Below are 251564 nucleotides of genomic sequence, written 5' to 3' on the forward strand. Positions count from 1 at the left end.
GGTCACAGCAATCATCAGCATACACCTGGTGAAAAATAAAATGGTTAAAAAGTTAAATGTTGATAAGTATTGTTTTCTAAAAAAAACTTTTTTGTCAGCCTAACCCCCCTGACTTGCATTATTTACTTGAAGTACCCCCTGAGATTTGTAGTAAATATTTAAATAATTGGATAGCACATTTGTATGTTTAACTTCCAAAACATTTATCTAATCATTTTCAAGTTTTTATCAATAGTATTTTATATAGTTATTGTCATTATTACCTGTTTTTGTACCTTCATCAGGTCATTTTCTTTTATTGGTACATTAAATGTATCTGTCCATACATTGAGTTGTGTAACGATCACATGACATGCAGATTAAACAAGTAAAATATATATTTTGTTAGTTTTATTTATTTAAAAAAAAATTAATTATTTGTTTACATTTTAAGATTTTATTATAATAATTTTTTATTAACTCACGAATGCCCTGCAATTCCCCTGTGAACCACCAGGCTTATTGATTTTATGACAGTCAGTAGAAATAGTCGTCACGATAGAAGAGGAGTAAGGAGTAATTGATGACAGGCTGTTGAATTATTTGAAAATAATGCACATCCTAGATGTTAATGCAGCACGACGTAAAGCTGAGTTATTTTCAAATTTGATGGACAGGAGTCACTTATTCTATTTATACAACGGTTACCACAAACATAGGTCTGGTGGTTATTTTAAGACATTTGACAGGTTAGGTGTAAGTTTAACAGGAAAATCATCAACACCCTTGAAACATTTCTCAACCAGAATCAGAATAAAGCATTAAACAGCCAAGTGGTATAAAGTATATTGTTTTACACAGGGGCCCTAGATAGTGTAAACATAACTTGAATCTGTTTTAAACTTTAATGGGTTAACCTGTATTAAACCCACTACACTGTTGAACTTACCATACTGTAAAACTGCATCTCTCGCGGTCCTCTTGGAGGGGGCTGTAACTGTTTTAAGACAGTACCGTCCGGATGTTGTAAAATACCTGCAATTAAAAATTAACACTTTTAGTCTGCAGTTATAAAAGATCACGTCAAAAACAACACAAAAACACAGAATGTATTGTATTTTAGTACAAATGCTTCCAGATGAAAATTCCTCTGAGTTTTTCCTCTCAGGAAATCAAAGGAACTATAAATGTGAAATCATCTGTGTGTACACCTACGTGTACATGACATCACAGTCTGCCCTATATACAGATGAGAAGAGACTGATGGGTCTTAGAGATTACAGTCATAGACAGTGACTGAACATGAGAGACTCAGGATTTAGGTCAGGCCAACAACCCTTCCCAAAAAGAAGAGCTATTAAAAAAAATTTACACATCATAGATAAACAAAGATATTTTTGAGAAGTATGTAATCAACCAGGATGAAATTGCTTCCCCATCCCACACATTACTAACCCTTTAATTTTAATAAAAAATACAAGTTATATTTATGCAGTCTGAAAAAGCTTTTGATAAGAAAGGTTTGTTTTCTCCTCATTTCTCTTTAATGTAATTGTAAGTGTTAAACTTTTTAATGAGACTCTCAATTACATTTGTATTACTGCACTGTCAGAAAAAAGGTACAAAAGCTGTTACTGGGACTATTATGTTTTAAAAGGTCCTAATGTGCATGTACCATTTATTTAGGCATTTCTGACTTGTTTTGAGGTACCAATTAGCAATATGTACCTTTGAGGTATTAAAAGGCACCTTTTAGAAGTACAAATGTGACAGCTTTTGCACAATTTTTAAAGTGAAATAATAGAAATAATAACTGTAAATAACAAAAAAAGTGTAAACAAATACTATAAGAATCATCATCATACAGATGGCAGTACATAGTACAAATACTTAAAATAATTTCCTTATTTGCAGTCACGTGACCAGAGAGAAATGTTAGAGAATGTGCTTGTATCTTACAGTTTGACAATGTCACAATATTGCATTGATTGCATAGCTTAAAAAACTGCAATTAACTTTTTTTTTTCTTGGATTAAATATGACTTATCGATAGGCAAGAGCATTAGCAGCAGAAATAAACATATACATGAATGTCAAATCTGCACAATGATCCACTTTTGTTGTGGTAACTCATTCAGTTGTGTCAGTGTCACACGTTAGTTTAGTCAGCAGCACTTTATTAGTACAGTGAAGCCATTCATGATTTTCCATGACATTACAAGTGGAGCAGAAATATCACAATATATGAAGTTTCAAATGAGTCTGGGCCGGCTGTCATTAGCACTTTATTTTAGTAACAATAAACTATTAAAGGACCCCCTGGAAATGTGTTTTACTTTAAATTCCAATCAATTAGGATCTTTATTAGGATTTTACGTGAAATATATCTTGGAAACTAAATTGTATAAGCATATTTTTTCATTAAAATAAGGGAACTAAAGGAAACACAAGTATAACTGGCAACAGTCAGTCATCAGAAAGGATTCACTGTGCTCTTAAAGGTATTTTAACTTAATGAAAGGGTTGGTAGGTTGTCATTCAATTATAATTGCTGTAAGAAACATAACAATACATTTTATACAATGTTATAGTTTAATGTTAAGTTTTACATTACACTGTATAATTTTTGTAGAAATGGCATTATAGTGGCAGCTGTTTAAAAGTAACTTACTGTAGATTTAAATGCATGTTATTTACTGGCAACAGTTTGTTCAAAGTAAAATGAACATTAAACATTAACAAGTTTTTATGTTTACAGAATAAAACTAACATAGCAGCCTTATGCAAAGCATTCTGGGAACCAAACTTGTAAAAAACAGAAAAAGGTTTATGAGGATTTATGGTGCCCACAAATGCTTTGCATGGGGCTGTTATTTTATTGTTTTATTCTGTAAAGACAAAGATTTGTTTATGTTTGATGTACATTTAAACAAACTTTTTCCAGTAAATAACATCAATTAAAATTTACAGTAAGTTACTGGCAAAAGCTACCTGCCTACATATTTTTTTACAGTGATACTGTTTGCTAAGCTTTAATAACAGGTTCCCATTGACAACATACCCCATGTACTGTGACTATACTGTATGCTGTTAAAAAAATGGCAATGTTTGTTCCTCTTTTGGATAATTAAAGTAAAATGTAATGCAGATTTTAACAGAGAATATTTGGTGTATGACGTTGACATATGGTATTGGCTTCATAGAAATCGAGTTTATGGAAAATAAATAAACAAAATAAATAAATATAAAGTAACACTTGTAAAAAGAGCTCAGAACCGGATCACGGCTAACAATAAATATGTACTGACCCACTTTGTCCACGCCGTACTTGTGCCCGGCCACCTGATGAGAGAGCGGCACGCAGCCGTTCAGGTGCGCGCTCTGCTCGCCCTCCGGTAAACACGCGCCGCGGGTCGTTACGGGGCGCGCGATCTCCAGCCTCGCGAGCGCCACGGATGAGTCCATTATCTGAAGCGATGGCTCCTTATTTCACAGACCACCGTCCTCAGAAACACTCACATACTGATCGCACACCCTTGACGCGTCATCCAGTACAACGACACCGATCCCGTGCCATCAGTCACGGCGCCCACGCGTGCGACCATATAACGAGCGTTTTACATCCCACTTCCTCTCTTTAGAGATGTTTACACTCCACCCTCGGTAATGGGCGCGAGATGATAGATACGGAATGAGACAAAGATCGACACGATATCCCGACAGTGTCACTCATAGCAACTCGTGGGGTCGCACATGAACACGCAATTCTGCGAACGTGCTAGTGATGTTTGTTTCCGCCCCACGCATAAAAACGCGCGTCCCCGAGAGCTACAAGAGTGACGTCACGACGCACGGATAGCGGAAGACATATAATACATATGATGTTTTTAAATTAACTTTGAGATGTGTCAGTTCAAAAATTTGAAACTTTTAAAAAAGAAAAACACGCGTTCACAAATCATTTTAAAATGTATTTTGTTTGTGGCAATTTTACACATTTCCGGGTTGTCAAATTCCCTGACTTTTCCTTGACTAAAAAGCTGAATTTTTATGAGCTAATTGTTATGTATGAGATGCAGTGAGACTGGTGTATACTGTAAATGTATAGAAATTAAGCTCAAATGCGTATTAAGAATAAACAACGCCAATAAACGGTCTCACTTGGAATCAGTGGACTGGACCCGGAAACGGCATTCTTTACGTCACAATTTAAGCGGATTACGTTATGATAAATGCAAACTAAAATTTAAAGTGACAAACAAAATCCCTCGTAGATATTCCACGACAGATATAATATAAAAATATAAAATTCCCTGACTTTCAATGTCTGAAATAGACCTTTTAAAATTCCGTGTTATACCATCCCTTGCGAACCCTGCTCATTAAACATCATAAAAGTCTGTTTATATGGCTGAATGTTCAGTTATTGTGTGAAATTACAGATAAAACTGTACTGTACATTTACATCAAGATAAAATAAATGCATAATGATCTGATTTGTATTTTACATGGCATTTAGAAATCCATGTGGAATAATGTATCAAATCCTTTTGGGAATTTCGTGGTAGTTATGAATATTTCAGGAACTGTTTACACACCGTAGTAGCCAGTGTGAGCCTGTTCTCAAACTGGGGGCCAGGGGTATGATTTATTATGTTTTGTTTAATTCAAATTTATGTTTTTGAATGTTTTGTCATAAATTTTCTTGAGTGATGGGGGCATGCTGAAAAAGTTTGAGATCTATTGACTAAATACATATGTGAATACATAATATGCATCTGATTTATTCCAAAAATCTCCACAAGCATTAAAATGCCCACACAGAATGTTATCTTCATTTTAACAAGTGCTTTTCTTTAGTGACCAACATAATACATTTAAATCTCTTAATTATTTAGTTCACATAAACCTCTGCTTCCATGCAGGTATTTTGAGTTTAAAAACATTATGGAGTGGTTTCCCAGACAGGGTTTAGGTTAATCCAGGACTAAGCCTTAGTTATATTAGGGCATTTAAGTAGTTTGTATTAACATTCCACTGGTGTGCATCATAACTAAGACAAAACAATGACACCAATATATGTTAAGATATGTCAGGGCAAGACGTTTTTAAATTAAGGCAGCTTACACATGCATTTTATTCTGGGACTAGGATAACCCCTTTCCAGGAAACCTTCCTGAAAGGGCACATGCAGATTTCACAACCCCAATCAAACACACTGGAACCTGCTAATCAAGTTGTTCAGGGCTAGCTAAAACAGAGGCAGGTGCGTTGGAGTAGGGTTGAAACTGAAAATATGCAGGACAGGTGCTCTCTAGGAACAACATTAGAGACCCATGATCTATAACAGGGAGGGGCATTCCTAGTAATAAAAGGCCACAGTCCTGCAGAGCTCCAACCCTAATCAAACACACCTAAACGTAATTTGCAACTAATATTAAAGACTTTGATTTGATTTTACAGGTAGGTTTGAATAGAGTTGGAGCTAAACTCTGCAGGACTGTGGCCCATGGACCAGGAAGGCCCAAGCCTTCTCTTAAGTGCAGGAGTGGGGAACCCTGGGTCCTGGAGGGCCACTGTCCTGCAGAGTTTTGTTCCAACCCTAATTAAACACACCTGAATTTCATTTCCAAGTAATCCTGAAGACTTGAATTTGATTTTTCAGGTGTGTTTAATTAGGGTTGGAACAAAACTCTGCAGGACACTCGCCCTCCAGGACCAGGGTTCCCCACCCCTGCTTTAGTGTATTACAGATGTCTCCAACCCTGCTCCTGGTGAGCTACCGTCCTGCAGACTTCAGTTCCAACACACCTGTCAAGCAACCCTTAACACAATGATCATCTCCTTTGATTAGCTGTGTTTGATTGGGGTGGGAGATAAAATCTTCAAGAGGCCGTAGCTCAGCAGGAACAGGATTGGAGACCCCTGGTGTATTGGATCTAAAAGTAAAAGAACCTTTAAAGGTAAGCACGTTTAAAGCAAATCCTGAGAAAGAAATGAAAGAGATGCAGACTTTTAAACAAATTTTAATGCAAAATAAAAAAAAAATAGATCCAGTATAGTAGCTCTTGACTATACAATAAAAATATCTAAAAGAAACATAATCAGTTGAATGAGAGATACAATAAAACTGTTTTCAATTTCTTAATTGCCCTCTTGTGGGGTAACCGCAGCTGTATAACATCATGCCAATCTTAAATAGGATTTATGAAACAAGAAAACAAAGTGCCCAACACCACTGCGGGAGTGACCAAAATGCACAAACTTAATAAAAAGCTTCATGTCTTTTGTGCAGCGCACAGTCCCCTTCAAAACACTAGTTCAGCTATTATTATTGGTCATTTCAGATGGTAAATGTTAACAGTACAGTATGTGTTTAATAATATAACCTAATCTTAGTTTTTAAATGCTAGAATTTACAGTGATTTATGACTTAAAAAAAGTGTCCATTAAGTCTTCACATTGCATATTTCTGGGTCCATTCTCTTGCTAGTCTGTTGTACCTGTGTAAAAACAAAAAATCATGAGATTAACAGTCTTGGTTTGTTTTGAAAACTGACTTTAGCCTGTGTGTGTGTATGTTGGGTTGTATATTGGCAGTTCATGTAACTGGTACAGCAAGGCACTAGTAATGCCAAGGTTGTGTGTTCAATTCTCAGAAACCCATATACCTAGAAAATGTCTAACTTAAAATGCAAATTGCTTTCAAAAATACATGCAAAACACAAATGTGAAGTGTTCAAACAAGTGAAGGAAAACATTTGGATCAGATGATAGTGCGACTATCAGCAATAATAATTTAAAATGTGTTCAAATCTTTAAGTCAGCAGAAAGCCGCAGTGGTTATTAATCCTATTCAGAACATAGACAAGTCCAGTTTCCATTACAGATTTGCCCAAACCTTTGGCAATATTTTCTAAAAACTATTGCAAAATGATGGCATTTCCATTAACCAATCTTATGCACCAAAAAAATTTCCACTTGTGATGAGTCATTCCAAAAATCATTGGTTCAGACATTGGTAATTTACGTATAATCAGCCCCTGCATTAGTCATTACTTTTTAATTGAAGGAAACGCACGAATGTTATGGCAAGGAAAGCCCCTTATACTTTGAAGCGGCCACCTATGAGGTGTTTCTAGGAAGTTATAGTACATGAATTCACATCATTTAAGAATGATCATGTGACCTTTACCACCTAATGCGAATATACAAATATTTGCTAAATGTATGTGTTTCCATTTAGCATATTTTCAATTCGCAATTTGAAGGGTAACTTCAGTGACTTCAGACACTGTGATTCTGCATCAACTTTGGCATTGAAGAAATCCGCCTCAAAAATCATATGATCTTCACACCATTGGTGAAATAATAAGTCTGAAGGATCCCACATATCCAGCCAGATACATTTTAAGCGGCTGGTCACACAGAATGCGTTTATGGCAGTGACAGGCTCCATTTTTAAATGGTTTCTATCGACAGTGAGCGTTATGCGTGCTGTTTATCCACACCAAACACCTTGCGTTTGTTGTTCATTAATTCCAAGTTCAGGTGAGCTTTATCATTTTATAACCTCTTATACATACATACTCAAATAATTAACTAAAGATCTGTACTCTTCTGTACCTTGGGCTGTGAGACTGTTGGTTTTCCATGATACCTCTATTTTTCCCTCTGCCGTGTTTTGTTTGACTGGCATCATGTATGTTTACATGTGCACTTCTGCATTATTTATTATATGTTATTTTTGCATTGTTTTATGCAATGTTAATGTTGTTGAGCTCACCAATAAAAATTCCAGACAATTATGTTGATGCTGATGTTGTTGTGAGGGCAAATAAATAAATAATAATAAATACAGCAGGCAAGCCATTTGTACTTACTTTTCTTTGTCTGATTTGTAGATGTGTGCTATGTCTGGGACTAAGGGGTCATCAGGATTTGGATCACAAAGCAAAGAACATATGGACAAAAGAACTGCGAAAGAGATGAAAACACAAACATTAAATCTTACATAAGGAATCAAAATATACAGCACCACTACGAATGTGATGTTGAGGAAATTTTCCCCCTGGTTAACTGATGTGTGACAAGCCCGGTCATCATTTAAAAAAAAAATGAAATGGATGCTATTTTTGTATGAGGTGCTTGCATTAAATCGCTAATAAATGCATGTGCAGCAGCCGTTAGCCTTTACTTTTGAAATAGTAGCAATGCACTTAATTAAAATGCTTGAAGTGAGCTGGTGCGTGATGGTACTTCTGACATGTTGCCCGCCCGTCCCAAGCCCAAGCTTTAGGAGTGCATTTTGGACTTAACATTGGGATTCAACAAAATGACGAACTTTAAACATAAAACTTTATTAACAAAACAAATAAACATCCAACTTCAGCTGGCAACACCTCACTCTCATTAAGTGATAAATAAAATCTGACACCTGCTGCTCATCTGTGCTGTGACTTGTGTTCAGCTTGCACTGAATTGAACAGACACCTACAGTTTTTAATTTGTAGTTTCTGCTCTCTAACTGAACAAAATGATTTGGTTACTATAAAAAAAATCGAAAGGACGGTGGGGGCCGGTTCTGCTGTGGCCACCATGTAGTCCATGTTACCGACACCATCGCAACAAGCCTAAGCAACACTAAATACAGGGCTGGGCGATGAAATCTTTAACTTTTTTATTAAGACGAGAACTCTCTGTACAGACACAGCACATCATCTGCACTGAAATAGATGCAGTCAGTGCAGACATGTTTCATATATAGCTATAATTCAGCAGACACAACTGCCACATAAGGTTTAAGTCATGTTTCAGTCATCCGTACTTTTGTTTGTTGCTTTTGAAGAACATAGCTGAGGGACAGACTGCGAACACTGGGGGGGGGGGTTAAAAGCGCGCTCTCATAAAATATAAAGCCTAACTGGTTTTGAAGTTGTGAAATTTTGACTGGGCAGCTGCCGTTTTATTTTCAATGCAGTATAATCCTGTTCTGAATTCAGTTTGACTTTGACTGTAACAAACTTCCATTAAAACTCTCGATTACCCCATTTAAATAAAATTAAAATCACGCCAAATCATAAATTTAAATTAATCAAATAAACAAATAAATGGGTAAAATCTCCCAGCTCTAACTAAATAGTACCAGAACTTGTATTAGTGCTGTACCTTTTGAAACTGTTAGTGCTGGAGACCACTGTGACCTCAGGATGTCCAGGCAAATACTTCCATTACTGTTAATGTTGGGATGGTAGATTTTTGTTGTAAACGCTACCTGTTAAAAGATGAAGGACGTCAAAATGCTATTATGAAAACATTATAAGTAAATTGGGGGTGGGGTGTTACTATCATTACCTTTGGTGGCTTGAAGGGATAGTCTGTTGGAAAGTGAATTGTGAGAAAGAAGACCCCTCCTTGGTATGGGCTGTCACTCTAAAAAAAAAAGTAGATGCATGTAGATGGCAGTCCCTGCTAATCTGGGTACTTTTACAGGCAATTTTTTTAATCTATACATTCTTCATTTCAAAAGTCTCTAAACATTTATGCATATTTCCAGCTATAGACGTCCCTATATAAAGTGTATATAAGATATTTTCCATACACTGAGGCTATAAGGCAGAACAATTTCATTCCTTTGACTGGTTTCTTGTTTTTCATATGATTCCCAAAAGCATTGTGAAAACAACCCCATTCAAAGGTATTATTAGTCAAAACAAATTGCTTAAGGGCAATGATGTAAATACTTACAGGTCCCATTATTGTTGCCTGCCAGTGAAACACTACAAATAAAGGAAAGAAGAGGTTTATTGAAATTCTTATGAGTCAGATATCATCATCTGTTGTCATGTGAAACAGACTGAAGGGTAACTTACAGTCATCGCCGACAGGTCCAGCAGAGCACTGGGCGGGAGGATCCCTCTGCAGGTCCTGAAGCTCCTGAAATCAATAATAACTACATTCAAATACAGTTCCTTAAGTCACTGCATGTTGAACAAGTTATGTTTACACCTGCCATACATACAGTAGCACAAAAAGTATTTAGACAATTACGATACGTTTACATGATAAATTTGTAGTAATTTTGTGATTTTTAACATTTTATGCACAGACGACAAGGCTGTTAAAAAGATCCACATTTACACAGATCTACAATAACAACTACAATGCTGTATAACTTGTGCCAAGCCATTATATGGCAATGTTAGTTTGTAAAAAAAAGTGTCTGCACACATACACGTTCTTCTACAGAGCGATAAAAGCATCTTTTGGTTGGGTGAACGATGAGGTGGGTTTTAGAGGTAGACGATTAATCAGTCTTGCCAATTAATCGGCACCGATAGTTCATTGGTGGAACAATAGGCTATTGGCAAAACTCCATGCCAATAGTTGTTTCGAGTTTCATCTGTTGCTTCATAATATCATTATATAAAGTAATTCATTTGCTGACTAGATGCTCCATTTGCAGAGAAACAACAGCAGGAACAGGAAATATTAGTAGTACCTCAAACAGTTACACAAAAATACTATCGGTATTTTAATCGGTTATCAGCAAGTACGGGCCAACCTAGTTATAGGTCGACCTCTAGTAGGTTTATTACAGAGATGACAAGGCGTCTTCAAACGTTTTGTATTTTCAGGACTCCAAACGCAATTCATTGTTTTGTAAATGAACAGCCAAAACACATAAAAACTGGTTTTGTTTGAAAACAATGTCGTGCAAACGACCCTTGAAATCACTTTCAATGTGTCACACATATATGTACACTACCGGTCAAAAGTTTTAAACATTTGACTGAAATGTTAATAATGTTCTTAAATATTTGTTTGGTGTATGGTTTAATGCTTGAAATTACTTTCGTAAACAAAAATATACCCGTGTCAAACAGTTAATATCTGTTTAGGGCTGGGCGATATGACCCAAAAAATTATCGAGAAAATGTTTTCCATATCAGTCGATATCGATAATTATCATGATAAATAACAAATCTTTACTCCTGTCAAATTTAAAGGCAGATTTTTGCTCCTGAATGAAAATTGTAAAAAACAGACAGTTAATAATGGTTTTAAACTACTTTTTATTCAGAACATGACAAATACAAATACTAAAATCTTGTTTTAATGCATCTGAATTAAATGTAAATCTATTTGTTATGAAATCAACACATTTCTGACACAAAAGCAGCAGACTACTGTCACTTTAAGACCCAAGACAGACTGCTTTAAGTTTCAATATACTGAGTAACAGCTGTTTATGTTCACTTAAACAAGAAAGAAAACTTAGTTCAGTGATCACGCGTGTGTTATACATATACGAGTTATACACGCTGATAAATGGATGTCAAGAGTGTCACGTTGCTGTGGGAGCGCAGTGTTGGATCTGCTGCTTTTCCTCAGTTTCCTAAATTTGTGAATGTCCTGTAAATATACTTTTAAAGCTGTGCGGACGTGTGCGTGCGCAAGGCGGACGCTGAAAGAAAGTACAGTATACTGCACCTATTGTGTCTGCTGTGTTTGACGAACCCTGTTTGCGCGTCCAACATTACACACAAGAAAATGTTTCCGCGCATTTGGATTCCATGATTCCATCCGCGTTATCCGCATCGCGGAAATCATAGGTCTTTACTAATAAATGAATAACTTGCCTCATCTTCCACTCCTTCAAGTCTAACTGACACTGTGATTGTAAACCAAGAGCGTGTGCCGCATCCGGAAGTGCTCGCGCAACATTACGCACAGTGCGTAAAGGCGTAAACATTATCGATCACTTATCGAACTGTCCTTATCGTTTTATCGAAAAAGTTTATATCGGTAAAATTATCGTTATCGAATTATCGCCCAGCACTATATCTGTTATTAAAAAACTACAATTTTATTTTTAAACATTATTACAATAAATGACTTAGACTGAATATTTAAGAAAAAGCAGCCTATAAGATCTCAGGGTGACTGCACATCAGATGATAAAATATAATATAAAATTTAAATATTTTGGATGCTTTTAGTAACAGCATAATTCCCAGTTACATTTGTGTTATGCCATAGTTTGAATGATTTTATTATTATTCTTATGAGGAAAAATATAAATAAAGAACAAGTGAGTGTTTCAAAACAAGTTTTTAAATTGCAAAACCATACTTCGTATTGTCATTTTATCATGAAGCTTCTTGAAGTTTTACCTTAGGATGAATTTTGAAGAAGTTCACATGTAATCTCGGCTCTTATTGGCTGATTTATCTTCAATATTCAGCCTAATTCATCTCTTTAAAAAATATATTTAAATTTTTTTTTTAGTTTTCTAACAACAGAAATTAATCTCTTTGTTTGCCACATGTATATTTTTGTCTAGGAATGTAATTTCAAGCATTTAATCATGCACCTTTAAATTAAATTATTTTTAAGATCATTGTTAACATTTGACTGGTGCTCTAAGTCAAACATTAAAATTCATTAAATAAAATAAATAAAATGTAGTTGCACCAGCCAAGAAATAATGCTACAGCTGTTTATAGAACCTAACTTTGAGACATTTTGCAGTTAACTGGTCCCAAGGTCATTTAGGAAGTTTCCAAATACTTAAAATTAAACAGTGTATTTCTTGATTAATCATTTAAAACAAACGTTGTGATCATTTTTTCTTGAAGACTGTGCTTGTACCATTTTGCTTTAATACTACTTTGCTCATGTTTTATTATCTATTTCAAAGACATTCAAACATCCAGGAATCTCAGAGCAAATATATTTTTGTGTTGCTGGTAACCAAATACACTTTAAATGCCACTGTATATATACAAATACGTTTCAGTGAGTTTGAGCAATGCCAAGTGATAAAAAAACGTCCATCTCAGAAAACATTTGCCCAATATGTTTATACTATAGTATAATAAATAAATATAAATGATATTAAAATCAGATGTAGATAATTAATTAATAGTCTTAACGAGCTCATTTTAATAGATGCACAAAATGTGATTATACTGTACTAGGTCCTCGGGCAGGAACTTTCGGGTAGTAAAAGAAGTTTAATAACACTGTCAAAGTGCGACAGGCATCTCAGTATTGCGAAACAGAAACTGCCAGACTAATCGCGTCATACTGGAGCTTCTGACATTCTGGTTATATTGCTTTGTGTCAAACACACAACAGAAACGACACTGCTAAATGACAATATTCAGTATAAACATGCCAAATCACATGTAGGTCAGGTAACTCGTTATGTCACATTAACGGTGAGGTTTTAACAAAGAACACAAAAGTGGTTTGTTAAAGTGGATGAAATGATTTGCTGTGGCTGCTACTGAAGCTCAGGCTCGGGTCTTTGTTTAACAGTGGGCCTTCTCGAACCCTGTATAATACAGATGGCATAACCCGACAGCACATCTATTATTATATAACTCAGTACATTTGTCAGTATAAACTGTCAGTTTAAGACTTCATATAAAACCAAATTACGTTTTATAATTTGTTTTATAAACATACAAGTGTATTGATGCTATCACACGAAACACAACATCGCCACTGACAATGACCGGGCGCCGACTGATCTGAACATTTCTGGCTGTAAACGAAACTAAATATAAAGGGTGTATTTAAATTGTCCCAAGTAAACAATACACAGTGGCTAAGCGGTCACGGTGGAGAAATACTGGTAGTTAGCCGGTGAATGCTACATTTAATTTATATCGTCGAAATACTCAGGTCTCCGCATTATTTCGAAACATTTAAACGTAACACATAATAACAAAGAAACACATAAACCAATAATATGGTTACTATTTGGTAACAGATGTTATTTTGTATCTTGATAATCGAGATAAAGGGGGTTAGCAGGTTAACAAAAACTTGGCTAACGTTGTCAGGCTAAAGGAAATCCTTTGGCGATTTGAAAACAAAGCTCTTACCTTCTGTATTCTCTTTAATGCCATGATGCCTTATTGTGTATGGTGCCCCAGATTTACTCAATGTTGCTATCTGTGCGATATTATTGCTACGAAAACCCTCAGCAATACTGTTTCCCTGAGTTTAAAACCGAATGTGAACTGCGAGAAAGAGAGACAGCTGTAGCGCAGCGACCTCTCACTTCCGGTGCGTAGCTGAGGGAGACAAAACAAAAGTCCTTATGTATCGCAGCCGCAATCGTAAAAACAAATAAATGTTTGAGTAGCGATCACAAAGTGACAGAGAAATTTCATTTAGACAAAGAGGTTATCAGTTTTGTAAAGTTATTTTTTTATTGTCTCAGTTTCTGTTTAAGACCCAATGTCCGGAAAGGCCTAATGAGTGTGATATAAGTGATGCCCATGCTATTGTTTTAATTTATTTAATCTGTAGTTAAACTATATATGCACTGTTTTACTAGATTTATATAGTTAGGGTACGATTCCTTGTAGTATAATTGTTTTTGTTAAAGTCAAAAGTACTGCCTGTTTTGATATTCCTCAGACAAGTGCAGCGTAATTTAGTGTCACAGATTCGTGTGACAAATGTATGCAATAATTCATCTTATAACAGAGATTATAATATAAATCTTTACATAATCTTGCTTTTTATAATAATTGTGTCTTTATCTTTTATTTTCTGGTTGCTTGCAAATATACACAATAAATTACATATAATAAATATAAAAAAGGTATGCAAGCGAGTCGAGCATCAAAACATAAATTATGTTATTTATATAACATAACATTTTCATATATTAACATTAAGATTTGGCGTAATACAATTATTTAAAATCAGCTATTGCAAACAACTAATATTAACTGAGCAGTAAATATCATAAAACCTTTTGTAAATAATAATACAAATACATAAAACATTTTGTAAATCTAAAGCTCTTACATTTATTCAAATGTTCGTTTAGTGAAAGTACGTCTCTGAATTTTAGAAAAAAATTTTTTTCCCATAATTCCCCTCGGTCAGATCTTCAAGTTTAGCGTTGAATGGCGCCTTTACTGGACGAGCTGCGATAATCTCCAAATATACATTTTTATTTCATCAAAAACTCGCCCTGTTTTTATCGTGTTCGAGACCTATATATTCCGTTCATAGTTTTGGGACTGTGTAAAGAGGTGTATAATGGCTCCATTCAGCTTGATGTCAGTCGGTGCTAATGTTTTGCTAAAGTCTGTTGGTCTTTTCTCGTATGCATCTGTTGTGAGGTGAGCGCGCTTCGACTCTAATATTCATGCTTGGCCTATTGCTTTTATGCATCAGAAATTTTTGCATTTATTTGAAGATTGCACACGTCACAAAATAAAATAAGCAATTTCTTGCACTGTCAACCATGTCACGTTTTTATTTTCATTCCATTTTTATTTACCATGGTTGTGTCAACCTTAAAGAGATGACTTTTTGAATTTAATTAATTTCATTTTAGTGCCTTTCTAAGATGCCTTTTGTACACTTCTTAATAGTTCAACTTAAATGACATGTATGAATATTTTTGTTATTGTAGGTGTTCGTGTGTCGTTCCAGCAATAAAAAGTTTTAGCACTACGACCGGAGCTGCACCCAAAAGACCCCTGACAGCTTACATGAAATATGTACAAGAGACGCAGCCCACCATCGTCAGACAACACCCAGGTAAATGATCCTTATCACTAAAACAACTGTGCTTCACAAGGTAACCTTACAAAATGTAAAACCTATTTAACTCTGACAATAAACAGTCCTTCATTTATTCAGGAGTAAAAAATGTGGACATTGTCCGAAAGATAGCGCAGCAGTGGCGAGCTCTCACTCCTGAACAGAAGCAGGTACGTACGCATGTATATTTGATAAGTGTTTAATGCTCATTTCTGAACACACTGAGTCATTGATGTGATGTTCCCGCAGCCGTTTCAGGATGCGTCTTTGGCAGCTAGAGACCAATACAAACTTGATCTGGAGAAGTACAAAGCTCAGCTCAGTCCTGCACAATCTGCTGCTATTGCAGAGGAGAGAAAACAGAAGCTCGCCAAAAGAAAAGCCATCAGGAAAAAGAAGGCAAGTTTCACATTCATCCATCTACCAGTTTTATACTAGAATTTATTTACATCTTTATTGCATTTCTTGTTTGGTTAGCATAGCCTTGTGTCTTAGTCAGGTTAAAGAAATAGAACAAATAGGTTTTTTTTTTATATTGTATAGTAGATGATGGACCAAGTGTTGTCAGTATCTTATCTCTTGTATAGAGAAAAGTGAGGGATTTGGATTCAGGTTCTGACAGCCGTGTGCACAGCGAAACCGAACATGTAGCATATGAGTCTTGTAAGAATAGCTGCTTTATTGTGAAAAAATATTGTGTTGTAACCACAGGAGCTCAATACTTTGGGCAAACCCAAACGACCAAGGAGTGCGTTCAACATCTTCATGGCGGAACACTTTGAGGAAGCACGAGGAGCTAATACGCAGGTGAAGATAAAGTCACTTAAAGTGTTTTAAAAATGACTGAATTTTATAACACACATAATTCACAGGTTCACGCTCACAGATGTTTACGCTGTGACAGTTCATAAATCATATTTCTTTTGCACTCCAAGCTTAAAACACTAAAACCAAACACAGTAGTAGTGTTTGGTTTTAGTACAGTTGATGCACCTGTGGGCTGTGATAGACAAAAGTACAAGAGACCCCTCCCCCCAAAAAAACATTATCCTCTGGTTTCACAGAAAAGGCTTAAGGGGCTGGACACACCAAAACTTTTAAACGCGGCTGAAAACGCCTTGAGGACGCCGAATGCCAGCTGTTTTTCAGCTGAGTGCCAGCTTTCTTCAGCTGAGCACTTTGGTAGCTGTGATACTTCAGCTGCGAGCCGGTTGGTTGCTGTGGTAATGTCCCGCCCCTCCTCCACTGTGATTGGGCGGCCGTGTGAGAACTGACATTGACGAGCGGAGCTTTTCTCCCAAAGTTGAATCTCTTTCAACTCTCAACGCTCAGCGCCAAGCGTGGAAAAACCGCCGAGTGCCGGTTTTCAGCGCGGAAAAAACACGCTAGCTGCTGGCTTATTTGAAAAACGCAGAGCTTCCATTGGAAACAATTGAAAACATGCGCCGGCCGCGGGCATAAAAGTTTTGGTGTACACAACCCCTAAGGCTAGTCCTAGACTCACATGTTTGAGCTGTCTCAACTGAAAATAACTTGCACTGACAGATCTTAAAATATGCCAGTTCCATATATTTGTCTTAAGATACACACCAGTGACAGAAAATGATGTTTACAGCCTGGTACAAAAATGTTTTTGGTCTATATAGCTAATTTTGCCCTTCATAACAAAAAGGAGGTGGATTTTTGTAACTAATCTGTTTAAATTATATTAAGCTTTACATTTCTGCATTAATAAGGGCGTGACCACCTGAGTGACAGGGGGAACTGCCACTGCTGTCACTACCATCGAGCTAGGCAGGTGTGGTTTCAGCAAACAGCCACCTCAGCTTACTCATGTCCTGCCTCTTTACCCATTTTTGGTTATCCGCCAGTGATGCATGGTGACGCGCTGTCAAGATGGCGATGGCAGGCTCCACCAACTATAGACCCTTTTACTGTTTGTACACAATGATGACGTGGCAACGTATGCGCGCGCATTTTGGCAATGGAAGTATTGCAAGAATCAGCAGTGAAGCAACACAGACAGAGAAAGTTATTTTAAAAAGTCGACTTTTTATCAACTTTTTCAACACAGCTACCAGATCTGGGTACTATAGTGGAGTGGATAGAAGACGTTACCAAATGGCTAAATATAATGTGGCCAGATACATATATACGTATATTACATTAGTGCAACCAAACGCAACATCCAGACATTTTGATGCTGGGAAAGAGTTTTGATAAACTTTCTTATTTGCTAACAGGTTAGAACCACTTTCATTGCCAAAATGCACGTGCAGGCTATTTGATCACGTGGGCTGTAAAAGGGTCTATTGGCTTAAAGAAGCTCTTTACAAACCTATGGGTGACATCACAGACACAACGTCCATATCTCTTTTTTTACAGTCTATGGTTTAACCAAAACCCATAAAAAATGACTTTGGGATGACGTAATCGGAAGTGCTAGAATTCTAACTCGCTTCCGGGTTTTGCTTACAAAAATAGGTCATCCCTGTGGCACTCTATTTTGGGATCTGACCAATAGCAGGGAACAGTGCTCGGGTCCTATCCAGACCTGGAAAAGTAATTGACAATTGCTTTTTTTTTAAAAGAAATTATTAGCTCTAAAATATCAACTAGAATATATTCTTTGTGTGACCAAAACCTCTTTGAAATAATTATCATCTTCTCTTATCGAGTAAACGCAAATGACTGTAAAAGTCATGAATATTTATTGGTCAAAAAGTAAGAAGCTTTTATGCGTTTTGGCTCAACAAGTGTGTTGAATGTCATTTTTCTCTCCAGGCGAAGTTGAAATCACTGACAGATGACTGGCAAAGGCTCAGTGTCACACAAAAACAAGTGAGTTCCACCTAAATAACCCTCGTCCTTCTTTCAGACGAGCATCAGATCTCAGTGTTTCACCTCACTGTATCTCACTTCACTGCACAGATTTACACACAGTTGGCAGAAGACGATAAAGTTCGTTACAAAAACGAAATCAAATCGTGGGAGGAGCATATGACGGAGATTGGAAGAGAAGATCTCGTTCGGAGAAAAGAGAGAAGATCTGTGAAGGCGGCAGCCGCGAAGGAAGCAAAGAAATCCAAAGTCACAGTGTTAAAGAAAAAAGCCATAAAAAAGAAAGCCTCTGATTCAGAAACAGCTGTGAAAAAGACTGTGAAGAGCAGTAAGAAGTGAGATGTTTGCTGTATAAAGGCCAGTACCGTCCTGAATAAAGACTCTGCTTTCTATTACAGTGTTTATAGTGTTCCAAGCATGAAGGTTTTAGGAGGTCCCCATATTTTCAACAAATCCTTTTTTAAGGCTTTAATGCGTTGTATTGTGTTCAGGATATTTTTGATCCTGAAAACTGTGACTGCTCATGCACTGTTATTCTGAAGTCTATTTCTCAACATGACATGAACTGACATCAGTTTTGCTTTTTGCTTCATACATTGAGTTGTATATCACAACACCATGTTTTGTATATCTTTACTTACAAAATAAACCTTTACATTTTATATAAAAACAACAGGAAGTATTTACAACAGCATACTGAACTCATAAAGAGACCATGAAATTGTTAAAACAGTAAGTTTAGGTCAGACTAAAGCCTGTGTGCTAATTTTTGAATCAAAGCAACAAATCATGCTACTCGCTAGCTAAGGACAACAATTCTTCATATTTAAAATATTTACATTTTAAAACATTAAATAATTTACATTATGTAAAAAATTGGGAATAAAATCAGGACTTTGAGTGGGAATCAGGTGGCAGTTTGACCTCTTGCAGTAAAGTGTGAAAATCAGGCGAGCACACCAGCTTGTGTTTGACGTTTCCCAATACGCTCATGTCACCAGTGAGTCCGTCAGACAGGCGCACACACACCAGCTGCTGCAAATACAAATATCATCGATTTTATTTTTCGTGTTATCCATTTAAGTGATGCATTTATCCAAAGCCAAATTTAAGACTGACCGAGAAAACAATTGAAACTGAGGCACTTAAAAAGTGAAGGAAAACAAAGTGATTATTCTTAGATAAAATACATGCTCTTAAAGGTGCAGTGTGTAATTTTTAGAAGCATCTCTTGAAAGAAATGCAAAATAATATACAAAACTATATTATCAGGGATGTATAAAGACCTTTCATAATGAACCGTTACATTTTCATTACCTTAGAATGAGATGTTTTTATCTACATATTCAGAGGTTCCCCTTTTGTTGAAGTCGCCATGTTTCTACAAAAGCCCTTAAAGGACAAACTTTATTTCACTAAGTTGTTTCCGACGATGACATGTTTTTCCGGTGGCGACTACCGTAGCTTCTCTATGCATTTCAAAAGCGAGGGGTGAGAAGTGGACTGAGCCGTTGGTTGCAATTCACAACCTCACCACTAGGTGGCGCTAAAATTTACACACTACACCTTTAAGATTAGACACTTACCTGGAGGAAAGAGAAGGCTGATCCCTCTGAAATATCCAACGTAACATTTCCCATGAGCATCTGAACTTTACCAGATTTTCTTATCTGTAGTTTTCCTATTAGACCCTCAGAGAAGTCAGACAGTACAGGTGTAGTGGTCTTATCAGTCTGATCCTGAGAAATGATCAGGTAATGTTGTCACAACATTAAAACCTGACAGAGAACACTGAAGTAGATATAAAATTATTGAGATTAAATGTAAATGTGCCTTTACTTTATTTCACAAGAACAATAATTTATTTTATGTGGCACTATGAGCGGGGCACAAACTAATGCAGGGTTAAAGAGTAACTAAACCCTAAACCAACTTTTTTTAGTTAATGATCTGTAAGAATTATGCTTTATTAGTGCTGTTCATTGATTTTAGTAAGTTTTTTGATATTTGGGTATAAAGTGTTTCAATACTACAATATATGGTGTAAAAACGTTTGAGTGCTGCCCTCTTCAGGTTAAACGGTGGCTACTGCAGTTTAATTTTCCTATTGGATGTTGGGTCCAAAAAATAACTCGTGACGTAAGCAGATTCAAGCTCACTGCTTCAAACTCTCCTTGTTACGATCTCACCGCACACTAGTTTGTCCCCTCTATCTTTGTTGGGATCTGCCCACTTTTCTTGCATTTTTTAAATATTGCCAGTGGGTGGAGTCACGCTCTGACCAGGGGTTTAGTTACGCTTTAATTGTAACATGGCTATTTTACATACAGTATTTATTTTCATGCAATGCTTCTCCTGGACTACATTCTTCTGTACACGCATGCGCAACCTATGCATACAAAGTACGCATGGTTAAAAAAATCTGGCAGTTGCATACTATTCTGATGTATGTGGACTTTTGCGTATGTGTAAAAACTGAACTATACTTATGGTTTAGATTAAGCACTTCTGGACCTCATTATGCCAAATAGCCAAAACAACACAAGTTTGATATAGGACCTTACTTGTGCTTTAACATGAGGCGAGTGTTTGTCTGCAGGTTTGGCGTCTTCTTTTCTTCTCTTCTCTGGACTGATGCGTTTAGGCTGACCTGGTATAGCATCAGGAAGCTGAATAAAAAGCAGTTCTTCCCTCTCAGAAACACTAAGCTGCTCAAATAATTCTCCAACCGTTGGATGCTGCGGGGACACAGACGCACCTCTGGACCATTCCACTGCATCAGATGTCATCTCTTCTTTAACTGCAACCATGACAATGTATTCAATTTAATTTCTCATTTAGAAACTAGCATAAAAGCTGCTATAACCAGAAAATATACTGTATAAATACACACAGAAAACTAATGTAGGCAAAAATTATAACTTACATGTTTTAGCTGCCTCTGTTGACATAAAGCTGCATGCCTGATGGAGTGGAAGTCTTATTGGTCTTTGCAATGGATCGTTTTTTAATCCAGGATCATCTAAAAACTATTTCAATAAGAAAAAGTAAAATGTTACAAAATGTATTTCTTTTCTATGGTGCTAAATTTCCTATTGAAACATATTTTAAGGCTCATTTCTCTATATTTCAATAGCCAGTTATCTTAGTAAAAATCCCCCTGTGGTAAAAATCAGGTGTTTATTGTATTTATTTGGCGTTTTTAATATGCTTTAAGACAATTGCAATTTGCAGATTCAATATTCAAAACCATTGTTGAGTATTTTCTCTATAAAATAAGAGACAGTATCAGACTACAGGGGGAGTTTAAGTTATGTCACTGCTCAGATGTTTTGCTACTTTCCATGAGCTGCATTTCCTTTAACCTTTTAATTGCGCAAACTGACATTGCGAATTGAAAATACGACCAATGGAAACACATCAATTTCGCAAAAACACCCATGTATCGCAAAAAAGTTTTAACTCGCATGAGGTAGTTTCTCAGGCAATTCAGAAAAGGTGTATTTCGCAAAACTGCAATGGAAACAGTTTATTCGCATTTTCAGCTCACCTGATGCAAGTAAGTCACATTATTATTATTTGAAGATGACTTGGTATGAATTTAAAATAATAATTTAGATTTTTAAATAATGTATTACCTCCAAGAAACACCTAATTCTACTCCTAAGTATAAAGGAGTCGACGTGATGTTTGGAATGACTTATCACAAGAGGAAAAACTACAATTCAGTCGCATATCATCAATTAATGAAAACGCCATCATTTCACAAAAAAGTTTTTGCGTGAATCTGCTATGGAAACGCAGCTACTGATAATCAGCAAACATCAGGAGGGACCTTCTCGTTAATCTTGAATATTTCATTTTTGGACTGTTTACTTGGGTGAGTGAGTTTTGTCAACTTTAAGGTGGTAATAGACGAAAGTTGAATTCTGATTTCATGGGGTCTTTTAAGCACATCAGGGTCATTGTGTTGACTTACATCATCTCGTTGGAGTTTTTGTAAAATTTCTTCAGCATCATCCTGAGCATTGATCTTCTCCTTTTTAATGGACTTGGTGATTAGTGCAGGATCACAATCTCTCAGGTTTGATCCTCCCCAGTTACCTGCAGGTGAAAAAACAGTATCTTAAAACTAACATCATTCAAATTGAACAGCAAATCTTTCTGATAGTTTCACTATGAGTCAGTATTGTGTAACTGTACCCATTTTCCTGTAGGAATCTGCGGGGCCTTGTTCAAATATAGAGTGAGACTGAATCGTCTGTGGTTTCTCTCGCCGGCGTCTCTCTCGGTGTCTGTCCTCTCTGTCTCTTCTCTCTTTCTTTGGTGCAGGGTGGGTCTCCTGTAACCTTCAGAAAAAAGGTCCTACATGATGCACAGGGCTCAACATAAAGGACTACCCGGTGGCCCGGGGTAAGCGTGAGAGACGTTCGGGCCAGTAAAAAGTATTGTCACTTGTCCAATCGGGCCAAATATATTTTCATCAATATATATTTTTTAACATTTTGGAAGCAGACATTTACTTGGGTAAAACTCGGCGAAAGAAACGATGCAATATTTTGCACTGTTTGCTGTCAGTTTACAGGTAAAGCAGAAAAATTGGGAGCCTTTTTTTGTTGCAACACGTCTATTGTATATGTATACAATTATATTTGACTTTTGAATTATTATTTTTTAATATGTGACAGACACTGGATTTTTTTTAAACAAAATCACAAATATCCTGCACTTTATATTTGGTGACTCACATTAAGGGCTATAAGAGTGTTTTGATTGTGGAAGTTACAATTTATAACTGATTCACTTGCATAATTTTTTTAAAATACAAGATAGGCTGCATAACAACTAATTGCAAATAATCGTTTGCAGAACAAAAGTTTTTGTTTACATAATAAATATGTGTGTATACATAATAAATATGTGTGTGCGTATGTAATATATATATATATATATATATATATATATATATAAATATATATACATATATATACACACACACACACTTTTTTTACATATTAAGTATTCATATTTATATATAATGTAAATTATAATATTTCTTAAAAATATACATGCATTATAAATAAATAATTATTATACACAGCCCACACACACATTTATGATGTAAACAAAAAACTTTTATTCTGCAAACAATTAGTTGCGATTAGTTACGCAGCTCTTATGCAGCTCTAAATATATTTAGACAAAATTTCAAATATACAGAAGAATATATTTCAGGTAAAATTCATGTAAAAACTGTTAGTAATGTATTGTTATTTTGGTACATAAAAATTATATAATATTAAAGGCGGAGTCCACGATGTTTGAAAAACGGTTTGGAAAAGGAGACGGGCCGACTACCAAAACACACTTATAGCCAATCAAATCAAATCAAATGCCGGGTTGCGTATGTGTGGGGCGGGTCTATCAACAGAAGGTCCAGATTCTATTGGGGTAGGGGCGTGTTTGTTTAGGCGATTTCAAATATCAACACTGGCTTTCAAACATCATGGACTCCGCCTTTAACATGCTGAATATTTTAGATTATATTTTACTTACTCATCTTTAGTTTTGCGCACAGAGTTAACATTTGGCACGAAGGTTTTCTGAAAAGAAAGAATTGGACAGTCAATAAAAATGCCGTTTTGGTGTTTAGTATGTTTAACCCCTTAAACCTAACACAACATGAAGTGATGACAAGCTGTAAAATGTATCAATGACATAAGGCTCCTCATCCTCAACCTTCTTAAATCCACCCAGGGTGAGATCTCTGGAGCGCAGAGAGCTCAGTCTGCCCGGCGGAGGGGGATTCAGTGACACCCGGCCCGGCAGACCTTTACCCACAGCAAATGATGATCTGAAACTCGCCTCTGGATCAGACATCCTAACAAATAACAAATACACGTGTTAAAAACTATCACTATAATCAAGGTGCGTCATTTAAACATCACAGCTCTGCATCATTCATGCGCGATTAACGATGCACATTAAAAACAGATTACATTGAAAGATGTCAGGTTACAAACATGGTTTGTTTTATTACAGGTCGACAACATAAACACTGTGCGAGCATCCATTTTGTTTACTGATTCAGCTAACAAACCGTTTAATGCAACTCAATGCACGGTCGGATTTAGAAAATCATGAAATAATAACACAGTTCGATTGTCTGCTATACATATACGAGGAAAATAAATACGTACTTGCAAAATTGCCTAAATGCCTAAGACATCTCTGAAATGTTAGCCAAGCTAACGGCTACATCCTTCCTCCTGAATATCCACGTGTCACGTGACCGCGCTTCCCCGTCAAAACGTTTTAAGCAAACCTTTAAAAAACAAGTTCTGTTATAACACACATACAGTAAGTTAATTACTCTAATAAAAAACTGTATGTAATACAAATCTTAGATTCCATGACTTGTGAATTTTTTTTATAATTCATAACTAACAGAAATACCAATATGTTTACAAATGAATAACAAATCTATGTAAATTAATAAAATAGTAAAAAGTTAAATAAGAATTATAAATCCACTGGTTCTGTCTCAAAAGTTGTTAGTAAGCTGCCTACTGTACCGGAATTTTTCTAGGTAGACAGCTGACTAAAATTTTGTTACTCCTCCAAACCCCATCCTCTGGCAGATGTTGAAGTAAGGGCGGCGTTTTACTCCTCCGGTCAGTGTGAGTAACGGAGAGACCGCGGTCAGGATGATCTGAGAGCTGCGGAGACTTAGCGGTGCTCTGTGGAAGTCATGGCCGGTCAGTGTGAACCCTTGAGCGGATACTTACAGCAGTCTGACCCGGGCTCGAACAGCGAGCGCAGCACTGATTCACCGCTGCCCGTGTCTGAGGATGACACCGCAGGACCTTCGCCACCTCTGGACCCCGAATGGACCGAGGAGAGGTTTCGAGTAGACCGCAAAAAACTGGAGATCATGTTATTAGGTAAAGCACTTACTGTATTTTTTTATAACTTAACATTCAACAGTTAGTTTAAGAAAGAATAAAAGACAAGGAAAGAAAGAAAACAAAAAGTGAAAGGTTTACAACGAAACAACCACATTTATAGTTAATAATTGTCTTGTTTAGTTAAACAAAACCTCGACTAGTTATGTGATATAATGCATTGGCTGTCACAGCATGTAACGCTGTGTTTCTCTTTTCTTTGTTGTATGTTCTGATAATCCTTCAGTTTATTTTCACATCTCAAGTCTTTGTTTTCAAACTCATTTTGCAGTCAGTTTAGTGAAAGCTGCTTTGGAAAGAAAGTGACATTAAAGTTGTTAAAATAAACAGTATCATAAAATAATCCATCGGTCCAGTATCAGGCTCCATCAGTCAATAACAGATAACTGTATGAGAGATACAGTGAAAACTGTATAAATGAAGGTTTGGTTATTCAACTTTTTTTAACAGTTATGTGACACATTTTCCACTCGATAAAGACACATCTTGCAATAAGTATTGTTTACCGTATATATATACACACGCATGTTTTGTCTTTGACAGCTTAAGAGAGTCACTCAATGATGATGATGAGTTTTATGTACTGTACATGTATATTGTGCGCGCGCGTGCGTGTGTACAGTGAATAACTGTAGCCAATAGGGGGCAGTGTTAAAGCAGCTCTGCTTTTGACATTAGGCTGAATTCATTGAGTTTCTCTTTATTTGTTTAAGTCCTACACTGTCATTTCAGAACAATGGGTTTCAGCAAAGATTGAGGAGAAAATTGAGGTTAATCTTTTGTTGTGGAAGACAAGGAATAAATATCCACACTGAAATTACAGCTGAATACTTTATTTACAAAAGCGTGACGTTTAGGACATTTATTTCTTTTTGGACATTTATCTTTTGTCCTGCACATGTACACAGCAGATGTTTTCTCTCATGCTTCAGTAATTTATATACGCAGAACATTTAAGTATAATGCAGGATTCTTAAACTTTTTCAGCATGCTCTTATGTATGGTTACCCCTGTGTGCCCCCCACCCCACACAGAAAACTTATAACATAAAACGTTCTAAAACTTGGAATTAAACAAAACATTAAATTATATATTGTATAAAGTTTAATTACACAGAGTGTATGATAATTAATGTATTTTTTTTTTAATATCAAAAAACTGGGGCCCCTGGCACCTTCTTGTGGCCCACAGTTTAAAAACCACTGGTAATGAACGTTTCACTGGTCTTTATGATAATTGTAAGTGTGCTTTATGAATGGTGGAAAATGTATCAGTTCATTACCAAAAATAATATCTGTAATTGGTTACAGCCCATGTGTTGAACTGGAAATGGAAGGTCAATTTGAGTGCATTGTATTGAGGGATATGGTGTTCTGCTCTTTACTTCACATTTCGTTAATAAATACATCATTCAGATTCACTGTGCAGAAAATATGCATACTGCTTTGTAAAAAAAAAAAAAGTTAAAGCAACCTGGTTTTGCAAGTCAATTCATATTATAAGTTTTGACCTGTGATAAATTGACATAACTTTAGAATTTTTAAACAAGTTGAAATTGTTTAACTTAATTTTTTAGGTTAAAGTAACATAAAATATATGTTGATTTGACCAGTGGTGCATTTTTGTGTGCACAGGTAGGGGTCCCCAGATTATTTTAAAAATATTCATTAGGGATGCACATAAATGTTTGGTAACCGAGACTATTTGGCTGAAAATAGCAAAACATAGCCGAACATATGAAAAGTCCGAATAAATTTTACAGAACAATGAGGTATTTGATGACGTGATAGAATAGCAACCAGTGAGAGTCGTGAGAGCAAACATGTCGGTGAAAGCAGTTTAAAATGTCAGAGAAAGACACAAAAACATACAGCACTACAAGTTTCATTTATCATTTAAAATCAAGACATCCTGAACAGCATGCAGCGTATGAAAAATACACAGCATTTGGGTATTTGTATGCTGAATGCACATGCACGGAGAATGAGAGACTTTAGCTCTTCATTTCATGTCATAAATGAAAAGGGGAATGACGGAGAGCGTCAGCAGTATGTAATAAAAACTTCCTAAGTAAAGTCCCAATTGAAAAACACACTTATATTAAATTAGAAATAAAATGTTTATTAACGAAAGCTTTTTAAAACAGCTTTTTCCTCTTTCATGCTCTGTCAATCTTGCCACCGTCTTTCTCTCTCCCTTTGCTCATGCTAACCGTGCAGGCAGGCTCGCATCTGATGCTCAACAACATACAGTGCTGTGCTGCATAAGGTTGTTTTCACATATGTTGGTGCGCACCGTGGTGCGGCCTCGGAGCGCACCAAAATACATTGTATCATTTTTTAGTTAGTGCGGTCCGTGTTCACATATATATATTTTTTACTTTACTCGAAATGCCGCACCGTACACCATGTGACAACGGTCAGCGCTGTCATTGGTCTCTGACAGCTCTTACCGTCTCATGACCACCCCCACGTTTCCACGACAACCAGCTTGACAGAGAGAGCGCAGCTATCAAGATGTGGAGATAAACGATGCACGTCTTTGCGAAGTTTCTTTGCTTTAACGCGAAATTGCGTAGCTGTTCTATTAAAGCCTTTCTCACGGAGCCGTTTGCTAAAAGCCCGTAATGTCACTATTTGTGTGTGGAGGACAGCTATGCATTTATAAAATCATCAGCTCAAACGTAAAGGAGACAGCAAATCTCTATGCAACGGACCAGGATTGGCTTGTTTGTTGTTAACCCACAATATAACACCCGGCTCACGTCACAACGAAAGCCCAGTGGCTCAAACATGTGGAGAACTTCCTGTATTTGGTTCGGCCCGAGGTCCAGCAGTGTTCACACCACAGGTGGGTCGCCCCAGAGTTCGGCAACAGCCGCTCCGAGACCACCTGTTTAGAGCGGTCTCGGAGCGGTCGTTTAGTGCGCACCCGAGTGCGGCTGTTGTGTTCACACTGACCCAAACGCACCGTACTCGGAGCGACACGTCATTTGGGCCGACCTAAACAGTGTATATGTGAAAACACCCTTGTGTTGTTTCAAGTTTCTTAAGGCAGAATAATGAATATGTTATTTGCATATTCAGGTGAAAAGGCCCTATAATGACTGTTGGAATGTTTGTTAAGTAATGTGAAATAAATATAGTAAAAAGGACATTCTGAAAATTGAACTTGTGCAATAGTGAGAATGGCAAAATAATTAGGAAAATGAAAAAAAATTGTTTGTTATTCTGCGTGTTTCATTTTATTTGGCTCCGGCCTAGAATTTTCCTTTTGGTGCATCCCTTATTATTCATATATTACAAATAAAATAAGTGATTTTTATCTATTTGTGACAAGATTTCAACACATTTTTCAGCTTTATCGTCCTTTTTAAACTTCTGTTGTTGTTTTGATCCTGATCACTTTAGACTTGGGTGGATTTATCAAGCAGGGTTTTTTTTGTGTGTGGACAGGAGCTCAATAGGGATGGTGATGCTCTCTTTTGTAATAGTTTGTTTGGGTTATTTCTTTATGGGTTTGAGTGAGTTTGGAAAGGGACATGAGTGCAGACAAAGTCACTAGCTTCAGTCAACCACAGCAATCTTTCCTGTTGAGATCATTCAGCATCCTTTCACAGGGTTTTTTAGACTATATTCAATATCCTGCTTGCAGTTTAGGATTTTTTGGAAGATCTACAAAGGAGTTTATGGCTGCATCCAAAATCTCTAAAATGCTGCTTTCAGAGGCAGCATTTCAAGGCAGGAAGATCAAGACACATCCGAATCCAATGTATGGTTTACTTCCTGTTATCGTCTTGTCCTACAATTCTATGAATTCTATGCACAAATTTAGTGTAAATAAGGTTGTATTGCACTTTTACACATTTTGATTGCATGTATAGCGAGGAATTAGTATTGTAGTTTTCAAATATGCAATTAGTTATCACAAAGGCGCTCTCTGTTTATATTTCAAACGAAATTCCATTACACAGCCTATGAAGGCTGTCCGAATGCAGTCCCAGGAGTTGCCTTCATGCCGCCGAAGTCATTGCCTCATGAGGCAGAGGGGCAACAAGTCAGATGCCGTGGGTTTCGTAACACCCGTAGATTAATCTGTCATCAGATCAGTCATAAAGTGACATTTTTTCATACATATCCAAAACAATTACACAAAGATCCATCGAATAACAGATTTCTTGAGGAAAACAGTTTGTTGTGTTTACTGTAGTGTTTACCCTTTAGTTGACATTCTAGCATTTTAAGATAAGTTCTGTTTGTGAACAGATGCACACATGTTGTTTTATTCACATTAAAGGGCACCTATTACAAGAGCCCTTTTCAAACAGACATTCCGGAAAATACACGGAAAATGCATCCAGGATTTTTCCGGGAATGTTTGATTTTTTGTTCATTCACACTCCCAGAATCTGTGTTTGCATTCACACTGATACCGGAAAGGTCCCAGAAAGACATGGACATGTTTAAAGTCCTGTACTTGGTAGTTTCTTTTCCGCAGTGCAGTTTGCTTATTATTTATTATTTCTCTCGCCAGAAACCACTCTTTAATCTTTATAAGATTATAAAGGAGTGATGCTGGTGAATGATCTTAAGAGTTGATATTTGATGAGATCCCTGATCTCTGCTTTGATCAAGTTTGCAGACATTCTCATCGTGATTGTTAAAGTGCATTTAAAACCCCCGTTTTGAGTAGCTGAACGATATATCTTGTTGCGATGACACCCGGCATTTTTGTTTATCATAAGCTCATATGAGTATGTGGCGTGATATTCTTTTATGCTGATGAATGATCATCGCTTCATTGTGGTAAGTGACAAGCTAACTTACCTGATATCAGTCCAGTTTGCTGACATTTCTCGTTGTGAATGTTGATCTGCCTGTAAATCCCTCATTTTAAAGAGCTGAACCATAACTTAATTGTTGCGACGACACACCAAAAAAACCATGGTTAGTGTAGTAAAACCATAGTTTTGCTGATAGTAATCAATACACCAAAAAACATGGTTACTACACTTTTACCAAAATAAAACCATGGTTAATTTTCATAAGGGTTGTTTCTGCATCTTGTTCACACTGAGGGTTTCCCGCGTATCTTACAGAAATGTTACTAGGTCCTCTTTCTGGGAACGATCCCAGAAGATTTACGGGACGTGTTTGCATTCACACAGAAGCTTGTTTGCCAATTTTACGGGTATTTTCTGAGACCAAAGTGCTGTGTGAATGAGGTTAAGGTGTAATATATATATATATATATCAGGTGTGCCCAGAATGTGTCTGTGATTTTTCAGCTCAAAATACCCCACAGATCATTAATTATAGCATAATGCCCCTGTTTGGCTGAGAGCAAAAATGTGCTGTTTAAATGTCTGTACCTTTAAATGCAAAGGAGCTACAGCTTCTCACTTCCTTACATACAGACAGTGAGCGCTTTCAGTTAAAATAGATCTGATTAATACAGTCTAAGACAATAGTATCTAGTGGAAAGAGTACAACTTCCTGAGGGTGGAAACTATGGTAAGGGGCGAGGCTTTATCAATGTGACCTCACATTCATAAGAGAAACAAAACGGCACGTCGAACGAAACTGCTTTGGTTTAATGGGGATTAAAAAACAATTAAAAAAATTTCATCATAGGGTGGTTGTGTTCGCACACTGCAAACTTTTATTTGCATAATAGGTGCCCTTTAATAGATTCAAAGATTCAAGATTCAAAGATTTATTTAGCCATTTCAACAATACAATTGAGAGGAATTTGTCTTGCTCACATTAACACCAATGCAACAGTACACTGACAGTACAACACATCCCACACATATATCCCCCCTTCCAATAACATGAAATACACAAACATGAACATATATTGCACATTAAGTCCATAAAGTGCTTGATGCAGATACCCATAGAGCATATGGATTAAGATTAAGAAAGGTAAGAAATAATAAACTGTTATAAGAAATGACATCATTAAAGCAACACTAAAGACTTATTGCTCTTTGCTACCCCTACATGTTAGAAGCGTAATTGTTCATTAGCACTGTCGTAAATACTGCAGCATAACTGGCTCTGATTGGATTGTAGGTCTGCCGTAAAGCAAGTTTTTGTAGTTTTCACTCGAACTACAGGACCACTACCCGACGGTTGGAAACTTCTTTAGTGCGGTTTTGGCCGATAGAGGGCTGCAAAGCGAATGTGAAAGTGCCATTCACCCTGTTTTGAGTGGATGAACCACTGAAACTTTTTTGGAAACGTTATTTTAAGGTTAAAAAAACTCTTTGGTGTTGCTTTAAGTTGAAGAAGAACTTGAAGAATGTTGAGAGAGAGAGAGCATCATTTTTGTTCTCTGCTGTCATACATGTTATAAGTTCCAGGTTCAGACTTCCCATTTAATAGCGGCGAGTGGAGAAAATTGGCTCATTTCTGCACGTTTTCAGAAATGTTAACATCACAGGTGTGTTCCAAAAGCACTTATGTCCATCAGATATAATGAGAAAAGTTAAGCAATGTTATGCCTGGATGGGAACATTACATACATTAATCATTTCTTTTATAACTATTTTATCTGGCAAGTAGTACAATCCTGGAATTTTCTAGAATCAATAACGAATCACAAAAAGAATGCATGCAGTTATTTTCTGTTCTAGTTGTATTTTAATAGTTTTATTTGTGTCAGATTATGAAAATAGTGTTTAGATTGACTGAAGTGAAACAGGAAGAAGTGTCTGTCATGTCTGCTATTTGCAAGGAGTAACACTCTCTCCCTCTCTAGTCTTATGTTTTTGCATGATATGACCATGCACGCTTACACTACAGCTGATCGAGTCAACATCTTTAATCTCAGACACACAGGGAAAAACTACAGTCCAGCAGCTGATTGTTAAAGATGTAAATCAAATGGCTTGTTTGACAAGCATAAAAAACACACTTGATCACTTAGTCTTAAATCTGTCACAGATGATTTCATAAAATACTTTGCTTTTTAATGTCTATGTGACATGAACAATTCTGATGAAGCTTCTTCTGTCTTTTGCAAGCATTTTGTGTTTGTATTTAACGGAACTTGTTTGCAAAGTAATGATTACCAGGCTTCTTAAAATCACTTGATGAATGCAGTTTTCTTTTTTACTGTGTTTGGCTTATTTCCTATACTGAAATAAAATCCATTTAAAAGTTTGATGTATAGCGGGGCCCTTTTAAAAACATAGACCCTGAAAGGTGTGCTTTACATCGGCCATTCCCAAACTGTGGTCCGCGGACCACTAGTGGTCCGTGAGGGTACTGCAGGTGGTCCGTGAAAAGGCAAAATAAAAATATGTATATTTTAATATTTTAAATATGTTCATATTTTGGGCGAACGTGTACTGCTGCCTAATAAACGTTACTGTGAACTCATTCATTCTGGTGCCTGTGAACGGCACGCTCTCTCAGTTTAACGTCGTTCAATAGGGTGCCAGATTTGTATATTCTTCCAGGCGAAAACCCGACTAAAACACACTCTAAACAGGCCTTAATGTGTAGCGGAAAAACACCCAATCTGGCAACACCGCCACCACTCGGCGTTCACCAGTCACGCTGCATGCGTCATCACAACAACACAGACGCTTCTGAAATTCCTGCCGCGCAACTCAAATAGTTTAACATTAAATAACATCACATTTGTCCTAAATCGTTAACGATTAACATAGGCTGCCAACGCATATTCCGGATCTTGATATAGACTTTGAATAAGCTCACGCTATTTAACGTGCACGTGTGGTGTGCAATACCTGCGAGTTGTCATACACGCAATGCCTCGCAACGCTTCTCGCCCGGGGTGCGACCCCCACCCAGCTAGCCTTTCAAGGTATGTGTAACTTACAAATACAAAAATTAAAAGACAGTCAATGCTTATGTAAACCCTGGTTGGATAAGGATTTAAAGTTGGACATGAAGATGAAATCTGACGCATTTAGCTTCAGTGTTAAAACTGATCAAATAATTGCTGTCTGTGGTGGTTCTATATGGGCTATAATGCCAATCATTTAAAAAAAATAATATGGGAAAAAATAACTATAAATTAGTTCATTTTAAAATTTGTGAACTGTGAACTAAACTAGTTCATGTAGAAAGTGAACTTTCCCAACACTAAGAATATGTATATAAATAATTATGATATAAGGTTAAGAAACCTGTTGTACTGATGTGATGACCAGTTATAGTTTTAGTTTAGTGCTATTTAGACTATTTAGATGTGCAGATTAATTCAGGACTTTGTGTAGACATATTTTATAATAAGTATTATGAGGTGGTCCGCGAAAATTCTTGATTACAGATAGTGGTCCACACACACAAAAAGTTTGAAAACCCCTGCTTTACATCACTGAACCCATGAACTATAATTTTACGGCTTTCAGGTGAAATTAAGTTGAGGCACATTTACATTTTAGAAAGTATTTGATTGAAGCAAAGTCTGTGTAGTGCAACACGAGTCAGGTCAATTTTTCCTGAAAAGACAATTTTTATGTCTGCTAAAAGCAACCCATGCTTACTCTCGCCATACATACATCTGAGTACATTCTAACATAACCTAAAATACATTGCTCCTGCAGATATCGCTGCATATTTTCGATTGAATCGAGGCGTTTGGTTTCTATTTTGGGCCCCTTGGTTCTCATTTATAGTCAAAGGTGCGTAAATATGTTGCATACATAAGTGAATTATCCTGGGTACACAACAAAAGCTTTTTTACATCTTATAAGATTTTCAAAATGTGATAGACCACATTCATGAGGATAAAAAATCCTAGATTTAACCGTTTTGCTCCTATAGTGTGTGATGTGTCAAATCCAGCACACCACACACAAACAGATTTTTAACCAGAGTCTCGACTGTGAACACAGGAAATCTCGCAAAATCTCACAAGACTTCAGAATAAGAATGTATGCAAGAAGAAATTTCGATGATAGTGTTTGGAATGATTTTCACAGAAAATTCAAGGAAAAAAAAAAGGGTTTGGGTGAAGTCATGGAGACAGCGGGAACAAGGTCTGTAGAAGTTCATTTTGGATCAACTTCACTTTGTGCTGTGCAATGACTTCCGTCTTCCATCATCTCGCTTTCTGATTGGATATGGTTTCGTTTCACGTGATAATCTTAAGAGCGTGCACGCGTTTGTCCTCATGGTTTTCCCCCCACATATCAGGATTTCTGATCGTAAATATTAAACATGTTTATAATTTACGATTTGCGATCGGGGCGGCTCCGACGTTCTTCTGATCAGGTTCGGACACTCTTAACACACCAAGGGAAAATCTGATAAGATAATCTGTCGAACCATCAAGATAATCAGGACATAGCTAGGATTGTCGGAAGTTGGGAAATCGGCCCAAAATCAGCCCGATTATCTTTTGGTGTGTACCCAACATTACGTTGCCCCTGCAATGTAATCTTAAAGGATTAATCCACTTTCATAAAAAAATCCCGACAATTCACACCCCCCCCATGCCATTCAAGATGTTTATGTCTTTCTTTGTTCAGTCGAGAAGAAATTAAGTTTTTTGAGGAAAACATTCCAGGATTTTTCTCTATGTAGTGGACTATAGTGGACCTCAACAGTTTTCAGTTTCAATGCGGTTTAAAAAAGCAGTTTCAATCCAGCTTTAAAGAGCTCTAAATGATCCCGACCAAGGCATAAGGGTTGTATCTAGCGATCGTCATTTTCCCTAAAATAAAATAAAGTGATAATTTTAAAACCAAAACTTCTCATATTGCACTAGCCATGTGATGCACCAGCCAGACCTTACTCATTAGATAATCACGTGGAAAGGTCACGCCTAACGTATGCAAAACTACTGCTCAGAAGGGGCCTTACTAAAAACCCGGCAAGTATCTTATACTGTTATACTATTGGCTAGAGCGAGCGCACAAGGTGAACCTAGCAGCTCAAAGCAGAGAGCGGAAAATACATATGGCAGGATTAGAGACAAGCAAGGAAAACGACAGCAACAAACTTGTGCCTAAAAAGTTTTTTTAGTCTGAATTAGATTTTAAGTACATTCAGAAGAATATGAATTACCAATTAGTTTTTAGTATAATAATTACATACCTAAATGATTTTAAAGAATAGCTAATAAAAATACTATTTCTCTAGGGAAATCACATATTTTCTCAATATCGTGCCCCATTTAAAAAATAGCAAAAAATGTGATCATCTTGCTAGATAAGACCATTATGTCTCAGTTGGGATCGTTTAGAGCTAGTTTACAGTTCAATGCAGTTTAAAATTGCACTTTCAATAATGTTAAGTATTGACTGCTTTGTAACTTTGAATGAACCTGCGTCAAAACTGAGAAAAAACGAGCACCGCCAGTGCCTCTAGTGGACACTCCAACTTCTTAACGCTTAGGCATATACTAGCATAGAGATGACTTCAGAGCTAACACACGTGGACCACAAAGTTTCAGTATCATTGGTCTTAAAAATTAGCTGTAATTATGCAGCTGGTTGCCAGTAACTTACCGTAGAAGATTACTGGCAACCAGCTGCCAGGAATACGGTCATTTCTACAGAAATATTTTTACAATGTAAGATACAGAACTTTTCCCAGATGTATTTATGGGAATACTGTAAAGAGTTAATTGTAAAATGTGTTAAGTGTACTTTGGCTGTGTTCTGGTTATTTGTGTGTGCGTGGCCAAGCCCTGGTTAAAAAGTTCATCTATTTGTTGTCTGTGGGATGAAAGTATACGAACAGGAAGCGAGTCTTGTGAAGAATGTGCTTGGGGCGAACTGTCCTCTGGATTGAGTCCTAGTGAAACACTTTCAGCGGGTAAACGTGGCATTCTCCCCAAGAACTACTGCTGAGACCAATCGCCACTGCTGCTTGAGTTCATAACAAAACCAGGAGTCATTTGGCCTGGCGTTTTGGGCATAGCCCGCGATCTTTCAGGAAAAACTCTTATACCATCTCAGCAAGGTTATAGAAAACCATGGCGTGTAGGCCAGGAAATGTTGAAAAGCATGGAAATGAGTCTGTTAAAGATGGTATGTATGTATGTTGGGAGCATTCAGGAAACCCTGGCTTGTGTTGTTAGGGTATGAAGGACCCTTGAGAGGTAGTGGGTGGAAGAGTCCCAGAGCTTACAGCACATAATTCACCGCAGCTGTTCAGAGTCTCTGTTTTAAAAAATGCTGGCTCGGACCCGAGACTTTGTTATGACAAGGAAAAGAACGAGCCATTACACTGCAGCTACCACCTCAACTATCTGAGTCACAAACAAAATGGTGTTTTCAAGCGATCAGACCATATGTCCATACAAGCTTCTTCTATATTTTACAGATGAAAAAAGTGTAATTACATTGTTCTGTTGTTGCCTGATTTTAGTAAACATTTCATAGTAATAACTGCAAATTCACTAGATCAATCTAGAAGCCTTGTTTATATGTTGGCGTTCAGCGAAATAACAACATTGGAGAGTAGGCAGTCCTGTGTGTTGAGGGCGCAACATGGCTCTCCATCTGAAAATGATCTCCATGATCAATCTGTGTGAAACAAAGCCTCTTATCTTACACTTGTTTAGTATGGAAAGTTGACTAGTTTACTTAAAATTCTAAATGTGTCGGTGATGTTACTGCCTGTATTATTTCTTTAGAAATAGTATTTAGTATTTTTGTTTTATATTATTACTAATATCTGAAAAACATTTGCCTGCCAAAGTAAAAATTGTGGTGCTGGTGTGACCAACATGCAGGAAGCTATTTTGTTGTCATGTGACTTGTAAACCATTAAAAGAAATAAGATCACAGAGAATCCATCATGAATTTATGACTGACCTCAAAGCAAATCATCTATGTCTGTTTTTAGATGGGAAACTCTTAAAATTGCACTTTTGTTGAAGGAACATAACTCAGTATGCTGAGCCAGAAAAGCCATCTGTTGATGCTTGTTTCTCAATAGCATTCACTGATGGAGAGTGTGGATGGTTCGTACCTTCATCCATAGATAATCTAGCGAACGCTAACATTCTTCTAAACTGACTCACTAGGGACAAGTGAACCATGTGCAGAAATCTGCAGACAAACTAAAGTCTTTGTTTGTTGGTTTTAATGACTTTCGTAAAAACATACTGAGAATGAGTATTACATAAATTTATCTGAGATGATAAAAAGGAGGAAACTTTTAAATACATTTTTGAAAACAACTCCAAAATGTAAAATGTCAAAAGTAACAACGATGCAAAATGTAATATTTTATATATGTCTATGATTTCATTCTTTTAATTTCACTTTAAAAGCTAAAATTTTCTGGTCTAATTGCATGTCATAAAAAGGTGCAGAGTTACACTGATAAAACTAACCTTTTGGTTTAGTAAAATATATTAGATTTACCCATAATTTCTATAACAACATTTATTGAGAACTAGATTTTCCTAAGTAAAATTATAAATAAATACACAATTAATTCATGTACAAAATGAACTGTGTGGGAATAGTAAGTCTTATTATATATTTTCTGTTTTAAAATCACTGCATATATTCCTTAACATTTTAATAAAAAACTTTAGCACCTTCAAGTCTGCCTAAAAAATCTTAGTTTATTTACTTTTAAGCGTATAATAAAGCAATAAACCCCGAGAAGCAGTGGGTTACCAGTGCATTTTATAACAGCTAAGGGGCGTTGTTAGGCACGACGCGAAGCGGAGTGCCTAAACCCCCTTAGCTGTTATAAAATGCACTGGTAACCCAACGCTTCGAGGGGTTTATTGCGTTTATAAAACGGTTACTTCATATGCATAACGTTAGAGGGATTTTATAAAATAAAACCCAAAAAAGTTGTAATTATATTAGTACAAATATTACTCTTCCGCCAAACAAAGTAGTTCCTCAGAATCAAGTGTGACTGAAACAGAGCGCAGTTCCCAACCAACACAGACACAGCAAAGACACAATGAAAATATGATTTAAGACTGTGGTGTTTATTTTATAAATCACCATTCATCTAATTTATACATTAACATTTATATCGTGCAACTGTTGAAGTGATGATCAAATATGCTTGGAAGCATGCTGAACTCTTTCCCCGTCAGCGTTTTTTTTTTTTTAAGTTGCCACCCAGTTTTAGTTTAATGCCTTGCAGAAAATTATCTTCTTTATATAAACATAAAATATCAAATGAAAGAACAGACCATCCGCTTTGAAACAAAAACAAACAAAAAAACATTTCATCCTACCTTCATTTGATCTCTTATCACCTCTCAAATTTTTTTATTAAAAGCGGAGATAATTCCATTTTTGTGAAGAACTTTAGTAAGAGATCAGATTCAGACGGAGCCATGAACAGTACTACACGGTGTTTTCAGTGAATGCGTCAGTGTTTAAGTTGGGTAAGATCGCCACCCAGTGGATAATAGCGGACGTATGAACTTGAGTTATAAAATCCTTAGACAACGTTTTCTCTTTATCGACGAGATGACTCAACAATATTTATTGACATTCATCTGGATATCGCCATTAATTGTGCAATTGTAGACAAATTAAAAATATGATTTAAGACTGTGGTGTTTATTTTCATAAATCAATACGCAGTAAAAGTGGCGCAGTGATACTTATGTAATGTGGTCTGAACCGTGAGGTTACCGGTGTATTTTATCACGGCTTAGAACGCGTTTCAACCAATCAGAATGAAGAACCAGAACTGCCCGTTTTATAAAATCCATTAAGCTTAAACATTCAAGTGAAATCAATTTAAAATGATCAATGTTGCAAGGAATACCCATAATCCTTTGTGGCTGAATATTGTGATTATTTAAACTTTTTCACAGAATAATAACTGATAAGAACTTTAACTTCTTCAATATTTGATAACAAAATCAAGTTTATTCATACATTTTGTGTTATAATGCCATTTAAAACACCATGGGGTTTCCCGGACAGGGATTATCTTAAAACAGGACTAGGCCTTAGTTTGGTAATATAACTAGTTTTAACAAACATGCCTTACTTAAAACATTACTTGTGTGAATTCTATGGCAAAACAAAGGGCACTGATGTATTTTAAGATATGAAAATATGTCAGTGCAAGTTGTTTTCAGTTGGACAGCTCTTACATTTATTTAAGTCTAGGATAAGTCTAATCCCTGTCCGGAAAACCGCCCCTAAGAGTAACTCGGTTAAAGGAATATTCAATTTTCTTAAAAGAAAAATCCAGATAATTTACTCACCACCATGTCATCCAAAATGTTGATGTCTTTCTTTGATCAGTCGAGAAGAAATTATGTTTTTTGAGGAAAACATTGCAGGATTTTTCTCATTTTAATGGACTTTAATGGACACCACCACTTAACACTTAACTCAACACTTAACAGTTTTTTCAACGGAGTTTCAAAGGACTATAAACTATCCCAAACGAGGCATAAGGGTCTTATCTAGCAAAACGATTGTCATTTTTGACAATAAAAATAACAAATATCCACTTTTAAAGCACAACTTCTCGTTTAGATCCGGTCGTCATGCGCTAGCGTGTCCCGACGCAATACGTCATCACGTCAAGAGGTCACAGAGGACGAACGCGAAACTTCGCCCCAGTGTTTACAAATGTGGTGAAAGAGGACCGTTCCTACGTTGTTGTATGTCAACTGATACTAATGGCGCTTTTCCATTGCATAGTACCCCACGGTTTAGTTTAGTTTGGGTTGGGTCAGCTCACCTCACTTTGGCGTGGTTAGCTTTTCCATCGAGTTTAGTATCACTTCGGAGTGGGAGGGATTATAGGCGTGTCGTTATATTTACGCTGCCTACTGCTGTGACATCATACACGTGAGAGCGTTGTTGTACATTCCCATACATTCATTTATTTCTCAGTCTGCCACAAAATTAAAATTGACCACCACAAATAGATGTGTGCACATCGCGTTTATAACTACCTCTGTCTCACATGACAGTTTCTGTTCAAACACCCGACCGCGTCAGTCGACGGCGCTCCGCTGAGCCTCATTCAAGTTGCATTTAAGCATATATAATGCGGACGTGCACGTCGCGAATGTGCCGCCACACACTGCAAGTCTGGAAAAAACTGTTATGGTGTCCCGGATTCTCAACCTGCGGATGTTTTTCGTCGCTAAAAGGGTGTTTGGAAACTTATAGCAGAACACAGATAACAACATGTTTGCTTGAGACAGCGCAAGCTAGCAGTAAGCTAAAGCTAATATTTACATTTCAGCGATGACGTGACGATTCTCTCAGACCAATCAGTGATCTACAGTGTTTTCGCGTCACGTTTGGTATCAGCTCGGGTCGCTTGGAACCCCAACCGAGGTGGTACGAAAAAAAGTATCGCGTACTACGTTCTGCACCCAATGGAAAAGCTCCCAAAAGTAAGCTGACCCGACCCAAACTAAACTAAACCGTGGGGTACTATGCAATGGAAAAGCGCCATAATTAATGTCTTTGTGTCAGTTTATTGTTTTAAAATGGTCCGCAAATGTGCGTTTTATATATGTAACACGTGACCTCCCTACGTCACTACGCATTTACGATAGGTCGCGCTGGACCGGACCTAAACGAAAAGTTGTGCTTTAAAAGTGTATATTTGTTATTTTTCTTGTCAAAAATGACAATTGTTTTGCTAGATAAGACCCTTATGCCTCGTTTGGGATCGTTTATAGTCCTTTGAAACTCCGTTGAAAAAACTGTTAAGTGTTGAATTAAGTGTTAATTGTTGGTGTTAACACAGTCTCACCCCATGTTGTCAATATTTGACGACACTTGACCATTCGTCATATGTTGACGCGAAGGGTATACCTTTCGCGTCATTCTTTGACGAACTGGGGACTTCAATACTATTACGTCTGTTGCATTCTCTTTCCTATTTTCTTACCATTTTCGCGTCGGTTTAGGGTTAGATTACGCAAAATTAAACAGTCTACGCGAAATTAAACAGTTGTCACCTGGCGTTGGGGTTAGAGTTAGGTACGCGAAATGAAACAGTTGTCACCTGGCGTTGGGGTTAGAGTTAGGTTTGGGTAGGGATTTCATTATGTAAATCTAACCCTAAACCGACGCGGAAATGGTAAGAAAATAGGAAAGAGAATGCAACGGACGTAATAGTATTGAAGTCCCCAGTTCGTCAAAAAATTACGCGAAAGGTATACCCTTCGCGTCAACATATGACGAATGGTCAAGTGTCGTCAAATATTGACGACATGGGGTGAGACTGGGTTGTTGGTGTCTATTAAAGTCCATTAAAATGAGAAAAATCCTGCAATGTTTTCCTCAAAAAACATAATTTCATCTCGACTGAACAAAGAAACACATCAACATTTTGGATGACATTGTGGTGAGTAAATTACCACAATTTCTTTTAAGAAAATGGAATATTCCTTTAACTTAATGGAGATGTTGGACAGGGCAAATTATATTACTAATTATTTCAAGGTAAATCAACTTAATCTTGTTTTAGTTCACATTTACCACAACGGTCAAAAGGTTTATTTAATATTTTTAGGACAACAATGCTTCAGTATTTAAAAAAAAATATATAGACTTAAAGGGACACTTCACCCATTTGCATTAAGTTTTGTATAGTTAGAACCCCAGTCATGTTTTTGAATGATCGTGCATCATTTCCTCAGTTGCCGCTGAGACAGAAGAAATACAGATTTCAGTGTTGCACTTCCTTCTTTCAATGATGTAAAAATCATAATTTTGCATTATTGAAAGAAGGAAGTGCAATATCTTTGTTAAGGGGGTGAGACTACAAACACCCCTTTTCTCGGTCAAATAGGCACCAAATTCTAAATGTATGTTACATTTCGACTAAAAATATGACGCACTTTCAATAAAGATGAATGTTTCTATGGGTGAAATGCTCCTTTAACCTAAACGATTAAAATAAATCTTCTAAAATAAAAGAATTAAGTGACATTTACTTAATTATTTAACAAATGTTTCACATATTATTAAGTAGATTTTATTTGATTCTGGTAGGTAAGTTTTACTTGAAATTAAAGCAGTATTTTTTTTTCTTTAAAAAGTTTGGCAAATTGTTACAAGGATTTTATTAAGTAAAAGTTATTTTTTTCAGTACAGGAATTCTGTCTGTGATGTCATTTCCTGTTTTATGGATCATTTGTAACATGACAACAAAATGGCTTCCTGCATGTTGATTACAGTAGATTGTTTCAGCGAGTGTCATAACTCTCAAATATCACAAAATCATTGTGCAAATGATGTGACTGTACCATATTAAACACCACACACATACCTTATAAGCTTATGATCCCTAATGCAAAATCTTTAAAATAAGGCTTTACAATGTTTGCAGTTTGTATTACATTAGTGATACCATGTTCATGCATTCATGAGCCATCAGACCTTGTCTTCACGCTTTTTGCATTATGCAACATTTCCATGACATCAATGAGACGGCTCATGATACAGAGGCCAACATTTATGAGATCAGCACATCTAAATGAAAGCTCGGATCGACGGCATCACACATCTGTGCGGTTGTTTGCTGGTGTCCAGGCAACAGTAGGCTGTTGTTCCTAAAAAGATCAATTCAACCAGTGTAATGACATGTTTAATAGACACATTTTCCATCATAAGCAAGAAAAAGTGCACAGTAAAAGATACAGATCTCTGGGGAAAGCCTGAGTTAAAAGCCAGGACTGAAAGAGATCTCAAAACTCTTCAGAAACTCCACCTGCGGTTCACCTTTAGCAGTCAAAAGCCCTGACCATTACAATTTCACTGTCATCAGTAATGTCAACAGTTAAAATAAGTGCATTAATGATGTTTTTTGATCTCAGAGGAGCTTTTGTGTTGAGATGTTCTGAAACTTCATGATCATCTCCAGATCAGAGAAGTTGCAAACTGATCTAAAATGCCCAGCTAGTTTTCTACATAAAAGGCATACTGCATAAAGTAGAGAACATTCTGTTAAAAAATATAATGCTGATATCTTTAATATTGACTGAGTAAGATTAGATTAAAATCAAACTTTGATGCTCCAAATGTCTTCATTAGATTATCAGACTTTAAGATGGATTTCACAGACAGGATCATATCTGTCAGGTTTCCCATTCATCTCAATGCCCCAGATGTTTGCTGACAACGTCTTTGTTAATGTGATAGTTCACTCCAAAACAAAAACGTTGTCATTGTTTACTCATATCGTGTTGTTTGAATCTCTAATGCCTTTTTTTTTGTTCATCAGAACCAAAACACAGATCTGTTTTAAAATGTTGTTTTAGGTTTTCTGGTTACAATGTGAGTGAATGGTGACAACATCAGTGACTGAGGTGAAGCCTCAAAAAGTGCCCAAAAGTTTTAAATTAATACCTCAACTCGACTTGTGCCTGAAGGCATACAAAAGGGTTTGGTGAAAAACTAAACTAAATCTCTTTCAGTGCACGCCTCAGTGTCTGAACTGTTGTTTAGTCAGTTTTAGGATGTTTACTTTAAAATGATTTGTAACAACTAAAACAACAGCGATATAAACAACAGGAAAGTAGAGGAGTAAATGTCGTCAGGACACTTAAAATATATGACACAAGTCAAGTGGAGTTATCTATTTAACACGTTTTGGCACCTTTTAAAGGTTCATTGTGTAAATTTTAAGATGAGCTCTTGACAGACATGCAATATCTACATAACTACATTATTAGTGGTGTTTAAAGATCTTATATAACGAACTGTATTGTTTTTATTTCCTTAAAATGAGCCATTTTAATGTCCACACACTACCGGTCCCCTAACATGGAAGTCGCTGTCATGTTTCTACAGTAGCCGTAAACGGACAAACTGTTCTACAGAGTGCATTTCGTCCCTACGTTGTCTCAGACTATGACATGTTTGTCGTGTGGTGGCTATCATATGCATTTTATAATTGAGGGGTGAGCTGTTGGTTGCAATTCGCCTCACACTTCTAGATGCTGCTTATTTTACACACACCACCTTAAAAGCTTGAAGGGTTTTCTGGTTACTGTGGGAGTAACCAAGAGGCACCATACAGCATACCATACAACACAGAAAACCCAAAACAACATTTTAACACTTTTTAGCTGTATTTTTTCCCCTGCCAGCATTTAAAAAAAGCTTTTTCATTATTTTCTTTAAATATATAAACATACAATATATCAAATGAAAGAACATACCCTCTGCTGTCAAAAAAAAAACTTAATCCCATATTGATTTCTTTTCTTTTTATCACCTTTTAAATATGAGTATTACTTTAAAAATACAACGTTTTGAGCAAAAGCTGAAATAATTGCATTTTTGTGAATGAACTTTGTTAGAGATCAGATTCAGAGTGATGATCAAAACATACCCAAGAGTTTTTACTGTTTTTGGATCAGTGGATGCTTCAGGTTTTTTTTTATTGTGTAAGAGCGCCACCTAGTGGATAATAGCAGAAATATGCTGTATACATTGCCTTAAAACTCGTCATTGGCAAAGAAGCGTTTTTTCCTAATTGACAAGATAACTCGTCAATGGCGAGGAAAGAGTTAAAAATATATATTTTGGTTTTGAAAAAACAGAAAGACATTGGGGGATCAAATGACATGAGTAAATATTGGCTATTTATTTGGTTTTGAGTGAACTATGCCTTTAATACATTTATTTGAACCAATCACAAATCAGATTATTTTTCTTGCAAAGTCAAGAAAACAATCATGTCAACCATAAAACTTCTCTCACAGTGCCAAAGGCAAAATACACTCTCAAAACAATGCTGGTATTATCTTGCACTGGTCATAAATTGTTTATAGAGTAATGACATTTTCATTGAAAATTTTTATATTGTCTTATCTTCTTATTCAGTGTGGATAGACTGTCACCAGAAAGAATCACCTAATACAACACAAACCCGAGATATACACTGCTTAACATATCCATGATGTGCACTGCTTAACGTATCCACGTAAATTCTAAAATTTAGGTGGATAGCATCTATTTGAGCTCTCTATGGCTCATCTTGTAGTGATGTAACTTAACCAGGTTCATAATGTAGAGGCTTTCTTTGCTTACAGCATTTTGCACACAATGGAAGAAATCTATGAGTAAGACGACTTCTGAACCATTAATCTGCTTTTGAAAACATTTCCCTGATATCTTAGATAGGAGTGAGTGTATTACATGTGAAAGTAGTTTAGAAATTTCCTTTTTCTTCACTGTATGTGACAAGTGAGTATTTGTTGATTTATTCTTGTGTTCATTATGGATGTGGCTTATTGGCTGGCTATGTGCTGAGAGCTACAGAGCGCTATCTGTCTTTTAAGCACTATATAGTGTTTGGACTGAATACACTGATGAACAACCGCAGCTTTCTTTATCCTCCCATGCATAGTAAAATCAGAAAAATGTCATGGGCAAGAATGAGAGTTTAGCACTGTTAAAATCATGCAGCCTGGATTGAATTTGTGTTTTTATAAAACAGCAGCAATAGAAATATGTTTTCGTTTCTTTTATTTGATTTATATAGCACATTTAAAAACAGCAAACACAGCTGAAGTGCTGAACAAAGCATCAAACAAAAACATATTACATATAAAAAATTGTCATTAGATAGTAATTTGCATTTAAATGATAAATAATAACGAATTTGAAAATGTACTTTATTATTAACTAAGCATCTAACTATGTTTGTTTATGGTTACCAGGTTGCATTCATCAGCTCCTTTAGTACTAGATTATCCAGCCTGGTCTCACTGTTAATATGTAGTATTAATATGTAACTTTCAAAAACACAAAACATACTTTTTTGTATGCTTAAATAGATGCTAAAGCCTATAATGTAGACGTATTTGCAACATTTAATCATAGCATCGTTAAGTTTTTACAGCTACAAAACGTAAAACATTTACAAATCTTTCATAAAGATTGCTGTATAATTTCCCTTTAACCATTTTATAGATAATGTTACCACCCTAACCCTACCCCAAACCTTACCCTAAACCCAAACTTTACATAAAAAACATATTATTTTTATTTTATGCAACGTAATGGACACAAATATTTAGGAAAAGTTTAGTAACTATAATAACAATATAGCATTTAAAAGACATTTTAATACAGTCCTAAACAGTTATAAAAATCATGTACTGTTAGAAATAAAAAGCATAACAGACAGACAAGTCTAATCATAATAACTTATTTACTGCAAAATTTCAAAAGCTGCATCAAAAGTAATATTAGCCATGATGTGCTTCAGTTGTGGTCTTCTCTGGAGTATATGAGAAATAAATAAAGTTATTAATTTACATGAACATTAATCCAGCTGCTCTCTGTCAAGCTTCTTGAGGCGCAATATTTAAACTCAAATTCATAATAAATGCGAGATTTGAAGTTTACGATCGCTGATGAGAACTGGGATCAAGATTGCTGGATAAAGGACTGAATTTGGATCTGTTTTGCTCAACTGTATGAATTTTAAAGATCTGGATTACAACAAATTAATAAACTTAACATCTTTTGCGAATTTATGTTCTGTTTTGATGTCATTATTGTTGCATAGGAGAAAACGCCTTTTGTGTGTCATGGTAAACAAACGAAATATTACAAAATGGTTAAATGAACATTTCATTAGGTAAATGAGTAAACCGTCTTAAATTGATTATAAATAAGTCACAAAATACAACTGAAAACATGTCATTTATATGAGTGAGAAACGCCAATGCCCTCTATTATTTTTGTACGTCTGTAAAGCTGTTAATATGTAAACAATTAACGTATCAGTCCTGTCAATATGTCGATATTATATGTTTCAGTGTGTATAAAAATGTACATAATTAAATGTATGTGTTGTACAACCACACATTAAATACACATATTCTCATGAGATCACGTGGATTATCACAACACATCTTGAAATCTTAAAGCTCCTGTTCTTTCTGTGTTTTTGAAGCTTTGATTTTGTTTACAGTGCGCAATATAACATGTGTTCATGTTTCACGTGTAAAAAAATGCTGTATTTTTCACACAATTGACTTACGGTATCAGGATACCGCTGTTTTTTCACTGTCCTCAAAACAGGCTGATGTCTTCCTTGTTCTGTGAAGTCCCTCCTTCAGAAATACGTAATGAGTTCTGATTGTGTAGTTTGTTTAGTGTGTTGTGATCCGATAGCAGCTTAGCTTGTCGTTAGCTTAGCTGGCGAGCAGTGGCGACTGACGTATTTCTGTGGGCGGAGGTTAGTCAAAAAACTGTTCTACTGTTCTACTGACGTAGTCCAAACCGGCTGTTCGCTGTAGGCTTCGAAAGGCGAATTCTGTTAAAGAAAATATATCGCCTGGCAGTGAACTTTGAGCTTTATCGTTTTACAGGTATTATTTATGCTATTATACAGTAGCAACATTACACATTAGGGTTTAAAAATGAGATCAGAAAAATGTGACCTTTAACTTTTTGTTCAAAACATTACCATTTATGCATTTGGCAGACACTTTTATCCAAAGCAACTTGCGATACATTACAAGTTATATTTTTATCACTATATGTGTTCCCTGGGTTTGAACTCAATGACCTTTGCATTGCTAACACAATGTTCTAGTGTACCACTAAGCTACACACCATCAAAAGAAGTATATTGAGCATCATCTAATGGCTGGAAAATATCAAGATGATTGTTTCAGCTATATCGCTCAAAACAACACAGAGCTGCTTAAAGTCTGTTCATTATCTTTAGAGAGCATGATGTTTATAAAAAGTTTCCTGAGAGCTTTCCACCATCTCATAAATCCATTAGGTTCTGTTTGGGTTTGTTTCTTGGCCAATTACAGAGAAGTAACTCTGTAGTTTTCTCACATAATATTGTTAACTGTGTAAAGTTAGTCAGAAATACGCCAGTATTCTTCTGCTTGGTATGTTCACATTACAGTCGGTCTGATTCAGTCTGTGGTTTTAGAAATGTTCAGCCATTCCCCTGTAATTCATTGGATATAAATAAACACGTTACATTTGTCTGGATCACAGCAGAGCCAAATTGTAAAGCTTGGATGAGACTAAGATTGCATCTTTCTATGTGGCTCTATGTGGTTCTTAGTCTAAAAATATTTCAACTATGTTATTTTTGTTGCCTGTTGGTTGCTGTGTTGGTTAATGTTTGATTTTGCAGTCGTGATGTCTTACAACCACATCCAAATTGGCTGTGGAGCGAATGAATGATTCGTAAAAAGGGATGAACAAATCATGTCTCTGAGTTTTTTTTTTTTTATCTAAATCATATGTTGATTTGAAAACTGAACTGTATGTATCATATATTATTACTTGTCCTCCTCACCTCCTGTTTGTAAAAAAAAAAAAATCAGTTCATTTAAATCTTGCGAATGTAGTAACATGCATTTTACAGAGTTTCTTACAATCCTACAAAACCTTTAGGATGGTTTGATTTTTTTTTTACACAAACGTCAATGTGCAGGAAAATAAGCTCAAATTGCAGATTTGTTCCGCTTAAGGCCATGTGGAAAAATATGTTGATATGAATTGCTGATTTTGCCAACATAAGTGATCCCTGATGTTATATTTTCTCTTAAATGTCCCATTCTTTTCCACAGCAGCCACTGAGGGTCGTGTCAATGGAGGCGAAGACTTCTTTGAGAGGGTAAGAAAAGACACATACAGTGCCGTCAGTTCACATCTCAATGTGTGACATTAGTGAGTAATGACATAATGGGAATGTGTGTTGCACAGGATACTAGTACCGCGGTAATGCAATGGCATCTGTGCCTAAAAACACTGTCAGTATATTTGGTTTACTACACATGGTAGTGGTCATAACTATACTCTAAAAAAAATACTGGGTTATTTTCAACCCAGCGTTGGGTCAAAAAAGGGTCGAGCCCAGCTGTTGGGTAAATTAACCCAGAAAATTGTTATATTTGACCCAAAAATGGGTTGGAACAACCCAGGATTTAGGCTTGAAACAACACAGCATTTGGGGTTAAAACAACCCAACATAGGTTCAATTATAACCCAGTGGGCTGGATTCGACCCTTTTTGACCCCAAGCTGGGTTGAAAATAACACAGTATTTTTAAAAGTGTATACTGTTAAGTGGATGATAATAATAGTATTCTGGAAAATGTTTGAATCAAAGTAATGCCTGCAAAAACATCACAAAAAAAACAATATTAGATCACTTCGGACCTTATTATTATTATTACTACAATAATACATTATAGGAAGATATTGAGAAAATATTGAGAAATGTTAGTAAAAATTACAATTTACTGAAAATAATATTAAGAACAGTTTAAATTTTAGAATGTCTGTTTTTTTATGAATTAAAAGCACTTAGGGTGTGTTCGTACTTGTAGTTAGTTTTTTTTTTTTTGGCTCTTTTGGTCGGGATCAAAAAAGAAACAAAAATAGTCATTTCCACTGAGGACTAAGTGTTTACATTTGCATTTTATCAGTGAACTTAAAGATAACAAACCTTAATGCGTAAGGATATGGTCACCATCCAATTGGTCGGCTTTGATGACGAATTTTATGCGACAGATGTCTGATCATCCACAACAACAAGTTTGCATGCAAGAGTAAACATGCTTATTTTATGCATCTTTATATAGAGGTATTATTAACAGCTCAGCGTTTATGAAGGTGTTTTACTGTCAATAAACATTTTAAAACGTAGACATTTTGTGCAGTTTTTCAGCATATGCTTGATAGACCAAATGTTAAAAGGTGACATATCTTGAAAATCTAACTTTTTTCATGTTTAAGTTTTGGTAAATCATTCTTTGCAAGCATGTGAAAAAATAGGTTATTGAAATTTGGCCCCTACTTGTGATGTCAGAAGGGGATAATACCACCCCTTAATCTGCACTATCCAACCACGGCACTGCAATTGAGTCTAGAGATCAACTCATTTGCATTTAAAAGGACACACAGCACATTTTTGCTCACACCTACAATTTTATCATGCTTTAATAAATTATCTATATGGTATTTTGAGCTAGAACTTCAAATACACTCTGGGGACTGTTAAAGAATTATTTGACATCTTAAAAAAGTCTTCTGAAATGCCCCCTTTAAGGAGGCTCTTTATCTCTCTGTTACTCCATGTTTGCCGTCTGCTCATTTGGTTTTGCATACATCGCTCATCCCCCAGTAAAGTCAGAGTCTCGTCTTGTGATATTACATCCTGTTTTTGTTCGTTGCACTGTCTCTGGTCCATGTGCGTTCACATATCAGTCAAATCCCACCAGAGTTCATTTGGAAGTGGACTGGGACCCACCTTTTAGAGGTCTTGGTTCCCTTATTTAGTGCACACCAAAGTTCAGGTGGCACCATTCACATTTACCGCACCAACCGAGCAATTGTACCCGAGTTTGTTTTAATCGAACCAAACATGTCAAGTATGAACACACCCTTAATCTGATTGAATTTTCTCTTTTTTAAAACTCAGTGGATGCAAAAAGATAAGATTAAAAGATAATAAATAAAAAGATATCTGGCATCAAGGCAAACATTTTCAAATTGTGTAGTACTTGAATCTGAAGATTTGAGAAAGTAAAGCCAACATTGTTCATTGTTCAGTTGTTTATTGTGATTGGATAGGTTGTAAAATAGCTAATATACAAATCTAATCACTGATGATCAATTTCTGATTAGTGTGATGATGCACATTTATTGTTATTATTACTATTACTCTTGGTAATGTAGAAAAAAAAGAAAGAATGAAATCCAAATTGATTGCCAACTGCAAATGTCTGTACAGTAACCACTGTTCCCTAACCCTAAAGGACACTCAGAACAGTGTTCTTCTGTTTGTTTTTGGCTTGGTCAAACAAGTGTACTTTACATGTTTAGATTTGGTGGGAGGAGAATGGTTGTAAGATTTCAGGGCGAGCACTTGCAGACAGGATATGAACGGTCAGACGGCTTGGGACAGCCTTGAGACTCAGCACCTGACCGCAATGCATGCTGGGAACTCAATTCCTGTTTGAAAATCTCAAGAGCGCTCAGGCAAAGCAAAGCATTGCCTTCAAAATAAACACTTGCAACCATGTCGTATCTGGATACTGGGAAAGAAATTTAGCTATGTCAGAACTGTTACGTTTTATTTAACCTGAAAGGTGTGGGTAAATAATCATAGAGATTTAAGAGAGCCTAAAGTAGGCTCTTCTGGTGGTTACTGCTGACTGCACTTTAAGCTGCTATTGATTTGCGTAGACGCAGCTGACGAGTTTCAGGAATTCCAATCTGTGATTTTCAAATAAACACAATCTAGCATCTCACGAAGGATCTGTTATGTATCTCTACTGAATTAGTGAATGTTGAAGGATATAAAGGAATTGTGTCCAACCACCCGCAACACCCTGACAACTCCACAGTAATGTGCTGAAACTACTTACACACACACAGGTGCATAGCAACCACCCGCAACACCCTGACAACTCCACAGTAACGTACAAAAACATCTCTCACACACAACTGCATATCAACCACTCGCAACACCCTGACAACTCCACAGTAACATACTGAAACATCTCTCACACACAGCTGCCTAACAACCACCCGCAACACCCTGACAACTCCACGATAACGTGCTGAAACACCTTACAGACACAAATCTGCATAGCAACCACCCACAACACCCTGACAACACCACAGTAACATACTTAAACATCTCTCAGATACAGGTGCCTAGCAAACACCCACAAGACCCTGACAACTCCACATTTACATACTGAAACATCTCTCACATACAGCTGCCTAACAACTGCCTGAAACACCCTGACAACTCCCTAGTAATGTATTGAAAAATCTCTCACACACAGCTGCCTAACAACTACCTGTAACACCCTTAAACCTCCACAGTAATGTATTGAAACATCTCTCACACACACAGCTGCATACCAACCACCCACAACACCCTGACAACACCACAGTAATGTGCTGAAACACCTTACACACACACAGCTGCATAGCAACCACCGCAACACCACGACAACTCCACGATAACGTGCTGAAACAGCTTACAGACACAAAGCTGCATAGCAACCACCCACAACACCCTGACAAGACCACAGTAGCATACTGAAACATCTCCCACATACAGGTGCCTATCAAACACCCACAACACCCTGACAACTCCACAGTAACGTACTGAAACATCTCTAACACACAGCTGCCTAACAATTACCCGTAACACCCTGACAACTCCACAGTGACGTGCTGAAACACCTTACAGACACACAGCTGCATAGCAACAACCCACAACACCCTGACAACACCACAATAGCATACTGAAACACCTCTCACATACAGGTGCCTAGCAAACACCCACAACACCCTGACAACTCAACAGTAACATACTGAAACATCTCTCACATACAACTGCATAGCAACCACCCACAACACCCTTACAACTCCACAGTGACGTGCTGAAACACCTTACACACACACAGCTGCATAGCAATCACCCACAACACCCTGACAACACCACAGTAATGTGCTGAAACACCTTACACACACGCAGCTGCATAGCAACCACCCGCAACACCCTGGCAACTTCACAGTACAGGGCTGAAACACCTTACAGACACAAAGCTACATAGCAACCACCCACAACACCCTGACAACACCACAGTAATGTGCTAAAACACCTTACACACACAGCTGCATAGCAACCACCCGCAACACCCTGACAACTACACGGTAACGTGCTGAAACACCTTACAGACACAAAGCTGCATAGCAACCACCCACAACACCCTGACAACTCCACAGTAATGTGCTGAAACACCTAACACACACACAGCTGCATAGCAACCACCCACAACACCCTTACAACTCCACAGTGATGTGCTGAAACACCTTACACACACAAAGCTGCATATCAACCACCCGCAACACCCTGACAACTCCACAGTACAGGGCTGAAACACCTTACGGACACAAAGCTACATAGCAACCACCCACAACACCATGACAACACCACAGTAATGTGCTAAAACACCTTACACACACAGCTGCATAGAAACCACCCGCAACACCCTGACAACTACACGGTAACGTGCTGAAACACCTTACAGACACAAAGCTGCATAGCAACCACCAGCAACACCCTGACAACTCCACAGTAACGTGCTGAAGAACCTTACACACACCCAGCTGCATAGAAACCACCCACAACACCCTGACAACTCCACAGTAATGTGCTGAAACACCTAACACACACGCAGCTGCAAAGAAACAACCCACAACACCCTTACAACTCCACAGTGACGTGCTGAAACACCTTACACACACACAGCTGCATAGCAATCACCCACAACACCCTGACAACACCACAGTAATGTGCTGAAACACCTTACACACACAGCTGCTTAGCAACCACCCGCAACACCCTGACAACTCCACAGTACAGGGCTGAAACACCTTACAGACACAAAGCTACATAGCAACGACCCACAACACCATGACAACACCACAGTTACGTGCTGAAACACCTTACACACCCAGCTGCATAGAAACTACCCACAACACCCTGACAACTCTACGGTAACTTGCTGAAACACCTTACAGACACAAAGCTGCATAGAAACCACCCGCAACACCCTGACAACTCCACAGTACAGGGCTGAAACACCTTACAGACACAAAGCTACATAGCAACCACCCACAACACCATGACAACACCACAGTAATGTGCTGAAACACCTTACACACACCCAGCTGCATAGAAACTACCCGCAACACCCTGACAACTCCACAGTAACGTGCTGAAACACCTTACAGACACAAAGCTGCTTAGCAACCACCCACAACACCCTGACAACACCACAGTAATGTGCTGAAACACCTTACACACACCCAGCTGCATAGAAACTACCCGCAACACCCTGACAACTCCACGGTAACGTGTTGAAACACCTTACACACACCCAGCTGCATAGAAACTACCCAAAACACCCTGACAACTCCACAGTAACGTGCTGAAACACCTTACACACACCCAGCTGCATAGAAACTCCCCCCAACACCCTGACAACTCCACGGTAACGTGCTGAAACACCTTACAGACACAAAGCTGCTTAGCAACCACCCACAACACCCTGACAACACCACAGTAATGTGCTGAAACACCTTACACACACCCAGCTGCATAGAAACTACCCGCAACACCCTGCAACTCCACGGTAATGTGCTGAAACACCTTACAGACACAAAGCTGCTTAGCAACCACCCACAACACCCTGACAACACCACAGTAATTTGCTAAAACACCTTACACACACGCAACTGCATAGAAACCACCCGCAACACCCTGACAACTCCACAGTAACGTGCTGAAACACCTTACACACACAAAGCTACATAGCAACCACCCACAACACCCTGACAACTCTAAGAAAGACGTTATGAAGAGATGTGGAAAGCTAAATCAAATTCTTGTATTTCTTGAAAATTTGATAAAAACGGGTCTAATCAGTGTTCTTCAGATAGAAATGATGAACATAGCTGCTGATTCAGACCTGAAGAACATACCAGCCTTGACAACAGCCATCCATCACACCAGCCATTCTCGTTTCAAACACTATGATCATGTCAAATAATGTTAAATCAATGATCATAAGTCTTTTCTTTTACTGTCTGCGACTGATTATCACCATCCTTAGACACTTTAAAAGCTCTTCTCTGCTTTGCCCTCCATCATGTCTTTGTTGTTTATTGAGTGAAGATGACTTGTAAAAATATTTGTCAAAACACTGATTGCATATTTTGTAAGAGAAATGAAAAGCAGGTTTCTGTTTGCTTACCAACTCCTTACCAGCAACTGATCGGTTATGACATGTCAGAGGATGAAGGATTGAAGTAAACATGGCAGTGCAGAGAAGGAATTGGAATGTGTGCCTGTCATATTTTAATCTATAAAGATTTTAAATGGTTATCAAATATGCACTTACTTTCCCGGTTTTCACCTGATATTAACTCATTCTCCGTCAGCCATTTTTTTTTGAAAAGTTGCCCCCCAGCATTTTTTGTGATTTTCAAAAAATGCCTTCCAGGAAAATGTTCTTTTAAAAATATGTAAACATACAAATATATCAAATGAAAGAACAGACCGTCTGCTTTCAAACAAATAAAAAAGGAAAAAAATAGTATTAACAAAAAGCTGAAATAATTGCATTTTTGTGAAGGAATTTTGTTAGAGATCAGATTCAGAATGATTATCAAAATATACACAGGGTTTAAAATTAGTAAATAACAGTATGGCTTCAGTTTTTTCATAAACTGGGGAAAAATTGCGGTATTTCAAACATAAAAATTCATCAAGAAAACTTTTTTTATGCAAATGTTTTCTCTCAATTGCGGGGAAAGAGATAACATCCATCTCAGGTGATCTGATCACATTATACAGGGCCTTTTACATGAAGCCGATTTAGTTAGCAAGCCAGTTTATAATTAGTTGCTGCCCACCCTGGGTTTTGGGTCCGAAAAAGTGTTTGTCACCATAGTAATTTATGCTACACAGCTAACCTTATCCATGCAGGTTATGTTCTGGATCAGAGATCACACCCAGTGATGTATCTTCTTATATCCAATATCTTTGAAATACAACTCGCTTTATTCATGTTGAACATGATTGGTTGTTTACCCCTTGCTTTGGTTTGGAGTGCATTGACAACTCTGCATTGGTTTGGTTTTGTCAACTCGAAATTGAATCCTGTGAGCCTGAGTTTGTTTAACCATCTTCATGGTACAAACCCAGATGTAAACAGGGTTCAAAAGTTTTATGTTGTCAAAAACACAAGCAGTTCATTTGTTGTCCTAATGCGTTCATGATGAGAGCGAAGGATCGCCAACTTATCTGTTAATCAACCAGTGGCATCGTGCATAACATTTTTTAAGGGGGCACAGAGTGTACACCTACCATTCATACTAGTAATCATAATTATTAACTCCAATATTTAAAATATTAATACAATTTACAAGTGTCAACTTTTTTACTCTTTAGATACTTATAAACTGAAGAAATTTCTTAAGATTTAACTTCACTTTAAACTATTGAATTATTAATATTAGGTTGCATAACGCTTGTTGTTTATAACTGCTGCACATCTGTGTCAGATAGAGTCAAACCAACTTCTGGCACCTAGAAACCGATATTTCAGCCCAGGATCCAAAGTTCCTGTTTTGTTTCAGAAACTGCATTTTTAATGTCACCCCAAAAGTTTTCAATTGGAAAGATATTAGGGGGTTGGGCTGGCCACTCCACAACCTCATACTTTTTGTCTGCTTGTGTGTTTGGGGTTGTTGTCTTGTTGAAACCCATTTTAGCGGCATTTCCTCTTCTGCAAAAATATCCCTATACCATGATTTTTACATACCATGTTTAGCTGTCTTTACAGTGTTGCTGTGGCTTGAATTTAGTACCTGTGGGTCACCTGAGGTTCTGTCGATAACCATTAGACCCCAAAAGAACAATTTTACTTTCATCAAGCCACAAAATGTTTCGCTATTTTACTTTGGTCCAGATGATGTGATTCTGCAGATGTCTTTATTTCAACCCTGGTGCTTTGTGGGAGTTTCTTGCAAACAGATTAGCTTCAATCAGATGCTCTTACAGATCATTTTAGATCATATTCGATCTTTCTAGAGGTGTTTAAAGGGTGAATCTTTGCATTCCTGACTATTCCTCAATCTGTATTAACCGTAGTTGCTTGATTTCTTCCATGTGCTTTGGGTTCCCATTCAATAAGGTTTACTTCGCATTGCGTCAGTTTGCTGACGCTATGGGGGGAAACACCTGGTAACCCCACGATTGAAGCCTATTGGTTAACGTCTGTAGAAAATACAGACCAATGACGTTTGAGCCCGCATGGGGGCGTGGCACATGTCCTCATATAAGCCCGGAGTCATACTTCAAGAGCTCATTAATTTTCTCCTTCAGCGCGAACCTTCTCACTGCCCCGAAGAGAAGCCCTTACAGAAGCCGACCATCGATCTGAGCACACTGCAGCGGACTGCTACACACCAGCGCATTCCCCTGCCGCTTCCCGGTTGAGCATTAAAAGAGCGAATTTCACTCTAAAAGAGCAAGAAGCGCGTTGAGATAATGCCGCTTCGGCATTGTGGCTCATGCCGAGCCCCTTTGCCTGTGGAAGACCTCCACACCGAGTGCGTCCTCTGTCTGGGTCCTGCCCACGCCGAGTCCGTGCTCACCGAGGCGGGCTGCGCCCACTGCGAGCTCCTTCCTATCGCGGTGCTGCGCTCCCGCCTCGATGTCTTCAAGAGGAAGGCTTCCCGTGCTCTCCCGCCTAAACAGCAGCGGAGTCGTGAAGTCGAGAGGCGCCTCAAGACTGAGTCCACACTGGCTCATCCCCCGCGTGCTACGTCTCCCCGCCGTAATCCTGTCACCTTTGTCCATGAGGACCTACGCCCCCTGCCGAGTGCTAGCGGCGTGGTTTACTTTGGGTCCGGTGACACCGTGGAGATGATGTCATCCTCTGAGGAGTTAGAGGATTGGGCAACTTCGGATGACGACGCCCACGCCGCCGCCGCTGAAGATCCCACTGAGTCGCGTCCTCACGACTCTGAGCTCATCCGCATCCTGACACAAGCTAAAGCGGAGCTCAACATTCAGTGGTGGCCGCCGTCAGAGCCTCAACCCAGCCGTCTTGATGAGTGGTTCCTGCAGCCCGGGCGCTGTCAACCATCCCGCCAGCGGCAGGCGCCGTTCTTCCTGGAGGTTCACCAGGAGCTCACTAAGTCCTGGCGCGCTCCTCACTCCACCCGAGTCCAAAGCGCCGTCTCCCACGTCCTCTCCGTAGTGGACAGCGCCGACGAACACGGCTACACCAAGCTGCCGCTGCTCGAGGAGTCTGTTGCTGCCCACCTCTGCCCGTCCTCGGCCGGCGGATGGAGGGCAAAGATGATACCTTCGAAGCCCTGCCGTCTGACATCAACCTTGGCGTCGAAATCTTACGCCGCCGACGGACACGCTGCATCTGCTCTCCACATGATGACAGTGCTACAAGTATACCAGGCGAAACTTCTCCGTGATATGGATGAGGGGCCTAACCCGTCAACCTTTAAAGACCTGCGCAGCGCGACTCACTTGGCCCTCCGCGCTACTAAAGTCGCCACTCAGGATGCGGGAAGAGCCATGGCTAGCCTGGTTGTTCTGGAGAGACATCTGTGGCTGAACTTGACAGAGATCAAGGACACGGATCGGGTTGCCCTTCTTGACTCGCCCGTGTCGCCGTCGTCAGGGCTCTTCAGCTCTGCTGTGGAGGGGTTTACCCAGCACTTCACTGAGGCACAGAAATCGTTGCAGGCTATGCGGCATTTCTTACCCAAACGGTCTGCCTCAGCGACTGAGACCGGCCGCCCAAAACCGCCGCCGGAGGTTAAGCACCAGCATCCTGCACGACCGGCTGGTCCACCTCGACTCCGCGGTCCCCGTCCTAGGATCACGCTGGACCTGGCGCCGGCACTGCCTCCCTGAAGAGTCTGAGGAGGAAAAGAGGCTCTGGTCCCGCTCCGGCCGGCCCGCCCTCGAAAGTTCTGCGTGTTTCAGTCCCCTCGGGCGCTGGACACACCCTCGCTAAACAAATTTTTACCTTTTCACAAAAAGAGCAAATTTCCTCCTCTGTACACACACACACACACGGCTCACCGTCCATAAGCATATCGACGCTCGCCGTCAAACTTCACGTTTGGCAATCCACCCCCGGCATACTTGGCTGTATTCTAAACATGATCCAAAACGGTTATTCACTTCATTTCGCTCGGAGACCACCCCGGTTTCGCGGCGTTCTCTACACCACTCGACTCGATAAAGACGCGAGCATGGCTTACACCGGAACGCGCGCTCACGTTCAGACGCGAGGCTGCATCGTTCAGAGCGGGTTCACATCTCCCTCTAAAACGATTCCTAAAAATGCTGGGTCTGACGGCAGCAGCATCCCCACTAATACCGTTGGGAATGCTGTTCATGAGACCGCTTCAGTTTTGGTTGAAAGCGAAAGTTCCGCCCAGTGCTTGGTTGTCGGGCCGCTTATTAATCAAAATCACGTACAGCTGCGTGAAAGCGCTTTGGATATGAACATCCCCTCACCTTTTCCTCTCGGGCACGGAGCTCGGCTCCGTGAGCAGGAGGAAAGTGGTGACCACGGATGCGTCTGCGATGTGTTGGGGCGTGCACTGCGACGGCGAACCCGCCTTCAGTACGTGGAACAACCAGTTGTCTCAGCTACATATCAACCACCTCAAGATGCTACGACTCTTTCGACCGAAACTCCAACATCAGCACGTTCTAGTACAGTCGGACAGTATGACGGTGGTCTCATTTATAATCCACCAAGGCGGGCTGAGATCTCGCTCCCTATCCAGGCTGGCGAAACGGCTTTTATTATGGGCTCACGTGAACGTACGTTCGTTGAAAGCGACTCACGTACCGGGTGTAGCCAATACGGGTGCAGACATTCTCTCGCGCAACGGTCCGCCGCCGGGAGAATGGAGGCTGCATCCTCAGACGGTCGAGGAAATATGGACCGTCTTTGGCCGAGCGAAGATCGATCTGTTTGCATCAGACGAGAACGCGCATTGCCCGATCTTCTTCTCGAAACACCACGATGCCCTGTCGCAAACATGGCCGGCGTGTCTTCTATATGCTTTTCCTCCGGTGGCTCTGTTACCACAGGTCCTTCAGAGGATAAGAGAGACGAAATGCGCGATAATTCTGATCGCCCCGTTTTGGCACAATCAACCATTGCTTCCCTGACCTGTGGCAGCTGAAAGCATCAGCACCATGGCCAGTACCGCTGAGAAAGGACCTCCTTTCTCAGGCGGGAGGGGCGATATGGCATCCACAGCCGGAGCTATGGAATCTACACGTTTGGTCTCTGAACGGCAACCATCTCGCCTTTCAGGACATGTGTTAAATACTCTAACTGAAGCTAGGGCCTCATCTACCAGGCGCCCTTACGCTCAAAGTGGTCTATTTATTCTGACTGGTGCATGACGAAAAACCTGAACCCAAACACCTGTGAAGTGGAGCATATTCTCTCCTTTCTACAGGAAATGTTGGACAGCGGTCGCACGCCCTTGACGCTTAAAGTATATGTGGCGGCGATAACGGCGAATCACGCCCTTATCACCGGTCACACCGTGGGGAAACATGATCTTATCATTAAATTCCTCAGAGGCGCTCGCAGACTAAACCCACCGCGACCTAACACGGTCCCGTCTTGGGATTTGTCCATGGTCCTGAAAGCGCTGCGCGGTCCCCCTTTTGAGCCCCTCGAGCAGGCTGACCTGCGCGCTCTCTCGTTTAAAACCGCTCTCCTCCTGGCGTTGGCATCGGTTAAGCGAGTGGGAAATCTACACGCGTTTTCAATTGACCCGTAGAGTCTGGAATTCGGTCCTAACGATAGCAAAGTAATCCTTAGACCGAAAGCAGGATACATTCCTAAGGTTTTGACCACGCCATTTAGAGTTCAGGTGGTTTCACTTCTCGCCCTCCCGCTGGCGGATGGCGAACAAACCCCGAACATGCTCTGGCCCGTCAGAGCATTAAGAATATACACGGACCGCTCTGCCTCATACCCCAAGTCAGATCAGCTGTTCGTAAGCTTCGCGCACCACTCTTTAGGTATGCCGCTCACTAAACAGAGGCTATCTAAATGGATCGTCAAAGCCATTGCTTTGGCTTATGCCTCCCTGAATGAACATAGTCCAGTTGGTTTAAAAGCCCACTCCACGCGAAGTATGGCTTCATCATGGGCTTGGTCTACCGGGATTTCTATCTTTGACATTTGTAATGCGACCGGCTGGTCCTCGCCGTCTACGTTTGTCAGATTTTATAGCCTGGATGTCCCTGCCTTACAAGCACAGGTCTTATCGGCTTAATATTTACGCGACTGCATTTCTGTATGCCTTCATGGTGCGCTGCGAGCTCACCTTCAGGGCTATTTATTAATAAACCAGGCACAGCTCGCGGCGCGCTCAGGGAACCCGCCGTATCGTGCTCTGTTTAATATGCATCATTGTGCATTTTGAAACTTCACTGTATGTGTATTACAGTCTCATATATGGTGCTTACACTGACGCTCGCTAGAGCTATGTACACGCTGAGTATAGGGCCACATGCAGTGTCTCTCCGGTGAGGGCACCTCAGTCCGTTGTGTATGCACGGCGGGATGGGATTACGTTCCCCCCTAGCATCAGCAAACTGACGCAATGCGAAGTGAACCGTATTGAAAGGGAACGCTTAGGTTACTCACGTAACCCTGGTTCCCTGAAATAACGGGAACGAGCATTGCGTCGTTGGCCGTGCTACAAACGTGTACGCAGTGAGTGTTATTTGGCTGTGCGCTTCAGTCGAATAATAATGAGCTCTTGACGTATGACTCCGGGCTTATATGAGGACGTGTGCCACGCCCTCGCACGGGCTCAAACGTCATTGGTCTGTATTTTCTACAGACGTTAACCAATAGGCTTCAATCGCGAAGTAAACAGGAATTTCCCCCCATAGCGTCAGCAAACTGATGCAATGCTCGTTCCCGTTATTTCAGGGAACCGGGGTTACGTGAGTAACCTAAGCGTTTTTTTGCCATTTCAAAACATTTGAGATAATTTTAGCTGATCATCATAAAATTTGCTGCATTTCTTTATACATTTTCCCTTTTTAAATCAACTTTATAATCAAATTGCGTTGTTTCTCTGAGCGATGATGGAACGGTCCATTTTAATTAGAAATTGAGCAGCATATATATATTTTAAAACAATCGGTGAAACATTTGCTTCCCCTTTTTCTTAAAGCTGTTTTATCATGGGTGTATAAAGACCTTTCATAATGAAACATTATGTTTATTATCTTAGGATGAGACGTTTTTATCTACATACATCGAGGGTCCTCTTACATGGAAGTTGCCATTTTGTGACGCCATGTTTCTACAGAACCCCTTAACAGACTTTTTTTACTAAGTTGTCTCCGACGATGACATGTTTGTCCGGTGGTGGCTACCGTAGCTTCTCTATGCATTTCAAAAGCGAGGGGTGAGCAGTGGACTGAGCCGTTGGTTGCAATTCGCAACCTCACCACTAGATGCCGCTAAAATTTACACACTGCACCTTTAATAAATTACGAAAAGGATCTGTTTTTTTACAGAATTAACTCATTTTTTAATTAAACTTCACACTGCTATTTTTTTGATCATGCCACTTTCAATAAATTAGTCAATAACTCAGAACAAGTAGTGTGGATATCATTACCAATGGCTCTTTTGTTTTTCTATAGCACTACTACATCTGTAAGTAAATCATTTCCAATGCAGGCATATTACAACTTAGACAGTGGATTATCAGGTTACTGATGTTGCACAACATAACTGTACATATTCAAATGGATGCACACTTATAAACACATGCACAGTGACACGCGTTTCAAAAAACCCACAACATTATCTCGAAATACCTGTCTTGGCACGTATTCTCATAAAAACAGACAGTTATGTCTGAAAATGAGTGCAAACAGTTCAAAAAGATATCAGATGTGTGTGTCTGTCGAGTCACCTCAGAAAATTTGCTTATGTTGGTATCATTATATTAATTAAACAACAGAGAGAAAAGGTAAATCACGGCTGTAGCTTTAAAAAGATGAATAATATTAAATTTATATAATGATGAAGATTCTTTTTCTTTCTCCTATTAGATCTTACTTTATCTGTAACTCTGTTCTTTTCTATTTGTAAATGCTTACACGTATTACACTAATTTGAGGGGTAAAAATTTTTAGGATTTGAGTTAAGGGTAATTTGGGGTTTCTTTGATTAAAACCAGGATCAGATGATTGCTGATCCAGGATCATACATTACTTGTGAAATTACAGTGACCCTATAATGACTAGGGGGTTGGCATGGGGGTGGCTTAGCTAGGGGACCCCCATTAGCTTCGACATGATTCGAACACTGCACGTTCCCCCTCAGTTTCAATAGGCATGATGCCTCTGAATCAACCACTGCTCTTAATAGAGAGATCTAAACAATTACAGAAAATGTGGAAAGAAATGAACATATGAGATCACAGGAGATTAGCTTCACGTGATCTTTATACAGAGATTTTACTCGACACATCATATTTATTAACGAAAGTAGAATATCTGGAAGAACTTGTGAAATCAAATGACAACACAGGTGAATGTAAACAGGTGGAATGTGCTGTTGATTTGAGTCTTCTTACCTTCTACTGTCTGTTACTTATGTCTGATGATTTCTCTTTTTTTGCGTAAAAACAGGCCTGTGTCTCAGGTGGGTTCAAGATATATGCTTGTTTTCTTTTATTAAGATGTCATCAGTAATAGAAAAATAAACATGATTCATCAGTTGAGGAAGATGCCAATCTCAACCACGCTCAAAGTGACGGACAACACCTCACACAGTATGTCGAAATTCATTGAAACTGAGCTGGCCTGTTTTCAATCCCTCCACCCATAATCCCATTCTCTGTCTGTGACACAGAGCTGCGAGGTAACTCATCAAACTCCTGAGCCCTTCGATACAACCATGTTAGAAAATCTGTTAGTGATAGTTATCATATGTAGTGAGTTTGTAATAGTTTTTGAACATCTGTGATAGATGACCCGACTCCGTCTCGGTCACCGTCTGTCTGCCTGATTTCCGTCGAGCAGCCTAATGAAGTGTTCTGGTTGGCTGGATTTGTTTTTGACCTTTCTAATGTGCCTTTCTCTTCCAAAATAAAAGGCATGGGATTTTCCCAAGCCCCGGACCAGGGTGTGTGTGAGGTCGGAGTGTTATTTTTAAGTGCTTATTAACTCAGATCGGGAGAGAGAGTTGTTTTGAATGTGATAGTACATTTCCTTTTGTTGGACGAACCACAGGCCGTATCCTTTCTAAGAAGCTGAAAGCACATCTTTGATGAGTTACGGTTAAGGCTCGGTCCTTCTAATAGAAACTTTGTTGTAAACTTTTCCATCGTGACATGTTTTGGCCGATGATAAATAGCTTTGCTTTCATGCCGTGCATCTAACTGGGGAAATTTGGAACAGGGTGTAGATCAATGTAAATAAACGTGAAGATGATTGATTAAAAAACAAGTAGTTAAAATTAAAAATGGACATACTGTGTGCCACTGAATACTAAACATCCTGACATCACTTCCTCGTGGATTTATAAAAGCACGTTTGAAGTGATTCCCTGATGCTAGAATGAATTGGTTACCATTACTATCAAAATATATCCTGGAGGTTAAGGCTTTTTATTCCAGATGTCCTGGTGTCCATTATGACATTTAGAAATGTGTTTGTCATCCATGCTAATGACAGATCTCACTGCATCCAGCCGTGTGCTTTTTGATCATGGTTACCATCATGGAAGAGAAGGGCACTGTTCCACCGATCTGTCTAAGTTTATAAACGACTAATAATTTCATATGAAATTTATAGCGTAGGTTTCTGTTTGATTTGTTTGGACGTCCAAGCAGCTAAAAACCGAGGACCGTCTTTGCAGAAGTTTGGAGGATGTTCATCAAAACAAATTTGTGGTTGCAAAGCAAAAAATGGCTTTCTTACTTAGTATTTTTGTCTTGTTTTAAGTACAAATATATAAAAGACTTAAAGGAGCATTTCACCCGTAGAAACATTAATCTTTATTGAAAGTGTGTCATAGTTGTAGTCGAAATGTAACGTACATTTTGAATTTGGTGCCTATTTGACCGAGAAAAGGGGTGTTTGTAGTCTCACCCCCTCAACAAAGATATTGGACTTCCTTCTTTCAATGATGCAAAATGATGATTTTTACAACATTGAAAGAAGGAAGTTCAAGACTGAAATCTGTATTTCTCCTGTCTCAGCGGCAACTGAGGAAATGATGCACGACCATTCAAAAACATGTCTGGGGTTCTAACTATACAAAGCTTTATGTAATGAGTGAAGTGTCCATTTAAGTCAAGATGTATTTTCTTGATGAGCAAAATTACCTAACAAAATAAGTCTAGTTTTAAGACAAAAAATATATATACAATTTAAGTGAATTTGTGCATACAACAAGCAAAAAAATCTGCCAATGGGATATGCAAAAAAATCTTAAAAACTTCATTCAAGAAAAATTAGCTTACTCCATTGGCAATTTTTTTATTTTTTTTATTTTTGCTTGTTTTAAGCACAAGTTCACATACATTTGGTATTTTTGTATTAAAATTGGACTTATTTTCTTAGGTAATTTTTCTCATCAAGAATCTTGATTTAAGAATTTTTAGATATTTGTATTAAAAACAAGACAAAAATACTAAGTATTTTTTGCATGATATAACTAGAAATCCTGGGCTCTTTGACTGTACACACTGCAAAAAAATTATTTTCAAGAAAAAAATTCTTAGTATTTTTGTCTTGTTTTCATCAAAAATATCAAAAAATTCTTAAATTAAGATGCTTTTTCTTGATGAGCAAAATGACCCAAGAAAATAAGTTTAGTTTTAAAACCAAAAATATCATTCAAGAAAATTCAAGAAATTGTAAGAAATATTCAAAATTTTCTCACCCCGTTGGCAGATTTTTTTCTTTATTTATGCACAAAATCACTTAAATTTGACATTTTTGGTCTAAAAACATACTTTCTTGGGTCGTTTTGCACATCAAGAAAAAGCATCTTAATTTAAGAATTTTTAGATATTTTTACTGAAAACAAAACAAAAATACTAAGAACATTTTTCTTGACTTTTTTACCTAGTATTTTTGTCTTTTTTTAGTATAAATATCTTAAAATTCTTAAATCAAGATGCATTTTCTTGATGAGCAAAATGTCCTAAGAAAATAAGTCTAGTTTTTAGACAAAAACTATACAATTGAAGTGAATTTGAGCTTAAAAACAAGCTAATTTATCTGCCAATGTGGTGAGAAAATTTTGCTTCACTTAAGTGTTTACGGAAAAAGAAAACTTATTTTTAGATTTTGTTTTTCACCCCATTGGCAGATATTTTTGCTTGTTTTAAGTAAGAAACTAAGTAAGAAAGTCATTTTTTGCAGTGCATTGTTCTGAGTCCTTTAGTTATTTAAACAAATTAACTGTTGTGTTTCTGCAGACAGTGCTTGGACACAATATTTATTTATTCCCTCTAATTTAATGCATTATTCATTAGGGCTGGGTATCGATTCAGATTTTCCAGATCGATTCGATTTCGATTCACAAGCTATCACACAGATTCGATTTCGATTCTCGATTCAATTTTCGATTCTGGTTCTCGGGCCGGTGTTTATACTCGATTCTTGATTCAACTCAATGAATATAGATTTAATACAAATACTATATTAATAGAAAGAACAGTGAACAGCAGGTTACAAGTGGGAAATTAATAAAATCGATGAAGCACCTGAAACCATGAATGAATGAAAGGCTCGCCTCTCGCTCCTTGGTAACATCGCGCAAGGCAAAAAAGAAGGTGACATCTAGTGAAGAAGACTAGTAATTCGATTAACGTAAATCTTTTGTTCAATGTTTGCAGAAATAAATATGAAAGAAAAAATCGATTCTGCTCTTTGAGAATCGATTCTGAATTGACCACATTTTAAAAAACGACTAATCGAAAAAATCGATTTTTTTGCCCAGCCCTATTATTCATCAATAGGCAGCAACAACAGTTTTTATATGAACCAATCTTTAACTTTACAGCAAAAATGTCTATATTGAGATCCATTAATATGTAATATTACACATATTAGACATTCTCGCTTATAGGACAGCAAATTGTTTGTATGAACAGGAATAGAGCACACTGGTTTGTTTATGAACTTCCCGTTCTATTTTTGTAAGAGATTCTTTGAAAGATAAAAATTTGGGGGGAGACCAGGAGAAACGGGGTAAGATTACACAGAAACAGTTTGAGGCGTTTCCTCTCATTCCTTGTGATTCTGAGGAAACTTTATTTTTTTTCTAATCTAAGCAGGTTAAGCTCGTTAAACATCTCATGCGATGCTGAGACGAATACTGTGGGTCTCTGTAGGTCTTTGACTTTGTGTGCCTCGTGTACCCAAACCTTGATAAAAACCAGTAACAATGTCGACCCAACCCAGCGGGCCAAACACATTTCAGAGCCTCAGCTGAATCAATAAAAGGCCCTTCGCTTTCATAATGACACTTAAAGCTGTTTATGTGAACTAAGGCCCGAACTGAGTCTGGTCATACGGCCCACAATTCATTGCTGAACACCTGTGACAGCACACGGGAAAGAGGGACAAAAAACAGGTGCTGCACACAGACTCGCATGATTTCTAACACATTCTCACAATGGAGAACAGCAGGAAATATTCACACTCACATTCGAAACATCGTCATGTGACTCAATCCATAAGGCAAAACATCTTAATAGACTGCCAGATGGTGTAAACATTTTACTCAGGGGAGAGGGCTAAATTCACAGTTCCCGGAAACACACACACACAGTTTTATTGGGGTTCATTTAAAACACTTCCACATATTTTATTTAATAAAATCCAGCAGAGTGTTGAACAAGGGGGAATTTCCCATTTTACTCATATTTTGAGAATGTTTGCTTTTTGTTGACTGCATACAAATAAAATCACAACACCACCTGCATGTATTACTAAACTGTACATCCATGGAGATATATTATTATTAAAGAGCATGTATTATGCTACTGTGAAAATTGCAATAATTCTGAAAAAGTTGCAAAGTTACAATGCATTTTTGTGTATTTGGTATAATACAATGTGTTCGCGAGGTTTATGGTTAAAAAAACACATTATTTTCCACATACCGTAAATTTTTGTAGTTCCAGATTTCTCTCTCTTTCTGAAACGCTCGACTTTGAAAAGCTATGTGTCCCTGATTGGCCAACTAATCTGTACGTTGTGATTGGCCTGAATACCTCTGACATCAGCTGGAAATGTGACGCTCCTTACCATGTTTGAAATTCGGTCACAATGCAATGCTAAGTTAACTTACAGGCTGTGAGTCCAATTGGAAGGAATTATGATAACATCGGTCTTCTCTCTGTCCCAGGAAGTGAACTGTTGCCTACAATCCATGTGTTTGTTGTAGTCCAAGAAAAGAGATTTACGTTGGAGACGTTAACTCGCGTTATCGTTTACTTTGGGATTTTGTAAACATGTAATACACACTCATACTATACACACTTAAACTCATTCATTCATTATTTGAACGTTACCAGAACGTTATTATTTGGTTCCCATAAAAATGCCCAAATGATAACCAAAAACTAACGTTAGGGGAATGTTCTGTGTTTGCTGGGATTATCATAAAAAAACAATATCGAAACGCTGCCCCTAGCCTCAACATCATATGGGCAATATCTAACATATTAAAATGCATGAATTTTTGTACGAATTAATAACTAATTAATTATTAATCTCTTTTTTTACAAGACATATTATGACACAAATCTGTATTTACAGCATAGATTGTTTTGCCTTTTTATTGCTGCTTCAGCTATATGTTTGTTTCATTGCTGTATAGTCATCAGTATATTCACATCCCATCTAATAAATTTATAGAGTATATCTAAAATTTTGACTTCAATATCTACAGCATCTGATATTCTTGAGAGCATGTGTGGGTGAACTGGGTCGAACATTATTAATGGGCCTGTTAAGTTTAAAGGTATAGTTGACCCATAGGGAAGACGTCTTATTACATTGTAAAATCCATTGGCTATGTACGTTTTCAGGAGTTGTGTGTGGTCTATTTAAAAACATCTTTTAAACGAGCACAGCTTTGCCAAAGCCAACATTCACAGAAGCATTCACACGGGTCATTGTTAGAGAGTAGGACACTCGCCAGAGATTCATGAGTCAATCTGTCATCGAGTAAACAGACTTCTTCACAGTCATAATTGATAATGAACCATACAAACAGACACACAACAGTTCAAAACACTAGTGAGCTGTCTTTTACTGTCTACATCAGCAGCTACATTCTGCATCTTAACTCTCTGTCTCATCCACATCTCCCTTAATGTTTTTCACAAAGCATTCTGTGCCTTTTCTTTGAGGTATATATGCAATTAACCTTCCTGTCTAAACAACTTGTTTGTGGTGGCATAGTGTGCATGTGATGCCTTCATAGGCAGCTCTTTAGGTCATGGAACTGAGCCTGTTGGTAAGGAAGTGCTTACTGCCCAGAAATGATTTGTCCATTTGTTGTCACTTCAGTGTTTTTATTCAGTCTCCAGGCTTCTGTAGTTATGCAGACATTAATAGTTTAAGTAAATAATCTACTGAGCTGTAATAGTAGGACAGATAATTGCTATAGTGCTCTTCACGGTAGAAGTCTCATGGGTCCACTTCACAGGTCCACATAAGTTTCATGTGTGCCTCGGACACGGGTCGGGTTACTCGGGTATAATATTAGCGCCATCGTGTAATTTAAAATGAATGTGTTTTTGCCGAATGACCCGAGAAGACCCAAACTGTCTCGCATCTAGTTCTTTTCCAACCCCTCCTCTGTTTGCCAAGAGCGCTTGCGAGTGCGACATCGTGTGTGGTAGGGTAATTTTCGTTGAGACAGACCTGTTAATCTATTTTGAATGCACATTTTAGCGATTACCTTGTTGTCGTCGTCAGACAACAAATGAAAAAAAGGAGCAGCAGGCCAAATTGGATGCGAGCCCACCAGGGTTTCTTTCTGTCTGACTGGTGCGTGCAGGGCTGCAGACTGCACACACCTCGGTGCCGTTTACATTCGGGTCCAGTCGGGTTAAAAAAAATGCCATTGGGTCAGGTTGGTCTCAGGTCAAATTTTTTCGGGTTTGTCGTTTTTTTAAATTATTATTATTTATGCATCTCGGTTTTGGATAAAAAGTGATTTGGGTCATTGGTTACATTTCTTTTTGCCCGAGAAGACCTCTACTTCACAGCCTGATCACATCATATCTCTCTCCTGATGCTTGTTGGCTTTCCTGCATTTGCAATGCTGAAAATCTTCTGTCTTTCATTATATATTCTATTTTTAGAACTCAATTCATCCAAGATGTTTGACTTATTGCTTGAGTTACTTTAAGATATTTTATTTTGGGTGGTATTTTGTTTCTTTTACAACAGAATATATGTGACTGCCTGATAAAAATCTATAACATGGGTCATTTTTAATGGACTGGTATGCAACAATAGTATTTGATGTTATTTGGAGAAAGCATAACTTTGTTCATTAGTTAGTTTGTATGCTGACTTTCCTAAAATGCCAGGACTAGACTGATTATCCTCATGTATTCACCACTTGTCAGATTTGATCCAATATTAAACACTAAACTATAAAAATCTGCAGTGAATTCAGTACAGACTTCAGACTGTGGTCTGTACTGCATTTAAAAATTACATTGATTACATTATATTTGAGTTTCCAGGCAAAAAAAATTTGATAGTAAATAAATGAACTTTATTAGGTTTGTGTGGATTGTTGCACTTTTTTATATTTCAGAGTTTTAAATTTCTTTCTTGGCCTTAGGTTTATGTTTTAAGTAATTATTAGTTTATTATTAATCACATTCCTAACATTATATTCAAATGAGCTGCATTAGTTTAGTGGTATGTGGATGTTACCACAGTGAACTCAAACAAAAGTGATGCACATGCAACGGTTTATCCTAAACTAGTATATTATAATTGATTTACCTAGTATGCAAGTTATAAAGATGTTTGGTCAGCTGGTGACCATCAAAACTTGAGTTTATCCAGTATCAACACTGGTCTGTTCAATTCTTAATGGGTTATTGAGAGAATGAACAATGATTGTAAATCTAATTTCAGTATTTTTGATTTAGGACCCCTTCACTAACATCATATAGTTAACTTTTTTATAGAAATGTAATATATCTGATTTTCCCCCACAGGTCATGGAGGAGACAAATACCCAAATTGCATGGCCTTCCAAACTAAAGATTGGTGCTAAATCAAAGAAAGGTAAGAGTTTGTGCCTTATTTGAGACCTGCTGAGCTTGAAGTGTGTGTGTGTGTGTGGGGGGGGGGGGGGGTTAGGGTTAGGGTTTTATGTGGTTTACCAGGACATGAAAAGTGTATAATTGTTTATAATTGTTAATAACATGGTTTCTTGTTTCCCCGTAAACTGAACGGCTTAAAAACATACTTAATGGGACTTTTTTATAAATGAAAGACTGCCAACAGGTATTTGTGATGGTTGGGGTTAGGGACTGGGTTTGGTTTGGGGAATAGAATATACAGTTTGTAAAGTATAAAAACCATTACGTTTTTGGAATTGCCAATATGTGTGCTTCAGGGCCAGATAGATCCTCCCAGTAATATTTCAGCATTGATGATAATGATTTCAGGCATATAATTCTGTATGTGTGTACACAATTATATACATGTACAGTATACTGCAATATACTGCTACAGACATGAATGAGTCTCAGATCAAATGGCTTGTTGAGGATAGATGTGATTTTACGAGTCAATAATATGATAATATAATGAGTACTATGAGATACTATGAGAATCCCATAGGCTTAAAGTGGAAGAGAAATTGAGCAGAGCAGAATATCACAGATGGCTGGGACAATGTCCACTGTTGACTTGGGCCAGTTAGCAACTATCAAGAACATCCCAGAACTAGAACATTTAGAACTCTTTAGCAACTACAACATGGCATCCTGGCAACTATTATGATAACCTCTTAGACCACCCTGACAACAACCCTGACATCCACTCACAACATCCTGGCAACCAATCACAACACCCTGGCAACCACTTACAACACCCTGATAACTACTCACAACAACATGTTAACTATTCACAACATCATGGCAACCACCCTAACAACTACTCACAACATTCTGGCAAACACCATGGCAACCTCTAATAACCCCCTGCCAACAACCCCTGCCAGCCATTTTACAACACCCTGACAACATTCTGGCAACCACTCACACCACCCTGACATCTACTCACAACACCCTGATAACTACTCACAGCACCCTGATAACCACTCACAACACCCTGGCAACCACTCACACCACCATGACATCTACTCACAACACCCTGATAACTACTCACAACGTCCTTGGCAGCCACCTTGGCAACCTCTAAGACCACCCTGACAACAACCCTGGAATCCATTCACAACATTCTGGCAACCACTATGGTAACCTCTTATAACACCCTGACATCTACTCACAACACCCTGATAACTACTCACAACACTCTTTTAACTACTCACAACATCCTGGCAATCACTCACACTACCCTGACATCTACTCACAACAACCTGATAACTACTCACAATATCCTGGCAACCTCTTAGACCACCCTGACAACAACCCTGACATCCACTTTTAATGCCCTGGCAACCATTCACTACACCCTGATAACTACTCACAACATCCCGGGCAACCACCTTGGTAACCTCTTAGACCACCCTGACAACAACCCTGACATCTAATTACAACATCCTGGCAACCACTCACAACACCCTGGCAACCACTCACAGCATCCTGACAACCACCCTGACAACTACTCACAACACCCTGACAAGCACCCTGACAACAAATTACAACATCTTTGCAACCTTTTATAACACTCTGACAACAACCCTAACAACTACTCACAACATCCTGGCAACCACTTACAATACCCTGTCAACCATTTTACAACACCCTAGCAACCACTTACAACATCCTGGTAATCACTTATAACACCCCAACAACAACCCTGACATCCACTCACAACATCCTGGCAACCACCCTGGCAACCTCTTATAACACCCTGACAACATCCCTGACATCCACTCACAAAATCCTGGCAACCACCGTGGCAACCTCTTATAACACCCTGACAACAACCCTGACACCTACTCACAACATTCTAGCAACCACTCACAGTACCCTGGCAACCACCCTGACAACTACTCACATTCCCCTGGAAAATTCTATGGAAACCCTGGCATTTTTAAATGACCTTCAGCAGATGTTCTCGACTTTAATACATTTGCTTACTGACTGAGCTGTATATTTGATACTTGTGACCAGGGGCGTAGGAATGAGTTTAACATTGGGGGGGACACATATCGGAAACCTGACAGATCCGTTAATGATTTGAACAGAAATATGTCATACACTGCAAAACATTCACAGACATACTTTATTCTACTAAAATGATATAATTAACGTGTTCACTTCTAATCATGTTCAAACTTTCCTTTCATGATCAACAATCTAAAATCACCTCACCCTTCATATAACACCTACCTGGAGCTCAGTGCTATAGCTCTCCCTGCATCACCCTCACCAGTGTCACCACTGTTAGTTTCCAGCTGAACTTCATCTTATCTCTAATATGAAAGTAGTGGAAATGGACAAGGTATAGAAAAATCCTGATGGGAATGTCATGAACAAGCAAAAAACACACAGACAGACTAACTCATCATGTTCTTTTACAATCATCATCCTAAATACTGTTTTTAGTGTCAAATCGCTTTTCTCCATTACATTACTGGAAAGTCTGCCATATTTTCGCCAGCCTTCGTTGGCTAGTAAGGTTAATAGTAACAACGTTTACCTAGCAAGAGTGTAGCGTTACTAGTTAGATGTTGAATCACAACATCAGCTTAATATCAATAAGTCTAAGGCATGGGTTAAAGTGAAAAAAAATCACAACGTGGCAATTTTAACATGACAAATTATCTATATGGTATTTTGAGCTAGAACTTCACATATGTTCTCTGGGGACACAAAAGATTTGACATCTTAAAAAAGTCTTGTGAACTGACACTTTATGTAAATAGGTGAGACCAATAGCATTTTAAGGAGAGATGTTTTAAACTGCTTTAAAATTGTCAGTTTGCATATTTTAAATGCCATTTTTAATCTCTGAAATATACTTCAGTATTTACTTCAGTAAATACACTTTCAGTGCATGTTTATATTTTTTTTTATTTTGATTAATAGCAAGCTAGCACTTTTTTGCTATTAATGCAATATTGAAGTCTCATGTGGCATATATTGCCAACTGTCACTATTAAATACAGGACCAAAGGTGGGCTACAGCAGCAGTGCAAGTATGGTTTTGTGTGAATATACATTGTATTGTTTTAAGCCATTTGTCAAAATGATAGTTAATCTCCTAATTTATAACTTTTATGCTTACAACATATGGTAGGTTTATTAATAGTTTGTTAATTTACAGCTTTACTTTTAACACAGTCCTTTAATTGAACCATTCCCTTTACTATATGTCTAAAACAAACTTGTGACTCCTGCACTAAGGGTTAAAAAAAACGTTATCCCCTTCATGTTAATTTTGGTGACTAAAAAAACATCTTACATAGATTTTGCTATTTAAAACACGCGTACAGGCTGTGACTCACGCAAGAGAATGTTCAAGCAAAGTTGGAAATGCTTTTGGGGCATTTCAGATTGAGGCGAAACAGCTACAGTAAATTACCCACTTTATAAAAAGAAAATATGAAATCGTATATCACCCCTGTAATGTACACTCGACAGGACGGGGTCTGTGATTGGATGACAGGTGTCGGTGATCATTATCATGTGCCGTGATCAGCAGCACTGCTGCTTATGCTGCGGGTTCGACTTCGGGCAGCGGTGCTGGAACCGACAGGCGGATGACATCAAAGTACCGTAAAAGCATTTCGATAGCAGTCTCCTTTGATGTCATCTGCCTCTAGGGTCTTGTGACGCCACATGAAGTTTAACAAACATGTACCAGTGACTGATTAGATCAGCGTATCAGTTAAAAACGGGACGCGAGTGGTCATGTAACGGGACAAATCCCTGGGCATACAGTGCAAAGACACCAATTTTACCAGCTTAACACACTACAGTCTGAAAACCCGGAGCGAAGTGATTACAGAACGCTTACAGTGGAGAGAAGAACGTGCTTTCGCTCCACTCCAGGCTTTGATCAAATCCCGCTTAGCAAGAGGAATACACGTCGTCTTTATGAAAAGTGAATTTAAAAATTTTGCAATTGACGAATAACTTATCCATGGCTTACGTTAGACATAAAATATAATTATCCTCCTGGACAAAATTTATACCAACTCACATTTCCTTTCTTTCTTTCTTCCCCAGTAGAAAGAATCATTTAAACTGAGCTGCTGCTGTCTCTTAACCTCAGACGACCTGTCGCCAGCTTTAGACCCCACTAGCCGTTGAGGGGGTGGGGCGGGCCGGTGAAAAGACGCTGTGTTGCGCTTTCAAAATAAAAGCATGCGAGTTAAAGATTTTAAAATCAAATATTTTTCAAATAATTTTTGGGGGGGACAAATGAAACTGTCTCCAATATTGGAGGGGACACGTCCCCCCCGGTTCCTACGCCCTTGCTTGTGACACCATAATGACAACAACCATCAGAAACATTTGGCGCACATTTACACAGAGCAAGTGTTTTCTCTAAAGAAATTCTCTAAAAAAGTTTAAGCAGCTTGTGGGGGGTTTCTAGCACTTATCTCATGTAATAAACCTCCAATCCAGAGGATGGAATGCAAACAATGACACCAACAACATAGCCATCAGCCATTCGTCCATGTTCACACGTGTCAGTGATGTGTTTGGAGAGCCGTGGCGGGGGTCAAAGGTCATTTAAATTCCTGCACATACTTTATGTTGGCAGACATCCGGTTGCACTGCCTGCTATGACGGACATCTTACATAATCATTTGTGCTTATCTGGTGACGGCATATAGCAATCATCCCAACTAATTAATGACAGAAAACACATGCAAGGTTCTGACATGTGGACGACAGCAGGCCTGGCTCAACCCATGTGGTCTTCAGGGACACTGTGTTTCCTGCAGTCTGTCTATTACAACAGGGAAGAAGTGTTGACCTCTGCGCCACATTTCTGGAACAAACCGCTACGGTCAGCTCGATAACACAGCATGAGATTGAGCCGACAGCCTTGAGTTTGAGTCCACTTCTATTACAGAGTGAAAGTGATACATTGGGCGTATGAGATGATCACTGATGAACAGAGATCTGTCTTTTTTTCTTTTGCCCATAAACAAATCAAGTTCTGTTAGCTAATCTTAGAGGAAAAAGTAAACTTTGTCATTTATTTACTGACCCTATTGCCATTTGAACTCCCAATGTCTTAATTCGTTCTTTACAACCCAAATGCAGATGCTGTTGTTTTGGGTTTTCTGGTGCTATGGGAGTGGATGGTGACCATCTCTTTAAGCTTCAAAAGGACCCAAAAGTGTTAAACAACTTCACACGGCCTTATGTAGGGAACCCTCCCTAATCTTTAATATAATTCAAACACTGCTTACTAAAATACTTCAGTAAAATTTGAGTTTCATGAGTCCCTCTAGAATCATTTTTGGCCTTTTTCTGTCACCTCGTTAGCTACAAATGTAACGTGTTACTGTGTTGTAAGTTACGTTTTCATCCACCACTTTTTGTCTCTAACTAGTCTTCCTAGTAATGTTTTCTTATCTGAGCTTCCCAGCAGCAATGTGTCACTGTTATGACAATATGCTAGTGGATTATCTACTATAGGCTCTAGATTATCAAACAATGTTCAAAAATAAAGTTTAATAGACATTATATAAATATTTGACCACACACTACTGAAACTGATCCCACATGATCGAGTATTCCAGGGAATAATGAGGACTAATATGAAATGCATTGCATGCATATTTAAAGGCTCCTAAAAGTCTCCACAGTCTTGAATCACCTCTGGGACAGAACCAACAGGCACAGATCTGTGTTATTATTTCTCGCCTGTACTGACTGAAGATTCATCAGATATAATGTAGTCATTATTGTCTTCTGATGACACTTCAACTGGAATGCAAATAACTGAAGTTGGCCCGAGTCTCTACTGTATGTGTGTGTTAAGAGTGGAAATGCATCATGCTGGATACTTATGTGACTCATGAGAACACATTCCATCTCTCTCTCTCTCTCTCTCTCTCTCTCTCTCTCTCTCTCTCTCTCTCTCTCTCTCTCTCTCTCTCTCTCTCTCTCTCTCTGGTTTACTCATTTAATACAGAAAGAGCATGTTCTTATGTTTTTTAAAGATATATCTTTCATTTTTTTCAATTTTTTTCATCTGTTAGGATCATCTTGATCTCTTTTTTAATGCATGTTTCAGATTTTATTGTGAACTGTTCATTGGTGAATGGTTTTCCACATTCAACTACAACTTCATAATTCCATATGTCAACTAACATTTCTTAATACTTGGAACAATGTGCACATGATCAGTTGTCAAGAATATGACGACAAAACTTTCTCCAACTATTCTGAAAGTGTAATAAGAAAGTAAATAGTACATTTAGAAAGACAAAAAATAATGTACGTTATTACTTTGTAGGGCTGTTTAACATTATTTATTTAAACTCCTAAGATCTAGTGTGTCCACATACGTGGACATGATCACTTTTTGATGTTTGCACCATAACACTTAATTCTGTGTAAGTGGAACCTGTTGTACACAAATGCGGAAATATTTGGTTATTATATTTATTGGTTCTTCCTAACCCCAAAATAGCTTGAATAAATCTGAATAAAAGACAAACCAAAGCTCAGGTCTTAGTAGGTTAAAGGAATATAGATAATCAAATATTTTATGCATTGGTCTGCAGTGTTTGTCAACTCTTTATAGCATTCAGTGGTAACACTTTATTTTACGGTGTCTTTGTTACACATGTTACATGTAATTATTATAGTAATAACAGTTAATTGTGCATAATTACATGCAACTAACCCTAACCCTAAACCAAACCCTAATCCTAACCCCAACCCTACAGTAAGTACATGTTGTTAATGATTATTACTTAGTACTTAAATGTATAATTACACTGTAACAGTGATACTGTAAAATAAAGTGTGACCCATTCAATATTGATATCTATTATTCCTTAATTAATTGTTAAGAAATGCCTTAGGGCTTTTTTACACATGGGCTGCGTTCAGCCCCGACAAAACGTTGCACAACATTTATTAAACAGAAACAGTGATGTGTTGAACTCCCTGTTGTGATGACACAAGAGTTGCATCTACGGCCATGCTTTGTGTTCTTTTTTAAATTTTTCGGAGCCTCACTGCCCTTACCGTCCAGAATGAAAGAGAACATTCCAACTTGAACCCATTGTGCGAGCTGTCTCTTAGTCCCGCGTGGTTTATTTACATGTTTCTGCTGATTGGTCTACAGTTCTGCACACCCACCAAACAATAGAAAACGTGTCTCAAACCCTGTTGCACATCTGTGCACACCGTATCCAGGGAACATGTTGTTCAACCCGGAAACCGTAGCAAAACGCTGCGCACCGTTTTTAACTTCATGGGTTTTCTCTGATTGGAAAGCTATCCGATCGTAAAAAGACCAGGTGTAAATGGCCTCCAAAACGTTTTCAAGATGCTCAGACTAAGAACCAATAAAATAGTTCAATGACAAACTCGATTATATTAAACAAAGAAATAAAATGTTGAGAGAGCGTTTTGTGAAGTGCTTTTCCCGGAAAAGCTCCTATCAGTCAGTCAACATTGGGATTTGAAAATATGTGCAATTTCCCAAAACCGAATTTGTGCCTAAAACAAGCAAAAAAATCTTTTTTAATAAAATAAGTTTACTTTCTTAAACACTTATTTCAAGAAAAAATGTCTTACCCCATTGGCAGATTTTTTTGCTTAAACAGTTTTGCTTTAACGTGATTATGTGGTCGCATGATTTAATGCATAATCAGCCAAAGTCTGCATATTTATGCAGGGGACGCATTTTTTCAAATACGCCGCACTTTCGCAGCACAAATTGCAGATTTCCGTGGGCAAAATATGTGGGACTTGCATGATTTCATAATCCCTGCATTTTCAAATCACATATATCTTCGCCAAAAGTAAAAAAAATTGCATTTACCTCACATAAGCGCAGTCATGTCCCCTGTTGCTATGGGAATGTCATGAAGTGACGTGATTATGTGACCTGAACATCATTGTAAAGCTGCAAAAGCTGAAAACCCGAAGTTCCCACAGTTTTTGCAAGATCCCGCAATTTAATTGCATAAAACTTTTTCAGCGTCCCCCCTTGTTTACAAAGCATCCCTTCGCGGCCCCCCTTGTTTATGCTGCATATCATTGCGGCCCCCCAAAGAAAAATATGCCATAAAATACTCTAAAACTTATATTTTTAATAAAACAAAACACATTAAATGATACAACGTAGTGCTGTTGCCTAGTAGCCTTATTTTTCTGAGGTTGAATTACACAGAATTTATGATAAATAAATGTATTTTGTAAAATTGTATAAAACTGGGGCCCCCCTGGCACCATCTCGCGGACTCCAGTTTGAGAACCACTGGCATAAATATGCCGCATATTCCATCACATTTTTTAAGAAAACGTGCCGCAAGATCAAGGATTTTTGCCCGCAACAATCACAAAAATCTTTAAAGAAATACCTCTGACATCAGCCAGAAACATGAAGCTCCTTACCATGTTGGAAAGATTCGCTCACAATGCAATGCTAACAGGAGTTAATTTATAGGCTGTGAGACAAAGCAGAAGGATTTTTGATAATGTCACTCTTGTCCACATCACCAACCTCAGGAAGTAAACTTTTGCTTACAATTCGTGTGTTTGTTGTAGTCCAAGCAAAGAGATTTACATTAGAGACGATAACTCTTTGGGATTTGTATCTTTTGCATATCCTGTACTAATACACACACTGTTAACGATTTCCCTGTATTTTTACAGTACGGTACTGGCAGCACGGTTGCCAGTAAGTTACTGTATTTTGGTTTTACAGTACTGTACTGTAATACCATTTTACAGTACACAAACTAGTACTGTATAGTTACAAAGCAGTACTGTACTGTAATTTTACAATATTTTATTACAGTAGTCTATTTTTACAGTAATTTACTGTAATGTCTATATTGACCCATAAATACTATTTATTACTTATTACAGTTAATACAATAATATTATATAAAATAGCTAGAGATTTAGGTTTAAATCTATAGTTATTAATATGGTAAAAATGCTAAATTAAAACATAATGAATTAAAAGGCAATCCAAGCAATGTTTGTATCAAAATTTTATTAAAAAAAACATTTAATTGAAACAAACATATTTAAAACAAGATTTTAAACAATAATAAACATATAATCAAGTAACATAAAATAAAATCAACAAGTATAAACAAGTTTGGAGACCCCTGCTGTAACATATTTAACTCTGGCAAATAGAACACTGTTCCATAGTTTGAAGTTTTCAGTTTAAAGTCCATCATCGACTAAAAGGTAACATTTCACCGTGGTAAAAACAACACTGGCCCATAGTTTTAAATATTCTACTTGAATTTCATTGAACACTAAAAATAAATTAAAAATTAAACTGTGGCAGACAGACCACAGTGGCCTTTACTTTGAAGTCGTCCATTCGAACTCAATCAGGGACTGCATGAAGCTGTTCACAGGGGTTAATGGCCACAGCTTTTCTCTGCACCAAGTTCCTTGTCTTTTTGCTTGCTCCTTGTCTGGATGTGCACTTTTTCCCATCTTTGGAATTAATTCTATCCAGAAACCTGTTAGAAATATCATAAACATTAAGTCAACAAATATAAGATAGAAAAAGATTCTTAAAAAATTAAACTCAGCCTTGAATTTACTCCTATTCTGAAACCTTTTGCTCTTATTCTACTGTTCCACACCTAATTACATTAAAATACAGAAGATTCACTTACCGCTGAACAAACTCTTTCCTCAATGGACAGCATCCACCTGGATCATGTCATGATTGAATGTCCTGAACAGAAAGTACAATTGTTACTGATTTGGACACAACTTTTTATTCTGAAAACAAAATCTTTTGTCAATAAAGTCCAGGGACACCTCTGCTAAATAAATACAATTATTAAATTAAATTTCTTATAACCAAAGTCTGAATATTTCTGTTTGTATATTTCTACATGGCAAACTAAGACAATTGTGTACATGTTGTGTATGGTCGTGTTACACTGTTGTGTGTGAATGAGTGAATGAGTGTATACATGGGTATTTAAAGAAACTGTAGTGGTAAAGTGGCTGTAGTGGTAAAGTGCAAACTTACCAAACATAATGTGCTTGGTGTGTGTCTGGTATCACCCGTTGTGCCTCCACATCTGCCTTAACTCCTATAAAAGTGCAAGGACACTCATGTAAACTACAAATAAAAAGTCAGCCACATTCCTGTGTAATTTTGCATGTGACGTGAAAGCATTTAATATTGCAGTCGAAAAAATACATGACTTGTAACTGTACATCATGTACTTGCCTGGTGCCTTTAAAGATGATCCATCTTACCCAATCCAGCTTACAAGCAATGGTAAGACTGTAAAAAAGACAAATGTTACAAAATCTGTTAGCCATAGAAATAAATAGACATTGTGAAGGAAATGGTAAAAGAAAATTTAGTAACACTTTACTATAAGAGTTTATTCCTTAACATTTGGTAATGCCTTAGCTAATATGAACTAACAATGAACAATATATTTTACAACATTAATAATATTTGATAATGTTCATTGTGCAGAGACAAAGTGATTGATTTAAAAATGTATTAAGTGTTTAAATCTAATATCATGCTATGCTAACAAATAAAACATTACTGTAAGTGTTAAGTCAGTTGTAAAACAAATATATATATATATATATATTAGTTGTTATATTATATATAAATATCTAAATAAGTCTTTTTTTAATTATAACATCTTGTCTACAGAAAATCTCTGAAAATGTCTCGTTTAGTGCAGAAAATAGCGATTTATAGTGATAAGGTAAAAAGACTGTCCCTTTAATGTTTTACCCGGACCGGCTGCAGTGTAACACGCTATGTCACGCAAAGTTTTTTAACAAGTAGCTAGCTGCTCACTTTAAAGATAAACATGATCGCCTAAATCTGAGCAATCCTGGTGATGCCAGTTTCCTACACGATGTTATAATGGACTATTTTACATCCAGAGATGAATGATCAGATGACAGAGACGAGAAGACAAAGGTACGTAAATGCGGAGCCCATTCTCTTTTCGTGCATTGATTTGATGTGTTTTGGAAACTTATATACAGCGTGTAATGCATCTGAAGTGGTGGAAACAATATGCCATAAAAATGTATTGGACAACTTACTGGACGTGTAAAACGCTTTAGAGAAGATATTCTCTGCTTTTGATGATATACCGTAATATAATAACAACAACAATACGCGCGGCAATCCCTTTCGTTCATCTGATATTAAGATGAGCCCAGGTCTGAATGATATTTGGTCGAAGTTAAAGCTGCGATGAGTTCGATGCATGTATCCAGTTAAATATGAGGTTTCTTGTTTTCACTTCTGTGGAGGAGTTCGGTACTATGCTGTGTACGGGGTGTCAAGTCCTGACTGTTTACAACCACGAGTCAGCCTTGCCAAACAGTCGAACTTAATACTTTTCTCTGACGCTAACTGAACGGATGAAACGCCGAGATAAACGACCATTATGCTGGGACCGCAAGACCGCGCTGGCGGGTTGTCTTTGTCCATTTCGTTAAAAATAGTTTCATTGTCACCACACTTTCAACACAATATAAACTCACCAAAACCCTCATAATTTAGTTAAAACAACCCTATATTCATTAATAAAGGTGTAAAGCGAGTTAAAGCAGCGGTAGACATCTGTGTGTAAGATTACTTTCTGAGGGAGATTGAAACTTTGTTGGCGACCGTTTTTCTCTCTCATTGCACGTTTAAAACAATATTGTGACAAACTATTGACAACATTCTTAAACTAAAAATTAAGTTTTCATGAAACAGAAATATTTCAAACTTACCGAACTGCCAGAAATCAATCGTCCTCCTTCAGCTGCAGCCAGGAGTTGTGCTCTCTCTCCCTCTGTGTGATTTGACGTTGGCGCACTTTCTCTGATTATTGCAAGTACACCTGGCACATTACAGCAATGGCTACAGCAAGGTTACATCAAGACCAAAATATACTGTAAAATTTTCCCGCTCAAACAAATTTACCCAGAATGCATTATGAACTGCAGTACTGTACTGTAATGTACACATACAGTATAGTACTGTGGATTTTTACAGTAATGTACTGCTAAATCTACAGCGACATCTAACAGTGCATTTACACACCAAAGGAAATGCAACATTGTTTAATCGGACCATAGTTTTTTTTTAAATGGTATATTTTTGTCTTAAAACTAGACTTATTTTCTTAGGTAATTTTGCTCATCAAGAAAATGCATCTTAAGTCAAGAATATTTAGTTATTTGTACTGAAAACAAGACAAAAATACAAAAAAAGTCATATTTTGCAGTGTATCTTGTTTCATTGTTTGTATGCTTTCCTTAACACCTTCTGAGTTAAGTAGAAAAGCATAAACAGCAGTGTTTTCATGTACCCAAAGTTCTAAAAAAAGAATGCACATACCGGCACAAGCATCAGCCCGCAAATCCAAATGTGCGAATTTGTGTACGTGGGCGGACGTGCGCGCTAATGTGCGTGGCTCATCATCATCCTCCACTCAAAGGCCCGGACTTTTGGTCTCATGGCCTTAAATTCCGCGTGCTCGCTTAGTCTATGAGTCCGTAGGATGACTCATCTGTTTTTTTTACCGTCCGAAGTGTGCTCATCAGCGCCCCCTTTGCACCCATGATGCGGCCTTTGGGGAAGCCGGCACTGCAGCAGGCTTTGCGCACTTTACCAACCCAGAAGTCCTTGCAAAAGAACAATCAGACCAATCAGAAGACAGAAGGGAGGAGTTCACACTGATTGGGAACTTTTCTTCCTATTTCTGGCGTGACGCTCGAGTCTGTCCCAAAATACGACTCCGGTGCACCCTCGTGGACTCACGTCAAAGGTCCATGAGGTCTGCACTACATGATGTCATCAAAGTATGGACTCTGAGGAAGTCCACAAGTCCAGAGTGTGCCATTTGGGACAAGGCCATACTCGGGAAGCCTTTCTTCTTCTTTGTTTTATTTGCGAGTGTTGTTTAAGTGATATGTTACAGATATACTGCCGTCTGTTTTACCAGAGGTAAATGTAGAAAACATCAAACAGTGGGACTGGCCAGTGGGATTTTTTTTAGAAAGACTAAACATATGGGAGAAATACAGGAAATATTTAAACAGGATGATGGCAGGATACAATGGTAAAATACGGGAGAATCCCGGGAAAAACAGGAGGGTTGACAGGTATGTTTTATCGCGCTGTCTCATTCTCCGGCTGCTCTGTACTGCGCGCTCCAGCTCATGCCCAGCAAGGCGCATTGCGTCGTATTGAGGTGGAGTAATGAATAAGTGCATTTAAATTTTGCACGGAAGTAGAAGATCAGATTGATATCAGTTTTGTCAAGACGCTTTTATGCTATCCGATCAGAGAAAACACATGAAGTGACCAAGTGATTGTACAATTCTTCTCTTAAACCCAAACTTACTCAGGATGGGAATGCCCCCCCCCACACTTGAGCCACATCCCCTCCTCACATCCAAAGATCCAGATCCAGATTAGTGACCTTTCAGAGAAGCTCTCACTCCTTGCCTGTCTTGGCACATCCAGCGTGGAGCTCTGAATGAATCTTGGGCTGCTGTATGGAGAGATTTATAGGAGGACAGAGAAACAGAACTGGGGGGAACAGCTGTGAAAACAGTCCAAATTCCCTGATTCTCTCTCTGCCCACCGCCCGGGTACAACAGACGGGACAAACGTCACCATGGAGAGCTGCTAGGTTGCTGTCGTGTGCTGGCCAAAATACTTCCAGGGTGAACGGCTAATCTAACGGAGAGGGGATTTAAAGCTTTTCTCTTTAAATAAACACCTTAGGCTCTTTTGTCAGCAGATTGGGAAGATAATGGACTTCACCTCTTGATCCCACAAACATAAATTTCTCCACTGAATGAATTTGTTACAGTTTGAGGAGAAGGTGAGATGTGGTTGCCATGACAACGGAATTAAGGGACGCTGGAATGCTATAGCTGAGACTCTCACAGGATTTTATGGTTTTTACAATTACCGTAAATGGATTTCGTAAGTTAGACTTACTGCAACAGATGGCACTACATACAGTAAAACATATTTATGCCTTATGATGATTTGATTTAATAAGAAAACATTCATATAACAATAATAACTGTCCACAAATGTAAAGCACTTCTACTATATAATTAAACTTTTTCGAAGCATCTGTTTCATATGTGCACGGCTTTGCTCGGTTCTATTTAAAGTCGCAATGAAATTGAAATGAAAAACTATATATGTATTTTTAATAGTGTGGTATTATTAACAAATGACTTATCTGTGAGCTTCATTATTTTTTAAAAATTCGTGTGTGCTCATAATCTTTAATCAAAAATGCAAATCTCCTCCCCTCCTCAAAACGATCTCTCTTCACTTCCGGTCAAAAGTATGGCAGGTGGGCGGGGTCCGGGAGAAGATCGCAGTGATTAGCAATTAGCAACACGACCCAACTTGAAACGATCCAATCAGATCTCGATGGACAAATTCAAATCCAGCCCTGCCTTATTTCATCTCAAAAGCCGTTTCATTCGGATATACGTCACCACGGGGAAAATAAGGCAATCGCTACTTCCGTTTCATGGCGACTTTAATAAGTGAAGCGTATGACTTTGTAAAAATGAGTCCCCTGAGATAAAGTTTGAAGTCTGCTGGAGCACAGGAAGGCATCTCTCCATTAAAATCTCAAACATTATCAAGACGTCTTTGGTTGCAGCCCTCACACATGGAGATGTTATCACATCCGCATCATGGACTCCATCTCTGCATGTTTTCCAAAGTCACCGCCGCTACGTCTGACTGTTCACGCTGGAGCAGAAATCTGAAGTATGTAGTGGAAAAACAGAGCAGCTTCCTCATCCAACACACAAAAAATCCCACATTTTTATGTGGAATTAATTGTGATAGCCTCCATAATAAATGTCCTAGGTCATTGTTTGCCTTGTTGGTTGTGTATTGGGCCTGTGTGCGTGACTGTGTTGTGTTTATGTTAGCTGGCTAACATCTGTTTGGTCACACACAGAGTCGTGGATTTTTGTTTGTTGTGCAAGATGTCGTGAGTCCAGATGTGCCAAACCATGTAACTTATGAAGCGCACAAGAATGTAGATCTTAAGACTAAGAAAAGGAGAAGATATATTGCACCTATATATTGCAAATCCCTTGAAAACGTTGTCTAGAGGAGATTATCTTTCTAAAGTTCTTGGAAGAATTCTTGGTGAACATTTTTGCAGAGAATCTTTCCTCATCAAACCTCTCAAAGATCTTCTTTACGGCATCCCAGAGAACAGAAGGCCACCTAGTGGTAAAGCATTACACTCCATTAGACTGATCATATACAGCAGGTTGGATGGATGGATTACAACCTGGATGTTGTAATGAATTAGGGATGGACAGTATGAAACAAATATTACTTTATGGAAATTTAATCCCCCAAAAATTATATTAAAGCAAATGAGCAGAATGTGAAACTGTGAGGATATGTGACAAGAAAAGAACCCAAATGCAGACGTAAATAAATAAGGATTTATTGCACAAAAACGGGAAAAACAAAGACCCACGAGGGGGTAAAACAAGACAGGATCACACTACACTAACTAACATAAAACTAAACATGAACCAACATAACTACAAATAACAAACTAGACTAGATATACTCAATACTCACAACTGAAAACTCTGAAACACGACAGGAGTGGTAACAAGACAAACGCGCACTGGACAACAAACACAAGGACTCTTAAATAGGGAGAAAGTAAATTACATACACCTGGAAATAATTACAAGTAAGGGATCGGGGAAAAAGTGACGAGACCTGGGAAATGTGTGGTCAGAATAAACCAATACAAAAACCACACATTTCCCACATAAAACATGGTACTGCCAGGACCCCGAACACAAAGACTAGATGTAATAAAACAGATGATTTCAGACGGATCCTGACAGTAGCCCCCCCTTAAAGAGCGGCTACCAGACGCCCCTCAAGGGGAACACTAAACACGGGACAAAACAGACTGCATACAAGACATGACCCACGAGAACATTACAAATACTAACAGGGGCAAACAGGAAATGACAATAACAGGATTGGGGTGGGACAATAAAAATAACAAACAAGGGAGGGGGGGTGGGGGAACACAAAAGTTCAGAGGAGGTGGTCCAGGGTGGGAGGGTGGGAAAGGAGTCTGGCTAAACTTGGGGAGAGTTCTGGAAGGTTCATGGCCGAACATGGCAAAATCTGGCTGGGGTTGCGCTGACTGCGCACATGGCTGGGGTGGCGCTGGCGGCTGCCAAGGCTGGGGTTGCGCTGGCTGCGGCCACGGCTGGGGTTGCGCTGGCTGCGGCCACGGCTGGGGTTGCGCTGGCTGCGGCCACGGCTGGGGTTGCGCTGGCGTCTGCGTCGAAACCTCTGGAGGCTCTGGCGGCTGCGTCGACGGCTGTGGGCGCTCTGGGCGCTCTGGCGGCTGCGTCGGCGGCTCTGGGCGCTCTGGCGGCTGCGTCGGCGGCTCTGGGCGCTCTGGCGGCTGCGTCGGCGGCTCTGGGCGCTCTGGCGGCTGCGTCGGCGGCTCTGGGCGCTCTGGCGGCTGCGTCGGCGGCTCTGGGCGCTCTGGCGGCTGCGTCGGCGGCTCTGGGCGCTCTGGCGGCTGCGTCGGCGGCTCTGGGCGCTCTGGCGGCTGCGTCGGCGGCTCTGGGCGCTCTGGCGGCGGCTCTGGGCGCTCTGGCGGCTGCGTCGGCGGCTCTGGGCGCTCTGGCGGCTGCGTCGGCGGCTCTGGGCGCTCTGGCGGCTGCGTCGGCGGCTCTGGGCGCTCTGGCGGCTGCGTCGGCGGCTCTGGGCGCTCTGGCGGCTGGTCAAGAGTTCCCTTCTTCCTCTTCTTTTTGCGAGGTCGTGGAGCAGAGAGTGGTTGAGGTGGTGCAACCAACTCCGAGGAGGACCCCCCGGACGAAGACTCCCAGGAGATCCTCCTTTCTCGTTTCCCTCGAAGGGAGACAGGTGGGGAGGAGCTCTCTGGAGCCGGAGGGAAAGGTTCTGGGTCGCCGAGAGTCAAGCCTCCCATGACTTGACCCTCTGGGATGGTCTGAAGAGGAGCTGGATGGGAAACTGCGGTAGGAACTCTGAACTCCCGGTTCATGATGTATTCCACCGAGTCCGGGAAGCTCATGGGTTTGATGACCCACCGTTCAGTCTCCGATAGAGGCTCATCAAGGCAGCTAAGGAAAATGACTTTTAGCTCAGACTCATTAAAGCCAGTGCCCTTCGCTGCCTTTAAAAAGTCCATAGCAAACCCCATCAATGGATCTCCCTTCTGGCGCATGCCAAACAACACGTGAGCCCCCTGGGCTCTACAATCGGCAAACATATAGTTCATTGTCTGCTGGGTTCAGTGGTGGCACGTTCGTAATGTGAGGATATGTGACAAGAAAAGAACCCAAATGCAGACGTAAATAAATAAGGATTTATTGCACAAAAACAGGGGAAAAACAAAGACCCACGAGGGGGTAAAACAAGACAGAATCACACTACACTAACTAACATAAAACTAAACATGAACCAACATAACTACAAATAACAAACTAGACTAGATATACTCAATACTCACAACTGAAAACTCTGAAACACGACAGGAGTGGTAACAAGACGAACGCGCACTGGACAACAAACACAAGGACTCTTAAATAGGGAGAAAGTAAATTACATACACCTGGAAATAATTACAAGTAAGGGATCGGGGAAAAAGTGACGAGACCTGGGAAATGTGTGGTCAGAATAAACCAATACAAAAACCACACATTTCCCACATAAAACATGGTACTGCCAGGACCCCGAACACAAAGACTAGATGTAATAAAACAGATGATTTCAGACGGATCCTGACAGAAACAAGATTTTGTTTATATTGCCTAAGACATTCATGATGCTATTGATAGCCTATATATTGAAATGACACTGAACATTTTAATTTTCTAAGTTTTGGTATTGCTTGACAGACATATTTTTGTCTTTTCAGATTACTTTGTTTCTTCATCGCTCTCTATAAACCTGAATGCTCAAAGTAATTGAATAGATAAAGTAGCGTGGACTTAATGTGTGTACATTTCTAAAATGTACATTTATTATTTTGTTTGTACATTGCTAAAATGTCAATTGAAACTTAACGCGAGGAATTAAAGTGAATATTTTTATGTGCATACTTTTATAGCAGAAGGTGTATAACATACATCACGAAAATCAATGAACTAAGGTACAATAGGCTCATGATGGAGAGGTTGAGGCAGTGGCACACTGACAAAGGTAAATGTAAAAATGATTGGCAAAATTGTTCCTTTATTTTTTTTACAACAGTTACAGTTGAAAAAAAATCTGCATTAGTTATGCATAAACAGAGTACTGTTTGCTTATTAATTTTTTCAAATTTATTATATTAAAAATTAGGAGTATCAGGGCAACTTTAATTTCAATATAACACAAGATTTACTTTCAGCCCACAGCCCTCAGTCAGGTTTGATTTTTGGCCCTTGGTAGGAAAAGTTTGGACACCCCTGATTTAGGGGACTGTAGAAACATGACGGCGAAGGAGACCTGTGTTGTATGTAGACAAAATAGGCTTATTCTAAGGTAATAAACAATACAGTTCATTGTGTAAGGTCTTTATACACCACTTATAATAGTTATGTAGTTTATATTGTAGTTCTATCAAGAGATTTGGCTAAAAGTTACACAATGCACCTTTAATTTTATGTAAAATATGTCATATCAATATTTTGACTCCCTTATAAAATATTTCTCTATTTGAGTTAATTAAACTCATTGTTTTTGATTCTGAACTATTCGTGGATTAAGTAAAAAGCACTGTACTTATTTTTCTTATTGCTTATTTTCCAAGTTACTTAATTTAAACGTAGTTAATTTAGCATGATGTTATTCGGCAGTTCCCAGCATGCTTTGCATATAAATGCATTAGCAGCGTAAATTTTTTAAATAAAGTGTTATTTATATGTTTTTAGCTTGTAAGCATTTCATGTTGTTATATTGAAGATTTAGAAGTGTTTCAATACTTTTAAGTTTTCAGTGTTACTATTGTGCAGAAGTGTGGGGCTTGTTTTTCGACTATGTTAGGTAAGCCAGCGGCCATGAATTTTGCATCAATAGGTGTTAATGACAGTACTGAGATCAGTCTATTCTTACTTTCTTATTTGTCTTATGCGTATTGTGTAACAAAAATATGTAAGAGACTAGTAAACATTGAGTTTAGTTAACAGCAGTTGAAGCTTTATTAAATGTGAAGTTTAAATAAATTGGACGTTTAGTCACGCAGTGGCAGATCTGCAGAAATCTTCTCATTCCTCTACACATGACATAATCCACTGTGAACATTTCCAAACAGCCCTGTCGAGAGCCTGTAAAACACTACGGCCATCAAAACATCATACTCCATTTAGTTTACACAAACCCCCTGTGTCGCTAAATAAAACTCTCTCAACAAATTCTCTTAGAGATCAACATCTACATCTATATTAACCCTTTATCATTTCAACAAGATTGATCAAACAACTTTAATCTTTCCTTCAGCAGCAGATCTATTGAGGTCCCGTTGTCGGACAAGTAGCAGTGAATCAGATTCTTTCCACATAATTCAGAATAATGAATCATAATTGTAATGAACTGATTGGGTATATATTCAACCTGTCGGCTTGCCTTGTTTTGCCCTGCTTCAAATGTTGGAAGTGAACTAATTTTATCTGTCAGAGGAGTTTGTTTTAACAGATGTTTTTCCCAGTAAAAGTCGGGTTTGAGTTTAACATCCTAAATTGAGCTGCATTTAATAGCTAGTCATTTTATAATCAACAAATTGAAATTGAAAACATATCGTTTTCATGAATACATGACAGGAACACACTGTATGATATGCCTATACCGTACGTATAAAAACATTTAAAGGATTAGTTCACCCCCAAAATGAAAATGTAATGATTTTTTACTCACCCCCATGTCATCAAAGATGTTTATGTTTTTACATCACAATCAGAGTTATATCAAATAATAACCTGGCTCTTCCTTGCTTTTTAATGGCCAGAATCAGTGTTTCAAAGCTCTAATGGTTCGTTCACACGGGGCAAAGTGTCAATGCTTCTTATTTACTTTTGATGGGTGATGTCATGCGTTGCCAAACTGAATTGTGGATCCGTCAATATCATGTCACTGCCGTTGCTCAAGGCAGAAGTTGAACATTTCTCAACTTTTCGAGCACCAACGAATGCGTAAACAATCAGATCGCTTTATGTAAATAACCTAGTGTGAGCCAGCCAATTAAGTTTATGCAAGACCAGATCATGTGTTGCGGCCCCTGTAATTGGCTATTGCCAATGCTTCAGACAAGCCTTCCATCAACCGTTAACGCTTTCGCCCCATGTGAATTTACCGTAAAAGCACATCCATCCATCATTAAAGTAAACTCATATGAGTCACGGGACACGCGCAAACCTTTACTTCACTAAATCATAAATCATTTTATTCTTTTAGGAAAAACTTCTTTGATCTGTCTGTTATTATTTTTGACATTATTATACATGTTTCAACCCAAAAAAGTTGCGTCGTTGGGTCAAATAGAAACATTTAACGCAACGACTGGGTTTGTCCCTTTTTGACCCGAGGCTGGGTTGAAAATAACCCAGCATTTTTTAGATCATATTAATGCAATGCTTTCCATAAAGTCACCCTTGCTGTGTTTAAATAGGAAACATGATATGAATCGTTTTCCAAACAATATTTGCTTCTCATGCACACATTTGAAAGTTATCATGTTATCACCAAAGCCAAGAAAAGCCCTAACACTCAAAATCTGTAAAGTGGACAAGAATCTCTCCAGCGTGTATCTAAGAGATCTTAATCATTAATATAATCCCCAAACTGTTAAACCACACTCCATTGGCCCTGTTCGTGAAATAAGCCACTTTGTATGGATAACATTCATGTTTTTCCCCTAACGCTGCTGTAAATCCTCTAGTGAGGCTTTTGACGACCACAGAAATTGGTCACATTACATGCATTTTTGACCAAGGTCAGTCTTACCGTTGTGGCTAACTGTAAATGCTTTGTGCGTGGAATGCCGTCGGAGCCAGACTCCTCTAGCAACGTCTCTCGAATCGCCAGTTTCGCAGGATTTTGTGGTGGAAGAATCCGCTTCCACGTGGGACTGTGGTTTATTGTGGATTTTCGCTCTTTCCTTCTGGCATCGAAAGCGCTCATCATGAGTTTTCTCTACGCTCCAGAGCGGCAGGCGTAGCACGAACGGGCTGACATTTAGCATTCGATCTGGAGCCTTGTGTTTGTCTTCATTCTTTGTGGCGAGTGAAATGTATGGCTTGACGTGTTTTGTGGGTTTCTTCACATTCACAAACGGGTTTGCTCTTAAAAAGCGTACGAGTACATAGAGAAAATTCCAAACGGCGTTTGTGTGCCCTTGAAGGACACTGCGGGAATGGGACTCTACTGGAATGGTGGTTCCTGACCAAAATGGGCAACAGAATCCCTTGAACCCAGGGCCCCTGCACCGATTACATGCAAGCTTATGTGAAGACAAAGGCGATATTTCAGGTTTAATGTTGTCATAGTTTACTAATAATGTACTAGAAGTCAGTAGAAGTCAATGTCAATCTCAGATGACCCTTATAAACTCTATATAATGCATATTGGACAGAAAACTATTGAATAAAATACTTCAAAATTGATTGTAATGTTTAACACAGCTTCCACAAAGTATTTTTATACAATTTGCAGACACTTCCATTCTTAAAATGTGCAATATAATCCGTTTCTCAGAACAATTTAGATGTCCTGCAAAAGTATGCAACTTGTTCTCTCAAAAATACATTTTAAGTTGTACAAAGTAAGAAAAACTGTATCCTGCCCCTAAATAATGTGTAAAAACAAGATATAAGTCTTCTATGCCATTAGTCAAAACTAGTCTATCCTAAAGCTCTGTCTATGCATATTGGCATGGATCCTGGAAAAAGGATTAGTGTAAGAGGATCTGGAGAGGTTTGCAGTGTTCTTGTGCGGAAGTGAATGAGAGGAAGAGTAAGTATTGGTATGATATATAACGTTGTCTGAATTTATTTTTCCGTAACACAAGCAGTTTTCTGTCAGGGACACCAAAACATTATCAATGTTATACTTGCTGTACAGTATATTTATGTACAATATTACCGCACAGTGTTTTCTGCATGATTAAGAAAATTAATTGACACAATTTTGTGGTGGTTGCCATTGTGTTGTTCGTGGTTTAGATGTTTTGATGGTTTTTATAGTAAGGATATGTGTTGCTAAGCATTCAGGATGGTTGCTATGACATTACTGGTTGATTATGGTATTACTGAGGTTGTCACTAAAATACACAGGGCCTGAGGTAAAATAAGCAAAATAATCACTAGGGCTGCAACAACTAATTGATAAAATCGCAAAAAAACTAGAATGTTTATCAGGCGCTTCTTCTCACCATGCTACTAACTTGTTTAACTTATTCCCTGCCATACCTTTTTTGAAAAGTTGCAAAGCACAATGGGGGGAAAAACCGTTTCATCCTATATTTTTTTTCTCTGTTGTATTTTCTTCAAAAATAAAAAAATGTAAGCAATAAGCTGAATTTTGTTAGAGACAGATTCAGAGCGATTTATAAAAACATAAACGGAGTGTAAAATGAATAAATAATGTTTAAAAAAACTTGTTTTTTCAGGCAAATGTTTTCTCTTTATTGACAAGATAACGCGTAAATGGCGGGGAAAGAGTTAAAAACAAGGCAGCGTTGTCCGGACCCATCGGAGTTCTGAATTGGGCTGTTTTTCTGTGGGTTAGAGATCGAAAAAATTTGTTTCATTTGTTGTTGGTATTTGGGCTGTGAATAGTCATTGGAAATAGTCCTGGTTACCAGTGGCGGAGCTTTTTGGGTGGCAAAGGGGTGGCAAGGTATTATTTTGGGGGGTCAATATACAAAGTGTTCAATTACACTAAAAATAAATTATTTTCCACAAAATGTATATAGATTAAATAAAAGTTGTTTATTTTCCATAAATGTACACAATTATAGCCTATATGTATTAAGTATAGAGCAAAAATAGAACAACTGGGATCTGTTTGGCCCTGATTTGCACCTGACTTTTGCTTCTTTAGAAAGAAGTTGGTAATATTGCTTTTTCTCTGCATTATGCTGAGATTCCGTAAACTTTAATGAAATGGTGTAAATAGACTTCTGTCCCTCACATTAAGCTATGGAATGGCTTCAGATGACTTTGTGAAATTATAATCCAACCCTCTCAGACCCAAGTCACCCAAACTGATGTGAAAAAAGCGCGAGGCACCGAAAAGCTCGCTGTTACATCCCTGTACTATCTCCACGGTGGTTTTATTAAGTTCAATATGCTGCATTACACGTGCCAATATGAATAAGCCTACCTAATTGTTGCTGAACATTTGCTAACGACATTTTTTTATTGTTTTAAGCATCTTCACGCAGGCGTGACAGTATTAGTCAGTTTCACAATACTAGTAATGCTCATTGAAGTATTAATGCTAAGCACTACAGTGCAACGTCTCCCTTACTTCTCGTTAAAACAGTAATATGTTTAATTTAATACCAATAAAAGCCGTTACATACCAGCAAAACGCTCTTCATTGATCCTGTGTGTGCTGCCGCGTTATGTTTTGGAGCACGAAGGAGCTGCGTGTCAGCTTAACCAATAGGCTTGTTCGATTTCAAGCGGCGCCTCAAGAAATTGCCACCCCAATTACCCCTCTGGCTCCGCCACTGCTGGTTACACTTTTACACATGAATACCCTAATTAAGTGCCGTCTTTTGATATAATAACTGAAAAATCGAATTGAGTAATATTTGTTTTTATCCAATTAGTCGATTCATTGAAAAAATAATCACCCGATTAATTCAATTATGAAAATAATTGTTAGTTGCAGCCCTAATATAAACAACATGGCTACATTTATATTGGTTGCTTATCTGTCAAAAGAGATCTCAAAGTAAATCTATGGTGCTCTGTTTACTATATGTTGCCAAGATTCCTACATAATGCACAGGCAAGAAGAGTAACAGCACATCACTCCTACACTAACCACACTATTCAAGGTTTCATTCATGTCTGTGTTACTAATGCACATCTGATGCAACATCGTTAATATTTGTGAAAACTAACTGGAATGGACAGAACCTTATGACACATGCATAATCTTCGTCTTTCAGATCCTCACATCAAAGTTAGCGGCAAGAGGGAAAATGTGAAGGAGGCCAAAGAGAAGATCATGTCTGTCCTGGATACCAAGGTGAGTCAAGACAAATGATGCAATAGTGTGTTATCAAATGAATTCATGTTATGCATTGCACACTTTATTAACCGAGAAAAGCACACAAATAAAGATTATTCTTATGTTATATATTTTTAACGTCTCTTTATTCTGTGCCATCTGCTCTCAGGTTTAGCAACACTGGGTTAAATAGGCCGAATTCACAAGAATATGCTTTGCGTTTAGCAGGAAAATTTCCTATTACGTAACTGACAAACAGATTGGGATGCATTATTAAATTGGTTGTTATATTCTGTTTCTCTATTAATTTGATTAAAAATAAATTCAATTTATTTGATTGATTTATTTTGCTCTGTTAGTTTCTGAGGTCACTGAATGTCAGCGTGAGCTGAGAATACATTTTTTTCTTTTTTTTTGTGGGATTGTTAAAGAAACAGTACTACTGATCCCAGATGACAGTACATTTTTTTGTTTGTTTTTGCTGTTATTACTGCCAGACATAACACAGAACATCAACTGAAGAACTGATGTGTGCAAAAAGCTCTCCGTAGACTTTATGTAATGGAAAAATTATTTGAATGTTGATCATAAATCTAATTCAATAAGTCATAGCTTGAATTAAGTAGTTCAGAGGGGCATGGTCTGTTTTTCTCCTTTTAAAGATGATTTCATTTTTTCGATGTTGATCACACCTTAAAATGCAGCATCTGTACATAAGACATTTATAGATTGGTTTTCACAAACACTGTGACACTGTTAGCACATTGCTGTGTCTATTTGAGCATCCCATCTCAAAAACATTGACTAGCCTAACGGGATATACACACCAAACGCAAATTCAACAATTTGCGCAAGTAGATTACATACAAAGTCAATGCAAAGACGCGAAACTTGAGCGGGGTGATGTGAAACAATGTAAACATACCATGAAAACACGCACCACTGCCTCAAACGCTTCTTCGCGCAAGTTAAAAATATTAAACTCAAGGGAAAAATTCGCATGGCATGAAGTTAAATCCCGCAAGTAATTTACAGCGAGGAACAGAATGCTTTGCATTTACTGCGTTAATGCAATAAAACTCTCTATGTTGTCTCGGTTAGAGTAACCGTGTGACCCTAAAGATGGACGTCTCCCACACGGAGCATTCACACGTCATCGGCAAAGGAGGAAACAACATCAAGAAAGTGATGGAAGACACGGGCTGTCACATCCACTTCCCTGATTCCAACCGCAACAACCAGGCTGAGAAAAGCAACCAGGTGAGAATCTGGCTTCAGTCTCCACAGCGTTTCATCATCTGTCTCCAATATCGCTACTGCTGCTCACTTGCATAAAGCTGTTGACTTTCTATTCAAGAAAAATACAGTGAATTTATGCTATACATTTTATCAGTACAGTATGTGTGTTCCCTAACATATCAGTTGAGCTACAGGAACGCTTTATTTAATACACTTTAACATGAACACTTTTATTGGCATTACCTAACATTACAGTGACGATTCACCAAAAAACAATAAAAATCCTATCATCATTTTCTCACTTCATGTTGTTCAAAACATGTATGAGTTTATTCTGTTGAACACAAAAGAAGATATTTGGATAAATGATGGTACTTCCATAGCATTTGTGTTTCCTACTATTGAAGTCAATGGGTAGTTTCAGCATTGTGGTTAATCATTTATCAAAATATCATCTTTAATGTTCAATAGAATAAAAATCCATACAGGTTAATAAAACATGGGGGAGAGAAAATGGTGACAGGGTTTAGATTTTTGGGTGAACTATAACTTTAACTAACAAAGATCAGCAAATGCTGAAAAGCTCTATTGCTCATTGTTAGTTTAGCTAATGCCTGAACTAATGCTAACAAGTACAACCTTATTGTAAAGTGCTATCCATTTTAACATTGATAACAATAAGATTTTCGATCTTTTAAAGTTCCTTTATTAGGAAAATGGTTGATATAGCACTGTGTTGGCAGCAGAACGGTCTTGGGTTTAATTCCCAGTAAACACACCCATACTGATAAAAATACGCTGTAAGTCACTTTGGATAAAAGTGTCTGCAAAATGTGGAACAAATTAACCTTTGTTATTTTCATAAGCCAGATATATTTTCTTTAACATCTATTTTAAAAGATTATTCCACTTTCATAAGAAAAATTTCAGATACTTTGTTCACCCCCCATCATCCAAGGTTTGTATGACATTCTCAATCAAAAATAATAAATAAAAAAATAAAACAGAAAGGAAAACAACCCCCCCAAAAAGTGCATTGATCCTTCACAGAAGTAATCCACATGGCTCCAGTGGGTTAATAAAGGTCTTCATCAATGCGATTTTGTAAAAAAATATCTATATTTCAAACTTTATGAACTATATATAACCAGCTTTCCATATTGCCCCCATCTTGGACTTGTGCTATTCACCTAAGACTTTTAGCTTAGTGAGCATTTATTGCCATATGTTGTGCAGTGACTCGTGAATTGCGTGAGTTCAAGATGGGGTCGTTATTGGAAACTAGTTATTATAGATTATAAGGTTTAAAATATGGATATTTTTCTTACAATATCGCATCGATTACCCACAAAAGACCTTAATTAACCCCTTGGAGCCGTGAGGATTACCTCTGTGAAGGATAAGTGTACTTTTTTGGGATTAACAGTCAAGTTGTTCCCTGATCCCTGTTTTCTCCCATTATACGCTTGGAAAAGCAAAAACATTTACTAAAATAACTCCAAATGTGTTCGTCTTAAAGATGATGGACATATTTATCTTGGATTGCTTTAGGGGGAGCAAATCATAGAGTAATTTTGATATTTGGCTGGAGTAAACTCTAAAAACAAGCGGTGCTATATAGCACCAAAAGTGGTTCTTTGCTTGTAATCATAGAAGAACCATTTTTAGTGCCATATAGCACCGGTGAAGCACCAGTGAAGCACCTGTGTAGAACTATATAGTGCTTTGTAGAACCATATGTGGTGCTGGTGCTATATGGCCCCTATATGGTTCTACACAGGTGCTACACAGGTGCTTTACCTGTGCTATATGGCACAAAAAATGGTTCTTCTATGGTAACGATCCAAAGAAACAGTTTTGGTGCTATATAGCACCGTTTGTTTTTTTAGATTGTATCCCTTTAAAGTGGTCCGTATGTGTATGTGTTTTGCATACATTATGTGTGAGCTTTAGACGTGATTATGTTATACAAAGTCGCAGACATGCATCCCAGGGCTAGTGCAAGACGAGAATTTGCGGTTAAAAGGTACTTTTTTTGTGAAAATGACAATCATTTTGCTAGATAAGACCCTTATTCCTCAGTTGGGATCGTTTAGAGCCCCTTGAAGCTGCTTTGAAACTACAACTTGGACCTTTAACTGTTTGGTTCAATTGAAGTCCAAAAAAATCCTAGACAATTTTTTTTATTTCTTTTCAACTGAACCAAGAAAGACATAAACATCTTTGATGACACGGGGGTGAGTAAATTATCAGGAAATTTTCTTATGAAAGTGGCTTAATCCTTTAATTTGGGGTTACGCATGACCGAAACACATTATTTAGCAGGTTTATGAGATCATAATGAGATCTCAGATTGTACAGATCTGCCCTGGCTATGTGTCTGGCTGAACTGTCTGCTGTTTTTATAGGGGAGGTTGATATAAGATATATTCTGAGACGTGCTGAAGTGGGGAATGTGAAAGTTGAGTAATATTTGTGGTGGTCTCATGAGTTTAGAGAGGCTGGTACTTACAGACCCATGAATGAGAGCCAATCTGAGCAAATGAAGAAATAACACGGCACATAATCTCTTCTTATCTGACAGACATCATTTTTCACGTTTAAAGTGTTTATTCACACAAAAATAATTTACTTACCATCATGTCAGTCCAAACCAAAACTTCCTCCTGTGGAACATGATAGATGTTTATCAAACATTAATCCATAGCTGATCACGGAGCTTTATGTTTGGAAAATGACAAATGTTTAATTTTACTTTGTGTTAAAATCTGAAATCATGTTCCTTGAGAAACTACATGTTTTTAAACTTTATGATGCCAAGGACCCTCAAATATAATGAACATTTTGTGAGGGACCCCATACCTCATATGTAACTCTGGACCACAAAATAAATTTGTCATGTGGGTCAATTTTTTTAAATTAAGATTTATACGCTGAATAAATAAACTTTTTTCATTGGTGTATGGTTTGTTAGGATAGGACAATAGTTCAGTAGCGCCTCACTGCAGAACACGACATTCAGGGGATGGGGTTAGATCCAGATTCAGGGGGTGAAGCTAAATCCAGATCCAGAAGTGGAGTTTGATCTCTTTCCATTGCATTCTGATTGGTCAGCAGCTTTACTACAAGATACGTCATGCAAGTGTTGTTGCGTTACCATTTCCGCGTTGAATTGTAACTAAAAGTTCCGTTATTCTTTTGATAGAAAAAAACTTTACTCCAATATATACCTATAATAAAAAATGTTGCCTTCAAGGTGAAACGTAAGGTTTTATGTTGTAATGTTTTGGAGGAAAAGCAAACAATGATACCCAGGTATTACGAGTCATCTTAGTATAGGCGTAGTATAATTATTAACATATATGACATGTTATTTAGAAGCTCGTCACAACATGTGTTCGTTGCGCCATGTGAACCATGTGCATCATGCATTTGGTCAAAATACATGCCTGCTGCAGATGTGTCGAAAGGATTTGTGATGAAAGAGACGTTCACGAAAAACTCGCAAGACACTAATTTACTAAACTCTGATTACACAAGATAAAGTGAGTATCTGGCAAACGCGAGCGTCTCTTTTATCATAAACCAACCCATAATGAAATGTCTGCAGCAGACTCGTGTGATGCGCTTAAGTTTACATGACGCGCTGAACACATATTTTGAAATGACAAAGCCTCACACATGACGGGCTACATACATATTTTGACATGACGAGCAACACACTTCGAAAACATATTTTGAATTTGCGCCCCTCAGAAGAGAAGTCGCGGGCCGCCACTGCAAATAAGCTAATAAAATATATACTTTATATATATGAAGAGTTTGGTTTCAAAACGCAATCTATTTAATCAATGTATAAATGTGCATTAATCTTTGCCATTTTATATTCATTTAGTTGAAGAGTTGTACACACTGATTTAAAAAAATAAACATTAATGGCATTAATCAAAACACTTACTTTGTCATATTAGGAACACTTTCATTGCTGCGCGGTTATACTTGACGTCGTCGCTTAATAAAATATTTTTCACAGCGATCAGCTGTGATTCTCGTTGACTTTGAATAAAATTATGGAAAGTTTTTCATTATATCCCCGGGGGTCAATGTGTTAGCACGAGAGAAGCTAGATGCTGTAGGAAGAACAAGCGATCGTCTCCCGAGTGCCTCTCGCGTAAATTATTAGATGTTGATGGCTTACGTTTCTTTCCCGTCACAGAAAACCACAGGTTTATCAATGCTATTAAAGTATTATTTTGTTTTTGTTTGTTTGTTAATCACAAAGTACAAAGTAGGTGAGGAAAACTAGGACTCTGTGTACTCAACGCGCCGCCATTGTTTGTTTACATTGCGTGGAATGGTGCGCTGTAATTTGTGGAGCAGATTTATTGCATTCTGTAGAAAATGAGGAGTGGCGTTTATTGCGTTTTGGGAAAAAAGGGATAAAAGATGACAGAATAACACAGCGGATATTGGATTTTGCATAAAATTAAAGAATTTACTTTTAAATAGTGACCTGATATAATACTGATTTTGGCAGTAACTCATTTTTTTCAAAAATGACGTTTATTGCATTTTGGAACCAAACTCTTCATATATACTTGTATAGCAACTACCGGTGTGGGATAATGTACAGCCAATTGGGTTGTTATTGCAAATTAAAACCTCTACTTACCTCACTGTGATCATTGCTTACTAAATTATGAATCTATCTTGACTATATTATTAATCAAACATAGACTTGATAAGAGTACACTTTGGCGACCATGTGTTGCAACTAATTGTGGGCTGCATCCATCTGGTGGAGCAAAGTATATAAATTGGGAGGAGTTGTCGTGTTCTGCAGTAAAGACCATCTCCAACATTTGGCCAAGATTTGGCCAGAATTCAATGAAAATCTGGATTCTGAGGGTGCAAATAATCAAAACATTGAGAAACCACTTTGAAAGTTGTCCAAATGAAGTCTAACAAAACCGCATCCACCCAAAAAATTAAAGTTTTACGGTAGGAAATTTACAAAAAAAACTTCATGGAACATGATCTTAACATCCTAATGATTTTTAACATAAAAAAATAAATAATTGTGGGGCAAAAAAAAGTTATTTGGCCAAAAAATAGTTTTAAATATATCCTGAATAAATATATTGCCATATAGCTTGAAAACCTCTGACACAACAGGTTTAGAGCGACATGAGGGTTAATGGGTTAAGCATTGATTGCGAGTGACCAGACCCTTTATACAGAAAGCCAGCTCTAAACCACAGACATTCACTCCATGTTTGTCATCGATCGACCTGTGATGTTCATTTATATTTCCTGCAGGTTTCTATAGCTGGACAGCCGGGAGGAGTCGAAGCCGCCAGAGCCAGAATTCGGGTAAATAAACCCTCCTAGCATGATTGACAGGGGATGGGAGGTTGTTATTTATCTTCAGAGGGTTCAGGGAGTGTGAACGCAGATGATTTTTGGGGGGTTGAGATACAGACATTCCTTAACATCTCAGTGGTCGTGCCAGTAACACAACATGCGGCATTCCACTCTCTCACTTGAGCTCATATTAAAACTGCTGCCACCTTCTGGTGTTTCACAAACACTGCAGCTCATCTTCCACATTCATCTCACACACACACACACACACACACACACAAATTAGGCTGATAATGTTACATTTTCAGATCATAATGATGCTTTTGTTTAAATCATGCGTCATAATGTGTCAGGTGAGCTCACAGACTGGTGGGAACAACAATGCTAAATGCAAATTATGGTAACCATGTATAGCAACATAAATATATTTAAAAAGAAAAAAAACTATTTAGGTTCTGGTGTCATTGGTTGTGTATCCAGTTAACAGTTTTAAATCATTTGTCATGTCTAATGTAAAGGTTTGTGTGGAGATCAGAACCTCTGGCCTATATATGCATGAGGCCTTATCTTACATCCGGTGCAATGCGCCGCCAGGCACGACGCAAGTGTTTGTTCATAGCATTATTACGGTATGTTTTTACAGATACAAAACGTAATAATGCTATGATCAAATGTTGCAAATACGTCTACATTGTACGCTTCAGCATCTATTTAAACTTCCAAAAAATACGTTTCGTGTATAAATGCTACATATTAACAGTGAGACCTGACATGTCATAATGGGTAGTCAGTGTATGTATCAGAATTGTACATTTGCAGTAATGATGAATGCAGATCCGTTTCCTCTCTGGAGAAGCGTCCAGTCTTGTAAATACGAATCCGCCATGGTGCAAGCGCACCTGGCTTTTAAAGGGAATGGGAGATGAGACTCTTATTGGTTTATTGCACGTTACGCCAAAAACACACCCGTGACTCATTAAGAGAATAGATACAACCCTTTTGGACCATGCGCCTGGCACACCGACCATTTTTCCATCGTTAAACTATAGCAAAAGTGGATTCGCCCATGCCCTAAGTGCACCTGGGCCATGCGATTCAGACCATGTGCTTAGATCGTTAAAATATGGCCCATGGTGTGCATTGACAATGAGTTGACTGGTCTGAAACAATGTAAAGCTGTAGCTTTAGTGATTTCTTGAGCGTTTGGCTGCGTGTGTTACAGCTCCGTCCAAACTCACTGCTCGGGTTTCAGGACTCCTCACACGTGCTTCCTCCTCAGAGAGAACCAAGACAAACAAGCCTAAGCATTCGAGCGCAGCGAACTTCCTCAGTGTTTGCACAACTACCAAGCCCCAATTAACTTCACCATAAACCCTCACACGTTCACAAAGCAATTTGTACAAAACGAGCACTGTCGAAAAACCCAGGCCACTCCATTTTAAGTCCAAAGTATACAATGTAGGCAGTAGTTCTGTGGATGAAATAAAGTTTAGTGGGTCAGCTTTCATTTCTCCTCATTGCTCATCTGACCAGAACTGCTGTACATTCTCCTTGTCTTCACTTAACAGGTTTCAATCTCTTTTCTGGCCAATTGAAATGTTAGCTTGGACAAGCAAAACTTAATCGTGTTCGTTCATGAGCTGAAAGAAAGTGTGTGTTGATACATGACATTAGCCTGTTTAAACATTAGCCTTACATTCTCAGAAGGGGTCGAGTTCATTCCTGTGCAATGAGATACCAAACATCTTGAATCTTTGGGTCGTGTGTTGTCTGTAACAAAGTGAAAAGTTCTTGAAAGTACAAAAGGTCAAGAAAAGCCATCCATGCAGTCCACTTGTTTGTATAATATCACAATACAGCGTTCTCCTCCAAATTCGATATTAATAATTATATCATATCAAAAACAGAGGAGGCATTTGTTTTAAAAGCTCTGTTCATAAGCCAATGGTTAAAAATAACCATGGTTGTGGTTATGATTCCTTCAGGAATGAGGAGAACCATTAGCAAAGATGAATGATTGGAATTCCAGAGGGTTTTGATGCCCAGCTCCCAGTCCAAGTTGAACCCAATAAAAGTTTCCTTGTCTAAAGGCAGAGTGACTGTCCTGACCACATGTAAAGAGAACGGGAATGTCTTTCATTTCGGCCCCCGGTACAAAGCAACCAGGGTGAACTGAACCCCTACGACATATGGGACTGATCAGAGCCGCATTTTTTAAGTTTGGTTATTTCTTCTGTTTACCAATTCACTTTGGTGGGACTCGGTGCTAGACCCCTGACAACCCTAAAATTACAGCAGAATGCTGGTCAGTTTTTTATAAAGTTGTCTTTAATGAAAGTCTTCTTCAAATGAAGGGTCATTAGCCAAATAAAACCATGGTCTTCCTATGATCATTATGGTAAATTCAAGCAACTTCTAGATTTGCTACTGCTTAGGGCCAGATTTACTAACAGCTTCCCCCAAGCAAACTATCAATTTGGCATTTAACAACAATGGTTGGGATTTACTAACTGAAAAGGTGTGGTCTAGTTATTTTTGCGACTGACCTTATGCATTTCTCGGAGTTTCCCTTTCAAATGCAAAATGTATATGTAGTGCTGAACTCAAGCACATCAGGTGTTAGTAGATCACTCGCACCTCATCAGCTCGGTTTTATTTACGACCCTAATTTGTGCTGCTCTTAGTAGATTGCGTTGGTCATTATGGAAATCAGCTGTTGCGCCTGTGTTATTTAATTTGGGCCTTTTAGTAAATAACCTGCAGATATTACCACTCCCATCTGCGCTTATAGGGAATTGCGCTCTTACGCTAATTTTCCCCGTTTGGTAAATCTGTGCTTGTTTGTCAAATAAGAAATGTTAAATGTTGTTGTGTAGTGTGTCGGCCCTCCTAAATTCACATTGACTGAGTGTGATGGACCTCTTGTGGAAGAATGTGAGATGTGATGTTACAGCGAGTCATTTTGATCTTTGATAAAATATTTGATGTCCTCATCTTTCAGGAGTTACTTCCTCTGGTGTTGATGTTTGAACTGCCGGTCATAGTGCAGATGAACCCTGACCCCAGCTCTCCTGCGATCCAGCACATCTCACAGACGTACAACATCTCTGTGGCCTTCAAGCAGAGGTCCAGACTCTACGGAGCGATGGGAGTCGTGCGGGGATCACAGAATAATGTAGCTGCTGTCAAAGTAAGACGAGACATAAAAAATTTACATGAGCATCTATAACCCCATTCACACAGCACTTTGGTCCTAGAAAATTTCTGTAAAATTGGCAAAGAGGCTTCTGTGTGAAAACAAATGCGTCCCGTAAATGTTCTGGGATCGCTCCGGTAGAGAGGACCTAGTAACATTTACGGAAAGCATTCTGTGTGAACAAGAGGCAGAAACAATGCCGTAAGGGGTGTGCCGTAGTGAGGACGTGCGTTTCATCGCAACAAGAAGTTATGGTTCAGCTCTTTGACACATGGATTTAAATGCAGATCAATATTCACAACGAGAAATTTCGGCAAGCTGGACTGAAGCAGAGATCAGCACATCAAGCGCTTCCTATGATCTTGTTATAAACAAAAATACACACACACGGTTTTTCTCAAGAGAAATGCACGAATAATTATCAAATTATTTTCAGTGTGTCACTTACAGCCTAAACACAAGCAGCACTCTTCTGAACAATAGTAACTACAAAACTTCAAGAAGAAACAGAAACTCTTCTAAATCTCAACGATAAATGAACACAAACACTAACAAGTCTTTCTTTTTAGTAAAAAACACATAAAATAGCATTTAATTTCGAATTTTACTCTCCAAATGCAGTCCCATGCAAAGCATGCTGGGATAATTTCTTTCTTAGTACTTTAAGTGGATTATACATGATAAAATTAAGTTAAATTTAATCAGTAATGTGTTCATTTAAAATTACTCACATTTTTATGTTATTTTAACTCATTTTGGTTAAAGAGAACCTATTTTGTTGTGTCCACATCAACCGTCCCAGGAAGTAAACAATCTGTGTGTTTGTTGTAGACCAAGAAAATAGATTAATGTTGGAAACGATAACTCACTTCACCGTTTACTTTGGGATTTGTACCTTTTGCATATTGTTAACATGTACTAATACACACTCACACACCAAAGGAAATGTAAAATCGTGAATCGGATAATTGGTGCCCTTTAAAAAACAAGAATAAGAAGTCGCCATGAAACGGAAGTAGCGATTGGCTAATTTTCCCCGTGGTGATGTATATCGGAGAGAAACAGATTCTGAAATGAAATAAAGCAGGGCTGGATTTGAATTTGTCCATCAAGATCTGATTGGGCCGTTTGAAGTAGGTTCATGTTGCTAATTGCTAATCACAGCGATCTTCTCCCGGACCTCGCCCACCTGCCATACCATATGACTGGAAGTAAAAAGGGATCGTTTTGAGGAGGGAGATGCGTTTTTGATTAAAGATTATGTGGGCACATGAATTTTTTAATAGAGTTTACTCATTATATTAAGTGAAATCTAGGCACATAATAATTTTTTACAATGTATGTGTGTGAATGGACGCACAGATTCTGGAAAATCATTGGCAGTGCGAATAAAATGACAAATCCCGGACGCATTTTCTGTGTATTTTCCGTAATCTTTGTGTGAAGGGCTTATGATTTATGTTTTTCGTGGAACAAAAAGCATTTTTTCAAACTCAGATGACGATCTCCTCACCTTTGAAGCACATCCTCATTAGACATACTCCAGATGAACAGATCACAGTAAATCCCTCAGCTTCCACACCTTTGATCTGTGTGTCTTTGAGCTCACTGTGCTGCTGGCGCTGTGGTTCAGACAAAGACTGTCATGTGGGAAGAGTCTCAATGTGAATCCTCTTCCATCATTGGCCTTGAGGAAGGGTCTAGCGTTGAAGTTGTCCTGCGGCCCTTCGGCTATGCCTGGTATGCGCCGAGAGCCGGGGTTTAAAGTCTCGTGCCAAAACCACCTACAGCCAGATGCAGCCAGAACGGAGCCCCAAATGAACCCTCATCCGTTCCTCTCTTGCCCTTGTTTTACAGTGTGCTAAAAGCCTCAGATCTAGTCCGTTCTTAGGGGTATATATGCCAGAATGAAAAACACAAAAATGAAGTTCTTGTTTACCAAAACAGTATGGGTTTTTTTTTAGCGATGCGAGTATGCAGAAGGAGTCAGTGATGTGTCTGTGGTTTTGTTACAGAGAGGAACGGCGGTGTTACTGGAACACCTCGCAGGAAGCCTGGCCAGCGCCATCACGGTCAGCACGCAGCTGGACATCGCACCGCAACATCACCTCTTCATGATGGGACGTAACGGCAGCAACATCAAACACATCATGCAGCGCACCGGCGCTCAAGTTCACTTTCCAGACCCCAACTGTCCGCAGAAGAAATCTACAGTCTATGTGCAGGGAACCATTGACTCGGTGTGCCTGGCCCGTCAGTACCTGATGGTAAGATGTTTGATATTGGCCTGAATTTTAGTGGATCACCTCTTTATTGTGGTCTAAAAAAATGTATAAACTTTATCTCTCTTAATAACTCTTTTAACATCAGTCCTGCAGTCGATTTTCTAATTCCTGCATATTTTAAAATCAAAATTTTAGACGCACATGTGGATGGAGATGCATCTTTGTATTAGATTAAGCATTCAGGACGGTACACATCTCAGAAACCGAAATAAAGGTCATTGAGATGTTTAATGACTTTTTAGAGCATTGAAATTGCTAGATGAGAGCTTAATCATTTAAAATCATTTATACTTTATTTCTAGCTCAAAATTGGACGGTGCACATTGGGACTCATGTTGCCAGCATGTGTCACAAATTAGCTTATCGTCTGGTGATCTGTACATGAATGGTCTCAAACCAACACAGAGGAATATAAATTTGTGAAGGACAGGGAGAACAAATGTAGTTTAAAATCAAAATCCTCCTCAAGAACACACAAGTCGAAAGCTTATCCTTACTAAAAGAAAGCAACATAATAAGCCGGCGACAGTTCTGCGGTCAGAGATGTCCCACACGACAGGCCGTTCCTAATTTAAGAGTACCCACAGTTGGGGGTGAGGGAGGAGACGGTATTCAACTTAGATGCTTAAAGTAATTTATTCACACAATCGTTTTGGCTTGATTTAGATCCATTAGGGACATTTTTAGCGTCTGTCATTTCAGGCTTCTCACCGCACAATCTGCCCTCCAGAACTTTTGCATGTTTCCATGCCGTCTGCTGAGTTAGCTATGTCGAGGGAAGAAAAAAGCAGGTCAAGGCCCAGTTAATGAAAGCTTTACGCATGGAAGTACTGCTGCTGTTTTTCTTTTCAACATGAGACGGAGGTGATGGATCGCTGTTGAATAACTCAAGCTTTGCTGCTTTAGGACCGAAGCCAGCAAAGTCCTTGAAACACTCAAGTTTTGACCGAATGATTTAAGACCAGGTAAAAAAAACCTTTCTCGCTGTCTTTTGGTGTTTCTTCAGGGTTGTCTGCCACTGGTGTTGATGTTTGATATCAAAGAAGACATTGAAGTGGAACCACAATGCATAACATCTTTGATGGAGCAACTTGATGTGTTCATCAGCATCAAACCAAAACCCAAACAGCCTAGCAAGGTTTGTAAACACACAAAGACTGACTTTACCTAAGCCAAACTATTTTACATTCATCACTTTACCGCATGTTTGATTGGATGTCAGTGTTTCATCATTGGGAATCAGCTGGGGACAAAATGGCAACAATATTCTTCTGTATGTTTATCATTATAATTCTGCTAATTTAGATTTATAGTTACATTTCTGCAGGGTTTCTTTTTCTTTCTCCGTCTGCATGCAAGACATCTTAAATAATCCATACCAGACATCAGTCTCGTAAAAATAACGTATGTCACAAATAGGATTTGTGTGTGGCTTTACTGCCGAGATGTGAAAACAGCGTTCATGTTCATGTCCTTGGTCAAAAGGGTGAAATCCTACCCTGTGTTTTTCGCCGAAAGGCGACGCTCTAAATGATCGGTCTTAACTCTAACCTTTATTTTTCAATTTTTGTAATTTGTCTGTTGGAGCCTCTGTGTAAACCTTCTTCTCTTCTTTCACACTTATAAACATTCGCTTTAACCAGTGCTCGATACTGATATATACATTTGCTAAAGAAATACATATTAGAAAATTGAAGAAATGTAGAATTACATACTTAGGAAACCTCCAATGTCAAACATACAATAAAGACGTCTCCACTAATAGGCGACTCCTTAAGACGTGAAGATTGTACAAAAATATTTAAGACAGATCCAATGTTCAACGAGTACATTGTACTATGAAAATATACTGTAACTTTCAGAACTCAAAACCTTCTTTTCCCACCCAGTCCAGAAAAAGCACTTGATGAATATCCATCAAAGTAACCAATGATAAAAGTAAAACCTTTCTTCTGTTACTGGCACCTTTTGCTCTGCATTTCTTTTTGAATGATCCCAAAACTATATTTATTTGTAACAAGGTCCTCGATCATTTAATTTGTTGTGTGTGTCTGGGTTTTATCAGTCTGTGATAGTGAAGAGTGTGGAGAGGAACGCTCTGAACATGTATGAAGGCAGACGTTGTTTGCTGGGTTTAGACAGCAGTGGAGTAACGGTGACCGGCGGCTGCAGTAATCCTCATCTATCTGCTCCAACTCTCAGCTGTCCTGTGGGACTCGACATACTGACATCCGCTGGCCTCGGACTCACCAGCCTTGGTAAGACAACTCACTAATTTATCATTTAGTAACCGCTTTAGTCTGCATATCAACAAGAGTTAGAGAAATACATCTGCTTTCATAGTCAGTAAACATGATTTTCTGTTGAATGCAAATGGGTTAAACTTTACAATATTACAGTAGGATAAAACTTATATGCAATTTGGTCAAAAGACTTGGATAAATAAATGTATTTAAACAGGGCCGGCCCAAGCCTTTATGGGGCCCTAAGCAGAATTTAATTTAGAGGCCCCTTGGTGCCCCCAATCCAATTGATTATTGTCAGTGCTTGATTATTTACACATTTATGTTATAAAATAACATACCTATTATCAGTTTTATTAACTGTAGCTGTGTTTGGGATGTAGGAATGGCATAAAAATGGCACACACAGAAACGTTACAAGTGTATTGTGTATTGTGAACTGTCCCATCAAAATTTGAGCACAGACCACACAGGGCCTTATAATACAAAAGTTGGAGATATTTGAAAGATCTTAAAAAAGAGACATTTAAGAAGTAGGCCTGAAGAAATAGACTAATAAAAAAAGGTTTCTCTTAGGGGTTGTGTACACCAAAAGTTTTACGCCCGCGGCCGGCGCATGTTTTCAATTGTTTCCAATGGAAGCTCAGCGTTTTTCAAATAAGCCAGCAGCGAGCGGGTTTTTTCCGCGCTGAAAACCGGCGCTCGGCGGTTTTCACGCGCTCGGCGCTGAGAGTCTAGAGTTGAAAGAGATTCAACTTTGGGAGAAAAGCTCCGCTCGTCAATGTCAGTTCTCACACGGCCGCCCAATCACAGTGGAGCAGGGGCGGGACATTACCACAGCAACCAACCGGCTCGCAGCTGAAGTATCACAGCTACCAAAGTGCTCAGCTGAAGAAAGCTGGCACTCAGCTGAAAAACAGCTGGCATTCGGCGTCCTCAAGGCGTTTTCAGCCGCGTTTAAAAGTTTTGGTGTACACAGCCCCTTAGAATTTATTGTTAAAATGTTTAAGATAAACTTTAATCAAAAAACTGAATTACGTTTATTTTTCTTACTTCATTGGCAGATAGATTTTTTACTTGTTTTAGGCATAAACCTCTTAAATGTAATATTTTTTTCTAATAAACAAGAATTAAACATTTAAGCCGCATATCAAGTAAATGCATCTGAACTTATACTGCAAAACAAGGCAAAATACAAAGTTAGACATATTTTTTTTGCAGTGCATCATGATCCTTGCTTGTCCCTCTATAAGCAACACCAAACATTTCACTACCAACATTTGTAGGGGTTTCCCAGTTCAGTCAGGATCAGGGAATGTTATACAGTGGATATAAAAAGTCTACACACCCCTGTTGAAATTGCAGGTTTTTGTGATTTAAAAAATGAAACTTATGGCGCTTTTCCATTGCATAGTACCCCACGGTTTAGTTTAGTTTGGGTCGGGTCAGCTTACTTTTGGGAGCTTTTCCATTGGGTGCAGTACGTAGTACCCGATACTTTTTTTCGTACCACCTCGGTTGGGGTTCCAAGCGACCCGAGCTGATACCAAACGTGACGCGAAAACACTGTAGATCACTGATTGGTCTGAGAGAATCGTCACGTCATCGCTATAATGTAAATATTAGCTTTAGCTTACTGCTAGCTTGCGCTGTCTCAAGCAAACATGTTGTTATCTGTGTTCTGCTATAAGTTTCCAAACACCCTTTTAGCGATGAAAAACATCCGCAGGTTGAGAATCCGGGACACCATAACAGTTTTTTCCAGGCTTGCAGTTTGTGGCGGCACATTCGCGACGTGCACGTCCGCATTATATATGCTTAAATGCAACTTGAATGAGGCTCAGTGGAGCGCCGTCGACTGACGCCACGGGTCGGGTGTTTGAACAGAAACTGTCATGTAAGACAGAGGTAGTTATAAATGCGATGTGCAAACATCTATTTGTGGTGGCCAATTTTAATTTTGTGGCAGACTGAGAAATAAATGAATGTATGGGAATGTACAACAACGCTCTCACGTGTATGATGTCACAGCAGTAGGCAGCGTAAATATAACGACACGCCTATAATCCCTCCCACTCCGAAGTGATACTTAACTCGATGGAAAAGCTAACCACGCCAAAGTGAGGTGAGCTGACCCGACCCAAACTAAACTAAACCGTGGGGTACTATGCAATGGAAAAGCGCCACAAGATGAATCATTTTGGAACCTGTTCCAACTAAATTTTGTACTTCCAATCTATAAAGTGAATAACAAAAGGAATAATTTTGTGGTGAAAAAATGGCAAGTAAAGTTGGACAATAACCAGGTTTCATAAGTGTGCACACCCTTAAACTAAAACTTAGTTTAAGCACCTTTAGATTTTATCACAGCATTCAATCTTAATGAGTATGTGTCAATCAATTTCACACATCTTGAATTTGCAATATTTTGCCATTTCTCCATGCAAAAGCATTCTTACTCTGTCAAATTGGTTGGGTGTCTCCTGTGCACAGTCTTCTTCAGATCACCCCATATATTTTGGATGGGATTTAGATCCGGACTCTGGCTGGGCCATTCCAAAACCTTGATCTTGTTTTGGTGAAGTAATTCCTTTGTTGATTAGATGTGTGCTTTGTGTCATTGTCATGCTGTAAGGTAAAATCTCTCTTCATCTTAAGTGTTTTGGCAGAAGCCTTAAGGTTTTGGGCCAAAATTGACAGGTATTTGGAGCTATTCATTATTTCATCCACCCTGATTAAAACCCCAGTTCCAGCTGAAGAAAAGCAGCCACAAAGTATGATGCTGTCACCTTCATGCTTTACTGTGGGCATGGTGTTCCTTTGGTGAGGTGCTGTGGGTTTTATTGCACCAAATATATATTTTGGTATAACGGCCCAAGTTCAACTTTGGTCTCAATGGACTATCATACATTATTCCATATGGATTTGGAATATAGAAATATTTGTTTTTACAAACTTTAGATGGACTTGATGGTATTTGTGGTTTAAAAATGCTAATAGCAAAACATGAAGAATTCAGGAGATTTTTGTCACATGTAGGGAGCAACCAGTACTTGCCAGATATTGTTACAATTATCTTAATGTTGTTGTAGGCCTCTTGGCAGCCTCCCTTACATTTTTTTCCTGGTTTTCTCATCAATTTAAGGTGGATGCCCTGGTCTAAGGAATGTCAATGTTGTGCCATATTTTCTCCACTTGTTGATTATTGTTTTTACTGTACTCCATTGTATATTCAGTGTCTTGGAAATGTTTTGTAACCCTGTCGGTGTAACAAAGATTTATATTTTTCAACAATGGGATCATGTACCTGCTGAGTAGCTCTATACAGCCAATGGCTTTTTCAGTTGGATGTTATTCAGAAGAAAATCCTCACTAAAAAGTTATTTTAATTGATGACAGGTATGTACTACTACATCATATTTAACTTAAGTCTACATGTGATTGGTTGCTTCTGAACACTACCATGATCACTATTGTAAAAGGGTGTGCACACTTATGCAATCAGGTTATTGTACATTTTTTAATTTTTAATTTTATCATGTAAATTATTGCTATTGTTATTCACTTTAATAAATAGGTTGCAATTTCACAATAAAGATGGAACAAGTTCTGACATGATTCATCTTGTTTTCATTTTATAAATCACAAAAACCTGCAATTTTAACAGGGGTGTGTAGATTTTTTATATCCACTGTAGTTCATGGTCAAGGTCTATGGGTGGGGGACTGTAGTGAAGGGCCGCTAGTGGCGACGGGGCCCTAAGCAGATGCTTAATTCATGTATATAGAGGGCCGGCTCTTTATTTAAAGGCACAATATGTAAGATTGAAAAACCACTAGCACAGATTTTGTTCACACATGTACTTAAATTATCCTAAATGTTTATAGTTTAATCAGCACTCCGTCCATTTATAGGGTCGCCTGTCAATAGTCATCTCTGCATTATATATACTAGATATGAATTTTACCAGCCTAAATTTAAACAATGATTATTATTATTATTTTTTTTTAAAGAAAACAGTCAATAATAACAAATAGAAAAAAAAATAAAAGAACACACAATTGAAGCAAAAATGTTTTAGGTGTCTAACCTGTCCTGACTATTTACATTTACTAAAGACTAGGGTTGCAAAATTCCTGGAATTTTGACCACTTTTCCAAAATTCCTAAGTTTTGCAACCCAACTAAAGAAATATGCAACTGTTTACATGAATTAATCATCAAAGCAGGCATTTGACTCCTAACAGCTCTATGACACTCAACTTTAATCAGGAAATCTGCTGTTGTTCGTTTTTTTTATTGTAACCAAATCAACGTCATACTGTACAGTACCTGTACAGTACTTGTCAAAATTCAAGTAGTGTAATGCTTGTATTAATTGTTCATGTTTTGACTGTGTGAGTATGGTTTATATCTGTGTCTATATACCTTTAGGTCTTCTGGGGCCTACAACAGCCTCCATGAGCGGACCGTCCAGCAACTCTCTTCTCAATGCCCTCAACACCTCCATCAGTCCGTTACAGACACCCACTACTGGAACACCCAGCCCAAGTTTCTGGTCCAATTCACTGGCCAGTCCAACCAGTACTCCAGGTAAAGACCAGATCACCCTCCACAAGCACACACAGACAGTTTATATATAAGCATATTTTACAGGTACAGATATGAATTGAAATCCAGATTTATGACTTCAGTATAGGTGGTTTAATTGCAAGGATGAAGTGTAATCTTTAATGTTACGGTAATATTCTAAACATTTGTTATGTTTGCCTGCGGTGTAACGCTTCGCTTCATGCCTCAATACCACCTTGGGTGTACATTATTTTAGAATAATTCAACGGCATTAATGAAAAGAACTGGTCAGATTCAGTGTTGTATTTCTTAAATCTTTAGGTTTCTCTTCACCCCTGATGATTCTCCCAGCTGCACAGGCCACATTAACCAGCATGCTGCTGTCCGGAGTGACAGGCTACACCCAGAACACCCCGTCCCCACCGCCCGGTCTCGCCCCTATAGACACACAAGTCACAGGAGTATCAGACTGCAATAAGGCCATGTCACCCCTCAGTGGCAAAGTGAGCAAGTTTTGCTTTATTACAAAAATGTTTTATACAATCACCCCAAAAATCATTTAGACACTTTTGGACACTTGATTCACAATTATAAAGGCATGGATATTTAATACATTAGATAGCAAAATATCAAATTTTATGTTTCTAAGGGCCCTATTTTAACCATCTAAGTGCATGGTCTATAGCGCATGGCGCAAGTGCATTTTTAAGGTGTGTCCAAATACACTTTTGCAAATGCATATTACTAACACCCTCTTTAAATAACAAAAACGATATTGCGGCATTGACTTTAGACCAGGTTTTACTTGGTCAATGACGTAGTCTATTTAAGTTGCCTCAAAATTTAAACAATGTGACGCTGGACATGAAAATTATAACTGTGCCAGGTTAAACTAGCAAAAAACACTTGTGCCACGCATTGCGCCGGGTGTATAACAGGGCCCCTTTAAGATGAATGATGATTTTAAGGGATTACTCCACTTTCATAAAAAAATGTCTTTCTTTGTTCAGTAAAGAAGGTTTTTTTTTTTTTTGAGGAAAACGTTCCAGGAGTTTTCTCCATGTAGTGGACTTTATTGGATCTCAATGGTTCACAGTTTCAAAGCAGTTAAAAATGTCTCTCCCAACCGAGGGTCTTGTGGCTAGCAAAACCATCATTATTTTAGCCTAAAAAACTACTTTTAAACCACAACATCTCTTCTTGCACTAGCCGTGTGATGTGCCAGGGTTACATATGTGAAACGCACACTTGCGGACAATTTTTAAAGGCACACCGCGGAACTTTTTTGGCCACTAGGGGGTGCTGGACATGTATTTTTCATGTCTAGCATCCCTAGAGGCCACAATGCAGCAGCACTGTCGCAAATGAATATAATTTCATGGGTTTTATTTTTTTCAAACGCCAAAAGATCGCATAGCTCACGTTAACAAGCCAGTTGTAATGGTGGTCGCTTGGTTAAAGTTTATATAAAAAAAATTGCCTTAAAGTGGAATCGAACCCAGATCGCCTTTGTCGTAGGTCCATGAGGTTACCACGGCGCCACAGTGTTACATGATATAAGTCTCTCTCTACACTCTCCAAGTAGCCTCCAGTAAAATTCACGTTCAAAAAAATAAATAGTGTTCGGGCACCAGACAGGACTTATGCAAGCAATATAGCATTACTTACTAGTCCAAAAGCATGACGGCCAAGTAAGCATCGGTCAGAAACCCCTCCTCCTCCTTTAGTTCACGCCAGCGAGCCAACACTGGCCCAATAAAATTGATCCTCATCCTTCCTTTTATTCTGTCACTCTCCCATTTTCTCTTTCTGGTCTCCTCCGACAAAACCTTGGGTTTCTCTTTCTAAGTTGCTGCTTCGGCCATGACAAAAACATCAGGAAAATAAATAGATGTGCTCTCACGTCCAAATTTGAGGAAGTGGAGGAAGTGACGTATGCTGTAAAACAGATTTTTGTAGTTCTTTTTGTGCTTGGGTTACTACCCGAAACCCCAAGTTTAAAAGTACGAGTAAAAGCTCTATTTCAACCTATTTTAAGTCAATGTACCATAACAAGGGTCTTGAAAATATATTATGAAGGTTGAAAAACTACAAAGTGTCACTTTAAACAATAAACTGACACCAAGACATTAATTAATATTATTTCACGTACAGAAATGCCAGAACGGTCCTCTTTCTCAACACTTGTAAACACTGGAGCAGTAGTTTTCAATGTGATAACGTAATATGTAAGGTCACGCTGGTGTATCACACGGCTAGTGCAAAGATGAGAACTCTTTTTAAGGGTACTTTTTTGTCAAAAATGACGATCGTTTGGCCAGATTAGACCCGTATGCCTTGGTTGGGATCGTGTAGAGTCCTCCATTGAAACTGTAAACTTTTGAGGTCCAATGAAGTCCACTATATGGAGAAAAATCCTGGAATGTGTTCCTCAAAAAACTTAATTTCTTCTCGACTGAACAAAGAAAGACATAAACATCTTGGATGACATGGGGGTAAATAAATTATTGGGATTTTTAATGAAAGTGGAATAATCCTTTAATAATGCCATTCTTACATTTTTAACAGCTAAATGAGTGTTTAAACAGTTGTTGTGGGCAGTGTGAAAAGTAGCCATGAATATTGAACGTCTTATATTTGCCACATTGTGTGTTTGTGTGTTGTGTACTGTAGCAGTCCAGCTCAATGTACGTGATCTCTGCAGCATCTTTGGCCGACAAGGTTCTGAATGGTTCTCATGACTCTGTGCAGGAAGCCAACGCTCACTGTGCTTCTGAACCGCTGTCCAGCAAATCCAGCCAAGACCAAGGTTCACATATTTCCTTATTACAGAGCAGCCGTCAGAGAATCTATTACAGTCAATCCATGATGGCATATTTCACTAAACTAATCCTTGGCATATGTCAGGACTGAGTAATTGACTCTGGTAAATGTCAGTAAGATTTGTTTATACTGCAGCATATGCCACCAATTAACATTTCATACCTGGCACTTTTCGAGGTCAGATTAATTGAAGGTATATTGTGTTCCCTTTAATTCCAGGCTAACGCAACCAGTGGCATTTACTTTTAAGTTATGTCAACATTTGACTTGCAATCACTTCTTGACCTTCTGTAGATTGAAAATAAAATTTTATTGACTTTGCACGGTCTAATTACGGACAAATATAAGCTCGGGTTCATATGGTTAAACTCTTCTTTTCCTGTCCTTTTGAAGTGGCGTTTGTGGAAATAGGTTTTCCGTGCAGAGCCATTGTTGTGGTAAAATCTGTTTAAGTTGGCTGTATGTTCAGCATATACGTGTGTGTGTTTTTACTTCCATGTGATTTAAAGTCAGTTACATTAAAGTTATTCTTTAGAAGTAATGAAGGTAAATGGTCTGTTCGATTCTTTGATGCGGTGGTGCAGGAATACAGTCTTAAACTATTCAACTACAACATTCAATATGGGAACAGGAGAAAAGAATAACATTGTGTTTTGTGTTTGTGTGTGTTCAGGTTCAGATACATTTGTGGAAGTGGGCATGCCCCGCAGTCCGTCTCATTCTGGAAACAGTAATGACCTGAAGCAGATGCTGGCTTCATGTAAGACGACCTCAGGAAAGAGACAAACCCTTGAGCTGTTACAGGGCACCAAGAACTCAATCCTACAGTATGAACACCTTTAACACTCACAATCATTTCGTACACAACTGAACCACACAATCTCTAAATCAATTATCTAGATTGTGCACAAAAAAACTAAACTAACAGCAAGAAGGTTTTTACTGGAAGTGTTTGAGTGGCCATATTGGTATCTGCCCAACCAACAGAGGACGTCATTGAGTTACATTAAAAATCACAACCTAAATTCAACAGCGTATAGGGCTGGGCAAAAAAATAGATTTTTCGATTAATCGTTTTTTTTTTACGTGGTTGATTCAAAATCGATTATCAAAGAGCAGAATCGATTTTTTTTCTTTCATATTTATTTCTGCAAACATTGAACGTATTAACGTTAATCTAATTACTAGTCTTCTTCACTAGATGTCACCCTCTTTTTTGCCTTGCGCGATGTTACCAAGGAGCGAGAGGCGAGCCTGTCATTCATTCATTCAGTGCTTAAAATGGCGGTTTCAGGTGCTTCATTGACGTTGATGCCACCTTCACATAAAAAGACGTATGGAAGCATTTTAGATTTTGCAAGCAAGGCAATGGCGAAGATAGTGTTTTGGCTTTTAATTTCTTTTTTTTTTATATATAGTATTTGTAATAAATCTATATTCATTTAGTTGAATCGAGAATTGAGTATAAAAAATTGAAAATTGAATCAAGAATCGAAATCGAATCGATCTGGAACATCTGAATCGATACCCAGCCCTAAGCATATCTATATGTAAATGAATCGCTCTTCGGACATGATCTGCAATTGTTATGTTCTCTTCAATCAGGGTTAGAGTAAAGTGCACACTGAGGTGTAAATGCTTCGAAATTGTGCCAAAGAATGCCTTGAAATAATATGTTAAAGGTGCCGTAGAATTTAAAACTGTATTTATGTAGGCATAGATTAATAATAAGGGTTCTGTACATGGCAATCAGGGGCGTAACTATCGGTAAGCAGGGTAAGCGTTGCCCAGGGTAAGCGGGGCCCGCCCGATCTGGAAGAATTTGATTGACAGTCGGCGGGCCCTATCACATATTCGTTGCTATCCGCTGTTCCCAGGCTTTCTCACGGGTTTTCAACGGGGCCGTCCGGGGCTTAGCCCCGGCACATAGGCTGAAGGTCTCGCTCTGCTCTTGCCAGTGTACCAGCTGCGCTTGTGCGCGTGCACTCGCTGCGCTGGTGCGTGTGCACTGAAGTGAAGGGAATAATGCGTTTCCATTCATTATAGGGCATACTCACCAACGCAAGTTTAACGATTTGCGCGAACAGATTACATACAAAGTCAATGCAAAGACGCAACCAGGTGCGTTCTCACAGGCCGATGCAAATTACGCGAATTGGGCGGCGCAATTGCCGCGAAAACACGCGCTTTCCCCTTTAAACGCGTCTTCGCGCAAGTTATGCAACTCAAGCGAAAAAACTCAGAACTGCAAGAACGCGCTCTCACACAGGATAATTTGACATTGTAGAGGAGAGAGAGAGCGAGCGAGAAAGAGAGAGAGAGAGAGAGGTAAGAATGGTGCCCACGTCGAGAAAACTTAATAGAAGACTAGAAACGTGTAAAGAATTAAAGTGTTTGTCACTCATTTAATTACATTATGTTAACTGGATAACACTGGATATAACTCATTGTATAGGCATAGTTTAATAAAATAATTTATTTTGATTACACAAATCAAACCTAACTATATGATTGTTTTAGCTGCTGACCAGCATAGGGAATCTCTATGGCTAATTTATAAGACATGTAAGAGTCTTTTTGGGTATCTTATGCCTAGAATTATTCAAGGAGGTTGATTCTTTTAACTTCCTTTAAAGTTTGATCAATTGTGCATAATGACATGTGGAACAAATGGATATAGGGTGTCAAACTCATAGATTTGCATCATTTAAAATTCAGATGCTCTTTTTAAAATATTTGGGGTCAACCTCTGGCACAGCTTTAAAGCTGAAACTTATCAAATCCTATCAGAGGTCCAGAATGTCATTGAAACACACCAGTGGCTTTGCTGTCATCAGTATTAAACATGTTACCCATCGAAGTACCCCTCCCCCCAGAGCCCCTCCCCCCAGTGAGCATCTTTTTTTATGTATTTAGACTTAGGTGTATGTGTGCGTGTAGTCATAGCAGTGAGTAACAAAATGTTATAGTGTGCTGTCACCAGCAGTGTTGTTTCATATGTTATGGTGCGCTGTCACCAGTGTTATGTTTTTGTTGTGGTGCGCATAGGCTATTTCTGATTTTGTCAGTCATCTCATGTCTCTATGATCCTGTCCTGTCCCATTAATTGTAGCCTGCTTGTGGACATTGCGTCATCACGTGCTGTAGTAAAGGGCCCGCCTTGATAATCCTGCTTAGGGGCCCGGTGTTGGCTCGTTACGCTACTGATGGCAATGAGCCTCAAATGTGATTGTTTCCTCCTTCTTAAACCTCATGCATGCAAAAGACCACTGGAAAACAGACCAATCTCAATATAACACAGACTGTGATGTTAGAGTCGCAATGTACGCCACCAACATTAAAGTATGAGTACAATGTTGATACAATGCTCACAGTTGTGACTGCCGAGATAACGCTATATGCTAGAAAATGCTATATGCTATCGTTTAGGCAGAAGTTCTATTATTGACATTACAGTTACTTTTGCAGGTCCATATATCTAAACAATTGTTTATTCCTCAAAATCTGTATTTTCGTTTGATACAGGCTAAAACATATAAGGTCTGTTTGCTTTGAGAGCTACCAGCTCCTGAGTGACTGACCAGCTACTGACTGACAGCCAATCATAGCAGAGTGCAACATTGTTATTCATGACCCTATCAAATAAGGTAATAATAGACAATTTCATTCTTAGGGCAAATCCTAGGGTTGTTAATGGACATGTAAACCGGTCTCTGTATAATTTTTGCCCAAAATAAAGTCTTCTGTGTAGAAAGATGCATTCTTAAGAGACAGTTTTATATGTCCATTTACAACCCTATGATTTGCCTTTAGAATTAAATGGTCTATTATTACCTTATTTGAAAGGGTACAGGTCATGTGAATTATCGTATAATTAACCACACGTGCAGCGCATTTCCGGGTGTTTCGAATTACAAACTCAAACATCCATTTTATCTTCATTCGAATGAGTTTTATTGCAGAGGAGGCATGCAAATGTATTTTTACAGACAGCCTCATGAGAAACAATTACTGTCTGAATAGGACTGTAGTCTGTTGAAAGAGAAGTTATATGATCTGTTACCTATGTTTACTATCTGTTTCTCCAGCTCAGACTCTTTGTTGTCAGACTCAGACTCCAGCGCTTCTGAAAGTCCCGTCACCGATAAACGCGCACCAGGAAGTGAACGAGCAGCAGAACGGGCCGCTCAGCAGAACTCGGACAGAATCCGTCTACCGTCCCAATCCTCCTTTACCAACATGCAGGTGATGATAAAACTCAGACAGCATCACTTCTGTCTCTATTGAATCAAAGGCTTTCATTCAGTAACAGTTATCACATTATTTCAAGCAGGGATGTCATCACATTTAGGTTCATTTTAACATATATGGAAATAATCTCTGTGATCTCACACACGTTCTCGTGTTTCTGAACACACTGAGAGTCAACAGCAATGGGTTCAGCACAGTCTGATAATGGGTTATGACAGACCGAGGGAGTGTTTACCATTCACCCTCCTTGTACCGTAAACCGAACTGACAGGAGAAATGAGGGACATAACTCTTAAATACTTTCCAGAAGCTTAAACATAATTGGGTTTCTCTCTTTCTCCTCTACAGGCTTTTGACTACGAGCAAAAGAAGTTATTGGCGACCAAAGGTATGTGATCGACCAATTAAATCGCAGTTTAACTTAGTACATCCAGCACGTTGTGTCTCCCACCCATCTATACTGTTAACAATTCGGCTGGGAGGCGGTTTGGAGTAACTGGACACTGGATATGTTTAGTCTAGCGTGCCAGCAAAGAACAAAGCCAGAACTGGAGTGTATTCACACACTGAATGTCTGGCAGCGAGAGCGAGCAGTGTTTCATATTCACAGTAAATAAAAGATCCTTGTTGTACCTCATGTCCTGTGTCCAGTGTTCATACTATAAAACTATTGGCCTGAGAAAGAGGAATGTGCTCAATCTCTAAACACTTCATTGTTAAGGATTTATATTGAAACTTTATTGTAATGTGGCACAGTTGTATTATAAAACGTTGGGCTTGGTTGAATTATGACAATGCTGAAAGATCGTATATGGCATGAAATTCCTATTAAGCTCTTATTTCTGACAATTATGGGTGTATCACAATGTTAAGAAATATCATCAAACTGCAAAAAAGACTGCAATTGAATGAAAGGATTTAGACATCATAATATGCGTAAATACGTAATGACTTCTGATAATGTAGCTAGTCCCACCGCATGTGTTGTGATTCAAAAGCAGCTTAGTGCACGTTTTTTGGAAAGTTCAGGCCAGATTGAGAAAGCTGTCATCAACAAAGGCCAAATAAATAGGATTTGACTCTGGGATGAAAATAACAGCATCTCATTGGCATGGCGACAAAATGTGCAGACAATTCCTACAATTTATTGGACGAAAACACTCTAATAATGCAACTTTTCTTCTTCGCTCTGGGGAATCACAACCAGGCCACGTCCCTTTTGGCATATTCCTGTAGGCGGAGGTTAGACAAAAATTCAGAATATTGTCGTCATCTACCTTGGCTATGTATATTGTGCTAGATTTGATGAGATTCGTTCTAGTGCACTTACTGTATATATTGCTGTTCTTGTGTTGCTCTAATTGCTGCTATTGTTACCTCATCTGTACGTTGCTTTGGACAAAAGTGTCTGCAAAATAACTAAATGTAATGTAAATGTAAGTAGAGGGCTGTAGTTCAAACCAGACATTTTCTATAGTCCTTGAAAAGTAAATTCTGTAAAAGAATTAGTATTGCTTGGCTTTGAACTTTGAGCTTTATAATTTTACAGGTATTATTTATGCTTTAAAGGCATTCCATGCAGTTTGATGTTTTTGTCAAACAGCGACCCCTAGAGTCACTGGGGAAAACTTGCAACTGTCGTAATTTCGCACGCCCACTCTGTACGTACCTGTAAGGATAATGTTGGGCGTGAGATGGACTCCGAAGATAATGACCAGGGAATGTTTCACAATTTCATACAAATATTAGGCTACTGCATGTCTACTAAACTACAGATGATGGTAATAGGATAATATGAAGTTTATGCCAAGTGTAGAGTAGGCATATAATAATAAAAGTAGCCTACCGCGTTTGCTGGCTTATTACGTTTTTACAAGATTGCAGCTTAATCACAAGTAAACAGTCTATAGTCTAACGTTATGTCTACTGTATAATTTCATTTGTTTTTTAATTGTAATGTAAACATTACAAAATGTATTGACAAAGTTAATTGTATACGTTGCATTATTTCATAACATTGGCCGTTATTCGTTGGCCATAAGAAATCGAAATTAGACAAATGACTACGTACACATCACAACACAACACTTGAGTTTAGATGGCCAAAAAAAACATGTAAGAGAAACGAGTGTTTGTTAGCAAGTCTGCTAAATGCTCTTATGATCGTAAGCTAGCTAGACCCTTGTTGAAGTTATTTTACTGGTCTAATTATCAACACTGGATGAATGAACAGCTTAGTAAAAAAATACACACTACAAGCAAGCGCAACCACATACAACATAGACCGCAAACAAATTTACAAATAAGAGATTTACTTACTTGTCCATCAACAAGATCGCCAGATCAGCATCCCTTTTGCATCCAGGGCTGTCTATTAGCTCACGCCAACGAGTAAAAACCTGACCGAGTGGGACTCTTGTCCGGTTCCTAACTCGGTCAGATTCTCTTTTTCGCTTTCTACTCTCTTCCGAACGGGTTTTCTTAGCTGTTTCCCTCATCGAGCATCACGTCTCAAATGCGCGCGTGCAGTTGTTGTTACAGGCTTGTTTGACTTCGTGCAGCGCTGCAGGAACCGACAGCCGGATGACGTCAAAGTGCCGTCTCGGATCATTCTCGCGGTACTTTTACGTCATCCGACTGCCGGTTCTTGCAGCGCTGCACGAAGTCGAACAAGCCTAACGTGTGTGACGTCATTGCCGTAAAGCAAGTCGTGATTCTCGCGAGATTTGTCAGGGGCGGTTCTCTCAAGCTTGCATTGCTGGTTTTGGTAGCGGCGTCCTTCCCGAGCCTCAACAGGGGGATGATTCGCCATACTATGACTTCGTTTACCATCGAAATGACTTTGAAGCTGTTATATTAAGTTAAAATAACTGCATAGTGTGTCTTTAACAGCAACATTACACACGTACTAAAGTTTGAAAAATGGGATTACAAAAAATGGCACCTTTAAGCAAACATAGAACCATTATAAAACTTTCTTAAGTGTTTTGGTGTAAATCTGCGTTCATACCAGGCACGAATTAAGCAAATAAATTGCGCTATTCATGCGTTGTTGGATGATTTGAGTTGACTCGCTTTATTTGCACGTGAAATTCAGACTTTAGGTAGCTTGTAGTCTCAATTTTGTATTCATATATAAAATGCTCTTTACTCAATTTGATATATATTTATTGAGTAAATTGAGTAAAGATTAAGAAAACAACCTGTTTTTGAGTATAACAGCTAGAGAAAGTGCTAAACTTAATTGTATTTATACAAAATAACTTGTGAATAAACTACATAATTGTTGCTACATTTGAATTAGATCAGCCTTATTGCTGATATAATTGCTTTCTCAAATTTGAAGAACCGTACTGGTCAACCAGTAATTTAAAAACACTTTCTTCTGTCTTTTGTTAGCCATGTTGAAGAAGCCAGTGGTAACAGAGGTCCGCACCCCAACTAACACATGGAGCGGTCTTGGCTTTTCAAAGTCCATGCCTGCAGAGACCATTAAGGAGTTGCGCAGAGCGAACCATGTGTCCTATAAACCCACAATGTCCACTACATATGAGGTGAGATGAACTTCCCCAGCAGATGCACTTAAACTCAGGTCATGCTAAATCACAGGCTCCGTGCGTTAAAAAACATGATTGCAGTTGGAGGTTTGTAATGATGCATTTTTTAGGGGTCGACTTTGGCTCTGTCCCGCTCCAGCAGCAGAGAGGGAGTGGCGAGTGGCAGTGACTCGGATAACTGGAGGGAGCGAAATGGGAGCGGGCTCCCAGCACACGGTGACTTCTCCTTGCCCATCAGCCCCAAAAGAAAACAGAATAAAACGGGTGAGATTGTCAGTATACATAAGTGATTGTTTTGTGCAATCAAATGTTTTAAGTTTTGATTTATGAACTAAATTAGCATTAGCATGATAGCATTGGCATCTGCCACTGTAGTGGATTTTTTCTGTTGGTTGCCATTCATTTTTGATTTCAGCATCCATCTGTATCATCAGTCAGACAAAGACAATGTGTGCTTTATTGTTGTTGTCAGCCTGAATTTGCACGCTCAACATAGTTAAGTATTGCTATCGGTCTGAAATGCATTCTTAAATAGCTGCCACTATATGCTGTCAGTGTAAATACAATTGGGCCAGAAAGATGTCTCTGTTTCTATTGAGAGCCTTAAAATCCCAAAATTGATGGACTGCAATGCGTACTTGGCTGAAGTTAACCGTTTGAATTGTATTTTGGGCTAGAGCACTACCTGAGCAGCAGTAACTACATGGATTGCATCTCTTCAATGACGGGAACAAACGGCTGTAATCTTAACACATCACTCAAAGGATCGGATCTACCTGAGCTTTTCAGTAAACTTGGCCTTGGAAAGTACACAGATGTGTTTCAACAGCAGGAGGTAATGATGGGACTCCAGATCATGTAAATGCATGTAAATATGTTTGTTCATAATGTCTGACATTCAAAGGTTCAGTGTAAATAGGTTATGCTGTTCACATGGGATGTGCCATTATTAATACACTGCACATGTCTTGTGTTGGTGACTAAAGCTACAACGATGCATCTTCTACCACACAGCCAAAAAGTCCAGCGAATAGCCAAAGAAATATTTATCCGATTCACGCAACATGCAGAGCTCTGCATTCCTAGATGCAGGAATTCACTGTGAAGTCCAAAATCTGGTTCTGGTTGTCATCTTGTAAACACATCAGGGTCTTGTCGTCTTGACACATTACAATGTTCACCACGGCTCGGCAAAATGCGCAATTCAGTATTGAGTTTCCTTTTCATTTGTGAGTTTGAGTTTAAATGAAAGATGTTAAATTAAAATGACAGGAATCTACGGAGTTCAACACAGTCCCACAACAGAGGAATCACATTTTTCCAATATAACAAACAGCAAGCCGCAAGTCTTTCTATTTAATTTGTACTTCTGTTGTTCAATACAGGTAATTAAAAGCTAAATTAAAGTACAAACTAAAATAACGTACATTTATTAATATAATGACTCATTTAAAGGGGTCATGAAGTGGTTTTTGTTATTTTATTATGTTCCATGAGGTGTAGTTTTAATATTACAAAAGGTTTATGCCAAATAAACATAACAAATTTAAGTAATTTATGACCATTTTCCACCCTTTGTATCATCTTCTAATTGAAAAGGTCTGATTTGTGAACTTCCCTCTAAGAGTATTCGGCCTGGGTTGCTGTTCCACCCACCTCTATGATTGACAGCTTACATGCTGCAGCAAAAATTTTCTCAAACTGCCTTTTTAAGCACATTTCACGATGATAAAAATCATTAAAAAATGACTAAAGGAAGCATATACTGTACCAGTGCCATTGTTTTGTCAAGATGCACACCAATATTGTTTTTTTTAAGGTTTGTTTAAGGCCTAGACCTGGATTAATCTAAACCTGTCTGGGAAACCGCGCCATATATTATTATCAGATCTTCCACTTTCTTCTTACGGAATGTAATTCAAAACTCACGGATGTTGCAAACATTTCTCTTGGGGCCAGGTTATATGAAAATTAATCTCTTCACTTCACAGCCTTTTTGATTATTTTTTTCTGGAGAATTGTTACATCAATTATTTTAATATTAAAAAGGGGGGTTTTTTAACTTCCCATTGACCAGTTATCTTGTGAATTAAGAGAAAAAGGTTTCCCTGCCAATAACGCTACCCTGACGAGTTTTTACGGTAATCAATATTTCCACTATTATCCACTAGGTGGCACTCTTAACCAATTTATAAAAAACTGAAGCATCAACTAATTCTGATCTCTTACAAAATTCCTTTACAGCTCAAAATTTTGTATTTTTAAAGAAACCTTCCCATATTTAAGAGGTTATGAAAAAAGAGAACAAATGAAGATAAAATGAAAATTTTGTCCCGTTTTGTTTGTTTGTTTGTTTAACTTTTTCCCTGCCATTGACAAATTATCTTGTCAATCCGCAATACTGCTATTATCATATAAAATGCAGAAGTATTGCCCTAGGGCAAACAGCTGTATATCCCCCTAAGTTTTGAGGATCAAAACTTGGTGTTTTTGAAGAAACCTACTGATATTTGACAGGTGATAAAAAGAGAACTGATGGAGGTAGGATGAAAAGGTTTTTTGTTTGAAAGAGCATTGGGAGGCATTAAACTTTTGGGCGGGAAAAGAGTTAAAAGCAGAGCGTCTGTTTTTTCATTTGATATAGTCTTTATATAATATAATATATGTATATATGTATATATGTATAGAAAAAATCTTTGCTGGAAGGCTTTTAGGAGATAATGATACTAAGACCTTTTATATATCAAAAGATCAAGGCAAATTTGATTCCAAATGTAATGAATTTGCATTTCAATACTTTATTATGATAAAGAAATGGACACCAGTCAGACATGGTTTATTAATTCTTTAAATTAAAGTGTTTAATAACAGGTGATATAAAGCGAGTAGTATTTGGTCTGTTTATCTGATTTTGATTACTGTTTTTCAGAAATCTTCAGACAGCGCACAGATACTAATTGGGTTTTGATAGATATCAGATGCAGAGCGATCCTTAAAACATACACGGACATACAGCTGTTTGCCACTACGGCGATACTTTCGGGTTTTACAAGTTGCGGAAGAGCGCCCCCTGATGGATAATAGTGGTATTGTGGAAAGCCGGAAATACTCGTCATTAGCAGGGAAGCGTTTTTTTTTAAATAAAGAGTTAACTCGTCAATGGCAGGGAAAGAGTTAAAGGACAAGTTCGGTATTTTAGACTTAAAGCCCTGTTTTCAGATTGTTTATGGTGAAATAGAATGGTTTTGACTGAAATTTCGACATTTTCGGATGCCCTGAGAATTTTCGCGTGTTTGTGTTTCAGCTCAGACCTCTATAATGGATTTAATGGTGCACTGGAACAATCCTTCCTAAAATGCATTAAACTTTCGTTTACAAAGACGTGAAACTCACCGATTGGTCAGGGGTGTTCACTGGTATGCTCACACAAAAACCGCTCCAAAAGACGCATTCCAACAGGTTTTATCGTAGTTTTTACCAGCCCCATGGACTTGTATTAGATGTCCTGTGAGGTACGGTATTACTCCGCGCCGGGAACTTTGTTTCTATTCTTGCAATAGGCAAAGGCGGATTAGCGCCACCACCTGGGCTGGAGTGTATATTATTCAAGCTCTAAGCGGAAGAATGTACGGGTGTGAGGCGTTTGGAAAAATAGGTCCACAAGTTAACAACGAATGCTAAAACAGCTGTTGGAAAGCATCTTTTGCAGCGATTTTTGTGTGAGCATATCAGTGAACACCCCTGACCACTCGGTGAGTTTTACATCTTTGTAAACGAAAGTCTAATGCATTTTAGGAAGGATTGTTCCAGTGCACCATTAAACCCATTGCTGAGGTCTGAGCTGAAACACAAACACGCGAAAATTCTCATGGCACCCGCAAATGTCGAAATTTCAGTCAAAACCATTCTATTTCACCATAAACAATCTGAAAACAGGGCTTTAAGTCTAAAATACCGAACTTGTCCTTTAATAAGAAAAAGACCACTAACAATTAGGTTAATTTAACATTCTTTCATTCAGTCTGATTTACCAGGTTTTTCCGAATTCCGAAAATGGATATTAAAAATGCAAATTACAAAATTTGTAAACAAAAATACAGTAACTTCTGTCTGTTTTCAGATTGACCTCCAGACGTTTCTCACATTGACCGATCAGGACCTGAAGGAACTGGGTATCACCACATTTGGAGCCCGCAGGAAAATGTTGCTCGCCATCTCAGGTCAGTGGAATTTTACAAAACTAGGAATTAAAAAAATTTGGTATACACCAATACTATTTAAAGCAACACTATGTAGTTTTTTTACCTTTAAATAATGTCTCTAAAATTATTTCAGTGATAGAACAACTTTTAACTGGGCAAATTGTACTGTTGCTGCAACCTGAGCAGCCTCCTAGCTGCTACAAGCACATTCTGAAAGTGGCGATGGAGGGTAGAGCACGCAGCCCCGCCCCTCCCCCTGCCTGCAGAAGAGTGTCTGATACCAGGCACTGTTGCGCTTTTCAACCACATGGGGGAGCTGTAAGTCATTTTTACATGGAAACTACATAGTGTTGCTTTAAAAGAGCTGTATGTCCTTCAACTAGTATTAAATACAGTGAAAATTGATGCTTATTCTCTCCTTGAATGTTCGTTCTGGTCTTTTTTGTTTTGGTCTGTGTGATCTTGCCCACTGACATTTACCCACTTGTGTATTTTGCAGTTGCAAACTACATTTATGATAAAAGAGACGTTCGCATTTGCCAGATACTCGCGTAATACTCGTCATGTGTAATCAGGGTTTAGTGTTAAGGGAGTGTATTACGTGTATTTTGTGAACGTGAGCGTCTCTTTTATCATAAAGGGTTTTGAGGCGTGTGCAGCAGGCACTTATTTTGACAAAACACATGACGCACATGGTTCACATGACACAACAAACACACATTTTGAAAACATAAGGAACACACAATTTGCGCCCCTTGTATGAGCAGTCACAAGCTGCCACTGGTATTTTGACATCTCAGTTGCCAGTTATTACAGCTGCTTAAATGAGACCGATAAATGCAACCTCCGTTGGACTTAACCTCTGCGTTTATATGGACGCATACTGCGATTAAAAACAAAAAGCGTACGCCACCTGTTTTAATATGATTATACTTTCTGCCATTGTGAGCTCAATCACATTGTTTTTATGGAATTGTGTTTACATGAGGTAAAGTATAATCACAATATTGCCAAAATCCCATTATAAGTGCATTATGAGGGTGCATGTAAATGTTGTCCTTGTGTGTCACAAAATGAAATTTAGTTCTGGTAGTCTGACAGCACACAGGTAACACATTTTTTATTTTGGTATAATTTTAGCATCCTTAAAGAGTAACTAAACCCTAAACCAACTTTTTTTAGTTAATGATCTGTAAGAATGATGCTTTATTAGTGCTCTTCATTGATTTTAGTAATTTTTTTGACATTTGGATATAAAGTGTTTCAATACTACAATATATGGTGTAAAAACGTCTGAGTGCTGCCCTCTTCAGGTTGAACGGTGGCTACTGCAGTTGAATTTTCCCATTGGATGTTGGGTCCAAAAAATCAGTGGCGTGTTTACCCACCACGCAAACCATGCAATTGCTTGGGGCCCCACGGGTTTGGGGGGCCCCCTACTGTCCACAAGCGGTTAACTTATTTAATGATTTTTTATTTAATGATTGCAGAGTTATAAAAAGTCTGCGTGGTAAGCATTCCGCTTATTTCTTTTTTTTTTTTTTTAAGATCACACACTGAAGTTGCAGTACTGTATTAATTACATCATTTTAAATACATCCTATAAGGAATTTGCCAGCAAAGGATATATCTGAGATAGGCTTAAAAATATATTTCTGTACAAAAGGGAGGCCTTTTGGAAAAAGTTTGGAAACCACTGTGGTAAAACCAAGACCTTTATGTTTTTGACAGATAATGATTCTTTATTCTTTTGAATAAGAAAATGGGCACTATTTGTATTTTTAAACCAAGAATTTTTTTCTTAATGTTGGGGCATGGGGGGCCCCAGGTCCTTGGACTTTGCTTAGGGCCCCCAAAATGGTAAACACGCCACTGCAAAAAATGACTCGTGACGTAAGCAGGTTCAAGCTCACCACGCCCTTGTTACGATCTCACCACACACTTAGTTCGTCCCCTCTATCTTCGTTGGGATCTGCCCACTTTTCTTGCATTTTTCAAATATTGCCAGTGGGTGGAGTCAGGCTCTGACCAGGGGTTTAGTTACTCTTTAAACCAGCAATAGTGAATAACCATGAGGGAATGTTAGTACTATAGATAGACTCTCATGTCATGTAAGACTCATCTTTTATTAGTTTAAATAACTCAGACAGCTGCAAAGTTTCATTACTATGATTTATTATGATTTATTGAGGTGTCAGGACTGAAACTGGATTTGGCTTTGCAATTACACAACGTCTGACGGACGCCTGACTGACTGTCCACTTTCCAGCATGACAGTGACAAGAGCATGAGCATTAGACATGAAGAGCAGCTGTGAGGAGTTTGACCACCCACAACAACATCACCACAATAATTTCCTGCAGTATGGAAATCATATTTACTAAAACAAAAACATTGTTTTGTTTTAACAGCCTGGTGGTGGTTTGGGATTAAAACAATGCCTGAGGTTGAGGCGGCACTTTTACTGTTAAAAGTAAAATGATGGCATGGTTGACATTCCCAAGAGTTAGGAAAAAGACAGTAATTGAATGCAGGCGATTGTTTATTTCACTTACTGAAATCAGACGCCAAACACAAATCTTTTGTAATCTGGACTCATGCAAGTTTGGGCTTAGGAAGAGAAATGCTTTCTCTACAACAAAAACAGCAAAATTCCGGAACTTTGGCAATGTCAACTACATTTACCGTAAGTGAGATCTGTCATCTAAAAAAACATAACACAAAGGCTTTGTTTTCAAAAACTAGTAAGCAAATTGAGGCATCGTGCAAGTGCTGTTCCAAAATCGTTTCAGAAGATATAATTATGTTGTCTTACATATTTTTTGGCAAAAACCTATAGCAATATTACATCTTTCATAGAGAGTGAAATCCAAGAATGCATTGCAAAAAAAGCAAAATCCATCCAAGATAGTGGACAAAGCTAGGACAAGCATGGATAGTGGACAAAAAACACGGATTAGAAAAAAATTTATTCATTCAATACATCAGTGTACAATATAAACAGATATGTTCTTAAAAGTTCGTAATTTTTTGAAATATTTGATTATGTATTTTTATTTAAGATTTAAAGGTGCAATGTGTAAATTTTTGAGGATCTACTGACAAAAAAAATGCAATATGATATACATAACAATGTTTTCATTGGTGTATAAAGACCTTACATAATGAACCGTTATGTTTTTATTACCTGAGAATGAGAATTTTTTTTCTACATACACAACGGGTCTCCTTACATGGAAGTCGCTATTTCGCCCTAGTAGCCCTAAATGGACAAACTGCTTTATAGATTGTGTTTCGTCACTATGATGATTTAGACAACAATGTGTTTGTCTTGTGCTGGCTACCGTAGCTTCTCTATTTGCTTCCAAAGGGAGGTGCTGAGCGGTGGACATAGCCATTGGTAGCAATTCTCACGGCTAGATGCCACTAAAATCTACACATTGCACCTTTAAAAAAAGTTTGACTAATATTATGTACAGTATTTGATACTTTTCAAGAAATTGCCATTAGCAATTTAACATAAAGTGGCATGGCATCTTAGGCACAGAAGGCATTGGCACGTGCCACTACATTTAATGGACCTTCCGGGGCTCATGCCACTGTATTAAGTGGCTCGTCAAGTGGCACTTCTGGTTACCGGTGGCACATGCCACTGCGTTTAGTGGCTCGTCCACTGACACTGGTGGAATAAAATAACTAATTGCGAGCAGGGGTCACATATATAAACTATGCGCCAAATAATGCTTCAAAGGGGAAAATAATAAAATAACTTATAATACAGCATGTTTGAACTCCCCTTCACATCCCCTGGGGCATCGGTTTATCATAACAAAGTCCTTTATCTTTGATCATAATCAAGCGTATCTGTCAGTTCACAGAACTTCGCGCAAAGGAGTGCAGAGATAAAACGCTCAGTAATCATTTAAGAGCGAATACATTTTTACATACATTTATTTACATTGGAAAACAGTTTTTCAACACATATTTTTTAACCTGTGAAAAGATGCGGAACAAACTCTGGAGAATCATATTTAACGTTTTATTTTGACAAGCGTAGAGTAAGTCTAAACTACGAAATTGCATAAAAATGAGAGTGAAAACAAAATTTTGAATAGATAGAAGTTATGTCATGTGACATTTATTCGTAGTGTTATTATTTATTGTTGTTGTTGAATTACCTAATTCTACGCCTCTGAGCCACGGGACACCAGATTTGCCACTAAACAATGTGGCACGTGCCAATGGCTTCTGTGTGTAAGATGCCATACCACAAAGAAGAGAAACATTCACGTTTGTTTTTAAGGAGTGTTTTGCAAGCCGTGTGGTAATGTTAACATGCATGTATGCAGAATAAACTCTGAATATGTATGAATCCTTCTCTTTGTTTTGACAGAGCTGAACAAGAATGGAAGAAAGCTTTTTGAAGCGCCCAACATCCGCTCCTCGTTCCTGGAAGGGGGCGCCAGCGGACGCCTGCCACGCCAGTTTCACACAGACATTGCCAGTGTGAGCGGGTGCTGGTAAATTCTTCCCAATGTCAGACTGAGTACAGAGAAGCCCAAACTGCACACATTTACATTCTCAACTTCAACCTGATGTACAGTAGATCATAAAATACAGGGTGAGGATTGATAAAGTGTGTTCATGTTAAGCGTGTGGTACATTATACAGTATGGTACTGGTGTTGAAATGAAGGATCAATCTCACTCCTGCACTGTGCTTATGAATGGAGTATTATTTATATGCATGTCTTAGGCTTTGTCATACTAATTCTTTGCACTTTAAGAATTTTAAGTACTTTGTCTACGGAGAGATATTGGTCTGACCGCCCGACTAGATGCGCTTGGATCTCACTTAAAGCACTTAAATGGATATCAAGCCAAACTCAAATGTTCTACGTGAAGAGAAACAGTATCAAGTAGGAAATCTAAAGCAGTGAAATCTTTTGCTATGACTTACAGATTTTAGTCTTTGCTTAGACACCATGTGTAATTTAATATAAAGCTCTATGAGAGATAGTACAGTACAGTCATTTCAATAAGTTTTACTGTTTATTTTAAAAAAAAACAATCTGGAATTTTCATTTCATTTCTTGAGGAGCGACACACAACCAAGTGGTTCATGCTAAAAGTCTTCACGGATCCACTTAGATCAGAAAACTCGAGGTCCGACCCGAGACCCAAGCGGGTTTGGGTCTAAAACTTGGATGTGTGCCTCAGACACGGGTGGGGTATAGTAATAACGGTCTCGGGTAAATTTAAATAAATGTGTTAATGCCAAACGGACCCAAGATGACTCAAACTATCTCGCATGTCTGCATCAAGTCCTTTTCCAACCCCTCCCTTGTTTGCCAAGAGCGCTTGCGATATGGTGTGGCTGGTAGTAGGTTAATTTTCGTTGAGACAGACCTGTCAATCAATTTTAAATGCACATTTTAGTGGTTACCTTAGTGTCGTTGTCCAACCCAGTATCACGAAATTAGATTTACATAAAATGACATCCCTACCCAAACCCACCTCTAACCCCAACGTCAGGCAACAATTGGTATCTTTAAACAAAAAAAGTATAAACCAATACTTAAAGTGACATACTAACGCAAGCACCAAATCTAACCCTAAACCGAAGCGACAATGGTTTGAAAATAGGACAAAAAAGTTGAGTACCAATACGTGACAGTGACACAAACAGAAAGCGTGACATGCTCACGCATTCACGCGGCAAAGCGTGACATTGTCACGCTGGTCCATACGTGCCTATAGGTACATAATTCGTGATATAGGTTTGCGTTGTCAGATAACAAAAGTAAATAAATGGAGCAGTGGGCCAAATGGAATGCTAGGGTTTCTGTCTGACTGGTGCGTGCGGGGATGCAGACTGCACACACGTCTGTGTCGTTTACATTTGGGTTTAAAATAATTGCCGGGTCTAATTTTCTCGGGTATGTCTCTGGGTCTTTCTTAAAAAAAATTATTTATGCACGTCGAGTTGGGGTAAAAAAGTAATTCGGGTAATTTCGGGTCAGGTACATTTCTTTGGACCCCTGAAGACCTCTAGTTCATGTTGGGCCTGGAACTGGCTGGCATGCAACCCGACTTATCAGAGACAGGACATTTTTGATATAAATTAATGCTGTTTTTTGGGTTGTGATCAAATGCACCTGTGAGTTGGCAAACATGTTCATCAAAGTCCTTCAGAGTCCAGTGATAAAAACATTTCCTCTTTAACATCGACGGAAACTTTATTAAAAGGTGTATTTTATAAAAGTACACGACATTGTACATCTCTCCTTGACTCCGGGACGTTGTATATTGTCAATGTTTCTCCTTCATGTCACATCTGAACTTAGTGATTGTGTAGTTTAACAGCTCACACTGTCAGCAGAAGCTGTCTCTCAATAGTGCCTCTGTGTGTCATCCACTGACAGAAGTGCAAATTACAACAGCTCTGTTTCAACCACTATCCTTAGTGCCACAAACCACAAGTCCTAAAAACACCACCTCATCCACCACGTTCCCCCGACAGAACGCTTTGAGATTTCTTTTTGGCTGGATCATGGCTCAATCCACAGCTTTTCTCCAAACTACCTCTTTGTTTCTGCCTGCCACCAAAGTCTTCACTTGTTTTTTGTAGTTCTTTAGAGGACAGATTTCCTCCACCGTCTTAAGCGGTGTTTGTTTGTGGTGGTAATCTTCTCTGAGCGTTTGTTTTCACGTTATCTCTCTGCACTTCCTCTTCAGTGTTTTTCAGATAAAGCAAGTATTTCAGTTAAAACTGACTTTATCTAAAGCTGTGAATGTTGCCAGATGATCTCTGAAGGATTCAAACCACAAAGTGCCTTTTTGTTTTGCACTCACAGTTTTCCCAAAGTAACTGAAGACTATTAATCTCTGGACGGTACATATGTTTTACTATGATGTACTGCTTGCAGAGTAATTTCGCTGTGCAACGCTTTATCTTTATGTGTATGCTATTTGGTATATACAATGCTCCTCTTTAACTCTGAATATGTACCTAATATGTGACAGGGGTACTATTTAAATTTGTATTGTGTATATTGCCTCAATGCAGTTTGTTTTATTTTTGTAGTAGTTTGCTTGATATTTTACAGACAGTAGAAGTTGATCAGTTAGTGTAGCTTTGGTTTTGTTTCGTTTTTCGTCCAAATTGAACTGAGACTGACATATGAGTGAAACAAATATCTCTCTTTGTTTCTTAAAATAATAATAATAATAATAATAATAGTAATAATAATGTGACAGACTATGCAAAGAGTCACTTTGCCGTTTTAGGTTTAAATGTTTTTTTTTCGCTTTATTTTCATATTTTCGTGCTTTATTTCAGGCTGTTTTCAGTGTATTGCTATCTTGATATATCTCAACATCTGTGCCTTTGTATAAATCAAATGTTATTTTAGTGAGAGACCAACAGTAATCCATTAGCAGAGTTGTTTGGTTTTCTCCGTAAAAGAGGAAAATAAGGGAAGAAAGATGTCTTTAATAATCTGACATGGCCTTCAGACAAGGGTCAGCACATTTTTGAGTATCTTTGGCCAAAGTTAAATGTGTTACATGCACAACATGCACAAATGTATAGATCAGTGATTGTAAAGCATATCAAAGCACATGAATCTGTGTTGTCCTGCCAAATGTCCTTTTCTTGTACACAAGTTAGTTGGCCAGTGCCTTTGGGAACAACTAGATATCTGTGAGCTTGGCAGATTTTGTAATATACTCCATTGTAGTGTTCTTTGATCTTAGGTCATAAATTTGTATTATTGCTATAATGTGGTATTGCTGAATGTTCTTTATAATTTGGAAGTGTTGTTACAAAAGAATAAAGCATAGACAAACCTTAGGACTGTTGAATTTTTATGATGCTGTAAGTCTCATTATGGCTTCAAGTAGCTTTTACTGTTTGCATATTTAAATATACATGAATGCAACAATGTTTATCTTGCATAACAATTTCATTTATTCTGTTTAGATGGAATGTGTAAATATGTGACTGAAACAGATTAACTGGTATAAAATGTGTTTTTGAGTTAATCCACACCCAGTCCGTAGGATCCTTATGAAACCAACTTATTACCGTATGTCACAAATATGCCAATGATCTCAACAGTATTGTGCACGCACACAAACACACACACACACACACACACACACACACACAGAGAGACAGACTTTTATTTTTGCCTGTTTTCATGTCAAAGTCATTTATGAATCTTAGAATAAAGCAGTATGGTCTATAAAGTGGGTGTAACTGTTTTTATATTTCGTTAGATTGTGTTTTCTCTGGATTATTTCGGAGCGTGCTTTAAATCAGGTCTGTGTTTGCCAAATTTCTTCTAAATGAAACAGGACAGCTTGTGGCAGGAACAGGGGAAAAAATCTCATTTCCCTCTGGCAGGCGTAAATTCCAGCTATTGAATCCCACCACATTTTCTCGGTTGTGGAGATAATGTGGAGAGAGAGAGAGAGAGAGTTAGAGGGAAGGATGAACTTTGCGTTCACTTGACCACCACAACAACAGATCACTGAAGAATGAACTTAATGACACAAACACAGATTAATGATTTGTCAGATTGTCACTCTTATTATTAATGAATTGATTATACTGTACTGTAAAAAAGTGAAGGCTCCCCTATTTAAAACTTCAATTGGTAACAACTACACTTTTTTTATAAAGTTACATTTTCTCACTTGTCAGAAGTGAAAAATTTAAGGTGAAAAAAAACATTAAAAATGACTTCAATTGGTAACACCTAAAATATAAAAAAATGAACTTAAATTTTTTACTTAAAGTGAAAAATATTTTAGGTGTTACCAATTGCATCATTTTACTTTTAACAGTTGATCAGTTTTTATATCCTAATATAAATCCATATAATTTTAACACATTATGTGTTATTTTAACATATTATGTGTCATTTTTTTGTTCAAATTAATAAAAGGGACAACACAGGATGTGTTAAATAAACACAAAGTGTGTTGTTTCAAAAATAACACAAGTACAACACATTAGATGTGTTGTCCTTAATTAGACACAAGGGGGTGGTTTCCCGGACAGTGATTATCTTAAGCCAGGACTAGACCTTAATTAGGAAATATAGTTTTAACAAACATGCCTTACTAAAAACATTACTTGTGTGCATTATAAGGCAACAAAAAGGGCACTGATGTATTTAAGATATGTCAGTCTAAGCTGTTTTCAGTTTGGACAGCTCTTACAATTATTTTATTCGAGGTTTGTCTAATCCCTGTTCGGGAAACTGCCCCAAGATATGTTATTTTAACACATTTGTTTTAAGAGTGTATTAGATCCAGTAAGCGTTGTTTATATAACAAGTAACTATATGAATTATTATTAAATATACATTTGAGGCTTTACTATACTGTATATTTGTGTTAAGCAGTATATGTTTGTTTTCTCCAAGAGGGGGCGCTAATGCATTAATTAAACTCATGTCTGACCCTATACGCAAACATTGTGCCTTGTTTATTAATATAATGCACCAACAAGAATAGAATTACATGACATTCATTACAGGATTACATTTATTAATATTAGTTAAGAATTCATACACATTGCTTTTATAAAACAAAAATGCTGGAGCAGCTATGTCAGTGTCTTTTACTTGTAGGCCCTATGTTGTGTAATCAAATCTCTTTCATTTATAATGAAGTGTTCAGATCAGATTTTACAGTAAATTAACCATAAGCCATTGAGAGTTAAATAACTCATATCAGTGTTGTTTTTACAAAGATACATTTCGTGGCAGTTTCCCAGACAGACCAAGCCTAAACCCAGACTAACTTAAATGTAAGTGTTCTCTTGACCGAAAACAACTTGCTCGGTCATATCTTAATATATATCAGTGTGAGTGTTGTGTCTGAAGATGCACACCAGTAATGTTTATGTATAAATGATGCTTTTAAAAATGAATTAAATATCCTAATTTATCTAAGGCCTGGCTTAAGCTAATCCCTGTCTGGGAAACAACCCCTTAATGTTTAATAAAGCCTGAAATCAAACATGAGGATCAAAACTTTATTTGATCCCACATGGGATAGTAGCAGCAGTACAAATACACATGTTGTATGCATGTAGACAATAGACTAGTTTAAATTTATATACCCAATGGGGCGGTTTTCCACACAGGGCTTATCCTAGTCCCAGACTAAAATGCATGTTTGAGCTGCCTTAATTTAAAAACATCTTGTACAGATCTTAACACATATCAGTGCCATTGTTTTGTCTCAAGATGCACACCAATTTTGTTTTTTGTAATGTATGTTTACATTAAATGTCCTAAGATATATGGTACAGTAATATTACGATGACATTTGTTATGTATCAGCTGAGGAGCTACAGTACATCATACAACACTAACATGACCTAAATCTTTATGAAATACTTTCACAAAATAACAACAGTTATTTATATATTTTCACATACTGTGAATGCCAAATACTAGGTGAATGTAATTCTTATTTGTTGAGCACTGTGAATGCTGTCAGATATGACAATATATATCATGATAATGTGTGAGACCTGGGGCTGATCCATTACCTGTCTCCTCTGTGTATCATCATCATGACTGTGTTTGCATCTGCTTTGCATTCTGTATGAACTCCTGCTCCTTATTTACATTCAAAAGCCTTTGTGTGGAGGAAGCTACTTTAAAAATGTAGTTGGACAAGCTACGTATAATTTGTAGTTAAGTCTTTACATCATTTGAGCTGTAACATTTTAAACAGAATGTGAGTGATTAAAGACTTGCTGTTATTTTTGTGTCATTCAAGAACTTTTTGTAATTGCTGGGGAGACCGGTCACAATGTATAGTTGTCACAATGGCTGAATTTTAATTTGTGTGTGTGTGTGTGTCTGCGTGTGCGTATGATGAGGGATGATTTTTTGTGTGCAGGACAGAACCCTCCCCATCCGCAGTAGAGATCACCATTAGAGCTCTAATCTCTCCTCTTTATCATATTCACTCTGTGTTTGTCTTATAATGCTTCCCTATTCATCTAACATTCAGCTTTCTTCATTACTATATCTGCGCTGGTTTCTGTTCTCCTCATAATGAGGAGTCTTATATAGATAAAACCAACAGCACACTATATGAAACTATAAGAGGTGATATTTAACCTGAACAGGAGATTTACAGATGCAGAGATATAAATGAATGGGGGCTGTGTTCATAGTCAACACTGAGGGAGGAGCATCCTCTCTCGGCAGATTAATAATCGCAGTAGGGTGAAGAGTATTTGCCCTCTCACTTTACCCTGGGGGGCATAATCCAGCGGATGAACACCACTACACGCTGTTCCAGGATCAGGTTAAAATCTCTTCTCTGTTGTATCTGAATCAAACACGCATGCAGTGTTTGCACTATATCAACCATGTGACCTTGTTTAGACCTGACATGATATTACACAGTCTATTGAACTGCTGTAGTTCACCCTGTGAATGCTTTGATTCATGCTCTTGTGTCACAGTTATATTAATATAAAAACATGTCTAATACTCAAATGTATCTGCAAAGTGAACTCAAAAGATAAACACGAGACAAAGGGATTGAACTGCTTATAAAGCTGCATGATGCAATGATGAATCAGAATGGATATTTATATGATGTTTACAACTGCACTCGGAACAGACAAACTGGAAAGATTTAAGATGGACATAAAGTACAAATTACTTAAACTGACTGGAAGTGTGAGTCAGAAAGAGAGAAAGAGAGAGATTTGGCAGTTCACCCCCTTTACCAGAGTCAAACTAATTTGGTTGACAAATAGCACCAGAATACAAATGGGAAAACAAGAAAGCAAGTAGGTTGTAATCTTGTTACGTAAGAAAACATTTAATACACCCCTCATTCACTGTTAATCTCTTCTGTGTTCTCTGTGTGCCCTGCGGCAGAATAAACACTTTACACTACATAACACTTCACATTATATATGCATTACACCTTAAAAGATTAAATTAAAGTCTTATTGGTTCTTGCGTGTCTTTTGACTAGTTGTCATGTGAGATTAAAGCATGTGATACATAAAAAACACAATGCAATTGCTTTGTTTTGCTAAATAAGTTTTCTTCCTCACACATTTTGGATCCCTTATAAAAAGAAAGAGTAAAATGATTGTGTTATAAAATAGCTTGTGTTGAAAGAAAGTCACATTGTTTATTTTTCAAATGTGCATACAAAAACTAAAATAAATGTTACATGTTCTTTTGAAGGGCCATACGTTTTTCCATTTGTTGTTTATTTTTCAAATGTGCATACAAAAACTAAAATAAATATTAAATGTTCTTTTGAAGAGCCATATTTTTTTTTTCATTTGTTGTGTATTATTGCATTCTTTTTGTACCTTTTTATTCACAAAATTCCTACAAATAATGTTTGTCTCACAAAAGCGTGTGTTCTTTTTTGTCACATCCATAAAGGATGCATCTAAAACAGAAACCATGAGTAAAGGCAACCCTGGTGATCCACTTTCCTGCAGAGTTTAGCACCTATCCTGATCAAGCACACCTGAGCAAGCTTATCAAGGTCTTCAGGAACATTACAAACATTATGTAGATGTCAAATAGACTGACACTGCCTATTGGACCTGACGTACATTATTAGCGCGGCCGCCATCTTGGATAGGTCCCCAATGCGCCCATGCCTTTATTTCTACTGAGGAAGGTTATAATCATAACTCCCCAGATTTTCGCACGGTTTGGTAACAAGTAAATAACGTAAGTTATAATGACATAATATTATAAATGCTAAAATAACTGAAATGATTGTTCAGTTTTACTTGTGAAAGGTAATCCCATGTGATCTGGTATCAATACTGCGCCGGTTATAGCATCCGTAAACTGCACAAAATACGGCATAGATGCTCGCTCTCCGTTGACTCTGATTGACTGTGGTGCTAGCGTAAGGTGAGGAGACCCAATCAATATTGTTACGACGCTGGAATACGTTCCATCACATCATGAGGCGTCTACTTATATAGTGTATTCAGGAATACCAGAAATTTGCAGGAAAGTGGATCTCAAGGGCCAGAGTTGAGAACCTTTGGAATAGACTGATATTTTTATGCAGTCTGGACTTCAATATATTGGTATTAAATACATTCTCTGAGAAATTATATTACAAGTTTTGACTGTAAATGTCAAATCAATAATGCTGGAATTGCTCAGATACTTCCAGCTTTGGCTGATTTCGGTTATTTTTTAACAGGATTTTTTTATGTACAATGTTCCTTTAATACAGATAAAGCCACAATATGTAATATGTTTGTAATAAAGTATCCAAAACCACTTACACAGTGTGATATATTTCACAGAGTTGTGTTCTTACAGTATCCCAAAAGTTCCCAAAAGTTTTGTAAATCCAGACAAATTCCTGTTTTAAAGGAACAGTATGTAAGAATGTATATCAATAAATCATAAAATTGCCCTGATATGACACTAGACATTAAGAAATCATTTTCATTTCAAATACTTATATCACTGACAACAATGGTCTGGCCAGTATACTGTCATTTAAAAAGTGGAGTTGCAGCCCTTAACTGATGTTTATGTTGTCATTTTATGTATTGGCCACCAGTTGTGTGATTGCAGTACCAGTTTTAGCCACAAATTTTGTGATTGCAATACCAGTTTTGGCCACAATCCTACATACTGTTCCTTTAAATAATTTCTTGTCTCCCTTTTTATTTTTGCCTTTTTAGTGACTTAATATTCGCACTATCCTCAGTTTTCCGATTGTAGAAACTATGGCAACACGAGTGGACAAACACATAAGTGGTGGTTATACAGCAGCTATAGTAACACACAGCTGTTGTTCCATGCCACTAATTTATTCTGATGGCATAAAATAGTGTCATCAAAAGTACAGGTAAAAAAACATTAATTCATTACCTCATCCATGATCATGGTTAATGAATTCCATAAGTCTCTGGAAGTTCCATAAGTCTCCCTTCATTCCACTTTCCTTCATAACGTCATTAAGCTTCGCCTTTGTTATTATGTAATAGCGACCTCTAGTGTTACAAATCTACATATTGTGCCTTTAAAGGGGACATATCATGAAAATAAATGACTTTTTCCATGTTTAAGTGCTATAATTGGGTCCCCATTGCTTGTTCGGTTTAGAAAATGTGAAAAAGATCAACAGTGACTTAGTTTTGGTAAACCATTCTATCCATCTCAAAATAGTATATTGAAATTTGCCTCTGCTTGTGATGTCAGAAGGGGATCTTATTATGATAATAATAATAATAACGCCCCTTAATCTGCAATATTAAGGGCGTTTTAATGATCATTCTTTCATTACTAAAGATAAAACAGTGATCAGAATGATGTACATTATATATTTTATTAAAAGTAGAAAAGTGATTTAGTGCAGAGCGAGAGTGTGTGTGTGTGTGTGTGTGTGTGTGTGTGTGTGTGTGTGTGTGTGTGTGTGTGTGTGTGTGTGTGTGTGAGAGAGAGAGAGAGAGAGAGAGAGAGAGAGAGAGAGAGAGAGAGAGAGAGAGAGAGAGAGAGAGAGAGAGAGAGAGAGAGAGAGAGAGAGAGAGAGAGAGAGAGAATAATTGACAGCAATTTCAACAAACCACCATTACGGCGATCAGTGTTTGCATTTCATCAGTTAATTTGCATTTATAAGGGCACACCCAAAAATGACACATTTTTGCTAGCACCTACAAAGTGGCACATGCTGTAATAAATTACTTTTATGGTATTCTCAGCTAAAACTTCACATATAAACTCTGGGGACACCAAAGATTTATTTTACATCTTGAAAAAGTGTAAGTGTGAGCATTTAAAGTGAATATTTCTATACGGGATTTTTTAAATAACTGAGGCTGGTCTTTGTGAAAGCATCACTGGACTTTGCCCTTGACTGTGGTGTCGCAGGGGAAGATCAGCTCTGGATGGAGCGCGCGTGCATGACGATGTGCTGACGTGGCCATCATCATCATCAGCACCACCACCACACTGTGGAAACCCGTGAGAGAGCATCAGAAGAGCTGAAGATCTGCGGCACTGCGGTCACACTCACTGTCGGAATATTACGCGCTCAATGATGGAGGTTCCACGCGTGGGACAGAGTGTCAGCAGCCCCACGAGCCCGTGTGAGGACATGATCAAAAATCTCAGTCTGGATGCCATTCAGCTTTGTGAGAGAGAAGGTAAAAGAGGTTGAATTCGCTCAGTTATTCCACAGACAGCTGAACGTTCTGCTGTTCAGTGCCATTACGCATGAAGCTTACCAGATGACTACAAATTACGCATGCATTTTTACAAACGACTCGTGTTTTGCGCGTTAGATCGCTTAGTTCACACTGCTGAACGGTGCTTCTGTCAATGCATATAGGCTATCTGGTCAAGGAATTGTTATTTCAACACATGCAAAACCCTTTTGCATTTGTGTATTTAAACGACGCGTACGATGCTTGTAATCAAATGCATTTATAGATTTTCATTGTCATTGTGTTTAAGCTAACGTGTAAATGATATTTCAGCGGATGCAAAAGCAAGCCTGAGAAGCACGTGCAGTGTTTCGTTTCGAAATACGAGGTTTGGTGACTGAATAACCTGTTCCCTGTCAATCACGTGTATTGTTAAGTCATAGATGTTTACACAGCGATGCACATGATCTTTGTCTTAACTCTGTCTCCTGTAAGTGAAGGATGATGTTCAGCACCATGGACACGGTCACTGCGCGCGCGCGCATCATACTGAAACAATACCAGGTTGCAGCTGCATCCATCTGAAGCTATACAGCCCGTATACAATTCACTCGGTCAGATCGTAATGAAACAGCAAAATGTCGAACAGATTCACAGTCAGCATTTGCTGATTCATATGTGAGTGACATTCACTCTGATGTCTAATGCGCGTGCAGTGTAGAAGTGATTTTCTCATCATAATATTGATGGACAGGGTTTACACGGGTGTATCTCCATCCTTTCTAGGCTTATTTAGTCATTGATTTTTCAAAGCAATCGTTATGAGCTGTTTTAGCCTGTGCTAAGCTAGCAGTCTGTTGACCATGTGTTTGAAGACTGTAATGCACTTTTAATCATTTGTATTAAAGACCATAAATATAAGACAATACCTCATGTTACCCTGGATCACATCTAAAAATTGAAATAAATGAGCTTTCCATTGGTGTATGGTTTGTTACAATATTTGTCCTGAAACAATATACAATGTAAAGATTTTGTCCAAATTAAGTCCTTATATTGCTAAATGCAATTTTGATATATTTACAATTTACAAAATATCCTCATTGAACATGATCTTTACTTAATAACCTAATGATTTTTGGCATAAAAAAAATATAATTTTGACCCATTCAATGTTTTGTAGACTATTGTTAGGCTACAAATTCTTATGACTGGTTTTGGAGTCCATGGTCACATGAAAAAAAATGCACAATATATAAGCTAGTCATCAGTATTAATGAAAGAAGAAGAGGTAAGACTGAAAGAAGAATCAGTAATCATTTCTGTGGACATCTCAATGCTTAAGTGAAGTATAATAGGACATGCTTTGTGTTAGAGCTATGTTTTGTATTCTGTACCAGCACTGTGTAGAGGAACTTCATGTTCCTTCGGGCGTGCTGTCACCAGAAAGAAAGAGCTCTTATCATTGCATAGATACTGTACTACCAAAGTCTTTTCATACTGTATGTAGTTATATAAAGACGAAACATACACAATTAGATTTGTTCATTCAAATATTTAAATAGTTGTGTTGAAAAAAGTGGCGAAGCATATTGAGACTTCAGGTCACCACACAGAATCTAATCTGGTTGGTTAATGGATCATGAAACAATAACTTTGCACTGATGACAGTTCAGATCTGGACCAGAAGAGATGACGATGATATGATAAACATGACTGAGTCACCATGGCACAGTCTGTTCAGACCCATCTGTGTGAAAGATTCATCATTTCTTAATTATTCATGAAATTATTCCAACCTTACATGAGTCACCATAAAAAAGCACATAGTGTAAATTGTAAAGAAGTGTTAAGTTGATCGTTTAAAAAATCACAACAAACAAATTGTATTTAAAAGGTGACAGACATGGGGAAGCCCTTAATGTTGAGACCACAAACCCAGTCATAAGTTGCACGGGTATATTTGTAGTACTCAACAATGCATTGTACAGTATGGTTTAAAATGATATGATTTTTCTTTTATTCCAAAAATCATTGGGATCATGTTGGATATTTTGTAAATTTCCTATAGTAATTATGTAAAAAATGTATTTATCATTAGTAATATTTGATGCCAAGGACTTCATCTGGACAACTTTAAAGGAGAATTTTTTTCTCAATATTTAGATTTTTTGCACCCTGCAGATTTGCAAATAGTTGCATCTTGGCCAAATATTGTCCATACATCAACAGAAAGCTCATTTAAGCTTTCAGATGATAAATAGTATACATACATTTCAAAATTTCAACTGACCCGTATGGCTAGTTTTTTCATCCATGGTCCAAAATATGTACTGTGTCACACCTAAATATGTAGTTACAGCCTTTGGAAATACCAAAGTTATCCAGGGTTTCCAACCCGAGCCAAGCCCGAAAGCGTGAGAATTTCAACCCCGTCAAAAACATGAAACACATTTTGACACAGCATAACGGTAGCACAGAAGGTGCAGAGACAAAGACACATTGTGTATTTTCTATACATAAAGAAAGAGTCAACAACAACATAAACAGTGTTCTCAATACTATTAAATGACAATTAGATATTTTTATATTTATTTAAATATATGTGTTTTCTATTTTTGGCATTACACACTAAACAGATTCAGATCTGTTATATAAAATTAGGTTCAGTATTGTGTTATTATAAATCAGTAATAAGTCATTAGGACACACACATGGGGTTTCCTGAGAATGTCCCAGGTGTTCATGCAGGGGTACGAATTAATGTCCTTGTTGTGAATGCTTCTTGACAATATAGGATAAGTGCTGAAATACAATTTAGTCGAAATGAAATCTGAACTATATTTCTATTATGTAATCTTTGTGCAACAGAGGATGCGCTCAAGGAAAGCTTTTTGCATCTAAAACATTGAATGCTCTCAGGACAAACATGCATTTGTAAAAATTGGGCGGGCCGCCCCTATGCCGTGTAACTGATAGATAAGCATTCAGTAAGGGGTGTGTCTTTACCCTTGGTGAAGGCCTCAGATGGGGTTGTCTTTTGTGTAAGAAATATACAGCTGTGTGTGTGCGTGCGTGCGTGCGTGCGTGCGTGCGTGCGTGTGTGAGCAGCAGACACCATCTGCCAAGACTGCCTGGTAAATGAAAGAAACAATTTAGTACGGCCATCAATTTGCTAATTGTATCCACTGTGCACGGCAAAAAACAACAAAACAGACGGGGATCAGACAGAAATAATGGAGTTAATTCATGATTATTAGCCCATTTATGAACATGTACATAGTTAAGTACATTAATTTCATTTAAAACTTTCTTTTCTGTTTAGGTGACATATTTTCTGGCAGGGTTTAAAAAAGAGTAAATGTTTTTATTTTTAGCCAAGTGGTTTGCAATGAGGTTGTATTTGTTAACATTAGTAAATGCTAACATGAACTTTTTCAGCATTTATTAATCTTTGTTCATGTTTGTGCATTTTGAATTAATCAGGGCTGGAAATGGGGTAGGTCTACGTGGGGGGACAGAGTCTGTGGAGTGAAATTCAAGGGGGGAACAGAGTTCCACCTTAAACTGGTTAGAATTACTAAAATAATGGAATTGAAAATTAATTATATATAAACAAAACTTAATCACATTTAAAAATTACTCCCCAGTGTGATGTGATGGTTTCATTTCAGATTTTTATTTAAAATATCCATTAAAGGATAATTCCGGTATTTAACACTTTGAGTCTCATTTCTGGTTTGTTTAGGATGAACTACAGTGATGGACACTGAAATTTTGACAATGGGTTGTGTCTTGACTTTTTGACTCGTTTAGAAGCGTCTCTTAACTGCTTCAGAATGGAAGTCAATGACCATGCACAAACATGTCATTAAAACAACACTTAACGTTCATTTTCAAAACTGTACTACTCACAGAGTGGTTCGTGGTGTTCGTTGATGATTAAAAACAAATATATTGGCGCAATGTATGATTTCATTCTGTGTTATTTGCTATAGTGGAACTTTTTTTTTCAGATACCTCACAATCGCGTATATACTTCCGCTCTATATTTGAGTCTGAAGCATTAGCACACTCCCGACCACTTGATGGCGACAACCACTTTGCCATACAAGTACGCTTGGTGTTTAGCATATAGACAGTCACAATCGAGCTCAACTTCAAACCTAAGGCTGGTCACTGGGCCATCAAATATGAGAAAAATTTCTTCTGAGAGAAACCGAGCGAAAAAACTACAACCACTTGTAAACAGACCCCTTTTCCGTTTCCGGCGGAGGAGTGATATATCAGCGAGCAATGAGTCTTCCAAGAGAAGTCAATGGAATTTTACAAAATGCCAAATAAAACACGACAGAAACTGTATTTCGCAACACTACTTGTTTTTAATTATCAACAAACACCACAAACCACTCGGTGAGTAGCACAGTTTTGAAAAGAACGTTAAGTGTTGTTTTAATGACATGTTTGTGCATGGTCATTGACTTCCATTCTGAAGCAGTCAAGAGACGCTTCTAAACAAGTCAAAAAGTCAAGACACGACCCATTTTATCAAAATTTCAGTGCACTGTAGTTCATCCAAAACAAACCAGAAATGAGACTCAAAGTGTTAAATACCGGAATTATCCTTTAACATTATTTCAATAAGTGGATCCGTCATCCTCCACTGTGCTGTTAAGAAGAGTCATGTTATCGCGGGTGGTGTCCATCTGAGTTGAAGTCATTTGCCATCATCGCATTTTTAATGATGCACAACACATCTTGACATGGGAATATCTGCTGCTTACATTGCGAATACATGTATCCGATTCATATCTGATTTATTTCCACATATTAATGAGGACTCAAACTGTTCGGAGAATATCGGAATCTATGCGCTTTTTTCCTGCTTACACATATCCGATCTGTGCCACTTGAGGGGGGAAAATTGAGTCATGGGGGAATTGAGTCACTTCAAACATGCAGCCTAAATGCGGCCAAGTACAACCTTATTGTAAAGTGTTACCGTCAAGTGTCAGGTGGTAAAGAGAGGCCGGGACATTCTCATTCAACAGAGAATTTCCTTGGACAGAAATATTGAATCAGACTGTAAATGTAAGATGAGTCATTAATATTTTTGGTATTTTTTGTCAGAAACATGTTTTGTTGTATGTTTAAAGGCGTGTATGCAAAACATTTATATAGGCTCATATAAATAGGCTCAGAGCCACTGACATGGACTGTGAGTGTCTCTCCACTTCACATTTGTATGTTTTTCTGACACCTCCAGCACAAACATCACAGTAAAAGAAACAGACAGACATGCAGCTTTTCTCAGATCTTCACTCTTGGTGTTATATCACTGCCATTTTGCTTTCACAGTTTGTATTTGTGTTAGATTCTATGTTGCTACTCTATTAGGGGACATAATTATAATTATTACAGCAGATCAAACTCATATCATAACCAATGAACAAATCTATTCACTAATATACAAAACCACTGGCCTGACAGTGATGTAGTGAATAAAATATTTGAAAATCTGTATCTCAAAAACACAGCAACGGCTGCTATTCTCAATATAAAACATGAGCTGCAGACTCGCCTTTGTGATAAAGGCAGGACCGTACATGCCATTTTGTGTACTGTTTGCAAGATTAACATTCCTGTTTGTCCCGTGATACTCCCGTATTTTAGCATTCTATCCCGGCATCATACCATTTAAATAATTTTCTGTATTTCTCATGTACTTTTTAAATCTTTCTTTAAAAATCCCACTGGCTGTACTGGATGTTTGCTGCATTCACCTCCGGTAAAGCAGGCGGCCGTATATCTGTAACATATAATACAATATAATAAAACAAGAAGAAGTAGCGCCACTCGCACTCAGCGAGCATGTCCACCCACACCCCGCATATACAAAACTATTCCTTTTTTCATAACTTTGCGTTGTTTCAAAGATAACAAGCCATTTTGTCAATATTTCTTAAAAGACTGGATCGGCACTTTTCTACATCAAAGAAAATTTTATAAATATGGACTTTGCCGTGGACGCTTTATGATCAAATCTGTGTGTACGCAAAAAATCCACAGAAAAGTCCATATTTATAAAACTGTCTTTGACGTAGAAAAGTGCTTAGCATATGTACACACTTTTGCTTGTCTGATTGCTGCAGGTTTTTTTTAAATATAAGCCATTCTTGCTGCTCGAAAAGGGTTTAAACACTGACAAGCACTCTTTTATATGTCTACGACAGGGATCCTCAAATCTTACCCTGGAGGGCGGGAGCATTACAGAGTTAAGCTCCAACCCTGATCACACACATGAGCAAGCTAATCAAGGTCTTCATTATCATTAGAAAATCACAGGTGGGTAAGTTTGATTAGGGTTGGAGCTAAACTCTGTAGTGCTCTGGCCCTTCAGGGTCAGATTTGATGAACCCTGGTCTATGACATTAATTAGGAATCGTTTAAAGGCGGAGATCCGACGCTGCTCAGCATGCACAAGTTCAAGATCATTTGTGATTTCAAGATTTCACATCCGAAAAAAGGGGTACGCGTGTTTTCTGCGTGTACGTTCGGTTTATGAATCACATGTATGCATTTTTGATAAATGATTGTAAGGTCAAATGTAGGTTTCTACGCAGCATTTTATAAATGAGGCCTTTGATCTTGCTTATTTTAGCCGATTTAAAAAGTACAAAAAAAAGTGGGTAATTTTCCAAACCCTTGGGTTGTAATTTAACTTATGCTGGGTTTTATAACACAAAATACTGAGTTGTTTTAACTCAATGCTGCAATCAAATAGAAACATTTTCTAAGGGAATTTAACCCAACGGTTGGGTTTATCCTTTTTTGACCCAACACTGGGCTGAACATAACCCTTTTTTTATGTAACTGCATATAAAATAACATTATAAAGCATATGGAATACAATGGTGGGTTGGACTGCTCATCCGAGGGGCGCTAATTCAAAATAAGTGTTCTGAGTGTCATGTGTGTGGTTCCCTTTTCCAAAATATGTGTTCTGCGTATCAAGAGATCCTGTGTGCATCACGTTTTTTTTTTCCAAAATAAGTGCCTGCTGCAAGTGTGTCAAAACTGTTTATGATAAAAGAGACCTCATGTTCACAAAATACACGCAAGACACTCCCTTAACAGTAAACTCTGAATACGCATGACATTATGCAGGTATCTGGCAAAGTCACCGGCCGCCACTGATGAAATATCACTCTGTAGAAACTAACACCTGGGGCCTATTGCACAAAACTAGGATAAGGGATTAAGCCGGGATATCTTGGTGATCCTGGCTCAATTGATCCGTGATCCGGTTGCACTAAAGTTGGATAGGGGGCAGGAGGATATGTTATGGTATAAATTTCCATGGAGATCTATTCTGTGGAGCTAGCCTGCTCCGGACCAGGCTTAATTCCAGGATCTATTTAATCTCATCCCTTATGTCAGTCAGCAACAGAGGTGGAAGTAACGAATTACAACTACTCACGTTACTGTAATTAAGTAGTTTTTTCGTGTACTTGTACTTTTATGAGTACATTTTTAAGTCTGTAATTTCCCTTGTACTTAAGTACAAATTAAGGTAAGTAATGTATTTCGCTACTTTGAAAATCACATTCGTTACTAAGTACTTGTAGAATTTGAATCAAATTAATATTCAAATCTTTGACAGCATTTGGATATCCAATAGAAATAATTGATCGTGGGCGGGCCAATAAAAACCCTTGTATTTGAACCGGAAAAAGAGCCCGGTCTCTGGAGAGCTATTCAATCGATCCTCGCGCGTCCTTCACTGTGACGTTGTATTTAGTGTTTTAATGTCAAAGAACTTTGGCGTTATGGACGCTGAATTAATTAAAAATTCAGAAGAAATACCGGATGATGACGAGTGCCCATGGCTGCACCTGGGAGTTGTTCAAACAGAGGAAGGAAAGGAGACAGCGTGTAAATGTAATGCAAACTTTGTTTGCCATCTGCAGTGATTTCGGCTTACAATACTTCAGCCTCTAATCTAAAAAAGCACATTATGGTAAGAAGACTTATAACCATATTTATTTGATCGTTTTCGTTTTTAATGTTGGGTAGACCTCACGATAATGTGACTGAAAACATCACTTGAAACATGAGCTTCAGTTACCTAGGTGACGAGCACGTAGACCGTAAAAAAAGATTTAACATTGTAAAATGGCGCTCAAAGTTAAATTTCATGTCATTGTCAACATTGTATTATTCATATTGAATCAGTGTTTTAAGCTTATAATAATAAACAGTCTAATAAGGACTCTTTTATCAAATTCGTCTGTTGCCGCGTCCCACTGGCGTAGCAGTGTAACTGCACTGACAGCCTGTCTAAATTAGACATATGTCAGTGCTAAATGCTGATAACTTTTGAAATATTAGTAGTGTACTTTTGGAAAGCTTTCTTGTCCAATAATATTTTTAACTCTTTTCCCCGCCATTGACGAGTTATCTTGTCAATTAAGAAAAAAAAACATTTGCATAAAACGTGTTTCTGAAGAATTTATGTTAATGTGCAATACCGCGATTGTCCACTAGATAGCGGACTTAACCAATTTATGGATAAACTGAAGCCAAAACGTTATTTACTAATTTTATGTTTGATATTCGTTCTGAATCTGATCTCTAACTAAATTCCTTCACAAAAATGCAATTGTTTCAGCTTTTTGCTAAAAAAAATGTGTATTTGTAAAGAAAAACACCAATATTTAAGAGTTTATAAGCAGGGAAAAAATATGATGGAACGGTTTTTCACTTTTTTTATTGTTTGTTTGAAAGTAGAGGGTCTGTTCTTTCATTTGAAAAATTTCCTGGAAGGCATTTTGTAAAACTTTTATGAAAATCATAAAAAATGCTGGCGGGCAACTTTTCGAAAAATGGCTGGCGGGGAATGAGTTAATGTAAAAAAAAATCTGTTTTTAAATAAAATAACCCAACAAGCTTATTTATGTTGTATCATAATTCATTAATAATAATAACATTAGACCATTTTTATAACTTGATAAAAATTATATGAAGAAACAATATGAAATAATATATAGCTGCTGTTAAAATCATTTAACATTCTTTAAACAGACAAAATTCCTGTACTATGTGTTTATTCGTATAAAACACAAATTGCCTGTTTTTAATCCATTCATATCTCTGATTTCATTCAATGGATTTAATATTTATTCAATAAATATCACCGGCTAAAAAGTAATTTGTACTTGAGTAGTTTTTAAGAGGGGTACTTTGTACTTATACTTAAGTACATTTTTAACACCAGTACTTTTACTTGTAATTGAGTATTTTTTTAGCAACTACTTGTACTTGTAAATTTTCAGTACTCTTTCCACCTCTGGTCAGCAATCACCACAAATGGAAACCAATAGTTATTTCACTTCCCAATATACATTGTTATCACATATAAGTAGACCCACTGTAATTTTATTAAATGTTTGTGATCATTAATTTTTATAATTTTGGATAAATTATGATTTTAGATGATGTTGCTATCATTAGATAATTTACAGTTTCCTAAAGACTATAAGGTTATATATAAAATGATAGAACATTAGGGCCACAGAGAAAAAAAACAGACCGAGAATGAAGTCGTAATATTGTAACTTGTTGTTTTAGAGGAGCACAGTTGTTACAATAACAGTTTGTGGGGCATTTCGTGGAATTGTACTTCAGTATGGTTTCAGAAACAAGGAAATACTTAATCAAATTGTTATAAGTATCAGGACTGTAAAAACAATATGCATCTTTCCACAGAAAGAACCAGCCTCAAATGTATGACTTTCTCCTTTCCTCGGTGTGGCCCTTATACTCTGTCGTATAAAATACACATTTCATATAAATATAAAAGCACAAAGTGTAACATTATGTTTCTTTATTGAATAAGGACAAAACAAAGCAGGTAAACCATCAGCTCCTTTCGAAACTGAAGTCACACAGTGACTCTACAAAATGGAAAGCACAGAATCAAAGCATATTATACAACCAAAGGATAAAAACACATTCAAAGGTCTGTATATAACACACCCTGCATGTCTGCACACTGAAATAAATGCAGGACAAATTCATACACATTAACTGAACAGACAATTTCAGACAACTGAAAACAAGACAATTAACGGATGCAGTAGCCTCCCTGCAAGCTTGTATACACAAACAGTATACACACAGTATACAGCACAAACATCAAAAAAATTTGAAAGCACACATACTGACTAAAATAATTCAACACATATTGGTCCCTCAGCAGCCGACCACTGTTGTCATCAGGGAAGATTTCCGGATTGTCCCAGTCCATGGCTGGCAGCACTCTGGGTGCCCTCTCCTTCCTCAGGCAGGCCACATTGTGGAGGACACCACAAGCCACAGTAATGTCACATGCCCTCACAGGGCTGACCCTTAATTTGTGAAGGCAGTGAGAGCGTGCCTTCAGGAGGCCAAAGGTCATTTCAACTCTGGCCCTAGCATGGGCATAGTTGTAGGCCTGCTGTGCTTCCTGGGGGTCTGTGAAAGGTGTCAGGAAAAACGGCTGGCAGCCTTACCCCCTGTCTACCAGCAACACACCAGAGAATTCACCTGTCAACAAAAAATCTCATCATTACTAATAAAACACAGTGATATTTTTGACACAGCCATTATGTAAAAAGTGGTTATATATGGGTTGTGTGGCTCACCTTGTGATAGGCGCTGATAGATTTCAGAGGTCCAAAAGATTCTGGAGTCATGGACTGAGCCAGGCCATTTTGCCAGTGTTCAATGGAAAAGATCAAAAAGTTATGTTCACCTGAACATTAATGCTGTAAAAAGATTTCATATTTACAAAATCTGCCTCATGGGCACCTGAGGGGGCTTTTATCCTTATGTTTGTGCAGTCCAGTGCACCAATGACTCTGGGTCCTGTAAAAGAAATGAGATTTTGTGATGGCTCCCAATGATGACTCCTTTGTATAGTACTTTCACAAGTTTGACATGATACCTTATGCCTTTTGGAATCCAGCGAGATGGTCTCCTCATCATCATCGCCGTTATGTGCTGATGAAATGGGGCCTTGACCCCATCACATTTAATCGGATTCATATTGAAGCTAGTAGACAAGACATGCCAGGCCTACAGTATGCCTTTGATGGAGTACTCACTGGATCAGCATCGTCAGGTGCTCGTGCTGGTGGCTTTAACAGTAACACAGTGCTGCCAGACACTGCAAGGCAATAGGCAAACCAAAGTCAGACAGTCCAAATAGAGTCAATATGAATGTGATTGTGTCCCATGTAGAGATGGAAGAACATACCTTGTATGAAGCGGGTGGCATCTTGTGAGGGACCTATGCTTGTCTCTTTTCCCCCAGGGATCCCCTCCAACAGGCCTGCCTTTATTTAGCTCCAAAGCTGGCCTCTGCTGGGGTGAGGTCAGCTTTTGGTGACCCACCACCCGTGCCTTGTCTCTGGGTATTCTTTTCCACTGCTAAAACAGTACAGACAATGTGTGAGCAGGCACCTTCTGGGTACAATCTATGCTTGTGCATTATTAAGTATTAGTCAGGGCCCTTACCATTCTGCAGATTTTGATTTTGACCTGCTGCCATGTCCGTTTTGGCCCGGTCATATTTAATCAACATCACACAACACCACACACAAAAAGAGAGACTTTCTTTAACACACAAGAACATTCAATGGAGTCACACTGCAAAAAATGACTTGTTTTCAGTAAAAATATCAAAAACTTCTTCAATTAAGATGCATTTTCTTGATGAGCAAAATGACCTAGGAAAATAAGCAAAAATATCAGCCAATGGAATAAATTTTTTTTTTTAATTAAGTGTTTATAAAAAAGTATATTTCAAGAAAACTTTTAATACATCTTAATTGAAGAATTTTTTGATATTTGTACTGAAAACAAGACAAAAACACGAAGAAAGTTATTTTTTTTGGCAGTGCAAGGAGCAAGTGACCTTGGGTCCTTTGAAAGGCGCTTTATAAATTAAATTGATTATTATTAATAGCTCATCTATTTATTCAATTGTTTCATTGTTTCAAAGCAGCTTTACATTAATAAAAGCTGAAAAAAAAGAAAAAAAAAAACGGTGGACAACATAAGAAGCAGAGTACATAATGAGCGTTGTAATAATGTAAGGCTTTCATAATAATTTATTGAAGCCTTATCCAGTGTGATGGAGTTACTTTACACAATTTCACTCATATTTGCAGTCTATTTCAATAAAAAAATTAACTGTTTTATAATCAGAGTACAATTGCGTTTTTGGAGATGTGAATTAAATCTTTTAATTGTAATTGTGATGTTTCAGCGGAGCGGTGAGTGTGTAATTGTGCACTACTTACGCATTCAGGCGGTCTGCAATACTTTGCCACGCTTTTTCTCTCTGCTTTACCACTGTGGCGGTGTTGCCTTTCTTCTTATGTCTTTTACCTCCTCGTATGGATTTGTGCCTCTGACGGGGAAAAGAACGCCGCTAGTTGCCATGGTGAATCGGTGAATCTGTGATCGGTGGCGGGGTCTAGTTGAGTGAGCCGTGAGCGCGCACCTATCCAGGATTGGTTTCACCTGGCTTGATGAATCCGTGTCTGATCATCCTGGCTTCGTCTTTGTGCAACCAATTAAGCGTGGACGCACTTGTTTTGGCTTCATTGAGCTCAGCTCAGTCATTTAGCCTGGATGTCTTAATTCTACTTTTGTGCAACAGGCCCCAGGTGTAACCTTGAACATAAACATGATCACGGCCAGGTCAACAGCACATTTAAAACGGTTTTGTTTCTCGATATAAATGGCAGCCCGACCAAGACTAAAATAAACCTGTGAAGACGATCTTTGTGCTGATCAGTGATCAGATCTGTAATGTCTAGAGAGAGATGTTTGTTAGCATTTACATTCTTCTCAATAACACATCCCTCCCCATCTCCTCCATATTGGCTCCTACATTATTTTTTCACTGTGCAGTTGCTATATGGGGGAATTTGAGCTTGATGCTTAAGCTAAGCCTCTGGTTCAAGCCCCATTTCTGCATTTGAACATTATCATTATTATTTACTCACCCTTATCCTGTTTGTCTATAATTTCTCAAGCTTCAAAAGCATCACAAAACAGCTCCATGCAACTCTTGCCGTTTAAGTGTCCAGATTTGGTCAAAAAGAGTCTGCTGTAAACACATACTGTGAGAGTGTTTGTATGTACATGTACTGTATGTGTGCATACAGTATGCTTCTCAACAGAGCAGATCTTTGGACAGTTAATGTAATGTTGTGAGCTTCTGCAGTTCTGTCAGTTTGACCGCTGTGAAGGCCATATGCTCCTAATGCTGTCATTCTCTTCACTGTAGATCAGCCAGAGCCTACAATATCTCAATCCCTGCTAACAACACAGGCTTGTTTCCCATCAAGTCATGACAGACTATGATTTTGTGACTCATTTGCCATTTCAAAACGTCATAGTCTATAAGCCAGCCCATCATGGTAACACTGTCTCAATCAATACTTTGAGTTATAGGCCGGCCCAAACGGAATCTGGATTTCCGCTGAATTACACGGATTTAACGCCCAAAAATGACAAGCACTAATATTCTGGGTGTTTGTGAGGCATCATTGACACAAGCAGTACATAAACCCTGCGCGTGCTGTTTGCTGTTTTTAATGATGGAGAGCATGAACCGTTTGTTATTTGACATGAAATAAAAACTTACCGGAGTTAAAGGAATATTCCATTTTCTTAAAAGAAAAATCCAGATAATTTACTCACCACAATAGGTGTGTTCGACTTCATGCGGTGCTGCGCAGACCGATCGGTGGCTGACTTGAAGCAGTGCATTCCGGTTAGTAATCTTGTCCGACTTCAGCTGGCGCTGCAGGCACGTGACTGTGTCATATGGTTTTTAAGTACCACGAGAGCGTTTCGAGAGTAGCCGGCTAGCTCAGCCGGTGCAGCTTCTCCAGAGCGGCTGCACGGAGTTGTGATGACGACACAGCTTTACGTGATTGGTCGCCTCACTGATGACAACGATCACGTGCGTTTCAAGTTTAATCCAATCTTTAGTTCCACTAATAAACATTATAAATTCATGTTTTAAAACAGGAAAAAAAAAACTTTAATATGCTTAAATATGTTATATTGTGTCGTGTAATAAAATAAAAATGAAAATAACAAACTCTATTGGTATTTTAATAATATAGGCTTGTTTCCCGTAATTTTCGGGTAAGCAGCAATTAAAATATTCGATATAAAATGTTTCTGGTTGCAACTTTTTATTAAAAGGTTTGTTTTTATCAAATTCAGCATCTAATTCACTTCATTAAAAACAAGGAAACACGGCGCACACGTACGGCAAGCAGCAGGTGTCCGGCTTGACGGCTCCGTCTTCAGTTCCTCCCTCGACTACAAGCGGCAAACCTCGCCGATCGGTCTGCGCAGCGCATATTTACATTGCATTGTAAACCATGATGCAGGAATGCAGGATAAACATGATAGAGGTGTTCTTTCACCAACACCCTGTTTACTAAAACAGAACTTAATATCTTTATTATTTTTCCATCTTTATCTTTCCTGTCTAGAAAAAAATGTAGCTATGTATACTGTGTTAGACTTGAGTCTTCACTTATGTATTGCGGTTCTTGTGTTGCTCTAATTGCTTCTATTGTTACCTCATTTGTAAGTCACATTGGACAAAAGCGTCTGCTACATGACTAAATGTAAATGTAAATCTATAAATATCCTAGAAAACACGGACCAGTGTGATTATATTACAGTTCTGATCAATGGCCCACAGCAGACGTACAAAAGCATTGGATAATTTATTGGCTTCATCAAACATCAGATAGATGGAACTGCACATTAACCGCTCCTCATCAGCTCATTCATGATTAATGTTTATTTTGAATGCAGAATGTGTGAGATATTCAATCAGGATGATCTATTTCTCCCAAATCAATACTAATAATCTTCAGGAGATCTTAGCGCTCTCTATCATTTAGTGATTGAGTAAATCACCATTGCTTTAGATATTCAGATTCTAAGCAGCGTTCAGATGATGTGGCTAAACTCAAAGGTAGACAGACTGAATTTGTCGTTAAATTAAGGTTTCTGCTCCTCAGAAGAACAGCAGTTTATTCAAATACAGTAGATTAAATTACCTTCAAGTTTAAGCATGTGTAATATTATACAGTTATAAAAAATATATTGGATTAAAGGAAAGCATTGTGATTTGTCTGTGTAATCCTGACACTATGATGCTGGGTGTCTGACTGGTTTTCAGGGTGTTGCTGATATGATCTTGGTGCTCTTTGGCCACAGTCTGAAGATCAGAATTGTCATTGTTAGAAAGAAAGCTGTGAGATTCTCAGCCTCTATTCTGATTTAACACATTAAATAGTGAAATGCTGGTCTATTTATAGTCTTGGGACCAAGAACTGATGCATCTTTAATGTGCTGCCTCAGAAACAAGAGTGGTTCAGTAACACACTCGCCCTGGAGATCTTCACCTGCAGGGAAACTCAAAAAGGAGAGGTCATATAAACATACACAGCTACTGCGTTGTGAGGAAGATCTTTGTGTGGTTTATTATTATTTGAATTAGTAGGTTTTGTAGTTTTAAGACATCACCCATGAGGACACAATGGATTATTTTATAAGTTGGGTAGAGCGCCACCTGGTGGATAATAGCGAAAATATGGATTGCCGTACAAATTTCGTCATTAGCAGGGAAGCGGTTTCTCTTAATTGACGACATGACTCGTCATTGGAGTGGAAATAGTTAAATTGGTTGATGCTGGACAAGGGTTTTCAGATTTTAAAAATCTGCAGGTCCAATCAGCGATCAGAGGGGGGTGGCTAAAAATGATGACGTTGAGGTCGTGCATCAGTTTGTGTTGTAGTTCAGTAATGGCAGCGGAGAAAGACGTGAGAAAAGCTATTCGGTCCGTTGTTGCAAAACTGCCGAATATACAGAAGTTAAATCCGGAGCAAGAACTAGGTTTGCTAAGTTTTGTTGGTCTGATTATTCGTACTTGTTGTTTCCGGCCGGTTTCGGCGCATGATATACGTCACGACCACACGTTAGCGACTGCGCATGGCAGATCCTGAGTGACTGCGCAGATCCAATAATTTTAAACTTCAACAGAAGACCCTCCTTAACGGAATTAACGCTTTGCAATGGAGCGTGGCCAGACTCTCTGTACAAATGAAATGAATGTACGAGAGTCTGGTTGGACCAGGCTACCTTTAAGTCCCATATAGGAACGTAATAGCATCTTAAGATAAAACTATTTGTGTTGAAGGAAGTCATAGCCGAGATGAGGGTTAGTAAATGTTCATTTTTTTAGTGAACTTTTCTTTTAACCGCTTTCCATATATAAGTCACATTTCTATGAACTCATACAAGTGGAAATTCATGCAAGAGTATCTCACAGAGGGCTTTTATTCCTGCATCATGTTTCCCGTTTATTATTCATTAGGATTGAAACAAAGCATTGCCTCTGTTTCTCATGCTTTAGAGCTGCTGAGGGTGTTTTTCACATCAATGAGGGCGTTGTAGGGCCCGTGGAGTGACCCAACAGAGAATGCTCAGCATAAAGATAAGCATTGTCTGTCCTCTCATACATTCACTCTCTTTATTGTTGTCTGGTCATGTGAGGAAACCAATGGATGGCATTGTTGTGTGTAGAGTCCCATATATATTTAGAAGCTACTGTATCTTTAAACTGCATATAACCTCTGAACTGTTAATGTATTCAAAGTGCACAAGGTACCAGCATATACTGTATAACGTTCAATTTCTGAAGTACCAAACTATACTAATATGCTTATACGCTTCTGACATCCATTAAAGAGTACAGCCATGATGTCACTTCTCAAAAATATAACAAACTGTGCAGACAACATGGGTGGGCAGAATATTAAAAACGGACCAAATTGTCCCCCTTTTCTAATGACAGCTGTGTTTTGGATTTAGTGACCAGAACATCTAGTTTGTTCTCGAGAGTCTCTCTCTCTCTTTCTCTCTCTCTCTCTCTCTCTGCTCTGTAATGTCAGTCCAGAGCTGACCTGAGTCCACAGCAGTGGCGGATGACATCATCTGTGCTCCTCCTATAGGAGAATGCAAAGCTTCCTGAGCAAATGCAAAAGCTCCTCTGAGCCAATAGCGTGTAGCTGGTGCCCATGGTGCACACCGGACGGGTCAATATGTTCAGTCTGGACAGACGATCATGTCCCGTACCATGAAATACACTCAGTCCTTCTGATCCTGCGTCAGGAGACCGTGAGAAGACGCAGTTTGTCCGGCTGGTACAGTAGGTGCTGTGGTTTCTCATATCGGCTGTGATCTGCAGCTTTTGCATCATCAGCTCTTTTGCATGGTATTGTTAAGCAAATATTAGCTGTTTGTGAATGTAAGAGACTGTAGAAAAACATCAGACAGTAAAAATATCAAAACACTCTTAGTAAGATAATAAATAAGACTTAAATCAGAAATGTGTAAGATGTTAAGCCTTGTGTGAGGTTTATAATAAAACTTTATGCAAGATAAAACATTTTATTTGGTTTTCAAGTCATATTTGTTTTGCTTTTTGCATGTTTTCACGTTTGCAGTGTTGTAACTGATATATTAATGTAGAAATGGATTGATGGTGTTTTTGATGCTAATGGATTGATATTACACTTCAGTGCTTCATAGGCATCAGCACTCATCACAATATAAGAAATGTTTTGCAAATGGATTTATAGATATATTTGCTAACAAGTATGTCGCTATAAGAGTAGAAATAACCAAGAGGAACTCCACCAATGATCATTGATAGAGATTTTAAAACAAAAAACATGCACTTATCCAGCTTCCCCTTCACCACATTTAAATGTCCTTACAAGGAGAACAGACTAAATTAGACTGCATACTTTTGCATTGTGACTGTACAGTAGCTGATGTTACGCATTTGTTTTGTTTTCTTGTTCAAACATTGCGTTGCATTATTCAAACACATTTTCAATGTGCAATACTGACATAAACAGTATTGCTCTTTAACTTAATATTTCCTTTTTGAGTACTCAAGTACTCATTTCAGTTAAGTAGCTTGTAACTGCAGATATTTCATACTTAGTGCTTGCTCAGTTTACTTAAGATGAGTTGGGAGTTTACTCGATCTATTTGTTTTATGACAACATCACTCATTTCTGTTGATTTACTAAAACTATGCAAAGGATTGAGTTCCCAGCATGCTTTGCATGCAGCTGCATTTCAAGGGTCACTTTTGAAATTGTTATTTAATCCATTTTTGCGTAAAGTAAAGACTTGCAAGTATTGTTCGTTCGACTTAAGATGTAGAAGAGTTTGTGTTTTTGAGTTTTGTGAAGGTTACTATCATCCAGAAGAGTGTTGCGTGTGGTTAGTTTGTCAGTTGGGTGGAGTAATAACAATGTCAGTATTGATACCAGTCTCATCTTATTTGCTCATCCTGTTTGTCACATGTATTTATTATTGGCATATTAATGTGTGGTATTGTTAATTAATACAAAAGGACATTTATTAAGATTTTATAAAAGGAGTTGTGACCTAAACATGCCACAACCTGTGTGGGAAATTAACACAATTTCTTTAAATTAACTTAATTTATTGTTGTGCAGACTTGTGTGGAATTTTTCCCTTAATTTGCCATGACCATTTTAAACATCTATTAACATGATAAAGTGTCCGACATACATGAGAAATCCTTTAACACTGCTGAAAAGCATCAAAAGACAGTGAATCTCTGAGGCTGTTTACACTTGGCATTAACATGCGTTTTCGTCGATCGGATCACAAGTGGAAGACGTTAATGCCAGGTGTAAACGGTGTTCAAAACGTTTTGAGCTCGTCCACTTTCGACCACTTTCAACCACATTCAGAGGTAGTCGAAACCACTTTCGATCGGATCGCTTTGGAGTTGCGGAACGCATATGTGGTTGAATGCGTTCGAACAGCCACACGCGACCGCCTTCTCTCCGCCCATTTATCTAATCTGAGGTATTAAACACAAGTTTTACGTCTTTTTTTGACTTCTGGCGTAAACATACGGTGAACAGCGCTATTTTTAGCCTTTCATTGATACAACTAAAGCGGCTGATCTCCGTAGTTTCGTTTTGAAAGCGTGTGAAAGTTGCGCGATCCTATTTCATCAATTGCGCTGAAAATTCAGAGAAAGCTCCAACATAAAAATGTACAAAACACTGTGGAGCATGTATACTTGCTAAACAAGCAGTGGACTCCGACATAATATTAGTTTGCGTCCATATAAACTCATATTACTCCCGCTCGGGTTTGAATGACAGCAGAGAGACTCGCCCACCGTCTCACAGACCACCCCCTCACAGTATTCAGGACAGATGCGGTCGAAAGTGGACAAAAGAGACGGATTTAAATACCAGGTGTAAACGTAATGTGTCTCTCTCGTCCACTTGTGATCCGATCGATGAAAACGCATGTTAATGCCAAGTGTAAACAGCCTCTCTAGATCAGGGGTCTCCAACCGTTTTGTGAGCAAGGGCTCCCACAATGAATAAAACAGGGGGGCTACTTTTTTGTTTTACTTGTTGATTATATTTTATTTTACTTGTTGATGTGTTTTATCAAGCTAATATAAAAAATATTTAATAAATAAATATTAAAATTGAGGCTATTAGTAGAATGTGGGGGGCACTTCACAGACTCTGTGCGGGAAACCAGGGCACCTTGTTGGAGAACACTGCTGTAAACTGTAAAAAATGATTTTGTGGCTTGGTAAATTTTACTAAATAAAATGAGTAAATTCTCTATAAAAATCTATTATTGTTTTTTAAACAAATTTGAGTAAAAATAACAAAAAAATGTGAGTAGTTCTAAATTAACACATTATTTAGTGAATTTAACTAAATTATATCATGTAAAATTTGTAAGAAGGAAATGAAATAATAATTTAATAATTTTTGGTTGAAACTACTTGAATTATTTGAGTAAATATGACTAACTAGGCAGTGGACTAAAAATAATAGGCTGTATTTACTTAAAATCATTTTTGCATACACTTTTTAAATTAAACTGCTTAAATTGCAAAAAAATCCATGTATAACTTACTTAAAAAATTGCAATCGCTTAAATTGCTTAAAATTCATGTAAAACTTACTTTAAAAAGTGGATGCAAAAATGATGCACTGTATTTTTATTTTGTTTTGGAAATCCAGCATATTATTTTTTTCAGTATACTGTGCAGAGATGAATGGGCTAGTCTAAAGCTAATACAGATATTACAGACAGTATTTTATGTGTTCTTGTACACACATCAGACCTTTGGTCCACTCAGAAAGATCTGATGTAATTATTGTGATTTGTCCATTAAGCCTGAGATTATTTACTCCACATGGATTGTCAAATCTGAAAGATGAGCAGTATGGCATTTTGAGCCTCTTAGTGTAAGTTCAGTCTTTGCATGAAATCTCTCTGAATCACTGATGGGTTTTCTCTGTGTGCTTTTAAGGACCTCTACTTAACAAATCTCATAACCAGGTGACATCTGTAATGGTAGAATTAGTGACAGTACAATACAATGGCATTAGAAATAAGCTGCACAAAGCATTGTATTGACAGATATTTGAGTAAGTCTCGGGTTCCTAACACCCATACTCCGTCCCGCCTGTGTTTTTAAAAAAAGTTGCCAGCCAGCGGCAGCATTTTTTATGATTTTCAGAAAAGTTGAATGCCTTCCAGAAAAATGTATTCTTTAAATATATAAACATTCAATATATCAAATGAAAGAAAAGACCATTAAAAAAAGTTTCATCCTATCTTAATTTTTTCTCATTTTAAATATGGTCATGATAAAAAAATACCAAATTTTCATCAAAAAACTGAAAAAGTTACATTTTTGTGAAGACCAAAACATACACAGAGTTTTTACTCTTTTTGGATCAGTGGATGCTTCAGTGTAAGAGTGTCACATATGGATTGCCGTAAAAACTCGTCATTGGCAGGGAAGCGTTTTCTCTTAATTGACGAGATAACTTGTCAATGGCGGGGAAAGATTTAATATTAGCTTACATTTTACCTTAAAAAATAATATAAATGAGTATGTTTTGACTAGTATATTCAAAACATTACTTTATGACTAATAAAAGGCACATATTATGCAAAATCCTCTTTTACAAGGTGTCTGGACATAAGTGGACATAAATTGGCAGTTTGTGAACATAACAACCCTACAATGAAAAAAATCCACCCACTCCTTGTTTTTTAACCCCAGTTTCACTAGTTCGTTAGTTTTGATTCTCTTGTTAATGTGATGTCACACAAACAAAGCCACACCCACGGCCACTGACTGACTGGTTAACCTTACCCAAAAGCTTTTCTAAATGTGTTTGTTAGCACATTGTACTGTAGCGCTAATGCAATTAAATATACTATTGTCTCAGTCTGTATTCACAGAAATCAGAGCTATTTTAACCGAAAGCACTTACTGTCTATTGGTAAGGGAGTGAGGAGCTGTAGCTCATTTGCATTTAAAGTTACACACATGAAAACAGCGTTTTTTTTTTTTTTGCTCCCACCCAAAAAGGTGCATTTTGGCATGCAGTAATAAATTAACTGCGGTATATTTTGAGCTGAAACCACATTCTAGGCACATCTGAGACTTTTAAAAATTGCCATAATATGTGCCCTTTAAAGGAATAGTTCACCTAAAATGACAATTTACTCATAATTTACTCCCCCTCATGTCATAACAGATATATTTGACTAAATTTCTTTAGTTCAACACAAATACATAATTTTATATTGAAATGCTTTCTTTTTACAGTATATGGGGGTCAACATGTTAAAGCATACGAAAGTACACCTATCCATCATTAAAGTTAAGCAAATAATTCATATTATGTTAAATTACTGAAGAGAAATCAGGTTTGTGAGAGATAACATTTCATATTATAAGCTTTTTTAGCACAACAATGACATAGCAGCACTAAATATATGTAGGCACGACATCAGTAACTAACTTCTCATCTGTTCTAGTGTGTCTCACATGATAAAATATCACATGACTTCATATATATACACCTACTGGAGTCATATGGGTTACATTAATGATGGATGTGTGTGTGCATTTTTTTTTTTTTTTGAGCTTTATCATTCTGATGATAAAATGATGACATTTTAATATAAAAGTATTAATTTATTTTTAACTAACAAAAAGAAGGCAGATACACCTGATGGCATGAGGGTGAGTAAAATTTTATTTTTGGTAAACTATTCTTTAAATCAGCCAAATTATCATAATGTAATGCCAAATAAATGAAGTATTTATACATAATGGAAGTGTTTGTATTAACTCTTTTATTTTAATATGTTTGGTCGTGTATTTTAGTTATGTGGGTGTGAATTGAGAGACTATGGTCTATGTTATTCATCACATCTTAATTTATTCTTCTATAGTTAAGAGAGCATCATCTATAATAATAACATAGCAGAACTAAAATCTCTTTTTTCTTTCATCCTCTCAAGTACTATTGTTTTTGCTCTTTTATTTTACTATTATAAATAGTCGCAGACAGTATCCCACGGTTATTCTCATCACAGAGACGTTAGGTCTCCTCCCTACTGTAGGCGGTGGATCTATTGAGTTTTCGTTGTAAGAATGCATACTGCAGGCTAAAGATAAAGAGATGATTCAGCGCTGATAACTACAGATCACATGTTCAGCACTTCTCTGAAAGCATCTGCTCATCTGTAACCTTCAGATTGAAGAGGCTGGTGGGGTTTCACCTCTGACCAAACCTCTTTTTATTTCTCTGTGTGTCTTTACTCGATGTCTGGACAGGTAATGCAGCTCTAACAGGCATTTACTGTCTTTTCTGACCATGTCTCACAAGTTCATTCAGTCGTATTTCCCTATAGAACAGCTCGGTTCAATACACACGGCCCCCTTGGCACCAGGACAGAAGGGTTTGTTTGAATAGCTGGTGATTGTTATTTAAAGTTTGTCATGCTGTGGACTTTGCTAAAGAGGATTCAAGCTGTTTCGCTATATAAGGAGTGATTTATTTCAATGCTGATTTCCTTCAGATGTTGATCTGGTATTGTTGGGTGGTTTGTGTTGATAAACTCTTCTGCATGTTGAAGTCACAGAAGAATCAAAAATTCTTTTTAAAAAGTCACTGATAAAACAAATAAAAATGAAACCTCCTCACTCTCAATATTAAACTTGTGCAAGGTCATGAATTGTACCTCAAACTATGTTGTTTGTTAACTCTTTCCCCGCCATTGACGAGTTATCTCGTCAATTAAGAGAAAACGTTTCCCTGCCAATGACGCTTCCCTGACGAGTTTTTACAAACATTTTGTATTTTTGAAGAAACCTACCCATATTTGAGAGGTGATAAAAAGAGAACAAATAAAGATAGGATGAAACGCTTTTTTTGTTTGAAAGAAGAGGGTCTGTTTCATTTGAAATATTGTATGTTTAAATATTTAAAGAAGAACATTTTCGGGTAGGCATTAAACTTTTGTGAAAATCATATAAAAGCTGGTTGGCAACTTTTTTAAAAAATGCTGGCGGGGAAAGAATTAAAGAGATCACAGGTAAAAGATCACAAATAAACTTTAATAAGTACATTACACGTGACCTTTCATAAAAATACTCATACTTTAGTGTTGTAGTAATGACACAGTTTTTAATGTGAGGTCAAAACATGTTCTGATATGCTGACGCTCAATAGTGAACTGGATAAAGGGGGTCTGAGATGCCCTCATGAAAACACATTTTGAACTTTACTGTACAGAAATGGTCACAAATGTAGAAACTCTTATTCTTTATTTATATTTTTCCAGAAAAAAAGGAAAACAAAAGGATGCATATCAACCTCACATTTGTGCTCAGTGGTGGATTGGCAATCGGGAGAGTCTGGAAGTTTCCCGGTGGGCCGGTAGTGTTTTGAGGCTGCGAGGGAAGGTCTGATAATAGTTATACATTGCGAGTTATATAGCAACCCCGTCTGGCGGCCTGATGTGTGGCCGCTTCCTACCCCCCGCTGGTCAAACTGTGCAGCCTTTTTGCTCAACACAGTATATAAAAGTGTGTTCGGCAGGTCTAACTGTGTCTAGGTTTTTTTAAATATAGGGGGATCAGTGAGTGGCCCCTCCCCAAATGGCATAGCCTGTCGGCTTTTGATGTAAAAATCCGCGAACGCCTGTTTATTGCAGAACGTATGCGGTCGGATCCGTCACGCGGATAGACTATTTGATAGAGTAGTAAGTGTGGATTAAGGATGTTTAAAATCTCTAGCCTGGTGGTCAGGACATGATTGGATCAAATAAGCAGAATTGCAAAGGTTTATTTATCTCCACATAGGCTATATCATATATAAAAATTAGAAGAGTAACTTTGCAGTATCACATTATATATTTCCTAATATATGATTTCCGTATTAAAGACAAGAGTTTTCAACGGCAATATGGCAATAAATATCCTCACAACATTATTTTTTTCTCAAAACTTTGACAAAAAATATTTTCAAATGAACTATATTCTTACAGTTATTCAAAGATGCACGCATTATTCCGCATATGATTTGAATATTAGAGTTTAGGGGAAATGAGCGTCTCTTATAGCAATAAATATCCACACATAACTTAACATAACAGAATAATAAAATTAATAAACAGAAAAGGAAGCAGGATTGACATGTAAATTGTATTATTATTATTTTTGTAAAAACAGCAATATTACTGAAATAAACTCTGAGGTAAATGCGTCAAACACGCTGTTAACCGTAATAACAAGTCTAAATAAGCAATAACAGTGGAAAAAAGATTATTATCTCTCAAAACTTTATGACAAAAATTATATTTAAAGGAAATATGCTTACAGTATTTAAAGATGCACAAATTATTCCATATATTGTTTCCTGTTTAAGAGCACGTTTGTCTCTGGCCTGGCTCTGTTTTGTAATAGATTGACAGGTGCGCATTTCAAACAGGTATCATTTTGTATAGTTGATCATTTAGGAAAATCAGCCATGATTTTATTATTTTATGAAAAGGTTTTTTTTGGCAGATTGATTACGATTTGTATTACCCTCGTTTTACTAGAAATACGAGACCGTAGTATTATTTTATTTATTTTTTACCACGGAGGGCCGGTGGTCTACAAAATTGGTCCCACTCCGCCCCTGTTTGTGCTCGACTAAAAATCATATCAGAAAAGCAAAGTTGGTACACTGAAGCTCCTAAAATTGTCAAAGATTTATTTGATGATAGACTTTTGCATGACGTGTGAAGTTTTGAGGTCTGTGGAGGCCTGCATGCTTTAAATGTCACATGGCAAAAGCCTTTTATTAAATAAATCTTTGACAATTTTTTGGAGCTTCAGTGTGCCGACTTACACTTTTTCACATTACAGAATAAATAATACTGAACACAAATAGTGCTTTTCCATCGCATAATACCACACGGGTCAGGTTGGGTCAGCACTTTTGGGTGCTTTTCCATTGGGTACAAATTAATACGTAGTCCCTGATACATTTACTACCACCTCTGTTTAAGTTCCAGGCTGATCCTAAAATGTGATGTGAAAACACTGTAGATTACTGATTGATCTGAGAGAATAGTCACTACCGGGGTCATTGCTATAATGCAAGTAGCTTTACCTTCATTCATGCGCTTTCTTGAGCAAACCCGTTGTCATCTGTGCTTTGTTATAAGTTCCTAAACTCCCAAACTTTAGCGGTGAAAAACATTTACAGACTGAGGTTCAGGAACACCATACCAGACTTGCAATTTTTGGAGGCACCTCCGCATCGCTTACGTCCTCATGTATGCATTGTATTTTTGCAACTTAAATGAGGCTTAGCGGAGAGCGTCGACTGACGTCACGGTATTAGTACAGAAACTGTCATGTGAGACAGAGGTAGTGATAAATGCGATGTGCGAACATCTATTTGTGGTGGTCAACTTTGATTTTGTGGTGGACTTAGAAATAAATGAATGTATCGGAAACACTGCATTCCAACGATGATCCCTCCCACTTTTCCCACTTCCAACCTGTATGAATGTGAAGCACGTTTTTCCAAAATGAAATGGAGTAAATGGGAGAGAGACACTGAGATGGGTAATGGGGTCCTGGCGACTGATGAGCCCCCCCCCCTCCCGTTTCATTAGTAATTTCACCTTTTGCATTCTCTGAGTAGAACAGTGACATCATGGCTCCAGGCATGACATGCCTATTTTGCCCATACATTCATTTATTTCTAAGTCCACTCGCTACTAAACTCAATTGAAAGCTAACTGAGCCAAACTAATGTGAGCTGACACAATCTGACCCGTGGGATACTATGCAGTGGAAAAGTGCCAAAATCTAACTGTTGGAATTATGTTGTGACTAAAAGCATCCAACATTTTGTTTTTTAAATAAACAAAATAATAATATGTTTTCGTGCAACTGTATTTTTGACTCCAAAGTCATTTCAAACATTGAAACATACATTTATAGATTAAAATAATTTTAAGATCATTGAAAACGTTTGAGTCAAGTGTTTCCAATTTTTTACAGTAAAACTGAAGTGATAAAGTAGCACAGTTAAATCTAATATTAAAACAAATCTTCTGAAAGAAATTAAAAGGTGCATTTATTCTTCCTGTGGATGTTTTTGAGAAGTATTAAATGGCTCAGCATGATTTGTTACCGGCTATTGCTTGTTAGGTGGTAATAAAAGAGAGTACATTCTAGTCAGCATTTTTGGACAGACGCCCCTCAGTGTAAGATGAGTCGTCTTTTTGTTTTCTCTTTTGGTTTTCCTATTAGAGCAAGATAGCAAAAGACTGAGCACATTGCTAAGATAATTTTTTTCTAAGTCCTGATGTTCTGCTTCAAGTAAGACAAGCACGCATTTTCTCAGACTGTGCTGTTTGTTTTCTCAATCGTCTCTTAGGAAATAAATCCCTGGACAGCGGCATCGCAGAGATGGAGGAACTTCCTGTTCCCCAGAACATTAAAATCAGTAACATCACATGTGACTCCTTTAAGATCTGCTGGGATATGGACTCAAAGGTCAGAGAGCGAATCACACACTACTTCATCGATCTCAACAAGAAAGAAAACAAAAACGCCAACAAGTTCAAACACAAGGTGCGTGTGCTTACCTTTAATTTTACTCTCTTTACAGCAGACCTGCTTAATAACATGTTTCACATGTTTGAATGAGGCCGAATTGTGTTATTACTATCAGATCTGCTTAATCATTATTGAAGCATGGTGAGTTCATGTAGATTATGCCCCTTTTTTGGCATTAAGATGACTGGGCTGATTTACTAATGCATTTACCCTACATTTGATAGACATGGTTGTAAATTGTTTAAAGGTAACTACATTTTTGATAAACATGGTTTGTGCAGAAAAATAAAGTTATTTATGAAGAAAAATTAAAATTCATTTTCTATGGCCGTTTGTCTACATCCAAGTGCTGCAATAACATCTGTATGCTAGAGAATCTGATCCAGGATCTTTTCTCTACAGGACGTTCCTACTAAGCTGGTAGCTAAAGCGGTTCCTCTGCCCATGACGGTAAGAGGACATTGGTTTCTAAGTCCACGAACTGAATACACTGTTGCTGTTCAGACCGCATCCAAACAGGGTGATGGAGACTACACTGTGTCCGAATGGAGTGAGATCATTGAATTCTGTACAGCCGGTGAGATGCTTTTCAATGCTTTCTAATTCTACTGTAAACTGAACAAAGCATTTTCTAGATGAAGTGATATAATCCTTTTTTTAGGATGTATTGTTGCTATGGTTTCCATGGATAGGTCCTTTATTGGCTGTTATTATCTTTCCTCTTCATTTCTTTTTCATACACAGATTACTCTACTGTTCATCTCACACAGTTGCAGGAGAAAGCTGAAGTCATCGCCAGCAGAATGCTGCCCTTCTCCGTCTTTTACAGAAACCAGAATCAGGAGTACTTTGACCATGTCAGGTGTGTGCTTATCCACTACTAACCTACCCTACATTAAAGTGACAATTTCCCCCAAAATTAACATGTAGACATAAACCCATTAGACTTAAAGGTGCATTGTCTAGCATCTAAATGCAATATAATCTACATAACTATATTATCAGTGATGTATAAAGACCTTACATAATGAACTGTATTGTTTATATTACCTTAGAATGAGACATTTTTATCTACATACACCGCAGGTCCCCTTACATGGAAGTCGCCATTTGACGCCACCATGTTTCTACTGTTGCCCTAAACAGACAAGCTGCTCTATAGAGTGCGTTTCGTCACTACGTTGTCTCAGACAATGACGTGTTTGTCCTTTGAGGGCTACCGTAGCTTCTCTATGCATTTCGAAAGGGAGAAGTGAGCCATAGAAGAACCATTTATTCAAAGGTTCTTTAAAGAACCATTTCCCTCATACATTTTTATAAGTGGAAGAACTTTTTCTGCGTCGTCGTAGTAGTAGTAGTAGTAGTAGTAGTAGTAGTAGTAGTAGTAGTAGTAGTAGTAGTAGTAGTTGTAGTTGTAGTTGTAGTTGTAGTAGTTGTAGTTGTAGTTGTAGTAGTTGTAGTTGTAGTTGTAGTTGTAGTTGTAGTTGTAGTTGTAGTTGTAGTTGTAGTAGTAGTATATTTATAGAGCACATTTTCAACAACAGGATGTTCCAAAGTGCTGAACACCCATACAACAATAAATACATAAGAAAATGCAACAACATCATAAAAGATATAAAAACATCACAAAACAATATACATTGAAAAGTCAATGATCTCAGCTCACAGAGTTTACACTTAAGAGGTGAATTTTTAGATAGTTTTTAAAAGGCCATAAGGTGGGAGCAGATCTGATGTGGAGTGGGAGACAATGAGGAGCGGCCACTGAAAAAGCCCAATCACCCCTACGCTTTTGTTTGGTCCTCAGAACACAGGGACCCCTTTTTGATCAGACCCTTAGGGACCTAGTGGCTTATACACCTTAAGAAGTTCAGAAAGATAAAAAGGAGCTGCACCATTCAGACTCTTATACACAAAGCATAAAAGTTTAAAATCAACTCTCAATGAAATAGGAAGCCATCCCAGGAAATCCAGAATAGGGGAAATGTTATTGAAATTATGTAAAGATCCTTTTGTGAAAAAGAAAGGTGATCTAAAGAACCATTTAATAATAATAATAATAATTCTTTACATTTATATAGCGCTTTTCTCAGTACTCAAAGCGCTTTACATATGAACGGGGAATCTCCTCAACCACCACCAATGTTCTGCATCCACCTGGATGATGCGACGGCAGCCATATTGCGGCAGAACGCCCACCACACACCAGCTTATCAGTGGAGAGGAGACAGAGTGATATAGCTAATTAGTATGAGGGATGATTAGTAGGCCAATGGGCAAGTTTGGCCAGGATGCCGGGGCACACCCCTACTCTTTTTCGAAAGACATCCTGAGATTTTTAATGACCACAGAGAGTCAGGACCTCGGTTTAACGTCTCATCCGAAGGACGGAAAATCGTTTTTCTATAGCAGGGGTAGGCAGCGTAGCTCATGGAGTGCGGATGTCCTGCAGAGTTTAGCTCCAGCTTTAATCAAGCACTCCTGAACAAGCTAATCAAGATCTAAAGAGTCACCTGAAAACTACAGGTAGGCAAGGTTTTATCAGGGTTGGAGCTGTTAAAAATCTACACACATCACCTTTAAAGTTAAATGTTTGGAAAATATATAGGCCACTTTTTGTATGCTGAATTTTCAGTTATATGCACTCTACTACTAAGTTATTTTCAACCCATCGTTAGGTCAAAAAGCAACTAAGCCCAGCAACTGGGTTAAAATTAACCTAGAAAATGTTTATATTTGACCCAACAATGGGTTAAAGCTCCCATAACACACACTGTTTCAGCTCATCTCATGCGAATCTTGAGTACCTATAGAGTAGGTAACTGTATTCCTATCTCTGAAGAGTCTTTAGTTTTATAAGATTTATAAATAAATCTGCGACTCATGACCCGGTTGGGAACTTTTAACAAAATCCAGTTTTAAAATATAGCTGCAAGCAGCAATCACCGAGGTCAAGCCAAAAAGGGCACAGCAGAAAGTAAAGTTGACTTCGGATGAGCAGTTTAAAGAACCTAAGAAAATCTCCTGATTTCAGACAAAACAATATAACAGTTATCAGCAAAAAAGCTGTGTTCTCATTTAGTGAAATCTCTCCCTCTCTTTCGACGAGCATTGATAACTAGAACACTGACGTAAAAATGAGTGGTGCTTGCAGTGGCAATACTCAGCTCTCAAAATGTTACAGTGTTGTTAATGAGTCAAAAGAGCCCACCCCCGTGTCTCTACGATGTTCTGACGCAGAGTTATAGCTCTTGCAAAACGGTTGATAAGGTATTCTCATTGGTTGCTAGGGAGTGAATTGGCATCCACCAGTGATTATAGTCAAAGCCATGAAAGGAATAATCCATGATGACTCATGGTTTTAGATGTGCTGTTGCAGTAGATTTAGGCAAAAATAGCTATTTTCTATCTCCAAACCACTAGGGGGCGCTATGACAGAATCGTGCATGCAACCTCAGGTCATGACTGCGTTACATCTAGCTAATTTCATGACTATACACTTTAGTTCGGCAAAGAAATAGTTGTATGACCATAGGGCTTGCTTGATATGAAATATTTTGTTCAATTATAGGGCCACCTAGTGGTTCAGGCATACCAATTTTTTTGTGTGGTGTCAGACTCTGCTCATACATCAGCGTATCAAATCTGGTAAAAAAATCTCTTTTCGTTGCGAAGTTATAACCATTTATGTGTAAAAACCACAAATTTTAAAGGTAATTTTTTGTTTTTTGCAATTTTCGCCAATAGAACTTTTTGTTCAGAAGGTAATGCAATGTTCTTCCTATGGTGTTTTCGAGTCGATCGGAATAACGCTCGCGGAGATATTCGCGCATGTTTTTTAAGTGCTGTTTTGCTGCGCAGGGCTAACCGTAAGGCGAAATCTGGCATGTTTGGTATCGTTGGACTCGGCGTCTACTCAGGACTCCTAAAAATCAAGTCCCGTCAAAATACGTTGATCGCAGCCAAAGTTATAGGTGTATAAAACATCTGTCTGGACACTAGGTGGCGCTGCGACGAAACTGTGCATGCACACTCAGTTCCTGACTGGCATCACAAGTACCAAGTGTCGTGTCAATAGGCCTAAGTTTAACGAAGATACAGCCAAAAATCTGTTTTTTTGTGCTCTACGTAAAATTTGTTGACGCACTATACGACAACGGATTGGTTTATCAAAATTCTTTTAATAACTTTTTGCCGTGAGGGTCTCTAGATGCTACATACCAATTTTCGCGGCAATCGGGTAAAAACTCTAGGACGAGTTCGCAAAAGTAGGTTTTACGAATAATTCAAAATGGCGGAAAAATTTTCATGACGGAAAATGACGTCATAGGGTCCAATCGAATCGTCTTGAGCCAAGGAATCATAGGAAACAATAATTTCGTTTCTAGGACTTACAGATCAAAAGTTATAAGCAAAAACATAAGTGCAACTTTGGACTGTTGGTGGCGCTAGCGGGTTTGAGATAGAGACTCCAAATTTGCTGTGGATAATATTTGGACTGTCCTTTATCAGTGTGCCAAATTTCATAACTTTCCTACGTACGGTTCTATGGGCTGCCATAGACCGCAATGGAACAGGAAGAAGAATAATATGTAAGAAAAAGAAAAAAAAGAAAACTAACGGATACAATAGGGGTCTTCGCCCCTTCGGGGCTTGACCCCTAATAAGAAAACTAACAAATACAATAGGGGTCTTCGCCCCTTCGGGGCTTGACCCCTAAATATAGCTGCAAGCAGCAATCACCGGGGTCAAGCCAAAAAGGGCACAGCAGAAAGTAAAGTTGACTTCGGATGAGCAGTTTAAAGAACCTAAGAAAATCTCTTGATTTCAGACAAAACAATATAACAGTTATCAGCAAAAAAGCTGTGTTCTCATTTAGTGAAATCTCTCCCTCTCTTTCGACGAGCATTGATAACTAGAACACTGACGTAAAAATGAGTGGTGCTTGCAGTGGCAATACTCAGCTCTCAAAATGTTACAGTGTTGTTAATGAGTCAAAAGAGCCCACCCCCGTGTCTCTACGATGTTCTGACGCAGAGTTATAGCTCTTGCAAAACGGTTGATAAGGTATTCTCATTGGTTGCTAGGGAGTGAATTGGCATCCACCAGTGATTATAGTCAAAGCCATGAAAGGAATAATCCATGATGACTCATGGTTTTAGATGTGCTGTTGCAGTAGATTTAGGCAAAAATAGCTATTTTCTATCTCCAAACCACTAGGGGGCGCTATGACAGAATCGTGCATGCAACCTCAGGTCATGACTGCGTTACATCTAGCTAGTTTCATGACTATACACTTTAGTTCGGCAAAGAAATAGTTGTATGACCATAGGGCTTGCTTGATATGAAATATTTTGTTCAATTATAGGGCCACCTAGTGGTTCAGGCATACCAATTTTTTTGTGTGGTGTCAGACTCTGCTCATACATCAGCGTATCAAATCTGGTAAAAAAATCTCTTTTCGTTGCGAAGTTATAACCATTTATGTGTAAAAACCACAAATTTTAAAGGTAATTTTTTGTTTTTTGCAATTTTCGCCAATAGAACTTTTTGTTCAGAAGGTAATGCAATGTTCTTCCTATGGTGTTTTCGAGTCGATCGGAATAACGCTCGCGGAGATATTCGCGCATGTTTTTTAAGTGCTGTTTTGCTGCGCAGGGCTAACCGTAAGGCGAAATCTGGCATGTTTGGTACCGTTGGACTCGGCGTCTACTCAGGACTCCTAAAAATCAAGTCCCGTCAAAATACGTTGATCGCAGCCAAAGTTATAGGTGTATAAAACATCTGTCTGGACACTAGGTGGCGCTGCGACGAAACTGTGCATGCACACTCAGTTCCTGACTGGCATCACAAGTACCAAGTGTCGTGTCAATAGGCCTAAGTTTAACGAAGATACAGCCAAAAATCTGTTTTTTTGTGCTCTACGTAAAATTTGTTGACGCACTATACGACAACGGATTGGTTTATCAAAATTCTTTTAATAACTTTTTGCCGTGAGGGTCTCTAGATGCTACATACCAATTTTCGCGGCAATCGGGTAAAAACTCTAGGACGAGTTCGCAAAAGTAGGTTTTACGAATAATTCAAAATGGCGGAAAAATTTTCATGACGGAAAATGACGTCATAGGGTCCAATCGAATCGTCTTGAGCCAAGGAATCATAGGAAACAATAATTTCGTTTCTAGGACTTACGGATCAAAAGTTATAAGCAAAAACATAAGTGCAACTTTGGACTGTTGGTGGCGCTAGCGGGTTTGAGATAGAGACTCCAAATTTGCTGTGGATAATATTTGGACTGTCCTTTATCAGTGTGCCAAATTTCATAACTTTCCTACGTACGGTTCTATGGGCTGCCATAGACCGCAATGGAACAGGAAGAAGAATAATATGTAAGAAAAAGAAAAAAAAGAAAACTAACGGATACAATAGGGGTCTTCGCCCCTTCGGGGCTTGACCCCTAATAAGAAAACTAACAAATACAATAGGGGTCTTCGCCCCTTCGGGGCTTGACCCCTAAATATAGCTGCAAGCAGCAATCACCGGGGTAAAGCCAAAAAGGGCACAGCAGAAAGTAAAGTTGACTTCGGATGAGCAGTTTAAAGAACCTAAGAAAATCTCTTGATTTCAGACAAAACAATATAACAGTTATCAGCAAAAAAGCTGTGTTCTCATTTAGTGAAATCTCTCCCTCTCTTTCGACGAGCATTGATAACTAGAACACTGACGTAAAAATGAGTGGTGCTTGCAGTGGCAATACTCAGCTCTCAAAATGTTACAGTGTTGTTAATGAGTCAAAAGAGCCCACCCCCGTGTCTCTACGATGTTCTGACGCAGAGTTATAGCTCTTGCAAAACGGTTGATAAGGTATTCTCATTGGTTGCTAGGGAGTGAATTGGCATCCACCAGTGATTATAGTCAAAGCCATGAAAGGAATAATCCATGATGACTCATGGTTTTAGATGTGCTGTTGCAGTAGATTTAGGCAAAAATAGCTATTTTCTATCTCCAAACCACTAGGGGGCGCTATGACAGAATCGTGCATGCAACCTCAGGTCATGACTGCGTTACATCTAGCTAGTTTCATGACTATACACTTTAGTTCGGCAAAGAAATAGTTGTATGACCATAGGGCTTGCTTGATATGAAATATTTTGTTCAATTATAGGGCCACCTAGTGGTTCAGGCATACCAATTTTTTTGTGTGGTGTCAGACTCTGCTCATACATCAGCGTATCAAATCTGGTAAAAAAATCTCTTTTCGTTGCGAAGTTATAACCATTTATGTGTAAAAACCACAAATTTTAAAGGTAATTTTTTGTTTTTTGCAATTTTCGGCCATTTCTGATGAAAATTTTAATATAACGCCAATAGAACTTTTTGTTCAGAAGGTAATGCAATGTTCTTCCTATGGTGTTTTCGAGTCGATCGGAATAACGCTCGCGGAGATATTCGCGCATGTTTTTTAAGTGCTGTTTTGCTGCGCATGGCTAACCGTAAGGCGAAATCTGGCATGTTTGGTATCGTTGGACTCGGCGTCTACTCAGGACTCCTAAAAATCAAGTCCCGTCAAAATACGTTGATCGCAGCCAAAGTTATAGGTGTATAAAACATCTGTCTGGCCACTAGGTGGCGCTGCGACGAAACTGTGCATGCACACTCAGTTCCTGACTGGCATCACAAGTACCAAGTGTCGTGTCAATAGGCCTAAGTTTGACAAAGATACAGCCTAAAATCTGTTTTTTTGTGCTCTACGTAAAATTTGTTGACGCACTATACGACAACGGATTGGTTTATCAAAATTCTTTTAATAACTTTTTGCCGTGAGGGTCTCTAGATGCTACATACCAATTTTCGCGGCAATCGGGTAAAAACTCTAGGACGAGTTCGCAAAAGTAGGTTTTAAGAATAATTCAAAATGGCGGAAAAATTTTCATGACGGAAAATGACGTCATAGGGTCCAATCGAATCGTCTTGAGCCAAGGAATCATAGGAAACAAGAATTTCGTTTCTAGGACTTACGGATCAAAAGTTATAAGCAAAAACATAAGTGCAACTTTGGACTGTTGGTGGCGCTAGCGGGTTTGAGATAGAGACTCCAAATTTGCTGTGGATAATATTTGGACTGTCCTTTATCAGTGTGCCAAATTTCATAACTTTCCTACGTACGGTTCTATGGGCTGCCATAGACCGCAATGGAACAGGAAGAAGAATAATATGTAAGAAAAAGAAAAAAAAGAAAACTAACGGATACAATAGGGGTCTTCGCCCATTCTGGGCTTGACCCCTAAAAACACGCGAAACTCTGCTATACTACCCAGGATAAACAAACTATATTTATTATATATATAAGGCTAACTTACTTGGAAAGCTGAACGTGGCTTTCTTCTTCTTACATCCAAAAACACACTTCTTCTACTGAGCCATTGTTAAGTCTTGATATAAAACAAAGCCAGGACTAGACCTTAGTTTAATTAGGAAATATAACTAGTTTTAACAAACATGCCTTACTAAAAACATTACTGGCGTGCATTTTGAGGCCAAACAAATGGCACTGATGTATTTTAAGATATGTTTGTGCAAGTTGTTTTCAGTTTGGACAGCGCTTACATTTATTTTAGTCTAGGAGTAGTCAAATCCCTGTCCGAGAAACCGCCCCTTTGTGTTTTATTTAATAAACCTTAAGCATTTCAAGATGTTGTTACTATAGTGATTCAGATAAGAACACACTGTATTAGAAAACACCCTTAAAATCCCACATCAGGGACTTAAATTAAAATGTCTGATGTAGGTTTTTATATTACAGATCATCTTTCTTCCCTGTTGAATTTATTTGCCCATCTCCTGTTTTGGCTCAGTAACATTCTGCTCTGACTTAGACTTTTATTAGAAGCAATATTGAATTAAAATAATGATTTAGTGAGGATCTGTAGCTATTTAAATTAAAAGCTCTTGGCTTACAATAAGCAAATAGGTTTAAGTGACTTACATTAATCTGACTTTACCAATTTTATGAACGCAGCCGTCAGCCGTTCTGTCTTAACAGAAGTTTGTTCTTTAAAAGTGAATGTATTTGACAAAGATGCTTCATTAAATCTGCTTTCTCCAGAATAAAATAACATAAAACATTCATTAAAAGGCACCTTGGAATTGAATCCATTAGTAAAGAAAGAGATTCGAAATCATTCATATCACTGTAACGTTTCCACTTTCAATCAATATCAAACTCTATTCATCTCATTCTATCTATCAGTGCTGCATTTGACTTAAACTGAATAATGATCTGGGTTGTTTGTGTGGTGGATGCTTTTATCCAAAGCAACTAACAGTGAAGAGAGTAAATTGTATGGTGTATTTTATATCATATAATAAATAAACAGGTATATAATAAATAATGTAATGTGTAATACAATTAATCCTGGCAATATTATTGTGCAAAATTATATCCCAATGTATAATTTTATACCATGAAATGTTAAGTTTCATATGCTGATAGAGGCGCTCATTTAGTAAATGCATCTCTTGGTCGTATTTGGGGGAATGGACAAATGACCAAAACAATTGTATGGGTTGGAGGATAGGTTGTAAAATTCAATAACAGTCACGTGCAAGTCTTGCGACATCATATGACAATTTTGTCACTTTGTATGTATAATTTATGTTCACATGTTGAAATATTAATGCTACACAGGTTTAAATGTGAGCAAATGAGATTTGAGAGAATGTTAAAGCAAATACTTTAGTGATAGTTTTATGGATCCTGTCAGTCACAGCAGCATGGAAGGAGCACAGCATGAAAGTTGTGCTAACATCTGCTTGTGTTTCACAGATTGTACATCATATGAGTAAATAAATGATTAATCTGATTCACATTTTTTTTCATATGAACCTTTTATATAGCAATGATTTAAAGAGCAAATTGCAGCTCATTCAGTGAGGTCAGTGACTAGTTGTACAGTTACACAAGGGCACGACAAAATATTTTGTTCAGCATCTCTGAATAACAACTCCAGAATTGTATTTGTCATTTACAGTCAAGTTTGTTTTTTACAGGGAGACACAGAACAACAAGATGTTGCCGTCAGTAAAGGATAACAGTGGGAGTCACGGTTCACCCATCAGCGGGAAACTGGAGGGAATCTTTTTCAGCTGTAACACTGAATTTAACACAGGCAAACCCCCACAGGACTCGCCGTACGGCCGTCTCCGTTTCCAGTTGCCGGCCGAAGAGCTCTTCAATCCCAACACAAACCTGTATTTCGCAGATTTCTACTGCATGTACACCGCCTACCATTACGTGATCTTAGTGATCAGTCCGGAAGGCTCACCGGGGGACGAGTTCTGCAAGCAGCGCCTCCCTGCGCTGGACATCGCCAACAACCGTTTTTTGACGTGTGTGCGAAATGAAGACGGGCAACTGCTGTTCCATCACGCTCAGGATCTGATCCTGGAGGTCATCTACACCGATCCTGTGGATCTGAGCCTGGGTACGGTAGCCGAGATCCGCGGCCACCAGCTCATGAGTCTCTCCACGGTCAACGCCAAGAAAGATCCCAGCTGCAAGACCTGCAACATCAGCGTGGGACGCTAAACGCTCTGCTGCGATGAACACCACAGACCTTTAGCCGTTCCTCCTTACCCATAATGCACTTCTCCATAGCATGTGTCAGACAGCTTTTGAGAAATTTTACTAGCTTATAGCTGCTGACCCGGGTCGGGCTCATCGTTTTCCTTTTTTCTATCTTTGTCGGGACGTTAACTTATTCATTCACCCCTGTCAATCATATTGCTTGTTTAACCCTATCGGCTAATGATAGATCCCCTCCCATTAAAAAGCAGCACTGTAAGAGTTTACCAAAAATTGAACACAAATGACATCACAGCAGTCACATAGTCAAGGCGAGCGATTTTACGAAGCATTATGAATGTTCGATCCTTGGATATCTCAAAAACTGAGATTGGACGCAGCATCTGTAGCACGATTGCAAAAACCTCAACATTAGCACACGACTGTTCTTCAAGCAGTGTTTCATGTTATTTATTCCAACCCGTTCAGTATACTGTGATGTAAGAAACGCGTAGACGTGTAGATAGAAAAATATTTATTTTTTAACTGGTGAATAGAAAAAATTAACAGAACCAGAAGTGCACAATACAGAAGACTGGTGGTGGTGGTGGTGGTGGTGATGCAAAAGAACAGGTTGACAGAAAAGCAAATATATATATATATACATACATGTAGATATATATTTACTACCGTATATAAACCCATGTAGATTTACATGCACTAGAGCTAACATTCGAAAGCTACATTTGTGGACGTGAACGGCAAATAAAGCATCTGAGATGGTAAACTTGACACAGAATAACCACACCTGATTGTAGCACAATTCAACAGTTTTACAGTACGCTGGTTGGCATGCAAAGACACCACACAGAGATTGTAATAGTTCATTGCAGTAGAGCCGTCGTAGAAAGAAAGATATCGATTGTTTAGTTTTAAATGAGAGTAGCTACTTGAGCAGAATTGCACTTAAAGCGCATATCCGCTTCTTTATGAACATATCTCCTATATGCTTTGGGCTTCAGTATTGTTTTTTAACCGTAACGTGATTGGACAGTGTTTAAGGGTCATTTGAACTGGTGTAATGTCACTATTTGTTTTCCTCTGTACCGTACTTTAACACTTTACAGACAATATTCGTCTCAATTCCTATAGATATCTTTTGAAAAATAAAATCCTTAGCTTTATATCTTTGCTATCCTTATCTGATTGGTACTTTTCATCCTATCAGCCTTTTTCATGCTATAACTTTTTCAGATAATGCAGTAAATGCAATGAACCCGTGTTGGTTCATACACTGCACACATCACTCTTGGTTGCTGTATTTATATGTTTGGGAAACCACTGAAACTTGCATACAGTAATTTATTACAGTAAGTGCTTAATGTTGGTTTCTATCTGCTTGTTAAGTCACGATGTAAGAAGTATCGTTTCCAGGTCAAAGCCTACAATCCCAACAGTCTGTTTATGAGCACTGTTTACTAGAGGTCTTAAAGGAAAACATCACCATTTTTCCATATTTTACTATGTTCTTACCTGAACTTAGACGAATTAATACATATCTATCTTTTTTCAATGCGTGCACTTAATCTTTGTACAGCGCGTCGTGAATGTGTTAGCATTTAGCTTAACTCCATTCATTCCTTAGGATCCAAACAGGGATGAATTTAGAAGCCACCAAACACTTTCATGTTTTCCCTATTTAAAGACTGTTACATGAGTAGTTACACAGGCAGTGTTGGGGAAAGTTACTTTTAAAAGTAATGCATTACAATATTAAGTTACTCCCCAAAAAAGTAACTAATTGCGTTACTTAGTTACTTTTCATGGAAAGTTACCTTACTTTTAAGTTACTTTTGCGTTACTTTTTCTTACTTGGCTGAGGCTTGATCTCTTTCAGGCCTTGCAGGTGTTTTTTATGATCGCAAAAATGTCAAGCTCTGGCATGCCATCTCCGTTTCTGACTCAAACCCGCTCAGGTGCACAGAGTTAATGTTAATATTATTTTATTTTTAAATTGAATTAATTAAACTGAAAAGTAACTCGCATTACTTTTTTAAAAAAAGTAACTCAAATATTAATGTGTATTTTTATAAAGTAATGCGTTACTTTACTCGTTACTTCAGAAAAGTAATATTATTACGTAATGTGCGTAATAAGTTTGCCCCAACACTGTACACGAGTAAGTATGGTGGCACAAAATAAAACGTGGCGAATCAATGTTTTAAGTGGATAGGTTAGCAAACCCATTAGCAAAAAAAGTCAGCATCCCGGACTTTTAATATTTTACAGATCATGCATAAAAGATTAACCGCTGTCTGATCATCTGGGATTTCAGTATGGAGACAGAGGTTAGAATTGTGATTTTCAATAGTTTTAAAGCACAGCGTGAGTGAATTTTAGTATTTTTTGTTGCATCTGATAGAAAACTTGGGCCCGGAAGCGGTGCCATGTGACATCAGACTAACAAGCAGATGGAGAGCACTGCATTATTTGACAGGCCTCTCTTATACAGTAAGTGTGCATATGGTCACCACATCTCTAATTAGAATCATAAACTAGCTTCACACAAGAGAAAGAAACTGTGAACATTGCATACGATTTAGACTTTGGTTAAAAAAAAAGATCTCTTTTCCTCTAAAAATAAAGTGCCATGTTTCATAAACACAGACGAATACTCTTATATTTCTTCTTGCCCTTTAAAATCTTCATGAGGTCTGTATTGATCCATCTTGATCTGTACAGGATTGCACACTGTATGTTATGGAAGGCATCAAAAGGCCTTGCTTGGTTCGGCCCGACCCACAAGACTTCCAGTGGGGTCAGATCAACACGTAAATAACATTAAAGTGCATTTCAGCGTCATTATGGCACAAACATGTCAGATGTACAAACTCGATTTGGTCCGAACACCGGGTTTAATACGGAAAGGCGGAGACTCTATGTGGTTTCTTGTTTGCTGAGCAACACTTCCAGTAAGCGTAATTTGGCTTTGAGACTTTTGTACTCCTGGTATTCCTCGGCCATGGGGATTCGGTCATCTTTTTGTGCGCTCCTTCATTATTTTGGTGGGGGGGAAAGAGAAACAGAATCGACATAAAATAGATGAGCATGAATTAACCCTTGAGTTGCCTTACTGAAACATTTTCAAATGACTGGAAATGTATTTTATTTTCAACAGATATGCATATATTGTGTACAGAAACGCATTTCTTTTCCTGGTGGATTTATTTTGTGTAATAATTATTGATTAGATGTTCATAATGCTAACTATGCTGAACTGTTTCTGTTCTTTATTTTCCTGTTTCCTTGCCGTCCGTGTTCAAAAAGACAAACCTAACATTAAAATGTGTTAATGCTACAGAAACGTATCTGTCTTTTACCTTCCCATCTGTCTGTAAAACTGCTCCTCAAACTCTCGGATGGCTTTACGTCGTCTTCTCTTCTCAGCTCGGGTCTCGCGCAAACATTCCAGCAATTCAGACCTGTGATTCAATTAGATGTAGTTTTTTAGAGGCAGTACATCTAACACTGGAAATTCAGACATCATTTACGACGCTTTCTCATGCAGAAATAGTGAACTCAATAAATGATGAAAAACTGCCTCAAAAGTAGCTCATCAATGATAGCTATACTACATCTGCAGATGTTTACAGATTTCTAGAAATGATTACAAATGACTCTAAAGATATTGTATGATGACATTTCCCTAGTATCTAGTGGCTGACGCAGCCTCACAAAAAATTATTGTATACTATAGTAAACTGTAGTAAAATTCCTAAATACAGTCTACACTGCAAAAAAATTATTTTCTTGTTTTCAGTACAAATATCGAATAATTCTTAAATTAAGATGCATTTTCTTTTCTTTATGAGCAATATGATCTAAGAAAATAAGTCTAGTTTTTAGACAAAAAATATACAAGTTAAGTAAATCTGTGCTTAAAACAAGCAAAAAAAATCTGTCAATGAGGTAAGAGAAAAATCTAACTTTTTTAAGAAAAATTTGCAGATTTTATTTATTTATTGCTTGTGAAGAAAATGCATCTTAATTTAAGAATTTGTAGATATTTGAACTGAAACCAAGACAAACCTACTAAGTAAGAAAATAATTTTTTGCAGTGTAAGGTCTTACTACAGTTAATACTATAGTATACAACAGCATTTCTTTAATTTACTATTGTCAGAATCCTGCCGGATCCTGTTGGTATTTTAGTCTAGTTTAGCATGGCAGGGTTCTGACAGTACATATGTTCTATGTGGGAAGTGTGTGGTTGTAGTATTGGTTTATTTCGACCACGCATTTCCCGGGTCTCGTCACTTTTTCCCCGATCCCTTACTCGTGATTATTTTCAGCTGTATGTAATTTACTTTCTCCCTATTTAAGAGTCCTTGTGTTTGTTGTCTAGTGCACGTTCGTCTTGTTTTCATGCCTTGTCCCATGCTTGTTTTTTGCCCTGTCGGTTCCAGTAAGTTTATGTATATTTAAGTCTTGATCTGTTTTATGTTGGAAAAGTTTAATGTTAGTATTGTTAGTTTAGTGTCAGTTTCGTGTAGTGCTGTTGCCCTTGTCTTGTTTTGCCCCCTCGTGGGTTTTGTTTTCCTGTTTTTCCCCTGTTTTTTGTAATAAATTCCTTTTTGTTACGTCCGCATCTGGGTTCGTGTTTTGTGCTCCCCGATTCCTGACAGAACGAACGTGCCAGAAAAGAACCTAGCGGACATGTACACCGGTACTCGCCTGGCGAGACGGGGAAAGGGTTGCCGCCCCGCATACGAGTCGGGTTACGAGTCTTATGACCCGCTCGTATGCGGACCCGTAGCCAACGTCAGGTGGAACCCGACCCGAACCGCCGAACCCCATCGACTCCCGCCCATCCGGGAGGGAAGGACCGTCGGGATGTGGGGGTTCGGCGACCCTGAACTCTCTCCTCTGGCTCCAGAGAGCCGCTCCCCGCCTCCGTCCCTTCGAGGGAAGCGTGAGAGGAGGATCTCCTGGGAGTCTTCGTCTGGGGGGTCCTCCTCCGACTTAAGAGCACCACCACATCCTCTATCTGCTCCGCGACCTCGAAGGAAGAACAGGAGGAAGGGGGATCTTACCCAGCCACCAGAGCGGCCAGAGCGTCTAGAGCGCCCAGAGCCGTCGACGCAGCCGCCAGAGCGTCCAGAGCGCCCAGAGCCGTCGACGCAGCCGCCAGAGCGTCCAGAGCGCCCAGAGCCGTCGACGCAGCCGCCAGAGCGTCCAGAGCGCCCAGAGCCGTCGACGCAGCCGCCAGAGCGTCCAGAGCGCCCAGAGCCGTCGACGCAGCCGCCAGAGCGTCCAGAGCGCCCAGAGGCTTCGACGCAGACGCCTGCGCAACCCCAGCCGTGGGCGCAGCCAGCGCAACCCCAGCCGTGGGCGCAGTCAGCGCCACCCCAGCCAGACTTTGCCATTTTTGGCCATGGTCATCCCTGCACTCTTCCGAAGTCCACCCAGACTCTTTCCCCACCCTCCCACCCTGGACCACCCCCTATGAACTTTTGTGTTCCCCCACCCCCCCTCCCTTGTTTATTATTTTTATTGTCCCATCCCAATCCAGTCATTGTTATGTCTTGTTTGCCCCTAATGTTATTTATGTTTTCATGGTTCATGTCATGTATGCAGTCCGTCTTGTCCCGTGTTTAGTGTTCCCCCTTCGAAGGCGTCTAGTAGCCGCCTTTTGGAGGGGGGCGTACTGTCAGAATCCTGCCGGATCCTGTTGGTATTTTAGTCTAGTTTAGCATGGCAGGGTTCTGACAGTACATATGTTCTATGTGGGAAGTGTGTGGTTGTAGTATTGGTTTATTTCGACCACGCATTTCCCGGGTCTCGTCACTTTTTCCCCGATCCCTTACTCGTGATTATTTTCAGCTGTATGTAATTTACTTTCTCCCTATTTAAGAGTCCCTGTGTTTGTTGTCTAGTGCACGTTCGTCTTGTTTTCATGCCTTGTCCCATGCTTGTTTTTTGCCCTGTCGGTTCCAGTAAGTTTATGTATATTTAAGTCTTGATCTGTTTTATGTTGGAAAAGTTTAATGTTAGTATTGTTAGTTTAGTGTCAGTTTCGTGTAGTGCTGTTGCCCTTGTCTTGTTTTGCCCCCTCGTGGGTTTTGTTTTCCTGTTTTTCCCCTGTTTTTTGTAATAAATTCCTTTTTGTTACGTCCGCATCTGGGTTCGTGTTTTGTGCTCCCCGATTCCTGACAACTATAGTTTAATATCACTATAGTATACTATAGTAATTACACTATGCTATAGCATAATTACAATAATAAACTGCAGTATATAACACTTTTTTTACTGTGTCCTTATTACAGTGTAATTAAATGTTTTACAGCATGTAAAAGTACTGAGTAACAATTGACTGACAACAAGTACTTAGTTGCATGTAATTATGCATAATTTACTGTTATTACTATAGTAATTACATGTTACAAGTGTAATAAACACCAAATATAAAGTGTTATCATCTTACAAATACTACAGAATCTTTTAATGTGGGGTGTGTCCTGAAGCGGCATATAAGAATAAGATTTTAGAGCTATCGTGAAGGGTTTAGTTTTCAGTAAAATACTTTTCAATCTGTTCCTTAAAGTCTGTTTCAAGTCATTTCAGAAATTGTTTATAAACACATAATATTTTTTTTAAATCTTTAAAAAAAATGTATTATGAAATATTTACTAGTCGCACTTCACATGTGTACCTGGAGGCCTCGTGAAGGTTAGACATGGTTACAGAAGATTGTCTAACTGTCTTGATCTCATCCATCGGTGAGACGAATGCTGTGTCGCTGTCACCCTCCTCTCCCCCACAGCATGTCCTGTCTGTCAGAAAAATTGGAGGCGGTGTGTACCGGACCGAATCATCATCTGAACCCTCCTCTTCTTCCTGTGAAACATTTACAACAAACATGACCTGAATACTTTTTTGAAGACCAATCAATAAGTAATGCAACACTGGTGTTTATTAATTTGCTTTAAATTGTTTTATAAAGTCCTACAATAAAGAAGTAGTTTAACTTAAACAGCAGGAGAAATTAGGTTATCTCGAGATATAAATCAAGTTTGATTTGATTTGTTTTGCAGCTTGTTTAAATAATAGATTTTTTTTGAGTACTTGAGACTAAAAGCCTTATACACGGAACACAGGTTAACAACAATACAATATGACATGACACCTGTAGTTTATATACAGTATGTGTATACTTACAATGGTGGTGATGGTGGGCGTGGCACACAGGAGATGCTTCACCATCTGATATCTGTCGTAAAGAGGTTTCACTAGATTTCTTTCTTGTTTTGTACCCTGCAGTCACAGTCATATCAAAATAAACCTTTAAATATAAATCAACCTTAAACATTTCTGCATTTCAATATAAGAAAACCCCTTACAGGACGACCGTGTAAGCTCTCGAAATACAGCAAACATTTCTGCAGTGTGATCTTCTCTAAAGCCATCTGTCTTTGGGTCATCTCCTGCAGACACATGAGTCAAATCACATGAACCCTCTGGATAGACGGATATACGGTGAAAGGGAATCAAAGCAGATGGTCTCACCTTCATGTTGTCTGGCAGGCCGAGCGACTGACGTTTCTCACGCAGGCGTTTCAGGAGCATCTCCACCGTCTCCTCCAGAATGGGTTTGTGCTGCTGCTGCTGATCTGAAGGATCCTGGTGGCCGTTTGTGTACCTGCAGATATCTGTGGTCTCACTTTCTTCTTGTCTTTGTGTTTCTTCATATGACTGTTTCAGCTTTAAATCTGAGAGGAGAGCGGGATAAACTAAGACTTAGTCGGGTAAACAAATTTTGTTTTGTGCTGATTCATTTTGGACTACTCAGTCTGGTAAAAATGTCTGTCTGGTTATGATGTAAATGGCTTTCTTACCTTTGAGTTGCTTGCGTGATCTGGACAGTTCACTCATGAGTTTGAAAATCTCTGGATTTGCTGATTTATCATTGTGTGAAGGCTGTGAGAAAGAAACAAGATGACTCATGGGTTTTAACTGCTGATCTAAATTCAATCTGTATCATGATCCTGTATATCAGGGCTAGTAAACTGAACAAATGCGTCCCTCCATTCATCTTTATCCGGCCCACTGGTCATCTTTGTCTAATTTAAAATCAGCGTGGTTACTTTAAAGCCGCCTTTCAACTGTAACGTTCATGACAAATGACGGCCAATACACCTCGTGGTCTAGTATTTTGTAGTCGGTAGGGACTGCGTGGGGTGCCAACCATCTGCAGGTGCGTAATTTTCGTATCCAATTGGTGCTTTGGATGCATAAAAAAATAAACTTGTGCAACTACAACGCATGTGACACGCTGACCAGAAGTGCTGTATTTTAATGCATTCCAATTCAAAACACTGTGCGCAAATTGAAAATTATTAATTCTTTTTTGTTTACTTTATCAGTAACACTTGAATCCCTTAAAACAATTGAAGCAAATTATTTACTATAAATATATTCATAGATTAAAGGCTCTTGCACTGGAATGAGCTTCTCTCCTATGTTGGAATTTCATTATGACTGCCACTAGGGGGCAAACTCCGACAGTCGATCCCGAATGTGGCGTACAATGGAAAGGCGGTTTAGCCTATAAAATCTTTACAATATTAAAAATGAAAACATGAAGTGCATTTTTAGTCATTAGGAGAAGACTGGCTTTATGTTGTGAATAGTTGAAATTTAACAATTTATGAAAGTTAAACAGTTATAAACAAAAGCAGTTTAAGAGCTCTGCATTACAGTTAGTGATATACAAAAATACATGGGTTGATTATACATACGTAAGTACTATTTTTGTGCAATGTTCATAGTTAAACTATTAACATTTGGCTCTTGCAATGTAAAACTGCAACTGTTTTTAAAATGTTAAAAAAGAGAATATGAGTTTTCAGTAATTAAAAGGCAAAATACTGGATACAAGATGTGTGCATCTTTTTTAAAAATGCATGTTTTTTTTAAATATGAACTATAACAAAAAGTAACAAAAACAAGTTATATATATATTTACATTTTTAAAATCTGGCCCTAGAAGAAGAATAGTTGAAGACCCCTGGTGTCCATCATATTATTGCATCAGTTACCTGCTCTGAGTCACACAGGAGAGAAATGCAGTACCAATCCTCACCAGAAGATGTAGCTGTACACTACACAACTGAACAAAGACTACCCTAACAGTACAGTATAGTTATACTCAAGAAACTTCATAACATGACATATCTTTAAAAGAGTTTTATTCTCACCTTATAGTTCATCTCTTGCTCAAAACGCTCATCAAATTTGCGCAATTTCCTCTTAAGTGTTTGGATGTGTTTTGTGAGCAGTGTGATGGACGTTGCTTCCTTAACATCACCTGGAGTTTCCGTTCTAACAACGCCACGAGCCCTAAACAGAGACAATCACAGACATAAACACTCACTCAAACACTTAGGCCAAATTTACACTGCCTGTTTGAAGAGACTCAGTTACGAATTATTCGGAAACAGACCGGATATGACCCACAGATGTGCAAGCATGAAAAAGGCACATAGATTCAGTTTTAGGCCTCATTCATATTTATAAATAAATGGGATACACGCATTCCGTCCGAAATGTTAGCAGACAGATCGGATAATACCATGTCAAGACGTTTCATTCGTCATTGAAAATGCGAAAATGATGTCAACTCAGGTGGACGTCAACTCAGGTGGACATCACCCACGATCACATGACTCTTCTTACCAGCACAATAGAGGACGCTGGCTCCACTTGGTGGAGTAATGTTGAAGTTGTTTGTCTTGTTACAGAAATAAATCTCTCTATGATCTTGTTTAAATAATTTGTCTGTGCTCATTGAATTTCCCAACATTTTACTTCCTTTGTGGTTTAAGCTGTTCCGGATCAGTATGTCTACCTTGAAGTGTTTAGTGTAAATGCTGATATTGGATACGAGTCACTTTTAAAAGTTGATGTAAACAGGTCGTCAAAAACATCGGAATAGTCAACGAATCGGAATAGGTTATCCAGATATGCAGTGTAAATCCAGCCTTATACACAAGTGTAGTACTGACGTACAGTTCAGTATAGATTGGATCAGGGCATATAATCAATTGAATTTTGACATATTGAGATTATCTGCTACTAGTAAACCTCTGCATATAGTATATAATTCTGAGAATATACTGAATACATTCTGTTTTCTGTTCTATTTATCTGTTGTACTTGATTTTGTATACGGTAATGGCCTCTTTGTCCCTCAACTGTTTCATGTCTACAATCATCCTCACCTGCCAGCAATTATCCTCATTATCTCCAACCTATTTATACTTTTCTGTTGCCTTCAATGAGTGCGTTTACATGCACAGAATAAGCGGATAACTATCAAAAACTTGCTTATTACAGACAACTGTTTCATGCGTTTAAAAAAAATTTGAAAAGCGACTATGCAGAAAACTGCGTTTTCACAGAATTTGAAGAGTTGTCAGATTTGAATTATTATACTTTGCAATAATAAATCGCTAATTGTACATTATTGCTAAACTCAATCTGATCTGCAAACTGAGTTTTTATTATTTCACAGAACAGTCATGTGTATGTGCATTAGTTCATACATGATGAGATGCTGTGCACAGGGTGGAGATGGTGCAGATTCAGGATCTGTGTTAAAGCGTTGGCTCTGAGTGAGGCTGGAGCAGCGTGGTGAGGGCAGAGGACTGTTATCATCTGTAATGTATTGAATGAGTCGACTTGGTCCTGGGCTCTGCTGAAGATCACTGCTACAGTCAACCTCTGCCAATCGGAACCCTAAACACAAACACACACACACACACATCAAATCAGAAAATAACACTGCGTAAACAGCGGCAGACATCAGACTGAGCTCTTCATCTGGAAAAGTTTGATGTTTGAAATATATCAACAACGCTTACGTTTTTTTTTTTTAAAAGCGTTGATGGTTCCTGGTTGCTGTTGTTAGGGTGTTGCTATAGTATGTGGTTGCTATGGTGTTATGGTTGTTTCTAGACAGTTGCTACGCTGTCCTAGGTGTTTCCAGGACGTCATAAAGGTGTTCTGGGTTTTTTAGACAGTCACTATGGTGCTCTGGGTGTTTCTAAGCAGTCACTACTGTGTTTTGTGTGTTTCTACATGTTGCTATGATGTTCTGGGTGTTTCTAGAACGTCTTTGTGGGGTTCTGGGTTTTTCTAGAGAGTCGCTTTGGTGATCTGAGTGTTTCTAGGCAGGCTTTATGGTGTTCTGTGTGCTTCTAGGCAGGCGTTATGGTGTTCTGGATGTTTCTAGGCAGGCGTTATGGTGTTCTGGGTGTTTCTAGGCAGTCACTATGATGTTTTGGGTGTTTCTAGAAAGTCTTAATGGTGTTCTTGGTGTTTCTAAGAGTCGCTTTGGTGATCTGAGTGTTTCTGGGAAGGCGTTATTGTGTTTGGGTGTTTCTAAGCAGTCGGTATGGTGTTCTGGGTGTTTCTAGGCAGTTACTACAGTGTTCTGTGTGTTTTTACACTGTTGCTAAGATATTCTGGGTCTTTCTAGAATGTCTTTGTGGCGTTCTGGGTTTTTCTAGAGAGTCGCTTTGGTGATCTGAGTGTTTCTGGGCAAGTGTTATGGTGTTCTGTGTGCTTCTAGGCAGGCTTTATGGTGTTTTGTGTGTTTCTAGGCAGGCATTATGGTGTTCTGGATGTTTCGAGGCAGGCGTTATGGTGTTCTGAGTGTTTCTAGGCAGTCACTATGGTGTTCTGGGTGTTTCTAGAACGTCTTAATGGTGTTCTTGGTGTTTCTAAGAGTCGCTTTGGTGATCTGAGTGTTTCTGGGAAGGCGTTATGGTGTTTTGGGTGTTTCTAAGCAGTCGGTATGGTGTTCTGGGTGTTTCTAGACAGTTACTACAGTGTTCTGTGTGTTTTTACACTGTCACTAAGATGTTCTGGGTGTTTCTAGAATGTCTTTGTGGCATTCTGGATGTTTCTAGCGAGTCGCTTTGGTGATCTGTGTGTTTCTAGGCAGGCATTATGGTGTGCTGGTTGTTTCTAGGCAGGCGTTATGGTGCTTTGGGTGTCTCTAGGGTGGCTCCCCAGGATAGAGTTTGGGTACTCCTGCTCTAGACAGTCGCTAAGGAGTTTTGGGTGTCTAGGGACGGTCGATGTGGTGTTCTGGGTTATTCTACACCACCACTAAGGTGTTCTGTGTGTTCTTAGACAGTTGATACAGTGCCCTTTGTGTTTCTAGACCGTTGTAACGGTATTCTTGGTGTTTCTAAGTCTAGAGTCGCTATGGTGCTCTGGATGTCTCCAGGCAGTCGCTACGGTGCTTTGGGTGTCTCTCCAGGATAAAGATTGGGCACCCCTGCTCTTGACAGTGGCTATGGAGTTTTGGGTGTCTTGGGACGGTTGCTATGGTGTTATGGGTGTTTCTAGGCAGGCGTTATGTGTTCTGTGTGTTCCTAAACAGTTGCTACAGTGCTCTAGGTGTTTCTAGACCGTCATAACAGTGTTCTGGGTGTTTCTAGAGAGTTGCTATGGTGCTCCAGGTGTCTCCAGACAGTCGCTATGGTGCTCTAATTGTCTCTAGGGTGTCTCTCCAGGATGGAGTTTGGGCACTCCTGCTCTTGACAGTGGCTATGGAGTTTTGGGTGTCTTGGGACGGTCGCTATGGTGTTCCGGATGTTTCTAGGTAATCACTAAGGTGTTCTGAGTGTTGCTATTAAGTTTCTGGTCACTATGGTGTTCTGGGTGATTCTAGAGGATCGATACAGTGTTCTGTGTATTCTACACCATCACTACGGTGTTCTGGGTGTTTCTAGACAATTGCTATGGTGTTCTGGGTGTTTCTACAGCATCGCTACAGTGTCCTATGTGTTTCTAAACCATCACTACGGTGTTCTGGGTGTTTCTAGGCAATTGCTATGGTGTTCTGGGTGTTTCTAGAGCATGGTCGCTATGGTGTTCTGGGTGATTCTAGAGCGTCGATACAGTGTTCTGTGTATTCTACACCATCACTACGGTGTTCTGGGTGTTTCTAGGCAATTGCTATGGTGTTCTGGGTGTTTCTAGAGCATCGCTACAGTGTTCTGTGTGTTTCTAAACCATCACTACTGTGTTCTGGGTGTTTCTAGACAATTGCTATGGTGTTTTGGGTGTCTCTAGACAAGCGCTATGGTGTTTGGGGGGTTCCTACACCATCGCTACGTTGTTTTGGGTGTTTCTAGACAGTTTCTATGGTGTTCTGGGTGATTCTAGAGCGTTGCTACAGTGTACTGTGTGTTTCTACACCATCACTACAATGTTATAGGTGTTTCTAGAGCGTCGCTACAGTGTTCTGTGTTTCTACACCATCACTACTGTGTTCTGGGTTCTGTAGAGCATCGCTACAGTGTTTTGGATGTTTCTAAACAATTGCTATGGTGTTCTGGGTGTTTCTAGAGTCTCGCTACAGTGTTCTGAGTGTTTCTAGATAATTGCTATGATGATTTTGGTGTTTCAAGACAGTTGCTATTGTGTTTTAATTGTTTTGGCACATTGTTGTGTTTGCCAGGGTGCTTTTGGATAATTGCTAGGGATGTATGAGGTCTTTGTACATTAACATTAGACCAAAATTAATATTCATGATAAACAGGCGTGTTTAATAATTAATTTATAAAGGGCTAGTGTCATAATTTTTAAACTTAGCATAAGTGAGGTACAGTAAATTCCTTTACCTTAGAACATTTATAATAATATTTTCTAGAGCATACCCATTTGTATATAAATGCTGTTTTCATGGCATACAATTTCCGTTGGTAAAATTAAGTGAAAAATAGATGCTATAGGAGAGCTCATCAATATTTCTTTACACTTTCTTTTCTTGTAAAACAGGAAAACATAAGGCTGTTTGTGCAAAATGCTGATATTGCTTTATTGCCCTCATGAGAAAATACTTCTTGATTAATTTCTATTTTCCACACATTCGTGATTTTAACAAAAACAAAATACAGCAATTCAGGTGCTTGGTTCATCTTTCATACTGACTAAATAAAACCTCAGCACTGCATACTTTAGAGGAAAAATATTCAAGTGAAGCAGACATAAATGAGCAGAAAGACCCAGAGAAAAAAATCTAATGAATGACTAAAAAACCCAGAGATACAAATTACACATAAACTCATTGACCCACTGCTGAAAATACTCAAGACAGTGAAAGTCAATCGACAAACAGAAAATACACAGTAATGAATGAATGGCATTATCTAAGTGGTATTTATTAAAAAAAAGAGAATACAACCACACTTAAAGTGGATGCATGAAATGTTTCCTACTTTATTGTATATTTAAAATGATCAAGTAATAGATAAATTGTCCAAAAACAGGACACACATTAAGTGACATACCAGGTGAACATACAAATTCACTTCAACACCTGTGCTTACTCTGCTAAAACACCTGTATGACCCTGATGGAAAATTACCAGATTAAACATCTAACAAACTCAAAAGAGACAATAATGAAACATGATAAAGCCAAGTGGATTGTGCCAAGATGCATGCGTGCATGTGAGAGAGTCGTGCTGTGATCTCAGTGTCTCTCTATCACTATGCGTTATTAATAGATCCTAACATGAAGCCAACTGACTCACATGTGCCCAAAAACAAGAGCCATCTTCTCCATCAACCTATAATAAACACATCAGCTCTCTTAATCCAGAACTCATCAGTCACGTTTGTTTCTCAGCAGCATTACAGTTTCATTCATTCATTCCCAAACAGAAGATGACCATTCACATTTACCTACACACCATCCAAATTTAGATCTTCAGTCCGACCCCTGGTTCTCTTACCTACAGGACTTTTCTCTTCTCCAACACCGTTGCACGAAGGAATCTGGATCTCCTCTTTGAATCCGAGGTTTAGTGGATTATCTTCTGGTGATGGTTCTGATGAAGGACTGGAGTCTCCTTCCAGAGCCTGGAGCTTCAACAGAGAGCCCTGCAGGCAAAAGCAAAACATGACGACTTGAGCTTTAGATCGCGGTGAGGAGAGAAACCGCGATGGTTCTTCACACGTCGAGAGATGCACGAGAATAAAGATGCACTGCAGTCTCACACGCCCCTCAGTTCTGCTCCCATAAGTCCAGCACGCGATACACGCGAGCGTGCGTGCGTCTGAGGGTGTGCGTGCGTGCACGAGCGAGCCTCTGCTTACGTCTCTTACTGCTGCAGTTCTTTATGTGCAATGGATTATTCATGCCACTCTTTAAGTCAAGAGAAAAAGAGCGAGAGCCGGGGAGGTGGGGAGGTCTCCTGACGTCATCAAGCCCCTCAGCAGACTGGCTGGATCTGGTTCTTCTGACAGGAGAGCAGGTGCGGGGATGCGAATTGATGCGCAAGTGCGTGGGATACGTGGAGGTTATGAAGGCTTTTCCAGCGTCTGAGGGTGGGAGGTTTTCGACGAGTACATTGACATCACGACCACTCCCAAAATTCATTCATAAAACAGAGAACAGCTGCTGCAGGCGGTAAACAAGTCGTAATAGATTTATGCGAAGTACAGCAGTTTCAGAAATGTGCTGCTAATATTCTCCATATTCACCACCTGGAGGTATATATAGTTTCTAAACATATTTAGCTAGCTAAATTATTAAGTCACTTATTTTAAAATAAAATAAAATTTAGACACCTTTGGTGTCATTTTCACTGCACGATCACAGAACAGTTTGTGTTTATATCAGCTCTGAATATTGTAGATTTCTATTAATTTTTCACAGGTTGTCAGTGTAATGCTGATGTGAGGCTTCAGACATCGATGCTGTGATGTTCTCAGGGTGACTCATCCTCTCTACAGGGGAAACCGATCACAAGGGTGGGTGGTAAGGCTGACATCCCTGCAAACTATACTGATGTGACGTTCATCAAACACACAGTATTGATGGGTGTGCGTGATCTCATTCATAAACCTTTGGAGAGCATCACTATCGAGATCAACAGTCACCGACCAATCTTTGAGAAGCCTTGCTTGGTTGCATAAATGTGTTTCTCCTCCAAAATTATTTTAAAACAATTTTGTAAGTTCTAAACCATTAACCAAAACATGTAGCTCTCATTATATTCAAACATAAACAAAAATAAAAACAAATGTTTGACATCATTAAACTTTATATAAATCAATATGCAGTAGTACCACGTATTTCAAATAAATCATTTGAATATTCAGATAAAATTCATTGTTAGTGTGGATTATATTTTTCTGAAATACTTGATAGGAATAGACAGTAATTGCTTTGCACTTTTGTTTCCATGGTAACAGTGACTTCTCTCAGGGAGCATGTACACCAAAATGTTTAAATGTGGCTGAAAAAGCCAGGCGGATGTTGACTGTGGGTGCTTGCCAGCAGTTTTTTTTCAGCTGAGCCTTTTAACAGTCGTTGAACGATGCGCCAGTTGGTTGTTGTGATATTTGTCCAGTCGCTCCTCCACTTTGATTGGATGGCCTAGTGAGAAGTAACAAACTGGGCCCGGTTCCCCAAAACGTTCTTATCGCTAAGTAGTTCTTAACCTATTCCTTAACCTCTCTCTTAACTCTATGGCACGATTCCCAAAACGTTCGTACGCTAAGTATATCTTCTGTAAGTCACACTTTCGTAAGGTTGGTCTGGACCATTCGTAAGCTCTCTCTTAGCGTTGTTTGAGCGCAAAACGCTATCGCCGCAGTCTTTAGAAATCAGCGCAGCTTAGTACAAGTCAAACTATGGTATGCTGACAATGATTATATGTTATGGACATTTTTAAGACTTATAATAAAATATGTTTGCAATGGATACAGGACTATTTATGCAGTTGACTTTATTTGGTATCAGAACTAATGAACCAATACGGCGCCGGTGTTTGTTCCTCTTTGAAGTCTGTTCCCTCTATGTTTATAGCGTTTTCATCACGTTACATTTATAATTTATTTAGAAAGATTTCAATTGGTTATACTAAAAAGCAATAATATCATGAATTCTATTATACAATTTATTAAATATTTGACAGTTTTATGTCTTTTAACATATAGCCTTTTTTTTTTCTTTTTTTCTCTACTGTTTGTTTTAAAACTGTTATGTTTTCAAACATAATTAATATATATTATACATATAATATGATTTATACTGTAAAAATAATTGACTTACAATCAAGAACAGTCAAGATACATTACATAAATGCACACATATACATCTCAGTAGCCATTAAAACTTTCAATGTATATAAAGAATAAACGTATAATGTGATAAAAATGCTATACACTAAAGGGAAACATGGGGGAACAGACTTCCACACAACACCGGCCACGTAACTGTTTAGTCCATGCCAATTTATTTATTCGTCAACCCTTAAACCTTTTGACATTTTGCCTGACGTGGCTAAATAAAAAAATCGCCTTCCAAGATAACTCATTATGAAGCTGCTAGATCTTCTCAGACCATATTCTCTATCTAACTAGGTTGCTTTTTATTGAAAACATTAATGGTAAGCAATACCGCATTAATCAAAAATACTGCAGCTGCTTGCCAATCAATTCTGATTGTTAAGTACCTTAACATTCGTATAAAAGTGTATTACATATTTTTTAAATAAATAGCGAGGGATACCCGGTTCGTCTACCCGTATTACTAACAATTTGATAATTTAATTAATAGTCTATATTTTACAGATAACTTAAACTATGTTAAAATAAATGTGACTGAAATAATTTGAGTAATGTTCCATTTGTATATAACGTGTTGTCTTTCTTAACGTCGTAATGCACCTTCGTGTGAAGTGGAAAATCGATCCCTGAGTGATCGATCGCAAATAATTCAGCACCTTCACTTGGGACAGCGCCATTGTACGTCGTTCTTAGAGGCAGCGTGTTAAGAAGCTTCCTAAGAGACATTTCGGGGAACACACTTAGGAACATAAACAACTTTGGTAAGATATATCTTTTTGAGTCTTCTTAGCACGCTAAGAGTGAACGTTATCGGGGAACCGGGCCCTGAGCATTTCACCCAAAGAAGGTAAAATGCACACCAAAGCATTTAAATGCAGCTGAAACTCCAGGTGGACGCTTACTATGTTGCTATAATACTGCTTTGTTTATTAGTCGTTGAACGATGTGCCGGTTGGTTGTTGTTATATTTGCCCCACCCCTCCTCCACTGTGATTGAACGAGCGAGAAGTGACATTGACGAGTGGAAAACAAAACCCGCCAGCTGCTGGCAAATTTGAAATGCCGCGCGATTCCATTGGAAACAAAAAAACGCCGGCTGCCGGCACAAACGCTTTGGGTGCTCACTACCCTAGTGTGAGCGTGAAAAAAACAGTATACAGGCGCTCAATGTGGACAAAACCCTTTTTGAAAAGTTTACATTTACTGCTTTGACCAAATTAATATTACAGCATTTCATTCTGCAATTTTAATAAACTTCAATCCTGATCAGAGGTGTATAATACTTAAGTATTTTAGTTACATTTGCCAAGCATCTGTGCTTTATCAGAGTGTTTGTCTTGGGAAAAAATTTACTTTTCTTTACTAAAAATTTTTCACTACATTCTAAAGCATAGAATCATACTGTGTATTCATTATATATTGCATATTAAAATTGATTTAATGCCTAATTACATAAAAATTGTGTACTTTTACTTTCTTGAGTAAAAGTACGAAAATTTTTTTACTTAAGTAAAAGTACATTAATTACTAGATGTTTAATGTACTTAAATATTAAATATAAACCAAAAACTTGAAATTATGAAATGTAGTGGAGTAAAAATTATGATAATGTGTTTTGGAATGTATGTTTTCCAAAGAAAAACACTAATAAAATACGATTAAATGAAAATTTACTTTTATGCAGAAAGTACAAATACTTAAGTACTATACAACTCTAATCCTGATGCTATGCGTTGTACCCATTTGTGAGGCTGCATCACAGAGCATTGTCATAGATGAATAATAAGAGCTCTGTACATGGTAATGAATTTTTTTTACTTTGAATTTTTTTTTTTTTTTACTGCTGTCACTATAATCGAGCTAGGCGTGCATGGTTTCAGCAACCAGCCACCTCAGCTTCACTCATGTCCCGCCTCTTTACCCATTTTCGTATTTCCGTGAGTGATTCACAGTGACACACGGCCACGACGCCGACGGCAGGCAATGCCTACTTTAAGCTTCAAAAACGATCTTCACTAACCAATGGGTGATGTCACGAACACTACGTCCATATTTTTTACGGTCTATGGCTGTAGCTCATTTACATTAGGTACACACATAAAAACAGCGCATTTTGCACCCATCGCAAAAAAGGGCATTTTGGACATATAATGAATAATCTGTAAAGTATTTTGAGCTAAAACTTCATGGACACATTCTGGACACACCTAATTACATCTTGTAAAAATGGGCATAATATGTGCCCTTTAATTTAACTCAGGCTCTCGCGGGCCACATAAGTAAAATAATTTTTAAATAAGTCTTGCAGGTCACATAAGGATGAGGAGGAGGGCCAGAATTGATTTTAACACCCCTGATTTAACTAATGCCTAGTCCTGAATTTAGCTAAGTCTTGTCTGTGAAACCAGGCCATGCTGTTTAACCTTGAGGTTTGTAGGTTTGCACATTATTACTAAATGTATTAGCTTTATAAAGAAAATGTCTGACCATTCATATTTTTGTTGACAGTTTGTGTCCAAAACCTTTATATAGCAAAATCTTTGGACATTTATTTCAAAGACCATGCAGTTTAAGGTGATCAGGTTTGCACCAGCATACCGGTATTTAAAAGACTACACACGATATCTGAATCTGCATTAAAATGTTTCTGTGTAAATATTTAGATGTATGACATATCGATATCATATTAATTGCAATGTTGGTGGACAGACATGCTGAGGCAGCAAATCCAAGTGCAGAAATGTATTAGGTAAACACAAAGCAAAGCAGGCAAAACAAAAACAAGACGGGACAAGGAAACCAACCAACCATTACATACACAAAACAAAATGTTATTAATTTTTATCACTGTGATAGATTGTCTGAATCTAAGACTTGTTGTAAAATGTAAAAAAAAAATTCTTTCGTAAGACTTTCATTGTCACAGAAATTGTTCCTGAACCTCACAAACCCTGTATTGTGTGACCCTGGATCTTGTTCCTCATACACAAATGTCTCTATGTCACATAAAACACACAACATCAGCACCTGCTGCTCATCTCTCCAATATTCAACACATTATTTTGTTTGTGTAATTGTCTTGACTTATTATGTTGACATATAGTATCATCCCACACATTACAATACTAAAACAAAAGAAAGCAGAGTTTCATGATTCATAAGTAAAAGCTGTCCATGCACTGCAAAAAATTACTTTCTTACTTAGTATTTTTGTCTTGTTTTCAGTAGAAATATCTAAAAATTCTTAAATTAAGATGGTTTTTCTTGATGAGCAAAATGAGTCTAGTTTTAAGACAAATAATATACAATTTAAGTGAAATTGTCCTTAAAACAAGCAAAATTATCTGCCAATGGGGTGAGAAAAAAATTGTGAAATAAGATTTCTTTTTTCTTAAACACTTAATTCAAGTAAAATTTTCTCACCCCATTGGCAGATATTTTTGCATGTTTTAAGCACAAATCTACTTAAATTGTATATTTTTTGTCTAAAAACTAGTATTATTTTCTTAGGTCATTTTGCTCATCAAGAAAATACATCTTGATTTAAGAATGTTTAGATATTTCTACTGAAAACAAGACAAAAATGCTAAGTAAGAAAGTGATTTTTTGCAGTGTGTGTGTGAAAAACAGGAACAGCCTGTGGATGGAGAATCCTGCTCTTTCACACCTCAGAAACTTGCATAATAAAAACAAGAGATCATGAATAATTCATCTGATTAATAATACAACTAATAAACTCTGGAGGAAATATTAAAAGCTTAACTTCCATAATAGGTGGCCTTATAATCACTACACAAACAAAAAATTACCATAGGCTACTGTTATTTTATTATTATATTTGCCTTTGATATTTGCATTGATTTTTACCAGTGAGAACAAACACATATGTTTTTATATCTCTGATGTTTCTTCTGTTAACAGATTCTTTATCTATGGACTGCAGTAATCTCGTGTGTTTCTCCTTTAAAATGTTGAGATTGGAGAGGTTTGAAATTTTGTAACTAATGCAATAATATTCTGACATTAGTCATAAGTGTAAGAGACATTGTGTATTTGTATAACTGCATGTCAACAAAATTGTTAAGAAAGTTGAAGGATCCTACCTTCGATCCTCACGTGCAGAATGTTTTTATTATTGTGTTTTTTTATGTTTAATCATTTATTTACATAATCATCATAATCATTTTATAATCATTAGTTTTTATCCATTTAATTATTGTATTTGATTATTTAATATTATTTTATCATTATCAATTTCATTATTATCATTTTTATTACTACATTATTGTTTATTAATTCATTTATTAATTATTGTTTTTATTCATTATTCATTTATTCATTCATTATTATATTTCTACATTTTATTATATAATTCATTAATTCATTGTATTTCTATATTTTATATGTCTCTTGGTGGTTCAGTTTCACATTTGGGAAGTATCTGTCACGGTGGGTAAATGCACTGCTCTCTCTGTGTCTTGTGTACGGTGTTTACTCACCTGTGATGTCATGTGCTCGTTATCCCGATTCCCTTCACCTGTGTTGATTGTCCAACTCCAGCTGCTCATCATTACAGACTCTCCATATAAACTCACTCTGCTCTCTGTTCCTCGTCAGATCCTCGCACTTTGTTTGGCCTCCGTGGTCCTCTGGATTGTTTGTACAGCGTGTGTGAATTGTAGTCGTGTCGTCTTCGTGTTGGATGTTCCGATCTCTGTTTCCTGGATTATATTTCACTACAGACCCATCCACCAACAATCACTACAACCACCGTCACCCGCTTACCACCGTAGTCCTTTGAGCACCATTACCATCATCTGGACATTGTATTGTTCCGTGTTGCTGTGTTTGTCTGCCTCTAAAAATAAACCTGTGTTATTTTTCCTGCATCTGTTTCCAGCCTGTTTATATCGTTACAGTTTCATAGAACTGTTCTGTTTGTGTGTAAACAAGATAGATAAAGAGAATGTTTATGGAAGCCCAAGGTCTAAGGGATGATGCAGCTGAGCAATTTTGGATATAACCGTGCATGCTGTATTCCTGGGGTAGACGAGGTTTGAACATTGAGGCATATGCAACTGAAACTACTGTCCATCAATAAAACTCTGTTCTATTTTTATCATCTAAACCTCCGTCTCACGACTCTGTTTATGCTCTCCAGCAACGATTGATCAGCCTTGTATCTGACAGATACTTTAACAAAGTAAACTTATATTTTCTGATGTGATCTGGTGTCCGGGGCTGGATCGTTCTTTTTTATTTTGTCTGTGGTGTGGAGTCCAGATCTAACAAAGTGAAGGAAAAATATTTAAGACAAAGATATTACTTAACATCTGAGCTCCGGTACATCTCCTGTAAATTGTTTTTTGTGAAATTCACATAGAAAGCTATTGTTTTCATAGTGCTAATGTCTGAGGCTTTATATGTTAATAACATCTAGAAAAACTCCTCTTCATCAGTGTGGGAGAGAGAAAGAGAGCGGTAGACATGTAATGAATTCTGATATATCTGGTGCAGTGGGCCTTCATAATGATATAAAATGCATAAAGTTTTTGTTTTGACATGTTTGTTAGTATTTGTTAGCCACTTTATAAAAATCTGATAATTTACTCATCAGCATGTCATCCAAGATGTTTATGTCTTTCTTTGTTTAGTCAAGAAGGAATTCGTTTTTTAAAGAAAACATTCCAGGATTTTTCTCCATATAGTGGACTTAGTGGACCTCAACAGTTTACAGTTTCATTGCAGCTCATAAGGGCTCTTAACGATCCTAACTGAGGCATAAGGGTCTTAACTAGCGAAACGATTGTCATTTTCACCAAGAAAAAGTACTTTAAACGACACAAACATGTAGTGAATCATAAGTTATCCACAGATAGTGGGATAATATTTTTTGTGTGTTGCTTGCTTGTGACCTTCCTTCTGTGTTACGCCTCGAGGGGGTCGGGTTTTTCCAGAAAGGATTGTAAGAGCTGATCTGTCTTTTATAAATCTATTAAAACTAAAGACTCTTTGGAGATATGAAGGATGCAGTACAACTCTATAGGTACTCAAGAGGTACTCAAGGCTTTTCACAAATGTTTCTTCTCCTTGCAGGGCCTTTAATGCCCTAACAGAAGAAACACGCTAATGTATAGTCATCATATTTGTCCTACCAAGTGGACATAACACATTAATAATGCATGGCTGGAGAGAGAAAGAGAGAGAGAGACCTGATTACAGTGAAGTCAGGAAAGTTTGGCCTGCAAAAAAGAATGAGGTCACACCAAAACAGCTGGCAGGCCAAAACAAAATAATGCCATAGAAAGAAACACAATGAATGTTTATCTGTCCCTCCAAAATACATATGTAGGTTATAAATTTGCCTCAGAATGAAAGACAAGTAGGTTACATATACAATCATGTTTTTTACATTTAATCTTAAATGTTGACCTGTTTTTTATTCATTATTCATTTTATTCATGTTTTGTAAAATTGTAATAAGACTTAAATTATTTTAGGAGCCCATGCTGTAAAAGTGCATTTTTAAAGTAGTTACATTGTAGTTTACAGAGCTAATGGTTGATCTGAATAAATAGTTGAGTTGATGTAGACACTGATGTATTGCATCCATTTAATGTCAAAAGATCTTGCACAAGGCATCCATTTTATTACCAAGGGATACATAAAGCCAGAGAAAGAATTAAATGCTTGATACTTGAGAAGCTCATCTGGGCTTTCACGAATTAAAAGACAACAGAGATTCTTTAGTCTCGCGAGATGTTTAAACAGATGCCATATTAATTTTAATATATATCATACAGGACACAATAATATAATGTTGGTTACACTGCATTTGGATTTAAAGAGTGACTCATGAAACGGATGTTTTGTCACTAGCAAAACACAGGAAATAGAAATGTCTTTAACGCTGGTCTGAGGCGGATAAGGCTCTTGTTTTAATTTGTTGTGAAGCTGAATGGCGTAGACTGTCCTCAGGTGACTCACAAGATCTTTAGATTGATGGAACAACGGCAAATCAACAACCCCACAATCTCATCTGAATGACTCTTCACCAACTCCCGATATCAATAAAGGAAAGGTTACAAAATTGGCTTCTAACTTCCTAGTGTACATCCCTAAAAGTGTGACAGTCTATTGTGAGGTTTTTACAAAAGCATGTATAGACCATAGACTGTGAAAAATATGGACTTAGTGTCTGTGACATCACCCATAGGTTTGTAAAATGGTTTTTTTGAAGTCAATAGTTGGCAGGGCTTGCTGTCACCATCCTGGCATTGCGTCACCGTGCATCACTCGCAGATAACTGAAAATGGGTAAAGGGGCTGGGCATGGGTGAAGCTGAAGGTGGCTGGTTGCTGAAATCATGCAATGTTAGTGATAGCAAGGGCAGTTTACCCATTACTCAAGGGGCCATGCCCTTAATTATTCAGAACTTTAAGGCCTTAATACACTGCACAAATTACTTTCTAACTTAGTATTTTTGTATTTTTTTAGTACAAATATCAAAAAAATTCTTAAGATGCATTTTCTTGATGAGCAAAGTGATGAAGAAAATAAATATACACTAAAAACAAATCTGTAGAAATTACAGTAGTACTGGCAGCTGGTTGCCAGTAACTTACTGTAGATTTTACATTTATGCTATTTACTGGCAACAGTTTGTTCAGTTACTGGCAACCAGCTGCATAATTACAGCTATTTTCTACAGTGTAGTTTAAACAAACAAATATATATATATATATATATATATATATATATATATATATATATATATATATATATATATATATATATATATATATATATATATATATATATATATATATATATATATATATATATATATATATAAGCAAATACATCTTGAACATTTTTAAACTATTAAAAAAATTTGCTCACCCCACTGGCAGATTTATACATTTTTTAGCTTGTTTTAGTCACAAATTCACATACATTTGATATTTTGTGTCTAAAAACTAGACTTATTTGCTAAGATAATTTGCTCATCGAGAAAATGCACCTAAATTTAAGAATTTTTAGATATTTGTATTAAAAACAGGAGACAAAAATACTAAGAAAGTCATTTTTGGGGAGTCATTGACTCCCTTTTGTAGCCAGCCTCTAGCGGCCAGTCTATGAAATGCAGTTTGAGTCACTTTTGTGTAGCCTTTAAGATAACTACACTAAAATACACAAAATACATGTAGAAAAGTCCCTGATCCAATTCTGAGTTGTACAGTTGCATCTCATAGGCATGAATGTTGCGATTGGATGGGGAATTGTGTCTGATAAAGAGCTTGATTGGCACAAATTATGTATTTTGAAGTATAAAAATAATCATCTTAAATGTATTGAAAATACAATACAAATACCATTTAACTTTTTTTAAATAAAATTGAAATACTGCCCATAATGTTGGCTAGAATAAACACAAGAATATATGACATGTGATGCACTCAACTTTAATTAAACATATATAAAAATATTTATAGGCTACCACAATAGTTATATTGAATGGAACCGAACATTAACATCTTTTGTTCTGATACTAATACAATTAATAATTTCCTAACTTTCTGTGGGTTCTTGTTATTTCATGTAAAGCTGCTTTGAAACAATGCAACATTGTAAAAAAAAAGCGCTATATAAACAAATTTGATTTGACTAGACGACGGACACACACAAAACCTCACAAATAATTACAACCAAAGTTGTAACATGGATAGTTAGTCTTTTTAACCAAATTACCTAGGTGATCAGGACCAAGACTTAATACATGTATAACTAATAGAGTTACAGTATTAATCGGATGCCTGAGACCAGAGTTCAATGATTGTTATACAATCATATAGAGAGAGGAAAACTGATTATTTATACGAAGTTAATCACAGATGGCACTCTGGAGAGCAGACCAGTGGTCATCCCCAGCATCAGTCTCAGACGTTACCATGGTAACACACTGCCAGCTCACTCTGATACAAAGTTTACCTTTGCAGACATATTAAACAATAATTATAGTTCACTGTTACTTATGTTGACCTTTGAACTTTAATAATTTAATTAAAAACTATAATTTCTGATTTTTTAAAATCTGCAGTTTATTTAACCTTACAAGGTTTACTATGCATATCTTACACAAAATATTAATGGTTATTTATCATGCATATTAAAATATATCTAAAATATTGGATGATCAATCAGTTCAAAACTGCAGGTCAGATGATGCACTGTCGCCCTCTGCTGACTGCAGGTATGTTTACTTTGTTGTCATGTGACAGATTTGATGATCACTTTGCATATATTAAAACAGTAAAAAAAGCAAAAATGTGGTATATGTTATATATTTATTAAAGCTGTTACAGTAGTTGTTGGCTAAATCAATGATTTGATGTTTTTGAATCTTGCTGTTTATATTTTAAATTATTGCTGTTGCATGAATGTTCAAGCATTAAAGTTATACTGCAGTAATGGATTTTTTTAGGGATCACAAGTAGCTTTTCTTAAAGGAGATTAAAATATGCATATGTCAGTTGTGTGGTTTCTCCACATATGATGGATAGAGACATACTGTATAAAAATAAACAAACAATTAAAAAGTAAGAAAGCTATTAGATGTTTGTTCAATGATTTAATAGCATTAGAGGTGTTCCTAGTCACATTTCACAGAAACCTGCAGGTAAACCAATCCTACTGACTGCATCAATGAAGATCTTATTGCACTCACCATGGTTACTGTCACCATAGAGACCACACAGCTAGCCCATAATGGCATTCTTATAAAACCTGTAGCAAAGAGGCCTTGCTTTGTTTGCATTCTGCATAAACAGGCCATCATAAAAGTCTTGTATCTTATTTTATAAAAAAAAAACTGTTAAAGACAAATAAATGTTTTTTTTTAATCATCAACACTTTATTAACGAAAAACAAAGATAAAACAACAGTAAAAGATAGTGGATACAGTCCACTACATGTAAAAGTTTCCTTCAATGGACACATTTGGTCCTGAAAAAAATGACCGTATTAACTATTACACTTTACAGAAAGTAAACATTTTTACCTTTACTTTTTCCTTTCTGGTGACCATCAATGTTCCTTAAATACTAAAACCAAAATAAAATTTCAAGTGTTAATTTAATGTGAAAAAGCAAAAACAAACACTAAGCATTACAAATACAACCGTACACAATCTTATGCAAAGTGTATAAAAACAGTTATTTACAAAAGTATACAAAACTAATATAGAAATTAAAGCGACATACGTAAACGGCTATAAAAACATCAACCTGACTGTCAGCACATCTACAAAAACATATTGCTTCATAATGTGTAAATATTGAGTATCTACTACAGTCTGTATTACAACATAGAAAATTCAAAGGCAAAACATACATAGTGGCTTTATGGTGCTGTGGCTGTGTGTGACCTGTCTTTGACATCAGTTACAGCATTTAACATAAACAAAAGACAAATAAATACATCATCAACACAAAAGAGCTTTGGTACCAATACTGCAAAATATTTTTCAGGATAAAAGCTATAAAAAATTACATTTATTTATAGTTAAAAATAGTGGCCATACAACAAAACCTAAATGTTTCAGACTATGTGTAAACGGATCAAGTCTCAGACCATTTTAAAACAATACAACAAACGATAAATTTGAAGTTGTTTTATGTTTACAATAAACAAAGACAATTGTAAAACTGAAAACTTTTACGTATGTCAGACCAGAGCCTCTTAAAACAAGGCCAGATAAACACAGGACGATCCTGTTTGATTTCCTGGAGTTTTTAGCATAACATTCTCACAAAAATGAAAAAGAGTTGCAAGAGTGCATAAACAAGCGCTGATCTCGTGTTAAAAACTCAGGCCACAGTGGCCACCGTATCGCACTCTGTGTTGTTTTCGATCTCGGATGTGTTGGCTTCATCCTGGTTCTTGTTCCAGCAAGACAAAGCAGAAATGAAAAGAGCAGCTCCTCCCAACAACACCAAACCACCACTGCAGAAGAACGCCAGGTTGTACGAGTGCATCCAGTCATAAATCCAGCCTGGAGTCAACCGAAAAACACAAGTTATAGGATTGGGTTTAATTAAAGAGACCCTATTTTCTGTTTCACGATTTTATATTTCTTTCGTTATGTAAGTGTGTGTTAGTACATGTTAACAATCCCAAAGTAAACAACGACACAAGTTATGGTTTCCAACCTAAATCTCTTTTCTTGGACTTCAATGAATGCAAGGACTTTTTCTTCTGTACTCATTTACCTCTAAAGTATTTATGAAATCATGACAACAGGTTCCAAAAACATTACCTGCAATGGGTGGTCCGAGCATGATGCTAAATCCGCTGAAGAACATCAAGATCCCGTACGCCTCAGTCAGACGATCCATTCCCACAACCTTAGTGGTCATGTAGGGTATGACGGACCAGTTCCCGGAACAAAACCCCAGCACGGCAGAGATAACCTGCAGCCCGGCATAGTTTTTGGTGAAAGGAATTACGAGGAGTGCCAGACCGGTGCCCAGCAAAGTGAAGGCGTAGAGGAAGATGCTGTTCATCCACCGAATGTCCATGACGATGCCCAACAGCAGCTTTCCCACCCCAGCAGAGATGGAAATGATGGAGACCAGAGGGATGGTGCTGATGCCCTCAATCAGACCCTCGCCCTGAGCTAAATCCTCCAGGAAGAGGAGAGGGGGATACAATCCGAGGCAACTCATGAATAAAGACACGCACATGGCCAGGAAAACCCGATTCTGAAGCAGCTCTCCAGCCGAGTGCAAGTATTCACAGTACATCTTTTGTTTGCTCTTTATTATCTGCACCAGCGCCGCGTACCTCAGGCGGCTTGCTGTGTTTTTAGTCTCCCCTGTGATGAGCACTTTTGTGACCGAACGGTTTATCTCGACCGGATCCTCCGCCACAGGGTCTTCGGCCTTCTCGCTCAGTGCTTTTCTCTGTTTGAGGTAGTAGGCTGGCAGGTGCAGTGGCCTCATGAATCCAGCACAGGCGATGATGTTTAGTGCAAAACCACCAATTAGCAAAAGGCAGCCGTCGAGACCAAAGAGCACAATGAACTCATTCTGCAGAGTGGCATATAGGAAACCTCCAATACTCGTACCTGTGAACATTGAAGCAATGCTAACTGTTATGATTTATGTTTGTTTAGGTTATCAAATATCAAATCAAACTATCATGAAGTAAGGATGAGAACGCAGAAACAGTGAATAAGTGTGGCTGAGACAATGCAAAGTAAAAGATGTGCAAGGCAGACTTTTCTAAAACACAAAGAGTAAAACCACTGGACACATTGATAAGGTATTTGTAAGGTGGAGGATGTTGAGGGAATGTTGTGGATTTAATGAAGTTTATTCCTAGCAGAAGCTCCCCATGCTTCTCCACACCAAACTGCAATAATATAAAAAAAAATAATAACTCAGATCACACTTTACAGGCCTCTGCTTTACGTCTTTTCATATCACCACTGAAAAGCAAAAGAACATGAAATATTGTTGGATACCTGAATGTGTTTTTACCTATAGTGACTTTAAGAGTACTGTATTTTTAGAGACGTATATCGATAATGATGTAAAAATGTGTTTTATTTTTGTAATTCTAGTTGGTGCCTCTAGCTGTGCAGAAATGACACAGATCAAAATGTTTATGTGAAAAGTGTCTTAACGTTGAAATGGTAATGTTTTATTTACAGGGATGCAAACTTGTCTCCTTCCATTCCAAATTTGCCGTTACATCCAAAATAGGTCCTTCTTGTGATCTGATTCAATGAGTTTTGTAGGTTATGGCGGTTATGTTTTACAATTTATAGTCACCTAATTTGGCTATTTGACACATTCAATTTGTGCACATATACAGAAGAATTGTGCTTAAGTTTACATCTTATATTTACCTCTTATTTACACATCACAGAAACATGCATCAACGAGGCAATGACAACACGCATTATTATTAAGATAATGGGGTGACGCGCTGTACATGCTGCTGCATTCATGTCTTTCATAACATTACATAAAGCAATAAAATAGTGTTGTGCCTCTCGATCATTGTGTTTTCTTTGCCTATATCTGAAAACTTCTTAAACTCAACTTTGACTTTTATCCAGAGATAAAGCGTGAACTCAATGAGAGATGATGTGCGCTGCGTTGCCAAGTCCTCTGCTTTTAAACTGTTTCAGTTAGTTGATTTTTTTCTGCGGGTTAAAGATGAAAGGATTTTGTTTATTAGTTATTGGTATTTGTCTGTAAATAGTCATTGGGATGCTTTTGGGCTAGTTTTGAATTTCCAGACCCTGGATTATTTGTTTATGTGTACTGAATAATATGAAATACAATTTACTGTAATACTTTTTTGTATCTTGTTTATGTCAGTAAAGTTATTCATGTCATGTTCATGGTGCATTAACTAATGTTAACAGTATTAGTAAATGCTAAAGTTAATATGATCTACAATCTATACAAATATTCAAATGACAATACAAATAAAATTTATATATAAACTGTGATATACCGTGTAAATTTTATTTATAAACCACACACTTAACCTTTTAAATGTCTTAAAAATAGGCACCAGGGGGCGTATTACAGAAACTTTCTATCTTATGTCTTAACTATCTTAGGATATGTTAAATTAGGATTTTTCGCAAATTATATTACAGAAGCAAATCTTAGGATTCTCATCTTATCTCACCAAATCTTATCTCATCTCTAGGTAGGAAATCTTAAATCGCTTCATCATGTTCGGCAACCAACTCTTGGGTCTGTTACCAAGCAACCAACAATGTGTGAGCTGCTGCTGCAGTAAACAAAAGACGTGTCCTTTATATTTCAATAGGGCAGAAAAATAAATTTTATTAAATTCATTGTAATAATAGTCTTATAATGTTTTTATAAGTGTTTTAGCATCAGTGTGCGTTGCACATCATCTATGAGTTCCCATTAAATTTAAACATTTAGCAAATGTTACTAACAAAAATGAGAAAACTATTCTTCCTAAGTGCTTGGATACTACTGTACATTTCAACATTTGATCGAGAAATGAGAATAAATAGATGCTGACTGTGTACTGTATTCATTGTGATCCCATCAAGTGATCACTGATAAGATAACTTAACTGTGATTGTTTCAGTTAGCTTTCTTTTTTCAAGTTTTAAGTTAGGACACCTGTGGGGTTGCCCTAAAGTTAAGACCATTTTTAGGATGTTTTGTCAAGTTAGGATGCTTCTATAATGCCACTTTCATATATAAAGTTAAGATAAGATAATGCACTTAGAAATGCTATTCTGTAATAGCTTTTGTCTTAAATGAGGTCCAATGTGGAATTACCATGGTTACCAAACAGTAAAGATAAGATTTTAAATTTAAGATTTGTCTGTAATACACCCCCAGATCAATGTTTGGGGTAACTGTGGTATAAGCGGAATAACTGATTCCGGTCCTTTGAATTATTTGAAATAATGCACACCCGCAGTGTAACTCATTACCACCTTGGGTGTGCATTATTTTCTTATAATTCAACGGCCAGTCGTCAATTATTCCTTACATATAGCTTGTGTCTTTGTCACCTTTTCCACCCCGATGAGTTTGCATCCCTGTTATTTTTTACTTTGCAGTCAATTATGATTAAAACATTTACCTGTTGTAACAATGCCGAGAGCAAGACCACGTCTATTGTCGAAATACTGGCATGTGATGGTTACAGTAGCAGCATAAACAAGTCCACAGCCAAGTCCTGTGTAGTACAAGGTTAAAATTATTAAAACAAAATTATTGTTTTTATTTTGATTAAATATTCAGGCTAATAGACATTCAACATTAGATATATTATCTGTATTAATTCATATAAATTAGCCTGATCTGACGATTGTTGTGAAACAATTCAAAAATATACTGACAGTTTGTTATAGTTGTGAAAAACATATTTTGTGTACATCTCACTTGCTGTCAAACTTAGCTTTTTGTTAATGCTAGCTAATGAAAAACCTATTTCAGTCATTCAATACACTTGCCAACAACTTACCAACCACTATTCCATAAGAGAATATAAGAAACTGAACGTTGGGTGCAAATGCACTAAGCATAAGCCCTCCAGAGACCATGACCCCACTGAAGATGGTCACAGGTCTGGCCCCAAAATTCACAACACAGGCACTGCAGATGGGACCTGTGCCAAAAAAAAACAAGCATTACAGTATATAATGATATATAAGACACAAAAAACACTGCTCAACTGTGACATTAAAACATTTTTATCTAGCTTTACCAGACTTAGTGTTTCTCTGTGTAAAACTGAGGGACGCTGCACTGCAACTGTTTTGTTCATTGTTAAACTATTTCTGTAGCTTTAAGGAGTAGTCCACTCTATAGATGGGGCCCATTGACTTACCATAGTATTTTTTTTCCTACTATAAAAAGTCAATGGACCCCATCTTTAAAGTGGACTACTCCTTTAACTGCTAGAGCAGGGTTCCCCAAATCTTATCCTGAAGGGCCTGAGCACTACAAAGTTTTGGTCCAACCCTATCAAACTTACCCACCTGTGATTTTCTAGTGATCATGAAGACCTTGATTAACTTGCTCAGGTGTGTTTGATCAGGGATGGAGCTAAACTCTGCAGCGCCTCTGCCCTCCAGGGTAAGATTTGGGGAACCCTGTGCTAGAGAATAGTGCTAGCGACACAAAGGTCATGGGTTTCATTTTTGCACAGCCCTAAACTCGAATGGTCTGTACTTACTAGCGATGAGTCCGACACCAGACACCAGAGATCCAACCCACGCCGTCATGCCCTTGCTGTCTTGAAAGGTGTTTAACCATTCCGGGTAAAGCACCCCGACAGACTGGGGTGAGCCGTAGGCCAGGAGCTGACCCATGAAAGAGGCAACCACAATGGCCCAACCCCATCCACCATCTGGAGCTTTCTGAGAACTCATTTCTGCAACTGTATCCTGCCACGTTGAAGAAAAGAAAACTCACAGTCATGTCATTGTAAACCTTTTAATGACAATGGGTAAATGACGAAGAATAACATTAAAAAGGTGATATGGAGACAGGTCTTCATCATCTTCAACACGTACGCTCCTGGCTTCAAAAGTAAACAAAAGGCAAATCTTATTTGTCTGACGCAAATAATCATAATAAACATAACACTTTGTTTAATAAGACTCGTCAGGATTGTGCGTACCACTTGCATTTCATTAATCTCACCAAATACGCATTCAGTAATAAATCATCTTTACTGTTCTAATGAGTAAAACTATGTCACATCTTATAATGAAGTAAATTTACGGCAATTTTGCATTATTGCATGAACGATCACTGTAAGTCAAACACAAAAGGCACAGTAAACACAACGCGCACACGCAGAAGAGGCGCGCGCACTGCTGCAGCCGCGTAAAAACGCACTTACTGTACCTCACTGCAACAGCTTTGTTTTATTATCAGATCAACTTTTCGTTTCACACTGATAGTCCAACCCACACTTGGTTCTGCTGTTAAAGTCATCCGTAAAATAATACGAACAACAATAGCGAACATAAATGTTACCAATACCAGTTTGATGTAGCGCGAGCGATCCATGACGTCACATCTACAGTATACTCTATAAAAATAACACGACACGTCATGCAAACAATATAAACTATGATTATCTTACCTCTCCGAGCGGATACTGGTGTTTGCCGTTTTAAATTCTGTTCCGGATGTTGATGCGGCTCTTTACGGATGCTTTGACCGTAAATGTCATATCATATTTGTGAATATATAAGACGATCAGTGATCTAAATGAATGATTGTGGGTGTGCTGATGTGAACGCACATACTGGTGATCTCTTCATCATCACCAGTGTTGGTGCTCTGATCCGCTGCAGCTCACACCGGCTTTTGTTGTCGGGTGTTTAAACCGGTTTAAAGCTGTTCGCGCTGGTCCTCCTTCACATTTCGATGCTTCAACTTCCTTTTCTCAGAGACAATAAACGCAGCTGATCTGCTGTGACATATTTATAACACTGAATGGGGTTATTAGAGATTTTAAGACCATGCATGTATAAAGATCATGTAAGTGAACGCAGACTTAGGCTAAACAAAACTGTGTGTATTTTATGCTTTATTATTTTCATGTTTTATCTCATCTTTTCTTTTTCTATATTGTTTTTCTATATTATCTCAGACAGTGACAAAATATTTATACTGTCTTGAATGTTTGTTATAAAATATATTTTCTGTAAAGCTGCTTTTGTGGTTGTAAGTCTGTGTTTCCTGCATCACAGTTATGCAGGTTTGTTTGTGAATTGTGTGTCAAACGTGCATATGATGGAGAGAGTTGCTTAAAAACATCAATTGTAACAATAAAGGAATTGTCTTTCTTTCTGAAAAGTCTTACAAACAAATTAATAAATGTGTTATCTACCATGTTCTTTTATATTTTGTTAAAAAGTTTATGCACATTAAATTTAACCTGACAACTTAAGTGGATGTGAAGGCCACATCCAACCACATTCGACACAAAGGCCACTATTAGTTTAAAGAAAGGTTATGAGTTTTATAAAGCATTATAAATAGATGCATTATGGTTTATGTATTGTAATGCTTATACATTCTAAGTTTTTTATGTTACAAATACTTAACCCATTCCCCGCCATTTTTGTAAAGGTCCTTTAGAGATCAGGGGCCTCATTTATAAAATGCTGCGTAAAAACCATCCTAAATTTGATCTTACGATCATTTAACAACTGCGTACGTGTGATTCATAAACCGAACGTACGCGCAGAAAACGCGCGTACCCCTTTCAAATCTATAAATCAGAAATGAACTTGAACTTGTGCGCGCAGCCGAGCAGTTTCAGATCTCCGCCTTTAAACGATGCGTAATTAATGTCAGACATATAAAAAGCGCTTGTCAATGTTTAAACCCAGTTTCAAACAGCAAGAACGGCTTATATTTCCAAAAACCTGCAGCAATCAGACAAGCAAAAGTGCGTACGTCTGCTCAGACCCTGACGTGGCGCTAAGCAGTTTTCCACGTCAAAGACGGTTTTTATAAATATGGACTTTGCCGTGGATTTTCGCCTAAGCACACTTTACGATCAAATCTGTGCGTACGCACGCTTTATAAATGAGGCCCCAGATTCTGAACGATGCTCAAAACACACACGGGGTTTACAATGTTATTGAATTTAAATTGAGTAGGGGTGCCACCTAGTGGACAATAGCGGAATTACAGAGTTTTTTCTCAATTTACGAGATAAGATGGCTTTGCTATGCATCACAAATCCGGTGCAGATAGTGTAACACTATCTATTTACTTAACCATGCATAAAGATAAAGCAAGTAAAGTAGAAAGGTAGGAAAGAGTGCAAGGACCACACACTGGTCCAACAATGGTATCCAATGACACGTGGAAGCGATTTTGTGTTACAGAGTTCTGACAACGGAAGTCCAAAAAGCTTGGCCATCACATGATTCAGGAGACTTCCGTTAGTTCCGGACAGCTCATTGTGGGCTTTGTACCATTTATTAGCCTGCATCTCTAATTACACAATAATGGATGAAACTGCATTAAGAGAATACAATTTACCATCAAATGCTGTTTGTGGTTTGTTATGTGCTGCTAATGTTATCCTCAGCTTGTCCTAGCCCAGTGTTTCTCAAACTTTTTCTGCCATTCCCCACTTTGGAGGTAAGTAAGGGTTCAGAGCCCCACCTGTCCCCAATGGCCCAAACAAAATGGTAATTAACTAGGCTTTACGTTTAACTGTTGAAATGTATTTAATCACATAATTTTCTTAAACATAACAGCATTAAACACTTTCAATTGAAAAATTGCTAACATGCAAATGTATTACCACTTTGCATGAAATAAGACTTTGTTTCAAAAGTAAATAATAATAATGCACCGTGTTTGCATTTTGTCTCTAGCAAAAGTCATCAAACTTTCTTTTTCGGCTGGTTGATTAGGTCCACTGTCTGTCTCGGTTTTCTCTGCTGGTGTCGAATCTATAAGTTTTCTTTTTATTCCGTGTCACAAACGTATCCATTGTTAACCTTTATACCCGCTACCACCTATACCGCCTCTCCACATTAAATTTTTTGTTACACTTCAATAAACATTTCAATGTTAATTCATTCTTGTCTATGGATCTGTGCACCATTTTCTTCACAGTCTGATTTTGTTTTAAATCAGGCGAACAAAAATTACCAAATTTCCTCCTGTTTGTCACGCCACCCTTGTAATGTTCCTATTCCCCACCAGTGGGGCCCGCCCCACAATTTGCGAAACGCTGTCATAGCCTGACTGGTTTTCTACTAACATCCCTTAAATGTATTAATTTACATAATCCACTACTTACGCATTGTTAAACAAACTTCCAGAAATCTTGAGAGACTTCCACTCTGCCCCACAAAGGCAAAAGACCTTAAAGCAACACTATGTAGATTCCATGTAAAAATGACTTACAGCTCCCCCATGTGGTTAAAAAGCGCAACAGTGCCTGGTATCAGACACTCTTCTGCAGGCAGGGGGAGGGGCGGGGCTGTGTTTCCTACCCTCCACTGCCACTTTCAGAGTGTGCTTGTAGCAGCTAGGAGGCTGCTCAGGTTGCAGGAACAGTACAATTTGTCCAGTTAAAAGTTGTCCTATCACTGAAATAATTTTAGAGACATTATTTAAAGGTAAAAAAAACTACATAGTGTTGCTTTAACTCGCAAGAGTGTAGAACTGAGAAAAATGACTTTAAATTGTAGACTTTTTAGTGACTTTAGTTGTCAGTTATTTTCTTCTTGATTTTTATTTTCAAAAAAATAAAAAAACAACAATCGAAAAAACAACAAAATTGATTCAAGATACTTATCCACATAAAGGAGGTCTTGAATGTCCCAAAAATATCAATATGACTGATAATTATAATATCAATGTGACTGATAATTATAATCTGACAATATTAATTTTGAATTATATTGCTGATCGTAATTTGACAATAGTTATTTTTATCATGTCAGGTTATAACAGAAATACAGATGCATTAGTCCATGGGTGTCAAACATACGGCCCACAAAGGTGTCCAATCAGGCCCACATGATGATTTTTATTAACTCATTCTCCACCAGCCTTTAAAAAAAAATTTCTTCTATAAATTCCTAAACATACAAATATATCAAATGAAAGAACAGACCCTCTGCTTTCAAACAAACAAACAAAAGGTGGAAAACACGTTTCATCCTATCTCCATTTCTATTTTCATAACCTCTTAAAAAAAGGAACCAACCCAAGATGTTTAAATTAAGAATTACTGACAAATTCAGGATTATGTCAAAGTAAACAATTTATTTTGCCAGGCAGGTTACACTTAAATCAATCAAATCATCAAATAGAATTAGAAACAAAACCTCATTGAAATCAAACAATCAAAATTATTAGCATACTATAAAAACATAGATAACAGAATCAAAGTCATACCTGGCAATAGAGGCACAAAGATCGCTGATTGATGATAATTCCTTAAGTCTTTTGCCAATCCTCCTTATATACCCAAATGAAACAACTGTTATGGTCAGTGTGGAATTTAGTTTGGTTTCTCGTGACCCAAAAAAGCACCCAATGGGATCGCCATCCATCTGTAATCAAGATTACCTAGAAGAGACACACCTCTTAGAGGAGCACATGTCCTAAATCTTCAATATACTTTATCTTAGACGTACAGAAATAAGACCTTCATACCCATCACACCATGACCTTTAAAATAATATCAAACATGATGAAAATGCATTTACATCATCACAACATATGATCACAACTAAACGTTACAGGTGTTTAGTATATTTCCAGTACCCAAAACCTTTAGAGAGAATGGAGAGGGGAAGAAATAAAGTTCAATTCCTGGGTATCAGTGACTCCTGTGGAGAGAGACAACACCATCTCTCGGGAACAAGCTCAAAATGTAGTTTTATTGTTTTAATGGTTCAGCTCCACAAACAAACTCTGGTTCATCTGTCCTACATGGGCCACACAGGATATTATTGCTATTATTGGTTAGTCTTCATTAATTTGTTATTAAATGTTATCTGAACTTCATAAAAGTATCAAGTATAGACAAAATACATTGTGCTTAAGCTAACAATACACACTTATAATACTTTCATATCTTTAGTGAACAATTTATTGTAATGCAAGAATGTGCCATAATGTGCTTAAGCTAACACTCAAACAAAGCACATCCCATTTACTGTAACATTCACAGTGCTCATGTTGAGTAAATCTCAACATCATTCAGTCCCTGGAAATTGTTCAAATATGCAGAAGATGCAGGACCTGACAGAATTTTCTTAAGTCTAGTAGGGCGTTTAATGAAAAGACTGATGAATAACAATCACCATTGTGGGTCATCCAGGAAAAACAACAAGGTAGTCATTTAGAAAGTTCACTTACTTTTCCACACCACTGTAAATATTTCATGGGATGTTTTCAATAAAGACATGGAAGATCATTGTTTGCATGTTTTAAGCTCAAGCACATCGTGTTAGTGTACAGGCATTAAAGAAATAATAATGACACCTGTTAATCATAATGACATCATCCATTTTTTGCCAGTTAATGTAGAAAAAACTTAATTGCAAAGGGTTCACATACTTTTCATGCAACTACCTCAAGGAAAATAATATGGTCACATCTAGGAGTTTAAAGAAAGAATTCCATACCCATGATATGAACTGGGGTCCTCTGTCTGAAACTATGTACTTTGGGATCCTGAAGTATCTGAAGACATAAGTGAAGAGCAGTCCAGCTGTATCCATCGCAGTGGGTAATCCCTTGAAAGGAAAAGGCAACATGAATCAAAGAAACGATCCACACAACCCATAGGTATTACCTCTAGATGTGGGGTGATCTGTGACAAAATCCACTCTTAGATGTGATCATGGACGATTTGGAACGGCAGAGGGAGGAGTTTGCCAGATGGTAAATGGAAAGGACTTTTGGAGATGGCACATTCGTGGCATCTGCTCATGAGCCTTCTGATGTTGTTGGTCATGCTGGGCCATGAGAAACGATCTTTGAGTAGTGAGAGGATTTGATTAGCCCCAGTGTGACAAGTGCCAACAGAGGTATGTTAGTTTGTTATGAGAGGGATGCAGCAGTCAGCAGGGATAAACAGGTAGTTTGGAGGGCAACCCAGCTAAGTACTTTCGGGTAGAACTGGAATGATAGGAAATGCTGAAGTCAATCCGTGTGAAGAACAGAGCCCAGTGTGCCTGAGCAGTGGGTCCATGACAGGGTTTTAGTTTTTTCACAGTGTAGAGATGTAACTGGATGGACAGTGGAGATGTAGTAACAGCTGAAAAAAAATTGGAAAAACAAGGAGAAATGGAGAAACCTTTGGTATTCTTTTATTGTGTTGGGAGTGGGACAGGACTTGATGGTCTCCACCTTTCTTTGTTAATAGCTATGATGTCTTCTTTGACCATGTGACCCAAAAACTGAATTTCCTTAGGCTTTTTAGGACCTCTGCGATGTGCTGCTGGTGTTCACTCAGGTTGTTGGAGTAGATCAAGATGTAATCAATTTTGATAAAGGTCAAACGGTGAAAGTATCTGAAAACTTTGTGCATGAAGTCTTGGAACACGGAGGGGGCATTGAGTAGACCATAAGGAATCACGCAATATTCAAAGTGGCCAGTCTTCCATTCGTCTTCCACACGTATCCAAATCAAACTTTGGCACTGTGGAGGTCCAGCTTCGTAAAGATGGGGGCCCCTCATAATTGCTCTAAAGGTGCTGGAACGAGAGGAAGGGGATAACAGAGCTTAACTGTAATCTTGTTGAGAGAGTGATAATACAAAGTCCATAAACCTCCACCCTTTTAAAACACGAAGAAAAAACAGCAGGGGAAGTCTATGGTCGCATACATCTTTGTTTTAGTGCCTTTTTAATGTATTTCTCCATAGCTTCCTGGTATGGTCAATGGTTAAATTTTACTTCTAGGCTATGGTTCACCGGGAAGGAGATCAATTGCGCAGTCCCATGGTCTATGTGGTGGTACCTAGAAAGCTCTTTTTTGGACAGAAGACATCTTTAAACTGGTGATAACAATTGGGTTTATCCACAGATACTTGATGAAGATTACCTTTAATAGAGGTAGTGCTGACAGTGAGATTAGATATGTTAGCGACAGGCAGGGAAACATTTTTTACTCCAATGTTAAAACCCATTAGTTGCCTAAGAGAGCTACGGATGGTATTGTATTAACCACGGTCACCCTAAGAGGATATCGTCCGTCAAATTTTCCAGAAGTAGCAGATAGATATCTTCTTCGTGAAGCACACCAAGCCTAAGCTTGATGGGACAGGCATGATACCGGATGGAAGATCTGTTTAGGGGTTTTCCAGGGATGGATTGTACTTGGAGACGGTTTTGAGGCTTTTGGGTATTTTGAGTGCGTGACAGAGGTGGTTGGAGATTAAGTTGCATGCTGACTCAGACTTGATGAATGCGGTGGCTGTAAAGGACAAATCAGAGTGTAATGAGGAAATTGGTTGTTAAAGGAGATATTGTGGTATACTGGATGACACTCACCAATGAGCATGGAAGATGGAAAGGACATGCATGGATCACATGTCCGGACCCACCGCAAACATAATCAATGGGTCAGCTGCCGTTTGGAGAATTAAATGCTCCTACAGGCGAGTTGAATCTATCTGCATGGGTTCCAATTGCAGACAATTCAGCTACTCTGGTTGGTGAGTGGAGTGATGAACTGGTGAAGAAGTAGTTTCCCAACATCCGTGTAATGGCACTTTTCCATTGCATAAGAACCTGATAGATAGTTGGATGAATTTCTCCAATCCAATGATGTCATCATAAACAGCGAAATGCATATGTAATGTGGGATTCAAACCTTGGCAGGGGTATGAAAATTGAAGGTAACGTTGATTCTGAATCCACTTTTTTTAAGTGCAGTAAGCTTTGTAATGTTGGGAGGAATTTTGATAATGTTGGTCTTGTCTACATCACCAATCACAGAAAGTAAACTGTTGCCTACAATTTATGTGTTTGTTTTTTTACGTTGGAAATGATAGTGTCATTGTTTAATTTGGGGTATGTACCTTTTGTATATAGTTAACATACTAATACACACTCACACACCAAAGAAAAATTCAAAAATGTGAATTGGACAATAAGTGCTCTTAAACATAAATCACATCTAAAAAAACTACAGCGAATGGCTGATTGCCTACAACTAAGCATCTCCCTGGGTTAGTTTATCTTTACCTCAAAAAAGCATTGTAATTCAGACGACTAACCGTCACCCGGCATTTTGAAGAGCAACTGGATCCACTTGGATATTTCTCAGTTAAATTTGCTATCATGTTGTCCATGATGACAACTTTGAGTTAGTTTTAAATGTAAATAGGATATTTTATCTGCAATATGATGTTTTATCTGTAATATGATGTTTTTAGACACAGTTACAGAAACACATTTATTAATACATTGTAAAGAACTGAAGTCCATGGATGGGCATCTGATTCACTGACTCTCACTGTACGTTTTAGCACAACATGCACATGCAAAGAGTTAATCTCTTTCGTCTTTGTTAGTCATATGAAAAAAGATATTCATCTCAAGAGATGCTTTGGATTTATAGGTGCTTGATACTTGAATCTAGTATCAGGTATGTATGTATGCTTATGTAGTAGTTATGTGGACAATATATGGTAACAATTGTTATAACTTTCTTACAGGAATGTGTCTGCATCACTCTCACCTAGTACTGTACTACACTGCACATTAATGAAACCATGAAGTAGAAAGATACATTCACTTTTTTGGACATTGCTGCCACTAATACTTTTTATAATGCACATAGTTATATGGTAACATAAGCCACATGGGGCGGTTTCCCGGACAGGGATTAGACTAATCCTAGACTAAAATAAATGTAAGAGCTGTCCAAACTAAAAACAACTTGCACTGACATATCTTAAAATACATCATTTCCCTTTGTTTTGCCTTAAAATTCACACAAGTAAAGGCCTAGTCCTGGATTAAGCTAATCCCTGTCCGGGAAACCACCCCATAAAGTTTATGTAACAGCTCAGAGCAGGGCTTTGTTGTGTATCACTCAAAGTTTAAGATTCTTAGCATTGCCAGGTAAAAGACTTTGGCAGGCATGTGATCATGTTAATCAAATCAATATTCATGACCATTGACACTCACTTGCATATGGCCTTTCCACAACAAAAAGTGTTTTAAAAAAGTTCAATCAATATATTGTTTAATGTATTTTAGAGGGGCTAAATGGTTTTTACATCTTTTCTGTAGCAATTCTCGACTTTAGTACCAGGTCCAGTACTAAAGTCTTGTGAACAAATATTACATATGTTTTCCTTGGCCTTATTTGAGCAACTTTAAAAAAAAACGTTTTTATATTTTTACTAACCATGCACATCATTTACCTAAAAATGCTTCTCACTTATTATTGTAGTATTAGTTTGCGCTGAACAGACTATGGAGATGAAGACAGCGGGAAGATCTGGTACGTAGTGAAACACCGAACATGAGATAAGTCCTAACAAGACCAGACTGTGTGTGTGCGTGTGTGTGTGTGTGTGTGTGTGTGTGTGTGTGTGTGTGTGTGTGTGTGTGTGTGTGTGAGAGAGAGAGAGAGCAGTGTTGGGTGTTACTCAAAAAAAGTAATTGATTACTAGTTACTAATTACATCTTCAATCGTGTTATTAGATTACCGTACAAATTACTCTCTCAAAAAAGTATTAAATTACTTATAACTTTCTAAATCCTAATGAGTAAATGATACAAAGATAGGCTTTAAAAAGGCTCAAATAAAGTATATAAATTTTTCTGGTGACACTTTTTAAAGGAACATGCCCAGATTTTGGGAATTTAGCTTATTCACCGTATCCCCTAGAGTTAGATAAGTCCATACATACCTTTCTCATCTCCGTGCGTGCTGTAACTCTGTCTGACGCAGCCCCCGCTAGCTTAGCTTAGCACAAAGACTGGAAGTGAATGGTGCTTTAGCAAGCACACTGCTCCAAATAAGTGACAAAATAATGCGAACATTTTCCTATTTATGTGTTGTGATTTGTATAGTCACACCGTGTACAAATAACAAGGTGATATGAGACACAGCTTTCTTTTAACAGCAGACATGGGGACTTGTGACTTGGACTCGAGTCGACTCGAGTCGCTATTTTTGTGACTTGTGACTTGACTTGACAAAAAATAAAATACTTGACTCGGACTTGGAAGTTAAAGACTCGGGACTTGACTTGACTTTAGACACGATGACTTGAATGACTTGAGTGTTAATCACATCATGTTTTCAGTTTAAATATAAAATACATAAATTATTTTAAAAAATAAAGTCGACCCAGCTGGAGCGCAGGCTGAGAATGTTGTTGTCATGACTGAATCACGACACTATAATTCGCCATGCCCTCTCGTACCTTACGCACACCACGCCCACTTAGATCAGATATTAACATGTCAGCTGGAGGGGTACGGAGGGTCATCGCTTTTGGCTTCAACAAGATGGCAAAAGACGAACATTGCGTTGCAAGACATGCAACATTAAAATCACAGGCAGCCAGACAGCAACCTCTAATTTTGGTCGTCATTTAAAGAGCCATTATGCCCAGTAAGTGCTTGTCAATTTGTTAATATCTGTTTAGTTGGTAGTTAGCCAATGTAATAATAGCTAATGTAGCCCTCATCACACTGTGTTGGGGACAAATGTGGGCAAAATAATTTTGATTTATTTTTTAAAATACTTATTTTTATTTTTGAATACTTCTTTTTCAAGTTTGCCACCTGAACACACACACAGAGAAAAATTACTTGATTCTACAATGTTAGGGGCGGTTCACATGTCGCGTCTTTTGCGTGCTCAAGTTCGTTATTTCAAATTTATGCGCGCGAACGGAAGAGGTGCGACGCGCTTGTTTTTTCTGGGCACATGTATGAGAGAGAGAGAGAGAGAGAGAGAGTGTGCGAGAGAGAGAGAGAGAGGGGAGAAATGTAACAAAGTTTAATGTTGTACGTAAACTGTGTTTGAGAGAGAGGGAGGTGTTCACAAAGGGGTCTGTTGGATGTTAAGCTGTTATTTGTTTTATGGACTCAATGTGGAAAATTTCAAACACGGTTGGCAGAAGTGAAAAATAAATAATTTATGAAGTTACAATTTTGTTTGATTCCAAGATGTATTTTACTGAACATGAGAATTTACAATGCAAATCCAAATTATTGTAATTTACTTACTGTATATCTTGTCACTTTATTAAGATCAGATTCTGCAGGTAAAATTACAATAATAAGGTGACTTGACTTGGACTTGACTTGACCTACTACAGGACTTAACTTGACTTGACTTGACATAGCCTGTGACTCGACTTGACTTGACTTGCCCAAGAAAAAAAATACTTGGGACTTACTTGAGACTTGAAGGTTCAGACTTGAGACTTACTTGAGACTTGCACATGTGTGACTTGGTCGCACCTCTGTTTAACAGTATACATGCTGGGAACTACAGTATATTCTCTGAAGACGAAGCACTGCTACTTGGGCGGAGTGATTTGCACAACTCTGACCGAACTCTCTGCTCCTCACCAGGGGCTTCTCGGGTGCTGCGAGCAAATCACTCTGCCCAGTAGCAGTGCTTCGCCTTCTGAAAATATAATTCCCAGTATGTATACTGTTAAAAGATGGCTGGGTCTCATATTTGTACACGTTGTGACTATACAAATTGTATTTTGATCCTTATTCATTAAAAAAAAAAAATATTAAAATACAGCTTTATTTATAAAATATTATAAAAATATATATTTTTCTACTTTTAGCTTTTTTCTTTACCCTCTTTTGAGACAGTATTCTACTTACATAATTGATAGTTTTTTTTTAATTTAAAACTTGAAAACTTTACAATTTAAAACTTTATAAACTAAAATAACTAGCTTCAGGTAACTCCGCCATCTTAGACTCCTCTGTATTCAGGAGAGAGTATCAGAGTAGTGTACGCACTTTTCTTAGTGACATATGACAAATTCGGATTTAATATAATTTTTGGCCGAACTATCCCTTTAATTGGCCAAACCAATTAATTGGTCTACCTCTAAAATGGATCGTTCCATCATTGCTCAGAGGAACAATGCAATTAAAAAGTTGATTTAAGTGGGGAAAAATGGAGCAAAGTTTAGGATGCTCAGCTAAATTGATCGAAAATGCTTTAATGTGAACAAAAACCAAAAACATTTGGAAGAAAACAAGTAAGTACTGTTAAAACAGATTAAAGAATAGTCTGGTTGGCGAAGTTTTAGCCATTCATCACCTCTAGAAACATCAAAGATGATCTAATCTGTGATAGTGTGTCAGTCAGAAGACGTCTAATTGAAGCCAAGCTGTTTGCAAAAGCCCCCGTAAAGCACCATTGTTTAAAAAAATCATGTGCAGAATCACATCAACTGGCCTAAAGAAAAATGGTGTAACATTTTGTGGCCTGATGAGAGTAAAATTGTTCTTTTGGGTCTAGTGGTTATCAGCCAAACCTCAAGCCACCCAGGGTACTGAATTCAACCCACATTACACTGTAAAGACAGTTTAACATGGTGATGCAAAATTCATGGTATTGGGATGTTTTTCATACTACAGTATTGGGCTTATTCATCGTATACAAGAGAACATGGATCAGTATGAATACATCAGAATACTTGAAGAGATTATGTTGCCCATTGCAAAAGAGGAAATGCGCCTAAAAGGGTGTGAAGACAACAACCCCAAACACACAAGCAAGAGGTCAATGTCTTGGTTTTAGACTAAAAGGATTAAGGTTATGGAGTGGTCAGCTCAGTCCCCTGATCTCTACTCCATTGAAAACTTTTGGGGTGACATTAAAAATGCAGTTTCTGAAGCAAAACTTAAAAATTGTGGATTCTGTTCCAGAAGTTGGCTGACTTGATTTGACACAGATGTGCAGCAGTTATAAACAACAGTGGGCTGCATAACGATTAATCGCGATTAATCGTTTGCAGAATAAAAGTTTTGTTTACATCATATATGTGTGTGTACTGTGTATAATAATTATGTATAAATAAATATACACACATGCATGTATAATTTTAAGAATAAAAATATTTATAGATTAAATATTTATATATAATATAAATTATATATAAATATAAAAATTTATATACACATCTAAATACCCCTTAAATACCTACATGCAAATCTATTTATTTATGCATTATTATTATACACAGTACACACACATATATGATGTAAACAAAAACTTTTATTCTGCAAACGATTAATCGCGATTAATCGTTATGCAGCCCTAGTGGTTATGCAATTAAATATTAGTCATTCAATCGTTTAAACTGAAGTTAAATCTTAAGAAATGTCTTCAGTTTTTAAGTGTCTAAATAGAAAAATGTTGACACTGTTATTTTTGAACAGCTTATATTCTTATGTTTTGCTTCCCTAGAACAAAACAGACTTGATTTGGAATTGAATGTGTAATGTTTTCAGTACATTAGAAATAAGGAAATAAACTCTTGTTTGCACTTTATTTACTTTTATTAGTACACTGCAATATTTTTCAACACCACTGTACTGTAGTTATACATTTGATACCAACTAAGGTCTTTAAATGCACTCTATAGGTGTAGCTACTATTTGAAAGAGTACTATACTGACAGCTTTTGTAAATTTTCTTCTGAAAGTGTAGCACCTAAAATATTTATGAAAGAAAGTGAAAGTGACAAGCTTGTCAAATAGGCATCGCATAGTCAAAATGTGATCTCTGCATTTAACCCATGTCAGTGAGAAGGGGCAACTGTCTGGTTATATGCCTGACTCTCTAACCACTAGGCTACAACTGCCCAAATGTATTGCTTTTTCTTTAAGTATAAGGTAGTAGAAGTAAAACAACAAAATAGGTGTGAAAACAAAATACTTTATAATAACAATTATCTTGTTTTTAACAAAATGTCTATTACTAACATATTGTTCAAAAGTGTTTAATAGAATAATTTTTAACACTTAGATTATAAGTTCAAGAAACAAATACTGAATGTTCTTAGCATACAAGTTCATCAAATACTTTTAAATCAAATTCACTTAATCACTGCCTCAGGGCATCCAGAAATAAGTTTTTTTAGCAGATCTCATTAAAGGTGCTCTTAGCGAATTCACGCGTTTTAGGCCATAAAAAATTTTTGTTTCATACAGTAAACATCTCCTTACTACCTGCTAGCTGCCTGTCCCCTGAATACTGTAAAAAATGCGGTGTCTGTAGAAAGCCCAGGCTCTGCAAACTGCAACAAAAACAAAGTGGTCAAACCTACCACCACGAAACAAAGTCTTTCAGCCAATAAACGACAAGAAGGATTTGGGAGTGGGGGTTGGGTGCATTCATGACTCGTTCAGAAAGCACAGAAGGGAGGGGGAGGAGTTAGCTACGCTCCATTTTGTTTGACAACACTTTGAACGTCAACAAGAATTGATGTCACACAGATTCGCTTAGAGTGCCTTTAAGTAAAAAAAAAAAAAATAATGCTAATTTACAAGAAAACATGTCAGATGCACTGGAACTGAGCTCTTTATATAGACTTTTATTGTCCTAGTATACATAATGCAACACTGTAAAAAAAATGCAGCATGAAGTTAAAATAACTTGGTTTTGCAAGTCAATTCAAGTTACTATTTTAAGTTTTGAACATTGCTGAAGTTTTGAAGTTGACATAACATATTAAAACAAGTTAAAATTGTTTAACTTAATTTGTTAAGTTAAAGTAACATAAAAATACACAATAAAGTATATTTAAAATTATATTTAAAAATACATAAAATAATAAAGGAAAGCTTTATTTGATGAGGATTATAGATTATTAACCAAAAAGTGGCCAATTTCTAGCCGATTTCACATTCCTGGTGCTACAACAGGACTCACAGAATGACATAGTGTGGATAATGCGCTAACTTTTCACTACGATGTCAATCAAACTAAACATTATTATTGGGGGTGCCTATACACCCCAAGCTTGCATGAAGCTGGTCTCACCGTTGACCATACCAGCCATGGTCAAACCAGACCAACCCTGCGTTCCAGATCGTTTTTTTATGACCTTCCCTCGCTAACTTCCCTCAGTCTCGTTCACTCGGATGTAGGTCATTGCTTAAGTTGTACGAGTGCCCACTACTGCTGAAACACTTGAAGTAGGTTCAAATGGATCACCCTAAGCCAGGGGTAGGCAAGTTCGGTCCTAGAGAGCCGCAGTCCTGCATATTTTAGCCTAAGCACTGATAATCTAACCTGATGTCTAAATCCTAAAGACATTGATTAGCTTGTTCAGGTGTGTTTGATTAGGGTTGGAACTAAACTCTGCAGGACTGCTGCTCTGTAGGACCGAACTTGCCGCCCCCTCCATGTGCAAAGGGATTCCCCAGAGGTTTAGGGAAGTTCGCGAGTGCGTGTCTAAAACTGGAGTGGAACGCACCCCAAGTGTTCCCAAGCCTGGTGGTCATATATGTTGTGGTTTTTGCAGTGACTATGAATAATAATTCTCAAAGCAGTGGGTTCTGTTGCCAAAAGATAGACTTTATTATCAGAGACACAAAGCCGAGTCAGTCTATAGAGAAACTTTATGCATATAGCCCATGCATATATACAGTACAGTTTCCCTGAATGTTGTAGCCACCTCCTACATGTTAATTTTAGCATGCCTTATGCCTGACCATTGTTGTTTCATCAATGTTTACCTATGTAGTTTCAGTTACCCATACTTGGGTTTTTCCAGCTATGCACACATTCAGATCCTGCATACGTTGCACCATGTATATTTTTTAGGCTGTGCCGGTCTTTACATTACAGACTACATTGCACTCAAGTTAAAACTCGGTTTTGAAGTCAATTCAACCTACTATTTTAAAATTGTAGACATGTGAATAGTTAATATAACTTATAAAAACAATTTGAAGATGTTTAACTTAAGTAGCATAAAAATATACTGTATGTTGATTTGACAAAAAAAGTGTTACAGTGTTGCAAAACAACCATAATTCTATATTTACTAAATGTATAATTGAAAATAAAAACTACTTTAATTGGTGAAAATTAGTATGCATAACAAACACTATCTCTGAAATATCAATATGTAAAAAACAGTTAGAGAGAAATACCCAGATGGTCCCATGCATCTGGTGAGATTTCTCAGTATGCATCAGATAGACACTACACGATCTCAAGAGGCCATGCACGTGAGCTCAGGAGCTCAGGTTAAATAACACACAGGCCACATGACAATGCAAACATGGGGGATCTGGTATGTGTTCATACTGCATCTAGACATATATAGCAGTATAACCTGATCACACGAAAATCCGTGTTATAGTGACGGAAAATTCGATCACTTTATCCGTCACCATGTCACGGAATTCAGCTTTTTTTCTTGTCTTTTCCGTGTCAGTCCCACGGATTTTTATGTCATTTTATGTATAGTTTTCTCACTTTCTGTAACATTTTTAGTCATCCGTAGCCAAACTCCAACCCTAACCTCAACTCCAGGCCAGAATAGTTTTAAAAACGGAAGATAAACTTGAAGAAACCAATACATAAAAGTACATCCTAACATAAAAGTACATCCTAACGCAAACCCAGATCCAACCCTAACCCCAAGCGACAATGATTTGAAAATAGGAAAAAAACAATGAGAAAACAATACATAAAATGACACGAGAAATCCGTGGGAGTGACACAGAAAAGACATCCGTTCTCCCGTCACGGAAAAAAAGCAATCAAATTTTCCGTGACTATAACACGGATTTCCATGAGATCATGTTGAGCAGTATCTAATTCAGTTTCTCTGGGATTTTAAACCAGACGTTTTGGTTATTTAGAGAAGTACTTGATATAATTCCGAATACATCAAACTAACTAGAAAAGTATGAGCTTTATTTATGTAGCTGGCATCAGACTGACAGTTTGAGGGGAGGTGTTAACTGATCAAACCGTCAAAAACTGATGTCATCAGATAAAAAACACAGCTTCAGAGCAAAAAATACATTAACAGATTTTAATTAAAGATGATTTGCACAGATAAACTGTTCACCACAACACTAGCAAATTGTGATAACGTGAAACTTTAAGGCTTTTAATAGTCTGATGTGGGGAAAAGCTACATAACGTTCACATTTAACAATGCAACAGTGAATTAAGGCTCAAATGTGACTGATGGCTTTAAAATGACAGCACATTACATTCATTTGTCAGCAGTCAGGTGTGGCTCTGAACAAAGCAACAAATACTGCAACAAATAATGGCAAAGGTAATCAATCAAACGCATATTTACAGTGCCAAAGCAAACGGGTAAACATTCAAAATATTCCTTATTCTCTAGTGAATAACCAATGATTTATGCCCTTGAAAAGCACACTGTAAAGAAAATAAAAGACTTTTTACAGACACACCCTGTAGTAAATAATGGCAGCCCTTTATGCTGGTTGTTATGAACATGGCCTACATACACTAACAGCGGCCAACTTAACATGATCCAAACTGTGCCACAAAAATGGGTTTACTTTGATCTCAACTGATTTGCAATAAATGATTAAACCAACATACAATAAGTGCTTCTGCAAAGGTTTACTTGGTAACCTGAAGCGAATCCCAAAAATGATTGAAAACTGCAGTCACCAATGACACACAGGTCTTAAAGAAAACCACAAATACACACTAGTGGTTAAAACGCTTTGAAATACTACAAAAGAAGCTTGCTGTACAAAAACAGCAACTGCATGTTTTATTTGAATATACTCTTTTTTTTCTATGTTTAAATTGTTTGCTGAAATACAAGTTTTTTAGGAGCCATCAGGAGGACCTGTACCACCGACAGGCATACTGGGGTGAACCTCGAACCTCACAACATGGCATGTCATATTTTATCCAAACATCAAAAGAAAATAAACATCTTTTAAGTAAACAGAGCTATCTTTAAGGATTTTTAAAAAAAAGATTATCTCACATTTTTTCTTTTATTTGTCACTCAATATTTGGGGTGAAATATGACCTGCATTTTTTTAATAATATTTCTTCTCTAATGTTTAACATTTCAGTTGCAATCTAGCTCTCTGAATAGCAGTTTATGATTCAGACATGTAACTATAATTATGTATATTGCAGTATAATAAGGCTGTCCGATTGGAAAAGGTTTGTTTCTCTTTATCACAGATTTTTTGAGATCATGGCACTGAAAAGAGTTTCTCTATCTACGAGCTGCTCTGAACTGAAGCTTATCTGTGGCTTTGTCGTGGAATGTCGCACCAGTCCAATGCGTCACTGTGGTCCGTCATTGCATCTTTTGTCCATTTATGACCAAGCATTGACTATAGATTTTACACTTGACACAAACAGATGTCCATGCAATTGCAAAGCGCTTGCTAAAATCAGAAATGGATATACTGAAGATGTTCAGTTCCTCAGGGCTGCATCACATTAAATGGAGGCAAACAATGCATCCAAACACAAAACTTTATGATCTCAGTGAATGTTAAACCTTCGGCTCGGGAGTGAAAGCTCAGAGTTTTTCGCTCTATGGGTGCGAGGACTGCGCAGCTGCCTGCGATGATGCTGGATGCACCGGTGGTGGTGGGGGAGGCGGCGGCTGCACACCAGCATGCATGTTGGGAGAAGGTGGGGGTGTGGGGCGCTTGAATTTGTCCGGACTGTTGCTTCTTCTTGGTGAAGGTCTCTGTGTGAGCAAGTGCGGACATATAAACACTGTTCCATATATAATCTGATATCACAAATCAAGTAAAGATTGACATGCACCATGATAAGGTGCTATTGTGTTAAATGTTTGTTTGTTTAAGGTGTACAGTGTCTGCTGGGTTGTGCATTACAACATTCAGCACATGTGAGTACATTTATCAGCACGCGTAATCACTGAAAGTCAAAGCCATGACTTTAGTGTTGACAGAAGAGCTGTTTGTGAATTTGTGTAGAGAGACAAGAGATCAGGAAACTCACAGTGATGCCGTGCGACGCTCCCACGTGGATGTGCAGGCCGGGTGTGTTGTAATAAGACATTCCTGCTCGGGTCAACGTCGATGGAGGGGTGAAGCCCATTGTGTGACCTGCATACGACAAGCCTGCAGAACAAAGCAGATACACACCACGGTCAGTGTGGTAGTAGTACAAATACACAGATACTGGTATAGATGTTCATTTACTGATAGCCACACTCGTAAAAATGTATACCACAGTAAGAAAATTATTAGGCATAAGGACTGCAAAGCTACACAGAATTCACGATTCAGTTAGGTTTAAAGGGCGTTTTGCAGGTAAAATTTTTCAACAAATTTGTGCAATTTGCTTGTTAATAATAAACATTTAAACTGTTATCCATTGTATTTTATGTTGTTGAGTATCACAAAACCCGAAAAAGTATGAAAAAGTACAGCGGTTTGCAATGATTCTCCTTTCCCCCACAACGCACTGTATGACGTCACGCTGGGGAGAGAATTTACCAAAGCAGCCTTGAGAGCATTGAGAATGACTATAGAAAGACGAGTAAAGTACAGTTCTGATAGCGCAGATTATTTACATAGATAGATAGATAGATAGATAGATAGATAGATAGACAGACAGACAGACAGACAGACAGACAGACAGACAGACAGACAGACAGACAGACAGATAGACAGACAGATGGATAGGCTAGTATAGAGAGATAGGCAGACAGCCAGATAGCATAACGTTAGCATTTCTTCGTGTAGAAAGTAAACAAACAATTAACATACTCGTGCATGCTGGCTTGAGGGGGTCCATGATCCTGCCTGAAGTGGGTGTAACTTTTATGCGATCTTCAGCACAAACGGTTTTGGCAGCATGTCTCTAATCCTGGAAGGTGAGTGAAGCACGTCACATCTGTTCGCGGGGACCAGCGACCCAAACGCACTCACTTACTTACAGCCAGTAGCGAAATGGCAATCGAGAGAGTCGGGACTTTCCCGGTGGGTCGATCTGATAATAGTTATACGTTTCGAGTTAACAACACCGTCTGGCGGCGTGTTGTGCGCCGGTTCCCGCAGCCCGCTGGTCAAAGTGCAGCCTCTCTGCTCAACAAAGTATATGAAAGTGCTCAACCTGTTCGGCAGGTCCAAACATGTACAGGATTTATAAAAATACGGTGATCAATGAGCGGTTCCTCCTCAAATGGCATAGTCTGTCATGATGTAAAAAGCCGCCGAACGCCTGTTTATTACAGTATGTATGCGGTCGGATCCGAGTGTGCTGCAGCTGCTGACTGCTGCGTATAAAATGATCGTGTGATTTGTTATAATCACATAAACAATATAACAAAGCATCCTTTTATTTCACAAAACAATATATTTGAGATATTATTTGATAGACTAGTAAGTGTGGATTAAGGATGTTTAAAAATCTCTAGCCTGGTGGTCAGGACATGAATGGATCAAATCAGCAGATTTGCGAAGTTTTATTTATCTCCACATATATCATAAATAATAATTAGCATGGTAACTTTGCAGTATAACACATTATATATTTCCTACGATGTATATATGATTTCCAAATTATATACGTAAGTATTAAACAGCAATAAATGTCTCATCTATCTCTATGGCTCTGGCTGAGGCTTTCTCCACTTCTCCCCAACGTGACGTCATCGCAGAATTGCGTTAAAATAACCGTTAATACCAAAAACGTAAAAAAAGTGGTCTTTAAGACCATTTTTGAGACATTTTAAAAATTATACACATATCTTGAGTGATTTATGTACCCATTAATCGACAGTGGTGGTTAACCTGCAACACGCACTTTAAGGAAAACAAAGACTACCAAGAATGTCTTAATATTTCTTTTATAAACACAGTGGCTGCCACAGTTCTTACTGTGATCTGTTTTCAATACTAAAAAGGAAACCAAAGTGCTTTCATTGCATTTTATTTTCATTTTTGCAGGTGGTTTATTTAAAATCTTTAAAAACAGTGCCAAATCTCAGGTTTCAAATATGGATATTGGACACAGGCCAGGAACTCTTGATGGTTACACACTTGACACCACAGTCTGCTTTCACTGACGCTAGTTCTTTGATGTTGGTTTGGTGTGTCACAGCTTTTTAACATACATGAATTGCAGTTTTAAATTTTATTCATGATGGCATATAAGGCAGTCTTCAAACAGTCTTTTAGAGCAATATGTGCTTAAGATTTAATTTTCTGTCAGGTAAACATGTTACCCCTTTTCCACCTGGTCTGGCTCAGTGTCGGCATCGAATCTTTGTGTTACTGTACTCTGTGTTACTTTTTTGTTGTTACATGTTATTTTACTTTGCGTAACTTCATACTGTAACGTGTTATTTTACTTTGCATTACGTCATACTGTACCGTGTTATTTTACGTTGTGTTACTTTATACTGTAATGTGTTATTTTACTTTGCATTACTTTTTACTGTAACGTAATTTTACTTTGCGTTACTTTATACTGTAACGTGTTATTTTACGGTGCGTTACTTTGTACTGCAACGTTATTTTACTTTGCGTAACTATATACTGTAATGTGTTATTTTACTTTGCGTTACTTTGTAATGTAACGTTATTTTACTTTGCGTAACTATATAATGTAACGTGTTATTTTACTTTGCTTAACTTTATACTGTAACATGCTATTTTACATTGCATTACTTTATACTGTAACGTGTTATTTTACTTTGCGTTACTTTGTACTGTAATGTTATTTTACTTTGCGTAACTATATACTGTAACATGCAATTTTAATTTGCATTACTTTTTATTGTAACGTGTTATCTTACTTTGCGTTACTTTTTACTGTAGCTTGATATTTTACTTTGCGTTACTTTATACTGTAACCTAATTTTACTGTAACATAATTTTACTTTGTGTTACTTTATACTGCAACGTGTTATTTTAATTTGCGTTACTTTATACTGTAACATGTTATTTTACTTTGCGTTACTTTATACTGAAACGTGTTATATTACTTTGCGTTTCTTTATACTGTAACATGTTATTTTACTTTGTGTTACTTTATACTGTAATGTGTAATTTTACTCTGCGTAACTTCATACTGTAACGTGTTAATTTACATTGCGTAACTTTTTACTGTAACATACTTTTACTTTGTGTTACTTTACACTGAATATATTACTTTGCATTAGATTATACTGTAACGTGCGTTACTTTATACTGTAACATGTTATTTTACTTTGCGTTACTTTATACTGTAACGTGTTATTTTACTTTGCGTTACTTTATACTGTAATGTGTTATTTTACTTTGAGTTACTTTATACTGTAACGTGTTATTTTACTTTGCGTTACTTTATACTGTAACGTGTTATTTTACTTTGCGTTACAGTATACTGTAACGTGTTATTTTAATTTGTGTTACTTTATACTGTAATGTGTTATTTTACTCTGCGTAACTTCATACTGTAACGTGTTATTTTACTTTGCGTTACTTTATACTGTAACATAATTTTACTTTGTGTTACTTTACACTGTATATATTACTTTGCATTAGATTATATTGTTACATGTATTTTACTTTATATAACATTATATTATGTGTTCTATTTTATTACTTTGTGTTATTTTATACAGTTATGGGTTATATTACATTACTTCGACGCTTACGTGTTATAAGTGAGCGTGTGCTTTGAAAAGTTCTTTGCTTTTTCATTCAAAGCAACTTCAAACGTTGCCTGAAAACACAAAATAAATATTAGGAACGAATCAATATTCAAATCAATATTAATAAAGAATCAATTTGTGTATATTCCGTTCTGCACTTTGCTTTGTAAAACATCTTTGCAACGTCAGCATAATATATACATTGCATGCAAATAAACCATCATGCATTTGCTGTCTTTTAACATATTTATACTTCTTTAGCTGTTATTTAACATTTATTTTATTGACTGATTACTTGCAGATTTGAAAGGTTTTACCATGATTTAATCTGGTTAAAACACATTGAATGGCCATGCTTCAATAATACGTTCATATTTCTCTGCTATTTAAAACTGTTCATTTTTATTGTGGTAGTTATGCAACAATAATGTCGTTTGTGATAAAACACTGTTTTAGATGCTTTTAAAATTGGTGCTTTTCAAACTGCAATCTGTAGTGAAAGCTCCACCTGCTGACATCTTGGGTTCTGTGGTTCGAGTCCAATAAGATTTTAGGGCATATTTTGAACCAGGATCAGGGTACAGAGCGTTTTAGTGTGGAAAATCACAGTGCGGTTCAAGAATAGATTTGAGCTCCGGTCACAGCCCTGGTGGAAAGGGGGCAAAGAAGGAACTGTAGTAATGTGTACCTGGTGAGATGGGTCTGCTGGAGCTTGGCGATGGGCTGTAAGGAATGGGGCTGGATACGGTACGAGGACGCAGACCCTGGGCAGACATCTCATTGAAGTACCTGCAACACAAGATATGCAGTTTAAACAGTCAAGTTAAGAGATGTAAACAGGTCAAAAGTGTTTACATATGCTTTTTTTATATATTTTACTTTTTAGCCCAAGTGAGATAAAAAGTAAACAGAATATGTGTGACTAATAAAAACTAAACTGCACAAGCCAACTACAACATTAAAATCTAACTTCTCCCATTTTGCAGGTTGTTATTAAATACCAACTTAAAATCAGAATGCCGTTTTGGCATCTAAACAATCTACAGGTTTAATTTGACAACTATGCCACACCCACTCATTACATCAGTGTCTTGGACAAATGCTATTATCAAGGTGCAGAACAGCAAATACAAAGTTTGCCTGATACTATTTGAAATTATATGACTCAAATTTTCTCTTCAGTTTTGCATGATGTATAGCTGGACCTTTAGAAAGGACACAACTGCACAGAAGACCAACACCACGGGATAAAATACTTTATATGTAGTAGATGTGTGAGTGATGTAGAAGTTGTTAAGGGGCTGTGGTACCTCTCATCGTCCATCTCCAAGCTGGATTCACTCTCTGAAAGCTGTCGACACAAAGCTTCTCTGCGCTCCACCTCTCGCTGGAGTTTCCTTTGCAGACGGATGTTCTCCTCTCGCATGTGCCGCTCTTCTTCAATGTACTGAGCCCTGTTTTCTGTGTCTATATACATTACACACACAAAATAATCAGTACAGCTTATCAGTATAATATAGTCATATTGTAACTGTGCTTCAGCTCATATGCATGTGATGTAGGGCTTCTCCATTATGGGAAAATTATAATCCTGGCTATTTTGGTAAAAATCATAATCCTGGATATTTAACACGATTACGGTACTTAATGACTGTAAAAACATGCATTTATAAATTATAAATCATATTTTAAACACGAGGGATAGTTTTGCTTCAGCTCACTTGAAATGCATAAAACTTAACAAAAACAAGAATTACTACTTTGTGTTCGGACTTCGGACAGATACGACATGAGAGAGAGCGAGAGAGCGAGAGCGAGAGAGAGAGAGAAAGAAAGAGAGAAAGAGAGAGGGAGGCGCAGCAGTGTAGCTGCCTATGTTGCGATAAATTTATAAAACAAAACAAAATGATAGAAACAGAATGCAGCACATTAATCGAATTACCTATAGTATCTTGTTTTTGCAATCGAAAAATTATTAATTACACGGCCCTAATGTGATGTCAATGTGACACAAACCATGTGACCAAAACAAAGGACACATTGAAGTTCAACCAGAAATAAAAACTTGTCATTATTTACTCTCCCACATGTTGTTTGAACCTCCAAATGTCTGTCTTTGTTCTTCACAACGCAAACACTGAATTTTTTTATAGAAAGTGTTGTTTTGGGTTTTTTGATTACTATGGGAGTGGGTGGTGACCATCTCGGGCACAATCCACTCCCAATGTAACCAGAAAACCCTTCAAGTTTCAAAAAGTGCCCAAATACATAACTCTACTTGACTTGTGTCTTATATTTTAAGTGTCATGAAGATGTTTACTCCTCTTCTTTCTACTACCACATTATTTAAAAGTCCTGAATCTGCCTAAACAACAGTCCAGACAGAGAGAATGTGCACTAAAAGAGAGGAACAAGACTTTTCATCAAATAATGGATTTTAGTTTAGTTTTTAAACCAAGCCTTCAAGACAAAATATCCGTCAGGAATGGAGTGGAGTTATGTCTTTTGAAGCTTGAAGAGACAGTCACCATCCACTTCCATAGTAACCAAAACAACACTTTTTAAAAATATCTGCATTTGCCTTAAATGTCTGTTCATTATATTAAAACCACTGTGCTCTATGCGTCACTAACATTATATCACATGAAAAGCTGACACGTCTACTGCAGTGTTGTTGACTTTATATACTTTATGTCTTTATCAAGTGTGAGTATTTTATCATGATGATGAGGAAGATCTTGATGTTAATGTACATACTGCCATCTCGTGGCCACTAAAAGAAACACAACCAAACTAAAAATAATATCAAAGTCCACATCTACTTAAATGGGGAAGACTGATATCTCTAAAATTGCTAATGCACTATGGTCACAATAAAATGTCGTCTTTAAACAACAATTCAACTGTACCATCATTTGTTACTTAACTTTGGTCAAAAAATTGGTCTAAAACACTTTTTCCTGGTTGCTCCACCTATTCCATAGAAGTTTTTATGATTGGCACTTTTTACTGGGACTTCCTTCACAAGTGTGGGCGTATTGACTTTTCTCTATTCATAGTAACATTATTGCACAATCTTGTTTAAATCTAGTCTTTGATATTATTCACATTACAATCATGAACGCAGAATGACTGAGTATAATCTCAAAACACTGACACATTTTAGTAAACCTATCAACACAAAGTCAATGTAAAGTTTAAAATGGATTGCAAGGCATTACTTTCATCTATCTTTTTCTATAGTAACTGTTGTGTGCTATTGTTGCAGTTATCTTTGCAGTACCAATAGACGCAATGAAGTAGTGTTGCACTATTTATAGGCAAATTATTACATTTTGATGAACATTTTATTTTAAGGTCCACTTTGTAGATTTTTAGCAGCATCTAGCTGTGAGACTTTGCAACTAACGGCTCAGTCCAAACCTCACCCCCCTTTTGAAATGCATAGAGAAGCTACGGTAGCTGCCACAGGACAAACATGTCATCGTCTATGACAATGTATTGACGAAACACACTCTATAGAGCAGTTTAGGGCTACTGTAGAAACATGAAATTGACGTCCATTTAAGGGGACCTGCGGTGTATGGAGATAAAAACAACTCATTCTAAGGTAATAAAACAATACAGTTCATTATGTAAGGTCTTTACAGAGAACTGATAATATAGTTATGTAGATTATATTGCATTTCTGTCAAGAAATCCATTTAAAAGATCATTATACTTTGTGCAAGGATGCAGTTGTGCATAAAAAGACCTGAAGCACGAATGAGGAAAGTAAACGGGGTCCATTTTGACTTAAGTTTGATTTTAAACATTAAAGGACACAGAAGAGATCTTACGTTGAAGTTCTGCCGAGCGCAGGCTCTTCTTCAGACGCTCCACCTCACTCTTGAGGCATCTTATGTGTCTCATCATGTTCTCGGGCGAGTCGATCTCCATCGAGATGTCCCTGGGAGACGGCGGGGCTGAGACAGGTTGGTCGAGCTTCTCCTGAAGAGTCCTACAGGAGAGGATAGACATCTTTCAGATTTAACACTCCTGAAAACCTGCTCCGTAATACATTTCATCTGTAAATACATACAGTGCACTTAAATGTGGTATCAGAAATATGTCCACGTTAAGCCGAACACACGGCTAGCAAGCACAGATAAGCACTGGCCTTTTCTCTGCCTCCAGTTTGTCCATGCGCTTCCACAGTCGGTTCACCAGAGCCTCTTGTTCCTGCTCTAATGTGTTTTCCAGGTCGATTTTCTCATGTCTGAGCTGAAAAGACATCGGCATTCATATATATGCAAAAAAAACCCACATCTACTGAAGGTGCTGAAACGACAGCATTTGCTGCACTGTAGTTCACCTGTTCTAGAGTCAGCTGTTTGGTGATGGTGTCGTTCTCCAGTTTCTTGATCTTCTTCATCAGTTTGTTCACCTGAAACTCCTGCTCTTGTTCTAAGTGCTGCTCCAGCTCGGCTTTCTCGTGTTGTAGCTAACCATCAAATATAAAAATCAATAGTTAGACCATAAGTGCATTTAAATAGAATCAAGAAAAATTGTGTTTCGTATTCTTGTCATAGAGCATTTCTGATAAACTGATCACACCCTGATACAGAAAATCAATAATTAATGTAATGTAAAATAAAATATAACTTAAAAATAGGCTGTGTCAGAGAGATGCTTCATATGTAAAGGAGAAAATCTGTTCATTTCTGGCCACACATAAACCAGGAGCCAACACATTCTCCCTTCTGAAGATTGAAGATGCCACCAGTAAATTAAAATCGTTTGTGGTGCAACATTTTGGTTTCCTGGTGGGAATCAGAAATGGCGAAAAATTACAGAAAGAACAATATGTAAACACTGTAAGAAGTTAACTCTTTCCCTGCCATTGACTAGTTATCTCATTAATTAAAACAAAAAGCTTACCTGCCAATGACGCTTCCCTGACATGTTTTTACAGTAATCTATATTTCTGCTATTATTCACTAGGTGGCGCTCTTACTCAATTTTTAAAACAACTTATTCAACAACATAAAAAACTCTGTATATGTGTGGATCTTCATTCTGAATCTGATCTTTAACAAAAGTAATTTACATAAATGCAATTATTTCATCTTTTTGTAAAAAATTAGCCATTTTTGAAAAAAAAATACCCATATTTAATAGGTTATAAAAAGTGAACATATTAAGATATTTCAGATTTTCTGTTTTGTTTGTTTGAAAGCAGAAGGTCTGTTCTTTGATTTGATATATTGTATGTTTATATATTTACAGAATTTTGTTTTCATGCAAGGCATTTTGTGAAACTTCTGAAAATCAGGAAAAATGCTGGCGGGCAACTTTTGTGAAAAAGGCTGGCAAGGAATGAGTTAATACCGTACACCTCTGCAAACACAAACACTATACAGAACAACCACAGCTCCTTTTTATGAGAACCAAATACTAAAAGAGCAAACAACGCTAGCAAATGCCTTTTTACAAGCAAGTGCAAGAGCCACGGCAATAACGAGAAATATCAGCAGTGGCGCCCCCAAGTGGAGTACAGGGGGCCGTGGCCACCCCTAAAAAGACACTGGCCACCCCACTAGCCCTCCAGCCCAACCAGAAAGAGTGGAGTTTTTTTAAGAATAATAATATTAGTTTATAAATGAACATGGACATTGAAGTCATTGACTATATTAAAAATAAATGTAATAAACTTGCATGATGTGAACAATACGCTACCCCTCTTGACCCCACTATGCAAACAAACAAGCGCAGCCGCACATGGTCAAGTTCGAGTGGAGCAATGTGGGACACTCAACTGACTAAACAGCTGGCCCAACAGTAAGGAGATAAAACGATTTCATATTTTTGTAATGTAAAATAATATTGCATAGTCTTTACTGTACAAATTAAATATATATCCTTTATACTACTTTAAATGTTTATTTTAACTTTTAGAATGATCTCTTGACAAAAATGCAATATAATATACATATTATCAGTGGTGTTTTAAGAACTGTAATGTATTTATTACCTTAAAATGAGCCGTTTTAATCTCCATCAAGCGTGCCGCACAAGCCCTGAAAAGTGAAGCCAAAACTTCTCGATCGCCCCCCCCAGTGACTGGTCCCAGTATAGGTCATAAACCCTAGCCTGGTATAACCAGAATCTCGTACATTCATTTCATTTGTACAGAGAGTCTGGCCACGCTCCATAGCAAAGCGTTACTTCCGTTAAGGAGGGTCCATTGTTGAAGTTTAAAACTATTGGATCTGCCCAGAGTCACTCAGGATCTGCCAAAGCCAATCGCTAACATGTGGTCGTGACGTATATCATGCACCGAAACCGTCCGGAAACAAGAAGTCAGAATAATCAGACAAACAAAAGTTAGCAAACCTGGTTCTTGCTCCGGCTTTAACTTCTGTATATTCGGCAGTTTTGCAACAACGGACCGAATAGCTTTTCTCACGTCTTTCTCCGCTGCCATTACTGAACTACAACTCAAACTGACGCACGACCTCAACGTCATCGTTCTTAGCCACCCCCATCTGTTCGCTGATTGGTCCTGCAGATTTTTGCAGGAGAAAACGAAACTCTATAGAGAAATCCCAGACGTACTGCTGAAGCGAAATTAAAAATAAGCGGAAGCACGTAGGAGGGCGGAGCCAGGCTACATAAACCCCGCCTCCCCATGTTATTCAATGGGACTTGAGACCAACTACAAAAATTTATTACACTTCAATTATCTTTTTTCCGAACCTAGTTTCTGTCATTTATTGTAGTTTTTATCACACTGATGTAAATTCAAATGTTTGTTTTTAAAATAAGTTTGTGTTTAGTTAGTTATTAAATGATATAAAAACGGTGGTGTCACGTCATGATTGACAGCTGTGATATCGTGTGATATGCGCATTCTGCGAGAGCGAGGGCGGGGTTTTGATTTCGCAGGTTCACTTCCTGCTCACTACTGCGCATGACTGGTCCCGAAATCGCTACTGCGCAGACTCAAGACCCAAGATGTCAGCGCCATATCGGGACTCTGGCGGCTTCACTTTTCACCAATGGAAGGGAGCGAACAGGCGTCGTCCATCTTTTTTTTACAGTCTATGATCTCCATACACCATGGGTCCCCTTACATGGACGTCACGCATGTTTTGTACAGTATCCCTAAATGGACAAACTGCTCTACAGAGCGTGTTTCATCCCTACGTTGTCTCAGACGATGACATGTTTGTCCTGTGGCGGCTACCATATGCGTTTTATAATTGAGGGGTGAGCTGTTGGTTGCAATTCGCAATCTCACCGCTGGATGCCGTTACACACACTTTTGTTTTCTACCGGTATAAAGCTTGAAAGACAGGACATTTACTAAAATAGCTCAAATTGGGTTTGTCTAAAAGATGATGGACATATGTATCTTGGGTGGCTTAATGGTGAGTAAATCGTGGGATAATTTTCAATTTCCACCGAACTATCCCTTTAAGCCGTTAAAAGTTCCTTAAAAATAAATTCTCAGAAATGGCATGAATCACAGCATGAGGGCTGGAGACACACGAGATCAGAGCAGAAGTATAAAGTGTTTGAGGAACCTCTGTCCTATCACTCCCCCCTCAGGACTGGACACAAAGCTGGGAATCATCTTCTTCAAACCTTTAAATGCTTTACTCTCCATGAGTACAACACTTTCCACAAAACATGTAAACTCTACGTAAACGGCATTAGTGGCTAGTGATAGACGATTTCGAAATGTATAAAACGTTTGTTTTTCGAATCATAAGTTCAGAGCGTGTTTCAATCTGGCCAAGTCAGGTGATTTAGCAAACGAGGCTTCATTACGTCATAAATATTTCGAAAATCTGTGGTTCACCAGATGACCGGTGTCATATGGTTAGCTGAACTCAGGTCAAATTTATTATGCACGTTCATAAAAGATTCATCCTTCTGACTGATGATGCTACCATTTTGCCTTTTTGCTTATAGACAGATTTAATGACAAACATGTGCATAATTAAAAGGGGAGTTGGAAAAACCTTTGCAATTATTTTGTAAAAAGTGTAAGAGTGCTTTTTCATCTGCCTTATTTAGTTTGGTTGAATCGTATTAGAGTTCCTTATAAACTTGATGCGGTTCATTTGTGCAGGTGAGAATGCAGCAATCGAACTCAGGTGCGCACCAAAAGCGGACCAAACAAGCGGACTGAGACCTCCTTGAAGAGGAGAGAGCTGTGGATTATGGGACAAGGAAGTGTTTGTTGACAGTTAGCATTAGCAATAAAAGCCTGATTGCAGAGCGTGAACAAACTGTGAATAGTTTGCCTAAAGTGGTGTATACAAACTATGTAGTATATAACGACCACGAATACAATCAAAACGCACAGTCGCCTCTCCATACTATATAAACAGCGGCGTGATGTCTGTATTTCCTCTTCTTTTGTTTACTTCTGGGGTTTGTTGGAATTTCCCGCACATTGATTCTGCCCAATCGAAAAAGCAGTTCAGGAAATGCATTCTAAGACACATGTGGCCAATGAGTGATATGATGTTATCACATGACTGCATTTTGTTCGTTTCAACTGGGCAACGTTTAGCCCCGACAAAAAGTTGAACAACTTTTTTTTTTTTTACAGAAACAATGATGCGTTGAACACTCAGAGTAGCTAAGAAGTCAATGCTTTGTGTTTCTCGAGCCTGATAAAATCATTAATAATACGCGTTTAATACTGTAAAATACGCTTGATGTTACGGTCACTGCACTTGCCGTCCAGAGTGAAAGAGAACATTCCAGCTTGGACCCATTGTGCGAGCTGTCTCTTTAGTACCGCGTGGTTTATTTACATGTTGCTGCTGATCAGACTGCAGTTTTGACACGCCCACCAAACAAGAGAAAACGCATCTTAAACCCTGTTGCACACCGGTGCACGCCGTTTCCAGGAATCATGTCGTTCAACCCAGAAACCGTAGCTAAACGTTGCACACCGGTTTGACTTTGAACATGCACCTGGTTTGGACCAAAGCACTCAGTGTGAAAGGGCACCAAAAGTATAACTTTTTGCCTTTGGTCCAGACCAAATGAACTAAACTACAGATGTGAAAGTACCCTAAAATGTTTGGACCGAGACCTTGTAGCTTTTACAATGTTTTCACCAGCAGGTGCTGCTATATTTAGGTGTGAATAATTTGGTTCAGTTGATTCTCCCATCATTATAAGTGGCAACCCAGTGTACAATAAAAAAGCAGTACTGCACTTACCTGCATAAGTTTTCGTGAGAGTTCATTGGTGAGGAATTCTTCCTCCTTCTCATAGTTAACTGCTAACGTTTCTTTCTCTTTCTGCAGGGCTTGAATCTTCTTGAACAATGTGTTACTGATGAACTCCTCTTCTTGTTCTGCTCTCGCTTGCTAAACCCAAAAACAGCCATGTTATTTTGTTTAATGGTTTATTTTCACCCAAACAGCAGACGACTCGAGGTCGAATCCGCACCGGAGCTGCCGACTTTGGTGCGGATTCGGCCTAAAGTCATCTGCGGTCTGGACAAACAGCTCAACTATTCAACTTATTATAAGCATATCAACTTTATATTATAAAAGTGTCATCCCTAACTGCTTATTGCACAGCAATAGAAATAAAGCATGCTGTTTGTTTCTGAATAACTGAGTTTATCTAAAGTCACGCAGGACTGACTGTTGTTTGCACAATGGTCTGTAACATATAAGAGCAAAAAAACTAAGACAAATAATGAATTATATGTGGTGTAAATTATACAGAATAAGCACATTTATGCTATGTCTGCATTTCACCCTAAACCGATAAGTGTGACATAAAAGGAACTGAAAGCAAAAACTTAACTGTAAACAAGAAAAAATGTTTGATGTTCGTTAAATTTTCACTAGAGCAAGTTAACACTTGTAAACAGGTCAACTATCATTCAGATTATTATTGCACTGATTCAATTTTGGCAACCACATCATAGATGAGTCACCTAAACGCAGCAATATTATGTGATGATAAAGTTTCATGTTAGATGTCTTTAACTGTGCCCTGACCACTAATAATGTCCACAAGATATTCATATTATAAAGCAAGTCATGTATTAACTGTTATACAGTTATTTAAACGCGCAGAATCTGTTTAACGTTACTATTTTATAAATAAACTTCGCTATGAATGGCCGCTTATGCTAATACTTTATTTTTTATTGTCTGTTTATTATACTTAAAACACAACCGAAGCATTAACACATTCACTGAAAAGACAATAATACATTAATATTAATTTACAAAATAACTGACAGGAAGTGCTAATCTGTAGCACGTTAGCCTCCTCGAATGAATCGCATCTGTTATTAATCTCATCGTTTCAGTCAATTGTGACAGAAATGGGCACAAAATAATATCTAAAACAGTATTACAGCTGCATTTATTTGTAAACACTTACTAAGTTAAGAAAGAATCGTAAGAAGAGTTAAATAAAATGCGTGTTTGACTACACGTGGGATGCGCAAACCGATCGGCGTGTGACGTTAAATTACAGCGAGAGCGATTTGAGTGCTAAACTCACGGCTCGCTCTCGCGATACCTTGACATCATTTGCCGTACGGTCTGCGCACCTCCTTGTGAAATGACTCACTATAGTGACACTGGCTCTGCGCAGTTCTCGGTTCTCCTCCTGCAGTGCTTTACACTTCAGTTTAAATGTCTCGAGCTCGATCTTTAAGACTTTGTTCTCCTGCTGTAAGGAGGCTAGGCGATTCGTCAGCTCCTCCAGGCGGAAGGAAGAGATGAGAATGGAGGTGGATGTTGAGCACTGAGGGGTAGCTCCGTCCGTATCGCTCTCGCTTGCGCTATCCGCCATCATTGAGCATCAGTGACTCAACGAGAGAGAGAATGAAGAATAGAGCTACTACTGCAGCGACCCGCTACTGATCCGATTCATTTGCGAATCGGTTCGTATAAACGGTTCGCCCTAAATGGGCGGGGCTTGGTAAATATTGTAATATATCAGGTCATGAGTCTTAATAATAAATATTTTTATTATTAATAAGACGGATTAAATTCGTAGATATTTTTCGTTGTGTATTTTCAACTTAATGGTTATTATCATATATAAAAAATAATATTACATGAATATGATTAATAATTGAATCATATATTGGTGTAAACACTCCATAATAATATAGATAATATTCTTTGCACATGTGAAAAAAAACTCTTCATTTTGTCCATGCAGCTTTATTAAGTTTTTTGTTTGTTTGTTTGTTTGTTTGTTTATTCAGTGATCCTTGAATAAATTACATAATTAATGTTGTTTCTAATGATGTGATAAAAGCAGTTGCAGTTCTTTTACAAAATACATAACAATGTTTGCACCAATTAAATGCAACACTTTCCGTTTTACCTAAATATGTAATATTCATTATTTAACTTTCAATTAAAAGTTTCCACAACATCTAGCGAGGTTTGGGCAAAAAACTCACGATTTACATCCAGAACATGATGCATGATGGTACGCTTAGCATTGAAAACCGCTCTAAGGTGGTATTTGAGATAGGCCCTGTCCCAAATGACACACTTTATGGTGACTTTCTGTCTTGTGGCCTTAAATTACGCATACTCACTTAGTCTACAAGTTCATAGGGTGTCGCATCTGTCATTTTTACGCTCCGAGGTGTGCTTATCAGCGCCCCTTTTGCACCTTTAGGGGCTGGACACACCAAAGCTTTTAAACGCGTTTGAAAACGCCTGGAGGACGTTTTTCAGCTGAGCGCGTTGGTAGCCGTGATACTTGAGCTCTGAGCTGGTTGGTTGTTGTGATACTTGTCCCGCCCCTCCTCCACTGTGATTTGACGGCCGTGTGAGAACTGACATTGACGAGCGGAGCTTTTCACTCAGTTGATTCTCTTTTAACTCTCGGCGCTTTGCTTTGAGTGTGCACGGCCCCTTAATGCGGTCTTCGGCGAAGCTTGCACTACTGCAGGCTCCATTCACTTTACCTACATAGAATTTCTTACGAAGGAGCAATCAGATGACGGATGGGAGAAGTTTACACTGATGTGCAACTTCTCTTAATAGCATGACGCTCGAGTCTGTCCCAAATTCGACTCCGGTGTGCCCTTGTGGACTCGCATCAAGGATTCCTAAGGTCTGTACTACATGATGTCATTAAAGTGTGGACTCTGAAGAGGTCCACAAGTCCGGAGTGTGCCATTTGGCACAGGGTCATAGTGTGGGTTTAGTGTGGCTTAAAGGGACATTACACTTTTTTTGAAAATATGCTCAATTTCCAGCTCCCCTAGAGTTAAACATTTGATTTTTACCTTTTTGGAATCCATTCAGCTGATCTCCGGGTCTGGCGGTATCAGTCGCGTAGCTATGGGTGGGCCTGGATGGGCCTTGGCCCACCCACCTGCCTATAAGGCCTATTAGTTAACCCAATGAGTAAATTATGTTGCAATTATCACTATACTTGACCTATAAAATAAATCATATTTTTGTTTAACTATTGTTTGCTATTATGATAAGGAAAAAGTAAATTTTCGAAAAATTTTGCGCCCATGAGCCTTCTGGTCTGAAATAGAGGTGTGTTCAGGCGCATTGTTGGTGCGTTGCTATTTTGAGGCAAATAAAATAGACCATGCCACTGACCAACTAAAACCTGGTCTAAAGTCAATGGCACAATATTGCTTTTGTTATTTAATGAGCGCGTTAGTAATATACGCCTATAAACGGGACGAAAACAGGCATTTTCTTATCACATGGATGCGCAGCAGCACACAAACTTTTAAAATATGAAAAATCAAAGGATTAAATTGTAAAATATTATTATTGATTGTCTTGGACATATAGAGGACCGATTTTGAGACGTTAGAATGCGTAGAGCTGCTTCACCTGCAGCCTGGTAAGTAATTAAATGTTTTGCTTTAAACAAATGCAAATATTGCATTTATTAAGAATTTTTTAATGCTACCCCACAGATTTATAATATATGATGACTTTGTACCTGTGGATATGATGAGAACCGTTGTTATGTTATGCTTAAATTTCAAAACACCCACGGCCCTGTTCTAGTGCTGAAACAGCAGGTTTGTAAATTAGGCTATTTATCTCTTGTTTGTTACAAATAAACTATTTTTAAAGTACAAACCGAAAAACGGCACATTTTTGAGTTAATCAGTTAATGTGCTTGTCAACGTCATGAAATTGTCATGAATGTAAAATTTCAAAACATTTGATATATATTCATGCTATATTTTCTTAATATTTTAAGGTGAGATGCAAGAACTCAGAAAAATACGTTGAATGTTTTAATGCTACACTGTCAGAAATAAAGGTACAAAACTGTACCTTTTCTGTCACTGGGGCTGTACCCTAAGTTTTCGTTAAGTACTTTTAAAGGAATACAAAACAGAATACAATTTTGGGTAGATTACCGTACCTTAAGGACCTACATTGTTAGAAAAAAGTCAAAATATGTACCCTAGCTGTCAGTGGGGCAGCACCCTTTAAAAAGGTAATTGTATTGACCATTAGGT

The 251564-nt window shown here is 37.9% G+C and overlaps 9 protein-coding genes and 1 long non-coding RNA gene across 15 annotated transcripts in view; 3 read left to right on the forward strand and 7 right to left on the reverse strand.

Annotated features, from left to right (window-relative positions):
- Nucleotides 1-3787, reverse strand: part of ipmkb (inositol polyphosphate multikinase b) — an 11716-nt gene extending 7929 nt beyond the window's left edge. Inside the window, exons 1-3 of the mRNA XM_065242771.2 lie at nt 3288-3787; nt 929-1014; nt 1-25 (exon numbers count right to left, since the gene is read on the reverse strand). The exon at nt 1-25 is cut by the window's left edge and continues 72 nt beyond it. Of these exons, the coding sequence (XP_065098843.1) occupies nt 1-25; nt 929-1014; nt 3288-3444 (268 nt within the window). The 5' untranslated portion in view covers nt 3445-3787. The remainder of the gene's footprint in view (nt 26-928; nt 1015-3287) is intronic.
- Nucleotides 3788-5989: 2202 nt separating this feature from the next.
- Nucleotides 5990-14070, reverse strand: ube2d1b (ubiquitin-conjugating enzyme E2D 1b). The gene is made up of 7 exons (XM_065242772.2): nt 13878-14070; nt 9852-9915; nt 9727-9758; nt 9334-9411; nt 9148-9253; nt 7863-7956; nt 5990-6482 (listed from the first exon to the last, which is right to left on the reverse strand). The coding sequence occupies exons 1-7, from the start codon at nt 13899-13901 to the stop codon at nt 6437-6439; spliced, it is 444 nt and encodes a 147-aa protein (XP_065098844.1). The 5' UTR covers nt 13902-14070; the 3' UTR covers nt 5990-6436.
- Nucleotides 14071-14871: 801 nt separating this feature from the next.
- Nucleotides 14872-19075, forward strand: tfam (transcription factor A, mitochondrial). Its single transcript, XM_065242778.1, has 7 exons — nt 14872-15134; nt 15431-15558; nt 15661-15731; nt 15811-15960; nt 16273-16368; nt 18346-18402; nt 18493-19075. The coding sequence occupies exons 1-7, from the start codon at nt 15052-15054 to the stop codon at nt 18739-18741; spliced, it is 834 nt and encodes a 277-aa protein (XP_065098850.1). The 5' UTR covers nt 14872-15051; the 3' UTR covers nt 18742-19075.
- On the reverse strand, nt 19019-24746 carry LOC135720572 (DNA-directed RNA polymerase III subunit RPC4). The gene is made up of 9 exons (XM_065242777.1): nt 24603-24746; nt 24142-24283; nt 23959-24005; nt 22606-22751; nt 22382-22506; nt 21329-21431; nt 20967-21202; nt 19989-20141; nt 19019-19437 (listed from the first exon to the last, which is right to left on the reverse strand). Exons 2-9 carry the CDS (start codon nt 24280-24282, stop codon nt 19291-19293), a joined length of 1098 nt encoding a protein of 365 aa, XP_065098849.1. The 5' UTR covers nt 24283; nt 24603-24746; the 3' UTR covers nt 19019-19290.
- Nucleotides 24747-24974: 228 nt separating this feature from the next.
- On the forward strand, nt 24975-137195 carry bicc1b (BicC family RNA binding protein 1b). 3 transcript variants are annotated; one of them, XM_065242775.2, is made up of 21 exons: nt 24975-25346; nt 48897-48940; nt 71175-71244; nt 95549-95628; nt 96712-96870; nt 102169-102222; nt 105215-105403; nt 107425-107676; nt 108701-108832; nt 109760-109952; nt 114371-114529; nt 114830-115011; nt 117182-117317; nt 118005-118158; nt 121420-121576; nt 121931-121970; nt 124982-125136; nt 125250-125403; nt 125817-125974; nt 129260-129359; nt 133735-137195. In XM_065242775.2, exons 1-21 carry the CDS (start codon nt 25154-25156, stop codon nt 133863-133865), a joined length of 2892 nt encoding a protein of 963 aa, XP_065098847.1. In that variant the 5' UTR covers nt 24975-25153; the 3' UTR covers nt 133866-137195. The 3 variants fall into 3 exon arrangements, with proteins under 3 accessions (XP_065098847.1, XP_065098845.1, XP_065098848.1); XM_065242773.2 differs by having other exon boundaries at nt 24976-25346; nt 48894-48940; XM_065242776.1 differs by lacking the exons at nt 24975-25346; nt 48897-48940; nt 71175-71244 and adding an exon at nt 82163-82299.
- LOC135720574 (uncharacterized) lies at nt 80030-83402 on the reverse strand. Its single transcript, XR_010521305.2, has 5 exons — nt 83109-83402; nt 81577-81633; nt 81373-81436; nt 81008-81069; nt 80030-80848 (listed from the first exon to the last, which is right to left on the reverse strand). It is a non-coding gene; the product is annotated as an uncharacterized lncRNA (long non-coding RNA).
- A 7002-nt stretch (nt 137196-144197) lies between the features above and the next one.
- Nucleotides 144198-182830, forward strand: phyhiplb (phytanoyl-CoA 2-hydroxylase interacting protein-like b). 4 transcript variants are annotated; one of them, XM_065242782.2, is made up of 5 exons: nt 144198-144536; nt 171468-171664; nt 172052-172226; nt 172394-172511; nt 181700-182830. In XM_065242782.2, exons 1-5 carry the CDS (start codon nt 144428-144430, stop codon nt 182235-182237), a joined length of 1137 nt encoding a protein of 378 aa, XP_065098854.1. In that variant the 5' UTR covers nt 144198-144427; the 3' UTR covers nt 182238-182830. The 4 variants fall into 4 exon arrangements, with proteins under 4 accessions (XP_065098854.1, XP_065098853.1, XP_065098855.1 ...); XM_065242781.2 differs by lacking the exon at nt 144198-144536 and adding an exon at nt 161597-161836; XM_065242783.1 differs by lacking the exon at nt 144198-144536 and adding an exon at nt 161704-161840.
- Nucleotides 182736-197422, reverse strand: fam13c (family with sequence similarity 13 member C). The gene is made up of 10 exons (XM_065242780.2): nt 197026-197422; nt 192818-193010; nt 191471-191612; nt 190109-190190; nt 189780-189982; nt 189614-189697; nt 189432-189527; nt 188926-189110; nt 185594-185695; nt 182736-185265 (listed from the first exon to the last, which is right to left on the reverse strand). Exons 1-10 carry the CDS (start codon nt 197192-197194, stop codon nt 185151-185153), a joined length of 1371 nt encoding a protein of 456 aa, XP_065098852.1. The 5' UTR covers nt 197195-197422; the 3' UTR covers nt 182736-185150.
- An 11855-nt stretch (nt 197423-209277) lies between these two features.
- Nucleotides 209278-216347, reverse strand: slc16a9b (solute carrier family 16 member 9b). The gene is made up of 6 exons (XM_065242785.2): nt 216041-216347; nt 215123-215333; nt 214409-214552; nt 214025-214120; nt 210687-211496; nt 209278-210422 (listed from the first exon to the last, which is right to left on the reverse strand). Exons 2-6 carry the CDS (start codon nt 215316-215318, stop codon nt 210238-210240), a joined length of 1431 nt encoding a protein of 476 aa, XP_065098857.1. The 5' UTR covers nt 215319-215333; nt 216041-216347; the 3' UTR covers nt 209278-210237.
- Nucleotides 216348-233391: 17044 nt separating this feature from the next.
- On the reverse strand, nt 233392-248934 carry ccdc6b (coiled-coil domain containing 6b). Its single transcript, XM_065242787.1, has 9 exons — nt 248663-248934; nt 247285-247434; nt 242412-242540; nt 242217-242320; nt 241897-242057; nt 239368-239524; nt 238746-238846; nt 234412-234533; nt 233392-234133 (listed from the first exon to the last, which is right to left on the reverse strand). The coding sequence occupies exons 1-9, from the start codon at nt 248888-248890 to the stop codon at nt 233975-233977; spliced, it is 1311 nt and encodes a 436-aa protein (XP_065098859.1). The 5' UTR covers nt 248891-248934; the 3' UTR covers nt 233392-233974.
- Nucleotides 248935-251564: the final 2630 nt, after the last annotated feature.

The sequence above is a fragment of the Paramisgurnus dabryanus genome, chromosome 1, assembly GCF_030506205.2.
Source record: "Paramisgurnus dabryanus chromosome 1, PD_genome_1.1, whole genome shotgun sequence".
Taxonomy (NCBI): Eukaryota; Metazoa; Chordata; class Actinopteri; order Cypriniformes; family Cobitidae; genus Paramisgurnus; species Paramisgurnus dabryanus.

Coding starts and splice junctions, on each gene's coding strand:
- slc16a9b (XM_065242785.2), bottom strand. CDS start 215,318: ATGAGTTCTCAGAAAGCTCCAGATGGTGGATGGGGTTGGGCCATTGTG. Junction 211,497..214,024: donor TCTCGGCATTGTTACAACAG/GTAAATGTTTTA, acceptor CAATGTTCACAG/GTACGAGTATTGGAGGTTTC. Junction 210,423..210,686: donor GCTCGGACCACCCATTGCAG/GTAATGTTTTTG, acceptor GGTTGACTCCAG/GCTGGATTTATGACTGGATG.
- tfam (XM_065242778.1), top strand. CDS start 15,052: ATGGCTCCATTCAGCTTGATGTCAGTCGGTGCTAATGTTTTGCTAAAG. Junction 15,732..15,810: donor TCACTCCTGAACAGAAGCAG/GTACGTACGCAT, acceptor ATGTTCCCGCAG/CCGTTTCAGGATGCGTCTTT. Junction 16,369..18,345: donor CACGAGGAGCTAATACGCAG/GTGAAGATAAAG, acceptor TTTTCTCTCCAG/GCGAAGTTGAAATCACTGAC.
- fam13c (XM_065242780.2), bottom strand. CDS start 197,194: ATGTTTTGCTTTTGCCTGCAGGGCTCTCTGTTGAAGCTCCAGGCTCTG. Junction 190,191..191,470: donor AGCAAGAGATGAACTATAAG/GTGAGAATAAAA, acceptor TCTTTCTCACAG/CCTTCACACAATGATAAATC. Junction 189,111..189,431: donor CGCCCACCATCACCACCATT/GTAAGTATACAC, acceptor AATGTTTCACAG/GAAGAAGAGGAGGGTTCAGA.
- LOC135720572 (XM_065242777.1), bottom strand. CDS start 24,282: ATGTCTGATCCAGAGGCGAGTTTCAGATCATCATTTGCTGTGGGTAAA. Junction 22,752..23,958: donor GTGCGCAAAACTAAAGATGA/GTAAGTAAAATA, acceptor TTTTTTCTGAAG/GTTACAGGAGACCCACCCTG. Junction 22,507..22,605: donor AGATTCCTACAGGAAAATGG/GTACAGTTACAC, acceptor TTTCACCTGCAG/GTAACTGGGGAGGATCAAAC.
- phyhiplb (XM_065242781.2), top strand. CDS start 161,644: ATGCAAAGCTTCCTGAGCAAATGCAAAAGCTCCTCTGAGCCAATAGCG. Junction 161,837..171,467: donor CAGTTTGTCCGGCTGGTACA/GTAGGTGCTGTG, acceptor ATCGTCTCTTAG/GAAATAAATCCCTGGACAGC. Junction 171,665..172,051: donor CCAACAAGTTCAAACACAAG/GTGCGTGTGCTT, acceptor TTTTCTCTACAG/GACGTTCCTACTAAGCTGGT.
- bicc1b (XM_065242773.2), top strand. CDS start 25,154: ATGGCCGGTCAGTGTGAACCCTTGAGCGGATACTTACAGCAGTCTGAC. Junction 95,629..96,711: donor TGTCTGTCCTGGATACCAAG/GTGAGTCAAGAC, acceptor TGTCTCGGTTAG/AGTAACCGTGTGACCCTAAA. Junction 107,677..108,700: donor TGGCCCGTCAGTACCTGATG/GTAAGATGTTTG, acceptor GTGTTTCTTCAG/GGTTGTCTGCCACTGGTGTT.
- ccdc6b (XM_065242787.1), bottom strand. CDS start 248,890: ATGATGGCGGATAGCGCAAGCGAGAGCGATACGGACGGAGCTACCCCT. Junction 239,525..241,896: donor GCGCTCGGCAGAACTTCAAC/GTAAGATCTCTT, acceptor TAATGTATATAG/ACACAGAAAACAGGGCTCAG. Junction 234,134..234,411: donor GAGCGTCGCACGGCATCACT/GTGAGTTTCCTG, acceptor TTGCTCACACAG/AGACCTTCACCAAGAAGAAG.
- ube2d1b (XM_065242772.2), bottom strand. CDS start 13,901: ATGGCATTAAAGAGAATACAGAAG. Junction 9,916..13,877: donor CATTAAAGAGAATACAGAAG/GTAAGAGCTTTG, acceptor TATTGATTTCAG/GAGCTTCAGGACCTGCAGAG. Junction 9,412..9,726: donor AGGCAACAATAATGGGACCT/GTAAGTATTTAC, acceptor TTTTTTTTTTAG/AGTGACAGCCCATACCAAGG.